At 41.6% G+C, this 288,358-nt stretch overlaps 4 protein-coding genes and 2 pseudogenes across 12 annotated transcripts in view; 2 read left to right on the forward strand and 4 right to left on the reverse strand.

Annotated features, from left to right (window-relative positions):
• Positions 1 to 30,216: 30,216 nt before the first annotated feature.
• Positions 30,217 to 119,769, reverse strand: LOC140593736 (uncharacterized). The gene is made up of 6 exons (XM_072718808.1): positions 119,114 to 119,769; positions 107,871 to 107,918; positions 103,870 to 104,007; positions 100,444 to 100,528; positions 93,259 to 93,350; positions 30,217 to 33,269 (listed from the first exon to the last, which is right to left on the reverse strand). Exons 1-6 carry the CDS (start codon positions 119,767 to 119,769, stop codon positions 33,260 to 33,262), a joined length of 1,029 nt encoding a protein of 342 aa, XP_072574909.1. The 3' UTR covers positions 30,217 to 33,259.
• Positions 52,002 to 54,284, reverse strand: LOC112907949 (heat shock cognate 71 kDa protein-like; annotated as a pseudogene).
• LOC140599936 (uncharacterized) lies at positions 119,646 to 221,831 on the forward strand. 6 transcript variants are annotated; one of them, XM_072766435.1, is made up of 9 exons: positions 119,646 to 119,883; positions 124,421 to 125,212; positions 125,324 to 125,426; positions 136,676 to 136,844; positions 155,275 to 155,348; positions 174,477 to 174,605; positions 186,651 to 186,726; positions 204,525 to 204,680; positions 216,358 to 219,100. In XM_072766435.1, the coding sequence occupies exons 4-9, from the start codon at positions 136,825 to 136,827 to the stop codon at positions 216,773 to 216,775; spliced, it is 873 nt and encodes a 290-aa protein (XP_072622536.1). In that variant the 5' UTR covers positions 119,646 to 119,883; positions 124,421 to 125,212; positions 125,324 to 125,426; positions 136,676 to 136,824; the 3' UTR covers positions 216,776 to 219,100. The 6 variants fall into 6 exon arrangements, with proteins under 6 accessions (XP_072622536.1, XP_072622539.1, XP_072622538.1 ...); XM_072766438.1 differs by lacking the exon at positions 216,358 to 219,100 and adding an exon at positions 205,437 to 205,615; XM_072766440.1 differs by lacking the exon at positions 216,358 to 219,100 and adding an exon at positions 219,770 to 221,831 and having other exon boundaries at positions 119,860 to 120,055.
• A 32,612-nt stretch (positions 221,832 to 254,443) lies between these two features.
• Positions 254,444 to 262,115, forward strand: LOC112907950 (ciliary microtubule-associated protein 3-like). Its single transcript, XM_025983296.2, has 6 exons — positions 254,444 to 254,791; positions 255,032 to 255,174; positions 255,801 to 255,899; positions 256,812 to 256,939; positions 258,555 to 258,672; positions 259,663 to 262,115. The coding sequence occupies exons 1-6, from the start codon at positions 254,773 to 254,775 to the stop codon at positions 259,729 to 259,731; spliced, it is 576 nt and encodes a 191-aa protein (XP_025839081.1). The 5' UTR covers positions 254,444 to 254,772; the 3' UTR covers positions 259,732 to 262,115.
• Positions 262,116 to 264,985: 2,870 nt separating this feature from the next.
• On the reverse strand, positions 264,986 to 273,825 carry LOC112907930 (pepsin B-like; annotated as a pseudogene).
• Positions 273,826 to 278,638: 4,813 nt separating this feature from the next.
• OVGP1 (oviductal glycoprotein 1) overlaps positions 278,639 to 288,358 on the reverse strand; it is a 28,629-nt gene continuing 18,909 nt past the window's right edge. For 3 of the 4 annotated variants that reach the window (XM_072766444.1, XM_072766445.1, XM_072766446.1), the window contains 6 exons: positions 288,022 to 288,146; positions 286,081 to 286,189; positions 285,805 to 285,990; positions 283,938 to 284,054; positions 280,467 to 280,602; positions 278,639 to 279,364 (listed from right to left, as the gene is read on the reverse strand). In XM_072766444.1, coding sequence (XP_072622545.1) covers positions 278,994 to 279,364; positions 280,467 to 280,602; positions 283,938 to 284,054; positions 285,805 to 285,990; positions 286,081 to 286,189; positions 288,022 to 288,146 — 1,044 coding nt within the window. In that variant the 3' untranslated portion in view covers positions 278,639 to 278,993. The remainder of the gene's footprint in view (positions 279,365 to 280,466; positions 280,603 to 283,937; positions 284,055 to 285,804; positions 285,991 to 286,080; positions 286,190 to 288,021; positions 288,147 to 288,358) is intronic. The other variant, XM_072766443.1, reaches the window with a different exon arrangement.

Below are 288,358 nucleotides of genomic sequence, written 5' to 3' on the forward strand. Positions count from 1 at the left end.
TCATCAGATTTAAATATTTATATTGGCATGGCAAGGAGGCAGGGAAAATTCCTTTTTATGGTTCCTTTACATATAAACATTTTTCTCCTTTGACATTAAGCACAGTAACAGCAAAACTGAAAGGGAGGAAATTTTGAGTTTCTTTCAAGCTCATACGCATAGTCACCACCTTCATTGTAGGAGTGTATTTGCATCACACCGTGAACAATAAAATGAGGCTGGAGTGGTGTGTATGGAGGTGGTGGTGGGCGGGAGGCCACAGTTGTTGAGAATCTGCTTAGGGTCCTCTGTAGTGGCATAACACACATGCTTTCAGGAGGGCTATTCAAACACGTAAAGACAAGTCCTCTACTTAAATCTAAACCGATCTACAAAAAGCAAACAAATCATACGGAACAAAAATATTTAATAATCTTTGTTCTCAAAGTGTAAGGTATAAAGCAATGACTTATGGACAGAATTGGGTTACTGGCTTTACTTTGAAATTAATACCCATGCATAAGATGGAGAAATGGATTTTTTGTTTGTGTGTGTGGGCAAGTCTTAGGATCTTAGGATATTTTTACTTTTTTTTTTAAATTTTTATTTATGATAGTCAGAGAGAGAGAGAGGCAGAGACACAGGCAGAGGGAGAAACAGGCTCCATGCACCGGGAGCCCGATGTGGGACTCGATCCCAGGTCTCCAGGATCGCGCCCTGGGCCAAAGGCAGGCGCCAAACCGCTGCGCCACCCAGGGATCCCTTAGGATATTTTTAGAATAACATTCAGTCTTATCACTTTGGGGCAGTAATCATGAAACAAAGGTTAGACTTGATAAAACTATTCTAGTGGTTCATTTTTTTATAAGTTTATTTTTATTGGTGTTCAATTTGCCAACATATAGAATAACACCCAGTGCTCATCCTGTCAATTCCCCATCTCAATGCCCGTCACCCAGTCACCCCCAACCCCCGCCCATCTCCCCTTCCACCACCCTTAGTTCGTTTCCCAGAGTTAGGAGTCTTTCATGTTCTGTCCCCCTTTCTGATATTTCCCACTCATTTTTCTCCCTTCCCCTCTTTCCCTTTCGCATTGTTTGTATTCCCCAAATGAATGAGACCATACAATGTTTGTCCTTCTCCAATTCACTTATTTCACTCAGCATAATATCCTCCAGTTCCATCAACATCGAAGCAAATGGTGGGTATTTGTCATTTCTAATGGCTGAGGAATATTCCATTGTATACATAGACCACATCTCCTTTATCCATTCATCTTTCGATGGACACCAAGGCCCCGTCCACAGTTTGGCTATTGTGGACATTGATGCTAGAGACATCGGGGCACATGAGTCCTGGCATTTCATTGCATCTGTATCTCTGGGGTAAATCCCCAGCAGTGCAACTGCTGGGTCCTAGGGCAGATCTATTTTTAACTCCTTGAGGAACCTCCACACAGTTTTCCAGAGTGGCTGCACCAGTTCACATTCCCACAAACAGTGCAAAAGGGTTCCCTTCTCTCCGCATCCTCTCCAACATTTGTGGTTTCCTGCCTTGTTAATTTTCCCCATTCTCACGTGTGTGAAGTGGTATCTCATTGTGGTTTGGATTTGTATTTCCGTGATGGCAAGTGATGCAGAGCGTTTTCTCATGTGCTTGTTGGCCATGTCTATGTCTTCCTCTGAGATTTCTGTTCATGTCTTTTGCCCATGTCATGATTGGATTGTTTGTTTCTTTGCTATTGAGTTTAATAAGTTCTTTACAGATCTTGGAAACTAGCCCTTTATCTGATACGTCATTTGCAAATATCTTCTCCCATTCTGTAGGTTGTCTTTTAGTTTTGTTGACTGAATCTTTTGCTGTGCAAAAGCTTCTTATCTTGATGAAGTCCCAATAGTTCATTTATGCTTTTGTTTCTCTTGTCTTCATGGATGTATCTTGCAAGAAGTTACTGTGGCCAAGTTCAAAAAGGGTGTTGCCTGTGTTCTCCTCTAGGATTTTGATGGAATCTTGTCTCACATTAAGATCTTTCATCCTTTTTAAGTTTATACTTTGGATGGTGCAAGAGAGTGGTCTCTTCATTCTTCTGCATGTGGATGTCCAATTTTCCCAGCACCATACTGAAGAGATTGTCTTTCTTCCAGTGGATAGTCTTTCCTCCTTTGTCGAATATTAGGTGACCATAAAGTTGAGGGTCCACTTCTGGATTCTCTATTCTGTTCCATTGATCTATGTGTCTATTTTTGTGCCGGTACCACACTGACTTGATGACCACAGCTTTGCAGTACAACCTGAAATCTGGCATTGTGATGCCCTCAGCTATGTTTTTCTTTTGTCAAATTCCCTTGGTTATTCGGGGTCTTTTCTGATTCCACACAAATATTAAAATACTTTGTTCCAACTCTCTGAGGAAAGTCCATGGCATTTTGATAGGGATTGCATTAAACGTGTAAATTGCCCTGGGTAACATTGACATTTTCACAATATTAATTCTACCAATCCATGAGCATGGAATATTTTTCCATCTCTTTCTGTCTTCCTCAATTCCTTTCAGAAGTGTTCTATAGTTTTTAGGGTATAGATCCTTACCTCTTTGATTAGGTTTCTTCCTAGGTACCTTATGCATTTGGGTGCAATTGTAAATGGGATTGACCCCTTAATTTCTCTTTCTTCAGTCTCATTGTTAGTGTATAGAAATGCCACTGACTTCTGGACCTTGATTTTGTACCTTGCCACACTGCCGAATTGCTGTATGAGTTCTAGCAATCTAGGGGTGGAGTCTTTTGGGCTTTCTATGTAGACTATCATGTCATCAGTGAAGACGGAGAGTTTGACTTCTTCTTTGCCAATTAGAATGCCTTCAATGTCTTTTTGTTGTCTGATTGCTGAGGCTAGGACTTCTAGTACTATGCTGAATAGCAGTGGTGAGAGTGGACATCCCTGTCTGGTACCTGATCTTAGGGGAAAGGTTCCCAGTGCTTCCCCATTTAGAACGATATTTGCTGTGGCTTTCCGTAGATGGCTTTTAAGATGCTGATAATTGTTCCCTCTATCCCTACATTCTGAAGAGTTTTGATCATGAATGGATGCTGTATTTTGTCAAATGCTTTCTCTGCATCTATTGAGAGGATCATATGATTCTTGCTTTTTCTCTTGCTGATATGATGAATCACATTGTTTCATGAGTGTTGAACCTGCCTTGCATCCCAGGAATAAATCCTAGTTGGTTATGATGAATACTCTTCTTAATGTATTGTTGTCTCCTACTGGCTAGTATCTTGTTCAGAATTTTTGCATCTATGTTAATCAGGACATTGGTCTATAATTTTCCATTTTGGTGGGGTCTTTGTCTGGTTTTGGAATTAAGGTGATGGTAGCCTCATAGAACGAGTTTGGAAGAACTCCATCTCTTTCTATCTTCCCAAAAAGTTTTAGTAGAATAGATATGGTTTCTTCTTTAAACATTTGATAGAATTCCCCAGGAAAGACATCTGGCCCTGGACTTTTGTGTCTGGGGAGGTTTTTGATGACTGCTTCAATTTCCTCTTGGTTTATTGGCTTGTTCAGGTTTTCTATTTCTTCCAGTTCCAGTTTTGGTAGTTTGTAGCTCTCCAGAATTGCATCCATTTCTTCTAGATTGCCTAATTTATTGGCGTATAGCTGTTCATAATATATTTTTAAAATCATTTGTATTTCATTGGTGGTGGTAGTGATATCTCCTTTCTCATTCATGATTTATTAATTTGAGTCTTCTCTCTCTTCTTTCTCATTTGGCTGCCTAATGGTCTATCTTTTTAATTTTTTCAAAGAACCAACTCCTGGTTTTGTTGATCTGTTCCACAGTACTTCTCATTTTGATTTCATTGAGTTCTGCTCGAATCTTTATTAACTCTCTTCTTCTGCTGGGTGTAGGATCTATTTGCTGTTTTTTATCCAGCTCCTTTAGGTGTAAGGTTAGCTCTTGTATTTGAGTTCTTTCCAGTTTTTGGATGGCTGCTTGTATTGCAATGTATTTCCCCCTTAGTACTGCTTTTGCTCTATCCCAAAGATTTTGAACGGTTGTATCTTCATTTCCATTAGTTTCCATGAATCTTTTCAATTCTTCCTTAATTTCCTGGTTGACCCTTTCATCTTTTCTCAGGATGGTCCTTAACCTCCACGTGTTTGAAGTCCTTCCAAACTTCTTGTTGTGATTTAGTTCTAATTTCAAGGCATTATGGTTTGAGAATATGCAGGGGATGATCCCAGTCTTTTGGTATCAGTTAAGACCTGATTTGTGACCCAGTATGTGGTCTATTCTGGAGAAAGTTCCATGTGCACTTGAGAAGAATGTGTATTCAGTTGCGTTTGGACTTAAAGTTCTGTAGATATGTGTGAAATCCATCTGGTCCAGTGTATCATTTAAAGCTCTCGTTTCTTTGGAGATGTTGTGCTTAGAAGACCTATTGAGTGTAGAAAGCATCAGATTGAAGTCACCAAGTATAACTGTATTATTATCTAAGTATGTCTTAGCTTTGGTTATTAATTGATTGATATATTTGTCAGCTCCCACATTCAGGGCATATATATTGATGAGTGTTAAGTCCTCTTCTTGGATAGATCCTTTAAATATGATATAGTGTCCCTCTTCATCTCTCACTACAGTCTTCGGGATAAATTTTAGTTTATCTGATATAAGGATGGCTACCCCTGCTTTCTTTTGAGGACCACTTGAATGGTAAATAGTTCTCCCACCTTTTATTTTCAGGCTGTAGGTGTCCTTCTGTCTAAAATGAGTCTCTTGTAGACAGCAAATAGATGAGTCCTGCTTTTTTATCCAGTCTGAAACCCTGCACCTTTTGATGGGGTCATCAAGCCCGTTCACATTCAGAGTTAGTATTGAAAGATATGAGTTTAGTGTCATCATGATACCTATTCAGTCCCTGTTTTTGTGGATTGTTCCATTGGACTTCTTCTTCAAGAGGAATTTTAAGAGTCCCCCTTAAAATTTCTTGCAGAGCTGGTTTGGAGGTCACATATTCTTTCAGTTCCTGACTGTCTTGGAAGCTCTTTATCTCTCCTTCCATTCTGAATAAGAGTCTTGTTGGATAAAGTATTCTTGGCTGCATGTTCTTCTCATTTAGGACCCTGAATATATCCTGCCAGCCCTTTCTGGCCTGCCAGGTCTCTGTGGAGAGGTCCTCTGTTAATCTGATATTTCTCCCCATATAAGTTAGGGATCTCTTGTCTCTTGCTGCTTTAAGGATCTTCTCTTTATCTTTGGAATTTGCAAGCTTCACTATTAAGTGTCGAGATGTTGAATGGTTTTTATTGATTTTAGGGGGGATCTCTCTATTTACTGAATCTGAATGCCTTTTTCCCTTCTCAGATTAGGAAAGTTTTCATCTATGATTTGTTCAAATCCATATTCTGTCTCTCTGTCCCTTTCGGCGCCCTCGGGAACCCCAATTAAACGTAGGTTTTTCTTCCTCAGGCTGTTGTTTATTTCTTTTAATCTATCTTCATGGTCTTTTAATTGTCTCATTTTCCTCAGTTTCCCTCTTTGCCATCAACTTGTCTTCTAGGTCACTCACTCGTTCTTCTACCTTGTTAACCCTCTTCATTAGGACCTCTAGTTTGGATTGCATCTCATTCAATTGATTGTTAATTTCTGCCTGATTAGATCTAAATTCTGCAGTCATGAAGTCTCTTGAGTCCTTTATGCTTTTTTCTAGAGCGACCAGTAGCTTTATAATAGTGCTTCTGAATTGGCTTTCTGTCATTGAATTGTAATCCATATTTTGTAACTCTGTGGGAGAGAAGATTGTTTCTGGTTCTCTCTTTTGAGGTGAGGATTTCCTTCTAGTCATTTTGCTCAGTGCAGAGTGGCCAAAAAGAAGTTGTACTGAGAAATGGAGTAAAAGAGAGAAGAGAAAAAAGCAAAAAGGAAAAAAGAAAAAAAAAAGAGTAGAAAACAAATAAAAGAAAATAGGGAAAAAGGGGGGGGGGGGAAACAAACAGAAATCAAAAAACAAGAGAGAGTATCCTCTGATTCTGTATACTGGAAATCCCTCAACTTCCCCCAGAACTTTGCAGTGCTGCTTGGTCAATAATTTGTTTTGCCCTTGTCGGTCTAGCTGGTCTTCTGCGGGAGGGGCCTGCTGTGCTGATTTTCAGGTATTCATACTTGGGGGAGCTGCTCAGCCCCCTGCCTGGTGCAGGGCTCAGTGAAAGATGTTTAATCTGTTTATCTGGGGAGGCCACTGTGAGGCTCAGTGGGGGGTTTTTATCCTGTGAGGTCCCAGGAGCAACAACAACAGTGGAGGCGGCCCGCTCTGGAGCCCTGGATTCAGCTCCTGCAGTAGCTATAGCGCTCTCAGTCTGCAGGGGCCTGGATGCTCCGGGGGTGGGTCCACTGATCTGCTCACCTTGGGGCAGGAGTGTCCTTGCTGTCTTGTGCTCTCCTGGCTTCTGCCTGTCTCGGGGGGGACCGAAGGATCTTGGGTTGTGTCCCCGGCGCTCTGTGCTCCCGGGCCAGTGCTGTTGGATTCGTGCTTTCGGCTGTGCAGCCCCTTCTGCACAGAGCCTCTGCAGGAGACGCCTCCGAGCTGCTCCTGGGTCCAGCCGTGTGTACCCTGCAGTGCTTTAGGGAGCTCAGCCGCGGGGTGTGGCACCCTCTCCCCAGGGCACAGGTGTTCTGGTAGAGTCCTAGGAAGCGGAGGGCATCCCCGCCCCTCCTGGGACCCGGCTCCAACTCCCTGCCTGCGCTTTACCATCCAGGAAGATTGGTGAAACACCTGCTTCTCCAGGACGGGACTTTCCTGTCCTGGTGACACTCGCCCCTTCCTTAGCCAGGCTCCTTACGGGGCCCCTCCCCCTTTGATGCCTTTTGTTTCTTTATTTCTTTTCCCCCTCCCGTCTTCCTAGCTTGATAGAAGCATGAACGGTTCTCACTGTAGCATTCCAGCTGTTCTCTCTTTAAATCTCAGGCCGAATTCATAGGTTTTCAGGATAATTTGAAAGTTATCTAGGTAATTTGGTGGGGACAGGTGACTTTGGGACCCTACTCTACAGGTATCTTGCCCTGTCTCTAGTGGTTTATTTTTTTTATGAGATTTCATATCCTTTTTTAAAATAAATTTATTTTTTATTGGTGTTGAATTTGTCAACATACAGAATAACATCCAGTGCTCATCCTGTCAGGGGCCCACCTCAGAGCCCGCCCCCGTGTCACCCCCACCCCCTGCCCACCTCCCCCTCCACCATCCCTTGTTTGTTTCCCAGAGTTAGGAGTCCTCATGTTCTGTCTCCCTTTCTGATATTTCCCACTCATTTTTTCTCCTTTCCCCTTTATTCCCTTTCACTATTTTTATATTCCCCAAATGAATGAGACCATATAATGTTTGTCCTTCTCCGATTGACTTATTTCACTCAGCATAATACCCTCCAGTTCCATCCACGTTGAAGCAAATAGTGGGTATTTGTTGCTTCTAATGGCTGAGTAATATTCCATTATATACATAAACCACATCTTCTTTATCCATTCATCTTTTGATGGACTCTGAGGCTCCTTCCTTGGCTATTGTGGACATTGCTGCTAATAGATTTTTGTCTTTTGGTTGGCTCCCACACGAAACCATTTCTAAAACACTGAATAAAGTAGTAGTCCTTTTTCGCATGAATACTGGTTGGTACACGTCATGTTTAAATATGGAAATGGTTCATATTTGGATGCATTCATTAAGTTCCCACATTACCAAGGCTATCATTACACTTTCTTGTTATTAACAAGTTCTATTGTTATTTTCTGAAGCCTATGTGATTTAATCTACTCAATGATGTTGATCTTACGCAATCATGCTATAAATAGTTTTAAGCAGCTTTAATAGCATACTTGCACTTTTAGTGTTGGTAAGCATAAAAGAGGGCTAATCACAGAATGTTTTCCCCAAACATCATCTTTGCCCAAGCATTAGCTTTAGAAATCGTAATCAAGTAGTGACTTGAAGGGTTTCAGATTTTGCTTTGTTGCTTTCTTCATATATTGATTTCAAAGGGTTAAGATTTTTCTCATAGAAATGATATGTGTGTGTACCATTGTGTCAATATGTGTATTTACTTATCCAATTAGTCCCATAGTAATTACACAGGTGGTTCTTTTTCACAAAGAACCCTCTTTAATTTCTAAAACAAATGAACCAGGGTTGATTGGATGTCCTTGAATGGGAGCAGTAATAGTTGAGATAATTGTTTTCTTGTCTCTGCAATGAAAAAGACTGACTAATCATAACATCATAGCATCTTAGGGTTCAAGGGCCCATGGAGGTCACTTATTCCAGGAGTCTTCAAAGAAGAGGACTCATAACCCCAGGTATGAGGACTATATGAAGAATTCTTTTCCTTCCTTCCCTCTCTTCATCCCTCCTCCTCCTCTCCTTTTTCCCCTAAAGATTTTCAGTGAGGGAAGAAATAGTCTGCTTTAAGGGAATTAATTTCTAGGACCTCAACAATTTCCATTTGTAGACTCTCTTTATCACAGAAGCGCATACCTCTCACGTAACCAGAATCTCACTATGACACACTGTCTTAAGCACAAAACTTCTAACATCAAACTAAGGCAAAATTGAAAAAGTCTTTGTTGAAGCCCCCTTTATTTGAGACATCATCAACCCAAGGTAGCAACTTCGTGTCTTTCCCTGTCTTGCATGCATTTCTATCAAGAACAAAGTGTGGCATTAAGAATTGGAATATTTGGGCAGCCCAGGTGGCTCAGTGGTTTAGCACCGCCTTCATCCCAGGATGTGATCCTGGAGCCCCAGGATCAAGTCCCACATCGGGCTCCCTGCATTGAGCCTACTTCTCTCTCTGCCTGTGACTCTGCCTCTCTCTCTTTCTCTCTCTCTCTGTGAATAAATAAATAAAATAATTCTCTCTCATGAATAAATAAATAAAATATTTTTAAAAAGAATTGGAATATTTAAGATTGTTGCTAAGTTTTGTTGTTTTTTGTTTTTTTTTAATAATAAATGTATTCTTTATTGGTGTTCAATTTGCCAACATACAGAATAACACCCAGTGCTCATCCCGTCAAGTGCTCCCCTCAGTGCTGGTAGGTTTTGAAGCCTGGTACGTCAAGAGGGAAAGAGAACATGTTTGGTGACCTCATCATCCATCCCAACCACTGGCAGAGACTACTTTTCACTGGCACAAGAGTTTCGTGATTGCAGAGAGAACTTCCTGATGGTAAGAAATATTAAAAACAGAGATGCCTTATTTGATCCAATTGCCAAACTCATGGCGAGGATTCATGCTCTCTCTACCATCGACTTAGAGTAGGAATTCAGAACTGCGATGACGGTGACAAAAATGTTTATTACTATACTTGAACTGAAAAAATAAGTCAGACTTTTTCTAACAGAAAGTTTGATTTTTAGTGAGTCCCAGATATGTCAGTAAATTATATAGTATTTCCCATAAATTAAACGAGGTAATTAGAGGTATTTAAAGCATAGGCTACAACAAAAGATTCAAGTGATATTATAATCACAAAGGTGAATTAAAATGAACAGAGGTTCCATTTTCCACACCATTCTTGTATACCAGATTAAACAGCCACGAAGTAAAAGAGTAACAGGTACAACTAGTACCTGTTGCTAAGCCTTGGGAAGGCTTAACTGGGTATACTTCACACATGCTGAGAAATGGGTGGATTTGGAAGACTTGGTAACAAATATTTTTTGAAAGCAGTTAATTGTCAGCTCCGTGTTTTCAATAAGACTGACGAAGAAAGGTGATATAACAGCTTGTAGACTGCTAAACACACCTTTTAGAAATAGATCACAATGTAATTTTTGACATATGACTAATAAGGATTTCAGTCAAACGGCTCACTCTAAAAAAATCCTTTCCTTCCCATATGTTTATTTTGTAGCGAGATTTCTTATATTTGTATTTATAAAAAAAGAAATGGGAATAAAATTGATACTGAATCTTGCTTTGCCTTTGTAGTAATAATATCCACCCATGAATACACGAACTATTGGGAAAAGTGCCTACTCGTCTCATTTAATGAGGTATTTTCAATACGTTTTTGCTTTTTTATACTTTAATAGTTACAAAAACATCTCACGTATTTATCTAAGGATTAGGTGGTTTCAGTCAAATGCATACAACTAATAGTTATAAGCACAATTCACTATAAAGCAGATTTTTACATTTATGAGTCTCTTACAGTTGCAAGAAATAAAATTTAAATTTGCACTCATTTTGTTTTAAGGCACAAGCACTAAATGGTTTGAAGAGCATGCATCTAATCTAGCTTTTCTTATGAAATATGAATTTTCTCACAGTGCCTGGGTGGCTCAGTGGTAGAGTGTCTGCCTTTGGCTCAGGTCATGATCCTGGGGTCCTGGAATCGAGTCCTGCATCGGCTTCCAGTGGGGAACCTGTTTCTCCCTCTGCCTGTGTCTCTTCCTCTCTCTCTGTGTGTGTCTCATAAATAAATAAATAAAATCTTAAAAAAAGAAATATGGCTCTTTTGACTTTAAAGTACCCAGCCACTTTTATTTGCTTCCAGCTGTGAGACCATTTAGAATGAATTTGTTTTGAATTAGTCTTACAATGTCTCTTCTAAAAGGTAGATGCAGGGGATCCCTGGTTGGTGCAGCGGTTTAGCGCCTGCCTTTGGGCCAGGGCGCAATCCTGGAGACTCAGGATCGAGTCCCACGTCGGGCTCACGGTGCATGGAGCCTGCTTCTCCCTCTGCCTATGTCTCTCTCTCTGTGACTATCATTAATAAATAAATAAATAAAATTTAAAAGGTAGATGCGGCCCTGACCTCTCATTATAATCAGTGATGTAGAGATTCAAGGACCTCGCTGACTTTACTGAAATCTACAGAACTGGCAGTTTAGTGTCACATTCCTGCTACAGCCTCTAGTATGAATGTCAGGGGACCATAATTTTGGGAAGGGGCTTTGCCTTTTTAAATTCTGCACGACTGCTTTTCAAGTCCCGGCTTCTCTCTCATTTGGCCAAGTCAAGTGTGGTCATTCCTGTTAGCGTTTTCAAATTCTCTTTATTGATTGGAAACACCCCCAGAAGTCAGCAAGCCATTGACACAGTTTGATAAACTTGTAAATACTCCCACAACCTTTTCCTCTGAAGCTCATCAGTCCTCTCAGATAAAAGCCTGGCCACAGATGTCTTTCATCATGTCCTGAATTCCAGAGAACTTTGGCTTCAGAGGAAATAAAAGGAGGGCCAGTTCTGGTGCTCTCTATCCTCCCTTAGTGAGATCACTCCACCCTTAGCCCCCAGAGCCTGAACCTGGGAATGATAATAGGAAACAGTAAGGTTGTTTGTAGGTTTCACTAAGAGAAAAAGGAGGAAAAATGGACAAGAAAAAAATAGCCAGGGCAACAGATCGCCCTGTAGTTATTCTAAACTCAAAGCTCGTAGGTTAGGAATCAAATCAATTAAAGCCTTCACAGTACGAGTGAGGTGTATCATGTCTTCAAACACAATAGGGTATCATCTTGAAGATTTTTTTCCAGGGTTCCTGTTGTGCCTGAATGTGGGAACCACTAGTGGTCTTTTTACCTACTAACTGTGATTTTCCCTTTCATCAGTAAGTATGTGTCACAATGTCTCAACGTCTTAAAACACGGTTGTCAGACTGAAAATAGAGGCCACATCCCCAAAGCTATTTTTACTCTTCCACCTCTTAGGTGATCCCCAGTCTATAGGCAAATGCATCAGTACATTTTTTCCCCAGTAAAATTGGCATTTTTTTCAGATAATGCATTAACAATGCCTTGAACTCTGAGATATCATATAGATAATAATTTGCCAGCCCTAGTTGTGATAAAGACAAAATGGAATGTTTAATCCATCCTGGTAATTAGGAGGTATGGTACCTGTCTGAAAAGTACTTTGGGTTATCAGGAAACAACCACCCAAAGGTGCAAACTACTAAATATTTTGCCATCCATATCATGCATATGCTGCCTGCCTATGATGGGAGTAAACACACCCATCATTATTAAAATGGAAAGACAGAAAAGAAATCCAACTGTAAAGAGTCTAACTCAATTGTTGAGGAGTGTAAATGATAATATCATCCAAAGTCTCACAGAGACACTAATATTAAGATGTTAAGAAGCAAGGTTAGGCATTTACAGACCATCAATAGCCTACCCTCTAATTCTATGACTTAATCTTGGACTCATACCCTGACTTTGAGATCTCTGAAAGAACCTATCTTTTATAAACAACCACATGCTATAACTTAACACTGTGGATGCCGAGTGTTACATCACAGGTGAAGTGAATTAAAACATAAGTACCTCGTGAACACAGTTTAATGAACCAGATCAATATAACACCTAATTAAGGAACTATTACACACTGCAACACGAATAGTATAAACAATATTGAATAAAAGTCAAGGTACCTGCAACCCTGTTAGCCCATTTCTTCAAATCACAGGCAATCTCTTTAACTTGCTATAAAATTAAGTCTCTAAAATTGTTCAGAAACTGAGAAAATTCATACATGATGAAAATAATGTAAAATTTAAAAAGTATTTGAATTATTTGGTTTAGACAAGATGAATCTCTCTATGTATATATACATACACACATATATATGTAGTGTTTAAATTTTTACTCAAAAGGAGTTTAAAATTTTTTGTTCATATAAAATTGGCATAAAATATTTTATTAGTTTCAAAAGTACAATACAGCAATTTGATTTGTTTACAATGCGGAGTAATCACCACAACAAGTCTTTTTAACAGCCATCACTTCACATAATCACCACTTTTTTCCTGTGATGAGAACATTTAAGATCTACTCTCTTAGAGAGGGAGACAGAGACACACCATAAGAGACCCCTAATGATAGAGAACAAACTGAGGGTTGATGCAGAGAGGTGGTTGGGGGATGAGTTAGATGGGTGATGGATGTTAAGGAGGGCACTCATTGTGATGAGCACTGGGTGTTGTATGTAAGTGATGAATCACTGAATTCTACTCCAGAAAAAAATATTGCACTGTACGTTAACTAAATTTTTTAAAAAAATCCATTCTCTTAGCAACTTTCAAATATCCAATACAATATTATTAGCTATGACCACCATGCTATATACTATAATCCATAACTTTTTTTATAAATGGAAGTTTGTACATAAGAAGTGGTTGTTTTGGTTTTGTTTTTTTTCTTTTTCTTTCTTCTTCTTCTTTTTTTTTTTGATTGGAGAAGTGATTTGCCAGAGTTACACTAGCTAAAATTTATGGCCTTTTATTTGTCTTATATTATTCCAAACTACCCTATGCTAAATTTTGGCATTTGTCTTATTGTTACTTTCAAATAAAGATAGTGTTGAAATATCCTGTCACGGTACCCTCTATTTTTCCCTACTATGTATGCATTTGCCAACTCTTTGTAATTGCCTGCTTGATTTCTGCTTTGCCTAGCAATTCACATGCTTTGAGAACAACTGTGACTATCTTTTTTTTCCACTGCTATATTTTCAGAGCCTTCCTCTGTGCATGTCACATAGCATATGCTCAAAAAATAAATGTACCATAGTATGCATTCAAAGGAGTATTAAAGATAAGATTCCTTTCCTAGGGGTACCTGGGTGTTTGGCTCAGGTCGTGATCCTGGGGTCCTGGAATTGAGTCCCACATCAGGCTCCCTACAAGAGAAGCTGTCTGCCTGTCTCTGCCACTCTGTGTCTCTCATGAATAAATAAAATCTTAAAAAAAAAACCCACAACAAAATAAAGTAAGATTCCTTTCATAAAATCCAAATAATTAAAAATAAATAACTAACAATAAGAATTCTATTATTGCTTTAGAGAATATTCTCAATGCTGATTTAAAAATCTTCTTAAACAACAAATACCCACCGTTTGCTTCGACATGGGTGGAACTGGAGTGTATTATGCTGAGTTAAATAAGTCAATCAGAGAAGGACAAACATTATATGGTCTCATTCATTTGGGGAATATAAAAAATAGTGAAAGGGAATAAAGGGGAAAGGAGAAAAAATAAGTGGGAAATATCAGAAAAGGAGACAGAACATGAAAGACTCCTAACTCTGGGAAACGAACTAGGGGTGGTGGAAGGGGAGGAGGGCGGGGGGTGGGGGTGACTGGGTGACGGGCACTGAGGTGGGCACTTGACGTGATGAGCACTAGGTGTTATTCTATATGTTGAGAAATTGAACACCAATAAAAAATACATTTATTAAAAAATAAATGAATAAAAATATAAAAATCTTAAAATTTTCGCTACAAATTACAAGTGCATAATATAGAATTGTGTTAAAAAGAGTGAACTAATAATTATTGACATGTATCAAATACTTGTCACGTCCCAGTCACTGCCTGGCAGCCTACATGTGTTACTTGATTTAAACCTCAGTACTATCCCATGGAGAAATAGGTGGTTAGGGAAGGCAATATATGTAAAGCCACCCAAAATAGGTGGCAAACCTTGACTTCTTAACCACTAGGCTGTACCAAGATTTGCTTTGTGTATACTTTGCAAGGCACTGTGTTGGGCCCTTTTTTGTGGTCTATAGCATTTAGTCATACTATTTTAATCTAATCACTTGACAAACATAACTGAGCACCTTCTGCATGTTAACTGTGCTGAGAGCTTGGGACAGAAAACACATATAATCTGAGCCTCCTACTCCAGCAAAGAAGACACACGTTAGGTAGTTAGAGCAGACCCACTAACATCTTTCAAGCACTTGTTATGTACTCCACACCATTTTAAGTATTTTTCTTTTTTTCATTTAACATATTTCCATTGAATCTTTAAGACTTTTCTAATGATGAGAAAACTTAAGGCAAAAGAAGTTATTTATACCTTGTCCCAAGTAACCAAGCTGTGAATGATCAGAACTAGGATGTGAAGCCAGTAGGCTTGGCTTAAAAGCCTATACTCTGGGGCGCCTGGGTGGCTAACTGGTTGAGGGTCTGCCTTAAACCCAAGGCGTGATCCTGGAGACCTGGGATCGAGTCCCATGGTGGGCTCCCTGCTTGGAGCCTGCTTCTCCCTCTACCTGTACCTCTGCCTCTCTCTCTCTGTGTCTCTCAGGAATAAATAAATAAAATCTTTTTTAAAAAGCCTATACTCTATCTCCCTCCTCTATTGCTTCTGTATTAGAGGATGGCGTGATGAACAGCCAGATTGTGAGAGCCTTGGAAGTCATATAAAGGCACCTGACTGGAGTCTAGCTCACTGGAGTGGGTCAGGCAGGGTACGGATATTTCAGATTCGTGTCTGAAGACTCTGTGAGAAACACCAGAGACAAAACAACCCAGACAGAAGGCAGCTTCTATAATCCAGGTGAGAGATGATGGATCCACAGTATTGTGGACTTGGAACCCATAGAACTAGATGATTGCATACAGAAGTGAGAGAGAAGTTAGGCATGACTCCTAAACTTCTGGCCCAGGTAACTAGGTGAATGATGATGCCATTTCCTGACACAAAAAGCCCTGAGGGAAAGACACATCTGGAAAGAGAGATGATATGTCAATTGTATTTCCCAAAGGATGGCCACCACAATATCTTCCATCCCACATGCTCTTATGAAATGTATCTGTGCCATTTCCATTGGGAAAAGGGAATGCAAGAAGGAAAGTTTAGTTCTCCTTTCCCATGAATCTGAGCTGATCTTACTGACTTTCTTGACCAAAAAGATCTAGGGAAAGTGACATCTTCTGATGTCCAATATCCTGGGATGTGAGAAGGTTCATAACTTCCGTGTGGGTCTCCTGGAATGCTCCCTCTTGGGATACTTCTCTCCAGAACCAGCTGCTATGTGCTGAGAAGTCCAAGCCGCATGGAATGCTCTGGTCAATAGCCACAGTTGAGCTCCAGCCAACACATAGCACCAACTGCCAGCCATGAGAGTGAGCCACCTTAGACTACCAGCTCAGTGGAGCTTTCCAACAGCCCCAGTTAACATCTGAAAGCAGCTGCATGAAACACCCAAGCACAAACATAAGAATTTCCCAATGAACCTATAGAATCATAAGAGGTGATATCAACTGTTCTCTTAAGCCACTCAATCTTGATGTGCCTTATTAGGTAGTCATAGAGAACCAAAGTAGTTGATTCAGTCTTAGACTCATGAAGTTTGAGATGCTTGGACGACATCCATTTGGATAAGTTCCAAAGGTACTAGGATAGGTTTTACATGTCCGGAGTTCAATGAGACAGAAATATCTATGCTGCATATATTGATTTGGGAGCACCCAGAATGTAACATAGCACAGAGCACACAGAATGTGATGGACGCCTGGAGAGCAGAGAAGAGAACCCAGAGGAATCATATTCTGTAAAGAACAGAGTGCTGAGTAATGGCAATGTGGGGGGAACAGGCAGAGAAAGATGAGTCAACTCAACAAACCGAGAAGTCACTGCCAAAGGGTCAGGAAGAGAGCCAAGGTGAATGCGGTACCATGGAAGCTAAGAGAAAAGAACATTTCAATTAGGAGGGCTAGGCTAACTATTAATACTACCAAGAATTCAAATATAATAAAGATTGAAGAGTGTTCACTGATGCTACGGACGCAGCAATTGACAACCCTCGAAAACATCGGTTTCAATGCGTGGTGGTCGAGAAGAGCCGTGAGAAAGGAGTACATGGAAAGTGATGAAATGCATAAGGTGAATACAGATGCTGTGCTCCTTGGATGTGAAGGGAGAAGGGAAAAACAGGATAGAGCTGGAGCAGGAAGTAGAGTCAAGGGTTTCTTTGTTTTCTTTTTTAAGGTGTTGAGAGGCCTCAGTAGGCTCACATGTTGATGACAGGTGTCAACAGGGGGTAAATTTTTGAGGATCCAGAATGGGATTGAGAATACGCATGGAAAGACAAGCCTTGAATACAGGGCAAAGAGAATCAAAGCACAGATCCAGACACGCATGGGAACGGAGATTTGTTTACAAGAAATTAAAGATAATTTCGTAGGAAGGCTTCTATTTGTTGTTGAATAGTAAAGTCCATCTGTTGAGAGGGCTGGGGTTTTGAGTATCGTAAGATGATCTGGAACCACTGCCAACAAGTGTGGAAGGGAGTTTGCAAGGGAAATGGAGTAGGCCTGCCAGATTGCTGGCAGTCAGTGAGCTGGGAGATGGGGATTATGATTCCCTCTTCACACATGAGGAAATTGAGGCTCCAAGAAGTAAAGTAACTTGCTCAAGGTTACAAAGTAAATTAATGAAGGAGCTAGGATCTGAATATAGGCCTGTGTGATTCTTTCCAGTACGAATTTCTTGGTCCAGGGGAATAATTTTAGTTTCTGGAGAGAGACCAGTATTAGAAGTTCAAAAACCTCATTCTCACCGCTTCATTCACATTGTCCATTGCCTGAGACCCCTGAGACTTTCAGAGCAGTGTTTTGGAAACTGAGGACCTCAATCCTTCATAAAGTGTGAAATTCTTTGAATGTCAATAAGCACTGCTATAAACGGGAAACCCAACAGAGTAAGGAAACTGGGGTGTATTTCATGAAATAAGGATAAGCATTATTTTGGGAAACATATTTCAGATGTATGTGTGCAGGAGTCTGTGGATCGTGACATAACATGGATTTCTCACTGCAGTCTTAGAGAAGTGCTTACAACTCTGTTAGTTCCACAAAATTTCTGAGGCCATGTGCACGTGATGCTCTTTCAAATGCCTGGATCTGCTATGATCCCAGACAGTATATTCCAGGGTTGTCCTAAAAATCTTCTTGCAGATCTGAATCACTAAGCACCTTAGCCAAGGTTACAAAGTAACCGACAAATACCAGGAACCAGCACTAGGCTGTGAGAGCACCTCTCAATCCATCGCTCTCTTAGTAGGCGCTGCTCAAGTACTGTGAAACTAATTAGTTGTGCTCCATTTTTGTCTTAACTATAATAAAAGCTTAAGAGGTTGTAAAATAAAACATGTCTATAAGCCTTTCTCATTTTAGTCTAATTTTTTGAGTCTGTAAAAAAAAAATTTCCCTCCCTATGTGGTCAATGCCATCAGGCTCTTTTTGCCGAAACTATCCACTTTAAGAGAAAGGCTACATTTCAATCTACATAAACCAAAAATAAATGCTCTTAATTTCTGTGTAGTTACTTGATCAGTTAGTCTGTGTTATGTGTATTAAAAAATTAAACTATTATTTACTTAATTGAAATTTCCCCCACCTACAGTTTTAATGTCTTCAGGTGTGGTGATGTATTAGTCACCAGCTTATTGTTTCTTGGGACACATGGAGCTTTATATCAAAAGGCTCCATACAGGTGTGGGGCTAAGGGTATTTATTATGATGATGAAAATCTAACATCTTCTAAAATTCCTCAGGCCCCCTAAGAAGAAAGAGAAATGTCATAAAGCATTATTGTTAAAATAAAACAGAAGATGAGAAAACAGAGAACAACAACAACAACAACAACAAAAAGATAAAAGCATTAGTCATGGTGAATGGGTACATGTGAAACAGCAGTGTATATATAAATATAAATAAATATATATTATCTATAAATACACAATAGCTTCTTTCTAGTCTTGCAAAGAAACTAGCCACATGAGGATGAACATAATTGATGCCAAAGCAGAATACAAATACAGGAGATAAGAAGAAACCAAGGGGGAAAGAAATCTTGGGAATTGCTTAAAGGCAAATGATATATTTACATGACAAAAAGGGTACCTCGCTCTGGTTGTTTTGAGATATAAAGCATTATGAGTTTTGAAAAAGTCGGAGGATGCCAATTGTCAAAAGATACACACACACACACATATCAAAATAACAGACAGGTAATTATAATATAAATATACACATGTATATATACATTTTCCTGGGTTTTTATACGGAAAAATGAAAGAAAGCATTCTCAAACTTCTTAAATTCTGTTTTTATTTCAGAACCAAAGGATGTGAAAATCTGTTAGCCCAAAGTGCAAACTTTTGTTGAAGGTTTACAGAAGAAAGGGCAAGCAGAGGAAAGGTCAATAAATTATATCCTCTAATGTGTTTTGTATTTCAAAGCTTTTATAACAAAATTAATATGGTATTTCAACTCCATATGCTAGTTGAATGAAAAATGCTTCATACACCCAAGATATAATACCTGAGATGATATACTGAATTGTAGCCTATTTATGTAATAAAAATAAAACAAAATACCCACTTGCAAGAGGGAAAGCTGGAAAAGTCTAGCCATCAAATCAGAAAGCAGAAAATTGCATTATTCCTCTAATAAAACTGTGAACTTCCAATCTTTCAAGTAAATGAATAAAAAACCCTCATTAAAAGATGACATCTGTATTTCAAAATCTTTTCCCTCTCCCTGATATAATGGGATGTGACATGGATAAAAAAAAATTTATGGAAAAGAGATGTTAAAGAAACACACAAGATACAGAATTCTTTCTCTTACTGTTGTCGCCAGAAGGTAATGAAACAGTGTTTGTTGGCATAGTATCAGAATTCACTTTTCCATTCTCAAATGTGTCATTTTCAGTTTGCTGTAATTGCCAATTGAGGCCAAAGAGATGCATTGCTGGGGGCAAAGAATACAAGTTGTTTAAAGGTCCGCTGTTTTTAGTCAGTATAGCAAATGGTAAACATGTTGATAACAAGATTCATGTGTAAAGTTAAAATTTCCATGTTCTGAAACAACAAAGATCATTGCATTATAAAAACTAAAAAAGAAACAGTTCCTGATACAAATGCAATGTAGGTAACAATGCAGTACAATATCAAAACTCAGGAATGCATCATTATCTGCTCTACTTTGTCTGAGTCCACGCCTCACTGTCATTTAGGTAAGCGGGAGAATGCTCTATAGCAGCCTCCCCCAAACTTGCTTGACCACAAGCCACCTGCACATGTGTAATACTTAGTTGCAGCATACCTATATTCTCAAGAAGCATGACCTATTCATTTGGATGAAGGTAAAAAGTAACAACTGGTCTCCCAGATAAATGAGTTGGCATATGAAATGATCAGAGTGGATTTAGATGCTCAAAATAATGTAATATTTGAATATTCTAGATTTAAGATGAGTTTATGACATTCAATTCAGCAAGGCACAGATGAAGCAACATACTACATGTTAGGTAATTTCATGTACAGTTTCTGATGTGGGTCTGAAAATCTTGCAAATTTATAAACATTTTGCAAATGTGTTTACTAATTTTCTTTATTCAAAATATTTAGAAAATAGACAATTGTAAGACTATAATTTATATTATAAATTCAGACTATATGATTATATAGTTTTATATAGAAAATTATATAATTAAAACTTTTAATAGTATTTTTCTTGATTTATTTGAAATATTTACAAAAATAATCCCTATAATTTTGGGCGTTAACTCTCAACTTAACTTTCATTTGTGTTTCACAGAATACAGTTTCAGAATTAATCCCTAAGGAGGCTAAATATCCTTAGGGAAATCCAGTGATGGTCCTAATACTGTATCACGGAAGACTTTTTTGGATTTTATTTGACATTTTGGCATCCAGACTGCAATTTCCTAGGGAAGAAAGACATAGTGTCCAAGAAGTATTGATAGAAACAGTGTGATGACTATAAAAGGCAAGCCATTAGTAAATATGCAATATATGTAGTAACATAGTTAAATTGGCACAGTATAAAGAGCAAGGGCTTTAGACAGAGTTAGATTTTGGTCTAATCCTCAATTTAGGATTTAACCTTGGACAAATGATGGAATATTATTAACATCAGTGTTACTTAAAAAGTGAATTTGGCTAAACCTACCTTCCTTAACTGATAGGAACTTTCTAGACAGGATAAGTCTATGAGAGTACGTTAAGGACAGCTGGTACATAGTAGGACTGTTCTTAGTACATCAGTACTTCATTTATTTATTCCAGACTCTAGATTACTGAACTATTTGAACTCACCTGACCAGATCATGCTACCTCTCAATAAATAGCTCCTTCTACCCGTTATGCTCTTCATCCACTGTAAAATACCCATTCATCGCCAAGATGGTAGGCCCCAACTTTGTGGGGTAGCCTTCCCCGACTTGGATAAGTATCTTTGGAAGACTGTTTTCATTCACTTTTGTATCTCATTGACTTTATATAGTGCCCAAGTAGACCTTAATAACTGTCAAATAAACGAAATCTATGTTCTGATGTTTTGAAATCTAAGAAAACAGTGTTGTGGATAAAAATATAGTAATTTAAGGGAAAAGTTAATAAATATAAAACAAATAAGTAAATAACCAAGAATAAAGAGTTATAAGTAATTAATGACTATATTAGCATAATAGTATGTGAAAAGCAGTTGAGAAAAAATCCATTAGCATTTTATTTATTTAATTAAATTAAAAAAAAGATTCAACAGCTTGAGGGCATTCTATAAGTTTCACATTCTTCTGTTAATTCCTGAAATAAAATTATGCTATAATAATAATCACCACAAACACAGATACAAACATAGCTACAACTACCCTGTATATTTTTAACAAATGTATATACTCTCCTTCTTAAGTTATAATCTGCCAACAATTCCTTTCAAACTCTGGTTTTTCAAGGATTAAGATATACGTTATAGAATTCTTGAATTCAAAAACTGTCAACTTGTAAGGAGGATAACTTCATGTCATTTTGCATTAAATTACATAGTGTTTGAGTGGCAAAATGTCAGGTGCTTTCTAGACATTTATCATTTCATACATTTTTCAAGGTTTTAGGTATATTTCAGCAATTTTTGAGTAAAATAATGGGAGCTCTTTCTGCATACAGTGAAAGCTTTGACAGACATACTTTGGCATAGCAATGATAAATATTCCAAAAGGGTAAACTTCTACACAAAATAATTTATCATCATTGCGAGCTTTTATATAACATAACAAGTCTTCCTGAATGATAGATTTGTTTATATTATTGGTTTTAATAGACTTTGAAGAAGAGAGATGATCCACGCAATCCTGCACAAATGTCGTGTTCGAGTAATGTTATGTTTGTATTTAGAGAGCTATTTTTTGCCAGATAGGCAATAGCTTTATTATATATTTTTTCTTATAGAAAATCTCATTAAAATGAAATCCCAGTTCTACTTAACATGCTATATAATGAGAACCATAGCAAATAACATTATATCTTGTTTAACACTGCACTGAAAACAGAGACCAAAAAGTTGTTTGGTTTTAGGATACCATGGACTTTGAAAATCTTGGTGTTTGGTATTTAGTAATGCTCTTGACACTCATTACGTGTAACCTGAGATTTTTATACAAATTCAAGGTGTTAGTAAAACAAGCTCCAAAAATGAGAGAGGGGGAAGCAGAGGGAGGTAGCAAACTCATAAAAGTAAAAATTGCTCGAGAAATTACTGAGCGCTTGTGCAATAACACTATACCAGAAGGGCTTGGCAGACAAATAAGGGAAAGAATAGTGAAATAAAATACATATGTAAATACAGAAGGATGCGCCCAATTCTTCCAACATCTGAGTTAGAAAGCCGATTTGACCCAGTGGAAGGCATTTGGTGCCACTTCTCATGAATGGTAAAAAGTGATCCTTGGTTTATGCATGACCAAGTGGGTTGGGTGGAGAGTGTCAAGGGTGGCTGGTGCTCTTCAGAGTCCCTCACCCCTCTGGGCAGATAGCTTAGGTGAAGAGTATCGGCTGGCAGGAAGGTGGTGTTAGAACATCATGATGCAGTATTTTTTTTTAAAAAAAGAAAGCATTCATTAAACATTTCTCACATATCAAATGTGCTGGTGCTTCACCTGCTTTATCTCATTGAATCTTCACAAAGATTCCAATGAATACTTACTATGACTACTTTTTTTTCATTTTAGATATGAGAAAATTGAGGCTCTGGGGGAGTTTAAGGTTTCAAGCAGGCAAATAGTGGACTTTGCCATTAAACCGAGACCTTCTGATAACAAAGGGGACACCACGACAAACCCGTCTGTCTGCCAGGGGGCTGAGAATCCATATTGTAGAAAGTGAAATGTGGCTTCTGTGGGGGCCACAGGCTAGATATTGTTTTTCTATTAGATCGAGAAAACAGAAAGCAGAGGTGGTATTTGATGGCAAAAGATGAGCAGATACCACTAAGTAATGTTTGTGTATTCCAGGCACAATTCTTACATACAGATACTTTCCCACTGTACTGTATTCTTTTGTAGAAAATTTTACAGCAATATGATAAGAGTGAAATTCACAACAGGCTATTTTGGTTAACTCTAAGAGTCTTTATTTAATTTTAATTTTTAAAAGATTATATTTATTCATGAGAGACGCACAGAGAGAGGCAGAGCCACAGGCAGAAGGAGAATCAGGCTCCCTGTGGGGCTTCCAGGACCCCGGGATCACACCCTGAGCCAAAGATGGATGCTCGCTCAATCCAGTGAGCCACCCAGAAGCCCCTTTATTTTATGTCTTAAAAGATTTAACTTATTTATTTGAGAGACAGAGAGAGCACAAGTGGGGGAGGAGCAGAGGAGAGGGACAAGGAGACCCCACAATGTACAGAGCCCAACGTGGGGCTTGATCTCAGAACCTTGAAATCATGACCTGAGCCGAAAACAAGAGTCACTCAAACCTACTGATCTAGGCAGGCGCACTTCTAAGAGTCTTTAAAACAATTTAAGAATTACATGTAAACAGTATACATGTGTATTTTAAAGTTACTAAAAGCATTCATGTAGGTTTAATCTTTAACATTTTGTTTCTCATATCAGGTTTCATATTTCTATTTCCATGAATTTTTGGGTGATTTTAATGAGGGATGGGGGCTACATTCATATCTAAAATGTTATCCAGGGTAGCCCTGGTGGCTCAGCAGTTTAGCGCCACCTTAGCCCAGGGCCTGATTCTGGAGACCCGGGATCAAGTCCCACGTCTGGATCCCGGCATGGAGCCTGCTTCTCCCTCTGCCTGTGTCTCTGCCTCTCTTTCTCTCTCTCTCTCTCTCTGTCTCTAATGAATAAATAAATAAAATTTTTTAAAAAATTAAAATAAAATGTTATCCAAGGAAGAAGGGAATTTGTGAATGAGAGTAATAGCATTTTATGTCTACCCAAGTGTGTTTTTTACATTTGAAAATACTTTTATGTCTATTATCTTCTCTGTCTTTAAAAACAAGTATTTATTTATTAATTTTAGAGATTGAAGCCATGGGGGGGGGGGGGAAGAGGAGGATCTCAAGCAGACTCTGCAGCTAGTGCAGAGCCTAGTGTAGGGACTCATCTCACAACCCTGAGATCATGACCTGAGATGAAACCAAGAGTTGGACGCTTAACCAATTGCCCCACTCAGGCACCCCAATGTCTGTTATCTTCTAATAATGTACTGTGTGACAGGGGTCATCATCTCTGCTGTAAAAGTGAAACACAGAGAGCAGGTTGGCGATTTACCCAATGACTTTTAAAAAGTATATAAAGAGGACTTATGATACAAGATCTTTTGACCCTATTTCAGGATTCTTTTTCCTATACTGTGCTGTTGTCCTTCATTGTTCTGAATTTAAATTTAAAGAAACTTTAAAAATGTTAACACAAATTGATTTATTTCTTTTTTGACAGCAGCACATATAATCAGATGTTGTCCATTTGTTGAAATGGGCTTCTAAATACAAGATGTTTTACCCATTGAAAATGGTTGCATATCACACAATCATTTGTAAGTTGCTTGTTTGGATTTAGAATGTATTTTCTTTATATTGAAATATCTTAGAAATGATGGTTAAGTCCCCAGCTGGTCTACAAAAGTCTGTCTCTATATCCAGTAGAAATATGTATACAAATAGCACCAAAAGGCATGAATCAGGATATTCTCGGCAGCATTATTTGTCATAGTCCCAAAGTGGAAACCCAGATGTCTTCCAGCAGTAAAAAGGATAAAGAAATTATAGGGTAGTCATACAAGGAATTCTATAGACCGATGTAATGAGTAAGACACTGCCAGGTGTAATGACATGGCTATATCTCACAAAGACAGTATTGAGCAAGAAAACCTATTCACAAAAAAACATGAATATTGCATACGCTAATATATATAAAGCTCAAAAGCAGGTAAAATTAACTGGTAGGAACAAGTCACCAGAGGGGACGCAGAGGGGGGCAGTTGAGCATCTGCCTTTAGCTCAGGGTGTGATCTCAAGGTCCGGGATCAAGCTCCACATGGAGCTCCTTGTAAGGAACCTGCTTCTCCCTCTAACTATGTCTCTGCCTCTCTCTCTCTCTCTCTCTCTCTCTCTCTGTGTGTGTGTGTCTCATGATAAATTAAAATAATAAAATATCTTTTTAAAAAAGTCAACAGAGTAATTACCTATAGGGAAGGGGGCCTAGGGAATGACTGGGAGAGGCCACAGGGGACTTCTGGAATGCTAGTAATATTTTACTTTTTTATGTGGGTGGTGGTTCCACTGATGTGTTCATTTATGATCTGTACAGTTTTCTAAATGTATACATTTAAATTTAAATGTTTATTGAAAAGTAGTACACCAAACATCAAGCAGAACTAAAGAACATCTATTTTCATCTTCCCTAAACCTTGCCTGCAGCCGCTCATCTCTGCAAGGCTCTTAGGTGCTCCTCTAGGAAAGATATGAGGGTAGAAAGGTAAGAGACTCCATCAGGTAGGAGGTAGAGGGAAGAGTGAAAAAAGGCATCCTTAGTGCAAATCTCAGGTGTTTGAAGGAAAACAATCTGATTAAACAAATGCATGTACTAGGTTAATGACTGTCAACTCATGACCTTAAGCAGATTGATTGGTAGTTTAAAAACATTGTGACTTGGGCAGCCCAGGTGGCTCAGCAGGTTAGTGCTGCCTTCAGCCCAGGGCATGACCCTGGAGAATGGGGATCGAGCCCCACGTTGGGCTCCCCGTATGGAGCCTGCTTCTCCCTCTGCCTGTGTCTCTGCCTCTCTTTCTCCCTCTGTGTCTCTCATTAATAAATAAATAAAATCTTTTAAAAAATAAAACATTGTGACTTGTCTTGGTGAGGGTGTGCAGAAACTGGAACTCTGGTGCACTGCTGATGAGACCGTAAAATGGTTCAACTGCTATGGAAAACACTATGGAAGTTCCTCAAAAAAAACCCTCCAAAAACAAACCATTGAAACTGGAACTACCATATGATCTAGAATCTCCTTTCTGGATATACATGCAAAAAGGAACTGAAAGCATGGTCTCGAAGAGATATTTGCACATCCATGTTCATAGCAGCACTATTCATAACAGTCAAGAGGCAAAAGCAACCCAAATGGCCATCAACAGAAGAATGGAGAAAGAATATGTGGTATAAACACACAAGGGAATATTAGTCTTAAAAAGGAAGGAAGCCTTGCCACAGGCTGTCACATGGATGAATCTTGAGGACATTAGATCACATAAAATAAGTTAGTTGCAAAAAGATAAATACTGTTTTGACTCTACTAATATGGGCTATCTAAAGTAGTTCAAGCTCAAAGAGGCAGAAAGAATGGTGGTTGCTTGGTGACAGGGTAAGAGGAAATGGGAATTTGTCTAGAAGGTGAAGAGTTTCAGTTTTGTAAGATGGAACAGTTCTGGAAATCTGTTGCGCAACCATGTGAATGTATCACAGGGACCCTGAACTGGCCAGATGTGCTTGTCTACACCTGAAATTCTGCCCTTAACTTCTTGGTTTTCATGACTTTGTTCCTGTCATTTCTGGCTTCTGGGATACCGTTTCCAAGTTCTTTCTGATGCCATCTCACCAGTACCTTGAAATCTAGTTGAAATGTCTTCATGAGAGGCCCTCTACAATTAAAAACTACCATAGCACTTTGTAGTATTTTATCTAAAACATCCCACTTTTTGTCTGAATAAATTTTTTACTTTCTGCAGTTGTGAGCAGTGAGGGGAGTTGTCAGAGAAGCAGAAATGGATCTTTGCAATTAAGGGTAAAACAGGCACACGGAGGGGAAAAAAAGAGGAGCTTGAGAAGAAAGGGAATAAATGAGGATTTTAGCTATTTAATATATAATTCAAAATTTTCAATACTTTTCTGAAAGTTGATCTTAGAGGCCTGGATGGCTGTAGCTGAACTGGCTCCTGAGAAACAGGGGTGACTAACAGAGCCCCTGAAACCATTAATAGTAAGGAGAAGCCTTGGGGGGAACCTCGTATAATTCCTCCCCTTTTCTCAGGGTAGGGAAACATAGACTTCCAAGATGATTCTCAGTCAGAACCCTTCTAAATTAGTTATAATAGCTAACATTTTTCATCTACAAACATAATGAGCACACTTTCAATACTATCACCCAAGTTGATGATAAAAATTGTTCTATCAACTCAAGAAGTAATGGATATGGATGTTAAACCTTCCGTTATTACTGCAAACTATGTTACTAACAGCCAAATTGTCCACTTTACAGACTCTATCATTTTAGGTTGTCTCGTGGTATTCTTGGATTCAACAGATCTGAAGATGTTTACAATGAAATATTTCTTATATAGTTAAAAAATTCATTTTATAACCTTCTTGGTTTTTTTCCCCTGTAGGCTTTTTTAGTTAATGAGAAGCAGAAAACCCTCACTGAAATAATTTTGAGACAATAGGCTAGTGAAATCTTATGAAGACATTTTCTTTCTGACTCAATGACCATTCCAGTGAAAGAAATTATAGTGCACATTCGTTTTACCTTTCCAGGCTGATGGAGATGAAAGGAATCCATGATATTAGAGCAATTCCACATCTTCTCCATGGCAAAAAAGGGCATGCCATTCTTTTTAACCAATGTACGCTGGTTTGATACTTAAAAGCCAGCATGGGGAACACTTGAAACCAAATGTCATTAAAGAAAATTATATACCACCAAGTAGCAAATTCAGCGCCATTTTTAGTTCCATGTTGAGAGAAATGGTGCCAAATTTTGATCTTGTCTCTGGGGACTGAGGTTGCTATCACAGCTACTATTATTTCTACTGGCATGCCTGTTCTTAGATACTGCCAAATATGGATGGGAAGGAGGGGTGCTGACAGCTGGTGACATGGTCCAGCAGTCTGACAGAACCTTAGAGCAAATTACAGGGGATGTTGTGAAGTGAACACAGAAGAAAGCACCCTTGCCGTCAGAAACCCAAATGTAGCTTATGCCACCAGAACCCTGAAGAGTGACACTCTGAGGTTTTGGCAACCTGGACTATAGTTCATAGCATGCCTGCCGTTATTGGCTAAATGCTGTTTAATATTACAAGAGCAAGCAAACATTCTCACAAAGACAAAAAAAAAATAAGAGATAATATGAGAACCAGAGTCTGATTAAGAAAAAATGGGCTTAACAAAATATCATCCTGAAAATGTCTGCAAGTCGGTTCTGCGTATGCCTCCCAAACTCTGAAAGTCCATGGAGGTAAGCTAAGGTCTAGAGTTTTCCTGTCTTGTAAATCACCTCATATCCACCATGGTACAGTTTCCCAAAAATAATCTTTCTGAGAAAGAGTCATTAAGAACATGTTATCAAAAGTTGCTGGAAGAGAAAATCAGAATCTGACCTTTTACAGTTAAGAGCACAGTTTTCAACACAGATTGCCCGTGGTGTCTTGTGGAACTTTGTTTATACTAAAAGAGAACCAAGTCCCAGTCTCAATTCTGGATCTAACTAGTTGTGGGACCTTGGCAAGTCACTGGGCTTCTCTGAGGCTTAGATTTCCCTTTTTTATAAATATCAAAAGAACTTCCTCAAAATGATCTCTAAGGCCTCTTCCAGATTTAAATTCTTTAATACGTCAATATGTTTTAAAAATGTCATTTGCTTTTATTAACATTATTGTTGTTATTTGAGCATTTGTGTGCCAAGCATTCTATTACATATCCAGATTATATTGGTAAACTAGATAGACAAGACCCTTGGGAATGTCTGTTTAGATCCAAACTGTCTGCCATTTCCTATCTCAGAGTCATAACTGAACCCAGGACAGAAAGTCTTTGGCTAGGGATGCTATCACATTAGCAGGCACCAAAAATGTGAAGCCATCAAGAAAGGATACAGTTCCTAGGACTGGCACAGATAACAAAGACACTTGACCACTTAGTTCTCATTCTGTTGCTAGTATTACACTATTGTCCTCTGTTTTGACATTAATCTTAGTCCACATTTTCCTCCTTTCCATTATGACAGCCTACTGTTTTCAAGGCAAAAGTTCTTTAAAAGATACATGCCTGTAATTAATCATCCTACTGTTGTATATCCTAAGTAAATGGAAATATCCTGCTTCAAAATGATCATAAAAATAACTGTAATGGGTTGGTTTTAGATATTGAAAGGTTGCTCTTCTCATTCCTTATTGTTGACTTTCTTTCACCCATTTCTTCTCATTTATAAATTTTGCCCTCAGGGAATGGAACAGATAAAAAGGAAAAGCTAACTTCTTGGCTTAGAATTCTAAAATAGAATCTTCTTTTATTTCTAAACTAGGCACTCACTCAAGGAGAAAAATTGCTTTCTTTCAATTCCCAATGGCATCTGATTTGGAAGCTGATCAGAAAGGAGCTCAAGCTCTGAGGATGTATCACTGACCACCTGAGGGCAGGGGGAGAAACAGAGACCAACCTAAGCCCCCCTTGTTTTAAGCAAATGTTACATTAAAAACTAAGATACAATGATTCTCTAACTTTAGACTTTCAGGATTTGGAAGGGCATTTGGGGAAATATTTTAGGACAGTGAAATGTAGGTCATAGCTGTTGGCCTACCTACAGATGCACTTCCCTACTACGTGGTTTTGCATTTCAATGTAAGCATTTACCAAAAGATTAAAGAATTTTATGAAACCATGAAAGAACTAGCAAAAATATAAAGAAATACTTAAATAATCTTGAGGTGAAAAGATGTTTCTAAGCTTAACACTGAAAGTATACTAAAAGAAAAAATTTTAACTCTTTCACTGAATAAAAATTTAAAATTTATATAACAGTAAAAAAATCATAAATTAAAATTGTTGCAGTACTTTGCTATGCATATGCTATATATGTTAACATGTTATATATGTTTTATATGGAAGAACACTTAAACTAAAAAATAAAGACCTTAATAGAAAAAGTCAAAGGGCAATATAAGGCAACTGATAATTTAAGTGACACTATAGATTTAATATATTAACTTGGAAAGACATGTTTCTAGCAGGTTTCTTGGGGTGGGTATATGTGTATGAATATATATGCATTTATAAATATATATGTAAATACATAAGAAATAAGTAGAGCCCATAAAAGTACAGACACATATTCATAGTGGGTATTGCTGGGGAGCAGAAATACATGTACTTTTTATTTTGTTCTTTGTATTAAAGTTTCTTTTTGGTGAGTGGTGAGTGCATGTTACTATAGCAATAAGAAAAAACTCACTTTAAAGAGTTCAACTTACAAAATTAAACTTCAAAGGAAAACATGATGTTCAAAAAGCCCTGCATCCTCTTAGCTGAGGCAGAGACAAAGTAATAATTCTTCTTCTGATAGGAATCTCATTTTCTGAATGTGTGAAAACTGAGACTTGGGAAAAATATTTTATAAATTGTGAATTAATTTCTTCCTCTGTTAACTTTCTGGATTTAATTTGCTGGTATATGGTGAAGTTAAGAACGCTAAACGTCTTAAAATTTCCCAACTTATAGCAAATAATATTAATGGATTAATATTTATATACTGTGTACAATGTATTTACCACTGTGGTAAGTTCCAAGGAAGTAAACAAAAGTATTTTTTATGTGTTAAATATTCAATAATCCAAACTTTCTACCAAGTCAGTCTGGCATGACTCAACAAACAATGATGATTTGGTAACTTCCCAAGTTAAGAATCTCAGCAACACAAACTCATTGTTTCATATTTTCATGTAACATGCCATCTTCAGTAGAGATAATACTATTGGCCCACCATCAACAAAGTGTGCATTTTGCATAATGGTAAAAGATTCATTCTTCACAGAAATTTGAAAACTCTGGTTACAATCAGAACTCACCAACAATGAGCTAACTGAAATCTATATAGGATTAAATCTGTTAATTGTCATTTAGTATTGATGACACTATACAACTAACATTTTTTCAGTGTTTAACACTTTCCAGGTACCAACCTAAGCACTTAATCATTATCACTATTTAACTTCTTAAAAAATTTAGGTTCGGAGATTATGCAACTTGCTCCAGGTCACATAGCTTGTATGGGGATTCCAACTCTGCTGTCTGGCTAGAAAGTGCCACATTGCATCTTCATTAAATATTTTATACATTTAGTTACTAAGCAATAATAGACTAATGAAAAAGAGCTAAGCACTAGTAAAATAGTTTAAAATCATATACTTATAAAAATATGTGAATATTAAAAATCCACACTTGAAAACTATTCAGTGCAAAAATATACAGAAAATAGTCAACACATCAAGCCAAAGCATATGCAGATGGATAGGATGAAACCTAAAGGATCAAACTCATCTTTTTTCTGTTACTAGTTCTTCATATATGGCAAAACAAAAGTTCAACTGTTAGATCTAATAACTGATGAATTGATAAACTTGTTAACTTTGGGGAACAAAAGAAAATAGTTACTTATTCATAGGTACTTTTGTTATGCTTGATCACTTAATCCAAAACTAATCAGCAGTTTCAAGAGATAGGTATTCTTCCATTTAAAAAAAAAAGAAAGAAAGAGAATGGGGTTCAGAAAGTCTGAGCAACTCATATCTAACTGATAAACAACAAAGTTACTTGCTTCTAGGCCCAAATGACCCCAAAGTTGCACTAGGCATAGGCTAATGTCAATGCGCGAAAGCACAATTAGGAAAATAATGAACTGTACTTTAAAATAATGTTTATGTGTGCTAAAAAAGTTTATGTGTGCTGACCACAGATTACTACACTTATCTAAGTTACAGAGGAAACTAGCTTTCTTGTATGAAATGCAAGATTTAGTCATGAAAACATTTGCAAAAGTGTAAAATCATTTGCTTTAAAATTTCTATTTGAAGATTTAAGAAAGAAATAGCTCATTGATCATAATATATGCACTCATTTTTCATAACTAAAAATCTAGTAGTAGAAGATAAATTCTGATTTTTCCAGAATTTTGGACTGAAAACATTTTATAGGTTAAGAGGAAAAACATTATGTTTAAGATAATTATCTCAAAATAGACATTTTAGTTTCTACTTTTTTGCATCGCAACATACAATACTCCAACAAGGCAACACTTCCAGGTTGTTAAAATCTCTTTTAAATGTTTTTTTTTTTTAAAGTAGGAATTTAGAAAAGTATCACAGTGAACTATCATGGAAGATCCATAACAACTAAAACCATTTCATATAAAATCAGAAGCCGAAGCATTTTTAATGTACATTTGTGCTACTTTTACTATACATACTATATTCTCATCATCCTTTAGAGTTCCTACTTCATAGAATCATAGATTTTAAAGCTATTTAAAACCACCTAGTCCAATAGCTTCATTTTTTAAAAGGAGGAAATTGAGATCCAGAGGAATCTGACTGATTTCTCCATGACTGTTTTCTGAATTAGTGCCTGGGTGGCAAATTAACCCCAGATTTTCTGATAAAGAGTTCAAAACTTATTACACTATACCACCATACTGCCTCTATTTCTATTTTGGATAGTCGAGTAGTAACTATAGCATGTTTAAATCCTTGAAGCAACCATTTCAGAAGTCCCTACTCTCCTGTTGAGGAAGTTAGACATATTTTTGGTCTTAACATTTTAGTCTTAATATTTATCCTAAATATATACTGGTCAGAATAAGCAACCTCCTGATAAAAGGTGGCCCCACCTACAATGTAAAGTACCCTTAGGGAGTACTCAAAACAGTAATAACATATTTGGATACTGATTTACAATTTACAATGTCATTTCACTTATTATATTAGCCAAAGACTCTCACCTAAGTTTGTTTTTAAAAATTTGTCTTATTGAAGTATAACTTAAATACCATAAACTAGAGCAAAACTCTTCTAAAATGCATGGTTTGAGGGTTTGTTTGTTTGTTTTTGCTGTGTTTTTTAGCTTAAGACAACAAGGATTTACTAGCAGTTTCTATGAATAGGAATTTGGGAGGGCTTAGTTGGATGCTTCTGGCTCCAACACTCTTGTGAAGTTGCAGTAAGCTGTGAGCTATGGTATAGGGTAACCTGAATGTTTGAGTGGGGCTAGCGGATATGCTTCCAGGGCGGCTCACTCACTCCACTCTTGGAAATAGACCTTAGTTTCTCTAACCCGCAGACCTCTCCACTGGGATGCTTGAATCCTCACAAAATGTCAGGTGGATTCCCAAAGTTCAAGGAGTTCTGAAAAACATAATACATCTGCACAACGTTACACTTACAATCAAGATACAGAACATTTCTTTCATCTAAACGGCTCTCAGGAACTCGCCACCCTTCTGCCCCTAGAAGTGTGTTTGGGTTTGTTTTGCATTACTTCATGAAATCCATTGCAGTCACAGACACAGCTACAAAAATATCCATATACTGGATTACTACATAAACTTATTTCTTGCTGTGCAATTCATATTTTTTTATTTATTTGACAGAAAGAGAGAGAGAGACAAAGAACAAGCTGGGGGAGTGACTGGAGGAGGAGGAGAAGCGGGCTCCCTGGCAGGCTCCATCCTTAGACCCTGGAATCCTGACCTGAGCCGAAGGCAGACACTCAACCAACTGAGCCACCCAGGTGCCCTATGTAGTACATATTTGAATAACTGTACATCCGAGGCAGGAAAGACCTTCCATATGCATGTGAGGAGAGGCTGGATAGAAGGTTAATCTTTCCAACAAACTTGATCTAATGTAACCTGCTTAGAAATGGTATCATTCTCCAGTTTTAAAATTTTTCTTCATCACTTTGTTGACCTGGAGTTCCTGCTCCTGTTCAAGATGCTGCTATGGTTTGGCTTTCTTCTATTGCAAATGCATCAATTTTATGGAAAGCCCACTAGTGAGGAACTCTTCTTCCTTCTTGTGATCTACAACACGGTATCTTTCTCCTTCTGCAAAGGAGAAACTTGGCTTTCTATTACTGTGGATTACTTTGTATTTTCTAGAACTTCATGTAAATGGAATCTCAGAGAATATAACTTTTGTGTAAGGCCTCTTTACTCGACATGTTTTTGAGACTCGGTCCTGTTGTGTGTATTGATAGATCATTCCTTTTTATCGCTGAATAGTGTTTTGTTATATGGAAATACCACAAAAATAACTATTATTATACTCTGAATCTCACCAATAAAACATTTCCATACATTTTTTGTCTTATGTAAACACCTATGTGATATCCTTATTGTACAAAGTCTAAAATATTTGCTATCAAGACCCTTAAAGAAAAAGTTTGCAGACTTCAAACTAGCTGAACCGTTATGAGTTGAAAGCTTGCTAGAAATGCAGAATAACAAACAATACCCTATAACTATTGAATTAGAAATTGGATTTTCCCAAAATCCCTAGATAATTCATATCAAAGCCCGAGAAGCCCTGTTGTTTTCCTTTTCTTACAAAAAAAAAAAAAAAAAAGACATATCCATGTCTTTCAGAAAATTATTACTGGTATCTAAAACTCATAAAAAAACACAATATTGAGATATATGCAGGTTGAGAATTATAAGTCTTATTTTAAAATTCTCTTTTAGATATAAAATGTTCATTATTTTACAATCTTAAGATATAAAATAATTTTTAAAAATTCCTTGTGAAAGCAATTTCCAAAAGAGGAAATGTAGCACAAATAAAAACCGTTCTGTCTTCTGTACAAGGATGTACCAGTGATTAGTAGAGATTAACAGATGATTATCTTCATGCATGTGATCAACAAGACCAAGAGGTCAACGGGGTTTTAGTTTACCATACGCTGCAAAATTCATGCTGCAAACCTACTTGGCATGTGCTTTCATTATACATACTTTCTAATCAACAAATTAGAAGTTAGAGAATAAATCATTCACTTACATTCCTATTAACATTTCTTCAATAAGTGCTAGAATATGAAGATTTTTCTCTTCTTTATGTAAAATAGCATGGTAACGATATTTTCAAAACCAGAGAAAACTAATTTATATGTAATTGTTTTAAATTTGCTATAAGCCTTAACAAATGACATTTTATTACTAAACTCAGATGTTCAGTTTGTAATCATCTCATATAACAAACAGCTGTAACGTTTTGGGTTTCCTAGTCAATGAAACTATATGTAACTACTTTTTCAGCTAAAGAGTTTCATACTTTCACTGATTTAATTCTATCAATTCTAAGTTACTATTTGAGACTCAATAAAATTCTTCAAAATAAAGAAAACTTTAAATTTCTTTATTTCATTAGTGCTAACCAGAAAATAGCAATTTCTCCTTTTCAAACAATCTTTTCTAGAATTTCTTGATTCACTCTGTATCTTTTTGCCCACATGTTAGTTCTAAATATATATCTGAACTCTAAATGACTTCTGTTCATATTAATAGTCCATAACAAGTTATTAGATCTTCCTTACAACAAGTAAAAATATGCCAAAACACTTGTTCTGTATTTTGGTACTTTCACAAAAGAACATATGATTCCCAAAAAAAGTAATTATAAAACCATTCCTTCATTAATATAGTGTTCTCTACTCATATAACAAAATTCAGCAATAGTCAGAAACTGTCAAAAGAATTATTCAAAGTCCAGGAGTTTGGGGGGTTTATTTAATCTCATTTGAAATTGTATGTGTATTATGCTTAAAACAAGATTTTTTGGTACCTTTAAGTCCTTCAGTTCTTTACTTAAATTAGTTCCACTTTGGAAAGTAAAAGTCCTTTCCATATTATTATTAAAATATTATCAGAAAACAAGTAAACATGAGAGTACATCTTTTTGTTTCTGTTTGGCATTCTACTCATATTTATTTCTCATTCTTCAGATAAAGTTGAATTTGTGAAAAAACATAAAATAGATAAATTATATACTATAATATCTAATTTAGAAATAAGAACTTATCATTGATAAGAAAAATATAATAAAAAGGATTACATTTAAAACTGTGTGCTCCTCTGAGAAATAAAAAAATGAGAAAGATTATGAAAAGAGAAATATAAGCAAAAATATATAAAAGGGTAGCTAAGTTGAAATTCTAGGTTTAAATATAGGTATTTGGAGAATACATATGTTATAATGTAATAAGCCCTGATTTTTAACAATCAAGTTTTTCATTCTGAAAGATACGCTTTCATATTTGTAAGGTAATATATGGAGAAAAATAGAAATCATTAATGATGCATGAGTCAGAACATTAGAGTAAACGCCAATTACAATTATGTAATCTGCATCTGTTCATTATAACTTTGTCAGTTTTCCAGAATATGAGGCTAGGCAGTTTTTATAAATGACGTAAATGGAAATGTGTTTAGAAACGGCTAAAGAATTCGTGCAACATGCAAAAAATGTGATGTTACAGCTAAAAAAGAATTCACTCTTCTTCACATTACTATTTATATAGATGCCTCTTGGTTCTATATCTATGGACTTTTTTCTTACTCTGTACAATTTTACCATTAAGAGACTGACTCAACATTCCATGAATGTTTAAAATTCTGACTACTTTTTCTATTAAAACATAAAACATCCTCACCGAGGTGTATAGAATGGTTTACGAAGAATCTAAATGACTTTAAAATTAAGCATTAAATTGTCTGATGAAAGTGTGACAAATGTTCAGATGAATAATCTACCTAAAGTCATCTGTAATACATGGGCTCAGCTTTTTGGAAAATCAGTGGACTTTGTAAGACATGTCATTTAGCTGAAAAGAGGCTGTCTGGATTAATAAGAAAGAAGTCACCTGGGGTATATCAAGTAGACCAAAAATGACAATATGAAACAAACAAACAAAGGAATTAGCCCAAAGCAAGTTAAGCAGAATTTTAGAGATCAGATAAACGTTTCCTGAAGTGTGTTCTATGACACTATGGTCTCTAACAAACTGAGAAAATGGGTTTTATCATTAAATAAGCTTCAAAGATACTGAATATTCTCCTTCCTCTAAGAAATTCACAGTGTACAATAATAGTATATAAAAGTCTCTGTGAGCAAAGTGCTGGAAAAAATATCAACCTGACTTTTGTGCATGAAATTACCATCCCTTTTTGAAAATTGCAACACACATATTTTTCCACAGAAGACAATTTGAGAATGTTTTAATAGATAATTATAGATGTGTAGGCAGAAAATGTTAAAAGTAAAAGTGGCCCACATATGAAAAATTATTAAGTTACATCATGATCTGAAGGAATTTAAGATAAAAAGACAAACAGTAGAGAGCTAAGTCCTTCTTTCAGTCACTATTCATTCATTCAACAAATATTTATTGATCACTAACTTAAATGCCAAACATAATGCTTGGTACTGGGTATAGTATTGGTTTTCTAAGAAATTGGTCTGACATCACCTTCATATGTCCCCCAAAACACTAAGTATCTTTTTGAGAGATACCTGAATAAACTGCCAATTTCAACTCTAAAGTAATGATAACCCTGTTTTACAAGGACTTATATTAGTAAGGTAATAACCAAATCCTAGGAACAAATGCAAAAGTAAACAAGTGGGACTACTACAGACTAAAAAAGCTTCTGCACAGCAAAAGAAACCATCAAAACAATGGGGGATAATATTTTCAAATCATATATCTGATAAAAGGTTAATATCCAAAATAAAGAACTTACATAACTCAGTGGCAAGAAACAATCCAATTAAAAAATGGACAGAGCATATGAATAGATATTTTTTCAAAGAAGACATGCAGATGCTCACATATACATGGAAAGATACTCAACATCATTAATCATCAGAGAAATGCAAATCAAAACTACAATGGGATATCACCTCACACCTGTTAGGACGGCTATTACCAAAAAGACAAGAAATAACAAGTATTGGAGACGATGTGGAAAAAAGTGAATTTTTGTGCACTGTTGATGGAAATGTAAATTGGTACAACCACTATGGAAAACAGTATGGAAACTCCTCAAAAAATTAAAATATAACTACCATGTGATCCAACAATTCTACTTCTAGGTATTTATCAAAGAAAATGAAAACACTAACTGGAAAAGATATGTTTACTACAGCATTATTTATAATAGCCAAGGTATGGAAGCAACCTAAGTATCTACTGATGGATGAATGGGTAAGGAAATCATCGTATGTATGTATGCGTGTACGTGTGTTTAGGTGTGTTTAGGTGTATGTGTACACACACACCAGAATATTATTCAGCCATGAAAGAGAATGAAATCTTGCCATTGGTGACAATATGGATGGACCTCAAGGGCATTATGCTAAGTGAAATAAGCCCAACAAAGACAAATACTATATGACCTCTCCTATATATGGCGTCCAATATACACAGAGAACAGATCGGTGGTGGTGGAGTCTGGGGGAGGGGTGGTGGGAGGAATGGGTGAATTGCCTTTTTTGCTTGAGTTTAAACAAATTGAATAATAATAATAATAATAAAGTCCCAGGGCCAGGGCATTTCTTTTAAGCAAAAGAATCTAAAGTTATATGACTTCTGCTCACATTCCATTGGTGAAATCTTTGTGTCGCAGAACTATGACTTTGCTGCAAGGGAGCCATATCTCAGCTGCGGTTTTACTGTTATGGAAGAAGGGAGAATAAAATTTAGTGACTGTGCCTCCTCCAGGTCTATATATACCTACAGACAGACAAATTATCTGTTTCCTCCCTACTCAATATCCAATGGTGACGTGCGAATAGGATAACTATAACTAAACTCCTATGAGGAAAAAAGAATTAGAAAACTAACAGTCACCAATCCATATTAGTTGTTAAGCCCACTTAGCAGGTAATCCCAAGCCTCCTACCTCTGACAGTAGGTTAAATTCCTTGAGTAGACTGACTGCCCAAATCTTGCCGATGAGGAGAATTCCCAAAACCACTATGCTCCAGCGGCCTGTCTTTGCTCTCTGGGAGTTTCTTCTATTATTCCCCATGATCACAGATAAAGAGAAGTCAGGGAAATACTCTTCTTGGGAGCTATCCCATTTTCATAGTCTGGTTCTTGCTGCAGCAGGTTTTTCCAAACATTATCCTTTGTGTCACCTAGATGGTTTCTCATGCTGCTTTGGTTAATGCTCAACTATTGTTTCTGGGATTTCCCCAACCACTGACACCCACTATGCGAGTTCTGATGCTGGCACTTCTTAATCCTACCAGAACTTAAACAAAACCTTCACTAATATGAGATTTATGTCTTGCTGCCCTGGGCTTTTTGCAGATAATGTTGTGTATAACACAATACTATCCAGTCATAAAAAAGGGAAATCCTGCCATTTTTGAGAACATGAGTGGAATTTGAGGGCATTATTTAAGTGAAATAAGTCAGAGAAAGACTAACACTGCATGATTTCACTTATGTAGAATCTAAACAAATAAAAGCCCCTCAAAACCCAAACTCAGGAGTTCAGATTTCTGGTTAGAAGGGTATGGAAGTAGGGGAATTAGATGCAGGTGGAGGTTAAAAGGTACAAACTTCCACTTATAAGATAAGTAAGTACTGGGGATGTACAACTTTAATATAGTTACCACTGCTGCATGGCATATTTGAAAGGTGCTGAGAGTAGATTCCAAGAGTTCTCATTACAAGGAAATTTTTTTCTTTTCCTTTTTTTTTGTATCTATATGAGATGATAGATGTTAACTAAACTTCTTGTGGTAATAATTTCACAATATGTAGAAGTCGTTATCCTGCACACCTTAAACAGTGCTGTATGTCAGTTCTATCTTAATAAAACTGAAAGAAAAAAAGAACTGTTAAAAAAGGAAATAACTTAATTATATGAAAACTCTTCTCAAAACTGAAGAGTGAATAAATCAGTGAATATTTGCCCAAGTTAAACAGTAACAAAGGATCCTAGTGAAAACACCTTGCTCTCAATAATTAGTGTGAGATATAGGATAATCTAGATACGAGATACAGGCAATTATATGATGAATAATATTTGACTTTTAATAGTTTAATAAGTCAGATATTTTAAATAGGTTAAAGATATTCAGCAGATAAAGAATACCATAATCCATATGACTTTTATCAATGCTGCAAAACAATCCCCTTTTTATTAGGTGACATATTCAGTATAAATATAAACCAGCCTGAAGGGCTCTCTCTCACTTTTCAAACCCAGGATTATTTGAGCTTCAAATAACTAATGATGGCAATGGATTTTAACCACAGAATGAAAGAATCTATGAGCCCCTACCAGTAGAAATAAATAAGAAGAGAAATTTCCTTCTTAAAATTGAATTCCAATTAATAAATGTGGTAGATATGTGTGCCGCTTGGGGGCTCAGTCTGTTAAGTGTCTACCTTCAGCTTGGGTCATGACCCCGGGATCCTAGGATTCAGCCCTGCATTGGGCTCCCTGCTCAGCAGGGAGCCTGCTTCTCCCTCTCCCTGCTTGTGCTCTATCACTCTCTCCAATAATTAAATAAAATATTTCTAAAAATATGGTAATTTTGTAGAATTAGAAAAAAAACACAACTTGTCATGAAATAAAGAGAAAGACTGAGGAATTACTTCAGAGTGGAGGAGACTAACAGAGACATAATAACTAAATGCAATAAGGAAGGGATCCTGGACTAAATTAAGAACAATAGGATATTTAGCAAAATTTGGAAAAATTCCTTTTCTTTTGCTATAAAAGGCATCAGTGGAACAAGTGGCACGATTTGGATCTCTAGACCATTAACTGTATAATAGAACTTTATGCAATGAAGAAAATGATCCATAGCTATGCTTTCCAATATGGCAGCCACTAAACTGCTAATTGATTGAAATGTTAAGTAGTGTGACCAAAGAAACAAATTTCTAATTAATTTAAGTAGCCACGTGTAGCTAGTGGTTATCGTATTGAACAGCAAAGCTATATAGATTAGATAAGGATACCATATCAATGTTAATTTACCGAATTTGATAATTGTATTGAGTTCACCAGGCTGTCCTTGGCTTTAGGAAATATAGAGAGAAATTTTTAGAGGTTAAGGGGCATTATGTGTGCAGCTTAAGTACTTCAAAAACTCTCAGAGAAAGGTGAGAGGAACCTAAATCAAATGTGGTAAAATGTTAATATTTGGAGTATTTGGGTAAAGGGCATAGCATTCATTGTACAATTTTGTAACTTTCTTGTAAGTCTAACATTACTTCAAAAGTTAAAAAAAGAGAAAAGAATAAATAGCTGCATAAAACCAATGTTATTCTAATCAGAACTTATTTGTAAATATAAAATTATTAAGATCCCATTTATCTCTGTATTTACTTAGTTTCACTTGGTTTTCTACTTAGTTTTTAAAGTTTAAGTATTCAGTTAATTTGATTTTCATAAAAAACTACTCTACCAACTCTCTAAAACAAAATATTCACTCTTGATCGAAAGAGTGTGTATTTAGTTATTTCAAACTTTTGTAGTTAGCAGAGAAGGAAAGAAGATAAAGCTCATATTTTGGCCTGAGTACTGAATGTTAAAAGCAGCAAAGATATTTAAAAGTTGATGTCACTCAGGAGAGCACAAATAACATTTTGAGCATCTTTCTGAGGATGTGGGATATATATAGTCCATCCCTACTGAGTGAAATGAAGAGGCCTGCGAAGTAAGATTTAGTGAGTTCATCCTTGAGAAGATAATCAAGAAAAAATATCTCTATGTTTCACCTGTATGTGATCAATTATATGTCAAGGACCAATAATGCAAAAGTTGCTGGATACAAAATCTGGAAAATAAGGAAGAAAAGGTGTGTCTACTTTAAATCAGATTTCTTCTTTAAGAATATGCAAATCCAGTATAATCAAGTCTTCATTATTTCTCTAAAACTATTCTCAGCAAGATCATTTATGTACTTTTCACTAAATCCAATGAATAATTCTTGGTTCTTAATATTTGGATAAGTTTTGATAATACAGACTGCATCTAATGAAAGGATCATATGGTTCTTGGTTTTTCTCTTGCTGATATGATGAATCACATTGATGGTTTTACGAGTGTTGAACCAGCCTTGTGTCCCGGGGATAAATCCTACTTGGTCATGGTGAATAATTTTCTTAATGTACTGTTGGAGCCTATTGGCTAGTATCTTGTTGAGAATTTTTGCATCCGTGTTCATCAGGGATATTGGTCTGTAATTCTCCTTTTTGGTGGGGTCTTTGTCTGGTTTCGGAATTAAGGTGATGCTGGCCTCATAGAACGAATTTGGAAGTACTCCATCTCTTTCTATCTTTCCAAATAGCTTTAGTAGAATAGGTATGATTTCTGCTTTAAACGTTTGATAAAATTCCCCTGGGAAGCCATCTGGCCCTGGACTCTTGTGTCTTGGGAGGTTTTTGATGACTGCTTCAATTTCCTCCCTGGTTATTGGCCTGTTCAAGTTTTCTATTTCTTCCTGTTCCAGTTTTGGTAGTTTGTGGCTTTCCAGAGATGCGTCCATTTCTTCTAGATTGCCTAATTTATTGGCGTATAGCTGTTTATAATATGTTTTTAAAATCGTTTGTATTTCCTTGGTGTTGGTAGTGATCTCTCCTTTCTCATTCATGATTTTATTAATTTGAGTCTTCTCTCTCTTCTTTTTAATAAGGTTGGATAATGGTTTATCTATCTTATTAATTCTTTCAAAGAATAATATAGACTGTTTTTTTTCTTGAAACATTTTCTCCTGATTTTAATGATGTATATTTTCCTGATGTTCTTATCTCTCTACATCCTGCTTCCAATATCCTTTGCTCATTTCTTAACTATTGACATATCTCCAGATTCTGCTCTAGACCATCATCTCTTCTCATTTATAAACACTGTTCCTGAGTAATTTCATTCTATATTTCTGGCTTAGAAAACCATATACTGCACATATGGGAATGAATCCAAAGAGTGTACCATCCTATGTCATTCCAGAGGTTCATGACCACAAATGGACTCATGAACATATCTAGTTTAATTTTTTTAAAAGTCACATACAACACTTATAAAAGTATCTTGACCCCTAAAGAAAATATTGGGCTCCCAAAAGGGCAACAGCAGAAAGTGGCTCTAAGTGGTTGCACATCCCACAAGAGAGCATATTCTTTAATGTACGCTTTAAATGTGGCTACAAACAAGAATCTTCTAATAGAAAAGCCTAGGATCACAAAAGACAATGGATAAAAAGGTTCCTCCTAACAAACAGAACTGGGGAGAGAGAAGGAGCTAGGTGATGTTATATATATGTGGGAAGTGGTTATGGCTATCTGGATTGTCTTTTAATTATCTTTTGTGGTGTAATAATCACCACAGATTTAGCAGCTCAAAACATTGCACATTTATTATCTCATAGTTTCTGAGGACAAAGAGTCCAAACATTGCTTAGGTGTGTCCCCTACAAGGCTACAATCAACATATTGTTGGGTAGGGCTGGATTCTCATCTGAACACAGTATTTGATTCCTTAAGATTACAAGCCTGAGCTTTATATACCTGCCCTACTCCAGTCTAACATCACAGGAAAGCTGTGGCTATACCCTCACCCTAAAGCCTGACAGATTTCTACTCTGACATGTGTTTTTTTAAAGATTTTATTTATTATTGAGAGACATAGAGACACAGAGAGAGGCAGAGACATAGGCAGAGGGAGAAACAGGCTCCATGCAGGGACCCTGATGCAGAACTCGATCCAGGACCCCAGGACCATGCCCTGAGCCAAAGGCAGGCGCTAACCACTGAGCAACCCAGGGATCCCTCTACTATGACATTTTATAACAAGGCAACTCTCAACTCTGCAGACCTTGAGTCAAAGAAGACCAATAGGGAGCCAGGACGTTCATTCCCGCTGGCTGATAAAAGGCCCTACTCCTGGGACGTCAGTGGAGGACTTGTGTGGAGATGAAAATTGTATACCTACCCAGTTGTCATGGGAAGCTTCTTCCCACAATTGCCCTTGGGAATCAACAGAGGACAATTGGGAAACCTAACACTTCTAGCCCCACATGGCAGTAATGAGGCTCCTTCTCCTGCTGGAGAGGTGTTCGAGAAAACCAAATGAAGTAATAGGTTAAATACTATTTGGAGTCTCATACTCTAATTCTGGACAAAAAAAAAAGTTTTGACAGAAAGTTGCTCATCATATGAAGAACCAGGAAGATTTTAAACCAAATGAAAAAGACATTCAACAGATACCAAAGCCTAGATAATAGAGATGTTAGAATTCTCTGACGAAGATTTTAAAGTGGCCATCTATGCTTCAGGGAGCAAGTAAGAATACACCTTAAACAATAAAAATTAGAAAATTCAGCAAAGAAATAAGAGATACAAAGAAAAACAAAAAACCTAATACTCATGTCGTCAGAGTCCCCAAAGAAGAGGAGAAAGGGGCTAAAAAAGTACTCAAATGAATAAAGGCAAAAAACTTTCCAATTTTGGAAAAACCTATACTTACAGATTCAAGAAGGTGAATAAGCCCCCAAAACATAAACCCAAATAAATTTGTACCAATACATATTTTAGTCAAACTTCTGAAACTAACGTCAAAGAAAAAATCTTGAAAGCAGCAAGAAACAATCTAGATGACAGTAGATTTTTCATCAGAAACCATGAAAGCTGGGCAGCCCCGGTGGCGCAGCGGTTTAGCGCCGCCTGCAGCCTGGGGTGTGATCCTGGAGACTCGGGATCGAGTCCCACATCGGGCTCCCTGCATGGAGCCTGCTTCTCCCTCTGCCTGTGTCTCTGCCTCTCTCTTCACTCTCTCTGAATGAATGAATAAATAAATCTTAAAAAAAAGAAACCATGAAAGCTAGAAGTGGGATAATACTTTTCAAGACCTAAAAGAAAAGAGCTGTTAACCCAGAATCCTATATCCCTTAAAATTCCATCAGAAATGACAGATTAATCAAGACATTCTTAGATGAATAAAAACGAACAGAATTTGTCTCCAGCAGATCTAGTGTATAAAAAATCTATAGGAGGGGATCCCTGGGTGGCTCAGCGGTTTAGTGCCTGCCTTTGGCCCAGGGCATGATCCTGGAGTCCTGGGATCAAGTCCCATATCGGGCTCCCTGCATGGAGCCTGCTTCTCTCTTTGCCTCTCTCTCTCTCTCTGTGTCTTTCATGAATACATAAATAAAATCTTAAAAAAACAAACAAACAAAAAACAAACAGATACATTTTGTCTTCAAGCCACATCTACTGCAACTGGCTCTCTAAAGGAGTGGGGTCAAACATTTCAACATGGGTGATATTACACCCAAGGGGGCAAAATCTGGTTCTTGGGAAGGGATAGAAGCCTTATTCTCATGAGAAAACACAATTGTATGCATAGGACTGAAATAGAGATATCCAGTATACCTGTGCTTTTAAAACTTCAAGGAGGGAGGCACTTAGGAAAAAAGTGTCTTAAAAGGCATGTTCTGGGCACAATCATGATTTAAAAAAGAAGTTGGGAACACCGAGCAAGGGGAGGAGGCCTGAGAAGCATAGGTGACTGTGGAATCCACCATTTTTGCCCTTGGTGATCTGGGGCCATCCTCCGGGAATAATGATCTAGAGCCCTGGCTCCTCCTGCTTTTCCCACCCTTTTTCCCACCCTTTCTCAACACGAAGTCCAGAGAAGGCACAGGCCACAGCCAGTAACAAGAGGCAGTGGCTAGATCCCCACCCCGACCTTTCCCTCTTCAACTCCTTCTTGGGAAATCCGCTGGGGGATTTATCTCCCGAGCAGCGGGAGCAGAGGGCTACAAGGGGCTTAACGATCATACCTCTTTCCCTTGAGCTGTGTGGGGCCACCTGAATTGGGAACACTCCCCAAGGCAAAGATTCCAGCCCTCACATGGTTCAATTCACGGAGCCTCCAGGTGGGAGTCTTGTGTAGAGCCCTCTGACTGCTCTGGGGGGACTGGCGCCAAGGGTTGGGTAGGTGGATGGGTTCTTACAAGATGCAGCTAATCTTCAGGTCTACCTTTACACCACCCCCTGGGGGCTCAGGGCCCACCCTCTCACTCCTCCAGGAGACCTTGGAAGTGGTTTTAATGACTGAATTCTCCTGTGTCACTTCCTTGGCCACAGAACTTAAGGCAGGCTTGCTCTGGATTGGGGTCCTACTCAGCTGGCATTCAAGAAATTACATCAGCCATCGTCCTAGGAACAATTAAAAAAAAGAGGCAAGAAAATGATATCTAAAGATCAGCCTCCAACGTCTCCATCTTCTCTGTCTCGTGACAGGGCATCATTGTCTTCTACTAACTTTTTTCTTTATCTTGAAGAAGGCAAAGGACTATTTAAGATTTTTCAATGCGAGATAAAGGAAGAGCTCTGCTAATGGTGGGAGGAAAACTATACATTTAGGTCACTCACTAACACGCTTAACAGAAAATGTCTCCAGTGACCATAAATAATTGGATTTCTTAGAGGGGGCACACAATGCTTCAGACAACTTCTTTCCCTTTTATCTGGGTTTTTGATACCTGGTAGGAGGGAGTGGGGGAGAGACACTTCACAGTGGATGGAGGTAGATAAAAGGGAAAGATCTGGCCGTTGCTTTTATGACCGAGCTGTATCATTTACCTCAGCCAGGAGTCACTGACATGCCAGGTCACCCTCGAGGTCGAGGGCAAGATGAGAAGTTTACACAACCACGCGGGGAGTTTGCTGGCTGGAGGGACACATCAAAGTGTGACAACAAACATGAGATTTGTTTAGGTACAGAGATCAAGCTAACAGTGCTTTCCTCGCAATATCCCACCACTTTGGTGGAAGGGATGTCTCACGTTTCAACATCAATTCTTTCCGAGCTTTTAAGCAGGAGCAAACATAATAAGCTCGCTAAACATAAGGGGTTAGCGAAATATCCGGTTTCTTTAGAAGTGAGCTCTTCCTCATAATTTATTGTTTCACTAATGTCTTCCTCTGTGCTAACCTCACATTCGAAACAAATCTCCCCCCTTTCCGACTGTGATAAAATATTGCATAACACAAAGTTGGCCGGTTGAAGTGTTCTTAAATGTACAGTGAGGTTATGTCCCGTGCTTGTGCAGCCATCACCATCATCCGTCTCCAGAATTTTCTCATCTTCCTTAACTGGAACCCATACCCATGAAACAGAACATACCCTTCCTTTCATAATCCTATAACCCCCCAGCACCTGATAACCACTGTCCTACTTTCTTATCTCTGTCAATGTGACGAATCTAGGTGCCACCCAGGACCTCTGGGTTCATTTCTTGATGGGTTCCTTTGTTCAAAATGATAGACACAGATGCTTGTGTTTTGCTTCTGATGTTGCTTCACTTTCTATGATGAGTAGTAGGACTTCAAGCAGTCTCAAATTTCTGCAACAATGAAGAAAACTAGCACTTTTAATGTGTCGCAGCATTAGGGAGGGAATGGTATGATAAAGAATAAAACTCTTGCATGACTGCTGCTAAGGGGGCATTATATCATGTTACACTAAAATGTAAAATACAAAAAAATAAAAATAAAATAAAATGTAAAATACAGCAAAGCATATAAGACACGTATGTGTGATTTAAGGACTAATGTTCCAAGGAATCCATCACCCATATGAAAACGTGGAACATTTCTAGTACCTTGGAAGCCCCGTGTGCCCTTCCTCCAGCCCATGCTACTCTATACTAGAATAATGGTTTGTAACTCGGGCTACATACACAGTGGAATCACCTGATGTTGTTACAAATTACATGTTAGAATGGGGAGATATAATATAATATAATATAATATAATATAATATAATATAAATATAATATCAAGTTAGATTCTAATATATATATATAGCAGGCATCTGAGTGTAAAACCCATTGTACTATAGACTTCTTAAAGTTTAATTTTTAACCTAAATATCTTTTAAAATTTAGTCTCTGGGGAGGGGGAAGGGGGGATGGGGGGACTGGGTGACAGGCCCTGAGGGGTCACTTGATGGGATGAGCACTGGGTGTTATACTATATGTTGGCAAATCGAACTCCAATAAAAAATATACAAAAAAATGTAGTCTCTAGAGGCCTTGCATATCTTTTGTTAGATTTCTCCCTAGGTATTTATACTTTTGTTATTATTGTGAAAGGTATCTTAACTGATTGTCATCAGTGTATATTGGATTTTGTGGATCAATATTATCCAGCAAGCATGCTATATATTCTTGTTAATTTTTTTAAAGTATTTGATTTTATTTATTATTTTTTAAAGATTTTTATTTATTTATTCATAAGAGACACAGACAGAGAGAGGCACAGACACAGGCAGAGGGAGAAGCAGGCTCCACGCGGGGAGCCCGATATGGGACTTGATCCTGGGTCTCCAGGATCACACCCTGGGCTGAAGGCATCGCTAACCGCTGAGCCACCCGGGCTGCCCTATATTCTCGTTAATTATGATGATTTACCTTCAGATCTCTTTATGTTTTCTATGTAGATAGTTATATCACCTCGCAAATAATGACAATTCTATTTATTTATTTTTCTATAAATTTATTTTTTATTGGCGTTCAATTTGCCAACATATAGAATAACACCCAGTGCTCATCCCGTCAAGCGCCCACCTCAGTGCCCATCACCCAGTCACCCCCACCTCCTCTTCAACCATCCCTAGCACTGTTGGTGGGAATGTGAACTGGTACAGCCACTCTGGAAAACTGTGTGGAGGTTCCTCAAAGAGTTAAAAATAGATCTTCCCTGCGACCCAGCAATTGCACTGCTGGGGATTTACCTCAAAGATACAGATGCAGTGAAACACCGGGACACCTGCACCCCGATGTTTCTAGCAGCAATGTCCACGGTAGCCAAACTGTGGAAGGAGCCTTGGTGTCCATCGAAAGATGAATGGATAAAGAAGATGTGGTCTATGTATACAATGGAATATTCCTCAGCCATTAGAAATGACAAATACCCACCATTTGCTTCGACGTGGATGGAACTGGAGGGTATTATGCTGAGTGAAATAAGTCAATTGGAGAAGGACAATTTTATTTCCTTCTGACTAGTTCTTCTATATTTTCCTCTTGTTAGCTTTTCTTACTGCTTGGCTAGGCCTTTGAAATAATCATAAGTAGGAAGAATGATGTTTCTGATCTTATATTTTCAGCATTTCATGATTACGTATGATGTTTTCTGAGGATTTTTTGGGGGGGATGTCCTTTATAGAGATTAAGAATGTTGTTCTTCATTTTCAGCTTCTGGAATTTTTATTATGAATAGACGCTGACTGTCATCATATGATTTTTCTGGATTACCTTAATTTTCTCTGATGATTTGTTATTGTGGATGGATTAAATTAATTGGCCTTGAATTCTTAAAACTCAGCCCAATGAGGGTTTATTACATGGCTGCATTTTGCTTGCTTATATTTTGTTCAAAACTTTTACTTCCCTGCAGGCTAGACTCATAATCTCTTTTTCCATTCTCTGGAAGAAATGGAAATTATCTATTCCTTGACTCTTTGGTAGAACTGGAACTAGTTAGTCATTTGAGCCTGCTCTTTATTTGTGAGGAGACTTATAAATTACAGATGTATTAATGGGTAAGAATTTTTTAAGGGATATTTATTAGTTTGCTAGAACTGCCATAGCAAAGTACTATAGACTGAGTGGTTTAAATAACAGAAATGTATGTTCTCCACGTTCTGGAGGCCTGAAGGCTAAGGCCCAGGTGTCAGCTGGGTTGGTTCTGTCCAAGGCTTCTCTCCTTGGCTTGTAGACTGCAATCTCTTCCCTGCATACTCATACCATCTGTCCTGTGTGTCTGTATTCTGATCTCTTCTTTCTTTAGAATTACAGGTTTTTTCAAGTTCCTGTTTGAATATTTATTTATTTATTTATTTATTTATTTATTTATCAGATTGTAAAGTGTATTTTCCACAATCCCATACTAAAGGAAATTTAGGCAGTTTCTAATTTTTATATAATACATTTCATAGTAATTAACATATTTGGGGACAGACGTGTGGAGTTTTTTTTAATTTTTTACTATTAAAGTATAGTTGACTAAGCCCCTTTTCTTATAAAAACACCAGTCATGTGGCAGCTGGGGGTCTCAGTTGGTTAAGTGTCTGACGCTTGGCTTTTGGCTCAGGTTATGATCTCCTGGATTGTGGGATGGAGCCCCGGGTCAGGCTCTGTGCTGAGTGAGGAGTCTGCTTGAGAATTCTCTCCCACTGTCCCCCTGCCCCCAACGAGTGCATGTGTACATGCTCTTAAATAAATAAATAAATAAATAAATAAATAAATAAATAAATCTTTTTAAAAATCTCACTAGATATATTGAAATATGACTATTCCTAATGATATTTCACTTATACTTCATAATCTCTTTAAAGATCCTATCTCTGAATACATTTGAAAGTATTGAGGGTTAAGACTTTAGCACATGAATTTGGTGGTGGTAAGGGACAGGGAGTACAATTCAGCCCACAAGAGGAATTTTTATGTGTGGTATGAGGTAAAGGTTGGGTTTGTTTTGTTTTCCATATAGATAATTAGTTGTCCCAACCTCATTTGTTGAAAGATAATCCTTTCCATCATTGAATTACCTTGGCACCTTTGTCAAAAAACTTGTTGATCATAAATACATGTGGCTCTAATTTTTAACTGTCTGTAACATTGATCTAAGTGTCTGTCTTTGTATTAAAACTACATTGCTTAATAACATCAGCTCTGCAGGAAACCTTGAGAGCAGGTAGGTAAGTCTTCCAAATTTGTTCTTTTTCAAAATAGTTTTGGCTCTTCTAGGTCTCTTCATTTCCATATACATTTGAGAATCAATTTTCAGTTTGTACAAAAGAAGATTCTGAACTAGAGATCACTTTGGGGGGAATTAACACTGTAACAGTATCCAATTCAGGAGCAAGTTTATCTCTCTATTTATTAAGATCTCTAATTTTTATCAGTAGTGTTTTATAGATTTTTAATATGTATAAAGTATGTCTTGGATATATCTTATTAAATTTATCCCTAAGTCTTTTGTGTCTTTATTGTATTATCTTAAAATTTCATTTCCAGTTGTTTATTGTGATATAGAGATATAATTGCTTTTGATGTATGGATATGTATTGTGGCCCTGATACATTAACCAGTTAGGTTGCAGTAACCTTTTTGTAAATTTCTTAGTACGCGCTTATATTACCTGCAAATAAAGACGGTTCTACTTTCGTCTTTCGATCTATGGGTTTCTTTTTTAAATTCTTGCCTTATTGCACTGGTTAGGACATCCAGAAGAATGTTGAATAGAAATGGTGAGAAACGAGATCCGAGTAAGGACATCTTTACGTGGTTCCTGATCAGAGGAAAAGACTTCAGCCTTTCACCGTTCAGTATATTGGTGGAAATGCTTTTGTAGATACTGGGACAAATACATAGAAAACTTATTCTACCATTTTCAGCGTGGAGGAATTTACTGAGCCTTCTTTTTTAAAATATTTTATTTATTTATTCATGAGGGACACACAGAGAGTGGCAGAGACATCAGCAGAGGGATAAGCAGGCTCCCTGTGAGGAGCCCGATGTGGGACTTGATTCCAGGACCCCCCCATCATGGCCTGAGCCAAAGGCAGACGTTCAACCACTGAGCCACCCAGGTTTCCCTTTATTGAGCTTTCTTCATGGTTGTACATAATGATGCTCAAATTAAAAGGAAGTGTACAAAATTCTCACTCAGAGTGAAGTCATGACAGTATTTTTTGGTTTTGATATCTTATTTTATTTTTTAAAGTAAGTTCTACACCCAACATGGGGCTCAAAATCATAACCCTGAGTTAAGAGTTGCATCCTCCACTGACTAAGCCAGCCAGATACTTCAAGACTATGACATTCTTATAAAATATCTTCATAAACATCATTGAGTCTTATGTTATAGAAGTACACCAATATCCTATTATATAAAGACTTCTGGGCTGAGAGGATCCTGGCTGAGCATCATGAGAAAACTATGCTCAGAGTGAGCAAAGCTGTGAATAGCACCAGTACAAAGTTATTCAGCTCCAGTCTGTCATACTTTGGTCTATATATTTACTTAATTCTATTTTTCTCCTCTCAGGGTTAATATTTTTTTTATGGTGCCAATTTTAAATACAGTTTTATTTAAGACATTGCATTTTCCACTTAACAATACAGTGCTTATAAAGTGCAATGTTTATTTCCTTTCCCTGTGCACATATTCCATATTCAAGTATCAAGGATGCCCAGTATATTTACTATAGCAGCTTGACTTTAAAACTGCCATGGAATTTGCTACAAATTTGGGTCCTTCAAATGTGTGGAACAATGCTAGACCTGTCATCAGGTTGGCTTAATCAACCTCTTCAATGGTAGGCCCAGAGGAGGCACCACCAGAGGGAGGAGCTCCACCAACAAGAAAGCCTCCAGGCATTCCTCCTGGCATGCCTCCTGCACTCTGGTATAGCTTCATAATGATGGGATTGCAGACTTTCTCCAGCTCTTTCTGCTGATGTTCAAATTCTTCCTTCTCTGCAGTCTGGTTCTTATCGAGCCAGTTGATGATTTCATTGCACTTGTCAAGAATCTTCTGTTTGTCTTCATCATTGATTTTGCCCTGAAGTTTTTCATCTTCAACAGTTGCTTTCATGTTGAAAGCGTACGACTCAAGTGAATTCTTGGAAGACACCTTGTCTCTCTGCTTCTCATCTTCAGCTTTGTACTTCTCAGCTTCCTGGACCATGCGCTCAATGTCCTCCTTGTTCAAGTGGCCCTTGTCGTTAGTGATGGTAATCTTGTTCTCTTTTCCTGTGCTCTTATCCACAGCAGACACGTTGAGGATACCATTAGCATCAATATCAAAAGTGACTTCAATCTGAGGAACACCACGAGGAGCAGGAGGTATGCCTGTGAGTTCAAACTTGCCAAGTAGGTTGTTATCCTTGGTCATAGCATGCTCACCTTCATAGACCTGAATAAGCACACCAGGCTGGTTGTCAGAGTAGGTAGTAAAGGTTTGTGTCTGTTTGGTAGGAATGGTAGTATTGCGCTTAATGAGCACAGTCATGACTCCTCCAGCAGTTTCAATGCCAAGAGAAAGCGGGGTAACATCCAATAGCAGCAAATCTTGAACATTTTCAGATTTGTCACTGGAAAGAATGGCTGCCTGGACAGCTGCACCATAAGCGACGGCCTCATCAGGGTTGATGCTCTTATTCAGTTCCTTTCCATTGAAGAAATCTTGCAGAAGTTTCTGAATCTTGGGGATACGGGTAGAACCACCCACCAGGACAATGTCATGGATCTGAGACTTGTCCAGCTTGGCATCTCAAAGAGCTTTCTCTACAGGGTCCAGGGTGCCACGGAACAGGTCAGCATTTAATTCTTCAAACCGGGCACGAGTAATAGAGGTATAGAAGTCGATTCCTTCATACAGAGAATCAATCTCGATACTGGCCTGGGTGCTGGAAGAAAGTGTACGCTTAGCCCGTTCACATGCAGTACGGAGACGGCGGACGGCCCTCTTGTTTTCGCTGATGTCCTTCTTGTGTTTGCGCTTGAATTCTGCAATAAAATGGTTGACCATTCGGTTGTCAAAGTCTTCTCCACCTAAGTGGGTGTCTCCAGCTGTGGACTTGACCTCAAAGATCCCATCTTCAATAGTCAGGATTGACACATCAAAAGTGCCACCTCCTAAATCAAAGATCAACACGTTCCTTTCAGCTCCAACCTTCTTGTCTAAGCCATAAGCAATAGCAGCAGCAGTTGGCTCATTGATAATTCGAAGTACATTAAGACCGGCAATAGTTCCAGCATCTTTGGTAGCCTGACGCTGAGAGTCATTGAAGTATGCAGGTACCCTGACAACTGCATTAGTAACAGTCTTCCCAAGGTAGGCCTCTGCAATTTCCTTCATCTTCGTCAGGACCATAGAGGACACCTCCTCTGGATAGAAACTTTTGGTCTCCCCCTTGTATTCTACTTGGACTTTAGGCCTGCCAGCATCATTCACCACCATGAAGGGCCAATGCTTCATATCAGATTGGACGACAGCATCATCAAATCTACGTCCAATCAGCCGCTTGGCATCGAAAACCGTGTTGGTGGGGTTCATTGCAACTTGATTCTTCGCAGCATCACCGATCAATCGTTCGGTGTCCGTGAAGGCGACATAACTTGGGGTGGTTCGGTTTCCCTGATCATTGGCAATTATTTCCACTTTCCCGTGCTGGAAGACACCCACGCAGGAGTAGGTGGTGCCAAGATCGATCCCGACTGCAGGTCCCTTAGACATAGTTGCTTCTGTGTGGGCCGGGCTCGGCTCGCGGAGACAACAGCCGTCTGCAGATCTGGCGCCGCGTTCAATGAGACCTCTCAGGGTTAATATTAATTTAATAATGGGTTTCCGGGGTGACTACCAGATAAAGAGAACTTTCATTGCAGTTCATGAATTTTCATTGGCCTGCCTTTCACACTATTACATTTCATACCAGATCCAAGTTTTAAAAGGCAGGAGGAGCGGCAAGATGGCAGAAGAGTAGGGTCCCCAAGTCACCTGTCCCCACCAAATTACCTAGATAACCTTCAAATAATCCTGAAAATCTACGAATTCGGCCTGAGATTTAAAGAGAGAACAACTGGAATGCTACAGTGAGAAGAGTTCGCGCTTGTATCAAGGTAGGAAGGGGGGGCGGGGAGAGAAGAAATAAAGAAACAAAAGGCATCCAAGGGGGAGGGGCCCCGCGAGGAGCCGGGCTGAGGCCAGGGCGAGTGTCCCCAGGACAGGAGAGCCCCGTCCCGGAGGAGCAGGAGCTGCACCAACCTTCCCGGGGCGGAAAGGAGCTCGCAGGGAGGTGGTGCAGGACCCAGGAGGGCGGGGATGCCCTCAGGCTCCCTGGGACACTAACAGGCACCTGCGCCCCGGGGAGATGCCCCGAGCTCCCAAAGGGCTGCAGCGCGCACGGTGGGACCCGGAGCAGCTCGGAGGGGCTCGGGCGGCGGCTCCGCGGAGGGGGCTGCCGGGCGGGAGCGCGAATCCATCAGCGCAGGCCCCGGAGCACAGGGCGCCGGGACACAGCCCAGGATCCGGCCTCCCCCGGGACAGGCAGAGGCCGGGAGGGCCCAGGACAGCAAGGACGCTCCTGCCCCGAGCTGAGCAGATCAGCGGCCCCGCCCCGGAGCCTCCAGGCCCTGCAGACGGGGAGCCCCGGAGTTACTGCGGGGGCTGAATCCAGGGCTCCAGAGCTGGCCCCGCCACTGGGGTTGTCCCTCCTGGGCCCTCACGGAGTAAACAACCCCGACTGAGCCCTGCACCAGGCAGGGGCAGAGCAGCTCCCCCAAGTCCTAACACCTGAAAATCAGGACAACAGGCCCCTCCCCCAGAAGACCAGCTGGATGGACAAGTTACAGGGGAAGTCAAGGGAAATAATGTATACAGAATCAGAAGATGCACCCCCGTGTTTGTTTTTTTGTTGCTTTTTGATTTCTGTTTCCTTCCCCCACCCTTTTTTCCATTTCTTTCTCTTTTTCTTCTTTTTTCCTTTTTCTTCCTGTTCTTTTTCTTTTTCTCTTTTCTTTCCTTCTTTCTCTCCTCTCTTTTTCTCCTTTTCCCAATACAACTTGTTCTTGGCCACTATGCACTGACCAAAATGAATAGAAGGAAAACCTCACCTCAAAAGAAAGAATCAGAAACAGTCCTCTCTCTGACAGATTTACAAAATCTGGATTACAATTCTACGTCAGAAAGCCAATTCAGAAGCACTATTATACAGCTACTGGTGGCTCTAGAAAAAAGCATAAAGGACTCAAGAGACTTCATGACTGCAGAATTTAGACCTAATGAGGCAGAAATTAAAAATCAATTGAATGAGATGCAATCCAAACTAGAAGTCCTAACAATGAGGGTTAACGAGGTGGAAGAACGAGTGAGTGACATAGAAGACACGTTGATGGCAAAGAGGGAAACTGAGGAAAATGAGACAAACAATTAAAAGACCATGAAGATAGATTAAGGGAAATAAACGACAGCCTGAGGAAGAAAAACCTACATTTAATTGGGTTCCCGAGGGCGCAAAAAGGGACAGAGGGACAGAATACGGATTTGAAGAAGTCATAGCTGAACACTTTCCTAATCTGGGAAGGGAAACAGGCATTCAGATCCAGGAAATAGACAGATCCCCCCTAAAATCAATAAAAACCATTCAACACCTCGAGATTTAATAGTTAAGCTTGCAAATTCCAAAGATAAAGAAGATCCTTAAGGCAGCAAGAGACAAGAAATCCCTGACTTCTATGGGGAGGAGTATTAGGGTAACAGCAGACCTCTCCACAGAGACCTGGCAGGCCAGAAAGGGCTGGCAGAATATATTCAGGGTCCTAAATGAGAAGAACATGCAACCAAGAATACTTTATCCAGCAAGGCTCTCATTCAAAATGGAAGGAGAGATAAAAAGCTTCTAAGACAGGCAGGAACTGAAAGAATATGTGACTTCCAAGCCAGCTCTGCAAGAAATTTTAAGGGGTACTCTTAATATTCCCCTTGAAGAAGTCCAGTGGAACAATCCACAAAAACAAGGACTGAATAGATATCATGATGACACTAAACGCATATCTTTCAATAGTAACTCTGAATGTGAATGGGCTTAATGACCCCATCAAAGGCGCAGGGTTTCAGACTGGATAAAAAAGCAGGACTCATCTATTTGCTGTCTACAAGAGACTCATTTTAGACAGAAGGACACCTATAGACTGAAAACAAAAGGTTGCAGAACCATTTACCATGCAAATAGTCCTCAAAAGAAAGCAGGGGTAGCCATCCTTATATCAGATAAATTAAAATTTACCCCGAAGAGTGTAGTGAGAGATGAAGAGGGACACTATATCATACTTAAAGGATCTATCCAACAAGAGGACTTAACAATCCTCAATATATATTCCCCGAGTGTGGGAGCTCCCAAATATTTAAATCAATTAATAACCAAAGGGAAGAAATACTTAGATAATAATACACTTACACTTGGTGACTTCAATCTAGCTCTTTATATACTAGATAGGTCATCTAAGCACAACATCTCCAAAGAAACGAGAGCTTTAAATGATACACTGGACCAGATGGATTTCACAGATATCTGTAGAACTTTACATCCAAACTCAACTGAATACACATTCTTCTCAAGTGCACATGGAACTTTCTCCAGAATAGACCACATACTGGGTCACAAATCGGGTCTGAACCAATACCAAAAGATTGGGATTGTCCCCTGCATACTCTCAGACCACAATGCCTTGAAATTAGACCTAAATCACAAGAAGAAGTTTGGAAGGACTTCAAACACGTGGAGATTAAGGACCATCCTGCTAAAAGGTGAAAGGATCAACCAGGAAATTAAGGAAGAATTAAAAAGATTCATGGAAACTAATGAGAGTGAAGATACAACAATTCAAAATCTTTGGGATGCAGCAAAAGCACTCCTAAGGGGGAAATACATCGCAATATAGCATCCATTCAAAAACTGGAAAGAACTCAAATTCAAAAGGTAACCTTACACATAAAGGAGCCAGAGAAAAAACAGCAAATAGATCCTACACCCAGCAGAAGAAGAGAGGTAATAAAGATTCGAGCAGAACTCAACGAAATCGAGACCAGAAGAACTGTGGAACAGATCAACAAAACCAGGAGTTGGTTCTTTGAAAGAATTAATAAGATAGATAAACCTTTAGCCAGCCTTATTAAAAAGAAGAGAGAGAAGACTAAAATTAATAAAATCATGAATGAGAAAGGAGAGATCACTACCAACACCAAGGAAACACAAACGATTTTATTTTATTTTTTTTTCAAGCTAGTATATATATATTTTTTAAATTTATTTATTTATTTATGATAGTCACAGAGAGAGAAAGAGAGAGAGGCAGAGACATCGGCAGAGGGAGAAGCAGGCTCCATGCACTGGGAGCCCGATGTGGGATTCGATCCCAGGTCTCCAGGATCGCGCCCTGGGCCAAAGACAGGCGCCAAACCGCTGCGCCACCCAGGGAACCCCAGAAACGATTTTAAAAACATATTTTGAACAGCTATACGCCAATAAATTAGGCAATCTAGAAGAAATGGACGCATTCCTGGAAAGCCAGAAACTACCAAAACTGGAACAGGTAGAAATAGAAAACCTGATCAGACCAATGACCAGGGAGGAAATTTAAGCAGTCATCAAAAACCTCCCAAGACACAAAAGACAATGGCCAGATGGCTTCCCAGGGGAATTCTATCAAACGTTTAAAGAAGAAAGCATACCTATTCAACTAAAGCTGTTTGGAAAGATAGAAAGAGTTGGAGTACTTCCAAATTCGTTCTATTAGGCAAGAATCACCTTAATTCCAAAACCAGACAAAGACCCCATCAAAAAGGAGAATTACAGACCAATATCCCTGATGAACATGGATGCAAAATTTCTTAACAAGATACTAGCCAATAGGATCCAACAATACATTAAGAAAATTATTCATCATGACCAAGTGGGATTAATTCCCGGGATGCAAGCCTGGTTCAACACTCGTAAAACATTCAATTCATCATATCAGCAAGAGAAAAACCAAGAACCATATGATCCTCTCAACAAATGCAGAGAAAGCATTTGACAAAATACAGCATCCATTCCTGATCAAAACTCTTCAGAGTGTAGGGATAGGGGGAACATTCCTCAACATCTTAAAAGCCATCTATGAAAAGCCCACAGCAAACATAATTCTCAATGGGGAAGCACTGGAAGCCGTTCCTCTAAGATCAGGAACAAGACACGGATGTCCACTCTCACCACTGCTATTCAACATAGTACGGGAAGTCCTAGCCTCAGAAATCAGACAACAAAAAGACATTAAAGGCATTCAAATCGGCAAAGAAGAAGTCAAACTCTCCCTCTTCGCCAATGACATGATACTCTACATAGAAAACCCAAAATCCTCCACCCCAAGATTGCTAGAACTCATACAGCAATTTGGTAGTGTGGCAGGATACAGAATAAATGCCCAGAAGTCAGTGGCATTTCTATACACTAACAATGAGACTGAGGAAAGAGAAATTAAGGAGTCAATCCCATTTACAATTGCACCCCAAAGCATAAGATTCTTAGGAATAAACCTAACCAAAGAGGTAAAGGATCTGTACCCTAAAAACTATAGAACACTTCTGAAAGAAATTGAGGAAGACACAAAGAGATGGAAAAATATTCCATGCTCATGGATTGGAAGAATTAATATTGTGAAAATGTCAATGTTACCCAGGGCAATTTACACGTTTAATGCAATCCCTATCAAAATACCATGGACTTTCTTCAGAGAGTTAGATCAAATTATTTTAAGATTTGTGTGGAATCAGAAAAGACCCCGAATAGCCAGGGGAATTTTAAAAAAGAAAACCATAGCTGGGGGCATCACAATGCCAGATTTCAGGTTGTGCTACAAAGCTGTGGTCATCAAGACAGTGTGGTACTGGCACAAAAACAGACACATAGATCAATGGAACAGAATAGAGAACCCAGAAGTGGACCCTGAACTTTATGGTCACCTAATATTTGATAAAGGAGGAAAGACTATCCACGGGAAGAAAGACAATCTCTTCAATAAATAGTGTTGGGAAAATTGGACATCCACATGCAGAAGAATGAAACTGGACCACTCTCTTTCACCATACACAAAGATAAACTCAAAATGGATGAGAGATTTAAATGTGAGACAAGATTCCATCAAAATCCTTGAGGAGAACACAGGCAACACCCTTTTTGAACTTGGCCACAGTAACTTCTTGCAAGATACATCCACGTAGGCAAAAGAACAAAAGCAAAAATGAACTATTGGGACTTCATCAAGATAAGAAGCTTTTGCACAGCAAGGGATACAGTCAACAAAACTAAAAGACAACCTACAGATTGGGAGAAGATATTTGCAAATGACATATCAGATTAAGGGCTAGTTTCCAAAATCTATAAAGAACTTATTAAACTCAACACCAATGAAACAAACAATCCAATCATGAAATGGGCAAAAGACATGAAGAGAAATCTCACAGAGGAAGACATGGACATGGCCAACAAGCACATGAGAAAATGCTCTGCATCACTTGCCATCAGGGAAATACAAATCAAAACTACAATGAGATCCCACCTCACACCAGTGAGAATGGGGAAAATTAACAAGGCAGGAAACAACAAATGTTGGAGAGGATGCGGAGAAAAGGGAACCCTCTTGCACTGTTGGTGGGAATGTGAACTGGTGCGGCCACTCTGGAAAACTGTGTGGAGGTTCCTCAAAGAGTTAAAAATAGACCTGCCCTACAACCCAGCAATTGCACTGTTGGGGATTTACCCCAAAGATTCAGATGCAATGAAACGCCGGGACACCTGCACCCCGATGATTCTAGAAGCAATGTCCACAATAGCCAAAGTGTGGAAGGAGCCTCGGTGTCCATCGAAAGATGAATGGATAAAGAAGATGTGGTTTATGTATACAATGGAATATTACTCAGCAATTAGAAATGACAAATACCCACCATTGCTTCAATGTGGATGGAACTGGAGGGTATTATGCTGAGTTAAATAAGTCAATTTGAGAAGGACAAGCATTATATGATCTCATTCATTTGGGGAATATAAAAAATAGTGAAAGGGAATAAATGGGAAAGGAGAGAAAATGAGTGAAAATATCAGTGAGGGTGACAAAACTTGAGAGACACCTAACTCTGGGAAATGAACAAGGGGTGGTGGAAGGGGTGGTGGAAGGGGAAGTTGCCAGGGGGTTGGGGTGACTGGGTGATGGGCACTGAGGGGGGCTCGTGGCGGGATGAGCACTGGGTGTTATGCTGTATGCTGACAAATTGAACTCCAATGAAATAATAATACTAAAAAACAAAAACAAAGAAACAAAGAAAAAAAGCACCCAACCAAAGTCTAGGACCAGACAGCTTCACAGGTGAATTCCACCAAACATTTAAAGAGACGATAGTTTCTATTATTCTCAAACTATTTCCAAAACTAAAATGGGAGAGAAAGCTTCGAAATTCATTCTGTCATTACCCTGACACCAAAATCAGGTAACATCACTACTAGAAAAAGAAATACAGTTCAACATCTGATGAATACAGATACAAAATCCTCAACAAAATATGAGCAAACAGAACCCAACAATACATTTTTTTAAAAAAATCACTCATCACAATGAAGTGAGGTTTATTCCTGGGATGCAAGAGTGGGTTGAAATTCAAAAATCAGACAACATGAAAGATCACATTGACAAGAAAAAGAAGAAAAACCATAGGAACACTTCAATAGGTTCAAAAAAGCATTGGAAAATGTATAGCATTTATTCATGTTAAAACACCATCCACAGGGCAGCCCGGGTTGCTCAGCGGTTTAGCGCTGCCTTCAGCCCAGGGAGTGGTCCTGGAGACCCGGGATCCAGTCCTATGTTGGGTGCTCTGCATGGAGTCTGTTTCTCCCGGGATCCAGTCCTATGTTGGGCGCTCTGCATGGAGCCTGTTTCTCCCTCTGCCTGTGTCTCTGCCTCTCTCTCTCTCTTTCCGTGTGTCTCTCATGAATAAATAAATAAAACCTTTAAAAAAAAAACCCTCCACAAAGTAGGTTTACAGGGAACCTCCTCAACATAATAAATGCCATATATGAAAAGTCCAAAGCAAACATCATACTCAATGTGGGAAAACTATTAAGAGCTCTCCCCCAAGGTCAGGAATAAGACAAAATGTCCACTCTCACCACTTCGATTCAACGTAGTACTAAAAGTCCTAGCCACAGCAATCCGACAACAAAAAGAAATAAAAGGAACCCAAATTGGTAAGGAAGAAGTAAAACTTTTACTATTTGCAGATGAAATGATGCCATACATAGGCTATCCTAAACACTCTACAAAACAGAAACAAAAACAAAAAGCAAAACAAGCCTACTTGAAATGATACCTTCAGTAAGACTATAGAATACGAAATCGATATACAGAAATCCACTGCATATCTACATACTAATAATGAGGTAGCACAAAGAAACATTAAAAATCCCATTTACAATTGCAGCAAAAATAATGAAATACCAGGGAATAACTTAGCCAAGAAGATGAAAGACTTGTCTGAAAACCGTAAGACACTGATGAAAGAACTTGAAGACAACACAAGCAAATGGAACATATTCATATCCACGGACTGGAAGAACAAATATTGTTAATATGTGTACATGAGCAAAAGCAATGTGGAGATTTAATGCAATCCCTATGAAAAATCAAAATACCAACAGTCCTTTTCACACAGAGGTAGGATAAAAAAGCCTAAAATTTGTAAGAAACCACTAAAGTCCCCCAAGAGCCAAAGCAATCTTGAAGAATAACAAAATCAGAGGTATCACAACCAGATTTCAAGATATACAACAAAGCTGTAGGAATCAAAATAAAATGGTACTGCCTTCTGATCATGCGAGACTCCTAACTCGGGGAAACGAACAAGGGATAGTAGAAAGGGAGGTGGGCGGGGGGTTGGGGTGACTGGGTGATGGGCACTGACAGGGGGACACTTGATGGGATGAGCACTGCACGACATGCTATATTTTGGCAAATTGAACTCCAATGAAACCATTTAAAAAACAAAAAACAAAATGGTACTGGCACAAAAATAAACGCACAGATCAAGAAAACAGAAAAGAAAGGCCGGAAACAAACCCACAATTATAGGGTCAATTAATATTCAATGTATGACCTAAAAATACACAATAGAAAAGATCTCTTCACCAAATGGTGTTAGGAAAATTGAACAGCAACCTGCAAAAGAATGAAACTGAACTGCTTTCTTACACCAAACACAAAAGAAACCTCAAAATCGATTAAGGACCTAAATGGGAGACCTGAAACCATAAAAATCATAGAAGAGAACAAAGGCAGTAATTTCTCTGATGTTGGCCATGATGTTCTTGTATCAGTGTCTCCTGAGTCAAGGGAAATAAAAGCAAAAATATACTATTGGGACTACATCAGAATAAAAAGTTTCTGAACAGCAAAAGAAACAATCCACAAAATATCTGATAAAGGGTTTTTATTTAAATATATGAAGAACTACTGTAACCCCTCCCCCCCCCAAAAAAACCCCAAAATAATCCAATTGTTTTAAATGGGCAAGAAGACACGAACATACATTTTTGCAGAAAAAAAAGACACACACATGGCCAACAGACACATGAAAGGATGCTCAACATCATTCATCAGGCGAACGCAAATCAAAACAACAATATGATGTCAGTTCATACTGTCAGAATTACTAAAGTCAAAAAATGCAAGAAACCAACAAGAAATATTGAGTGTGATGTTTGAGAAAAATATGTGCAGCCAAGAACACTTTATCTATAAGGCTGTAATTCAAAATAGAAGTAGAGATAAAAAGCTTTCGGGATAAACAGAAACTAAAATAATTGGGGCTCACTAAATAAGCCCTGCTAGAAATATTAAAGGAGATTCCTTAAGCAAACGGAGATCCCAAAAGTAACAAAGACAAAAAAAGAACAGAGAGAGTGACTTTATAGGTAATACATTGGCACTATGTTCATATCTTCTTAAAAAAGTGTTTTATTTGGATATGAGAGAGAGAGAGAGAGAGAGCCCACAAAAGCGGTAAAAATAGAGTCCCTACTGAGCAGGGAGCCCAATAAAGGGCCTGATCCCCGGATTCCAAGTCCATGACCAGAGCTGAAGGCAGAGGCTTAACTAAACTGAGCGACTCAAACACCCCTAAATTCTTATCATTCAATACTCAAGGTAAACAGAATAAATGCCCCAGTCAACACACAAAGGATACCAGACTGGAAAAAAAAAGCAAGACCTCCTGATATGCAGCTTATAAGAGTTTTATTTGAGATGGAAAGTCACCTCCAGATTGGAAGGCAGCGGGAGTAGAGAATCATTTGTCATAGTAGTATACATCAAAAGAAACCTCATGTAGCAATCCTTATATCAGACAAATTAGATTTTAAACCAAAGACTGTAATAAGAGATGAGGAAAGATGCTATAGCATAATTAAAGGGTCCATCTAACAAGAGGTCGAACAATTGCAAATATCGATGACATTAACATGGGACCAGCCAATTATATAAAACAATAACAAAATTAAAGAAATACATTGATAATAATACAAAAGTAGGAGACTGTAACACCTCATTCACTTCAATGGACAGGTCACTTAAAAGAAGATAAACAAGGGCTTTGAGTGACACATTGGACCAGATGGATGTCGCAGATATATTCAGAGCATTCTTTTTTTTTTTTTATTAACTTTTATTGGTGTTCAATTTACCAACATACAGAAAAACACCCAGTGCTCATCCCGTCAAGTGTCCACCTCAGTGCCCGTCACCCATTCCCCTCCAACACCCGCCCTCCTCCCCTTCCACCACCCCTAGTTCATTTCCCCGAGTTAGGAGTCTTTATGTTCTGTCTCCCTTCCTGATATTTCCCAACATTTCTTTTCCCTTCCTTTATATTCCCTTTCATTATTATTCATATTCCCCAAATGAATGAGAACATACACTGTTTGTCCTTCTCTGATTGACTTATTTCACTCAGCATAATACCCTCCAGTTCCATCCACGTTGAAGCAAATGGTGGGTATTTGTCGTTTCTAATTGCTGAGGAATATTCCATTGTATACATAAACCACATCTTCTTTATCCATTCATCTTTCGATGGACACCGAGGCTCCTTCCACAGTTTGGCTATTGTGGACATTGCTGCTAGAAACATCGGGGTGCAGGTGTCCCGACGTTTCATTGCATCTGAATCTTTGGGGTAAATCCCCAACAGTGCAATTGCTGGGTCCTAGGGCAGGTCTATTTTTAACTCTTTGAGGAACCTCCACACAGTTTTCCAGAGTGGCTGCACCAGTTCACATTCCCACCAACAGTGTAAGAGGGTTCCCTTTTCTCCGCATCCTCTCCAACATTTGTTGTTTCCTGCCTTGTTAATTTTCCCCATTCTCACTGGTGTGAGGTGGTATCTCATTGTGGTTTTGATTTGTATTTCCCTGATGGCAAGTGATGCAGAGCATTTTCTCATGTGCTTGTTGGCCATGTCCATGTCTTCCTCTGTGAGATTTCTCTTCATGTCTTTTGCCCATTTCATGATTGGATTGTTTGTTTCTTTGGTGTTGAGTTTAATAAGTTCTTTATAGATTTTGGAAACTAGCCCTTTATCTGATATGTCATTTGCAAATATCTTCTCCCATTCTGTAGGTTGTCTTTTAGTTTTGTTGACTGTATCCTTTGCTGTGCAAAAGCTTCTTATCTTGATGAAGTCCCAATAGTTCATTTTTGCTTTTGTTTCTTTTGCCTTTGTGGATGTATCTTGCAAGAAGTTACTGTGGCCAAGTTCAAAAAGGGTGTTGCCTGTGTTCTCCTCTAGGATTTTGATGGAATCTTGTCTCACATTTAGATCTCTCATCCATTTTGAGTTTATCTTTGTGTATGGTGAAAGAGAGTGGTCCAGTTTCATTCTTCTGCATGTGGATGTCCAATTTTCCCAGCACCATTTATTGAAGAGACTGTCTTTCTTCCAATGGATAGTCTTTCCTCCTTTATCGAATATTAGATGACTGTACATTTCAGCGTCCACTTCTGGGTTCTCTATTCTGTTCCATTGATCTATGTGTCTGTTTTTGTGCCAGTACCACACTGTCTTGATGACCACAGCTTTGTAGTACAACCTGAAATCTGGCATTGTGATGCCCCCAGCTATGGTTTTCTTTTTTAAAATTCCCCTGGCTATTCGGGGTCTTTTCTGATTCCACACAAATCTTAAAATAATTTGTTCTAACTCTCTGAAGAAAGTCCATGGTATTTTGATAGGGATTGCATTAAACGTATAAATTGCCCTGGGTAACATTGACATTTTTACAATATTAATTCTGCCAATCCATGAGCATGGAATATTTTTCCATCTCTTTGTGTCTTCCTCAATTTCTTTCAGAAGTGTTCTATAGTTTTTAGGGTATAGATCTTTTACCTCTTTGGTTAGGTTTATTCCTAGGTATCTTATGCTTTTGGGTGCAATTGTAAATGGGATTGACTCCTTAATTTCTCTTTCTTCAGTCTCATTGTTAGTGTATAGAAATGCCATTGATTTCTGGGCATTGATTTTGTATCCTGCCACGCTACCAAATTGCTGTATGAGTTCTAGCAATCTTGGGGTGGAGGCTTTTGGGTTTTCTATGTAGAGTATCATGTCATCGGCGAAGAGGGAGAGTTTGACTTCTTCTTTGCCAATTTGAATGCCTTTAATGTCTTTTTGTTGTCTGATTGCTGAGGCGAGGACTTCCAGAACTATGTTGAACAGCAGTGGTGAGAGTGGACATCCCTGTCTTGTTCCTGATCTTAGGGGAAAGGCTCCCAGTGCTTCCCCATTGAGAATGATATTTGCTGTGGGCTTTTCGTAAATGGCTTTTAAGATGTCGAGGAAAGTTCCCTCTATCCCAACACTCTGAAGGGTTTTGATCAGGAATGGATGCTGTATTTTGTCAAATGCTTTCTCTGCATCTAATGAGAGGATCATATGGTTCTTGGTTTTTCTCTTGCTGATATGATGAATCACATTGATGGTTTTACGAGTGTTGAACCAGCCTTGTGTCCCAGGGATAAATCCTACTTGGTCATGGTGAATAATTTTCTTAATGTGTTGTTGGATCCTATTGGCTAGTATCTTGTTGAGAATTTTTGCATCCATGTTCATCAGGGATATTGGTCTGTAATTCTCCTTTTTGGTGGGGTCCCTGTCTGGTTTCGGAATTAAGGTGATGCTGGCCTCATAGAACGAATTTGGAAGTACTCCATCTCTTTCTATCTTTCCAAACAGCTTTAGTAGAATAGGTATGATTTCTTCTTTAAACGTTTGATAGAATTCCCCTGGGAAGCCATCTGGCCCTGGACTCTTGTGTCTTGGGAGGTTATTGATGACTGCTTCAATTTCCTCCCTGGTTATTGGCCTGTTCAGGTTTTCTATTTCTTCCTGCTCCAATTTTGGTAGTTTGTGGCTTTCCAGGAATGCGTCCATTTTTTCTAGATTTCCTAATTTATTGGCGTACAGCTGTTCATAATATGTTTTTAAAATCGTTTGTATTTCCTTGGTGTTGGTAGTGATGTCCCCTTTCTCATTCATGATTTTATTAATTTGAGTCTTCTCTCTCTTCTTTTTAATATGTCTGGCTAATGGTTTATCTATCTTATTAATTCTTTCAAAGAACCAACTCCTGGTTCTGTTGATCTGTTCCACAGTTCTTTTGGTCTCGATATCATTGAGTTCTGCTCGAATTTTAATTAACTGTCTTCTTCTGCTGGGGGTGGGGTCTATTTGTTGCTTTTTCTCTAGTTCCTTTATGTGTAAGGTGAGCTTTTGAATTTGACATCTTTCCAGTTTTTGAATGGATGCTTGTATTGCGATGTATTTCCCCCTCAGGACTGCTTTTGCTGCATCCCAAAGATTTTGAACGGTTGTATCTTCATTCTCATTAGTTTCCATGAATCTTTTTAATTCTTCCTTAATTTCCTGGTTGACCTTTTCATCTTTTAGCAGGATGGTCCTTAACCTCCACGTGTTTGTGGTCCTTCCAAACTTCTTGTTGTGATTAAGTTCTAATTTCAAGGCATTATGGTCTGAGAATATACAGGGGACTATCCCGATCTTTTGGTATCGGTTCAGACCCGTTTTGTGACCCAGTATGTGGTCTATTCTGGAGAAAGTTCCATGTGCACTTGAGAAGAATGTGTATTCAGTTGAGTTTGGATGTAAAGTTCTGTAGATATCTGTGAAATCCATCTGGTCCAGTTTATCATTTAAAGCTCTCGTTTCTTTGGAGATGTTGTGCTTAGAAGACCTATCCAGGGTAGAAAGAGCTAGATTGAAGTCACCAAGTATAAGTGTATTATTATCAAGGTATTTCTTGAGTTTGGTTATTAATTGGTTTAAATATTTGGCAGCAAAAAAATAAAAAATAAAAAAAAAATTAATATTTGGCAGCTCCCAGATTCGGGGCATATATATTGAGGATTGTTAAGTCTCTTGTTGGATAGATATTTTGAGTATGAGATAGTGTCCCTCTTCATCTCTCACTATAGTCTTTGGGGTAAATTTTAATTTATCTGATATAAGGATGGCAACCCCTGCTTTCTTTTGAGGACCATTTGAATGGTAAATGGTTCTCCAACCTTTTATTTTCAGGTTGTAGGTGTCCTTCTGTCTAAAATGAGTCTCTTGTAGACAGCAAATAGATGGGTCCTGCTTTTTTATCCAGTCTGAAACCCTGCGCCTTTTGATGGGGTCATTAAGCCCGTTCACGTTCAGAGTTACTATTGATAGATATGAGTTTAATGTCATCATATCTATTCAGTCCTTGTTTTTGTGGATTGTTCCACTGAACTTCTTCTTAAAGGGGAATTTTAAGAGTCCCCCCTAAAATTTCTTGCAGAGCTGGTTTGGAGGTTACATATTCTTTCAGTTCCTGCCTGTCTTGGAAGCTCTTTATCTCTCCTTCCATTTTGAATGAAAGCCTTGCTGGGTAAAGCATTCTTGTTTGCATGTTCTTTTCTTTTAGGACCCTGAATATATCCTGCCAGCCCTTTCTGGCCTGCCAGGTCTCTGTGGAGAGGTCTGCTGTTACCCTAATATTCCTCCCCATAAAAGTCAGGGACTTTTTTTCTCTTGCTGCTTTAAGGATCTTCTCCTTATCTTTGGTATTTGCAAGCTTCCCTATTAAATGTCGAGGTGTTGAACGGTTTTTGTTGATTTTAGGGGGGGATCTCTCTATTTCCTGGATCTGAATGCCTGTTTCCCTTCCCAGATTAGGAAAGTTTTCAGCTAGGATTTGTTCAAATACATATTCTGGCCCTCTGTCCCTTTCGGCGCCCTCAGGAACCCCAATTAAACGTAGGTTTTTCTTCCTCAGGCTGTCATTTATTTCCCTTAATCTATCCTCATGATCTTTTAATTGCTTGTCTCTTTTTTCCTCAGTTTCCCTCTTTGCCATCAACTTGTCTTCTATGTCACTCACTCGTTCTTCCACCTCGTTAACCCTCGTCGTTAGGACTTCTAGCTTGGATTGCATCTCATTTAATTGATTTTTAATTTCTGCCTGATTGGATCTAAATTCTGCAGTCATGAAGTCTCTTGAGTCCTTTATGGTTTTTTCTAGAGCCACCAGTAGCTGTAAAATAGTGCTTCTGAATTGGCTTTCTGACATTGAATTGTAATCCATATTTTGTAACTCTGTGGGAGAGTGGGCTGTTTCTGATTCTTTTTTTTGAGGTGAGGTTTTCCTTCTAGTCATTTTGCTCAGTGCAGAGTGGCCAAAAACAAGTTGTATTGGGAAAAGGAGAAAAAGAGAGAGAAGGAAAGAAAAGAGAAAAAGAAAAAAGAGAAAGAAGAAAAAAAAGGGGGAAAAGAGAAGAAAAAGAAAGAAAAAGAAAGAAAGGAGAAAAAAGAGAAAAAAAAAGGGGGGGTGGGGGAAGCAATCAGAAATCAAGAAGGCAGAGAGAAAAAAAAAAGCACAAAACAAAACAAAAAAAAAAACAAAAAACAAAAACAAACAAACAAAAAAAACACGGGGGAGTATCTTCCGATTCTGTGTACTTTAAGTCCCTTGACTTCCCTTGGAACTGGTCCGTGTCGCTGGTCTTCTGGGGGAGGGGCCTGCTGTACTGGTTCTCAGGTGTTAGCACTTGGGGGAGCTGCTCTGCCCCTGCCTGGTGCAGGGCTCGGTGGGGGTTGTTCACCCCGTGAGGCCCCGGGAGGAAGCCACAGTGGCCGGGGCAGCTCTGGGACCCTGGAGTCAGCCCCCGCAGTAGCTCCGGGGCTCTCCGTCTGCAGGGCCTGGGGGCTCCGGGGCGGGGCTGCTGATCTGCTCAGTTCCAGGCAGGAGCGTCCTTGCTGTCCTGGGCCCTCCCGGCCTCTGCCTGTCCCGGGGGAGGCCGGATCCTGGGCTGTGTCCCGGCGCCCTGTGCTCCGGGGCCTGCGCTGTTGGATTCGCGCTCCCGCCCCGCAGCCCCCTCTGCGGAGCTTCTTCCTCCGCCCGAGCCGCCGCCGCCGAGCTGTTCCCGGAGCCACGCAGCCCCCTCCGCGGAGCCGCCGCCCGAGCCCCTCCGAGCTGCTCCGGGTCCCGCCGAGCGTTGCAGCCCTTAGGGAGCTCGGCGCACTCTCCCGGGGCGCAGTTCCTCTGTTACTGTCCCAGGGAGCCCGAGGGCATCCCCGCCTTTCTGGGGATCCTGCTCCAATTCCCCGGGAGGCCTTTCCCCCGGCAAGGTTGGTGCAGCTCCTGCTCCTCCGGGACGGGGCTCTCCTGTCCTGGGGACACTCGCCCCGGCCTCAGCCTGGCTCCTCGCGGGCCCCTCCCCCTTGGAGGCCTTTTGTTTCTTTATTTCTTTTTCCCCGTCTTCCTACCTTGATAGAAGCGCGAACTCTTCTCACTGTAGCGTTCCAGCTGGTCTCTCTTTAAATCTCAGGCCGAATTCGTAGATTTTCAGGATGATTGGATGGTTTTCTAGGTAATTTGTTGAGGACCGGTGACTTGGAGACCCTACTCTGCCGCCATCTTGCCCCTCCCCCCAGAGCATTCTTTTTGTAAATATTTTATTTATTCATTAGACACACACACACACACAGAGGCAGAGACATAGGCCGAGAGAGACGCAGGCTCCCTGCGAGAAGCCCGATGTGGGACTCACTCCCAGGACTCTGGGATCAGGCCCTGAGTCAGAGGCAGACACTCAAATCAATGATCCACCCAGGCTTCCCTATTCAGAGCATTCTATCATAAAGCAACAGAACACACATTCTTTGTGAGTGCAAAAAGAACAGTCTCCAGAATAGATCACATACTAGGTCAAAATCAGGTCTCAACCAGTACCAAAAGGTTGAGATCAACCCCTGCATACTTTCAGACCACAGTGCTTTGAAGCAACTCAATCAGAAGAAGCAATTTGGAAAGAACTCCAATACATGGAGGATAGACAGCATCTTACTAAAGAACGAAAGGGTCAACGAGGAAATTAAAGAAGAATTTTAAAAATTCATGGAAGCAAATGAAAATGATAACACAACTGTTCGTTACCGTCAGCAGGGAAAAAAGGCAGTCCTACGAAGGAAGTGTACCGCAATACAAGCCCTTCTCAAGAAACAAGAAGGTCTCAAATAAACAACCTAACCTTACACCGAAAGCAGGTAGAGAAAGATCAGCAAATAAAGCCTAAAACCAGCAAGAGAAGACAAATAATAAATTTGAGCAGGAATCAATGAAACAAAAACCAAAGACTGTACACAAGATCACAAGACTGATAGGCTGCTTATAAGAGATTCCTGAGGGCTTGAAGAGAATAAGCTCGATTACCTCCTGATCAAAGAAAAGGCTTCCCAGAGGAATTCTACCAAACATCTAAAGAAATATTCTTTTGAATCTGTTTCAAAAAATAGAAATGGAGTAAAATAGGAAAAGAGTTCCAAACTCTTTCTAGAAGACCAGCGTTACCTTGATCCCGAAACCAGACAAAAACCCCACAACAAAAGAATGATAGACCAATATCTCTGATGAACACGGATGCAGATTTTCTCACCAAACAACTAGCCAACAGGATCCAACAGTACATTAAAAGTATTATTTACCACAACCTTGTGGGATTTATTCCTGGGCTTCAAGAGTTGTTCAACATCTGCAAATCAAAAATGTGAGAGATCACATCAATAAAACGAAGGACAAGAACCATATGATCCTCTCAATAGATGCAGAAAAATCACATGATCAAGTACAGCACCATTTCTTGATGAAAACTCCACAGTGTAGAGATAGAGGGAAAGTGAAAAGACAACACCATAGGTTCAACCAGGAGTGGACTTAGGTAGGGGATCCCAGGCAGTGAGGTCACTTCTTTGACAACAGAACCCAACAGAATTTGGAACCTCTGCAACGAGGCACCCACATTCTAGTGCAGCCCCACATCAGGCTCACTTGGCTGGAGACATCTGCTAGTGAAAGATGTTCTCTTGCTGCCTGCTGACTTCCTGGGGCTCTGGCTTCCAGAAAGCTCAGGGATGTGGCTCTTTCACATGCTATAGTCTTTGGTTCCACCTTCACACTCCACACCTTAGGGCGTTTGCCAGTAGGTGCCCTAAGGTAATACAGAGCAGCCAAGGCCAGGCCTTAGAAAAAAATGTAAGTCTGTAGTTCTCAATCATCTGGTAATGAACACTCCACTGTTACTGATTTTATCCGTTACTAACCTGTCCTAACTTACTAAAAGGCCTTAAAATGTAAGCTTTTCATTTCTACAAGATTCACATTAGTTTTACATTTTCAAGATTTTGGCACACCTGATTTCAGGTAGTCACCATGAAAACATGTGAAGTTTTATCTGAAACCATCAGAACAATTAATCACTCTGTAAACTAATGCTGAAGAGGTGTGCTGGGGCACCCAACCACCTGTTTGCTCAGCACTGTCTCAGTTTTAGAAAGCAAAGTCACACATCCCAGCAAACCCCACAGCCTGCGCAAGCTAAAACAGGTGGTCACCCACCAGCTGCCCTCAAAGTTCCTACTGAACAATTCGGTTCACCTTAGGGAAACGAATGGGCCTAGACACCTTTAATCTCTAAACCAAAGCCATGAGTGACAAGGCATGAGACCAGAGGAAAGGTGTGACAACAGGGAGTACTGGGGTAGTGATAAACTAGAAAGCACATGATCCTGCTCAAGGCCTTACAATCAGAAAGGATTTTAAACATGTTGCCTAATCAAAAACTCCCAGGGTCTCTGCCTGCTTGCTGCCCACTCTGGGCCTCTGCTTTGTACTTTAGGAGACTAGTTGCAATGAATGTTTCACATAACCCAGGAGAGACGGTCTCCTGGAGCCCAAACAGGAGAGACGTCCCCCATTCTTATTAGTCCACCAGGGGTTATCAGAACCAACCTGCCCTTGTGGAAAGTCTGACAGTTCAAAATAATAACTTGACATACAACATTAGACTTGAAATGGGAGAATATTTCCAATAGGAAAAACAGAACATGAGAGATAGCTGAGATCCTCATATGTTAGGGTAGTATTGGTTCTTACCTCATAAACCTATCATTTCTTATATAAACACATTCTTAACCTAGCGGTGTATGAATAGGCATCAGTAGAACCATGAAACTCTCAAAGTCACATGAATGATACAGTCTTTCACATAAAAATGTTTCTGTAACGATTCTCTGTGGGGCCCAGGATCCAAAGTACATTAGAAACCATTTTCCTGAAATATGAAAGTAACAGCTAAGCAAATCCAACAGCCAAGGGAGGGAAAGTGGGAAATCAGACCATTAAAGACAACCCAAATAAACCTAATTTGCTTCAATGAGTTAAAAATCGATTTTTTTTCACATCACTAAGTAAATAGTTCCAACTTCTATTTCCTATTTTCTGAAGTGTTTTTTCTCTGAATTTTAATTGAAGAATCTTAAAGAAAAATCTACAGTAATATTGCTAACTTGTATGATCATTAGAAATCAGCAATTTTGTGAAAAAAGAACTTCATGTTTTATACTAATCTATGTCCTGTAAGAATGTAAAACAGTCTTTTCAGAATGTCCTTGAGGTTTTAGTTGTTAAATTTTGAAGCAGGCCATATATCCCAACCCACTAATCATGTTGAAATCATAGGCACAGCCCAAGTGATGTAGTGACTCAGATGCATGGAGTTGTCAGAGAGAGAGAGATGCAAGGCAGAAATGGGGAAGAGGATGTCATATCTCTTATTTTCCGAATAAAGTTGGTGAAGTAGATAATTTTTCATTTTGTATGACTCTGACATTACGAAATTACACCTTGGTCCTACCTTTCTCTTCCAAATTCTCTCCTCTTCCATTTTAAGAATTCCCTTCCCCTTTCCTATAAAAATGCTTCCCCTGCATGTATGTCCCCCTGGCCCTGATTTCCCTTGACCTAGTTCATTCTTTCCTTCTATGACACTTCCCCCGCCCAGAGTATTCCATAATCACTTTCCATATTTCTTCACCACTCATCCTTTCCAAGCTAGCCATTGTTTATTCCCTGACCACAAGGATGGTTTCATTAAACTTCTGCTTTAATCTATTTTATTTTTCCTTTAATACTAACATGCCAATCTACCTCAAAATGCAAAGGTACAGGGGCGGCCCTGGTGGATGAATGGTTAAATGCTATATTATGCCCAGGGCCTGATCCTGGAGACCCAGGAACAAATCTCACATCCAGCTCCCTGCATGGAGCCTACTTCTCTCTCTGCCTGTGTCTATGCATCTCTCTCTCTCTCTCTCTTTCTCTGTGTGTGTGTGTGTCGCATGAATAAATAAATAAAATCTTTAAAAAAGCAAAGGTACATATATGTATATTATGCTTCAACAAGGAGTTTTCAGAAGGTATCTAAAGACATAAAAGGGAATAGGAGACTACAAAGTCTCCCCCTCACCCCTGATCCTATATCCCACATCTCCAAAAGCAACCAAAATATAAAGGACCCCTGAAATCTCCAATTGAATGAATCTATTTGATTTTAAGCTCAGTAGCTAGGAATTCCTGCAATCCATTTTTTTTCTTACAATAGCTTTCCACCATATGTATTTATAAATATAAGTGTGTCCTTCCTGCTTTCACCTTTTTACACAAATGTCAGAATATTTTACATGTTTTTTTATGTCTTAGAATTTAAATAATTTTTTCTGATTATTCCATATTAGTACCTAAAGAGCCTCTTTCCCTTTTACTAATGACCACAGTATATTTCTTGTACTTTAATGAGTCCTCTAATTGCTTCTGACTTATGTTATTATAAACAATGTACAAGTAATAACCTTGCACATATATCACACACCATTTCTGCAAGCATATCTGAAGAATAAATTCCCAGCAGAACCCCTTGGTTACAGGGTATGTACATCTGTAATTTTGCTAAATGCTATAATACTGCTCGACCTAGACCCTCTTCTATAAAGGACTATACACTTGTTTCCTTCATTACCAAACTTTAGGGTCACTGCAAGTGAAATAACTGAAAAATACTATTATGGAGTGGTTTCTATCCGTGAGTAAGTTCTGTGAACTTTTCTTAAACATTTAATAACCATTTTCATTTCCTTTTCTCCAAACTGTTTATGTCTTTCGCCCAATTCATGCAGCTTGTCTTTTTCTCATTGTTTATTAGAATTACTTACACATTAGGAAAATAAGCCCTTAACCTGTAATATAAATTGCAATTTTTTCTCAGTTTGATCACTCATATTAAAAAAAATTGTTAACCAAAGCATAGTATACATATAAAAACTATATATAAGTGTACCACTCAATGAGTACATTTGTGTGCCCAGATTAACCCCTTAAATCAAGAAAGAGAACTTTGCTAGCATCCTCATAAGGCCAAGCAAGTTTCCTTCCCATCACTACATGCCCATCGGAGGATAACCACTATCCGACTTGTTACTCCATAGAGCAGAGCACATATGAAACATACAAAGTGATATAGCACAGTATTCTTAGTCTGCCTTATTTCATTCAACATACTTGTGAAATCCATCCTTGCTGCTACGAGAAACTGCACATCATTCATTCCCTTTTGCTACATAGCATTCCAATGTATGAATAAACACAAAGCACGCTATCATTAATGAGAATTTGGGAGTTTCTCATTTGGAGTTCATCATACAGCTCTGCTACAAATATTTTAGCCTTTGGTGAAGAATACATCTATACACTGGCTATATATTCTGGGGCAGAACTGCTGGGTCTGAAAGTATGAAGATCATAAAGTTTACCTCACAAAGCTCCTGCTAGAGAGGTTTCCAAGATGGTTCTATCACTTTATGCTCCCACCCAGTCCACGAGAATTCCATGGCCTTGTAGACTGAAGGAAAGAAGTGCAGGGCATAAGGAAGACAGGAAGGGGGTCTCTTCATAGTCAAAACGCATGAGCACTTCATATACGCCTATGCATATGTACATGTAAGGTCAATCTGGGTTGACGCATACATTTTCCATCAATCCAGCACTGAGTATTTCTGGTGAACATAGGCACTTGTAAAAAACCTATAAATAAATTACAAAGAAGAACAGTGTAGAAAGGTAACTATGTAATCAATATTAATATCTAACGCAATTTTTAAAAGAAAAAAAAGAGGAGTAAAAATAAAGACCTGAATAAAATATGCAGGAACTTTCTGCTACTACCAGTTACTAATACCGATGTTTGAACAGAGGATCTGTTGAGATTTTTTTTAATTTCCTGAGTATTGTCTACTACAGATTTAAGAACATGTGTAGTCACCTTTTTAGGACTGAGCTAAATTTGAAACATATGTTGACAAAGCTGAGAAGAAACTCTTCTTAGGGAGAAAAAGTGATACAGTATAATAATTTATAGAGAAATATGGCTTTCAAGGAAATGTTTATATCAAATAGAAGTGAAATCAGGCCACTCTTTTCAGATCTCCCTGACTCTGGGGGGACAGCAGCTATTCCTGCATGTTCAACATGCCATAAATACACAAGCCTTGCTTCTGGGTAAGTCACGGTGCCTGCTTTAACTGTCTTACCTATTTATGGCTGTGATCTTTTCCAGAATGGCTTTCTGGCTCCAAAAGTATTTGTTAACTCGTCTCTCTTACAATAAATCCTTACTTTATTCTTATGATTTTACAAAGATCCTAAAAAGTTTCTGGGTGACCACCTTTCACAATAAGACACGTACCATCACTGATTATAAGTTTTCCCCTGAAGGCCTTGGAAGGCATTTCTACTCAGATCATAATAAAAGAAAATGATTGAGAAGTAAGCAAAAATTTTTATTAATGTAATATTTTGAAGGATTTCCTCTCTTATCAGACATTATTCTTTATATTCTATACATTCACTGTGACCTATACAACTCACATACCAGGCACTATATATTTATTTGAAAGCTTTGCTAGTAATGTATGGAATTACATCTGTCCCCCTGGAATGGATCAGTGTTATCTTTGATCAAAAGTCAGACACTTAAGTAAAAAACAAGGGAAATCATGAAACTTAAAAAATGAAATAATTTAATTTAAAATTTTGGAATATATTATAGGGACAATGCATTTATGATGTGTACATATGAGGAAGATGCCAGTTGACACCATCAGAGTTTATAACTCAAGCCATCCCTGAGTTTAACACCTTGTACTTAGGGCAAAAAGGTTGAGTTGACAAGACCAGTATGAAGAGTTAGATATTTCAATCTCTAATGTGAAATCTGATTCAGCTCACTGGATAATATCAACACCAAATACAGGTTATTTCATATTTTGCTCAGCAATTTATAAAACAGGTCCCAAATAATAACAAATACGTCTTGAATAGTGGTTAATTAGTACATCTCTCTAAACCTGCACTCTACCAGAGTTCTCTGAAGTAGGCAAAAACTTATTTAAAAAAGGGGGAGGGAGAATGAATTAAACTCTGGATCTTAAATAAATTCTGCCAAATAGAGTATAGAAAGTATCAGACAATAGAAAGAGGACTCTGGTCCATGATTCCAGGTATGATGAAAAAGTCTGTTTGGGATACAAGTAGAGAAGACCTCAGAGGTTGAGTACCCACACGTTCTAGCTTGAGAGGTCATGGGTGGTGGGTCCTTTACAGCTGTTCTTTGGGAAGAGGCTTCAGAGGGCTTCCCCGTGGTTTGTGCTCAGAAAGACTTCTGTGCCAGCAGAAAGAGAGGCTAATGTGGGCAAACAGGCTCACAAAATGAGGGCGGACTGCCCCTCCCCACTACTAAACATATGAAACTCATAAGCTATCCCGACACACCACATGGTAGTGTGAGTTCCAGCTACTTACTAGCTGTGTAACCTGGGTTAATAAGTTAACATGACGTCGTTACCAACATCAATTCCTGCATCTGAAAAACATAAATGATAATAATAATACTAACTTGTGGATACTGCCTGGGGTGGTGGAGACCCAGAATGTAAAGCAGTAAAATATATGATACACACAGGAAGAGCTCAATAAATATTGGTTAAGATCATTATTAATGTCCATAACATCTATAATGAAGCTTTTATTGTCCTTTGTGTGGCTTCACTATGTCATATGACAGGCAAGTGGACATAGGATCTGGCAAAGTAGATGACAGACAAACTATTTCAATATCTCTTCACCAGATTATGGAGAACTATACTAAATCCAAACAAAATTCTCTAGAGTTTACATCAACTTCCAATAACTGTGCCTAAATGAATGAGAAAACAGAAAGATCACCATGTATTGATAAAAAGAATATATTCTTAAAAATAAAAAAAAGATTCTTTAGGCTGAAAGAGGGGGTTTACCCTGGAGAACCACTGTCTTACTGTGAAAGCAACGTCCTACAAGAAATACGAAACAATGTTAGAAAATTTATAATTTATCTTCTCAACAGAATTCAAAAGATTCTGCAGCTTTCACAGTATTGCACTCATGATACAGTAGGAAAGCTTAGAGATTTTTTAAGGTTGCTTTAAAAGTATAAATATATATGGTATATAAATATATATAACCTATTTGTTGTAAGTTTTGTCCTTACTCCTCTTTTTCAACTAACAAACTGGATACACTCTGTGCCCCACACACTACAACACAGCAGTCTGTCAAAATTTCATTTATTCTATAACTGCCTGTATGGTCTACTGTGCTTTTGATTAGAATTGCATTATTTTTTGAGATCACTTTGAACAAAAGTTTTCTCTTCTTAATTTTCACTCTTCTTGTCCAGGACAACAGCATTCAAATTTTGTATAATAAACAGTCAATAAGCATTTATGAAATGAATAAATAAATGCCACCCGATTATTTTTTACAATGCTCTTAAGAAAGGTCCTAACATTTCTTTTCAAGGTTATTTCAAAGCATCTTGTGTTTTTGGTCAATTAAATCTTTTTCTTCCTGCAGAATTTTCTATTCAAGTGTTACTATTTACTAGTTTAAAGGAGCTGAGCAGAACTTTTTCCTTTGCCCAACAATTGGCAGCATAGGAACAACTTTTTATGAAAACCCAAAGCAAGCTGTAAGTATTTTTTCATTTTAAAGAGAATTACATGCAACAGGGCTAGATCCTTCCACCCAACTAGTCAAGTGTGGCAAAACTGTACAATACCACCGGATCCAATTCTCCTTCTACTATCCCATTTCTCTATGATGGCTGAAAAGCACTCTAAGAATTGCTTCTCACCTGGACATTTCTAAAGAAGGCTGTCTTACTGGAGCAACTCATACTGGGAAGGGACATCGGTGTGGTTAGCTGACAGGGACCAAAGGGAGACAAAACTGCTACTCTCCAAGGAAGTGAGGGGTTGATCTGAAACCAAGTTGAAAACTGTCCCCAAATACTCTTATCTTTACTGAGGAAGTTCCTTTCTTGGCAAAGACTCCAAACACATACAGGACCAATTCAGAGTCACCACCCTCTCATCCCTATCACATTTAACATCACCTGTTACTTAACACCTATCATATTTCCTGTCTCTCCTTTGACCCTGCATTCCAGACGATTTAGAAGTGGCGGGGGAGAGATGTCCCCCAAACACACTTTTTCCCCACAAGACTCTGAATGGGTATACCATGGTCTTTCCCCACTCAGGTTCCTTACTTAAATTGGACTGTGGCTGAGTTTTAAATAAGTTATTATTTGTGCTTAGTGTTTGGCACTTATTAAATATACAATCAAGGTAATGAATTTATAAATGTGAAGAAAGCTATCCAAGCTTTATCTCACATGGGAACAAATATAGTTATTCTATTTCCACTCTGGAAAAGAGGATGCAAAAGACGTCACAACAAAATGTTCTAAAATAACATTTAATTGGAATAATAAAGGGGCTACACATGAGCAATATCAAATAAATTGTCTTCATTCCGACAGTTTTTTAAGAATTTGAAACCAAAGCTCTTGCCCAGAAAATTTTTTTTCAGAAAGTTTTATGTATCTAGATCTCAGTCTGTACCTATCATAGTTTCTTTTTAGTTCATCTAATAAATGGCCTAGCCACAATGAGTTCAAACAAATATTTAAATTAGATGTCCATGCAGTTAATTTTGGTTAAATATTTATTTTTTTATTCATCTGTACTTTAGTACACTTGTGGATATTTTTCAAATGGTAAAACAACTGCTATAGTACCATTTAATAATTTCATTAATATAAATTTACTTGGGAAGCCAGGTTTAAGATATGCTGAAACTGTTTCTGGGTCATCTGTTTTGGTTAACTCTCTGGTTTAGTCTTATGATTGTATTTTTTAAGTACATAATCTCTTAATCTCATAAATTGCTTGAAAAATTGCTTTTATGATATTCTATCTAATATGTTTTTTATTTATTTTTAAAGATTTTATTTATGTATTTGAGAAAGTGAGCAAGAAAGAGACATGAGTGGGGGAGGAGCAGAGGGAAAGGGAGAAGCAGTCTCCCCAGTGAGCAAGGAGCCTGATTCGATGTGGGGCTCCATCCCAGGCCCCTGAGATCACGACCTGAGCCAAAGGCAGAGGCCTAACCTATGGAGCTACCCAGGCGCCTCTAGATAGTATTTTTTTAACGTATCCTTGTCTTGCCTGTTTTTCTTACTCCTTGACTTTAATGTAGAGAACACATCTTAACCATTTTAAAAACCCTATTTAATGCCCTGTGCATATAAAATGCTACATATGTGGAGTACTAAACTAAGTCTCACAAAAATGTAAAGGGGGGAGGGGCAAGATGGCGGAAGAGTAGGGTCCCCAAATCTCCTGTTACCTACATAACCACCAAATTACCTAGATAACCTTCAAAACATCCTGAAAATCTACCAATTCGGCCTGAGATTTAAAGAGAGAACAGCTGGAACGCCACAGTGAGAAGAGTTCGCGCTTGTATCAAAGCAGAAAGACGGGGAAAAAGAAATAAAGAAACAAAAGTCCTCCAAGGGGGAGGGGCCCCGCGAGGAGCCGGGTGAGGCCGGGGCGAGCGTCCCCAGGACAGGAGAGCCCCGTCCTGGAGGAGCAGGAGCTGCACCAACCTTCCCGGGGGAAAGGGGCCTGCAGGGAGTTGGAGCAGGACCCAGGAGGGCGGGGATGCCCTCGGGCTCCCTGGGACACTAACAGGCACCTGCGCCCCGGGAGAGTGCGCCGAGCTCCCTAAGGGCTGCAGCGCGCACGGCGGGACCCGGAGCAGCTCACAGGGGCTTCGGCAACGGCTCCGCGGAGGGGGCTGCGCAGCCGCATTGCGAATCCAACAGCACAGGCTCCGGAGACGGGGTGCCGGGACACAGCCCAGGATCCGGCCTCCCCCAGGGACAGGCAGAGGCCAGGAGGGCCCAGGACAGCAACGACGCTCTGCCCCGAGCTGAGCAGATCAGTGGCCCCGCCCCGGAGCCTCCAGGCCCCTGTGGACTGAGAGCTCCTAGTTACTGCGGGAACTGACTTCAGGGCTCCAGAGCTGGCCCCGCCACTGGGGTTGTTCCTCCTGGGGCCTCACGGGGTAAACAACCCCCACTGAGCCCTGCACCAGGCTGAGCTTCTCCCCCAAGTGCTAACACCTGAAAATCAGCACAACAGGCCTTCCCCCAGAAGACCAGTGAGACGGACAAGGTAAGTCAAGGGACTTAAAGTATACAGAAACAGAAGATACACCCCTGTGGGTTTTTTTTTTTTTTTTCTTCTTGATTTCTCTTTGCTTCCCCCACCTTTTTTTTCCTTTCTTTCTTTTTCTTTCTCTTTTTCCTCTTTTTTCTTTTTTCTTCCTTTTTTCTTTTTTCTTTTTCCTTTTTCTCTTTTCTTTCCTTCTTTCTCTCCTCTATTTTTCTCCTTTTCCCAATACAACTTGTTTTTGACCACTCTGCACTGAGCTAAATGACTAGAAGGAAAACCTCACCTCAAAAGAAAGAATCAGAAACAGTCCTCTCTCACACAGAGTTACAAAATCTGGATTACAATTCTACGTCAGAAAGCCAATTCAGAAGCACTATTATACAGCTAATGGTGGCTCTAGAAAAAAGCATAAAGGACTCAAGAGACTTCATGACTGTAGAATTTAGATCCAATCAGGCAGAAATTAAAAATCAATTGAATGAGATGCAATCCAAACTAGAAGTCCTAACGACGAGGGTTAACGAAGGGGAAGAACGAGTGAGTGACATAGAAGACAAGTTGATGGCAAAGAGGGAAACTGAGGAAAAAAGAGACAGACAATTAAGAGACCATGAAGACAGATTAAGGGAAATAAACGACAGCCAGAGGAAGAAAAACCTACGTTTAATTGGGGTTCCCGAGGGCGCCGAAAGGGCCAGAGGGCCAGAATATGTATTTGAACAAATCCTAGCTGAAAACTTTCCTAATCTGGGAAGGGAAACAGGCATTCAGATCCAGGAAATAGAGAGATCCCCACCTAAAATCAATAAAAACCGTTCAACACCTCGACATTTAATAGTGAAGCTTGCAAATTCCAAAATAAAGACGATCCTTAAAGCAGCAAGAGACAAAAAGTCCCTGACATTTATGGAGAGGAGTATTAGGGTAACAGCAGACCTCTGCACAGAGACCTGGCAGGCCAGAAAGGGCTGGAAGGATATATTCAGGGTCCTAAATGAGAAGAACATGCAACCAAGAATACTTTCTTCAGCAAGGCTCTCATTCAAACTGGAAGGAGAGATAAAGAGCTTCCAAGACAGGCAGGAACTGAAAGAATATGTGACCTCCAAATCAGCTCTGCAAGAAATTTGAAGGGGGACTCTTAAAATTTCCCTTTAAAGAGAAGTTCAGTGGAACCATCCACAAAAACAAGGACTGAATAGATATCATGATGACACTAAACTCATATCTTTCAATAGTAGCTCTGAACGTGAACGGGCCTAATGACCCCATCAAAAGGCACAGGGTTTCAGACTGGATAAAAACGAAGGACCCACTATTTGCTGTCTACAAGAGACTCATTTTAGACAGAAGGACACCTACAACCTGAAAATAAAAGGTTGGAGAACCATTTACCATTCAAATGGTCCTCAAAAGAAAGCAGGGGTAGCCATCCTCATATCAGATGAACTAAAATTTACCCCGAAGAGTGTAGTGAGAGATGAAGAGGGACACTATATCATACTTAAAGGATCCATCCAACAAGAGGACTTAACAATCCTCAATATATATGCCCCGAATGTGGGAGCTGCCAAATATTTGAATCAATTAATAACCAAAGTGAAGAAATACTTAGATAATAATACACTTACACTTGGTGACTTCAATCTAGCTCTTTCTATACTAGATAGGTCTTCTAAGCATAACATCTCCAAAGAAACGAGAGCTTTAAATGATACACTGGACCAGATGGATTTCACAGATATCTACAGAACTTTACATCCAAATTCAACTGAATACACATTCTTCTCAAGTGCACATGGAACTTTCTCCAGAATAGACCACATACTGGGTCACAAATCGGGTCTGAAACGATACCAAAAGATTGGGATCGTCCCCTGCAGATTCTCAGACCATAATGCCTTGAAATTAGAACTAAATCACAACAAGAAGTTTGGAAGGACCTCAAACACGTGGAGGTTAAGGACCATCCTGCTCAAAGATGAAGGGTCAACCAGGAAATTAAGGAAGAATTAAAAAGATTCATGGAAACTAATGAAAATGAAGATACAACCGTTCGAAATCTTTGGGATGCAGCAAAAGCACTCCTAAGGGGGAAATACATCGCAATACAAGCATCCATTCAAAAACTGGAAAGAGCTCAAATACAAAAGCTAACCTTACACATAAAGGAGCTAGAAAAAAGACAGCAAATAGATCCTACACCCAGCAGAAGAAGGGGGTTAATTAAGATTCGAGCAGAACTCAATGAAATCTAGACCAGAAGAACTGTGGAACAGATCAACAAAACCAGGAGTTGGTTCTTTGAAAGAATTAATAAGATAGATAAACCATTAGCCAGACATATTAAAAAGAAGAGAGAGAAGACTCAAATTAATAAATCATGAATGAGAAAGGAGAGATCACTACCAACACCAAGGAAATACAAACGATTTAAAAAACATATTATGAACAGCTATACGCCAATAAATTAGGCAATCTAGAAGAAATGGACGCATTCCTGGAAAGCCACAAAATACCAAAAGTGGAACAGGAAGAAATAGAAAACCTGAAGAGGCCAATAACCAGGGAGGAAATTGAAGCAGTCATCAAAAACCTCCCCAGACACAAAGGTCCAGGGCCAGATGGCTTTCCAGGGGAATTTTATCCAATGTTTAGAAGAAACCATACCTATTCTACTAAAGATGTTTGGAAAGATAGAAAGAGATGGAGTACTTCCAAATTCATTCTATGAGGCCAGCATCACCTTAATTCCAAAACCAGACAGAGACCCCATCAAAAAGGAGAATTACAGACCAATATCCCTGATGAACACGGATGCAAAAATTCTCAACAAGATACTAGCCAATAGGATCCAACAATACATTAAGAAAATTATTCACTATGACCAAGTAGGATTTATCCCTGGGACACAAGGCTGGTTCAACACTCGTAAAACAATCAATGTGATTCATCGTATCAGCAAGAGAAAAACCAAGAGCCATATGATCCTCTCATTAGATGCAGAGAAAGCATTTGACAAAATACAGCATCCATTCCTGATCAAAACTCTTCAGAGTGTAGGGATAGAGGGAACATTCCTCGACATCTTAGAAGCCATCTATGAAAAGCCCACAGCAAATATCATTCTCAATGGGGAAGCACTGGGAGCCTTTCCCCTAAGATCAGGAACAAGACAGGATGTCCACTCTCACCACTGCTATTCAACATAGTACTGGAAGTCCTAGCCTCAGCAATCAGACAACAAAAAGACATTAAAGGCATTCAAATTGGCAAAGAAGTCAGACGCTCCCTTTTCGCCGATGACATGATACTCTACATATAAAACTCAAAGGCCTCCACCCCAAGATTGCTAGAACTCTTACAGCAATTCAGTAGCATGGCAGGATACAAAATCAATGCCCAGAAATCAGTGGCATTTCTACACACTAACAATGAGACTGAAGAAAGAGAAATTAAGGAGTCAATCCCATTTACAATTGCACCCCAAAGCATAAGATAAACCTAACCAAAGAGGTAAAGGATCTATACCCTAAAAACTATAGAACACTTCTGAAAGAAATTGAGGAAGACACAAAGAGATGGAAAAATATACCATGCTCATGGATTGGAAGAATTAATATTGTGAAAATGTCAATGTTACCCAGGGCAATTTACACGTTTAATGCAATCCCTATCAAAATACCATGGACTTTCTTCAGAGAGTTAGATCAAATTATTTTAAGATTTGTGTGGAATCAGAAAAGACCCCGAATAGCCAGGGGAATTTTAAAAAAGAAAACCATAGCTGGGGGCATCACAATGCCAGATTTCAGATCGTACTACAAAGCTGTGGTCATCAAGACAGTGTGGTACTGGCACAAAAACAGACACATAGATCAATGGAACAGAATAGAGAACCAGAAGCGGACCATGAACTTTATGGTCAACTAATATTCGATAAAGGAGGAAAGACTATCCACTGGAAGAAAGACAGTGTCTTCAGTAAATGGTGCTGGGAAAATTGGACATCCACATGCAGAAGAATGAAACAGGAACACCCTTTTTGAACTCAGCCACAGTAACTTCTTTCAAGATACATCGACGGCAAAAGAAACATAAGCAAAAATGGAACTATTGGGACTTCTTCAAGATAAGAAGGTTTTGCACAGCAAAGGATACAGTCAACAAAACTAAAAGACAACCTACAGAATGGGAGAAGATATTTGCAAATGACATATCAGATAAAGGGCTAGTTTCCAAGATCTATAAAGAACTTATTAAACTCAACACCAAAGAAACAAAGAATTCCATCATGAAATGGGCAAAAGACATGAACAGAAATCTCACAGAGGAAGACATAGACATGGCCAACACGCACATGAGAAAATGCCCTGCATCACTTGCCATCAGGGAAATACAAATCCAAACCACAATGAGATACCACCTCACACCAGTGAGAATGAGGAAAATTAACAAGGCAGGAAACCACAAATGTTGGAGTGGATGCAGAGAAAAGGGAACCCTCTTACACTGTTGGTGGGAATGTGAACTGGTGCAGCCACTCTGGAAAACTGTGTGGAGGCTCCTCAGAGAGTTAAAAATAGACCTTCCTTACGACCCAGCAATTGCACTGTTGGGGATTTACCCCAAAGATTCAGATGCAATGAAATGCTGGGAAACCTGCACCCTGATGTTTATAGCAGCAATGTCCACAATAGCCAAACTGTGGAAGGAGCCTCGGTGTCCATCAAAAGATGAATGGATAAAGAAGATGTGGTTTATGTATACAATGGAATATTCCTCAGCCATTAGAAAGGACAAATACCCACCATTTGCTTCAACATGGATTGAAGTGGAGGGTATTATGCTGAGTGAAGTAAGTCAATCGGAGAAGGACAAACATTATATGTTATCATTCATTTGGGGAATATTAATAATAGTGAAAGAGTATATAAGGGAAGGGAGAAGAAATGTGTGGGAAATATCAGAAAGGGAGACAGAACATAAAGACTCCTAACTCTGGGAAACGAACTAGGGGTGGTGGAAGGGGAGGAGGGCAGGGGGTGGGGGTGATTGGGTGATGGGTACTGAGGGGGGCACTTGACGGGATGAGCACTGGGTGTTTTTCTGTATGTTGGTAAATTGAACACCAATAAAAAAATAAATTTATTATAAAAAATGAATGGATAAAGAAGATGTGGTTTATGTATACAATAGAATATCATTCAGCTATTAGAAATGACAAATACCCACCATTTGCTTCAACGTGGATGGAACTGGAGGCTATTATGCTGAGTGAAATGAGTCAATAAGAGAAGGACAAACATTATATGTACTCATTGATTTGGGGAATATTAATAATAGTGAAATTTAATAGAAGGCACAGGAGAAGAAATGGGTAGGAAATATCAGAAAGGGAGACAGAACATAAAGACTCCTAACTCTTGGAAACGATCTAGGGGTGGTGGAAGGGGAGGAGGGTGTGGTGTCGGGGTGAATGGGTGATGGGCACTGAGGGGGGCACTTGACGGGATAGCACTGTGTGTTATTCTGTAGTTTGGTAAATTGAACACCAATAAAAAATAAATTTATTTTAAAAAAGAAGTATAAAAAAAAGAACTTTTAACAAAGAAAATTTAAGGTGAGATGACCTCACTGGTGAGTTTTACCAAACACTTAAGGAATATCACCATCCTTCAAAAGCTCTTCCACAATGTAGAGGAGGAGGGAACACAAATCAGCTAATTAGACAAAGAAATCAGAATAATTGAGAAGAAAAGAGATACATATCAATATCTTTTATGAACACAGATGCAATAAATTCTCAATAAAATACTGGCAAACAGAATCCAGGAGCATCTTTCCTACCCATTTCTTCTCCCTTCCCTTCTATTCCCTTTCACTATTATTTATAATTGAACACCAATAAAAATAAATTTATTATTAAAAAAAAGAATACAGGAGCATAGATTCCAACAACATGATCTAGTATTATTAATGTCATGAATTAAGGTTAGCTTAAGATATAAACATAAAACAACATATCATAGGGTAAAGAAAGAAAACATAAATATCTTAAAAGACACGGAAGAATCTTTTGAGAAATACCAACACTCTCAGTTTTAAAAACACTGAGTGAGTTAGATATAGAAGAGAACTTCCCTGATCTAATAAAGGACACCTTTGGGGAAAAAAAAAAAAAAAAACGGTCTTGAAATTTCTAATGGTGAAAGAAAAATCTTTCTACCATTAGGAATAGGACACGAATATATGCACTTTCTAGTAAAGAAAATCCTAAGTAATCCTCTAAATTGCTATTATGATTAATAAATGATTTCAGTAAAATTTCAGTGTGAAAAACCAACATACAAAAATGAGTTTCATTTCTCTACCCTAGCAATGAACAATCTGAAAATGAAATTAAGAAAACAATTCAATACATAAAGCATTAGAAAGAGTAAAACACTTAGGAATAATTCTAAGAAATATACTTTCGAATAAAAAGTATAAGACTTGTAATCTGAAAACTAAACAATCATTGAAAGAAATTATAGAATACCTAAATAAATTGGAAGATATCCTGTGGTCAGGGATTGGAAAATGCAATGCTGTCAAAATAGCAATACTCCCTAAAGTAATCTACAGATTTAACACTATTGCTATCAAAATCCCAGGTGCTTATTTTGCAGAAATAGAAAAGTTATTCCTAAACCCCATATGGAAAGTAAAGGGACCTAGAGGAGCCAAAAAAATCTTGAGAAAGAAACACAAAGTTAGAAGACTCACATATTCCAGTTTTGAAACTGATTAAAAACTATAGTAATCAAGATTGTGTTGGTGTTAAGATAGACATATATATCAATGGGATATAATTGAAAATATTTTTTCTTAATTGAAAGTCTGTAAATAAACTTATACATTTATGTAATGAATGCAATAAATGCATACATTTATGGATAATTGATTTTCAACAAGAATTCAAAGACAATTCGATGGAGAAAGTTTTTTCAACAAATAATGCTGATACAACGAGATATCCACATATAAAAGAATAATATTCAGCTCTTAACCTTGCATCATGTGCAAAAGTTAACTCAAAATAGAAGATAAAACCAACTAAATATGAAATTAAGGCTAAAATAATCTGTTAGAGGAAAACACAGATTAAATCTTTGGGAAGTTAGGGTAAGTAATAATTGGACAAAAACACTATCCAGAAAGTGACTTCTTTACAATTCTCAGAAAATTAAGTACAACTGACAAATTATTGGACAATGCACCTGAAACTAATGATGTACTACTATATGTTGGCAAATTGAATTTGAATTTCAAAAAGAAAAAGTAAACTAAGGCTTGAAGTAACTTATTCAACCTGATCAAAAATACCTGAGAAAGCTCCAGTTAACATTATATTCAATGGGGGATCCCTGGGTGGCTCAGCGGTTTGGTGCCTGCCTTTGGCCCAGGGCGCGATCCTGGAGTCCCGGGATCAAGTCCCACGTCGGGCTCCCGGCATGGAGCCTGCATCTCCCTCCTCCTGTGTCTCTGCCTCTCTCTCTCTCTCTCTCTCTCTCTCTCTGTGTGTGTCTATCATAAATAAAAATAAATAAATCTTTAAAAAAACATTATATTCAATGATGAAAGATTAAATACTTTCTGTTACATGGTACAAGACAAGAATGTCCATTCCACAACTTTTATTCAACATATACTTGAAGTTATAGCCTTAACAATAAAGCATCAAAAGGAAATTAAAGGAATACAGATTAGGAAAGAATAAATACCGGTGCCTGGATGACTCAGTTGTTTAAGCGTCTGATCCTGAGGCTCAGCTCGTGATCCTGGGGTCCTGGGATAGAGCCTCATGTCAGGCTCTCTGCTCAGTGGAGAACCTGCTTCTCCCTTTCTCTGCCTTCCCCCACCGCCACATTCAGGGGCTCTCTCTCACTCTCTCTCTCTCTCAAATAAATTAGCAAATAATCTTTTTTTTAAAAAAAAAAGCAAAGAATAAAGTGTTGTTATTTGCAGATATGATTGTCTAAGGAGAAAACCACCAAGAATTAACAAAACAAGACTAGAATTAATTAGTAAATTCGTACGGTCACAGCATGTAAGATTTACCTACAAAAAACAATTATGGTTCTATATACCAGCAGTCAACACATGGATACCAAATTAAAATTACAAGTATTGAAAGCAATGTGAAATTCTTAGGAGTAAATATAACAAAACATATAAAGGACATGCATGCTGAAAACTATAAAATCCAATTGGAAGAAATAGGACAAGATCTAAATAAAAGAAGACACATCATGTTCATGAGTTAGAAGGATTAGAAGATGACATAGTAAAGGTGTCAATCCTCCCTAAGTTGCTATACAGTTTTAAAGCAATTATTATCAAAATTCTAGCAAGTTTTTTTTTTCTGTAAACACAAATAGGATTATTCTGAAATTTACACGGAAGGAAAAAAACGAGAAAAGCTAAAACAACTTTGAAAAAGAAGAAAGTAGGATAAATCAGTCTCATATATCACAAGACATATTATACAACTCTAGTGATCAAGATTGCATGGTATTGGTGGAGGGATTGACATAGAGGGTAATGAAATAGAAAGGGGAGCCCAAAAACGGACTCATAAATTTGTCCACTTTATCTTTACCAAGGTACAAAAGAATTCAGTGAAAGACGGGTAGCCTTTTTAACAAATGGTTTGAGAGCAGTTGGACATCTATCTATGGGCAAAATATTTAAAAATAAAAAAAATCATAGACCTAAACCTTACACTTTGTACAAAAATCAACTCTAAATGGGTCACTGACTTACATATAAAATATAAAGCTATGAATATTTTTAAAAATAGGAGATAATTTGAGAGTTTAGGGCCAGAATTGATATCAGAAGCATGATCCATAGAAGAAGAAAAAATGACAATGGACTTCACCAGAATTATATAAAAACTTTTGCTCTGAAAAAAGGCTCTCTGGGGAACAGAAAGATAGGCTCACAAGTGGAAGAAAATATTTGCAAACCCCATAACCAATAAAGAGCTAGTATCTAGAATATATAAAGAACTCAAAACGAAAAATAACAAAGCAACTGGAAAATGGGCAGATATAAATAGAGATAAATAGAGAAAATATTTGCAAACCACATAACCAATAAAGAGCTAGTATCTAGAATATATAAAGAACTCTCAAAACGAAAAATAACAACAAAGCAACTGGAAAATGGGCAGATATAAATAGAGATTTCACTGAGAAAAATACACAGATAGTAACTAAGCACATGAAAAGGTATCCAACATCCCTTGCCAATTCGTCATTAGGGAAATACAAAGTAAAACCACAGTAATATATCACAATCTAATATATACCTATTAGATTGTCTGAAATTAAAAAACTGTGATGATACCAAATGCTGGTGAGTTTTCAGTGAAACAGGATCGCTCCTGTCATGAGAGCAGAGCATAAGATGGTGGGAAAGTAAGCTGGCATGGCCATACCATCCTGTACTCCACCATACAAGCCAGGAATCACATTTCTGGGCATTTATTCCAGAGAATTGAAAACTTTTGTTCCCACAAAACTTTCACACAAGTGACCATACTACTTTATTCATAATATTGCAGCGTGGAAACAATGTGGTTGTCCTTCGGTAGGCTACGAGTTAAGCACACAGTGGTGGCACTACGGTACCATGGGATGGCGCTGAGCAAGCTATCCATGTGAGTGAACCTCCGAGGAATAATGCCAAGTAAAAAACACCAACCCCAATAGGTTGCATACAGTTTAATCTCATTTCTATCACATTCTTAAAATGATGAAATTACAAAAATGGAGAGCAGATTAGTAGTCGCCAATGTAAGAGGAAGAAGGACGGGAATGGAGTGTCCCTCCATGAGGGCACCATGAAGTATTTTGGGCTGTGTCTTGGCTGTATCAAAGTCAATATCTTGGTTGTGATATTGCGCTATAGATACTGCATGAGGTTATCACCGGGGGAGGTAGAGTGAAGGGTAACGGATCTCTCTGCATGATTTCTGTCAATTACTTATGAATCTATTATTATCTCAAAATGAAAAGTCAAATTAAAAATTAAAAATTATGTGGTACCATTTCATTGGAGCAGGCACTCCGGAGAGGCAGGATAGAATGAGGGAAGGAGGGGCAACAAATATTAGGCCTATCACGGAGCCAGAGGTCCTATGAACCACTGCTCCTCAGGACTGCTGTACCCCAGGACCAGGAGCCAATGGGCCCACTGCGCCTTCCTTTTCTCCTGCTGCTCCTCCAACCCCAAGAGGTCCTAACTTCTCAGCACTTCCGGATTACGTCACGTCTAAACCAAAAGTCTGTGTGTGTTTGCGTATGCCCCCACATCAGCTAGAACATAAACACCTTGAACTGTACCTGTTCTTGGTTATGCTAGAAGACAAACACTGAGAAGGTGGGGAGCCCTACATGTATCCTTGTTTCCCCAGAATAATAGCACCAAACACAAAAGAGGAGTGGCGATTACATGCCAGGGGCCTAGGAGCCATTGCCACATACCTCAGTCCGTTTCAAGATCAGAGCAACCTGTTGTGTTTCCCTCTAAGTCTGTAGAAGAGCAACTATGGCCAGGATTGTACCTCAGGAACATCACATCACTAGGAGGGGAGGTCCTGCAGCTTATGGTAGGTAGTCTCCCTCCCTCCCTTTCTCAATAACACACACACACACACACACACACATACACCACTGCTCAACAGCATTATGAGTCTCGAGTGCTAACACTTTTGCCAAATTATATAAGCTATTTATGACTGGCATATGGTCTACCAGATTGTTTGGGTTTCTGAGGCTTTTATCCAAAGAATACCCTGGATCACCTTCAACAAATGAAAGGTCCCTAGGGAAAGGCTAGGCTGCGAGAGTGGGGCTGTAACATAGGGTCTTAGGAAGAATCTGGAAGGTAGGACAGAAATGGCCTCTGGATGTTGGAATGAAGTGGGGATGAGATGTCTCGCTGAAGGACCTGTGCGGGGTGGGGGGCATGGGGGTCGCTTATGGAAAGGAGTAGGAAGGAGTTTGCAGCATGACGCCCACCCCACACAGGACCAAACCCATCTATGTGCAGTGCTGACTTCACAACAGTCCTTTGCAAGGGACAACTCCGTTTCTGTTTTTATTTCCCATTTTTATGCTTGGTAAATTTCATGTGGCCCAAGGGAGAACACAAAATCCCCTACATCAGCTCATTATCCTTATCACTCTGTAGTTTTGCCTTGTTCTCCATAAATAACCCTCATTATGTACAGGCCTGTTAGCAAACCTACGTTCTCTGTCCCTGCCCCCTCAAGGCCACCCCTGACCTGCACCATCTCGCAGCACCTCCACTCCCCACTGTCTGTGCCCAGGAACCTTGTAGATGGGCCCACAGGTTGAGGATAAAGCTCTCAGGGACACAGCTTGTGAAGGGATCCCAGTTTCAGGTTTCCGAGCCTTTGCTTCCTGCAGTACCGGCTCCCACCTGTCGCAGTGCAGCAGCCTGAACCAGCAGCAGTGGGACAGTGAGCTACAGCCATTCCCTGGTGAAGCGGGGTGACAACAAGCAGAGGGAGAAGACGTGGGTGGGACCCAATGCTTGTGATGCCACAGGGGTCCCGGTGGGCCACCTGCATGCCTGGGGTCGCCACCACATGATCCTCATGTCCCCGTTCACACTCTTGGGGTGGGTCGTCCAACATACCTGGGATTGTTAGAGTAGGACTGAAAGCTCTGTTCCAACAGGATGCGGTAACTTTGCTTGGCTCCGTGAGTGTCCTCGACGAGGAGAAATAGCTTTAGACACACAATAAAATAGAGAATTGGTGACTCTGACAGCTAATCATTTGAAGAAACAGCAGATGCACTTGCAATGAAGACAGGTTTCGTGATATTTTCTGAAGTATGTTTTACTAACTGAATAATGTGTTATAATAATCACACTGGTATCTCTTTTTTAAAATTTTTATTTATTTATGATAGTCACACACACACACAGAGAGAGAGAGAGAGAGAGAGAGAGGCAGAGACATAGGCAGAGGGAGAAGCAGGGACTCGATTCCGGGTCTCCACGATCGCGCCCTGGGCCAAAAGCAAGCGCTAAACTGCTGCGCCACCCAGGGATCCCCCACACTGGTATTTCTAAAGGTTTTAAGGATGATATTAAAATTTTTCCTCTGAGGACACCAAGGAGATTTACCTAATTGGTGATGAAGTTAAAATAGGGGTGGGTGCAGGTTTTTTTTACAAACACTCTCGCCCCCCCCCCCCCCCCCCCCGGTAGCTGCAGACAGTTTTGACAGAGGAAAATGCCTCTGCATTTGGAAGACGTGGAGAAGGGCCCTCAGTGAGAGGGACACAGGCCACGGAAACACACCCTGGGCCGCAGCACCTACAAATGAGATGTTCAACGGGTGACATGCAGGTGGGGACCAGCGGTTGCCGAGCCCCTGGAGGTCAGCACAAGAGGTTCCTGGCATAGGAGGAGGCTTGCCTGAGACCCCGAGAGTGTTTCCTGAAGCCAGGAGCTGGGGGGAAGCCTCCCAGCAGGTGAGGTCCAGCTGGCCAGGGAGGTATCCAACAGGACGGGCCTGGTGGTGGGAGGGGCCAGGTCGGGAAAGGCTCTGCCCCAGGTCAGCTCGGTTGCTGACACAGCAGCTGGACCTGCCTGCGTGTCACAAACACCTGGACAGCGGGCAATGTCCACTAAATGACCCTTTGCAGAAACTAGAAAAAGGATAAGGTTACTGAGTAGCATCCACATCTATGAAGCCTTCACCAGCCTGGGGTCCAGGAGGCCTGCATCTTCCAGTCGGGGCCGCTGATGGGGATGCCGCGTCAAGAGGCGGCCAGGTCATGAATGTGACTTGTTGTATTACTCTGCTGGCCCTTGAGGCTGAGCAAATATCCCTCATGCAGGCTCATTACAGAAGCCACCTCATCTAAGAGCTTTGTTGATTCTATTAATTTTATAATGACTTAATTATAGCTAATTAAAGATAGGAGTTCAGTTCTGGTCTTTTTATTTTTTTAAAGATTTTATTTATTTATTCATGACAGAGAGAGAGAGAGAGAGAGAGAGGTAGAGACACAGGCAGAAGGAGAAGAAGGCTCCATGCAGGGAGCCTGACGTGGGACTCGATCCCGGGTCTCCAAGATCACACCCCAAGCCCAAGGCGGCGCTAAACCGCTGAGCCACTGGGGCTGCCCAGTTCTGGTCTTTTTATAGATGAAAATCAGATTGCGTCACTTTCGAAAGTCTCTCCATAACTTTAAATACAAATCAAAATTCTTACCATGACCTACAAGGCTTGACACTGCCAGGCCTATAGTCCTCCATGTGCAGCCTCTTCTGAGACAGTGGCTGACAACAGGCTTCAGCCTCTGCTTGTGCTGCGTCTCCATCCCTACCCCCTGTGGTGGCATCTAAACCCACAGAGGTCAAATGCAGCTCCTCTTGGCTCCTTGGGTTCATTCCTTATCAGAGCTGTAGGAAGCTGATAAAATACACTTGGCATCAAAATCTACAAATTCTTGAACAATGATTTTCAGTTGGCTCAGATTTCCCATTTCTAGCCCCATTGTCAAACTTGCAGAGCTGAGAACTCTCAATTTCGTGTTCACCTCAGTGAATGATGCATTTTTATCTGAGAATCTTGAAGCTAGGATTCCCAGAGACTCACGGGAAGGAGGAGGTAGTTTGGCCCAAGCTGTACTCCATACACCAAACACGACCAGGTCTGCCTGCTTCATGCCATCAGTGCTCTGCACATGGGCCTGCGAGTGCTTGGCTCCCTGAGTCCTCAGAGGTTTGTGTTTCTGTTTTTTTCAATTCAACTAGCGAACATATAGCACACCCTTAGTTTCAGGTGTAGTGTTCAATAATTCATCAGTGGTGTAAGACAACCAGTGCTCTTCACCCATGCCCCCTAAAGAGCTAAACCGCTGAGCCACTCAGGATGCCCCACCATTTCCATTTTTGAGAAGAGCACTGAGGATCACAAGGGTTAAGTCACTGGCCAGAGATTATGTTTGTCTAGTACGTGGTTGTATGGGTCAGGGGCTGGTGTAGAGGCCTGAGTGGCAGGCTGCAGATATGGTGGGACTGGTGGATTGAGAGTTGTGGGAGCCAATGCCCTCTGGTTCCTGCATCTGGAAAAGCCTCCCCAGAGTGTATGCTGTTGTGCCATAAATGGAGGACTTTGGAGAGTCACATCAGGGAGAGCTTTGTTTACTTTTATCTCTATTTCATGACAGAAACTTTCAATAATACACAAAAGTATAAAGAAGGGCAGCCCCGGTGGCGCAGCGGTTTAGCGCCGCCTGCAGCCCAGGGCGTGATCCTGGAGACCCGGGATCGAGTCCCACGGCAGGCTCTCTGTGTGGTGCCTGCTTCTCCCTCTGCCTGTGTCTCTGCCTAACTCTCTCTCTCTCTCTCTGTCTCTATGAATAAATAAAATAAAATCTTAAGAAAAAAAAAGTAGAAAGAATAGTAAGGGAGCACCTGGATGGCTTGGGGTTGAGCGTCTGCCCTCAGCTCAGGGTGCAACCCTGGAGTCCTGAGATCGAGTCCCACATCAGGCTCCCTGCAAGGAGCCTGCTACTCCCCCTGACTGTGTCTCTGCCTCTCTCTGTGTGTCTCTCATGAATACATAAATAGAATTTGAAAAAAGAATATTATATAACATTCCATTTAAACTTATGCACTCATCTGGCAGCTTCAAAGTATCTATGTGTGTCCATCTTATTTCACCTGCTAACCCTCCTTTCCTCCTATAGATTTTAAAGCAAATCCCAGGCATTATATTAATTTTATCTGAAGAAAACTTCAATATTTATTCATGATAATAAATACTTTTTAAGATTTTACTTATATATTTGAGAGAGAGAGAATGAGAAAGAAAGACACATATGGAGAAGGGGAAGCAGATTCTTTGCTGTGCAGGGAGCCCAACATGAGGCTCGATGTTTCACAGACTGAGCCACCCAGGAGCCCCTATGATAATAAATATTTTAATCCATGACCACAATTCTACAATCACATCTAATAAAATTTCTAACAATGCTTTATTTTTTAAATTTATTTATGATAGTCACACACAGAGAGAGAGAGAGAGAGAGAGAGAGGCAGAGACATAGGCAGAGGGAGAAGCAGGCTCCATGCACCAGGAGCCCGACGTGGGACTCGATCCCGGGTCTCCAGGATCATGCCCTGGGCCAAAGGCAGGTGCTAAACCGCTGGGCCACCCAGGGATCCCCTCTAACAATGCTTTAACATCAATATTTGGCTTATGTTCAAATTTCTTGATTTTATTTTAAAAAAAGAATCCTTCCTGCAGTCGGTGTATTTAATCAGGATCCGTAGAAGATGGACACATTGCAGTTCTGGGCTGTAAACCTCTCACAATTCCCCTTTTCCCATGCCACTTACTGTGTTGACAGTGGGTCATTTGCGCCTATAGAATCCCCCACATTCTGTGTTTACCTAAGTGGTATATTTGACTTAAGTGCAACCTGGATGCTTAAATATAGAGGCTTGGTTAGCTTCTTGCTTGTCGTTGTGCAGGGATCTTTCATCATGGTCCTGCATTCTTGTCTCATGGTATCTGATTTTGTCAAACTGATGCATCTGGATGGAGGTTTTCAGATGATAGCAATATCCTGATCATCACAATCATGGTGACAAGGAAACAACACCTGCCTGGCACTTTGCTAAATGCTGCAAGTATGTGTTTTCATTCCAGTCTGTCTTCATTTTACAGAGTAAGTAGATGGACAGAAGGACTAAATACGAGATTACCTAGGCTACGCTGCTGATATCTGACGAAGCTGGAATTGAGCCCAGATCGGTCTCACTCCAGGGCCTGGCTTGTCTAAGTGTCTGCGGGGTTGGGTAACTTGGGTGTGAGGAGGCACCCCACATGGGATGTTGTCTGGGGAACAGAAAGAAGAGGGAGATTTAAGTGAGATTTAGTTTAAATGCATCAAAGAGGGTGCCCCACAGCCCGGCTCCTGAAGGAGACAACCAGGAATACTGTCTCTGACCCATCTAGGGAAGGGATTCTGTGAACAAGGGCTATTTAGGGGTGTGTGTTGTGTATGGATGATGCTTGCTTCGTCCCTGTTCTATTTGATGACAGGCATATGTGGAGAAGGATAATATTGCGAAGCCAAGCCAGGATCAATTGGGGAGGCTGCTATTGCCTGCTGAGAAGTGACCGTGTGGGGGTTCCTGAGGGGTGAGGAATTCATACCTCAGCCTATGTGTGAACCTGCCTGCTCTCAGAACAAGACACCATGGCCCTCTTGTCAGGAAGTTCTGCTTGGCCTTGGGATTGGTATCCAAGATCGAGCGATGTTTGCGCTGGGATGGAAAGACAAGCCAGGAGCCCCAGTGGGAAAGGTCATGTTTTCTCATGATCAAGGAGGCTAAGACGTGTAATCGTAGCCTTAGAATAATTGTAGCTCTTACTGGATTATCTTCTACTAGAAAAAAGTGTTGCCGTTAGAATCAGAAGACCTGAATTTGTGTCCAGCCTTTAACACACTTAACCCTAAGTCGTCGTTGAAACTCAGTGGGCCTCTGTTTTCTCTCCTCCTACTGGGGACAACCCCTTCAGAATCCACTCACTAACCAGTTGTGGTATGTTTCTTACGTGCCAGAACTTATGTCCTGAGAACTGGAAATAAAAAGTCATGATGGTGAGTCACGGTCCCTGTGCTGAAGAGGTACAGGTGAGGGGATTTCGAAGGACCTTAAATGATACAATCCACGTGAGACTTGTTTATAAACTACTGCTGGATACCAAACGGGGTAAGGCCTCTTACTGGTGGTATGGAGCTACTGTGCTTCTCATTGGATGCAGGGCAGAGTTTACCACCGAAGGTATGAAGAAGATGAAGAGGATTCTTGTCCTCACAGCACTAGAATATTGGGGAGGAGGTAAATCACATACAAAAATGGCAACAGGACATGTCCAGAAAGTAAAAGTGTCACGATCAAGTTATAAACAAAACATCATGGTTTCGGGACAGGAGAATATGGTGTTCAAAATGGAAGAGGTCGTGTATCCGAAAGGCTTCACTTTTTTTTTTTTTTTTGGTTTGTTTGTGTGTTTTCTAGGATTTTACTTATTTATTCATGAGAGATGCAGAGAGAGGCAGAGACACAGGCAGAGGGAGAAGCAGGCTCCCTGCAGAGAGCCCATTGTGGGACCCAATCCCAGGATCCCAGGGTCACACCCTGAGCTGAGGAAAGACACTGAAACCCTGAGCCACCCGGGCATCCAAGGCTTCACCTTTGAATTGCATCTGGGAGACTGAGGCACCTGGAAAGATGGATTCTTAGACAAAACAATCTTCTGTGATACAAAGATGAGCCCAAGAAATGGTCCAGTCTCCTGGCAAAAACACTGGTGAAGTCACCCCCTAGGAGCCCATCAGCTGGAGAATCAGCTCCAAGCCATAAGTTCTTCTCTAGGCTAAAATTTCACGTGTGTCTCCAGATGTAAAGTGTTCTCTGAAACCACAAATCCTACCTTCAAATTGACAATGCAATAAGCCGACCAAGGGGACTCTAGGTGATAGGGGTTCCCTGGAAAACTGAGCCTACACACCAAAGAAGCCTTTTGTAGAGGAGAGCCACCAGTGCCTTACAGGTGGTGTTTCCAGAAAGCAGCCTAGTCATGGCAATGCCTGGAGAGTATCCTTTTAGGGACCAGTGTGGGAGCAGTTTCCACTTTCCTGCCCAGGCTCCTGGATCCAACCGATGCCCTAAGATGTACTTGAGCAGCCTCAGGCAAACACCTTGTGGTGATGATGCCCGGAGAAGAATTGACAGGTCTTTAGGGGCTATCATAATGAAGCTGCACTATGGCTATAGGCCTTTCAAAGTTAGAGAGAGCTCTAACCCTGCCACCTCATCAGATCATCATCATGGGGTTTGTTCAAGGTCACAGTACGGGGAGAATCAAAGTACCTCTGATTTGAGCCCTGTTTGTACTGTGGGTCCTGGGGAAAGAAAGAGGATTAGAGGCAAGTTTCCAAACCTGACTTCATTGCCCTTCCCCACATCTAACCCTCATGCAAACAAGAGGGCTTAGTCCCTCTCTGTGAGGTTGTAAACTACTGCCATGTGTGGGTGACATGTCACAGAGCTGAGAGGTTTGCACCGTGGCCAAACAATGCTTGGGGTCCTGCAGGACCACTCCGCAGATCCCAAGGGGTCAAGGACCAAGTCTCAGAGGTTATGAGACTGACTCAGGACATAGGCTGGTAAGCGGTGGGCACAGGGCTCATCAGCATTTGGTGCTTTCTTTCCATGACGTCCTCGAGGTATCCTCAGTGACCACGGTTCAATATCAGTGTCTATGTAGTATTTGCAGTGTAAATAACACACCTTCTTCCTCCTTAGTCTGGAGCTTTTCTGGGACAAGACCAAGGTCTCCTCCGAGCTGCCCTAGGTCTCCTCGCCTACATAAAGACAACCTCTCTTCATTGTGTCCCAATTGAAATATAGAAGAGTCGCATGTGCCTATGTCCAAAGCACAACTCATCGCCATTGGTGAAGCATCTCCTGTAGGGCCACCCACCGAGAGGTTCTCGCTGGGTTACCTCAGAGCACGGAGAGTTGGGGTCCAGTGTGACACTTGGCTGGCAATCTGACCTATCAGAGCACCCTTTCTTCTCCTGCAGCATCACCTCTGAGGTTTGCCCAGAATGTGCCTCCCTCCTGTCTGCACCACCTGTGACTTCTCCAACTTGTGAACTGCCTCTGTTCATGTGGTCTAAAGCCCCAGATATTCGCATGATGTCAGAGACCAATGATCCATTCTGTAAATGAGGAAAATGAGATCCAGAGAGAATAAAATAAGAGGCAAGAATAAAGTACCTGGTAAGTTAGCTGCACAACAGGGTGGAGCCCCGGGCTGCTGGTCCTCGTTCTGATGCTGCTCTCATTTCCGCACCCTGGCCCCCTAGGGAGAATAAGGAGGGAACACGCTCTGAGACCTTGGTCCCGTGGCATTTCCCTTGCAGGATCTCTGGACCGACTTCTCCCTTGAAGCATAGTAATGATGGTTCACATTTCCTGAGCACTTGCTGTGTACCCGGCGCCTGGCTCAATCCACCAGTCCTAGAAAGTAAGTGTAATCATTACCCCCATTGTACAGAATAGGGAGCTGAGGCTTACAGTTTAGGTCCTTTGCCTCAGGGCTCTAAGGCAATGAAAGTCCCGATTATGAGGAAGCAGAGCTTGAGGCGCAGTGCACAGTGCTGCCTGTCTCAGTTCAGCCATGCTGACCAGCATTGTCCTGAGTGCCTTTGCCACCTCTCCGCCAGGTGGGATGCTAGTCTTGGGAGAAACACAGCTCTGCTTTCAAGAGCCTCCATTTTTTGAGCCTTTTTTGACTCTTGACGCTAAGCAGCATGCTCCCCCCACAATTTAATCTGCCTTGGCGCCCCTGCCATCTTCTCACCATCTCTATATCATGCTGATTTCTCCACATGGATTTTTGTGACAGTTGCTCTTTAGCCCTGGTTCCTTCTGTATTACAGATCCTTTTGTCACTGCTGATATTGGTTGTGGTACAACCTGCGATCGACTAGGGAGAGAGGAATCGCACTACAGCAGTGGCTCCTCTCCCCTAAAGCCCAGTCCTCCTTATAGCAACCTACGGGTACAGGGGCTGAAACTGCCCAGATACCTACTGGTGTGGACCAAGGGGCTTAGAGGGGTAAGGGGCTCATGAGTCAGTCATGCAAACTCAAAACTGAACCTAACTGATTTGATCTGTGTTTATAATGTTTTAAAAAATACTTTGTGTGTTTGTTTCAGAAGGAGAGAGAGAGCACGAGTGCAGGGTGGTGGTGGACAGAAGGAGAGGGAGAAGCAGACTCCCTGCTGAGCAGGTAGCCCTACATAGGGGTGGTGTGATCCAAGATCAGACATGTAACCGACTAAGTCACCCAGGTGCCCTGTGTTTATTAAAATTTTACTTTTACTTTTACTTTACTTAAGTCAGATATAATCTGAGTTCATCCTGCCCCTGAGCTTCTGGATGAGGTTGGCTTACATCCCTACTCATGGGAGAGTCTAATGTTCTGCTGCCTCCTTGAAACTGGAAATTCCCAGAGTCTTGTGTTTCTCCTGTCAGCCCTGAGGGCAATTTCTGTTTCCCACCAAAGCTTCAACCCTTTTCCTGTTGTAGCAGTTCCTCTATTAACTGAGTGCGTACCTCAACACGGGCCCCATACAAATTCTGATTTCTACTCACAAAATTCCCACTCACACAAGCGGCTGAGCACTGCATCTGAGACACTCTCCTGTCCAACAAAGGCCTCAGTGAAGTCAGGCACACAGCACTCAGCTTCAGAGGTACCTACATAGATGGGGTTGCACATCAGCATGCATACTGGCCTTGCCAGGACACAGGCCTGGCTCCTGGAGCTGGAGTGGAGGACTTATGCTGTAGGCATTGATGGGGCTAAGGGCCAAAGGCACAGCCAAGCCAAAGTCTTCCTGGGAGCCCTAGGATACAACCCAGAGCTGAAGAGAGGGCAGGTCACAAAGCTAGCAACCAGGAAACTGGAAGAGAGAGGGGGCAGAGCAAGAAGAGCAGGGCAGGAAGAATGAGGGTCTGGAGGCATTTCTGGCACAGTGGTCACAAATCACTGCAGAACTCACTGGTACTCAGTGAAGTATTTCCAAATACAATGAGTAGTGCCCTTAAAATCCATAGAGAGCAACAAACGTCTTTTAATTCATAGAAAGTGGGAGGTGTAGCACTTTATCCTTCATCTAAGAGGGGACACACCATCACAGTCTAGACCTAGACCCCACATCTTTTAGAGAGTAATGCATTGCCCTGATTTGTATCTCCCATTTTTTGGTATGCCTGCATCTTACTAAGGTTTGTGTATGGCTGTCAGTTTTTCCTGTCCAATTCCAAACAGCACACTATTCTCTGGTGGACCATCACAGTGATCCATACAATGTCAGGCCCACCAGGTTTCCCTGGGCTTTATACTGTACAACTCCAATTACATGGCATTCTGGAAAAGGCATTTCAAAGTAATATGTATTGAGTTCTGACTACATTCAAAGGCTTTGTGAAGTTAGGCATCATTGCTCCTGCTCTGCATATAAGAAAACAGGCTTGGGAGGGTTAAGTAACTTTCCCAACATCATAAATTAGTATACAGTAATGCGCTGATACTGAATTCCCTGGTCTGAGCCATCCTATCTTTCTGCCTTCCAGAGCACATTTCTCTCCAGAAGACCCTGAATGAGGCTGCCCAAACAGCAGCCATCGTGCCAGCAGCACTGCATTAGCTAAAGAGATCCCCAGAAGGATCATTCTTGGAGTTCCTCAGGCTATATATGCTGGATTTAGTAAGGATCAGTGTATCCACCTAATTTCATAATTTGGCAGACCCAGGATTCTCCATCATAATATCCTACATCTCCATCCACACCCTGACCGCTTCCTGATCCATCTATTTGTTTATTGTCTGAGTTCCCTTCTAGAATGTGAATGTCACAATTTTCTATCTTGTTCATTATTATATCCTTAGTGTGTGGACCCAGCCTAAAGCAGTCTACCAATGAATGAATAAAATGAACAAATGAATGGGAAGATACACAGACATGTTGCCTTACACTTACAAATATTATTATCTTGATTTTATAGACAGGAGAAAGGAAGCCCACAGAGGTTATGTGACCAGACAAGACCACAAGGTATATTGTTGGAGCTCTTTTGAAATGACTCAGCCTACTGGACACCTGGCCCATGGGAACCCCCGCCCCAGACTCTGCCAGAGAAGCAGTGGAGAGAGCCATTGAGGCTTTCAGATTTCAGATAAAAAACTTAGTGTGGAGACACAAGCTCCACTAGAGTCACTGGGCAGAAAATCAAGGATAAAATGGAGAAGAAAACATAAGAGAAAGAAGCAAAGGATAGAAAAGTAAAAATCAATCTTACAAATTATGAAATGAATGTCTCCACAGCCTAGTCAAGGGAGTTTTGGTGTTTTATAGAGCAAGAGATAAAATGACTTCATAGCAAACTGGCAGAGAAAACTTCCCGGCCTCAGGATGGTCATGAAAGCCCCAGCAGCCTGCCAAGTCTGTGAGCATATCAGTGGTCAATGGAGAGCTTGAATCCAGACCTCCCTGGCCCAAGGCTGCTGCCTCCTGCCAGCCTGGGGGTCCCCACCAGCAGCCTCCACAGATACCTGCATATTTTCGAACAGTTTCCTCTCTTCTGCCTCTAGAGAATGAAACTCAGGAGACCCAGATCAGACTCTCACCTACCTTGTGTGACTCAGGAATTTTAAACCAGGTCTCTGATGATTCTGCATTTGATGGCATGATCCAAAGGTGGCTGAGGAAGAGCCAAGGGCAGAAAGTGCCAGCAGTGCAAGTTCCAGCCAATGCTCCTGCGCTGCTGTCCTGGGAAGAGCAGACACATTGGATGTGACCTTTCCCTGAAGGGCTCCTTAAAACTGTCACAGAGGTGAGGGGGCCATTTAAGCCTCCCCTTTGGAAGCCCCCTGGAAAGCAGGAACACATCTGCATCTTCCCCAACAGATGCTATTCCAACCTGCTCAGGCAGATGAGTGTACATATGTGTGCACACACAAGACACTCCCCAGTGCACGTTCTTTCAAGTAGAAAGCTTCAGGGAACAGATACAGAGGGCAGTCCACCAATGTCTCCCAGCTGGTGGCCATCAGGAATAAATCACCCAAAAGAGCCCCTTGACTGTGGATAGTCATGCCAAGTCCTGTTACTGAACCAAGCAGCGCAAGGTCAGCCAGTTCAGGCAGGAAACAGACAAAATAGTGTCAGTGTCAGTGATTCAAAGCTGCCTGTTGTAGACAGAAGACCCTCTTTTGGGAATTCAGGGGCCTGGCTGCAAATCCCCTCCTTCTCTATGACCACTTGAAACTTCTTGGTCTGTTGGATGAAAGGGATAAAACTCTCAGGGCAGAGTTCAAAGGTTTTGTATGTGTGTATGTGAAGATCAAATAAGATAGTGAATCTGAGAACATTTGAGAAAGCATAAAGCAATAAGTTAAAACTACCACGAGGGATATATAGACCTTGGTCCAGGGGCTTCTGGTCTGAGGATGAGGTTGAAAGAAAAATTAAACACACAGGAAAGAGTAACAAAGAACACTTCAAATGTGCAAAGGAGCAAGGCTGCAGAGGTCCAGGCTAGAACTTGACGGGGATGGGGTGTGGGGCCGTGAGGCAAGCATCAGTCTGTTTGGGTCAATGACAGACAGACAGCTCACCAGTGCACCAACAGAGTGCACACAGAAAAATTCCATGAAATAACAGAGGCCTCTCATCTTATTTATGTGGACTGTAGTAAGAACACTTAACCTTTGATCTACCCTCTCAACAAATTTTTCAATGTGCAATATAATATAGTTAACTATGTGCACTGTGTTCAGTAAATCTCTAGAATTTACTCATATTGCATAACTATAACTTTAAACGTACCAATAAACCACTCTCCACCCCTCCTCCACCCCTGGCAAATACCATTCTACTCTCTGTTTCCATGAGTTTGACTATTTAAGTCAAAATAAATGTAAGTGGAATCATGCAATATTTGTCTTTCTGTGACCAGCTTATTTCATTTTGCATAATAGCCTAGTAACAGGTTCAGAATATTAGAATATCAGAATATCAGGTTATTCCATGGGATTGCAAATGTCGGGTTTACCTCCCTTCCCAAGGTTAACATTCCAATACATGTGATACCTCATCTCCTTTATACATTAATCCATCAATGGACACTTAGATCTTTTTTCATATTCTGGCAACTGTGAATAATGCTGCAGTGAGTATGGGAGTGAAAATAGCTCTTTAAAATCCAAATTTCAACTCTTTTAGATAAATTCCCAGAAGTGAGATCATACGCTATTTCTATATTTAATTTTTTAAGACTTCCATACTGCTTTCCATAGTAGTTGCACCATTTTGGGTTGTTTGATAATAGCCATCCTAACAGATGAGAGATGATATCTCATTGTGCTTTTAATTTGCATTTCCCTAATGATTAGTGACATTAAGAGTCTTTGTGCTTGTTGGCCATTTGTGTACCTTCTTAGGAAAAATATCTTTTGAAGCCTTTTATAATTTTTTAATTGGGTTATTTGGCTTTTGCTATAAGATTTGAAAACAACGGGCAGCACAGGTGGCTCAGGGGTTTAGCTCAGGCTTAAGCCCAGGGCATAATCCTGGAGTCCCAGGATCGCGTCCCACATCGGGCTCCCTGCATGGAGTCTGCTTCTCTCTCTGCCTGTGTCTCTGCCTCTCTCTCTGTGTCTCTCATGAATAAATAAAATCTTTAAAAAAAAGATGTGATACAGACAGATGGTAGATGATAGATGATAGATAGATAGATATTATAGTGGAATATTACACAGCCTTAAAAAGAACGAAATCTTGTCATTTGCAATGACATGGATGAAGCTAGAGGGTATACTGCTAAGAAACAAAACAAAGAGCAGAAAGAGTAAAAAAAAATAGAGAGATCGAGAGAAATGAACCAAAAGAAAGAGTCTTAACAATGGATAGCAAACTAATGGGTATCAGAGGGGAAGTGGGTCAGGGATGGGTGACATAGGTGATGGGGATTAAGGAATGTGCTTGTCATAATGAGCACTGGGTGATTAAAATAAAAATTAAAAAAATAAGTAAACAAAGTCCCCACAGTTATATCTTAAGAATAATAAATAGCCTATAAAATGTTAAAATCCAATAAACAGTTATAAAACTTTATAGAACAAAAATAAACATAAACATCTTCCTAGTTTTGTTGTTACATTGTTTAAATAACAACCTGGGCTGTCTTTATTTGAGCAAAAAATCAAGTTGTACCGAATACATAATTTCAAGTAAACATATATTTTCCATAATGTTTATTACTAAATTCATGAGACATGTATGGAACAATTGCCATTTACTCTAATATTATCATTTGTTCTTCTCTGGTATGGCTGTGTCCCAGGTTGGCTTTCTAGTAAATGGTCACTTTTCTCTGCTTGAGGAATGAGGATGGACTATAATTGCAGCGGGTCTGGCTAGCAGCTTCCATTGGGCCTGGAGTTCCTTGGGTTGACATTCCTGCATGGCCAGGACCGACCTCCTCTCCGGGATCAGACCCAGGCCCAACGTTATGCTCTGGACCATCAGTTCTCTCACCTACCAGACAGGACACTCCGAGAGCCCAGCCTTTGGTCAGAGGCTGACACTGACTTAGCTTTTTCAGGAACTTGGCTAACTTTTCCTTCACTCATGGAACAAATCCATTGAAATAAAGGGCACACCTATCTTTCTCTTCCTTGAGGCCAATGCCCAGGATCTCTTGAGGCTCGCACATAGACATAAAGAATGTGGGGATGTGGGAAGGGGCTCCTGTGCACACACTCAGGTGATAGGCATGGCCTGGAAGCCCTTAAAGGCAAACCATTTGAATTAGAAGCACTTTAACGGCCGTCATGAACGTGATTGTGCAGCTTCATCTTCATTTGCACTCCAGCTCATGGCAGCCTTCAAAGAAGCTTCCCCAGATCTCGGACCATCAGCATCTTGGCGGTGGGGGCAGAAGGGCATTCTGCAGTTACTAAATCTCCCAGACGACTCAGATACCCATTTAATTTGGGGGAGCTTCCCAGCTCACTGGTTCTCAGTAGATCTCTTGATTTTGGTTAAGGACCAATGGACCATTCGGCCTAAACTATCTCTCTAGAATCATAGGCTCTTGAAGAATTCCTGCCTTCACCTCCCACAACTGCACCCTCTGGTACATGGGTGTTTGACTTGTAGCCATCTCCGGGCTGGCCATTGCGCCCCCAGGCAGTCACACTCTACCCAGCTTTGTCACTGGTTCAGGGCATTAGGGCTGACTGCTTTCCTTCCCAGTCTCAGGGGCCTTAGCATGATCATAACCAATATCAGAGGGAAACCATGTCTACACTGTCTGCCTTCCCACCTCCTCCCCACTCTGTGTCCTGCATGTGTGTGTCCCCACTCCAATTTCTTTCCTAGAAGAACGGGAACCAACCATCCCACTATGCCCAGGAGAGAGTTTTTCCAGGGTGTGGGAATTTCGGTGCTAAAATCAGCAAGGTCCTGGGTAAATCAGGACCAGTTAGTCTCCTGACAAAGACTTTTTTCTTGAGAGTTCCTACTACAGATATCTTCCTGTGCAAGCACACTGACTTAGTAAATTGGGAAGAGGTGCAAGGAACACAAGCATCTATGTATGTTGGGGGCTAGCCCTATGGTTGTCTTACCTGATTTCCATCTCTGTTTTGTAGACATATAGAGGGGAGCAGTTCCTTCTGGAGGAAGAAAATAACAGAAGAGGGGCTCCAGACTACAGAATAAACAAGATAAAATGTCAACATGAAGTTGAACTTGAGCTCAGTCATGGAACACAAAGCATTTTCACAAGAGACATATTCCTCCATTGTCTAGAGCTCACTGTACTCAGCAACTAGGTAACTGAAAATCAATGCTCTAGCCCAGAGTTGTAGGTGTGTATCAGAGCAGTTGTAAAGTCTTCTCATGGGACAAGATGGGAAAGTGGACCCACAGCTTTTCTCCATCCCTTCAGCCTGACGAATCTCACATCAACCTGGGCTGATTTTTTTCCCTCTAGTGTCTCTAGGCCTTCTTCATTCTCAATGCCAACCTTTCAGCATATCAGATGTATACTCTGTATTACAGTGTACATAATAAGATACTAGCTGGGTCCAAATTTGACCCATAGATATCCTGGCTTTGACTCCATTAAGCTCACAGCCTTGAAAGTTTGAACTTTTCTGGGCATTTTGCTAAGTAGCAGGGCTCTCACGATTTCCTCTACTCTTATTTTCAGCCTCCCTTGCACAAACCCAGACAGAATTTAACATCCTCTCAAGTTTCCCCTGAAAAAAATCCACCTTCACAGAGAAGCATTAGGGAGAAATGTTCTCTATTAACGCTATTGTAAGGATAATGAGGAGGTGTTAGTTCACCCCCACAACAAATAGTTTTTTGTTGTTGCTGTTGTTACTTGAAAGATTTATGTATTTGAGAGAGAGGAAGACAGAGACGGAGAGTGTCAGGTGAAGGACAGAGCGAGAGGGAGAGAGAAACACAAGCAAACTCCATGCTGAGCATGGAGCCCAATGAGGGTGCCAATGTCATGACCCTGAGATCATGGTCTGAGCTGAAACCAAGAGTGGGACACTGAACCAACTGTGCCACATGGGTGCCTCAACAGATAGTTGGGTTTTTTTCTTTAATTATCTCTCCATAATTATTTTCCTTCCTAAATTCTTAAGCACTGTTCCAATCCTGAGGTTTCTGAGATCCCTTCTTCCCATTTATATCCTGAGAATAGAGAGCTCCTTTCATCCAAGTTCTTGGTCAACCTAACATTTAAATTCTTCTCCTATATTATTCTGAAAAATTTTAGTCCTCTCCCTCCTTGACCAAAACGGCACACTTTAAACCAGTGTGACTTGGAGAATAGGTGGGATCTTCTCAGTTAATCCAAATCCATTAAGAAAGCGATTGGGGTTGTATCCAGCAATATCCTCATTTTGTTTTGAATTATACCTATGGGAAAGGAATCCTGATTTTCCATTCTACTTTCTAGCCTTACGTCAAAATCTCTTTTGGTCTATCAAGACTTTTTAAAAAAATAGTGTTTAGTCATTGGTAGATAGATGAGAAAAAGAGAGAAATGTTGATATTGGTATACAGATTTAACTTTTACTTTCTGGGTTTTCACCAAAATCTCTTTGGTCTATCAATAACTCTTAAAAATTATAGAGAGATAGATGACAGATAGATTTTAGATTTAGATTGGGACTTAGATTTGTCTCCCTGCCTTACTGTACCCTTTCCTTTCTATTACATCCTTAATGTTCTAGCTAGTTCTAATTTATCAAGTATGAGCCAGGACATTTTCCCACCCATGTGATCAGACTGCCAGAGTTGACAGCTCTTTCTTTAGTGTGTTTCCTTTGCAACAAGAGCTTCCCCATGGTCTCCTACCTGCAAATATCCTACATTCCTGCCCCTACTCTCTCTTTGCTGCAGGGAGTCTTTCTGTTCAAGAAAATCCCCTACGGAGCCAATTATTTCTGTCATTGTTATTCTGGCTTAATTCTGGTCCTGAGAAGTGGCCAGGCTACAAGAATACAAGATGTAAAATCACACTTCAAAGTTTGAGTGAAGATAAGCTCCAGACAAAAATTTCCAGATGGTAGAAGGGTTTATAAAAATGACTGATCAATTGAATTCTTCAACAACTTTGAAGTCATAATATATTCTACTTAAAAACACTGGGGAGACTTTTACGGATTAAAGAGACAAAGAGATATGATATTACAATACAATATGGGATCAATCCTTTACCAGACAAAAAACAATACTATCAAAAAAGACATCATAAACTGACTAAATGAAACACAGCCGGTAATTAGACCTACACTCTGTACTAATAATGAGTTGGTAATACTGCTGACATAAAAGAGAACATTTTTTTTCTTAAATACACAGTGAAAACATTTTAGGGACAAAAGGTGATGATGATGTGATTTACCATCAAATAAATGTTCAGTTAAAAAAAAAAAGTATATACTGAGTGAGGCAGCAAATGGAAGAAAAAAATCATAAAAGGTGAACATGCATAATCTATATAGATGTGATTCTTTCTTATTGCCACTCTATAATTTTGAAACCATTTCCAAAACGGTTTCTATAAACAGCCCATTGGCCTGTCCCCCATTTTGAGTGGCTCTGATTTTCCTTCTAAAAGCTGCCACTATCACAGGAGCCTCTTGAATCCCACTGCAGATATCCCAAGGAGTCTGGATGATGAGAGGACCAGGCAGGCATGGAGGGACAGAGGGACCAGGCTAGAGCTGTGTATTAACAATTCACAGCATCTGGGAGCTGCTGTGTAAGGCAGGCGAGTGGCCCTTATGGGGGTGGTGGAAGAGAAGAAAGACAAGAAAGGAAATAAAATATCAAAAGGAAGGATTGGAGTTAAAACAAAATTAAGAATATAATGTTTTATTTTGTTTTTAGAAGAAGGAATCCACCACACTTTGTGTGCACGTGTTCTTTTTGTTTCATTTCTTTTGATTGAGTTGTGATTGAGATGCAAAAATCTGCATATTTCTATTTATGTTTTTAAAGATTTTATTTATTTATTCATAGAGACAGAGAGAGAGAGAGAGAGAGAGGCAGAGACACAGGCAGAGGGAGAAGCAGGCACCATACAGAGAGCCTGACGTGGGACTTGATCCGGGGTCTCCAGGATCACGCCCTGGGCTACAGGCGGCACTAAACCACTGCGCCACCAGGGCTGCCCTCTGCACGTTTTTAATGTCGATTTCTTTGAGATTTATGATGTGTATACCCGATAAGTGTATATCCGATAAGTGTATGCCAATGCCATAAACTTAACTAACTCTTCTAAAAGTTTTTTCCCTCCCTCTCTTCTTCTTGATAAGAATGTTTAACATAATATTTAACATACTTAACAAATGCTGAAGTATGCAATCCCATGTTGTTAACTATATTCATTATGTCCTGCAGTAGATTTCTAGGACTCCTGTCACATAAGGGCCATTATGTATGCTTTAGCCAGCTCCACCCAGCCCCCCAGCTCTGGCAACCACCTCGTAAAGGATGGGATAAATACAAGGAAGCCACATGTTTCTGCAGCCTCCCGCCAATCCACTCTGCAGGTGAAGACTGAGGGCACCTTCCTGCCCTCTCTTCCTGAGCCATGTTTACTTGGGCTTTCTTCCTGTCGGGTAGCAAACTCCAGAGGACAGGCACATGGCTTGTTTATTAATGTCTGTGTGCCTGGGTTCAAACAGGTGCTCTACAAGCCTGTTGGCTGAATGAATGAGACTTTGTGACAAACACGTAGGACAACGTCTACTATCCCCAGTGCTGCTGAGGATAAAGAATACAACTGGCTTATTCTGGGCCATCTGCAGTAAGGTTGATGCCCCTTCAGACAGCAATTCCTCTTCTCTCCTGCAAGTAGCAGGTTTTAAGAGACAATAACCCACTGTTTGCCTCTGCTGTGTGTGCCCATGTCTGGCAATGCCTGGGCAGATCACTTAACAAACACGATTGCGACTCTACTATGTGCTGGTGCTCTGAACCCATGCGGAATCCGGTCCAATGGAAAACTGCCTATACCAAGGTGTGACAGGGAGACTTTCAGAAGCTGCCTGCCTCACATTACCCCCCAGAGCCACCACTGTCCCACAGTGATTGTCATGATGCTGCCTGTTTTCCAATTGAGTCTAAAATCGTCATCATTTTCCTGGCTTCTCTCGTTGGAAAACAGACAAATAATATCTCCAAAAAGCCCCACAAGGGGATCGGAGGAGCTGGTTGAGGAGAGTGGCCAGTGTGAGAGCCCCTTCCTTCAGCCCTCTCCTAAGACCACAGCTCAGCTCACATTAGTCATGTTCTATCTACAGGTCTTCATGAGGAGGCAAGGGCTGAGAGGGCTCCACCCCCACTCCCTGGACCTGCTGAGGGCCAGCCCTATCAAGGAGCATAGGCAGAAGCAGGTTCTGAGAAACGAGTGAGCTCAGGCATTCTTACAAGGAAGAGAACACAAGTTCTGACTGTACCAAGCAGGGGGAGAAGGGGCCACAGAAAAAAATAAAAGGCAGGCCTTGGCTTCAGCTCTCTTAGAAGAAAGGGTTCAGGTAGGGACTCCCTAGAAGGAGTAGAAAGCCACAGACAGGAACCTAGGAGCCTCTTGAGAACCACCAGCTGCACATACATTACACTTCAAGTACACTTCAAGTAGGCATAAAGCACAGCGCATTACCATCCTTTGTGGCAGATTAAGTCACCTGACAAATTTAATGTCCTCGCTCAATATATAAAACACAGGTTATATGGAGCAAGATAAAGGAAAAGAGCCCTTAACCAGAGCCGTGAGTCAGCGGGGCTCCAGAGCGCATGCAGCTCCATCAGCGGTCCTCTTGTGCTGGAGGTGAGTCCTCACTGCCTGACCCGGCTCCATGTGGCTACGTGACAGCTGCAATCCTCGGCAGGAAGCCCGGCGAGTTGACTCCACAGGGAGGAGCTGAGCATCTGTCCAGCTGGAATCATGTGTCTCCTACTCTTGCACCCACTTAGTCACACAAATTTGCTAACACCCCTCTCTGTGCCAAGCAGGGTGAGGAACACAGGGCGCCCAGCAGGAAGGCAGCCTGAGGTGGGGAAACCAGGATGGGCATCCCAGGGGCAGGAATTTATCATAAAGACTGGAAAGAATCCCAGCTCTTATCCTCGGAGTGCACACAGCCCCGAGGAAGAGATGTCACCCTAGCAGTGAGATTCCAAAGGGAAGGAGCTCTTTGTAAACCCCTAAAAACTGAGAAGTGGGCTTGAGGACTGAGGAATGGAGCATCGGTCTGTCGCAGCAAGGGACAGAGCGCCCGCTCAGCCAGAGGGTAGCGGGGACCCTGCCCTTTGACACTCTTACTGTCCTTGTCCGCTGTGACCCTCCACTAATCAGGGACAGCTATTTTAATCTAGAGCCATTTCACAGCCCTCAGGGGCCATCCACACAGGACAGTCGCCCAGCCACACCCGCTCGGTGGGGACGTAAATCTGCGGAGAGGAGCAAGGTCCGGTCAGCTCCTGCCAACCACCCGCTCAGAGGCTCGTCCTGGTCCCATCTGTCCAAGAAGCCCGTGGAGTATGGCTGAGAGTGACACCCCCTTCCTGCCCCTCGCTGCTGGAGCCTGATGCCTGGAAGGGACAGAGCAGGGGTCACAGTGGGGTTTCCCCAGGGAAGTGATTCCGCAGCAATACTCTGCTGTGGGGGGACCTGTGAGCCAGGGCATCCTCAATGGTGAGGAGGCAGGACTGGGCCAAGGAACAAGGAGGCCTCCGCGTGGTGACCCTTGGGTGAAGCCCCATCCTGGAGGAGCACAGAGGAGTGCCCTCCTCCCCACGGCCTTTCTCCCGCCCTGAAGCAGCAAGGCCCCCAGTCTCCATCCAAGTGGCTAGGGTGCAGGATCCAGTTGGTAGATCAGACCCAATGGAAGCCCTCGACCAGGAGCTCTGGGTGACACCCCACAGTGAAGCAGACCCTTGCTCAGAATGGGCTGGCTCCCCTCAGGACATACCGCACCTCCAAGTTTGGAGTGGCTCAACAGGGTACCCGCACCTGTGCCTCCCTGTCTCTTCCAGGTGGTGCTGTGGCTCTGGCTGGTGTCTCCTGCTCCAATCACAGCGGTGGCATTGCTGAAGATAGGGGAGCCCCGGATCCTGGTTACCACACAACATCCCCCCATTCAGGGGGCCAGGTGGGCACCACCACTGGGCGCTGCCCAAGGATGGGGGCTGTCCCACAGCTGATGGAGAACCCCCAGGCATGCATGGCATGCTAGCCTCTTCTGTGGCAGATGCTCCAGGCCCCTGCCCCCAGACGTGCAGCCATGTATCTTCCCCGGCCACTCCTCTCTGCACAAGGTAGGTGACCAGGTGCACCACTGAAGGCTTTTCCTAGCGCCAGCCTTTTCTGTGACCACTGTTCTTCAAGGACACCTTATGTGGTCCTAGAGTGTATTATGGTCCTTTTCTATCTTGCACTTACCCAAGGGTCTGTGAGCCAATTCTGACCTCTTCAGACTCCACTGGCTGGTCACCTAGGAGTATCCTTGGGTGTGATATGGAAAGAAGGTACAGGTAGGACACTGGGGGCTGATATGGAGGTTGGCCCGCTTACATAGCTCGCTTTCACTCTCCGGTCCTGCTCTCACCTGGTCCTGGGGGCACCATGTCTGGATGGTATGGTGATCTGTCTTATGGGGGCTGCCTTTGGTTCTGCCTGATGGTAGGACTTGGTGGATCTAAGGAGATCCAGCTCACGTTGGCTGGTCCTGGCGCGTGCCCATCTGTTATCCCACAGTTACATCCTGTCTCTACCGGGGTACAGCCGCAAGCCCAGATAAAATCTCTTCTTCAAATGTGCATGTGATTCTGTGCTGCAGATGGTGCGTCCTTGGTCCCAGATCCTGGGTGTCCCTATCATGATGGAGGGTTGCAATGAACCACATACAGCCTTTCTTTGGGCCACACTCAGTACTGAGCAAGAACAGGACTTCCACGTGTGGAGTTGCTGCCTGAAGAGCCTGAGGAAACCTGACAGGTAGGACTTGGTGGATCAAGAAACAGGTGTTTCTTCCTGGTGCTGGGAAGTACTGTCCTAATAAGTTGTTCTTAATTTTGGAGATGGTGCTCAGGCACGTCCAGACCTCTAGACACCTAAACAACACTGAGTGTCTTGCAGAACACCTTCTCACTAGTGCATTTCTTATTAGGTTAATAAATTTAATGTCCTTGGAGTGTTCTTCAAACATAGTCAACCGGTGGGGTTCAAAACCCTCTTTGCTTTATAGACTTTTATTCCCACTGCTCTGAGCCTTTCATCCTTCTTCTGCTACATGCTCTGAAATCCTGACACTTCTCTTCACATGGACCACCACTCTTCCAAAACTTCTAGCCAATTGAGCAGCATAGGAGGACCATGGGGCCTGAGCCCTGATGTGAGATTCTTACCAGAGGAGTTTACTCCCATATCATTACGTTCTTCCTCACTAACTTTGCATGCAATCCCCCTTGATTCAATCCATTCTTTATAAAGTCCGTTCAATACAGGACTTTATACAGTCCATTAAATGTCTCTCTGTACATTCACTAAGCCCATTCACTAAGATCTTTTATGCATTCAAACAATTAAATCAGGGCCTCTACCTACATCAACGGTTGCCTCTCTGTTGAAGCCAATCAAAGGTTCAAAGATACTACAAAAGGAAAGGAACTTCAATTGCCCCTGAGGGATCAATTAGCACCTTGAAATCTTCATCTAAAAACCTTTCTTAATGGGTACCTGACTAATATATGCTTAAATTCTAATGAGGACGATAATAGAATCATAATAGAGCTGTCTGGGTTACTTTTTTAATGGCAGTACCCATTGGTTAGTCTACACTGAGCAGCAGATAATCCAAGTAGGAGGAAGAATCTAACTTTAAATCCATAAGTACAATTGAGCATGTAGAAACAAAAGAAAAATGAGTCAGCAGTAAAAACCTTTTTTCATGAATCACTTCTGGCTGGATGCTTTGTCCATAATAGGATATGCAATCATGTCAGTTTCCCAGAGTTACTGAGCTGTATTTCAGGGTTCATGAGTTTTTTCATAAACTTTTAAATTGATGAGTAAAGTACCGACATAAAGGCGTACTGATCAATGCTTCTTCAGGTGAGTTTTGGAGAGAACACACCCGTGTGACCAACCACCTCCAAGAACTATACATAGAATCCGCTCTCCTGTTCCAGTAACAACTCACAGCTCCTCCCCAGGTAACGCAGTCCTGACTTGTGATAGTATAGATTCATTTTGGCTGTTTTAGATCTTGAGAAGCAGTGTATTGCCCTCCGTGTCTGGCTTCTGTTTCTCACCACTTCCTTGGTGACTACCATTGGCTGTAGTAGCAGTTTCTTAGGTACCTGTTCCTGGGTTTCTGATGGGCAATTTCTGGATCACCATAGCCGAAACACACATCACACTTTAGTAGGGTCAGCAGGCAGCGTTCCTCCTGGCTTTGCCAACCCATACTCCAAATCCCTCAGGAATGAAAATTCCAGTTGTTCCATGTGTTCTTCAACACTTGACAGCAGCATGTTTTCTGTTTCACCCATTCCGGAGGGTATGCAATATTACCTGATTGTGACTTCAATTTGCATTTCCTTGATGAGAAACTAGTTTGAGTGCCTTTTTATATATTTATTATCTATTTGGATATTTGTTTTATGAGATACCTATGCAAAGTACTTTGCCCCATATTTTTCTATTCTACATATTTGAAAAGTTCTATATGAACTCTGGATAAAAGCCTTTTGTAACATATAAATAATGTAGGTATCTTCTCCTACAGTCCGGCCTACCTTTTCACTCTGGTAATGGTCTATCTGAAAAACATTTTAATGTGGCCCAATGTATGAGACTTTTGCTCTGTGTTTCATGCCTTCCCACCTGTGTTCATAATCCATGTTGCATGCTAGAAGCTCTTTTATTTTACTCTTCACAATTTGATCTACAATCTTGGAAATTATTACTGCTTGTTCAGTAAATTAAAGGTTAAGATTAATTTCTCCTTTTCAGCCTCTCTGTTTCTTGTAGTTCTTTCATTTTAAAATTCTATACTTCTTTTTTCAGTTTCATTGCCTCCTTTCTGAGATTTTCTAATCCTTTTTTTATACCGATTATTCGTATCTTACATTTCCTTAAGTATTTGAAATAGGTTTTGAAATAGGTTTTGAAATATGAGGTCATAGCTTTCCTATATTTTACAAGCATGTCTTTCTGATATTCTTTCTTTGAATGTAAGGATGTTATCCTGTTCCTTGCATTTGTCTCATAAAAAAACATTATAGGGGATTCAGCTATCATCCTTTGCTCTAACTCATTTTTATCTGAAACTGGTTTTCATGGACTTTTAGAAGGGAGTTCAGGAGAACATTCTTAGCTTCACATTTACAGGGTTTTTTTTGTTTTTGTTTTTGTTGGTTTTGCTGCTGCTGCTGCTTTAGTAAAAGAGGTAAAAACATTGGTTTAGTGCTTTCTGCAGTCAACAAGCTCTGTCTCCTTCCACACTTTTATCTGAACCTCTGATTTCTTTGCCCCATTGTCCCTCATATGGCCTCTCTTCCCAGTAGGTTATGTCCTCCATGTGGAGCTCTATCTCAGAAGGGATCTTCAGCTGGGTAGTTTCACATGTGGTGAGACCTGGATTGCTCAAGCCCTTAAAACACTACAGAAGATGCCCTGAACTCTTTCATGAATTAAAACAGGCCAAAGCCACCCCAGTTCCAACTGCTCTTCTCAAATTGCCCCACTGTGTTTACCTGTGTTCACCAGTTGGCTGCTATGGGTTCTGCTCTTAGGTCCATCAGACACCCTCTTCCTTTCCTGTTTCACCCCAAACAATGCACAGAGGACGTGGTACAGTTGAGGCTTTCTGTACCTGAACACATCTTTTGATACTAAGGGATGACTTGTCAGTTAGTTCTGTGGTATATATTGTCTTCCATTTCTGGTTTCCTGTATGTTTATACAAATGGTTTCAGGGATATTCAAAACCTAAGCTTGTGCTGCTGTCACATTTTCACAAAATTCTTTCATGAGACTCCTTTTTACTTTCCTCAAAGTATTGGAATTTTCCACATCCCAAGTGAGGTGGGAAAGAAGATACTTTCTGTCTGCTGTGAGCCCTTCCCTCTTTAAAATTTCTAGCCTACTTCCTCTCCACAAGGTCTAGGGAACCTAACTTGGAAATTTACCAATTAGAGATTCTGGACACTATGTTTTGAAAATTGAAAACTCATTCCAGAGCAGGATCTAACATATTTTCCAGCACAACTTGGTTAACTGTCAATCCTGCGAAGTGCACCTGCCTACCCTCATACCAGGAAACGAACGACGACACTGTGTTACATCATACAATGGCACTTTGCTGCCCTATGTCTCTTCTGGCATCACTTGCTATTGATTGTAGTATATTAACTCCATATTTCATTGTACCCTGCTGGTTGTAGTACAACTCTCAGAAAGATGTGGTAAACAAAGGGAAAAGAAGAATATAAACACTGGCATGCTGACTTTAAAACCCATTGTGAGGGGATCCCTGGGTGGCTCAGTGGTTTAGCGCTGGCCTTTGAGTCCTGGGATTGAGTCCCGCGTTGGGCTCTCAGCATGGAGCCTGCTTCTCCCTCTGCCTGTGTCTCTACCTCTCTCTCTCTATGTCCATCATGAATAAATAAATAAGTAAAAATCTTTAAAAATAAAACCCATTGTGAGCACACAAAGGTTAAGCATGCTCCCAGAGTTGTGCCAACAGCATCTGCAGAATAAATAAACAAAGTTAGCTTGCGGGGGATTTGGATATTACTAAACCAACAGAGACAAATAAACGCAAGCTTTCATGGAGGAAGGTTATTAAATTGTAGAACAGGATATCCTGGGGAGTCTGAAGACTTCCATGAAAAATTTTAAAAGTAAACAAGAAATTGATTGTCTAGGACCTAAGAGGCATAGGAGTTGAGCCCAACAATGTTGTACCTAGGCACAAATTAGGTTGCCTAGGTAAATGTTTATAGGCTAGGGCAGGCTTCAAGCACAAGGATAAATAATAAGAAGCAAGTTGTGTCTGGGGATCTTCTCTGAAATTGCCACAATTCTTTTCCTCTTGCCAGTCCTCCGATAGGATATTCCCATTCTCTCACATTCAGTCCATCCTTATTCCCATTCCTTGTTCCTATTCTAATCCCAAAATGTTAAGTGACACCACAGCAATGGCTAATGTGTTACCTAAAAGTAAGGCATAATCCTGAGACAATTACTAAGGATATTTACATTTTAGGAAGCTCTTCCAGAGTTTTACTTTTAATTCCAGAATTAGCCATCTAGTTGAATGTTTCTTACCTGGTGATGCAGGCTGAATGAAAACAGGAGTCAAGATAGCTGTCAGAGAAAAAACTGTTAGTGTGGACAACAGGTTTTGGCAGCCTAACCTTCTTATTAAGACCATCGGCCCCTCCCGGGCGCTCCGCTGGTTCCCGCGCACCGCCCGCCGCGGCTGCGCGACCTGCGGCCAGAGCCTTCCTCCCTTGGCCCGGCTCTGGCGTGAGCCGGAGCGCGAGGTGCTCGGGCTGCAGGAGGCGGCGGCTGCTCGCACCGGAGCGGCCTCTGGAGCGGCCTCCGGAGTTTCTGAACTTAACACGCGCCCCACCCGCCCGGCTGGGCTCTGGGCGTTCGGAGCCGGCCGACAGGGCAGAGGCAGCCTGTGCGTGGCCGCCGTGGGCATCTTCGCCCCGTGGGACGCGCTCTTCCAAGCCCCCCTGTCCCCCTCCGGGGCAGCAAGGGTTAAGGCTCCGCGCTGAGCCCGGGAGCCCCCACCGCGCATGCGGGAGGCAGGCCGCAGGAGCGTCTCCGGCGCATGCGCCCTCGGAGCCCCAAGGCGGCCCAGCGCGGTCGCCACAGCTGGGAAGCCAGTCAGAGCCCGTCTGGCTCAGGTGGCCGTCGGGCCTTATGGGCCTCGCTGCGGACGCCTCTGGCCGTGGCCGGAGGGTCGTCGTCATCCTGTCCGTCCGGTCCGGAACACGGCGTCAATGGCGGCGGCGGCAGGGGCAGCGGCAGCGGCAGCGGCAGCGGCAGCGGCAGCGGGCGGAGTCCTCCCTGTGTCGAGGAGGCCGGTGAATGAGGCAGGGGCGCAGGCCTGGGGTTGTGGGTGGGGGCGGGGGCGGCCGAGGTGCCCGGTGGCCCCCTGCGCTTTCACCAGGTGGCTCCCGACTCAAGGCTGGATCCCAGGATCCCAAGATTATGACCCGAGCTGAAGCCAGGTGCTTTACCAGCTGAGCCCCCCAGGTATCCTTCAATTTCTTTAATAGTTGTAGGACTATTCTGATGTTTAAATTTTGTGTCAGTTTTAGGAAATTTTGGTTTCCTAGGAATTACATCTTTTATCTAAACTTGAAATATATCACTCCATTTTAATTGACAAATATTGATCACAATGTTCTCTTCTGATTGTTCGATCATTTAATATTTTAGATTTCTTCTTTAAAGAGTTTATTTATTTATTCATGAAGAACACTTAGGCAGTGGGAGAAGCATGCCCCCTGCAGGGATCCCAATGGCTGGACTCAATCCCAGGACCCCAGGCTGAGGATCTGAGCCAAAGGCAGACCCTCAACCACTGAGCCACCCTGGTGTCCCTAATTTCATTTTAGGTTCCTAAGGGACATCTTCATTGTTATGTATTAGCTTTTTTCCCCCTCTCTTTTTTTCTAAGTCGATTCTTACCAGTGATTTCTCAATTTAGTTAACTCACTATTTTTTTTTTTCTGTTTTCTCTTCATATCTTGTTTTCTTTATTTCCTTCCGTATATTTAAGGTGGATTTAATTTATAGTATTTCTAACTTCTGGAGATAATTCGTTTAGCTTAATTTGTCTGCGTTTCTGCTTCTCTTATATAAACATCTGATGGTATACGATTCCCTTAAAGCAAGGATGTTGTGTCCCATTCTATTCTGTACATCCTATATGTTTAGATATCTCATACAGTTTTTATTCCATTTAACGTATTTCCCAAAAGCTCTGGTCCATTGTTTTACAGGTGTTTTGCCTAGTTTCCAAACATTTGGGGAGTTTCCAAATTTTTAAATACTGATTCTAGACTTGTTGGCCTGCAGAGAAACCTTGGTTTTAGTCTTTTGAAATGTTTTGAAACATAATAAATGGCTCAGAATTGGTTCCATTTTTTATTTTTATTTTTTGAGAGGTTTTATTTTATTTTATTGGTGTTCAACTTGCCAACATATAGAATAACACCCAGTGCTCATCCCGTCAAGTGCCGACCTCAGTGTCTGTCACCCCCACCCCACCTCCCCTTCCACCACCCTAGTTCGTTTCCCAGAGTTAAGAGTCTTTCATGTTCTGTCTCCCTTTCTGATATTTCCCACTTGTTTTTTCTCCTTTCCCCTTTATTCCCTTTCACTATTTTTTTATATTCCCCAAATGAATGAGACCATACAATGTTTGTCCTTCTCCGATTGACTTATTTTACTCAGCCTGATACCCTCCAGTTCCATGCACGTCGAAGCAAGTGGTGGGTATTTGTCATTTCTAATGGCTGAGTAATATTCCATTGTATACATAAACCACAATTTCTTTATCCATTCATCTTTCGATGGACACTGAGGCTCCTTCCACAGTTTGGCTATTGTGGACATTGCTGCTAGAAACATCGGGGTGCAGGTGTCCCAGTATTTCATTGCATCTGTATCTTTGGGGTAGAAATCCCCAGCCGTGCAATTGCTTGGTCGTAGGGCAGATCTATTTTTAACTCTTTGAGGAACCTCCACACGGTTTTCCAGAGTGGTTTTAATATTTATTCATCGGAGACAGACACAGGCAGAGAAGAAGCAGGCTCCATGCAGGGAGGCTGATGTGGGACTCGTTACCAGGTCTCCAGGATCATCCCCTGGGCCGAACGCAGGCGCTAACCTGCCGAGCCACCCAGGGATAGCCTGTTCTGTTTTTCAAAATATTTTCTATGCATGTGACAGGAATGCCTGTGGTGTGATCCTTGGTTGCTCTCTTCTCTATATTTTATTCAGGTAAAACTTATTAAATCATAATGTGGAAACTACACTTAAAATTATTGTACTTGTTCTTTCAGTTACTTAGATGTTAATGTCTCACACTATGATGATGAATTTGTTTGATATTCACTGTGAGTCTGGTAGTATTTACTTTAAAATTTTTGAAGCTCTCTTTTTAGGTACATGCAAATTAGAATGCTATCTATCTGAAGAGGGACACTATATCATACTTAAAGGGTCTACCCAACAAGAGGACCTAAAAATTATGAATAGTTATGCCACTAATGTTGGAGCTGCCAAGTATATCAATTCATAACCAAAGTAAAGACCTACTTAGATAATAATACACTAATAGTTGGAGAATTCCACACGGCAATTTCTGCTAATGAACGATGTTCTAAACACTACATCTCCAAAGAGACAAGAGCTTGAAATGCTCCACTGGTACAGATGGATTTCACAGGCAGAGGGAGAAGCAGGCTTCATGCAGGGGGCCTGACCTGGGACTCAATCCCTGGTCTCCCGGATCCCACACTGGGCTGAAGGCGGCGGTAAACCACTGAGCCACTGGGGCTGCTAGCACCTTTATTTTTGAAGCATGTGTTTGTTTAGTACAGACTTCCATGTTAGAAATAACTCAGCAATTTGAATAGACCATTTCACATTTCATTTTAAAGGTCTGTTACCAATCTTCCTGTTAACTTTACTAAAGATAATGTGTTTTACTATCTCTGGCTGGTCTCAAAATTTTTTACTTTGATTTTGATCTATTTTACTGTGATGTGCTTAGATATCTTTTGTTTTATCCTGCTTCGTGTGTGTAGGCCTCCTAACATCTTGAATTGTTGACTTTCAAAAATTTTAGAAAATTCTTAGCCTGTGTATCTTCCAAGAAACCATTTGTTCCTTTATCTGTGCTTTTTCTTTTGAAAGTTCATGTGCAAGTATGTTAGGTTTTCTCAGAGTAGCTTGTTTTCCGGTTCTTCTGTTCTGTTGTGTATTTTCTGTTACTTTCTCTTTCATAGTTTATTCTGGATTTTTTTTCAGACTTCAAAGTCTCATTCTTTTTTCAGTTGTATCCAGTTTGTTATGAAACCCATCCACTGGATTCTTATTTTGTTACTGTAAGTTTGGATTATATGATTTACGTTTAATTCTTTTTAATAAATTCTTTTTAATAATTTCTAGTCCTCTGATTCATGTTATTGTCTTTTATGTCCTTAAGTATATTTTAGATTTTAGGTTTTGGATACTTATTTTATATTTAGATGTGTTTTGGATTCTGATGACTTCATTGCTGTATATTGTTCATGAGTCTGTTTCTCTGGGATTTGGGCAACATTATCTTGGAATGTCATGTGTCATTCATGAATGGAGGGGTAGACTTTTACGTGAAAAGTCCCTGAAATAATTTGAGGCCATGGGAAGTACAATCTTCCTTACGGGACTTCTGTTTGCTTCTAACATGAATGAGGAATACTAACAGTCTCAGGTGTCTTCAGTCCAGTTCTGAGATTGAAGCTGATTGGAACTGGCCCTCCTTCCTTCTGAGGGGCAGCCTAATTTTGGTTTTCCTTTTCTCTGAGGGTGTGTAGCCCTTTGTGATCTCATCCGAAAGCATGGGTGTTTGTCCCGGCTATTCCTTACCGCTAATCATTTTTGGGCATGGAAGTCTGTTTTTATACCCTCACTCCCTTAGGAATAGCTTTGCTGAATTTCTTCTTCAAGTCTTATCCACAGCATCATCTTGAAGCCACAGGTCTCCCCCCTCCCCCCAGAAGAGCCTCCACAGTACTGATATCATTTCTTGTCTTGGATTTTGGCCCAGTGTTTTTTTTGTTCATTTATTAGCTCTCCAATGCCTTCTAAGAGATACTTCTGGATATGCTATCCAGCTCTAGTTGTTCTCAGCCAGATTTTGCCTTGCTTAGTCTGCTAGTACTGGAGATAGAAGTCTTATCATGGATTTTTAAGTATTAGATAGGTTTATGTTTCTTTGCTTTTGGTTCCATTTCAGTTGTTTACCCATGGTTCCTATTTATGTCTGGTTTATAAATCATTCTAACAATTGAATGAAATTACCAAGAATTATACTTGGAATCACAATGGCTCAATGGTTTCTCAATCTCAGTATGTTAAGTTTCTGTTTCATTTTTAAATTATTGACAGAGAGACAGAGAGAGAAAGAGAAAGGTCGCAACCAAGGGGAGTGGCAGAGGGAGAGGGAGAAGCAGATTCCTCCCTGAGCAGGGAATTCAGTGCAAGGCTAGGTCCTAGGAATCTGGGATGATGAACTGAACCACCGTTGGGCATTTAACCAACCGAGGTACCCAGGCGCCCCAATTTTTTGCTTTAAATTACTGTCTGGTTCAGTTTTAACTCCTCTATTTATCATCTCTTTAACTCCTGAAGATTTTTGTTTACTTGATAATCCAACTGTGAATAACCCAGTACTCTATCATTAAAGTTGATACCAAGTGTCCTTTATTTAATGAGGGTATTTAATCTGTATGCCATTAACTTTTAGCTGCTATAAAATTTTATGTAATGTCTAAAGATTACACTAATATGTACATGTTCATGGAACTGAGTAAATTTATCTGATGTGAATTTTCTTCTCTCTAGGACAATTTCTTCATGGGTAGGAAAGCCCAAAGAGACAAAACACAAGCTACCAACTGGTGGTGATTCTGTACGTAGGATAAGCACCATTGCTTCAGCCATTGCAGATGCATCAGTGAGTACTGATCCTTCCTGACTTGCTGCCATGTTCAAGGCCCTTTCAAATAAAACCAGAGAGAAGACTTTTCAGGAGGATAATGAACAGAAGGACTATTCCACTGAGTCTCATTTCTTCCCTAGTGGTATAGAAAAAAGTAGTGGCTCCAGCATGTTTGATATGGAGAAGTACCTTACCAGAACAGAAGTTAGTAGATATGAATGCGGACTGGAAAACTTTTCAAGAGCCAGTAGTACGTCTGATATTTGGGATTTATTTTTGCCAAAAGAACAGACTACAAAAGACATCCATACAGTGGACTTGGGTGCTTTCTAATAAAATCCTAAGGGAACCGGAAGAAAATGTAGTATTTACTTTTTATGGTGAAAATGGAAAGAGTGAGAATCAGGAATCATTTAGAACAAACTTTCCACATTCAATTCTTACAAATAGAAAAGAGAGTGAACATATGGTAGTTGACATGAAGTCATATCCTATTGACAGCAAATTACCAGATATTGGTGATTCATTAGTAAGGAATCCTGGCCTAGCATCTGTTGGGCTGTCAGGAAAGTGTCAAGAAATACCAAATAATGAAGAAAATCAGAGGGAAAATGAATGTGCTAGTGAAGCAAGCAACAATGAAAAACGTGTGACTTTTGTTGGAAAACATTGCATAGTTGCACCTAAGAATGTTGGTAAGTGTTGAAGTAATTGTTCACGTTCACAGAATTATAAGCGATTGTGTTGTTCTTCTCATTGAAAAATAACACCTTTCTGATATTTTTGCAAAATTCCCTCTCCTGAAGATGGTGGACATGGCTCAGACGATGACCAACATAGCTTCAGACCTTCCTCTTCTCCACTGAGTCATTCTTCTCCTAGCAAAATTTCTGGAACAAGTTTATGAGGGTAGGTACTTACCTTTTTTTTTCTTTAATAAAAATATGTGTTCAGTATAAAGAGAATTGGAAAAAGCGAAGAGAAGAAAAATATCACTTACAGGTTCATTTCTCAAAGGTAACCATTGCAAATATTTTTTGAATTTGTTTCAAGCCATTTTTCTCTGCAAATTTTTATAGTTTCTTGTTTTCACTTATTATAATGATTTTTTGTATTTAAGAGAAAAGTAATGTTACAGCCTACATCGTAAATCAGTCAGGGATTTTTGATGCCCCCGGTGGGTAGGGGTTGATGCTATAATTTACTACGTTTTGCCATTTTATTTTATTTATTGTGTGTTTTGCCATTTGAGATGAACAGCTTTGCCTATAAAATTTTTTAGTGTTTTGTCTGACTTCCTAAGGCTAGATACCTAGAGGTGAGATTATTAGCGCATTATTTTCTAAATAGCTCTTAAAGACTCGTGTTCTCACCTCAGTGTATGAGTTGAGTATCCGTCTGGCTGTTTTCTTATCAGCATTTGAAATAGCTTAAAGGAGGGAGGGGCAAGATTGCAGAAGAGTAGGGTCCCCAAATCACCTGTCCCCACCAAATTACCTAGATAACCTTCAAATCATCCTGAAAATCTACAAATTCGGCCTGAGATATAAAGAGAGAACAGCTGGAATGCTACAGTGAAAAGAGTTCTCACTTCTATCAAGGTAGGAAGAAGGGGGGGAAAAGAAAGAAACAAAAGGCATCCAAGGGGGAGGGGCCCCGTGAGGAGCCAGGCTGGGGCGAGTGTCCCCAGGACAGGAAAGCTCCATCCCAGAGAAGCAGGAACTTCCCCAATCTTCCCCGGGCGGGAAGGCGCCTGCAGGGAGTTAGAACAGGACCTCAGGAGGGCGAAGATGCCCTCAGGCTCCCTGGACACAAAGACCTGCCCGCCCAGGAGAGTGTGCCAAGCTCCCTAAAGGGCTGCAGCGTGGACAGCAGGCTCCGGAGCAGCTCGGAGGGGCTCGGTGGGAGGCTCTGCGCGGAGTGGGCTGCGCGGCTCCAGGAGCAGCTGGGAGGGGCTCGGTCGGCGGCTCCGCGGAGGGGGCTGCCGACAGGAGTGCGAATCCAACAGCACAGGCCCCGGAGCACAGGACGCCGAGACACAGCCCAGGATCCGGCCTCCCCCCGCCCCCCCGGGACAGGCAGGGTCGGGAGGTCCGAGGACAGCAAGGACACTCCTGCCCCAAGCTGAGCAGATCAGCGGCCCCGCCCCCAGTCCTGCGGACCCAGAGCTCCATAATTCCTGCGGGGGCTGAAGCCAGGGCTCCAGAGCTGGCCCCGCCATTGCGGTTGATCTTCCTGGGGCCTCACGGAGTTAACAACCCCCACTGAGCCCTGGTGGCAGAGCAGCTCCCCCAAGTTCTAACACCTGAAAATCAGCACAACAGGCCCCTCCCCCTGACGACCAGCTAGACGGACAAGTTCCAAGGGAAGTCAAGGGACTTAAAGTATACAGAATCAGAAGATATATCCCCGTGTTTTGTTTCTTTGTTTGAGGTTTTTTTTGTCTTTTTTTTTTTTTTTTTTTTTTTTTTTTGCTTTTTGATTTCCCACCCTTTTTTCCTTTCTTTCTTTTTCTTTCTTTTTCTTCTCTTTTTTCTTTTTTTCTTCCTTTTTTCTTTTTCTCTTTTCTTTCCTTCTTTCTCTCCTCTATTTTTCTCCTTTTCCCAATACAACTTGTTTTTGACCACTCTACACTGAGCTAAATGACTAGAAGGAAAACCTCACCTCAAAAGAATCAGAAACAGTCCTCTCTCCCACAGAGTTACAAAATCTGGATTACAATTCAATGTCAGAAAGCCAATTCAGAAGCACTATTATAAAGCTACTGGTGGCTCTAGAAAAAAGTATAATGGACTCAAGAGACTTCATGACTGCAGAATTTACATCTAATCAGGAAGAAATTAAAAATCAATTGAATGAGATGCAATCCAAACTAGAACTCCAAACAACGAGGGTGAACGAAGTGGAAGAACGAGTGAGTGATATAGAAGACAAGTTGATGGCAAAGAGGGAAACTGAGGAAAAAAAGAGACAAACAATTAGAAGATCATGAGGATAGATTAAGGGAAATAAACTATAGCCTAAGGAAGAAAAACCTACGTTTAATTGGGGTTCCCGAGGGGGCCGAAAGGGACAGACGGCCAGAATATGTATTTGAACAAATCCTAGCTGAAAACTTTCCTAATCTGGGAAGGGAAACAGGCATTCAGATCCAGGAAATACAGAGATCCCCCCCCACCCCCCCCGCTAAAATCAATAAAAACCGTTCAACACCTCGACATCTAATAGTTAAGCTTGCAAATTCCAAAGATAAAGAGAAGGTCCTTAAAGCAGCAAGAGACAAGAAATCCCTGACCCTTATGGGCAGGAGTATGAGGGTAACAGCAGACCTCTCCACAGAGACCTGGCAGGCCAGAAAGGGCTGGAAGGATATATTCAGGGTCCTAAATGAGAAAAACATGCAACCAAGAATACTTTCTTCACCAAGGCTCTCATTCAAAGGAGAGATAAAGAGCTTCAAAGACAGGCAGAAACTGAAAGAATATGTGACCTCCAAACCAGCTCTACAAGAAATTTTAAGGGGGACTCTTAAAATTCCCATTTAAGAAGAAGTATAGTGGAAAAATCCACAAAAACAAGGACTGAATAGATATCATGATGACACTAAGCTCATATCTTTCAATAGTAACTCTGAACGTGAACGGGCTTAATGACCCGATCAAAAGGTGCAGGGTTTCAGACTGGATAAAAAAGCAGGACCCATCGATTTGCTGTCTACAAGAGACTCATTTTAGACAGAAGGACACCTAAGGCCTGAAAATAAAACGTTGGAGAACCATTTACAATTAGAATGGTACTCAAAAGAAAGCAGGGGTAGCCATCCTTATATCAGATAAACTAAAATTTACCCTGAAGACTGTAGTGAGAGATGAAGATGGACACTATATCATAATAAAGGATCTATCCAACAAGAGGACTTAACAATCCTCAATATATATTCCCCGAGTGTGGGAGCTCCCAAATATTTAAATCAATTAATAACCAAAGTGAAGAAATACTTAGATAATAATACACTTACACTTGGTGACTTCAGTCTAGCTCTTTATATACTAGATAGGTCTTCTAAGCACAACATCTCCAAAGAAACGAGAGCTTTAAATGATACACTGGACCAGATGGATTTCACAGATATCTACAGAACTTTACATCCAAACTCAACTGAATACACATTCTTCTCAAGTGCACATGGAACTTTCTCCAGAATAGACCACATACTGGGTCACAAATCGGGTCTGAACCGATACCAAAATATTGGGATCGTCGCCTGCATATTCTCAGACCATAATGCCTTGAAATTAGAACTAAATCACAACAAGAGGTTTGGAAGGACCTCAAACAGGTGGAGGTTAAGGACCATCCTGCTAAAAGATGAAAGGGTCAACCAGGAACATAAGGAAGAATTAAAAGATTCATGGAAACTAATGAGAATGAAGATACAACCATTCAAAATCTTTGGGATGCAGCAAAAGCAGGCCTAAGGGGGAAATACATCGCAATACAAGCATCCATTCAAAAACTGGAAAGAACTCAAATTCAAAAGGTAACCTTACACATAAAGGAGCCAGAGAAAAAACAGCAAATAGATCCTACACCCAGCAGAAGAAGAGAGTTAATTAAGATTTGAGCAGAACGCAACGAAATCGAGACCAGAAGAACTGTGGAACAGATCAACAAAACCAGGAGTTGGTTCTTTGAAAGAATTAATAAGATAGATAAACCATTAGCCAGACATATTAAAAAGAAGAGATAGAAGACTCAAATTAATAAAACCATGAACGAGAAAGGAGAGATCACTACCAATGCCAAAGAAATACAAACGATTTTAAAAACGTATTTTGAACAGCTATACGCCAATAAATTAGGCAATCTAGAAGAAATGGATGCATTCCTGGAAAGCCAGAAACTACCAAAACTGGAACAGGAAGAAATAGAAAACCTGAACAGGCCAATAACCAGGGAGGAAATTGAAGCAGTCATCAATAACCTCCCAAGACACATATTTAGGGACAGATGGCTTCCCAGGGGAATTCTATGAAAAATTTAAAGAAGAAACCACACCTATTCTACTAAAGCTGTTTGGAAAGATAGAAAGAGATGGAGTACTTCTAAATTCATTCTATGAGGCCAGCATCACCTTAATTCCAAAACCAGACAAAGACCCCACCAAAAAGGAGAATTACAGACCAATATCCCTGATGAACACGGATGCAAAAATTCTCAACAAGATACTAGCCAATAGGATCCAACAGTACATTAAGAAAATTATTCACCATGACCAGGTAGGATTTATCCCCGGGACACAAGGCTGGTTCAACACTCGTAAAACAATCATTGTGGTTCATCATATCAGCAAGAGAAAAACCAAGAACCATATGATCCTCTCATTAGATGCAGAGAAAGCATTTGACAAAATACAGCATCCATTCCTGATCAAAACTCTTCAGAGTGTAAGGATAGAGGGAACATTCCTCGACATCTTAAAAGCCATCTACAAAAAGCCCACAGCAAATATCATTCTCAATGGGGAAGCACTGGGAGCCTTTCCCCTACTTCAGGAACAAGACAGGGATGTCCACTCTCACCACTGCTATTCAACATAGTACTGGAAGTCCTCGCCTCAGGAATCAGACAACAAAAAGACATTAAAGGCATTCAAATCGGCAAAGAAGAAGTCAAACTCTCCCTCTTTGCTGATGACATGATACTCTACATAGAAAACCCAAAAGCCGCCACCCCAAGATTGCTAGAACTCATACAGCAATTTGGCAGCGTGGCAGGATACAAAATCAATGCCCAGAAGTCAGTGGCATTTCTATACACTAACAATGAGACTGAAGAAAGAGAAATTAAGGAGTCTGTCCCATTTACAATTGCACCCAAAAGCATAAGATACCTAGAAATAAACCTAACCAAAGAGGTAAAGGGTCTTTACCCTAAAAACTATACAACACTTCTGAGAGAAATTGAGGAAGACACAAAGAGATGGACAAATATTCCATGTTCATTGATTGGCAGAATTAATATTGTGAAAATGTCAATGTTACCCAGGGCAATTTACACGTTTAATGCAATCCCTATCCAAATACCATGGACTTTCTTCAGAGAGTTAGAAAAAATTATTTTAAGATTTGTGTGGAATCTGAAAAGACCATAGCAGCCAGGGAATTTTTAAAAAGAAAACCATCTGGGGGCATCACAATGCCAGATTTCAGGTTGTACTACAAAGCTGTGGTCATCAAGACAGTGTGATACTGGCACAAAAACAGACACATAGATCAATGGAACAGAATAGAGAACTCAGAAGTGTACCCTGAACTTTATGGTCACCTAATATTTGATAAAGGAGGAAAGACTATCTACTGGAACAAAGACAGTCTCTTCAATAAATGGTGCTGGGGAAATTGGACATCCACATGCAGAAGAATGAAACTAGACCACTCTCTCCCCATACACAAAGCTAAACTCAAAATGGATGAGAGATGTAAACGTGAGACAAGATTCCATCCAGATCCTAGAGGAGAACACAGGCAACTCTTTTTGAACTCAGCCACAGTAACTTCTTGCAAGATACATCCACAAAGGCAAAAGAAACAAAAGCAAAAATGAACTATTGGGACTTCATCAAGATAAGAAGCTTTTGCACAGCAAAGGATACAGTCAACAAAACTAAAAGACAACCTACAGAATGGGAGAAGACATTTGCAAATGACGTATCAGATAAACGGCTAGTTTCCAAGATGTATAAAGAACTTATTAAACCCAACACTAAAGAAACAAACGATCCAATCATGAAATGGGCAAAAGACATCAACAGAAATCTCACAGAGGAAAACATAGACATGGCCAACATGCACATGAGAAAATGCTCCGCATCACTTGCCATTAGGGAAATACAAATCAAAACCAAAATGAGATACCACCTCACACAGTGAGAATGGGGAAAATTAACAAGGCAGGAAACCACAAATGTTGGAGAGAATGCAGAAAAAAGGGAACCCTCTTACACTGTTGGTGGGAATGTGAACTGGTGCAGCCACTCTGGAAAACTGTGTGGAGGTTCCTCAAAGAGTTAAAAATAGCCCTGCCCTACGACCCAGCAATTGCACTGTTTTGGATTTTCCCCAAAGATTTAGATACAATGAAATGCCGGGACACCTCCCCCCGATGTTTCTAGCAGCAATGTCCACAATAGCCAAACTGTGGAAGGAGCCTTGGTGTCCATCGAAAGATGAATGGATAAAGAAGATGTGGTTTATGTATACAATGGAATATTACTCAGCATTAGAAACGACAAATACCCACCATTTGCTTCAACGTGGATGGATCTGGAGGGTATTACACTGAGTGAAATAAGTCAATCGGAGAAGGATAAACATTGTATGTTCTCATTTGTTTGGGGAATATAAATAATAGTGAAAGGGAATAGAAGAGAAGGGAGAAGAAATGTGTGGGAAATATCAGAAAGGGAGACAGAACATAAAGACTCCTAACTCTGGGAAACGAACTAGGGGTGATTGAAGGGGAGGAGGGCAGGGGTTGGGGTGAATGGGTGACGGGCACTGAGTGGAGCACTTGACGGGATGAGCAATGGGTGTTATTCTGTATGTTGGTAAATTGAACACCAATAAAAAATAAATCTATTATTAAAAAATTGAAATAGCTTAAAGGCTTAGTTTTTTTTATCTTATAGTATTAATTTGAGGTTTTAAGCCTTGAGATTGGTAAATACTAGAAGAATCCTGATAGTTCACAGATTTTAACTGATCCTGTAAACTAATTTAACCATCAAGTTATAAGGGCTTTTTAAAGTGTCATATTTTTAAATTTTTTTAAATAAATTAATTTTTTATTGGTGTTCAATTTACCAGCATACAGAATAACACCCAGTGTTCATCCCGTCAAGTGTCCCCCTCAGTGCCTGTCACCCACTGACCCCCACCCCCCGCCCTCCTCCCCTTCCCCCCATTCACAGTCCTTTGCCGTTTTCATGTCAGTTCTCCTGCTTCCCCACCCCTTTTATACCACTAATTTTCTGATTTGTATCATCCTAATTTAGTTTTGGCTCTTACCACATTTGAATGGATTCATACATTTTTCTGTGTCTGGCTTCCTCCACTTAACATGTTTTTGAGATTCATCCAGTGGGTACCTGTACCAGTAGCTCCTCGTGTTGGAGGAGCTGTTGGAGCGCACCGTTGAGTGACTGTGGCCATGCTGTGTGTCTGTTCTCCTGTCGGATAACATGCGTTGTCATCTAAGCCTCATTTCCAACTCTGTTAATTTAGGTTCCTACTGCAGCTTTCTCTACTTTTTTCCCTTATCACCTTGAAATGCCTGTGTCAGTTTCTTAGTTGGTTTTCCAGGATTATGATAAACTCTATACACAGTTAATTTCTTCAGCTGAGGAAGTTTTTTGTTTTCTGTTACTTTTGGTAATTGGCTGAGTTCCATCTATTCTCTCTTCCTTTTGAGGAACGAATGGTTTCTCATTAGTTAACACTCCCTTCTCTAGTCACTTAGGACTGTTTTCTTTTCCCTAATTTTCATTTTTTATACATTCACTCTACTGCGGGGTAGCTACTCAAGGATTCATCATCCTCTGCATCACTGTGTTTCTGTAGCACGAATCACGCTTTTTATTGCTGCGAACATTGACTTTGATTTTGTGTTTTTTAATTGAAGCCCTCCTTGTACTTTTTCATTATGGTAAAATGAGTGTGATTTATTATTTTGAGTGTGATATTTTTATTCTTTTTCTCTGGTTTCTGCCAACTGGTATTCTTAAGTGTGTGTGTGTGCGTGTGTTTGTGTGTGTTTAGAATATTGATTTGAGAGAGAGAAGTGCACACATGGGGTTGGACTGGGAAGGGGAAGGGCACGCAGAGAGGGAGAAGCAGACACCCCGTTGAGCAGGGAGCCTGACTTGGGGGCTTGGTGCCAGGACACTGAGATCATGACCTGAGCCGAAGGGAGATGTTAATCTAATTGAATCACCCAGGCTCCCCTCAGTAATTGTTGTTGTTCATATTCAGGGTATCCTGTTGGTCAAAATGTTAATCTCTTCAGTGGCGACATTTTTATGTTAAGTGTTCTTTATCTGATAAGTTTTGATGCTTATTAGCATTCGTGTTAACTAGGTGGGCTCTGGCTGGCTTCCAGCAGGTCCATAGAGGTGACATCGGCCTTCTAATTGAGAACCACCTTGGTATCTGTGTGGCTGGTGCCTTGGCAGCTGTGAATTTCTTTGAAGTTTGACGTCTCAACTAAAATTTCTCTTTATTTACATGTTGGTTTTTTCATCAGGGTGGCAGTAGGCGTGGAAGAGTATCTTTATTAATTTATTTTTTAATAATAAATTTATTTTTTATTGGTGTTCATTTTGCCATTACACAGAATAACACCCAGTGCTCATGCCGTCAAGTGCCCCCCTAGTGCCTGTCACCCATTCACCCCCACCTCTCACCCTCCTCCCCTTCCACCACCCCTAGTTTGTTTCCCAGAGTTAGGAGTCTTTCATGTTCTGTCTCCCTTTCTGATATTTCCTACTCATTTCTTCTCCCTTCCCTTCTATTCCCTTTCACTATTATTTATATTCCCCACATGAATGACAACATATAATGTTTGTCCTTCTCCGATTGACTTATTTCACTCAGCGTAATACCCTCCAGTTCCATCCACGTTGAAGCAAATGGTAGGTATTTGTCATTTCTAATGGCTGAGTAATATTCCATTGTATACATAAACCACATCTTCTTCATCCATTCATCTTTCAATGGAAGAGAATCTTAAGCAGGGTCTCTACACACTCAGAGCCTGATGCAAAGCTTGATCTCACAATCTTGAGTTCATGACCTGAGCTGAAATCAGGAGTTAGATGCTTCACTGACTGAGCCACCCAGGAACCTCTCTTTCCAAGTGTTCGGATGGTACAGTTCTCATTACTTGAAATAATACAGCCAAAACGCATTTTTCCTTTATTTTTTCTTTTTTAAAAGATTTATTTTTTTATTTATGATAGAGAGAGGCAGAGACACAGGCAGAGGGAGAAGCAGGCTCCATGCCAGGAGCTGGATGCGGGATTCAATCCTGGGACTCCAGGACCGTGCCCTGGGCCAAAGGCAGCGCCATACCGCTGAGCCACCCAAGGATCCCTGCATTTTTCTTTTAATCAGAGAACTAGACTAGGCACCTGGGTGTCTCCATTGGTCAAGCATCTGCCTTTAGCACATGTCGTGATCCTGGGTTTCAGGGATTGAGCCCTGCATTGGGCTCCCTGCTCATTGAGGAGCCTACTTCTCTCTCTCCCTCTGCCCCTCAGCCCCACTCATGTTCTCTTTTTTTTTTTTAAAAAAAAAGAACTAGGCTAATACCATATATCACCCCGATAACCCAGAACGTGTTTCATGCTGTGTCATGGTGTGTGTGTGTGTGTGTGTGACCCTGTGTGTGGGTGTTTGTGCATACGCATGTATGCACATATGGGAACCCATGCAGACACATGTCATGTGTATGCTAAAATAGGCCTGAAGCAATTTTGTTAATGTTCTGTGTCCATTGGTTAGAAATTCACTAACTAGATTTTGTCAATATCACTGTCTTGTTTTGGGGGCTTTTTAAAAATCCAAAATTCAGAATGAGATTCTCTTTGTGTTTGTTGCCCAGCTTGGTATTCTGAACTTTGTGCAGTTAGAGGGGCTTTGGTAAAATTCTGTCCAATAGGGCTGAATTGAAACTAAATGGCAGAGTGTACATGCAGCAGGTGCAGCAGCTGACATCGCAGCAGTGCTTCCTGTCCCTTGGGACTGTGCCATTCTCTTCAGGTGGTCCTGCCTCTTTCCTCTCCTTGCGTTGGGCTGGGCTGACTCTGTGCTGGGGATTGGGTCACAGAAGGTGGTGTGTATATGAGATCCATGTGGCATCTTAATGTATTTGTTGCTTTCTAATCTTTTTTGTAATGTCCTAAACATCTTTCAGAGTCAAAGGGTAGTACTCGACAGCATGATTTAAAATAGCTGAATAGTGTTTTATTTCAGTTTGTGCCATAATTTCTATAGCCTAATTTCTCTTACATGTTCATATCTCTCCTTTTGGCAAATCTTTATGGTCATCGTTGAATTTTTTCCCTTAGGATTAATTCCTTTTTTTTTTTTTAATTTTTTAAATTTATTTATGATAGTCACAGAGAGAGAGAGGCAGAGACACAGGCAGAGGGAGAAGCAGGCTCCATGCACCGGGAGCCCGACGTGGGACTCGATCCCGGGTCTCCAGGATCGTGCCCTGGGCCAGGCTTCCCTAATTCCTAGACATAAGGTGTCATAGTCGATGTGGCTTTGGTATGCATTGCTTAATTGCTCAGTCAGAAGTTGTCCCACTCCATATTCCCCTCAGCAATGTAGGACTGATTGCATTTCTTAGCACTTTACTACATGATTCTTTCTTTTACCTGTGCTCTACTCAAAGCTTTATATCAGGTATTCAAAAAGTCTTTATCAAGGGCAGCCCAGGTGGCTCAAGGGTTTAGCGCCGCCTTCAGCCCAGGATGTGATCCTGGAGACCCAGGATCAAGTCCCACATCAGGCTCCCTGCATGGAGCCTGCTTCTCCCTCTGCCTGTGTCTCTGCACAACCCCCCCCCCCCCCCCCCCGTCTCTCATGAATAAATAAATAATAAAATCTTTTTAAAAAAAAAGTCTTTACCAAATGAATAGCTAACATTGTTAGGCAACTATGTATGAGGTTTATTAATGAAAATGCCACGGACTTCGGATGCCTGGGTGACTGAGCGGTTTAGTGTCTGACTTTAGTTGGGGATGTGATCCCGGAGTGCCGGAATCAAGTCCCACATTGGGCTTCATATATGGAGCCTGTTTCTCCCTCTGCCTGTGTCTCTACATCTCTCTCCCTGTGTCTCTCATGAATAAATAAATAAAATCTTTTTTAAAGGCCCCGGCCTTTTTCTTTTATAATAGTCATTCAATAGGATATGATTTAGAATTTTAGATAACTAAGACTGAAAATCCATGCGTGAGTTATATATGGCAGGTAGAGCAGAGCCTAAGATGAACAAGCCCATTGGGCAGGCAGAAAAGGCTTTTTGTTAGTGGAGATAATGTTATATAAGGGAATGGAAGACTAATCATGAGATGTTCTCCCTTTCAGGTGAGCTTTAGAGTCTTTTGGTTCAGCAGCTCCTCAGAAGCCCCCCTGTGAGAGTGAGTCATCTCCGTTGGTGTGTCCACAAGCCAGTGTGGGTAGGCTTACTTACATGTCTGAACAAGAGAGCACCTGTCCCACTACAGCCTCAGATCATGGCCTTGAGGATCGCAAGGTGGGCAGCATTTCTGTTATTTCTTTAGGAAGGCTTATGAGTTTAAAGTGATACTGATGTAGCAGTCAGACTCAAGCTTAGGCCTCTGTAAATTCTGTTGCTTGTTTTACCTTAAAGGTGTGTGTGTGTGTGTGTGTGTGTGTGTGTGTGTGTGTGTGTTGATCAAATAACTACTCATGCTGGTTAGGCAGTAGAAGTCCAGCTTTTTAGTATCTGCTCTCTAAAATCTTTCAGTCTGGTGGAGGGTACTTGGCAGGCACACTGGAATGAAGTACACTGTGATCCACCTATGCTTAGATTTGGAGGGAGGTAATTACGAATGTGACCGGACTTGGTGATGGTTGAACAGAGCTCTATGGAGGGATAAGTAATGTATTGAAGCCATATTTTGTAAGACTACTTGGCAGGGAGTCATAAGATAAACAAATGGGGGAAGGTATGGATTGTAAAATAAACAGTGCATTTGAAGGAGCCCCAGAGCTTTGGAATGTCTGCAGTGGATTGTATATGGTGAAAGGAAGAAAGGCCAAACAGGAAGAGTCTCATATATAAAGTTTGGAAGTTCAATGGCTTAAGCAGGTCACTGATGTGATGTTGATGTTTAATTTTTAATTTTTATTTTTTTAAGGTTTTATTTGACAGTGAGAGTGCAAGCATGTGTGGGAGTGACTGCAGGAGCCAAGGTGGGGGAAGGGAAGTGGCAGAGGGAGAGGAAGAAGCAGGCTCCCCCCTCAGCAGTTCCACCCCAGGACCCTGGGATCATGACCAGAGCTAAAGACATGTAATTAACCAGCTGAGCCACCCAGGCACCCCTGTGTTGATGGTCTCATTCATCTGGGGAATATAAAGTGTCCTGAAAGGGAATAAAGGAAGTAAAGGGGAAAAGAGAGAAAATGAGTGGGAAATACCAGTGAGGGAGACAGGACACGAGAGACACCTAACTCTAGGAAATGGACAAGGGGTGGTGGAAAGGGAGGTGGGCAGGGAATGGGTTGACTGGGTATTGCGCACTGAGGGGGTCACTTGATGGGATGAGAACTAGGTATTATGCTATATGTTGGCAAATTGAACTCCAATAAAAATATACATAAAAAATGTAAAAAGCTCATGCCGTGAGCACTGTGAGGGAGGCATGGAGCAGGGGCAAGGTTACAATAAGGAGACTTTGACACAAGGCTGCTATATTCAGGCAAAGGTGGTGTGAGCATGGATTAAAGTAGTGGCAGTGGGGTTGGGAGAGAAGCATGTAGATCTGAGAGTTATATGTGGAAGAAGGGAGAAATTTCCTTATTTTTATTTTTAAAGAATTTCTTTGCCTTTGGCCCAGGGCACGATTCTGGAGTCCCGGGATCAGTCCCACATCAGGCTCCCGGCATGGAGTCTGCTTCTCCCTCCTCCTGTGTCTCTGCCTCTATGTCTATCTTAAGTAAATAAATAAATCTTTAAAAAATACAATGGGTACACTTAAAACAAAGAATTTCTTTATTTGAGAGAGTAAGTGAGGGAGAGAAAGAACATGAGCAGGGGGAGGAAGAGGAAGAGACAGGTTCCCCACTGAGCAGGGGGCCTGATGCGGGGCTCAATCTCAGGACCTGGGCATCAGGACCTGAGCTGGGAACAGACACTTGACCAACAGAGCCACCCAGGCACGCCAAAGCTAGACTTTTATTATTATCTGTGTTTTTTGTGAATATGACAGTATTCAATTTTTTGTTTTTGTGGGCTGAATATGAATATGGTGTGCAATATAGCTCTACTCCACCAAAAACTTAGTAAATATATCCAGGAAAGTTACTTATAAGTATGGTTTCATGTTGGACAAATCATTGAAAGCCATCTTTTTGATGATGCTGTTGAGTGTTGGGTCTCTGTGTTCTTAGCTAGTGGTTATTTTTTTTATTAAATATGGTCTTTTTAAAATTTTTATTCATTCATGACACACCTGGAGAGAGAAAGAGGCAGAGGCACAGTGAGGTAGACACTGCTACCATATTTTATATATGGCAGATGAAGCTGACTGTCAGTAGTTAAGTACTTGCTTATAGCCACATAGCTGGCTAATGGTGCATCCGAGCTAAGAACCCGTGCAGTCTGGTTCTAGACCACGTGCTGATAGGAAGGATACTGCACTACATGATTATCTCCAGGACTCTGAACCTATGTCATGCCACATTTGCCTTATTTCTCCTATAGAGAAATAAAAATATATTTTAACTTTGTTATATCATTCACCAGTGTTGTATTTTAATAGATATTTTGCTTCCTCTCTGCACCCAACTCAGGCTTTTTATTTCTTCATTTGATCTTTAAATGGATGACAAGGAATTGATTATGTTAAAAATTATGAGAATTGAATCATTTTATTGATATTGGGACATGTATTTTCTTCGTTAAAATCCTCTGGTTATGGAAGTAGCTAGACTTGGATAAATTTGAGCAAAAGTTTTTATTTCACAATGTCTATGTGGAAACTCAGAGCTGAAAATGTAATTTATAGTGTTGGCTTGAGGTTCAAAATGGCATGTGACAGGTAGGAGTTTAAACTCCCCATGCTTCCAGGGACCTCATTGAAAAGGCAGAAAAATGTATGTGTGGAGATAGCTGGCTGCAAGGATCCTGTTAAGCAGGATACACCCAGAAAATGAGACAGTTCGATACATTTCTAAAATGTGTTCAACAAGTGGGGTGAAGGAGAAATCAGAGGAGAAAATTTTTTTTAAAAAAATTGAAGCTGAAATTGGCTTCAGAGCAAAGAGACATCGTTCACTATGGAACTCACAATAGATTTCTTCCCCCCAGAGGAGTCTGCTAAAGCATTGGTCCCCAGGCAGCCCTCTGCTCCTCTGCTGACTTCAGGGTTTGTGACCTTGGTAAACCTAGGAGAACAGTTGTTAAGGCTAAGAGAGAATTTCCTTGTTCTGGTTTAAGGGAAAGAGACTAAAAGAAGAGCAAAACAAAGCTGTCTGAAACCTCAGTACTTCACATCTGATGACCAGAGTTACTTTCCTGTTTGAAGGGGATTCTCAGATTAGTTCATGATACTTAGGATGAGAAAGAAATGAGTCAGGAAGAGGAAAATATTACAGCAAATGGATAGACAAAGGTATATCAAGCAAAAGGAACTCAAGGATTCGAAAATATCAGGTAATAGAGACCGTTGCGTTCAACAGAAAAACACAGTTTGTCAAAGAAAGGTACAGTATGTTAAATGATAGTGCTGTTGCCTTTTAGATGACAAAATAGAAGAGACTCAAAAACAACTATAAAAGAATACAACCTATGAGAATACAAGGGCAATTTTACAAATCTACAATGATACAAAATTTCTGTCCAAAGTAATAAACAACAACAACAACAAAATCTAATTGGGATATATATAAAGGATGTTATCACAAAGGTTAGGAAATTCATTTTATTAGATGCATTGTACAGGGTTGTACCTTAGTAAGAATAACTTTTTAGACGATATTTGCAGACATCACATATACATTAGGTCATGGAGAGAATCCCATTGTATTTCCAGAATTGATGCTCATTGGCCACATGTATTGCTACTGTGAAATACAAATAAAAGTTCAGAGTAAATCGGGCACCTGCATGGCTCAGCGATTGAGAGTCTGCCTTCAGCTTAGGGTGCGATCCCGGGATCCAGTGCCACGTCTGGCTCCCTGCATGGAGCCTGCGTCTCCCTCTGCCTGGATGTCTCATGCCTCTCTCTCTCTCTGCCTCTCTCTGTCTCATGCCTCTCTCTGTCTCTGCCTCTCTCTGTCTCATGAATAAATAAGTAAAATATTTTTAAAAATTCAGAGCAAAAAGATACATTCTTTGCCTCCCTATCCCAAGTCCATATCTCAGAAAGGAGCACTTAACTCCAAGCTTGATTTGTTCAAATGGGCAAGAAAATTGATGGATTACTGGCAAGTCTAAGGGAAGGAGGGAGAGAATTCACGGTGCGAAGTGCTGTTTCGGAAGAAAAGTGAATAGCAATCCTGACATCAACAAATCCAATAGGATGAAGAATGCATACTATAATTGTGGAATCAAGTTTGGTACAAGACACACTTCCATGTTACTTGTTGGTTCTGTTTATCTTACTTTGAAGTTTTTTAAAATTGAAATCACAAAGGATTGACTGAATTACTGATTTCAGATTATAAAGCTTCCTAAGGAAAATAAAGACACTTATGTATTGCAGAATAGCTCCAGATCACTTTGTTTCCTGAAATAACATTGCTTTAATGAAAAATACTTGAATATATTCAGATTACAGATTGTATTCTTTTATCTGTGGTCTTTTTTTGTCATAAGACAAAGTTTCTGTGTCTATTAAATTACTGATAACTATATCCCATACTTATTTATAATTATAGATTTCTAGAATAGCTTCATCTTTGCTAAAATGAGCTATAAAAAGTACATATCTGCAAAGAAAGGGTTATTTATATGACAGTTAAAGTCATAATATTTATAGCAATGAATCTAAGTACCAAAAATTGATATGTGATAATAGGGTGAGTATGCTGATGAAAGGGCTTAGAAATTAACATGAATACCTCTTAGGTTCTTTATAGTATTGAGCTAGACCTAAAAAAATCAAAGACTCAGTCAACTGCTTTACAATCATGATGATTCTTCATAAGGACAGTTTTCTCATTAAATTTCTTACTCAGATTTCGTGGAACTATATTTGATATTTTCATTAGGAAGGCTAGTATTGTGTTTAGTTAGCATCAACTCACCTGAGTCCACAAGATCTGGATCTGGGCAAACTCATGAATTTCATAGGCATTGATTAGAATACTCATTTTAAAAAGCATATTTACTGTTTTAAAAAAGCACAAAATCATATTTAAAGTAGAAATATGATAAATGTAAGCTGTTACTTTTTTAAGTTTGTAAGGCAATTTAAATTGTAGAATACAAAAGATGATTTAGTAACCTGAATATCATTTTTGGCCTAGGGAACAAGACTTAAATTTAGACTTGATTCTTCTTCTTTCTTCTTCATCTCATTTGCTCTTTATAAAACGCTATGTTTAAAATCTTCTAACTTTATCAATGGAGAATCTCAGAACTTCAACGACATTCAGAAACTTGTGCAAAGGTACATAGTGAATAAATGTTGGAACAAGTCATCATACTATACCGCTGACCTGTTTATTCTTGAACTTGATGTTCATAATGGTACTATTTATAATATACTTTCTTTTGCAATTGTATCTTTATTACACTTTTAAATCCTCTGGTCAGATTTGATGCAGTGCTTTTCCCAAGAACTGACTATTTCTTGGTGGGTCCTCCATAAATATTCGTCAGTTGATTTCTAGTCCACATTGGTCCCTGGAGGGAGCGGGGTGGCTTTGTCATGTGGCAGCTAACCTTTAACCATTGAAGATGGAGAAGTGCCATCAGGAGTAAGGTAGCCAAGTGCTTGAAACTCCCAGGCATTTTCATTTTCCTCTTCCCTATGTCTGCTTTTTGTCTGTTCAGGCAGAAATCTTAAAATTTTGGTTTGACCTTTTGACGGAGATCGCCTATACTTGACCTTGTTTCTGACTTGGCTTTTTCTCCTGATCTGCCTCTTTTAGAACAGTCAGCCCTTCCTTTCTGATTACTTCTTTCATTTCAAGCATTTATTTTGACTCTATCCTGTCCTTTTACTCTGATTAACTCAGGCAGAGTGGCTCAATAGAAAGGGTGTGGGCATATTTCTTGCCAATTTCAGGAGCGATTAACATTTTTGAGCTTTAATTTTTTAAATTAGACTTTTTATTTTGAGATAATTGTTGATTCATATGCTCTTATAAAGACATACTGGAGATCCCCTGTACCCTTGACCGTGTTTCCCCTAAGGGACATGCAAATACAAAACCACAGTTCAGTATCCCAACAAACTGACACTGGAACAGTCAAAATACAGAACATTTCCATCACTACATGACTTGCCCACTTTGCCCATTTAGAGCCATCCCTGCTTCCCTCCCACATTCTCCTTTTTGTAACACCCGATCCACTAACCTGTTCTCTAATTCTCTAATTTTGTCACTTCAAGGCTATCATGTAAATAGAAGCATACAACATGTAACATCTTATGATTTTGTTTTTTTCCACTCAGCACAATTCTCTGGAAATTCATCCTGATTGTTTTGTGTTTCACTAGTGTGGTTTTCTGTTTGTTTTTGCATTGTGAGTACAATCTTACAGTATCAGTCTAGCACACTATGTTTAACCGTTCACCTTTTGGATGATATCTGAGTTTCTATTTTTTAGCTATTATGAATAAAGCTTCTAATAAGTATTCATTTATAAGTTTATGTATGAATAGAAATTTTCAATCTCTCTGGATGACCAAGAATGCAATTGTTGGGACGTATGTTTTTTTTTTTTTTTTTTAACAAAGTGCCAACCTGTTTTCCATAACGTACCATTTACATCTTTGCATCTTTGCTAGTATTGATGTTGATGAAATTTTTAATTTTAGACATTCCCATAGGTGTCTCATTGTGGTTTTAATTTGCATTTGCCTACTGGTTCACTGTACTGAATGTATTTACCATCTGTAAATCTGTATATCCTGGGGCACCTGGGTAGCTCCGTGGTTGAGTCTTAGCCTTTGGCTCAGGTCTTGATCCCAGTATCACGGGATGGAATCCCACATTGGATTCCCCAAAGGTAACCTGTTTCTCCCTCTGCCTCTCTCTGTGTGTCTGTGTCTCTCACGAATAAATAAATAAAAATAAAAAAATAAATCTGTATATTCTTTTCAGTGAAATGGATAATTTCCTTTCCCCATGTTCTAATTGTATTTTCTTAATTCTTGGATTTTGAAATTTCTTTATCTATTCCAGACATTTGTTTGAAGGTACTCTTTACAGGGCCTAAAGTTTTTAATTTTGATGAGATCCAATTTATCAACTCTACCCTTTACAAATGGTGTTTTTGGTGTTGAGTATAAGACCTTTCCCTAGCCTTAGATCCCAAAACATGTCTTCCATTTTTTTCTAACAGTTTTTTAGTTTCACATTTTACCTTTAAATCTCTTATCAATTTTGAATTAATTTTTTATAAAGTATGAGATTTAGCTCAAGGTTCATTTTCTCGTGTGTGACAATGGATGTTGAATTGCATTTATTGAAGGGGCCATACGTTGAAGTACTCCGTTGAAGTACTCCGTTGAAGTACTTTGATAGTTCTATTGAAATTGGGCATATGTGTGTGCATCTGCTTCTGGATATTCTGTTTCACTGATCAATGCTTTTCTTTGACAGTACCAAATAGTCTTAGTTTCTATAGCTATAGAATAGTCAGGTAGACAGAATAAGATACTTTATTCTTCCTTCAAAGTTATTTTGAATATTCCAGGGTTTTTTGCCTTTTCATATAAATTTTAATGTGATCTTATCATATCTATAAAACATCTTGCTAGGATTTTAAAATAAATTGTTTTAAACATATAGTTCAATTTGGAAGATAATTGAGATCTTTATTATTTCTCGTCTTCCAATTCAGAAGCAAGGTATGTCTCCCCATTTATGTGTATCTTTGATTTATTCCATCACATTTTGTAGTTTTTTAGCATACAGATCCTGTATGTGTTTTGTTAGATTTACTTCTCAGTATTTTTAATTGATCGTAAATGTTTTTTTTTTTTTAATTTGGGTGTTAATGTGTTCATTGCTTGTCTACATAAATCAAATAGATATTTTTATATTGATATTCTACTGTGATATAGACAGTTTGTACCACCCCCATAGAGATCCAACCCCCAAAGATGTGGTATTTGGAGGGGGCCCTTTGGAGGTTGATTAGCAGTAATGTCCTTATAACAGAGACCCCAAAAATGCTCTGTTACCCCTTCTGCCATGCAAGGACACAACGAAGAGATGGTTATCTGTGAACCGGGAAGTGGATCTACACCAGACGATAAAGTTGCTGGTGCTTTAATCTTGGACTTCTTAGTTTCTAGAACTATGTGAAATACATTTCTGTTTGTTTATAAGCAGCTCAGTCTATAACAATTCTGTTAGCAGCCTGAATAGACTATGACATATTGTAACCTTGCTGAACTCACTCACTGGTTCTAGGAGGTTTTTAATTTTTTTTGTTGCGATTTTGTGTATAGAAAATCATGTCTATGAAAAAGCACAGTTTTATTTATAAAGGTTTTTTTCTGATATGAATGCATTTTATTTTCTTGCATAATTGTACAGTTATGTTTCTTGAGCCTCTAGCACTCTGTTGGATACCATTTATTGGTGTGGATTTTTTTTTTTGAGAGAGAATGCATATGGACAGTGATGGGAGGGGCAGAGAGAGAGAGAGAATCTTAAGCAGACTCCCCGCTGAGAGGCGCCAGATTCAGGACTGGATCTCACAACCCTGAGATCATGACCTGAGCTAAAATCAAGAGTTAGGCGCTCACCCTACTGAGCCACCCAGGAGCTCCTGGTGTGGACATTTTTGCTTTATTCTCCTTTCTTAGCAGCATTTAGTTGTTTGAACATTAAATATACCATTACATATAGCTTTTGTAGAAGTTCTTTATAAAGGTGACAAAATCTCCCCTCTATTCTTATTTTTCTGAGTGTTTTTATTATGAATGGGTATTTATCAAATATTTTTTCAGCATCAATCGATATGATAAATTAATTTTTTTGGCAGGCTAATATAGGATTATATTGATTGATTTTTAAATATTGAGCTACCCTTGCATTCCTGGAATAGTTCTTTTTATATGTAGTTGCATTCTATTTGCATATATTTGTTATAGAGATTTTGGCATTTGTATTCATGAGGGATATTGATCTGTCGATTTATTTGGATTTTACTGTTTTTGTTTGGGTATTAGGGTAATACTAACTTCATTAAATGAATTTTATCCTTCTGTATTTTGGGAAGGGATTATTTGAAAATTCGTATTCTTTTTTTTAAGAATGTATTTATTTATTCATGAAAGGCAGAGACACAAGCAGAGGGAGAAGCAGGCTCTATGCAGGGAGCCCGACGTGGGACTCGATCCCAGGTCTCGAGGATCAAGCCCTGGGCTGAAGGTGGCACTAAACTGCTGAACCACCCGGGCTGCCGGGTATTAATTCTTTTAAAAATATTTTGTAGAATTCTGTGGTGCAACCAGCCTGAAGATATCTATTTTAGGAGTTTTTAACTAGAAATGCAATTTCTTTACAGCTAAAATACTCAAATTTTCTATTTTCTTTTGTATTAGTTTATTTTACTATTATTGTTTTTTAAGACTTTATTTATTCATGAGAGACACAGAGAGAGAGGCAGAGACGTAGGAAGAGGGAGAAGCAGGTTCCCTGTGTGGAGCCTGGCATAGGACTTGATTCCCGGACTACAGTACCACACTGTGAGCCGAAGGCAAATGCTCAACCACTGAGCCACCCAGGCATCCCGTTACTTTTTTTTTTTTTAAGGAATTAGTCCATTTTTTCAAAGTTGTCAATCTTTTGTGTGTAAAATGTTTGTACTATTACCTTATTAACCTTCTGATGTCTACAGGGTCTATAACGGTGTCCCTTGTTTTGTTCCTGATATTGGCCATTTGTATCTTCATTTTTTGCTCGATCTTGATGAAGATTTGTCACTTTTATTGATCATTTTAAACAAACAGCTATTTGTAACATTTATTTTTTGAGTTGTTTTACCGTTTTCAATTCATTGACATGTGCTCCTTATTATTTCTTTTCTTTTAGTTACTTTGTTTTTTGATTTTGTTTTTTGTTTTTCTAGGTCCTTGAGATTAGGTACTTTGCTCTTTTCTGACATATGCATTTCCTGCTGTAATTTTGAGTCTAGCATTGCTTTAGTTGTCTTGGACTACATATGACACATTGTATTTTTGTTTTCATGAGTTCAGTGTACTCTTTTGATTTTCCTAAAACTTCCACTTGACCCATGAATTATTTAGAAGTTTGTTGTTTCACTTCTAAGGATTTGGAAATTTTCTTGTTATCTTTTTTTTAAGATTTTATTTATTCATATGAGGGAGAGAGTGTGTGTGTTGAGTGAGAGAGCACAAGCAGGGGGAGCATCAGAGAAAGAGGGAGAAGCAGACTCCCCACTGAGTAGGAAGCCCAGTGCAGGGCTTGGTCCCAGGACCCTGAGATCATGACAGGAGCTTAAGGCTGATGCTTACCCGACTAAGCCACCCTGGAACCCCTCCTTCTCTTTTTCCATCGCTGATTTCTGGTGGTAGTTGGTGCACACATGATGCATGATGTCAAATTTCTCCAAGTTGATGAGGTTTGTTTTATAGCACAGTGTATACTCTGTGTTGGTATAGGTTCTGTGGGTCCTGGAAAGGAATGCATATTTTGATGTTGATTGGTAGAATATTTTGTAAATGTTGATTAGATCCTATTGATGAATGATGTTTCTAGTTGTTCTGTATCCTTCTTACACTTCTGTGTAGTTATTTTACGAGTTGTGGAAAGAGGGGTTTTGGAGTCTCCAACTATAGTTGTTAATTTGTGTATTTCTCCTTTTATTCCTATCAAATTTTGTTTCACGTAGTTTTCCTTTTTCTCTTTTTTAATGTAGTCTTCATCTATGTCTGTTACATACACATGAAGAGTTGTTATGTCTTCTTGGTGGGTTGGCTCTTTTACCATTATTTGATATTCTTCTTTGTCCCTGGTAATTTTTATTTCAATTATTGTGTTTTCACTTCCAAAATCTCATTTTATCTTTATAGTTGATGTATGTCTGCTGGGACTCCCCCTGCCCTGTATTTTCAAGCATTTTATCAACTGGTCATTCAAGCATTTTTAGGATATCTGCTTTAGATTCTTTCTCAGATAATTCTTATATGTCTGTTTTTTCTTTTGCCATTGTTGTTTTGTTTTGGGATCTGTTGGTTGTCTTTTATCATTCAGTTTGAGACCTTCCTGGTTCTTGGTATGACTAATGGACATTTTATGAGACTAGGGTTCTCACTTACCCTATTGTGTCAGTGGAGTGCCCTCCTTACTGCTAGGCAGGGATTGCAATTCTGTCCCCCATACTAGGCCTCCGCTAATACACCCATGGCTGGGAAGTATAGGAATGCCAGTTTCTTGCTCCCCAGGTGGCTTCTACTGACTCTATGAGCTGAAGGGGTTGTCATGGTCACTGATGAAAATTCTTTCTTTTGAGTAGGCCTCCCTGGCATTATGACACTACACTGTGACACTCTCACCGCCATCACAAAAGAAGGAAGGAGGAAGGCACCTTGTTACTACCAACTGGGGGTAGAAGTTCAGGTTCCACATGTGGTCTCCCCTGACAGCAAGGGTGAGGGTGGGAGGCATCTACTCAGTTTTCTATGTGACCTCTCTAGCAGGAGGTTGGGGATAATTTGTTAGCATCCAATAAGGATGGAAATCTAGGTTCCTCACTTAGTATTTGCAAATGTGAGTGGTGCAGAACAAGTTTTTCGGTGATGTTTGACTCGATGTCTTGGTGGACTGCCATTGTCCTTGTCCTTTGGCTAATTCCTAAAGCAGACTTATTTTGGGGCATTTATTTCTGTGCCCAGTGGAGTTTCTCAGTTGCCAGTTCTTGCCTTCAAGTCTGGAATATACGAAGCAAGGAGAAAAATCACTGAATTGGGGCACCTGGGTGGCCCAGTTGGTTAAGTGTCTGCCCCTGGCTTGGGTCATGATCTCAGGGTCCTGGGATGGGGTCTGAATCTGGGCTCCTTGCTCAGCAGGGATTCTTCTTCTCCCTTTCCTTCTGCCCCCACTTGTTCTCTCTCTTGCTTCCTCACTCTCAAATAAATAAGTAAATAAATAAAATCTTAGAAAATAAAGGAACCAACACTGAATTAGTTGCATGTCTTACTTTGGTCCCGGGGATCCACTGCCATTTTGACTTTTTCAGTTTCTCCAGCTTTCAGGGATTTTTTGTTTTCTTTATATATATATATAGTGTTTAGGATTTCGAGTTATGTTCAACCAGAGGAGCAGGGATAAGTATATCTAGTCTGAACCTTTTTTATTTGTAAAATGTATTTAGTATAATCTACTTGCTGGTTGCCTCTCAGGGAAATTCATGAAATTTTTGATTCTTAGACAAACATATACTAAAATGATAAAGGCGTGTACTAACATTACTTCCTTTATCGTTACTGGTGGTAAGAATATATATACATACATTATATATATGTGTGTGTGTGTATACACACCCATATGTATATGTTATATATAAGTATATATATACACATATATATTTCTGAAATTTATTTATTTTGAAGATGATCCTAGTGGACACAAGAATATTCATTAAGGCTTCTAAAGCAATATAGGAAATTAATAAGCTGCAAACTCTCTTGGTTGTTTTGTTTCTATAACTTCCTGGAAAATCATTGTGAAATAAATTTTACTAAGTAATTACACTGTGATTTTTATGGGCAAGTTTTTATCTAAATGAGCAATAATAGAACATTATTTTTTGTATGATAAGTGCTGTATATGAAAATTGTAGTACTTTTTCATTGCTACTTTCACTGGTACTGCTTTAGAGTTGTACTCTAGTCTATTAAGTAATAAATGAACTGAAAATACTGTCTCTTTTGAGAAGTCACTATTATACTTGTCATGAAATATATGTCTTTGCACTATTAACATTTACTCCTTTTACTAATTTTCAGTGTGATTAGGGCAATATTCTCTAGTTCTTATAGAATTAATTGCAAAATAGGAGAGCTGTGAGAGATAAGACTAAAGAATTCTTGGGGAGGGAAATTAAGAATTTAATTAGTATCCTACTTCACTTTTTCTTTTGATTATCTTTTCAAAAGGAAACTTACGTAACAAGGTGTGTCTTTAAGAAGAAGATTAGTATACAAAAAAAGAAGAAGAAGATTAGTATACAGTAACTTTTTTCCCTGTGGACCTTTTTTTTTTTTTTTTTTTTTTTTTTATGATAGTCACAGAGAGAGAGAAAGAGAGAGAGAGAGAGAGAGGCAGAGACACAGGCGGAGGGAGAAGCAGGCTCCCGACAGGAAGCCCAACGTGGCACTGGATCCAGGGTCTCCAGGATCACACCCCAGGCTGCAGGTGACTCCAAACCGCTGCACCACCAGGGATGCCCCTTCCCTGTGGACCATTAAACAAGAATGAATCTTAGCTGATTCTGCTCAGATTCTGGAAAGCGAGGGTGGAGTGAGGAGGTAGGGTACAACATTAGTGTTTCTAAAAGTCTGAGCTTTCTTTATACTGCTCATCTGCCCTCCTATAAGGAAGAGGATTTACAATTTCATTCCTGTGTTTTAGAAAGGTTATTGCTGTAATTTGAAAAGGACAAGTAGCCCAACATGGAATACTATCTCAAGAGAAATGGGCTTTATAGCTGTAGGTCATAGAAATGGCAAAACTTTGAGCCCAGAACTCTACAGAGCCCCAGAGGAAGGCCGGCCAGATGTTTGATGATGTGATTTGTAGCTCCTGGGAGCTGAATACCAAGGCTCATGGCTTTGGGAAATAAAGTGAAAGATTCTAGTGCCCCAGGCAGGAAAGGAGTTCATCTTCAAATGAACTGCATGAACATGGTCAGAGAACATCCCTGCAGCAACCAATTCTCACTAACCCCAAAGTTCTTCAAGTTTTCTAGGCAAAATATGGCTCCCTGGGACGTTAGTAAAACCCTAGAGATCATTGAGGGTCCTTACCTCTACCACCTGCCTTTCCAGAATACGATGCATGACTAAGAATTTCCTGTCATGTCTTTGTGACAAGAAGAAATAAGCCATGTTAGATCTCTAAAAAGGACGTGGCTGGATGTTATCTTGAGTGCCAGCAGAAGATACTACTGAGTACAGAAAGAACATTTTGTTCTACTCATCGTGATATTTTTTTTAAAAGTGTGCAATTGCCATTATAAAAGTAACACAAGAAAAACTATTACTTTTCCTTTTCTACATCAATAACCAGTTAGGGAATGGGATGGGAAAAATCAAATCCATTCATAATAATGACATAAACTATAACACAAACTACAAAATATAAATCTAAGAAGGAATGTGGAAGGTACACAAAAAATATGAAAGTTTATAGAAGGATATAAGGAAAAGTTGAAGAAATGAAAGGAGACATATTTCTGTTTAAAACAAAATCCTGATGTAAAATAGTAGTTTGCTAAAAATTAGTGCATTCTAATTTTTTTTTAAATTTTATTTTATTTATTTATGATAGGCACACAGTGAAAGAGAGAGAGAGGCAGAGACATAGGCAGAGGGAGAAGCAGGCTCCATGCACCGGGAGCCTGACGTGGGATTCGATCCCGAGTCTCCAGGATCGCGCCCTGGGCCAAAGGCAGGTGCCAAACCGCTGCGCCACCCAGGGATCCCTATCTAGTGCATTCTAAAACATAATATTAGTGATAGCTTAATACTGGTGCAGGTCCTGCCTCAGCACCGGCCCCCAGGCCCACGTCGCCCCTGACGCCCCATCCGACAAGGTGCTCAGGCCAGAGCCCACTGGTGCCCTTCCCGGGAGGGGCTCTGAGCAGCCGCGCCACTGGACGCGGTCTCGCCCAGGGGAGCCGCCTTCTGCCCAGTGCCTCGCTGGTGGCGGAGAACAGTTAATGTTGCTGAGCTTCTGGGCTGTCCTCCGCGGGGTGGGGGCTGCACGCCTGCCTGTCCAGCGGGTCGCTGCCCCAGGTCCCTGCCCTGGGAGGCGCTGGGAGGCGCTGCAAGGCCCGCTGGTGCATGCTTGGCCTTCAGGCGGGCGGCGGGCGTGTGGCGCCTGGTGCCCCGAGCCCCGCCGGGAGGGTGGCTGCCCCTGTGCTCCAGGCCCTCGGCCTTCCCTGTGCTCTCATCCAGGTCAGGACCGGCTCCCCGAGGCCCTGCTTGGCCCTCCTCAGGGCCGCTCACCCCTCACAGCCACCACGGGTGTCCCGGGGGGGTAGGTTTTGGCCTGTGAGATGGGTCCTGTGTGCAGTGTCCCTTGGCTGGCGGCCCCCAGGCCGGGATGGGAGGCTCCTGCGGGCCGCTGCCACTGCATGCTCCTCGGAGATGCGCACCCCATCCGTCCGTGTCCCTGCAGTCTAAGCCAGAGCTCGTGCACCCCGCTTCTCAGGATCTGGGCATGTCGGGTTACCGAAGTCTCCTAGCGTCAGCTTTCGCCACGCAGCAGGTTACTTGTTAGGTGCCCTGCGTGCAGCCAAGGCTGGAGCGCAAGGGCAGTGTCTTTGCGGCGGGGGATCTGGCCAGAGGGCCCCGGGCACTTTGGTGATCCTCCGAGGTCACACAGGCCAGGAAGAGGGGAGCGCTAAACTGAGCGCCACGCAAGCCAAAGGAAGTGGAAGTTGACTTTTGCTTAGGAAATGGCAAAGGTCCCCGCCAAGGGAGGAGACCAAGAGGCAGGAAGGCAGACCCAGACAGGGAGGGAGAGACAGAGAAACGGAGGGATAGGCAGACACAGGGAGGGAGCCACAGACAGGGAAGGAGATATAGAGACCAGGGAGAGATAGGGAGACAGCTAGGGACAGACAGGGAGGGACAGGGAGAGACAGGGAGTGAGAGACAGAGACAGGGAGAGGAGATAGAGATGGGGGAGAGACAGAGAGGGAAGGAAACAAAGAGACAGGGAGGGACACACAGATACAGGGAGGGAGAGACTGAGAGTTAGGGAGGGAGAGACAGAAAGAGGGACATAGAGACTGAGAGATAGGGAGGGAGAGACCGAGAGACAGGGAGAGACAGAATGAGACAGGGAAGGTGAGACAGAGAAACAGATGGACAGACACAGGGAGGGAGACAGCGAGGGAGAGATAGAGACGGGGGAACAGAGAGACTGCAAGGGAGGGAGTGACAGAGACAGGGAGGGATAGATAGAGAATGAGACAGAGACAGGGATGGAGACTGAGAAATGTAGGGAGAGACAGAGATAGGGAGAGATAGAGGCAGGGAAGGAGACCAAGACAGAGTGAGGGAGACCAAGACAGGGAGGGAGAGATGGAGACAGGGAGAGAGAGACCGAGAGACAGGGAGGGAGACACAGAGAGACTGGAGGGAGAGACAGAGACAGGTAGGGAGTGACCAAGACAGGGAGGGAGAGACAGACCAGGAGGGATTCCAAGAGATGGGAAGGGAGACACAGAGACAGGGAGAGAGAGACATGGAGGGAGAGGGAGACACAGGGAGGGAGAGATAGAGATGGGGGAGAGACAGAGACAGGGAGGGAGAGACAGAAAGAGGGAGGGAGACTGAGATAGGAGGGAAAGAGATGGGGAGGGGGAGACTGAGAGAGAGGGAGACAGCGAAGGGGAGAATGAGAGACAAGGATTGAGTGACAGAGACAGGAAGGGAGAGACAAGAGACAGGGATGGAGAGACCGAGACAAGGTGGGAAGGCCAGAGAGACAGGGAAGGAGACACAGAGTCAGGGAGGGAGAGATGGAGACAGGGAGGAGAGACTGAGATGATGGGGATGAGAGACAGATGGGGGGAGACACAGGGACAGGGAGGGGACAGTGAGAGATGGGAAAGGAGAGACCAAGAGACAGGAAGGGAGACACAGGGAGGGAGAGATAGGGATGGGGGAGACACAGAGAGATGGAGGGAGAGAATGGCAAGACAGGGAGAGACAGTGAGACAGGGAAGGAGGATGGAGACAAGGAGTGAGACTGAGAGAGGGAGGGAGAGAGACAGACAAGGAAGGAGAGTCAGAGAGACAGGGAGGGGAAGACAGAGACCGTGAGACAGAGATGGAGAGACGGGGAGGGAGAGTCATGGAGCCCCAGATGCAGGCTCAGGGGCAAGGAGGTTGAGATCTAGACAGGGTGGGAGAGACAGAGAGGGAGGGAGAGATCAAGACAGGGAGGGAGAGATCCAGACTGGCAGGAGAGACCAAGACGTGGTGGGGGGGGAGAGACAGAGTTGTGTGGGAGACACAGAGACAGGGGAGGAGAGATCCAGAGACAGGGAGGGATAGATCGAGAGACAGGGGGAGAGACCAAGAGACAGGGAGGGAGACACAGAGGCAGGGAGGGAAATACCCAGTGACAGAGACAGTGAGATAGGGAGGGAGAGACATCAATAATGGAGGGAGAGTCAGAGATAGGGAGAGAGACAGAGACAGGGAAAGAGAGACAGGAAAGGAGACAGAGACAGGGAGGGGGAGATTGAGCCAGAGAGCACAGACTGAGATGGGGGAGAAACCGAGAAGGGGCAAGACACAGAGACAGGGAGGGAGCACCGAGCGACAAGGAGGGACAGACTAAGAGATGGGGAGGGAGAGAAAGACACAGTGAGGGAGACCCAGAGACAGGATGGAAAGAATGAGACAGGGAGGGAGACCGGGAGGGAGAGACAGAGACAGAGAGGGAGATGCAGACAGGGAGGGGGAGAGAGAGACAGGGAAGAGACAGAGACAAGGGAAGAGACAGAGACAGGGAGGGAGACAGAAAGACAGTGAAGGAGAGACTGAGAGACAGGGAAGGAGACCAATACCGGGAGGGAGAGATAGAGATGGGGCAAAGACAGAGAAACAGGAAGGGAGAGACAGGGAATGAAACAGGGAGGAAGAGTCCGAGATGGGGGAGAGACAAAGATGGGAGGAGAAACAGAGATGGGGGAGAAACCAAGACAGGAAGGGAGACACCAAGAGACTGGGAGGTAGAGACAGAGCATGATGTTTGCATGAGGATGAGCTCTGGGGTGGTAGGCCAGGGGCCACGGGACCTACCCTGGGTCCTGGGTCCGCAGCTGTGGGTGCAGCTCCCAGCGCAGTGGTTCTTGCCTCTTTCTCAGGTGCCCGGGGGCCTGGGATGACTCTCCCTATGAGGGGAAAGGGCAGGCTGACTTTTCCCAGAACCCCCATCCTGGGGCAGAGAGAGACTTCCTGCCTCATCCAGCAGGAGCATAGGGGGCCTCTGAGCTCCTCAGGTCTGAGCCGGTGTGCAGTGCCTCGGGCCCAGACTGTTTGGGCAGCCAGGGTGTCCAGGCGGCTCAGGGAGGATATGGGTCCCATCCATGTGGGCTCAGGGAGGGTGTGGGTCCCATCCACGCACACCCAGAGGGGTGGAGGCAGGCACCGTCCAGCATTAGGGCAGGGCTTGGGGCAGGTGGCTTGAGGGCCAGGGCCCAGGCTGCTGGGCAAGAAGAGCCCAGCCAAGGCCCTTTGCTCTTCCTCCTTCCCCCTCCAGCCCCTCCACTCCCCTCTGCCCCTCCCCACTTGCCTGTCCTTCTGGAAGCCCTGCAGATACTGGACACAGGCCAGTTAATTTAAACACGGTTCTTTCCTCTGATTTTAGGTATGACCATACCTTTGATCTATAGATAAGCCTCTCATTTACCAGGAGTGCCACTGTATTAATGTGCATTTTCATCTTATATCCACATATAAATGTCCGTTTTGAAATACTTTATGGAAAATTTTTAGCAGAGAGTCATGCTTCAGTTCTATAATTATTCTTATTTCTTTCTTTAGGGTTGCTTTTGTAATGAAGAAGCATTTAAATACTCATCTACTAGGCAAAAATGGAGGTGGCACCTGGAAGAAAGGTAATTTTCACTCATTTTAAAAACCGTAACAAATACAATTATATTTGCCTTTTAGGCCTTGTTTAATGATGTGACTTCTAGAATGTTTATCAAATCAGTTCATAATGCTTTGTGTTTGTGGTACTCCGTTGTTGAATATGACATTTCATACCATTCTTCCACAAACATTTAATGTCCTTGTAATTCTAAAAATTCTGATCTAAAAATATTTGCAACGATTTGAAGGACTTTGAATTTGTGGAATTGTGAAATAACATTGAAACAGTAGAAAAGTTTATTTGGAGGGGATTGACCTCTGTACATGCGTTTGAATGATCGAAAATAATGATGTAAAAGTAAACTTTGTCTATTTCTTCCTGTATTTTTTGAGTTTTTAAAGCAGTAGTTTCAAATTCTTAGTGTAGAAGTAATCACTGCTGACACTAAAAAAGAAATACGTCTTGTGTCATCCCCGAAATAATACTATATAGTTGCCATGTCATGAAAAATAACACCACAATGATCATGTTCTCAACTGCCAGGCTTTCTTTTTTCCCTGCTACTGTATCATAATTAGCTTCTTTTTTAAATAAATTTATTTTTTTATTGGTGTTCAATTTACCAACATACAGAATAACACCCAGTGCTCATCCCGTCAAGTGCCCCCCTCAGTGCCCATCACCCATTCACCCCCAACCCCCGCCCTCCTCCCCTTCCACTACCCCTTGTTCGTTTCCCAGAGTTAGGAGTCTTTATGTTCTGTCTCCCTTTCTGATATTTCCCACACATTTCTTCTCACATAGACTGAATTCTATTAGGTGAGCAGAAATAGAGCAATGTCATCTATCAGGGGAGTATGGCTACCTCTAAAATGTTGGAATGTGCAAAATGTACAACTCAGAGCTAGTGAAAATTCCTCTCTCTTTCCTTCAAAGACAGAGGATATTTATCCCCCCACCCACCCGATGCTCTAAGATGGTTTCTCAAACTGTACAGAAACTCCTGGAAACTTTAGGTTCTTAGTACGTTTTCAAGATGTCAGTAATGATGTAGTTTGTTCTACAAGTCTGCGCTTAGGACCTCCAAGGACCTCTTCCTAATTTGCAAAAGTTTCATTCCGTTTTTAAAAACATAAAATGCTCTTACCAATATTTTCTATGTTTAAAAGCAGTTTAACTTGTCTCTTCTTTGAAGGCATAGTATTCTCTTTGGCATGTTAGTTTGAATGTGACCATTTTGTAAAAGAATTGAGCGTTATGTATGCCTGCTCCTGATTTTTGATGTCTGGTACTTTTGCAGCATTATATTTAATTTGAGCCAAACTCTATGTATTGAACATATCCTGAGTGCATTATTCTTCAAATCCACAAATTCTTTATTAGATAAATGCTAAGTTGGAACTTGTCAAAATTTTGTTTCGTGAGTGTATAAGGAAGTGGAAGCAAAACATTTATAATACTGTTTTTGTTGCTTTCATGTGCATGATCTCAATAGTCACTCTGCATTGTTATTAGCAGTGCAGCAAAGTTATCTGCCCTGACAGCGTCTCCGGGGGGCTTTTACGCCCCAACCACTTTTTCCACTAGAGGATTTTAAATTGGATCCATGTGACGGAGAGTCTAAGAGTTAAATAATTCCATAACAAAGGAAATGTACCTATTTCTGAGTGAAAATATCAGTGAGGGTGACAAACATGAGAGGCACCTAACTCTGGGAAAGGAACAAGGTGTAGTGGAAAGGGAGGTGGGTGGGGGTGGGTGTGTGGGGGTGACTGGGTGATGGGCACTGAGGGGGGCACCTGTCGGGATGAGCACTGGGTATTATGCTATATGTTTGCAAATTGAACTGGGTATTATGCTATATGTTGGCAAATTGATCTCCAATAAAAGGAATTTTAAAAAAGCTTTTACCAGAATGTAAAAAAAAAAAAAAATGTACCTGTTTCCTTCAAGTTGCTAATTAATGAATATCTAGATAAAAACCTTAGTATTTGCTTAGGGAATCAATTTGGGAGGCATCTACTCAGGTTGTGTAAAAGTCAAATAGTGTGTGATGGTTGACATGCGGAGTCTTTAGGCCCCAGGGTGAGCCCAGGATTGATTAGGGCCTTTGTTCAGGTGAATGAGTTTTCCCTAGGCCTGTTTCAGATCCCTGAGCTCTTTTCATTGATGCTGGCTCTGTCTCTTTTTTACCAGATATTTGGGATTTGTGATTAGCTGTCTTCCTTCTCATAGTATCTTTGATCTTATTGATAAGTAAAACCTGGCCCCCACATTTTTATCCATACCAGGTGTTACCTAGACCGACTGTGCAATAGAAGTCCTGGTGGCTCTGATACTTGGTTCTGGTTTGCTGTAAGCCATTAGGACCAGACATGAGACCTATAGGGCTTCGGGGTCTTGCTTGTCTCCTTTCCTTTCTCTCCTTTTCAGAAATGCTTATATTGAAATGTTAAAATTTCATGAAAGCATCATTGTTACCTGCTTTTTTTTGGTGTAGATGGAAACATATTTTTTTTGAAAACATGAAAGTGTCCCAAACCTAAACATTCCTAGAGAAAAGCATATCGATGTGCACATCAGTTGTTTTTGCAAGTTTGCAAACAGTAATATGGGATGATTAGAAACTTCAATGACATTTATTTATTGAAAGATTTTGTTAATCAGAGAGAGAGAGAGTATAGCAGGGAAGAGGGGCAGTGGGAGAGGGAGAAGCAGGCTGCCCACGGAGCAGGGAGCCCCGAGTGGGGCTGGATCCCAGAAACCTGGGATCATGACCAGAGCCAAAGGGAAACACTTCATGGACTGAGCTACCCAGGCACCCCATAAACTTACATTACCTTTATTTTTTTAATAATAAATTTATTTTTTATTGGTGTTCAATTTGCCAACATACAGAATAACACCCAGTGCTCTTCCCGTCAAGTGCCCCCCTCAGTGCCTGTCACTCATTCATTCCCACCCCCCACCCTCCTCCCCTTCCACCACCCCTAGCAGCAGTGTCCACAATAGCCGAACTGTGGAAGGAGCCTCGGTGTCCATCGAAAGATGAATGGATAAAGATGTGGTTATGTATACAATGGAATATTCCTCAGCCATTTGAAATGACAAATACCCACCATTTGCTTCAACGTGGATGGAACTGCAGGGTATTATGCTGAGTGAAATAAGTCAATCGGAGAAGGATAAACATTATATGTTCTCATTCATTTCGGGAATATAAATAATAGTGAAAGGGAATAGAAGGGAAGGGAGAAAAAATGGGTAGGAAATATCAGAAAGGAGACAGAACATGAAAGACTCCTAACTCTTACATTACCTTTAAATGAGAGGATAATAAAAAAATAAATGAGAGGATAATACAGTTTATAAAAATTCTGAATTATGCTTATCTAAAGAGATTCAAGTTTTTCCTATCAGAAGAGTATGAGATTAACTCCTGTTATTGACACTTAATTGTCCATTTGAAAGAACTCTGTTCCTTTGGTTAAGTTGTCATCATTGCTTTCATTTTCTCTATTAATGGATCATCATCAGGGTGCCCGGGGGTGGGTGGGGTAGGGGTGGAGCTCAGTGGATTAAGCCTCAGATGTTTGGTAGAATTCCTCTGGGAAGCCTTTTCTTATGATCTTGTGTGCAGTCTTTGGTTTCTGTTTCATTGATTCCTGCTCAAATTTATTATTTGTCTTCTCTTGCTGGTTTTAGGCTTTATTTCCTGTTCTTTCTCTTCCTCCTTTCGATATAAGGTTAGGTTGTGTATTTGAGACCTTCTTGTTTCTTGAGAAGGGCTTGTTGCGGTATACTTCCTTCTTAGGACTGCCTTATCTCCCTGCTGACTGTATTGAACAGTTGTGTTATTATTTTCATTTTCTATAATGAATTTTTAAAATTCTTCTTTAATTTCCTCATTGACCCTTTCGTTCTTTAGTCAGATGCTGTCTAGCCTCCATGTATTGGAGTTTTTTCCAAATTGCTTCTTCTGATTGAGTTGCTTCAAAGCACTGTGGTCTGAAAGAATGCAGGGGTTGATCTCAACCTTTTGGTACTGGTTGAGACCTGATTTTGACCCAGTATGTGATCTATTCTGGAGACTGTTCTGTGTGCACTCAAAAAGAATGTGTGTTCTGTTGCTTTTTGATAGAATGCTCTGAATAGGGAAGCCTGGGTGGCTCACTGATTTGAGTGTCTGCCTCTGACTCAGGGCCTGATCCCAGAGTCCTGGGAGTGAGTCCCACATCGGGCTTCTCGCAGGGAGCCTGCATCTCTCTCGGCCTATGTCTCTGCCTCTGTGTGTGTGTGTGTGTCTAATGAATAAATAAAATCTTTACAAAAATAATGCTCTGAATATATCTGTGACATCCATCTGGTCCAATGTGTCATTCAAAGCCCTTGTTTATCTTCTTTTAGGTGACCTGTCCATTGAAGTGAATGGGGGGGGGGGGTTACAGTCTCCTACTTTTGTATTATTATCAATGTATTTCTTTAATTTGTTATTAATTGGTTTATATAACTGGCTGCTCCCATGTTAGTGGCATCAATATTTGCAATTGTTCGAACCTCTTGTTAGATGGACCCTTTAACTATGCTATAGCATCTTTCCTCAACTCTTATTACAGTCTTTGGTTTAAAATCTAATTTGTCTGATATAAGGATTGCTACACAAGGTTTCTTTTGATGCATATTAGTATGACAAATGATTCTCTACTCCCTCTGCCTTCCAATCTGGAGGTGTCTTTCAATCTCAAATGAAACTCTTATAAGCTGCGTATCAGTGGGTCTTGCTTTTTTTCCAGTCTGGTATCCTTTGTGTGTTGACTGGGGCATTTATTCTGTTTACCTTGAGTATTGAATGATAAGAATTTAGGGGTGCTTGAGTAGCTCAGTTTAGTTAAGCCTCTGCCTTCAGCTCAGGCCATGGATTTGTAATCCTGGGATCAGGCTCTTTATTGGGCTCCCTGCTCAGTAGGGACTCTATTTTTCCCTCTTTTCAGGGCTCTCTCTCTCTCTCTCTCTCTCTCTCTCTCTCTCTCTTTCTCTCTCGTAAACAAAACAAAATATTTTTCAAAAAGATATGAACGTAGTGCCATTGTATTACCTATAAAGTCACTCTCTCTGTTCCTTTCTTGTCTTTGTTACTTTTGGGATCTCCCTTTGCTTAAGGGATCTCCTTTAATACTTCTAGCAGGGCTTATTTAGTGAACCCCAATTCTTTTAGTTTCTGTTTATCCCGAAAGCTTTTTATCTCTACTTCTATTTTGAATTACAGCCTTGCTGGATAAAGTGTTCTTGGCTGTACATATTTTTCTCAAACATCACACTCAATATTTCTTGTTGGTTTCTTGCGTTTTTTTCACTTTAGTAATTCTGACAGTATGAAGTGACATCTCATTGTGATTTTGATTTGTGTTCATCTGATGATTGATGTTGAGCATCGTTTCATGTGTCTGTTGGCCAAAACTTTTTTTTTTTACATAAATGTATGTTCGTGTCTTCTTGCCCATTTAAAACAATTGGATTAGTTTTTTGAGACTACAGTAGTTCTTCATATATTTAAATAGCAACCCTTTATCAGATATTTTGTGGATTGTTTCTTTTGCTGTTCAGAAGCCTTTTATTCTGATGTAGTCCCAATAGTATATTTTTGCTTTTATTTCCCTTGACTCAGGAGACACTGATACAAGAACATCATGGCCGACATCAGAGAAATTACTGCCTTTGTTCTCTTCTATGATTTTTATGGTTTCAAGTCTCCCATTTAGGTCCTTAATTGATTTTGAGTTTTTTTGTGTTTGGTGTAAGAAAGCGGTTCAGTTTCATTCTTTTGCAGGTTGCTGTTCAGTTTTCCTAACACCATTTGGTGAAGAGATCTTTTCCATTGTGTATTTTTAGGTAATACGTTGAAGATTAATTGACCCTATAATTGTAGGTTTGTTTCTGGCCTTTCTTTTCTGTTCTCTTGATCTATGTATTTATTTTTGTGCCAGTACCATTTTTTTTTTCGTTTTTTAAATTGTTTTCTTGGAGTTCATTTTGCCAAAATATGGCATGTCACCCAGTGCTCATCCCATCAAGTGCCCTCCTGTCAGTGCCCATCACCCAGTCATCCCAACTCCCCGCACCCCTCCCTTTTTACTATCCCTTGTTCGTTTCCCTGAGTTAGGAGTCTCGCATGATCAGAAGGCAGTACCATTTTATTTTGATTCCTACAGCTTTGTTGTATATCTTGAAATCTAGTTGTGATACCTCTGGTTTTGTTATTCTTCAAGATTGCTTTGGCTCTTGGGGAACTTTAGTGGTTCCTTACAAATTTTAGGCTTGTTTATCCTACCTCTGTGTGAAAAGGACTGTTGGTATTTTGGTTTTTCATAGGGATTGCATTAAATCTCCACATTGCTTTTGCTCATGTACACATGTTAAAAATATTTGTTTTTCCAGTCCGTGGGTATGAATATCTTTCCATTTGCTTGTGTTGTCTTCAGGTTCTTTCATCAGTGTCTTACGGTTTTCATCGTACAAGTCTTTCAACTCCTTGGCTAAGTTATTCCCTGTATTTCATTATTTTTGCTGCGATTGTAAATGGGATTTTTAATGTTTCTTTGTGCTACCTCATTATTACTGTATAGTTATGCAGTGGATTTCTGTATATCGATTTTGTATTCTATAGTCTTACTGAATGTATCAATTCGAGTAGGCTTGTTTTGTTTTTTGTTTTTGTTTCTGTTTTGTAGAGTGTTTAGGATAGCCTATGTATGGCATCATTTCATCTGCAAATGGTAAAAGTTTTACTTCTTCCTTACCAATTTGGGTTCCTTTTATTTCTTTTTGTTGTCTGATTGCCATAGCTAGGACTTTTAGTACTACGTTGAATCGAAGTGGTGAGAGTGGACATTTTGTCTTCTTCCTGACCTGGGGGGAGAGCTCTTAATATATTCCCCCCATTGAGTATGATGTTTGCTTTGGGCTTTTCATATATGGCATTATTATGTTGAGTTTCCCTGTAAACCTCCTTTGTGGAGTGTTTTTTTTTTAAAAAAAACATTTTATTTATTGGAGAGAGACACATGGAGAGAGAGAGAGAGAGAGAGAGAGAGAGAGAGGCAGGCAGAGACACAGGCAGAGGAGAAACAGACTCCATGCAGAGCTACCGACATGGGACTTGATCCCGGGTCTCCAGGACCACACCCTGGGCCTAAGGCAGCGCTAAACCACTGAGCAAACCGGGCTGCCCTGTGGATGGTGTTTTAACATGAATAAATGCTATACATTTTCCAATGCTTTTTTGAACCTATTGAAGTGTTCATATGGTTTTTCTTCTTTTTCTTGTCAATGTGATCTTTCATGTTGTCTGATTTTTGAATTTCAACCCACTCTTGCATCCCAGGAATAAACCTCACTTCATTGTGATGAGTGATTTTTTTTAAAATGTATTGTTGGGTTCTGTTTGCTCATATTTTGTTGAGGATTTTGTATCTGTATTCATCAGATGTTGACCTGTATTTCTTTTTCTTGTAGTGATGTTACCTGATTTTGGTGTCAGGGTAATGACAGAATGAATTTGGAAGCTTTCTTTCCCATTTTAGTTTTGGAAATAGTTTGAGAATAATAGAAACTATCGTCTCTTTAAATGTTTGGTGGAATTCACCTGTGAAGCTGCGGTCCTAGACTTTGGTTGGGTACTTTTTTTTCTTTGTTACTTTGTTTTTGATTTTTAGTATTTTTATTTTTTCATTGGTGTTCAATTTGCCAGCATAGAGCATAACACCCAGTGCTCATCCCGCCATGTGCCCCCCTCAATGCCCATCACCCAGTCACCCCAACCCCCCAGCCACTTCCCCTTCCACCACCCCTTCCACCACCCCTTGTTCATTTCCCAGAGTTAGGTGTCTCTCAAGTTTTGTCACCCTCACTGATATTTTCACTCATTTTCTCTCCTTTCCCCTTTATTCCCTTTCACTATTTTTTATATTCCTCAAATGAATGAGACTCTAAAATGTTTGTCCTTCTCCGATTGACTTATTTCACTCAGCATAATACCCTCCAGTTCCACTGACGTTGAAGCAAATGGTGGGTATTTGTCATTTCTAATGGCTGAGTAGTATTCCATTGTATACAGAGACCACATCTTCTTTATACATTCATCTTTCGATGGACACCGAGTCTCCTTCCATAGTTTGGCTGTTGTGGACATTGCTGCTATAAACATTGGGGTGCAGGTGTTCAGCCTTTTCACTACATCTGTATCTTTGGCTAAATCCCCAGCAGTGCAATTGCTGGGCCATAGGGCAATTCTATTTTAAACTCTTTGAGGAGCCTCCACACAGATTGCCAGAGTGGCTGCACCAGTTCACATTCCCACCAACAGTGCAAGAGGGTTCCTCTTTCTCCACATCCTCTGCAAGATTTGTTTTTTCCTGTCTTGTTAATTTTCCCCATTCTCACTGATGTGAGGTGGTATCTCATTGTGGTTTTGATTTGTATTTCCCTGATGGCCATTGATGCAGAGCATTTTCTCATGTGCTTGTTGGACATGTCTATGTCTTTCACTGTGAAGTTTCCCTTCATGTCTTTTGCCCATTGCATGATTGGATTATGTCTTTGCTGTTGAGTTTAATAAGTTCCTCATAGATCTTGGATACTAGCCCTTTATCTGATAGGTCATTTGCAATTATCTTCTCCCATTCTGTAGGTTGTCTTGTAGTTTTGCAGCCTGTTTCTTTTGCTGTGCAGAGCTTTTTATCTTGATTAAGCAGTTGGGTGCTTTTTGTTTACCGATTCGATTTCTTTGCTCGTAACAATTCTGTTCAGATTTCTCTTTTCTCTTTTCCTGATTCACTTTTGGGAGGTTATGTTTCTGTGAATTTACCCATTTCTTCTTGTTTGTCCCAGTTTGTTGGTATGTAATTTTTCATTATATTCTCTTATAATCTTTTGTATTTCTTTGTCAGTTTTTGTCTTTTTTTTAACCCTGATTTTGTGTTCTCTCTCTCTCTCTCTCTCTCTAAATAAGTGTTGCTAAAGATTTATCCATTTTGTTGAACTTTTCAAAGAATCAGCTTCTGGTTTCTTTGATCTGTTCCATTGCTTTTTTAGTTTCTATTTCGTTTATTTCTACTCTATTCTTTTTTTCCTTTTACTGGTCCTGGGTTTTGCTTACTTCTTTTTCTATGTCCTTATTTTGTGAAGTTAGGTTGTTTATTTGAGATTTTTCTTGCTTTTCGAGGTAGGTCTGTGTTGTTGTAAAGTTACTCCTAAGAACAGCTTTTGCTGCACCCAAAGGTTTTGGATTGTTGTGTTTTCATTTGCATTTGTTCATGTATTTTCTTAATTCCTCTTTGATTTCTTGGTTAACCCATTCATTTCTTAGTATCAGGTTATTTAACTTCTGTATATGTGTGTTCTCTCCAGATGGTTTCTTGTGTTTGATTTCTAGTTTCATACATAGCCTTGTGGTCAGAAAAGATGCAGTGTGTGACTTCAGTCTTTTTGAATTTATTAAGACTGGTTTTGTGGCTTCAAATATTATCTATTCTGGAGAATAGTTTGGCTTGCAAAGTACTCTACTGTTTGAAGATGGAATGTTCTAAATATATCTGCAGATCCATCAGGTCCAGTGCGTTATTCAAAGTAACTCTTGATTTTCTTTTTTGATGATCTGTCCATTGCTATACATGGGGTGTTAAAGCCTTTACTGGTACTGTGTTATTCTTCATTCCACTTTGCATATCTGTTATCAGTTGATTGGCATATTTGGTTCCTCCCATGGTGGGTGCATATATATTTGTTAAATCTTGTTGGATTATGCCCTTTATGTAGTTAGTGGAACCTGATACGGGGCTCCATCTCATGACTCTGAGAGCATAACCTGAGCCAAAATCAAGAGTTGGACCCTCCCTCAGCAGTCTGAGCCACCCAGGGGTCCATACGTTTTACTTTTTAGTGCAATCTGGTCATCTGTTTTTGAGATGAACTAGTTAATCCTTTAACACTTAGTGTAATGGTTAATATTCTTGATTTTTAAAAAATTTACTTCTTTTTACATTTACATTATTTGATCATGTTTTAAAAACATTTTTTTGAAGATTACTTGTGTTGTAGTGAGAGACTGCCAGAGAGTACAGAAGAGAGGAAGGATAGAGGCAGAAGCAGGCTCCCCACTAAGCCAGGAGCCTGATGATGGCCTCAATCCCAGCACCCTGGGATCATGACCTGAGCCGAAAGCAGACGCTTAACTGACTAAGCCACACGTGCTAACTAACCCCTTCAAAATGTTTTATGGTACTATTTAGCCTGCTCTCCCCCTCTGCCTTCCATCTTCCCTCCTTAAGCATTTAGAATGTTTTTGATTTTTAAAAAATTGATTTGAAGAGTCATATTTTTCATATTTTAACGCTTGTGAAATCAATATGTGTCATATAGCTATTATATGTCATAGTGTAACGTTCTTAGTGGTACATACAACAGTGGCATCTTAAAACTCAGTGTTTAGATTCTATGAGGGAGGCTGGTTTTTCATTATCTGGAGGGTATTCTTTCCCTTCCTTAATTCATTCTCAGACATAGTTTTCATCCATTATTTGAGATGATGTCAGCATGTTCCGACCAGGGCACCTTGTTGCCTTTTTGTTTCTCTTAGATGCTGGTAAGAGGAGACTTTCAAATAATTTTTAAAACTTTCAAATAAACCTATTTATTTGAGAGAGCAAGAGAGAGAGAGCGAGAGAGCGAGCGAGAGCATGTGCAGTGGGAGAGCTGCAGAGGGAGAAGGAAAAGCAAACTCTGCTCACCATGGAGCCCGATGTGGGGCTTGAATCCAGGACCCCGGAATCATGACCTAAGCCGAAGGCCATTGCTGAACTGAGTGAGCCACTCAGGCTCCCTCAAACAATTTCATTATCTCCTCTTGAAACCCTCTGTCCTAAGAGACTTTAGGTTGATTTTCCTTTTTCTTTCTCCTCCCATTTCCTAACTCCAGTGTTGGTGGGAGAATTACACTGTTAGAATATAAACAAAAACCTATTTTGTGTTTAGGTTTATAAACAATCAAAGCAGTTGCACCTGTCTTTGTATTATTTATTATTATTTATTAGATCACAGCAAGGAAGTTCCTCTGCTATGGAGGGAACCTCAGCTCACACGTGGGTAATCTATGAAAGGGTTTAGTACCAGACTTCCCAGTGACAGTACATGTGTGTGGGTTTGCTGGGCTGACTGTTGAGACCTCATGTCACTGTGTTGTCATTCAGCCTGGGTGGGATTCGGACATAGAGGCTTGCAGTCATAATCCCACAAATGCTAGCGTGTCACCGTTGCCTCCTCAGCCAGTCACATAAAGGGATCACATGCATTCTATCAGCAAGAGAAGGGACACTGGAGACTATCACGGGACTGCATTTTTTATTCAAGACTGTTGTAAGTAGCTTTACTGAGGAGATAGCTAGTTGGCAGCATTCTGACATTTATTTTTAAATTGAAGTATAGCAGACCTACAAGATTATTTTGATTTCACAGGTACAACATCAACAACATCATGATTTGATGATTACATAATGTCATGATATGCTCACCTTCATAAGTGTAATTACCCTCTGCCGCCAAAGTTAGGATGATATTACTGTATTTTCTGCGTAGTACTTTTTATCCCTGTGACTTACTTACTTTACACCTGGAAGTCTATACCTCTTAAAGCCCTTCACTTGTTTTATCCAATATCCTTTGACCCTCTTCCCCTCTGGCAATTACCAGTTTATTCTCTGTATTTTTATGCGTCTGTTTCTGTTTTTTTTTAGATTCCACAAAGAAGTGAAATCATATGTATGGCATTTTTCTTTTTCTGACTTATTTTACTTAGCACGATGCCCTCTGGGTCCATCCATATTATCACAAATGGCAAAATCTTTCTACAACTGAGCAATCCTGCGTGTGTGTGTGTGTGTGTGTGTGTGTGTGTGTGTGTGTGTAAGCGACATCTTCTTCATCCGTTCATCTGTTGATGGATACTTGAGTTGCTCCCATACCTTGGCTATTGTAAATAATGCTGCAGTCAATATGGAGGGTGCATAGATCTTTTTGAATTAGTATTTTCATTTTCTTTGAATATATACCCAGCCCTTGGGATGGCTGAATCACATGGTATTTCTGTTTTAAATTTTTGGAGGAACTTTCATACTATTTTCCATAGGGCCTGCATCAATTTACACTCCCACCCAACAGTGCACAAGTGCTCCTTTTTCTCCACATCCTCACCAACACTTGTTTCTTGTGTTTTTTATTTTAGCCATTCTGATGGGTATGAGGTGATGTCTCATTTTGGTTTTGATTTGCATTTTCCTAATGAGGATTGATGTGGTACATCTCTTCATGGGTCTCTTGGCTCTCTATAGGTCATCTTTGGAGAAATGTCTGTTCATGCCTTCTTTCCGTTTTTCATTTGGACTGAGTTATTTTTACTGTTGCGTTTTAGGAGTTCTTTGTATATTTTGGATATTAACACCTTTTGCATATAAGTAGTAGATTTATTTAGTAGATTCCTTTTTTATTTTGTTGATGTTTCCCATCACGGTGCAAAAGCCATTTGATTTCATGGACTCCCAATTGTTTACTTTAGCTGTGGTTTCCTTTGCCTAAGGACACAGATCTAGAAGAATACTGCTAAGGCCGAAGTCCAAGAGATTATTGCTCCTCTTTTCTTCTAGGAGTTTTATGCTTTCAGGACTTCTATTTAGGTCTTTCATTGGTTTTGAGTTTATTTTTTGTATATGCTGAAAGCAGGTGTTCCAGTTTCATTCTTCTGCATGTAGGCGTCCAGTTTTTCTAATACTGTTTACTGCAGATATATGTTTTTCTTATTATATCTTCTTGCCTCTTTGTCATAAATTGACTGTATAAATGTGGGTTTATTTCTGGACTTTCTATCTGTTCCTTCAATCTTTGTTAAATTTTGTTCCCCTACCATACCTGTTTCCTCTTTCTTTCTTTCTTTCTTTCTTTCTTTCTTTCTTTCTTTCTTTCTTTCTCTTTCTTTCTTCTTTCTTTCTTTCTTTTCTTTCTTCCTTTCTTCCTTTCTTCTTTCCTTTCCTTTCCTTTTTTTTTTTTTTAATTTTCAAGTATTCTTGATACGTAACATGGGTCTTGAACTCACAACCCGGAGATCCAGGGTCTCATGCTCTACTTGAGCTAGCTAGTTGTCCTGTAACTGTTTTGATTACTATGCTTTGTAGCATAGTTTGAAATCTGGCATGGTAACATGTCTAGCTTTTTAAAAAAAATTTTGTTTTAAATTAAATTCAGTTAATTAACATGTTATTAGTTTCAGAAGTAGAATACAGTTTTTTTTATCAGTCGTATACCCTGTGCTCATTATATCACATACCCTCCTTAATGTCCATCATCCAGTTACCACATCCCACCACCTCTCTTCCCTCCAGAAACCCTCAGTTTGTTTCCTATGATTAAATCTCTTATGGTTTGTCTCCATCTCGGATTTCATCTTGTTTTGTATTTTCCTCCTTTCCCCTATGATCCTGTTTTGTGTCTTAAATTTCCCTGTACGAGTGAGATTCTATGATATTTACCTTTCTTTCATTGACTTACTTCACTCAGCATGATACCCTCTAGCTCTATCCATGTCTTGCAAATGACAAAATTTCTTCTTTTAAGATCTTATGTATTTATTCATGAAAGACAGACAGAGAGGGGGGGGGGGGCAGGCAGAGGCACAGGCAGTGTGAGAAACAGGCCCCATGCAGGAAGACTGACGAGGGATTCTATCCCAGGTCTCCAGGATCACACCCTGGACTGAAGGCGGCACTAAACCACTGAGCCACCCAGGCTGCCCTCACGTTATGGCTAAGGAGGGTTCCATTGTGTATGTCTATATGACATCTTTATCCATTCATCTGTTGATGAACATCTGGTCTCTCATAGTGTGGCTCTTATGAACATTGATGGTATCAATATTGGGATGCAGGTGCCCCTTCGGATCACAGTACATTTATCTTTGGGGTAAATACCTAGGAATGCAATGGCTGGGTCATAGGGTAGCTGTCTTTTCAACTTTTTCAGGAACCTCCATCCTGTTTTCCAGAGCGGCTCCACCAGCTTGCATTCCCAGCAACAGTATAAGAGGGATCCCCTCTCTCCACATCCTCACCAACCTCTGTTGTTTCCTGACTTGTTAATTTTAGCCATTCTGACTGGAGTGAGGTGCTATCTCATTGTGGTTTTGAATTGTATTTCCAAGATACCGAGTGATGGTGAACATTTTTCCATGTGTCTGTTGGCCATTTGTCTGTCTTCCTTGGAGAAATGTCTGTTCATGTCTTCTTCCCATTTCTCAGTTGTTGGATTATTCTTTGGGTGTTGAGGTTGATACGTTCTTTATAGATTTTGGATACTAGTGTTTTAACTAATGAGACACTTGCAAATATCTTCTCCCATTCTGTCGGTTGTCTTTTGGTTTTGTCGACTGTTTCCTTTGCTTTGAAAAGCATTTTATCTTGATGAAGTCCCTCCCAATAGTTCATGTTTTGCCTTTTTTCCCTTCCGTTTAGAGACGTGTCTAGCAAGAGGTTGCCACCTTTGTTCTCCTCTAGGATTTTGTTGCATTCCTGTTTCACATTTAGGTCTTTCATCCATTTCCAGCTTTGTTTTTTCTCATGATTTCTTTGGCGATTTGGAGTCTTTTGTGGTTTCACACAAATTTTAGGATTGTTTGTTCCAGTTCTGTGAAAAGTATTATTGGCATTTTGATCGGTCTTGCATTAAATTTTTAGATTGCTTTGGGTAGCATGGAGATTTTAACAGTATTATCGCAGTCCATGAACATGGTTTTTCTTTCCATTTATCTGGGTTGTCTTCAGTTTCTTTCATTAGTGTCTTAGAGTTTTCAAAGTATAGATCCTTTATTTCCTTGATTAAATTTATTCCTCAGTATTTTATTCTTTTTTATGCTATTAAAAAAACATTTTTGCTACATTGTTATTAGTGTACAGAAACACAACAGATTTCTGTATATTAATTTTGTATCCTGCATCTTTACTCAGTTTATTAATCTTAGTAGTTCTTGGTGGAATCTTAGGGTTTTCTCTTTGTAGTATTATGTTATGTGCAAGTAGTGACAGTTTTGTTTTTCTTTTAATTGGAAGATGTTTACTTCATTTCTTGCCTGATTGGTGAGCTGAGCCTTCCAATAATATGTTAAGTAAAAGTGGTGAGAATGGATATCCTTGTCTTTTTCCTGCTCTTAGAGGAAAAGCTTCCAGCTTTTCAACATTGAGTAGTATTCAGTTGTTGGTTTCTCGTAGATGGTCTTTATTATGTTGAGGTATGTTCCCTATACAACCTCTCTTAGTGACATTTTTTATCATGAATGGATTTTGAGATATGGACAATATTTCTTTCTGCATCTGTTGAGATGATTGATATTTATCCTTTATTTTGGTAATTGCCTTGTTTTGGTAATTTACTTTGATTTATGAATATTGACCTACCCTTCCACATCGGGAACAAATCCCACCTGATCATAATAGATGATCATTTGAATGTGTTGTTGAAGTTCATTTGTTCATATTTTGTTAGCGATTTTTGGATATATTTTAATCAGGAAATGGGTCTATAATTTTGGTGTCCGGTTAATGTTGGTCTTGTCGAATGAATTTGGAAATGGTACTTCTTCTAGTTGTTTTGAATTAGTTTAAGAAGAACAAGTGTTAATTCTTCCTTAAGTATTTGGTAGAATTCACCAGTGAAGTCAGCTGGTCTTGTATTTTTGTTTGTTGGGAGTGTTTTGGTTACTGATTAATCGGTTAGTATTAATCAGTCTACCTAGATTTTCTGTGAGTTCATGGTTGAGTTGTGGAGGATTGTATGTTTCTAGAAATGAATTCATTCCTTGCAGGTTGTCTAATTTGTTGGCTTATAATTTTTCATAATATTGTCTTATAATCCTTTGTATTTCCATGCTGGGGGTTGTAACTTCTTTCATTTTTTGTATTTCATGTATTTGATTCTCCCTTTGTCTTGATAAACAAAACTGACAAACCTTTAGAAAGAAAGGCTTATATTGTCAGAGAATCAACACTTAGTTTCACTGATTTTTTTTATTTAAATTCAATTTGCCAACATACAATCTTTTGTTTTTCTAATCTCTATTTCACTCTAGTTCTTTTTAATTTTTGCTAGTATTATATAGCAAACATTGATTCCTTTTTTTTTTTTTAAATGGCCATTCTTTGTTTCCTTGTCCTTTTCTTTCTTTTGGAATACTCCTCATTTAACTATTCTATTTATAAACTTTCTGTGTCGAGATAGTTTGAATTATACACATTTAATTTATTTACTTATTTGGCTCAAACTATTGAAATTTATTTTCTCAATATTTCTAAAAATGTCTGAAATTAAAGTTTCAGCAGGATTGCTTTCTCTTTGTGCTTTTCTCCTTGCCTTATAAATGGCCTTTTTTCCTGTGTCTTCAGATGGCCTTCCCTCTCTCAGTCATTAGGCATTTTAGGCTTTATGTATCTATTTTTAAAGATTTTACCTATTCATGAGAGACAGAGAGGTGGAGACAGGGGCAGAGGGAGAAGGAGGCTCTCTGCAGGGAGCCTGATGGAGAACTCGATCCCGGGACCCTGGGATCACAACCTGAGCTGAAGGCAGACTGTCAACCACTGAGCCACACAGTGCCCCAAATTTTACATTTTAATATTTTATTTGTTTCATAGGGCTGCTAGAATAGATTGCCAAAATTTGGTAGCTTCCAACAATTGGAATTTATTCTCAAAGTTCTAGAGGCCTAAAGTTGGAAATCAAAATATTGGAAGAAAAAAAAAATATTGGAAGAGCTAGACTCTCTCCAAAGGCTTCCCTCTTTCAGCATCTGGTGGGCTCTTGGTTTTCCTTAGCTTCTGCCAGTTTCACTTGAATATTTGCCTTCATCTTCCCATGGCCTTTTTCTCAGTGCACTCCCTGTGTCCTACTATATCTTTTTTCTCTTATAAGGACATTGCTAATTGGGTTAAAGGCCCATTGTAAATCTAGGATGATATTATTTCATGATCTTTACCTTAATTAGATATGGAAAGACCCTTTTCCAAATAATTAGGCTCCTAAATTAAAGGACCAGTGGTTAAGGCTGATAAATGTTTAGCCCACCAGAGTGTTATATATGGATGTTATCTACTGAAGAGCATACAACTGTTCATCTGTATTCTCCTAGCACTTTTGCATCTAAATCTGTAAGCCATCTGGAATTTATTTTGATTTAAGGTAGGATATAAGTTTATTTTTTGTATGACATTATTGGCAGATCACCCATTTAATAAGGATAGTATTTAAACCTATGACTTTGGGATCCCTGAGTGGCTCAGTGGTATAGTGCCTGCCTTTGGCCCAGGGCGTGATCCTGGAGTCCCGGGATTAGCCTGCTTCTCCCACTGCCTGTGTCTCTGCCTATCTCTCTCTCTGTGTGTGTCTATCATGAATAAATAAATAAAATCTTTTAAAAAATAAATAAACCTATGACTTCTTTTCAAAGTCAGCATCCTTACTTTTATGTATAACTACCTGTTTTTAGTACTTTAACTTTAAAAAAGTTTGCCTGTGAGGCTGTTATTGTCATCATACATCTCATAACAGAAAAGACTACTATTACAGGCCTTGTTGGTATTTGAAAGTATGATGGTAGCTAAAAATCTGAAAAGAGTTTTGTCAGCACTTGGCGCCCCCAACCCCCGCCCTTCCCTTAAGCATTTGTTATTCCAGGAAAGAAGGAGAAATGCCAATTGGGAAAGTATGTTGGAGAGCATGGTTTGAGATGCTGGTTTACGTTGCTGTGCCTGATGTAGTTGTGATTGGACACCTCGTGGACATCTGTAGTATATGCTGTTTAGTCCTGTTAAAAGATATTTTAGGGTCTTTTTCAAATTTTTATTTACATTCTAGTTAGTTAATTTAGAGTGTAATTATGGTTTCAGGAGTAGAATGCAGTGATTCATCACATACGTATGACACCTGGTGCTCATCAGAACAAGTGCCCTCCTTAATACCCATCACCCAGTTAGTCCATCTGACACCCAAGTCCCTCCATTCACTGTGTTTTTTATCTGTTAAGAGGCTTTTATCGATTGTTTCCCTCTCTCTTCTCATCTGATCATCTGTTTTGTTTCCTAAATTCCACATATGAGTGAAATTGTGTGGTATTTGTCTTTCTCTGACTTATTTCCCGGAGCATAATACATTCTAGCTCTATCTCCATCAGTGCAAATAGCAGGATTTCATTGTTTGTAATGGCTGAGTATTGTATGGTGTATCTATGCACATCTTCTTTATTCATTCATAAGTCAGTGGACACTTAACCTCTTTCCATAGTTTGGCTATTGTTGATAATGCTACTGTAAACATTGGGGTGCTTGCAGATTCAGCGTCCTTACATAGTAGTACAATTGCTGTGGGGAAGTTTTACTTTTAACTACTACTTTTAATATTTTTTCCAAAGATTTTATTTATATTGAGTGGGGCAGTAAGCAGGGTGGGAGAGCAGAGGCAGAGAGTAATAGACAATCTCAAGCAGACTCCATGCTGAGCATGGAGCCCAACATGAGGCTTAGTCCCATACCTATGAGATTGTGGCGACCTGAGCCAATATCAAGAGTTGAGCTTAACTAACTGAGCCACCCAGGATCCCCTCTATTTTTGACTTTTTGAGGCATCTTCATTCTCTTTTCCAGGGTAGCTGCACTGTTTTGCATTCCTACCAATGCTGTAAGAGGGTTCCCCTTTCCCTACATCCTTACCAACATCTTCTGTCTCCCATATTGTTAATTTAAGCCATTCTGACACGTATGAGGTGATAGCTCATCATGGATTTGATTTGCATTTCCCTAATGATGCGTCTAGTCTTTTAGTCATGTGGGTGTCTTCTTTGGAAAAGTGGTTATCCATGTCTTCAGCCCATTTCTTAACTGGATGGTTTATCAGTGTTGAGCTTGATAAGTGCTTTATAGATTTTGGATACTACCCCTTTATAAAATACATCATTTGCAAATGTCATGTGGTATTTGTCTTTTCTCTTTATGATTTGTCTCCCTTTTCTTTTTTTTTCTGATTTACTTTTCTGATTTTCTGATTTTCTTTTCTGATTCGACTCCCTTAGCATGTCTCATTGGCTATCATGAAACCTGTGGCGTTGAAAACAAGCACGTGTGTATTGTTATCAGTTACCAGTTTCAGGCCTGGAGGCCTGAACCACGTACAACGAGCAGTTATTCCTTGGTAACAGAAGGTAAATGTCCTCTTTTCTTTCTGTTGGAATCCTCATTTAATTAAGTAAATACCGTCTGTCTGAAACCTTAAGGAACCTTTACTTTATTACCTGACACATGACATTGAGGGAACCCTATCCTAGATAATGGAAATATTTCATTTGGGGGCTTCACATGATCTTTCTTCAGTCAGGAATATGGCTTTGAAATAAAAATATGTTTCTTAACTACTGGGAGAAAGCTGAGTTGCTCTCGTGTCTCCGGCAGAGACAGGAGGCCACACCAAGGACGCCAGGCACACGCACATCCCAGAGGAGGAAAGGCAGCAGAGACAGAGAGAAAGGCAGTGGCTGCAGGGACAGCAGGGAGGAATGGTCAGTCGTCAGTTGTCCCTGTAGTGGATATGTGGCCCATGTACCTTCTGGTCTTGCCTTTGCAACACTGGCAGTGGACCTAAAGTACCACGATGTGTAATTTAAAAGTATCAGAGTTAGTTTTTGTCCGAAGTTAACTTATCCTTTATTACAAACAAATGCATGAAGGAATTATAGAGTTTGATGACAACCACAACAAAAATTAGACACAGCGCAATGAGAGGGGAGGGGAAGCCTTCTGTTGGGCTGCAGCCACGATGAGCTGCTGCTCGGGGGCAGAGGCTGGCTGCTCCAGTAAGGCAGGTGGATGCACCGGCGCTTCGATGAACTCGAGGCCGGGCACTGAGGCCTGCCCCACGTTTTGGAGGGGCCAGGGGTGCAGGCAGCACCTCCAGGTGGGGACAGTGAATCAGAGGTGTGACCAACACCTGCAGTGGCTTTGACTCAACAGGTGCCATCTTGGCCCCTGGCAAGCACTCAACTCCAGCAGCCTTGACTGGCTCAATCACCTCTGGCCCTGAAGCTTCAGCAGGCCCCGTGGTAGGAGCTGGGGCAGGCTGTTGAGGTGGTTTGGGATCTTGCTCAGGAGCGGAAGCTAGTTGCTCCCCTGAGACAGGTGGCTGCTACAGCATGTGGGAGAACCAGATTGCATGTGCCGGGACGTGATCTACCTCCAGGGTGGCCAAGGTTGCAGGTCAGTCCTCCTTGTCAGGACGCTGAATCAGAGGTGTGACCGCCTCGTGCATTGGCTTGGACTCAGCAGCTAGCATCTCGGATCGGGCCAAGCACCCAGCTGCAGCAGCCTTGACTGGCTTGATCAACTCAGGACATGAAGCTTCAGTAGGCCCCACAATAATAATAGCTGGGGCGGCTTCTTGATGTGATTCAGGGTGTTGCTCAAGGGCCGAAGCTGGGTGCTCCACTGAAGCAGGTGGCTGCTCCAGCATGTTGGGTACCCCAATAGCCTGCACCATGGTGAGCTCTTCCTCCTGGGTCGCCAAGGGTGCAGATAGCTATTCAAGTTGGAACAGTGAGTCAGAGATGTTACCATCACCTGAATTGGCTTAGACTCAGCACCTGGCCTCTCGGCTCGAGCCAGGCACTCAACTCCAGCATCCCTGCCCGGTTCGATTACCTCAGGCCCTTCACTCACCTCGAGTCTGCGCTGGTCTCTTTTAGCTGTGCAGGGCACTATCCCATTCCTCAAGGAAGTGGAGCAGAGGTTCTCTTCCTCGCACTCCTGCCCCATCTCCTGTGCGGAGCTCTGTAACGACAGTGCCCGGCAGCCAGGCAGGAGGCCTCATCGCCCGGTCTGGCCGCTTTGGCTGGGCCGCCAAACCCAGCTGACTCCATTCCAGACACACCACTCCACAGTTGGCACACATCTCCCCCAAAGATAGAAAAGGGATGCAGCTCTAGGACTAGGGTTAACTCTGGGATAGGTAAGAGGCACCTCAGGAGTCGTCTTTCCACCCTCCCCACCATGACATCAGTGTGACCATGCAGGGATCACCGGGGAACCTGCTGCCCTGCAACCTCCTCCAGCCTAGGTGGGACCTGCCCACACATCCCTGGTCCCCTGAAACTGAAGAGGAAGGGATGGGGCTGCCCAGGATTGCTGGCACAGGTGGCCTGGCCTGGCCTGGGCTGCTCTATATTACCTAGGGCACCTCCTGGCAAATGCCCTGAGGTGTGGGGTGTGATGGTGGAACAAAGTCTACAGCATGTGAAAGAGCTGCATCCCTGGGCTTTCTGGAAGCCAGATCCCTGGGAAGTTGGCAGGCAGCAAGAGAACATCTTTCACTAGCGGATGTCTCCAGCCAAGTGAGCCTGATGTGGTGCTGCACTAGAATGTGGGTGCCTGGTTGCAGGGGTTCCAAGTTCTAATGGGCTCTGTTGTCAAAGAAGTGACCTCACTGCCTGAGATCCCCTACCTGAGTCCACTCCTGGTTGAACCTTCGGTGTTGTCTTTTCACTTCTGTGTCTAATGGACATCTCAAATTTAACTTATGGAAACAAAATGAATCCCCTCCACCTCAGGCCCCCCACCCCAGTGTTCCATGATAGACTTCTTTATTCCACTTGTGCTTATGTGGACCATCCGACTTGGAGGTGTCCTGGGTTTCTCCCTGTCCACATCCCACATCCTGTCCATGAGATTCGCAGTATGAATTGTGCCCTTGTGCTATCCACATCATTCTTGCCTTGTTTCCTCTGTGCTGTCCACATCATTCTTGCCTCGTTTCTCATGTCGTGATGTGCCTGAGCCAGCTCGGACAAGGCAAGCTGATGTGAAAGCCCAAGGAAATTTTGTGAGCTGGTTGGCATCATTTTGGGAACTTGAAATAATTAATAATTGTAGAACAGTGCACTTTATGTATTTGTTTCCTATCTACTGTCTGTGTCCAGAGAAGGCCCAAAGATTTTTTTTTCTAAAGGAACATTGTTATTTTGGGGCCTTGTGCACAGTTTTGGGAATTTCAGTGATAAAAGTCACTGAGAAAGAGATATAGGCAGTCCTCCAGATTCCCTTTTAGATGCAAGTATCCCACATGTCACTTAAAAATGTCAGGTTCAGTTGAAGCTGGGTCCTTCATTAGTATCTCACAAGTAAATTTGCTCCCTGTTGCTAGGGCTGCAGTCCTAAAATTGTAAATGTTGTTTCTCTCATCATAAAAATGTACTCTCCAGATTATAATTGTTTATTATGTCTTGGACAAATTTCATAATTTTTCTTCATAGTCTATTGTTTTAGGAATTAGAATTCTTTAATCTCTGGGTTGTTTTATTCAGACATTGATGCGTTACTATTTTTTGAAAAAGTTGCTTAAGATTTTTTTGTTTACCTAATATGCTAAATTCTCAGCTCTTTGAGATCTTCTTTGATTCATTGTTGAATTGCCTAACCACCTAGCAAATGTGATAGAAATGACGGTATCTAGTAAAAGTATCCTGAATCTAATGCAATAACCAATTTCAGTTTTATGTATTGGCCCATAAATTTACAGCCTCTTCAAAACTCCATTATAGCATTGTTACATGTACTTTTTCATATTTGAAATACATTATTTCATAATTGCTTATGTAAAAAAAAAGTACTGTGCCCAGGATTTAAAATTATTATTTACGAATGCATTCACATCATTCTCATAATGATATACGGCATTTAATGTAGTAGTGAAATTGTTCATGTCGGTGTCTCTGGCACCTTTTCCTTCTGTACTTGTGTTGTTCCTGTTTATATCATTTGGATATCTTTTGAAAAACAATGACATTCTTTAGACCCCTGAAGATTTCCCTGGTTGTCTTTATGTTTTTAGTGTCATTTATTTCCATCTATTTGACCTGTTGAATACATCAGTTAAACAAATGCTTGATTATTTTACATAAATGGTTCTTTTTCTTGTTGTACAATTTCATAACTAAGTCTTAGATAGACTAAGATGGGCCTTAGATAGGAAAATTCTTCTCCCATCGGTCTACAAAGCTGAGCAAAGCGGGTGATGCTTTAAAACATAACCTGTTGTTGGATAACTGTATCAGGCTTATGTGTTTTATATTTTTGCTTTTGTAGTAATTTAATTACCACTTTTGGAGCACTTGCTACTTCATCTTCATTAGAAATTAACCCTCCAGGCAGCCCCAGTGGCCCAATGGTTTAGCATCGACTTCAGCACAGGGTGTGATATTCGAAACCCGAGATGGAGTCCTACCTTGGGCTCCCTGCATAGAACCTGCTTCTCTCTCTCTCTCTCTCTCTCCTCTCCATCTGTCATGAATAAATAAGTAAATAAATCTTATGAACAAAGAGAATTTAATTCTCCACTGAGGTAAGCCAAAGAGCTTAGTAAGTAAAAATAAATATTAATTCTAAATTCTTTATCTTTTGATCAACTTTAATTTATCAAATCGAGATTACATGGGGTTAAAATTAATTTCCAACAGGGAGAGGTATCTTTTCTGATAACAAAATTAACAAAAATAGAACATAGTCTTCCATCTTTACCTTTTTATTTGTTTAAAAGTAATAATTATAAGTGTTTTATAGACTACAGTAGCCCAGTGAAGGATTTCTGTTTTCCACATTCTTTATATGCAGATAACTACAAAATCTGATTTTATTTAATAGTATGGTTTACTCACAGTCTGTAAAACTTTATATCTACCATGGGTGGAATGAAATTGTGCTCAAAGAATCCCAAAATGTTGCTTAGGTCTTTCTCTCCCCTTTTCCATGAACTGGGTCTGGGCTAGAACAGTTTAATAAGTGTTAAATATCTGAATGGATGTGCAGATTTCACCTTTTAGGGTAAGAGCAGCTCCTCAAAGAGATAAGCTTTGTTTTTCCATTTGAGTTTATTTATACCTCAAATAATAAATGTGACATTGCCTCAGCAATTGCCTGGCCCCCCCAAAAAAAGTTAATTTCATCTTTTGCTAAATATACTGTTTAGCCTAAAAAATAAAGGTAGGTCAGGGAAAAAATCAGTATAGATAGAGGTATTAGATTTCAGGAAAATGAACTTAAAATGGTTACACTCTTCATTACCCTCTCAACTCAAATGATGGGCTAAGGAGCTTTTGTGATATGACCTGTTTACCTCTTCATCTTCCCTTTCATTCCTGCCTTCGTCCTCTCCCTGTTATCTAGAGCCATGCTAAATTCCGTCCAGTTCTCTGTGTGCCTTGTTTTCTTCTACGTTCTTTCATGCCTAAATTCTGCTCATCTTCCAGAAATGCTTCTCAGAAGCCTTCCCTGAGCTTCCACAGATGGACAAAGTGCCCGTCCCAGTGCTGAGTGTTCCTGAGTATGAGGTGTATCACCCCCTCTGCTGGGGAGTGCGGTCTCTCTCTGGACCCTAGGTTACTTAAGGCACAGATGATTTCTTTTCCTCCTTCCTTTACGTAATATGCGTTCATATCATTAGACACAGACAAATATTTTTGAAGGGTGACTAAATTCGTCTGGATGATACATTTAATATTTGTCTATATGTTTATCTTAGAATGGATTTTGGAATAGGTATTACCTTATTTCTTACTGACAATGTACGCTTCGAAAAACATGGATGTAGGGATCCCTGGGTGGCACAGCGGTTTGGCGCCTGCCTTTGGCCCAGGGCGCGATCCTGGAGACCCGGGATCGAGTCCCACATCGGGCTCCCGGTGCATGGAGCCTGCTTCTCCCTCTGCCTGTGTCTCTGCCTCTCTGTCTCTCTCTCTCTCTCTCTCTCTCTCTCTGTGACTATCATAAATAAATAAAAATTAAAAAAAGAAAAATAAAAGAAAAACATGGATGTTAAATATGTTAAGTGATGGTAATCTATTTTGTAAGAAATACTGAAAACAAAATCTTAACAGGTTTACAAAAAAATTCCATTTTGTTAAAATTTGCTTAAAATGACAGATACAGAATCCTATGCTTAGAATTGTCGGCATGGGAAAGTATGAGGAAAAAGCGATAAGAAGATGTTTTTTTAAGGTCCTCATTCGTAAGGAATGTGAGAGGACCCAGCAGGTACACCTTCTGAATGAATGCTCAAAAGGCAGTTTTGAAAGTTAGCCAGTAACCATATTCAGAGTTTTGCCAACCCTGGAGGGTTGGCCCTAAAGCAATGGAAGGGAGATAGAACTAGGACGAGTCTAAGGGCATTGAGTCAAAGGACTAATGATTGAAAGGCAAGGTCTTCAAGTGAAATACCAGAAGGAAGAAAAGCCAAGTGGTGCTGGATGGATGACAGTGGAGTAAAGCATGTGGCTCAGGCCATCTGTGACCCATATAAAGAGAACAGGGTGCTCTACTGCCTTCAGGGGGCCAGGCTCAGAAGGCGACAAGAAGGGCAAAAGAGATCCCTGAAAGAGTGGAGGGGTTTTACTTCATTTTAGTCAACCTTCAGTCTCTGCCTTGTAACTTCAAATGTCTAGTAATTGAAAAGAATTGGAGAACCGTGAAATGAGAGTGGCCTTTGGTTCTACTTGTTGGGTTCATGTTGTTGTACATGTGTGTGCAGCCAACCAGCAGTGCTCATTATGTACCGGATCATGTACTAAGAAGGGTCTCTTACTGAAAATCAGGAAAGAGGAGAGAGAAAGAACTAGTTTCGATAGCTTTCTGATTTGGAAAACCGTAATAAAAATCAAGATTTAAAAAAATTAAAAAAGTAAAAATTATGATTTTCATTATACAGTAAGGGAGTAGTGTTCATTCATTTCTGTGTTCGTTGTCGTGAGGATTAACCATAGAGCAAGTCCTGTGAAATGAAGAATGGTTGTATTCTAATTCAATTCCTTGAATTTCTTGTTTCCTTGTTTTTAAGTGGAGGTTTTGGGGTTTTTTGTTTGTATTTTTTATTGGGGTTCAATTTGCCAACATATAGCATGAAACCCACTGCTCATCACATCAAGTGCCATTCTCGGGGCCCGTCACCAGTCACCCCATCTCCCCACCCACTTCCCCTTTCACTACCTCTTGTTCATTTTCCAGAGTTAGGAGTCTCTCATGTTTTGTCATCCTCTCTGATTTTTCTCAGTGATGTTTTTATGTATTTATTTTAATTTTTTAGGATTTTATTTATGAGAGAGAGAGAGAGAAATGCAGAGACACAGGCAGAAGTTGAAGCAGAGTCCATGCAGGGAGCCCGACGTGGGACTCGATCACGGGTCTCCAGGATCACAACCTGGGCTGCAGGTGTCGCTAAACGGCTGAGAACGGGGCTGACCCTAAGTGAAGATTTTATTTTATTTTATTTTTACGTTTTTGACTTTTTTTCTTGGAGTTCATTGCCAACATATCACATAATGCCCAGTTTTCATCCAACCACGTGTCCCCCTCAGTTCCCATCACCCAGTCACCCCAACCCTCACCCACCTCCCCTTCCACTACCCCTTGTTCATTACCCAGCGTTAGATGTCTCTCATGTTTTGTCACCCTCACTGATATTTTCACTCACGTTCTCTCCTTCCCTTTACTCCCTTTCACTAATTTTTGTATCCCCCAAATGAATAAGACCATATAATGTTTTTCCTTTTCCTATTGACTTTATTTCACTCAGCATAATACCCTCCAGGTCCATCCACATTGAAGCAAATGGGGGGTATTTGTTGTTTCTAGTGGCTGAGTAATATTCCATTGTATACATAGACCACATCTTCTTTATCCATTCATCTTTTGATGGACACGAGGCTCCTTCCACAGTTTGGCTATTGTGGACATTGCTGCTAGAAACATCGGGGTGCAGGTGTCCTGGTGTATGACTGCATCTGTATCTTTGGGGTAAATCCCTAGCAGTGCAATTTTTGGGCCATAGGGCAGATCTATTTATAACTCTTTGAGGAACCTCCGCACAATTTTCCAGAGTGGCTGGACCAGTTCACATTCCCACTAACATTGCAAGAGGGTTTCCCTTTCTTCACATCCTCTCCAACATTTGTTGCTTCGTTTCCTCTGTTTGGTTTTTACTGACATTCAAAAAACGTAAAAGTTCAGGCTCATAACTTTGTTGCATTTCTCAGTCCTTTCAACAACAAAAGGAAATCGTGTATTATGACTAGAAGTTCAACAACAGTCCTAAAATAAAATTTAGTGAGTCCTAAAATATTGGAAGAAAATTCTAAAATATACATTGATGTTCTACAAGGAAAAGATTGAGTTTAAACAAAAGAGCCAGAGCTCATTCTTCCAGAAGGTTTAAGTTGAATACAGAGCCCTTTTACAAGTATATTAGAAAAATAAGTAGTCCCACAGTATCAGTCAATTCATGTATAAATGAGAAGAGAGCTACCTTTAGTGAAACTAACTCTAAAGTAGTTGACTGCCAAGCTGATTGTTAAATTGGTTATTATTAAAACACGAGAACAATCCCACACACAGAAATGAGGTCCCAGATTGGAAGAACTGTTAAATGTAGCTGCTCATAATCTATGTTAAATAATTCCTCCACAATTTGAGTAGATATATATCAACATGGCAGTCTTATATGTAATTTATGGTGTTTAGGAAATTATCCAATGGACTTCATGATTCCATAGAGCTTATTTTTTAGAGATGCTAGTGAATACGGAGGGAGAAAAATAAATGCTCAAAAAAGTCCTATTGCCATCTTACACATTTGGGGAAACTGTAAGACAATGTCCAAAGAATCTTGGTGTTCAATACTTTTATATATAGTAATAACTAACACCATAAAATAGCACCCGTTTAGATAGAATTGATGGTAGACGTGGCAGTACTACATCCTTTTCTATAATGTTTGAGCCTATGTAGTACTTAAGACCTTTCCTCCAGGCATCAACATTAAATATTGAATACTAGAAAGCATGAAAATAATTTTGTTTTTGGAAGTAGTTTATGTGAAATTTTCCTGCATGTTCCATTGGAGATTTGTGAGGAGCCTGCTTCTCCCTCTGCCTGTGTCTCTGCCTCTCTCTCCCTCTCTGTGTCTCTCATGATTAGATAGATAGATAGATAGATAGATAGATAGATAGATAGATAGATAGATAGATAGATAAACAAATCTTTTACAGAACTAAGTAAAATAATCATCATTATTTTATGATTTATAAAATGCAGTAAAAGTTAAGGAAATCACCCTGAGAGGCAGGAAGCCTCTCATTTGGCCATCTTTTTAACATGTTATACTCATTTTCCTCCCTTGTTTAAGGCTTTTTTTTTTTCGTACGTATGTCATGACTTTTTTTGTTAGCTATACTTTTGAGGAAGAACCTTTTCAATTTAGAGGTGCTGTATCTTTCTCTAGCCATTAATTCATTGTCTTCTAGAATACACATTTGCTTCAATGTATCCCTTAGAGTGCAACAATCCTGAACTCCTATGGGATTTTTCACCAATGACAGATGAAAGTTGTTTTTTCAACTTCCCTGTTTTATTGAAGCAGGTCTGAAGACCAGGAAGAAAGCTGACTAGTGATCTGAATTGCAAAATGTTGAGAACTAACGAGTGAATTTTCATGGTGCCTAATGACTCACAAAGGAAGTTTATTACTTATTTGAAGTAAAGACAATGCAGTCATTTGTAGGATATCTTTAGCTAGAAAGTTTTGATATTCTTTTTTTTTTTAAAGAATTTTATTTTATTTTAATTTATGATAGTCACAGAGAGAGAGAGAGAGAGAGAGAGAGAGAGAGGCAGAGACACAGGCAGAGGGAGGAGAAGCAGGCTCCATGCACCGGGAGCCCGACGTGGGACTCGATCCCGGGTCTCCAGGATCGCGCCCTGGGCCAAAGGAAGGCGCCAAACCACTGCGCCACCCAGGGATCCCAAGTTTTGATATTCTTTGAAGAAAATTAATACAACAAAACCTTAGAAAGTTTTAGAAGAAGTTACAAAAACATCAAAACCTGAGCTGCACAAAAGAAAAGTCACGTATCTGAGGTCACAAACGTAAGGGAAGCAAGTAAGTGCAGGAAAGCTGGGAGCTTCTCGATTGGTTGTAGCCATAGAGAGTTTGGACAAGACAACAGGATGCCACTTTTATTTTGTAGGGAAGTGTCGTTTGTGACCATCATTTGTAAATGGGTTTTCCATTGGTTTTGACGTCCACAGTGTTTGCCACTTTTCTGGTCTAACTGGACTAAGACATCCCTCACTCCTGTTACCACTAGTCCATGTTTTCAGTGCTGTTGGTTGGCTTTGGAAATGTGACCTTTGTGGATAAAATAGGGAAGTTTCTCTGGCATCGAGTGGAAAACAAGGAGCTCACACAAGGCTCTGTACAGTTGGTGTGTGTGCATGCATGCATGAGATACTTTCATAACAGGATTTGTTATGAAATATTTTTACATATATATTTATATATACAAAATATACTGTATTTTACAATGAAGTGAGCTGGGGAAAAGACAATGTTATTAAGAAAATCCGAAGGAAGAGGGGCGCTTGGGTCCTGCAATCATTGGGCTCTTGGGTGATGCAATCAGTTAAGTGTCTGACTCTTGAATTTGGCTCAGGTCATGATCTCATGATCTTTGCATCAAGCCCTGCATCAGGCTTCATGCTCAGCAGTGAGTCTACTTGGAATTCCCTCCCTCTGTCCCCTACTCATGTGTACACACACACTCTCATTCTCTCTCTCTTAAATAAGTAACTAAATCTTCAAAAAAGGAAAATCACAAGAGTAAAGATATATATGGTACTGTACTGTATAAAGAAGTGGACCCATGCAATTCCAACACCTGTTGTTCAAGGAACAACTGTATTCTTATCTTAATATCTCCCACTTACTAAGCCGCGATCCTTAGAAAGCCATCAGCAGTTGTCCCTAAGACTAATGACCTTTTTCTCTCTCCTACTCCTAGTCTGCATAACAGGAATGCTGCCCCTGTCTACTGTATTAGTGGGAAAAGATCTCTGAGGGCAATTTAGAAGACCCGGTGTCTGTTTCCATGATTGCCCTTTTCAAGCTGGGTCACCTTTCCTCACTCCATGGAGCCTTTGTTCTTTTATGTATGCTTGAATAGTAGATGGTCATCAAAGATTCTCACACAGTATAATCTACTTGAAAAATTGTGCGTTTGCTACTCTGTATGAAGAGGTAAAACATGGATGTGCAGTCACATATGACTTTGGATTCCTGGAGTGACCCTTGCTGTAGGCTTTGTTTTGCTAGAGCTCGTGTTCATCTCTAAGTGTCTGCTGTATTGAGGACTGTGGGGAGTAAATAAGACCATATGTGGAAATTTCCGAGAGTGTCTACCTGGGAGGAAGTACATATGATCCCGGGTGGGGCCATGAGACTGGTGAGGTGGTGGGGGTCTTGACAGCAGTCAGACTTGGTGCATTGAGGTTTCCTCTGCAGCAACGAGCAAAGCAGAACAACAGAGGTGCCATGGTCCCCAGTAGCCCCACTGTCCTATGTCTTAAGCATATCCCTAAATGTTACTGGGCACCTACTTGGACAGTAATCATCCCAAATAGGTGGTCCTGAGCAAGCAGCTGTAGGGGTGCTCTGCAATCTTAGCATGTTTTCCTGGGGTCATGAGTGCTATTTTCCAAAGAGAATACAAAAATGGAACCTGCTGTTTGTACCCATAAGCTGTGACATATTGAAATTGCTTTGTATGACATTGAGTTCCCTTTAGTGCCTTTCACGTAAGCTAACAGTCAAAACCTATTTTATTTTTACTGTTCTTGGCCTATTTCTTTAATGAATAAGTAATTTTTTGTCCCTAAAGAGGCTTACCGTGAAAGAGGGAAAGCTTTTGGGCATCAACTCTTATGTTAAAATTAATGGAAAAAAGAGAGCCACATTCATGAAAGTATCTTGAAGCTATAGAATATACAGTGAGAAATAATTTACAGAGAGACGAAACTAGTGGCTTAATTAGGTTTAGATACATGAAATTGCTGACTTTGTTTTTCCTATAAAAACCAGTTTTATTTAGTTCAAGGTAGTATCTTCCATAGATACCCTGATTCGTGCTTTATTCTATTTTGAATACCTGTTGATGGTAGTACTCAGCTACACTCGTGGCTGTTTTGTTTAAAGTAACGTCATATGTCGAAAATAATCATCTTCTTGGTGGACCCTTTTATTTTACAAAGAGTGATGCCGTATTTATTTATTTATTTGTTTATTTATGTATTTATTTATTTATTTTCATCCTGAGTTCTAGAATGTAGCTTATGGTGTTTATTCTCGTAGATTTTTCTTTTTCTTTTTTTTTTCCTCGCAGATTTTTCTATTGAAGCAACCGAGAAGCTACATCTCTGCTGTCCTAATGTCTTGTCTGGTAGCCCCTTTTCTGTCTTGTAAGTGTTATCTATATTTTGTATAAAAACTCATGTGGTTACCTTATGCATAGTATGTCTTCACCATAGTTCATGGCTGAATTTAGAATACTTAGAGACATCGAGGTCAGTTAGGATCTTTCTTTTAATTGTTCAGAAAATGGATGATGAAATCATTAAGTAAGGGAAGAAGGATGGATGGGTAGAGGAGGAGAGACCCAGGGGATGTGGAGCTGAGACTTGCTCACTGTTGCCATGAGTGTGACTTGGCATGGTGAGGGTTGACTTTAGATTTGTGATTTGGATGCATCATTAGAAAGTGGTGTTTTATTAGCCAAGATAGAGAACACAGAAGAAAGAGGAAGTTACAGGGATTACGGATTGCAGTGTGGGATAGAAGATGACGCTTTCAGTGTTTGTGCTGGATTTACAATGACCGCCATGTATTCAGATTGGAGATACATAGCAGGCAGCTGAAAACCAGAGTTGCAAACTTGAAAGATGGGTTTGTCTGTTTGTATGTCATTTTTACGTGGTGTGGATTCACCATATAAAGGAACGATATTAAAAAATGAGAACAGCATTTTTTTTCTCTTTGATACTTGTTTTGAAGGAACATGAATGTGTTTGGTCAGGGTTTAAGCTGTCCTAAGAGGTGTGTGTGTGTGTGTGTGTGTGTGTGTGTGTGTGTGTGTGTGTGTGTGTACAGGAATACCCATTCTTGTTGAACGTTTTGGTTACTCATTAGTTAAATGCAAGATCATATGATACTCTGAAGTTTTCATATTTATAATATAGGACATCCTCTCTGAGGTTTTAAATTACTAAATCAGATGAGGAACCCTTGGAAGTTTATTGGAAGTATATAATATTGCCTTTTAGGATAGGTAGTGATAAAATCCTAATGAGTTGTCACTGTTTTAAGATCTGTGAAGTTCTCTAATTGGTATTCATACAGGTATTGTTAATGGAAATAACCTCTTGCAGTCTAAAATGTTGTGAAAGTAATATTACTACACTCCTTCTGCCTTTATCTGGAACATTCTGCCTTTTTAGATATTTGTATATTATGTCTATTGCCCCTAAAAGCATAGATATATTATGATTTATTACCTCTTCCTGCTAGTAAGATACATTTTTTTCATATTTTAACATTTTTGAAATTGTGATGTGTTTAGAGTCACCTGGGACATTAATTTGAGTTATTTCACCTTTGGAAAAGATATTAGTAAATTAATTATGTATCTCAAAATCAATATTCAGAATCAAGTAAATACTACACACTAAATTATCACAATCCACTACCCCAGGCATTTACTATTGTCATGGGGCACTTTGATTAGTTGATTCCAATTTTGGCTCCTTAGTTATTTTGTAGTACTGAGTTTAGTGTTCAACCCCTGGGTAGAAGCACTGATTTTTCTGATCTTCAGGCAATAGATTAACACTGAGAATTTTTTAATGAACTCATGATTCCTCCAATAATCTCTGTATCTGTCACCTCCTTAGGGAAGTGATCCCCCAGTTGTTATGTGCTGACTTCCCTTCTGAAGCTGGGAATGTCTGTTCATCTTTGTATTTCCAGAGCGAACCTTGTGAGGTAGCACATGCTACACGTGAGCATGGAAGTGGGCTGATGGCTTGACTCACAAATTTGACCTGACCTATGGTCCAGTACCTGCTTTTCTTTTTGAGAGTCCAAGATCCTATGGACTCACTGAACCTCCACCTCTGTAGTGGACAGTGCTGGAAGGGATATCCAGAAAAATTCACTTGCTTTTATTTATTATGTTTTTAAGATTGTTGAATTAAGACACTAATTAGAGAATATTTGGAAATTAAAGAAAATCTTTAAAATTCTAGCATAATCTTACTGCACAGCAGTTGTCATGGTGAATTTTTAATTGCATATGTATTTATTAGATAATTTTGTCTACATTTACATATGACATGTAATTGAAAAGTCTTTTTTTCCAAATTATTCTAAAATGTTTCTTTAGTTCTCTTTAACTAAAACACCACATATTGATATATTCTTTCTTATAGAATTCTATTTTTTTAAATTTTTTATTTATTTATTTATGATAGTCACAGAGAGAGAGAGAGAGAGGCAGAGACACAGGCAGAGGGAGAAGCAGGCTCCATGCACCAGGAGCCCGACGTGGGATTCGATCCTGGGTCTCCAGGATCGCGCCCTGGGCCAAAGGCAGGCGCCAAACCGCTGCGCCACCCAGGGATCCCTCTTTCTTATAGAATTCTAATTTCACTTGTCTTTTTTTTTTTTTTTTTGGCCTGAATAATAGGTTTATTTATTTTTATTTTTATTTTTTTATTTTGTTTATCTTTTTAAAGATTTATTTATTTATTTATTTATTCACAATAGACATAGAGAGAGAGAGAGGCAGAGACAGGCAGAAGGAGAAGCAGACTCCATGCCAGGAGCCTGATGCGGGACTTGATCCTGGACGTGACTCCAGAATCACGCCCTGGGCCAAAGGCAGGTGCCAAACCTCTGAGCCAACCAGGGATCCCCTTATTTTTTTATTATTAAAGATTTACTTATTTATTCATGAGAGAGAGAGAGAGAGAGAGTGGGTGGGGTGTCAGAGGGAGATATCAGTGAGTGTACATTATTTTGATTACGTTGCAGAAAATAAAACTACTATTTCTTTCATAGAAATACAGCAGTGGGAATTATTATGAGTATTTGTAGAAGTATTGAATTATGTCTCAGTGGATTTATGTGGGTGTGACTTTTCCTAATTTAAGAATGTACATTCAAGTTATTGCTGTCCTTTTTTTACTTCTTGACTGATTGAAAAATGTTGATTTTCTTACTACAGAGTGCCAAATAATAGGAGGATGAAGTTTTCTCTTTGGAGGGAATTCCAGTTTTACTTTGTACCTACTCCTTTTAATCTAAAAATTGAAACAAAAGTTGTGTCCTGAATCCCCATTGTTGTAATCGGTGACTAGTTAGAGTATACTGTACTTGAGGCTATTAGGTCTACAAATGCCATCCTATAATTACATTATTATTATTATTATTATTATTATTAAGATTATGGCTTGGAAGTTTTAAGTGCTAGGTTTCTCCTTTTGAAAGCAGATTTGGAAGTCATAAAGGACTGGCCCGATTTGTTTATTGAAGAGGTACAGTTTTTTTAATTTCAGGTTTCAGATTCAAGTAGAATTTGAGGAAAAGTATAATATATAGAATTGATCTTTTTATTCTTCTGGTGTTATTGGTGTTTCAATATAAATTATTGCTTGAATTGCTGTTACAGTCTTTCTAAGTTTCCTGGGTACATATCTGTTGTTCCTGCCTCCTGGCACTCGGTCATCTTCTGTGTGCTGTGGCAGGCTGCTGTTTATGGATGCCCAGCAGAGAAGTACTGAGGCTCAGTTCTCCCAAACGTGGAGACCACTGTGGATTGGATAGCATGCCATCGTGTAGACTGTCCTCATCCACCCCACTGTATGCTCAGTACTGTCTCTGGAGTGGGAGGAAGTTATTTCTTCCAAAAGGTTCAAATGAATTTCTAGTCATTTAATATCACTTCAAATAAATTTGACTACTTGTAGGTATGTTGCCTATTGTTTGTGAATGTATTTAAATTTTGTCTAATGGAAATGTATTTGCTGTTCTTGTTTTTAGACTTTCAGATTTTTTATAGGAGAGAAAATGAGAATATGGACAAAATGAGAACACCTGGAAGTTGATAGATTTAACATAGAATTTTTTTTCTGCAGTAGAAACTCTTTAAAGATAAAGATTTATCTTTAAAGATAAAGATCAGGAAATATTGGAAACAACCCAAATGTCTATTTATTACTGCCATATGATCCCGTTTTTGAAAAAAAAAAAAGCCAAATTAAGAAATATAGTATTTATTGTATTATTTTATAATATTACAAAATAGGGATCCCTGGGTGGCGCAGCAGTTTAGCGCCTGCCTTTGGCCCAGGGCGCGATCCTGGAGACCCGGGATCAAGTCCTACATCAGGCTCCCGGTGCATGGAGCCTGCTTCTCCCTCTGCCTGTTCTCTGCCTCTCTCTCTCTGTGACTATCATAAAAAAAAAAAAAAATAATAATAATAATAATAATACTACAAAATATACTGTTACATTATAATGAGATAATATAGTATTTATTAGATTATATAAAGGATATGTACATATGTTGTAAAACTATCAAACCAACTGAAGGAATGATGAAATGATTCAGCATATATTTATCTTTCAGACAGTAGGCTGTGAGATGAGATTAGGGGAAAGCACACAGCTTAGTAGTATGCTCCATACTTGCCTTGCTTACTGAATGTTCTTTACTCATTTAAAATATTATATATATAAAGAAAACATTTCGTAAGATCTGGTTTAAAAAGGCAGCACATGGATAGCCCGGGTGGCTCAGCATTTTAGCACTGCCTTTGCCCCAGGGCGTGATCCTGGAGATCCGGGATGGAGCTCACTTCTCCCTCTGTCTGTGACTCTGTGCCTCTCTGTGTGTGTCTCATGAATAAATAAAATCTTAAAAAAGGGCAGCACAATAATTGGTTACTTTGTTGCCTCAGTGCTGTAACAGAATAGCAGGGAGGAAATTGGGTGGCTCATACACAGATATAGATTTTGGATGTCCGTGGCCCAAGCACCTGCAGATTTGGTGTCTGGTGGAAGCCCATTTCCTGGTTCAGAGGGCGCTGCTTTCTTCTTGGGTCTCCCACATGGCAGCTCTGTGGGCTGGGTTATTTTTTTTACAAGGGCGAAAATCCCATTCATGAGGACTAAACCCTCGTGACCTCATCACCTCCCAACCACGTTAGGTCCTAATACCATGAGGACTAGATTATATCATGTGAATCTGTGGGGGGCGGGGCGGGGTGTCACAAGGATTCAGTCTGTAACATGTTTGGAGAATCATATATGGACCACCTAGGAGGTGAGTGAAAAACTCACCTAGGAATATATGACTAATTTTGTCTTTTAGGATATTTATAAGTTATTTTAATGGTGTTACAGAAAGCATCCAATTATATGGAAATTTTTCTGATGTAGAACAGGAACTGAAAATTGCAATTCCTCACTAGCCAGTAAAAACTTTATTGTTGATCTCACAGGATAATTGTCAGAATCAGATGTAATACAGGATATAGGAAAAATTGTAAGATTTAAATGCTGTTAAAATATAACATCATTCCTATTCTGGTATTCTTTCCAAACATAATTATTTGATATTAGGAGTCACAGAATTTCTGCTTTGTTTAAAACTGTGTTCTTGTTCTCGACTGTTTCTAATAATAGAACACACACCCTTGTTTTTTATTCGTTACTTCAACACACTTTGGGTTCCTTTGGGAAAAAAAAACCAAGCACTGCCAGTATTGAGGAGTATCGGTTATGAATAAGTAAGCATTTAGAGTAGACAGGTGTCAGTTTTGTCTGGATCAGGATACTAGTCTGTGGGTCTGTGTCACTTCAGATGACTACCATGCCACCTGCTTCAATCTCTTTGCTCAGGATCCTGCTTCATGGAAGGCTGGAGTTTTGCTAATTCTGTCCTATAAGCAGCATAGGTTTCCTGTGTGTGTTTATCAGTTGGTGTATCCCTGCAACTGACATAATATGACACACTTCTTGCTCATAGGCCTTCCGAATGTTTTCATTCAGTAAGTGATAGACTTGATTCTTTTCTTTACTTCTTTTTGCATAGAGAGACCTACTATTAGCAATTGAATACTCACCCACTGAAACAGAAACGACCACCATGATTTCATAAAAGGCACCGAGCATTGGGTCATTTACTGAAGGAAATTACATAGTATTCTCTATACAGAATCTCAGTTCATACTTTTAAGACTATTTGCCTGAGGAAAGAACAGTGTGTGAAATTGGGTAAATTATTTTTTTCACATTTACCTGATTGATAAGAGGTTAAGTGTCATCAAGTACAACCACTAAGTACTCTTTTATTTTTAAAGTTAGGTTCCACAAACTATAAGTTTGGCATTTTATTAGACTGCTGAATAAAGGCATGTAGGCTTAATAGAATTAAAAACTGCCTTATATACCTGGCACGTGTGTATATGCCATTGTACTCATAATCAGTTGCAAATGCATTTAAAGTATAAGCAGCTCTTCTCATGGGAATCTTTTGATTATCCTTATTTTAGAAAAATTACCTGGTTGATGTCAAAGTGAAATGATACGGAGATTCATTTCTGTCCATTTGTAAATCACTGACACATCTGTTTTGATTAATAACTTTAAAATATTTTATGTACTTAGGTAAGCTGTTCAAAAATGTTTCTAAGGAAGTTTTGTATGGGGAAACATCTGGCTTATTAACTTACATAGTAGAAAATCCACACCTTTGTTACTGTTTGGCAATACAGAATACGTAACAAGCACTGAATTTAGTACTCATTTGGCCACACAAAGTTGAGAATAAAGTTCGTACTTGGGAGTATTAGTTAAGTTCACGTTATCTTCCCTTTGATCCAAAATATGAATGTTTTGAATATTAACAATGACTGGAAATCTCATGTTGGGACTGAGAAAGATAGAATATATATCTGCTTTGAGGAGAAAGTAACATAAAAGAAATCACTTCTATATTTAAATATACACATATATCTGTCGGTAGAATTTTAAGTTTAAGTGTAATTAATGGCTGCTAACATTGCACAGTTTGTCAAGTTTGCCACATGGGATGCCATGGAAGAAGTATTACATATTCTGGTTTTATGGCATTAAAAATTAAATATTACTTGGTTATGTTTGAATATTTTCTTTTTTAAGATTTTATTTATTCATTAATGAGAGAGACAGAGAGGCAAAGACACAGGCAGAGAGAGAGGCAGAGAGAGAGAAGCAGGCTCCATGCAGGGAGGCCAACATGGAACTAAATCCCACGTCTCCAGGATCACACCCTGGGCCAAAGGCAGGCGCCAAACTACAGCCACCCGGGCATCCATCCCTGTGTTTGAATATTTTCAAACAAATCACTAGTGTACATGGGAGTATGTTGAAATATTTAAATGCTGTGAAGTTTCTTTTTCAATATTAAATTTTATTATCAGACATGAGCTAGTGTTTATAAATTATAGAGATGTTTTTCAGTAATTTTGACACAGTAAGTTTTGAGAGTTGGTCAGTTTTTTCGTTGTTCCTAAATTTTAAAATTGTCTCAAAAGTTCTTCTATACAGAGTCAAAACTTTTATGATGATTTCAGTATATGTTTGGGCAGCAATTATAAGAAAATGATGTGAAGTCTTTTGATACTGAAGACATCATTATTTGAGTATATCCTTCTTACCATCAAAAATTATACAGGACAGATTCATTGTGAAACCAGCTGATGTATCATTGTTGCATTTTATTGATTAAAAACCATTAAACACAATTAAAGAATTTTCTGCTTAAAATAGTTTAAACTGATACAAAGAAGAGTTTGATTGCACTTCAATTTTTATCCCTTTTTACTTGAAAAGCAAAAGAAGAAAAATTGTCCCTATGGCTTTCAATCTATAGAAGATGAAAATAATTTTAGTTTTTTGGCAGCAATCATAAAAAGTACCTGAGGATTCCTCTAATAACGTGTACCATTAATATCTTCCTTATAGCTGTATCCTAGGGTCTTTACAACGTGGGGAGGGCTCGGAGCAGAGGCCGGAATTGTCTCTGCTCCAGTGCTGGCTGCTGGATGGAGGGTTCAGGGCTTTGAATCTCATGTGTCACACCTCGGCCTGGATGGCCCAGGTGGCTGCTGGCTAGCTGGAGCCTTAGTCATCCAGTATAATCCTCGAGCCCTCGGTTCATCATTCTGTAGTCTTTTCCTCCCCGTGCGGTCTTCCCAGCACTGTCACCACACCACTTACACAGCAGCTGGGTGCTCCCAGAGCACCAAAATGAAAGATGCTAGGCCTCCTTTTGGCCTAAATCCAAAACTGGCACCACCATTCCTGTCGCATCCTTTTGGTGGGACTACACAGAAGCATGCTTGCACCAGGAGGCAGGTTCAGTGGGAGCCACTTGCATTAAATCTTCCAGAGGAAGAGGGCTGGAGCCTGAGGTGGGGAGACCTACGTTTCTTTTACTAACTTTAAAACATTGACAATGGCTATGTGTTACCTTATCATTTGTTTGAGTTTTAGAAATTCATACATTGCATGGGCCTGCCTCCACACCTTTACCTTTGCTGTTCCTTGGCCTCAGCGCCCTTCCCTTCCAACTGCAGCTGACACATGCCTGGAGAAACTTTCCCTGTGTGCCCAAGTCAGATGACTCCCCACTGTTTGTGCATCTCTTATCTTATTCTTCCCCTACTGGAGTTAGTTAGGCAGTGGGAAGGACAGGGAAGGCCGGCACGAGCCAGGCTCGGCACCTTCCAGCCCCACAGCCACCTCTATCCAGGTCCCGGCCCTCCTCCCTGGGGCCAGGGTTCAGGTCCCCTCATTCCATGCACAGATCGCTGTCCAGGAGGTGGTGGGCAGGGATGGGTGGCTTGCCAGGCAGACGCTGGTGCCCTGAAGGTTCAGGCTTCACAAGCGGCGGGGCCGGGTTTCAACTGGGATTTATACCTTGGATGCAAGGTGTTTGAACACTTGTAAAATAATCAAGGTGATCACATCAACAAGAGAAAAAACAAGAACCATAGGATCCTCTCAATAGATGCAGGGAAAGCATTTGACAAAGTACAGCATCCATTCCTGATCAGTACTCTTCAGAGTTACGCACAGGGAACATTCCTCAATATCTGTAAATCCATTTACGAAAAGCCCACAGCAAACATCATTGTCAATGGGGAAAATGGGAGAGCCTTTCCCCTAAGATCAGGAACACAACAGGGATGTCCACTCTCACCACTGCTATTCAACACATTATGATAAGTCCTAGCCAAAAGACATTCAAATTGGCAAAAGAGTCAAACTTTCCCTTTTCGCAGATGACAAGATACTGTACTTTGAAAACCCAAAGACTCCACCCCAAGATTGCTAGAACTCATCCAGCAATTCAACAATGTGGCAGGATACAGAAATCAATGCCCAGAAATCAGTGGCATTTCTCTACACTGACAATGAGTGAGAAGAAGGAGAAATTAAGGACTCAATCCCATTTACAATTGGACCACAAACCAGAAGATACATAGGAATAAACCTAACCAAAGAGGTAAAGGATTTATACCCTATAAATACAGAACACTTCTGAAAGAAATTGAGGAAAAATCAAAGAGATGGAAAAACTTTCCATGCTCATGTATTGAAAGAATAAATATTATGAAAATGTCTATGCTACCCAGGGCCTTTTACAGGTTCAATGAAATCCCTATCAAAATACCATGGACTTTCTTCACAGAGATGGAATAAATAATCTTAGGTTTTGTGTGGAATCTGAAAAGACCCCATATAGCCAGGGGAATATTGGGGCAAAAAAACTCCAGATCAGGGGGCATCACAATGCCAGATTTTAATTTTTTTTTTAATTTTTTTTTTTTTTAAATTTATGATAGTCACAGAGAGAGAGAGAGGCAGAGACACAGGCGGAGGGAGAAGCAGGCTCCATGCACCGGGAGCCTGATGTGGGATTCGATCCTGGGTCTCCAGGATCGCGCCCTGGGCCAAAGGCAGGCGCCAAACCGCTGCGCCACCCAGGGATCCACAATGCCAGATTTTAAAAAGGACACTCTCTTCATTAAATGGGTGTTGGGACAAGTTGACAAACACGTACAAAAGACTGAAACTAGACTATTCTCTCACCCCAGACACAATGATAAACTAAAAATGGATGAAAGATCTAAATGTGAGACAAGAATCCATCAAAATCCTAGAGGAGACCACAGGCAACACCCTTTATGAACTTGGCCACAGCAACTTCTTGCAAGATACATCTATGAAGGCAAAGGAAATGAAAGCAAAAATGAACTCTATTGGGACTTCATCAGGATAAAAGCTTCTGCACAGCCAAAGAAGCAGTCAAAAAAACGAAAATAACAACCTACAGAATGGGAGAAGATATTTGCAAATGACATATCAGATAAAGGGCTAGTATCCAAGCTCTAATAACATATCAAATTCAACACCCAAGGAAGAAACAATCCAATCATCAAATGGGCTGAAGACATAACAGACATTTCACCAAAGAAGATATATTTGTGGCCAGGAAGCACATGAGAAAACGCTCCGCATCACTGGCCATTAGGGAAATACAAATCAAAACCACAATGATATACCACCTCACAATGGTGAGAATGGGGAAAATTAACAAGACGTGAAACAATAAATGTTGCAGAGGGTGTGGAGAAAGGGGAACCCTCCTGCACTGTTGGTGGGAATGTTAACTGGTGCAGCCACTCTGGAAATCTGTGTGGAAGTTCCTCAGAGAGTTCAAAATAGATCTGCCCTATGACCCAGCAATTACACTGCTGGGGATTTACCCAAAGATACAGATGCAGTCAAATGCCAGGACACGTGCACCCCAGTGTTTATTACAGCAATATCCACAATAGCCAAACTGTGGAAGGAGCCTCTGTGTCCTTCAACAAATGAATGGATAAAGATGATGCGGTCCATATATATAATGGAATATTACTCAGACATTAGAAGGACAAATACCCACCATTTTCTTCAACCTGGATGGAACTGGAGAGGATTATGCTGAGTGAAATAAGTCAATCAGAGAAGGACAAACATTATATGGTTTCATTCATATGGGGATTATAATAATAGTGAAAGGATTATCGGGGGAGGAGGAGAAATGGGAAAAATAGAGACAAACCATGAGAATCCTAACTCTGGAAAATAAACAAAGGGTTGGGGAAAGGGAGGTGGACAGGGGGCATGGGTTGACTGGGTGGTGGGCACTGAGGGGTCACCAGTCGGGATAAGTACTGGCTGTTATACTGTGGGTTGTAAATCGAATTTCAATATACATGAGACCTCAAAGATTCAGGCTATTAAAATTTTGGAAGCTATTTTAAAGGTTTACCCATAAAACTTTTTTTTAAATTTCACATATATGCCCTTAACAATGAAAAGAAAGGTATAGGAGACAGACAAAATCGACCATTTTAAGTAGTTTTTGTGCACAAACCACAACGGGTACAATTTGCCTAATCAATTGAGGTAACAGCAAAACTGAATAGGCCCCTCCCTCGGGCCTGATTTTTTTTTTTTGAAGAATTTCAGAAGGGCAGGTATCCTTCAGTGTTTGGACGAAATTCCTGTGAGGCCATTTGGTCCTGGGCGTTTGTTGGCAGTTATTTTTATTACTGACTCAATTTCCTTACTGGTATTCAGTCCATTGAACTTTTCACCTACTTCCTCCTTCAGTTTTTGTAGCTTCTAGACTTCTATGAATTTATCCACTGCGTGTAGGTTGTCCAGTATGTTGGCCAGTAGTTTTTCATGATATTCTGTTTCAATCATTTAATGTATGTATGGAATTGGTTGTAATTTATCCTTTATCCTTTGTGATTCTGTTTGAGTGCTTCTCCCTTCTTTCATGAGTCTAGCTACAAGATTATCATTCTGTTGATCTTCAAGGAACTAGATAGTGATTTCATTAATCTGTTCTACAGGTTTTTACTTTTGTTTCTGTAACATATATTTCAGCTCTAATTTTTAGTACTTGTGGCCTTCTGCTGTTTTTTGGTTTTATTTACTGTTCTTTTGCCGAGTCCTTTAGCGTAGGTTTATGTGATTTGAGATTTTTGTTTGAGGTAGGTCTGTATTGCTGTAACCATCCCTCTTTAGGATCCATTTTACTGTATCTCAAAGATGCTGGACAATGGTCTTGCCATTTTTATTTGTTTCCATGTAATTTTTTTCTGTCTTCCTGGAGTTCTCCTTCAATGCATTCATTGTTTACTAGCATGGTGTAAACCAGGTGTATGTGTGTTTTTCCAATTTTTTTTCTCTTGGGATTGATTTCTAGTTCCACAGCATTGTGCTCAGAAAAGATGCTTGGTATGATTTCAATGTTTCTGAATTTTTGAGACTTGTTTTGTGGCCTGATCTGTGACCTATGCTCAAGTTACCACGTGCACTTGAAAGGAATGAGTATTCTGCTGTTTGAACAAGTTTGAAACAGTGAATTAGTCCAAGTAATTGTTTCCTTTTTGATTTTCAGTTTCGGTCATCCCTCTATTAATATAAGAGGGGTGTTAAAGTCTCCTACTATTGTTGTATTACTGTCAATTAGTTCCTTAATGCCTAATTGCTTTATGTATTCAGGTGATCCTATGTTGTGTGTACATATATTTAAAACTGTTAAATCTTCTTGTTGTGTGGTCTCCACTCTTATTATATACTGTCTTTCTTTTTCTCTTACTAAGCGCTCCGTTTTAAAGTGTGTTTTGTCAGGAAGAAGTGTTCCTACTCCTGCCTTCTTCAAACTTTCGAGTGATAAATATTTTCCTCCATCTGCTCACTATCATTCAGCGTGTCTGTAGATCTGAAATGAATCTCTAATAGCATATAAGTGAGACTTGTTTCCTTTTGTTGGTGTTGTTGCTGTTGTTGATTGAAAGAGTTTAGTTTGTTTTGTTGTAATTTTTAGAGTTTTGTTTGTGAATCCACCCTGTCACCCTATGTCTTTTCATCAGAGTGTTTTGTCCATTTACATTCGTAGTAATTATTTTTTTATTGGAGTTCAGTTTGCCCACATATAGCATAACACCCAGTGCTCATCCATCAAGTGCCCCCCTCAGTACCCATCACCCATTCACCCCCACCCCATGCCCACTTCCCTTTCCAACAGCCTTTGTTTGTTTCCCAGACTTAGGGATCTCTCATGTTCTGTCTCCCTCTCTGATATTTCCCATTCATTTCTTCTCCTTTCCCCATATTCCATTTCACTATCTTTTATATTCCCCAAATGAATGAGACCATATGTTTGTCCTTCTCCAATTGACTTATTTCACTCAGCATAATACCCTCCAGTTCCATCCACGTCGAAGCAAATGGTGGGTATTTGTCGTTTCCAATGGCATAGTAATATTCCATTGTATACATATACCAAATCTTCTTTATCCATTCATCTTTCGATGGACTCCAAGGCTCTTTCCACAGTTGGCCATTGTGGATATTGCTGCTATAAATATCACGGTGGAGGTGTCCTGGCATTTCATTGCATCTGTATCTTTTCTGTATCTTTGGGGTAAATCCCCAGCAGTGCAATTGCTGGGTTGTAGGGCAGATCTATTTTTACCTCTTTTAGGAACCTCCACACAGTTTTCCAGAGTGACTGCACCAGTTCACATACCCATCAAAAGTGCAGGAGGGTTCCCCTTTCTCCACATCCTCTCCAACATTTGTGGTTTCCTGCTTTGTTAATTTTCCCCATTCTCACTGGTGTGAGGTGGTATGTCATTGTGGTTTTGATTTGTATTTCCCTAATGGCAAGTGATGCAGAGCATTTTCTCATGTGCATGTTGGCCATGTCTATGTCTTCCTCTGTGAGATTTCTATTCATGTCTTTTGCCCATTTCATGATTGGATTGTTTGTTTCTTTGCTGTTGAGTTGAATAAGTTATTTATGGATCTTGGATACTAGCCCTTTATCTCATACGTCATTTGCAAATATTTTCTCCCATTCTGTAAGTTGTCTTTGAGTTTTGTTGACGGTATCTTTTGCTTTGCAAATCTTATCTTGATGAAGTCCCAATAGTTCATTTTTGCTTTTGATTCTCTTGCCTTCATGGATGAATCTTGGAAGAAGTTACTGTGGCCAAGTTCAAAAAGGGTGTTGTCTGTTCTCCTCTAGGATTTTGATGGAATCTTGTCTCACATTAAGATCTTTCATCCATTTTGAGTTGATCTTTGTGTATGGTGTAAAAGAGTGGTCTAGTTTCATTCTTCTTCATGTGGATGTCCAATTTCCCCAGCACCATTTATTTAAGAGACTGTCTTTTTTCCAGTGGATAGTCTTTCCTCCTTTGTCAAACGTTAGTTGACCATAAAGTTGAGGATCCACTCCTGGATTCTCTATTCTGTTCCATTTATCTATGTGTCTGTTTTTGTGCCAGTACCACACTGTCTTGATGACCACAGCTTTGTAGTACAACCTGAAATCTGGCATTGAGATGCCCCCAGCTATGGTTTTCTTTTGGAATATTCCCCTGGCTATTTGGGGTCTTTTCTGATTCCACAAAAATCTTAAAATAATTTGTTCCAACTCTCTGAAGAAAGTCCATGGTATTTTGATAGGGTTGCATTAAATGTGTAAATTACCCTGGGTAGCCTTGACATTTTCACAATATTAATTCTTCCAATCCATGAGCATGGAATATTTTTCCATTTCTTTGTGTTTTCCTCAATTTCTTTCAGAAGTGTTCTGTAGTTTTTAGGTTATAGTTTACCTGTAGTTTACCTCTTTGGTTAGGATTATTCCTAGGTATTTTATGGTTTTGGGTGCAATTATAAATGGGATTGACTCCTTAATTTCTCTTTCTTCACTCTCATTTTTAGTGTATAGAAATGCCCCTGACTTCTGCGCATTGATTTTGTATGCTGCCACACTGCCAAGTTGCTCTATGACTTCCAGCAATCTTGGGGTGCAGTCTTTTGGGTTTTCTATATACAGTACCATGTCATCTGTGAAGAGGGAGAATTTGACTTCTTCTTTGCCAGTTTGAATGCAATTTGTTTCTTAATAGCAGTGGTGAGAGTGGACATCCTTGTCTTGTTTCTGTTCTTAGGGGAAAGATTCCCAGTGTTTCCCCATTGAGAATGATATTTGCTGTGGGTTCTCATAGATGGCTTTTAAGATACTGAGGAATGTTCCCTCTATCCCTATACTCTGAAGAGTTTTGATCAGGAATGGATACTGTATCTTGTCAAATGCTTTCTCTGCATCTATTGGGAGGATCATATGGTTCTTGTTTTTTCTCTTGCTAATATGATCAATCACATTGATTGCTCTTACGAGTGTTGAACCTACCTTTCAAATCAGGGATAAATTCCACTTGGTCATGGTGAATCATTTTCTTAATGTATTGTTGGGTCCTATTGGCTAGTATCTTGTTGAGAATTTTTGCATCCATGTTCATCAGGGATATTGGTCTATAATTCTCCTTTTTGGTGGGGTCTTTATCTGGTTTTGGAATTAAGGTGATGCTGGCCTCATAGAACGAGTTTGGAAGTACTCTATCTCTTTCTGTCTTTCCAAACAGCTTTACTGGAATAGGTATGGTATCTTCTTTAAACGTTTGATAGAATTCCCCTGGGAAGCCATCTGGCCCTGGACTTTTGTGTCTTGGGAGGTTTTTGATGACTGCTCAATTTCCTCCCTGGTTATCGGCCTGTTCAGGTTTTCTCTTTCTTCCAGATCCAGTTTTGGTAGTTTGTGGTTTTCCAGATATGCGTCCATTTCTTCTAGATTGCCTAATTAATTGGCAAATAGCTGCTCATAATATGTTTTTAAAATCGTTTGTGTTTCCTTGGGGTTGGTAGTGGTCTCTTCTTTATCATTTATGATTTTATTAATTTGAGTGTTCTCTCTCTTCTTTTTAATAAGGCTGGCTAATGGTTTATCTATCTTATTGATTCTTTCAAAGAACCAACTCCTGGTTCTGTTGATCTGTTCCACAGTTCTTCTGGTCTCTATTTCATTGAGTTCTGCTCGAGTCTTTATTAACTCTCTTCTTTCTGCTCTATTTGCTGTTTTTTCTCTAGCTCCTTTAGGTGCAAGGTTAGCTTTTGTATTTGAGTTCTTTCCAGTGTTTGGATGGCTGCTTGTAATGCGATGTATTTCCCCCTCAGGTGTGCTTTTGCTGTATCCCAAAGATTTTGAATGGTTGTATCTTCATTCTCATTAGTTTCCATGAATCTTTTTAATTTTTCCTTATGTTCCTGGTTGACCCTTTCATCTTTTAGTAGGATGGTCCTTAACCTCCATGTTTATGAAATCCTTCCAAACGTCTTCTTGTGATTTAATTCTAATTTCAAAGTATTAGGGTCTGAAAATATGCAGGGGACTATCCCAATCTTTTCGTATCGCTTCAGACCTGATTTGTGACCCAGTATGTGGTCTATTCTGGAAAAGGTTCCATGTGCACTTGAGAAGAATGTGTATTCAGTTGCATTTGGATGTAAAGTTCTGTAAATATCTGTGAAATTCATCTGGTACAGTGTATCGTTTAAAGCTCTTGTTTCTTTGGAGATCTTGTGCTTAGAGATCTATTGTAGAAAGCGCTATGTTCAAGTCACCAAGTATAAGTGTATGATTATCTAAGTATGTCTTAACTTTGGTTATTAATTGATATATAATTGGCAGCTCCCACATTCGTGGCATAAATATTGATGATTGTTAGGTCATCTTGTTGGATAGATACTTTAAGTATGATATAGTATCCCTCTTTATCTCTCACTACAGTCTTGGGGATAAACTTTAGTTTATCTGATATAAGGATGGCTACCCCTGCTTTCTTTTAAGGACCATTTGAATGGTAAATGGTCCTCCAACCTTTTATTTTCAGGCTTTATGTGTCCTTATGTCTAAAATGAGTCTCTTGTAAACGGCAAATAGATGGGTCTTGCTTTTTCATCCAGTCTGAAACCTTGCGTCTTTTGATTGTGGTATTAAGCCCATTCACATTAAGAGTTACTATTGAAGGATATGAATTTAGTGTCATCATAATACCTATTCAGTCACGGTTTTTGTGGATTGTTTTCTTGGACTTCCTCTTTCTATTACACAATCCCCCTTAGTATTTCTTGCAGAGCTGGCTTGGTGGTCACATATTCTTTCAGTTTGTTGCCTATCTTGGAAGCTCTTTATCTCTCCTTCTTTTCTGAATGAGAGCCTTGCTGGATAAAGTATTCTTGGCTGCATATTCTTCTCGTTTAGGACCCTGAATATATCCTGCCAGCCCTTTCTGGCCTGCCAAGTCTCTGTGGAGAGGTCTGCTGTTAATCTAATATTTCTCCCCATAAAGGTTAGATATTTCTTGTCTCTTGCTGCTTTAAGGATCTTCTTTATCTTTGGAATTTGCAAGCTTCACTATTAAATGTCAAGGTGTTGAACAGTTTTTATTGATTTCGGGAGTGTATCTCTCTATTTCCTGGATCTGAATGCCCATTACCCTTCCCAAGTTAGGAACGTTCTCAGCTATTATTTATTCAAATACAGTTTCTGGACCTCTTTCCCTTTCAGCGCCCTTGGGAAACCCAATTAAACGTAGATATTTCCTCATGAGGCTCTCATTTATTTCCCTTAATCTATCCTCATGATCTTTTAATTGTTTATCTCTTTTTTCTTCAGTTTCCCTCTTTGTCATCAACTTGTCTTCAATGTCACTCACTCATTCTTCTACCTTGTTAACCCTCATGAATAGGACCTCTAGTTTGGATTGCATCTCATTTAATTGATTTTTAATTTTTGTCTGATTAGTTCTAAATTCTGCAGTCATGAAGTCTCTTGAATCCTTTATGCTTTTTTGTAGAGCCACCAGTAGCTTTATAATTGTGCTTCTGAATTGGCTTTCTGACATTGAATTCTAATCCAAATTTTGTGACTCTGTGGGAGAGAGGACTGTTTCTGCTTCTTTCCTTTGAGGTGAGTTTTTCCTTCTAGTCATTTTGCTCCGTGCAGAGTGGCCCAAAACAAGTTGTATTGGGAAAAGGAGAAAAAAGATAGAAGAGAAAATAGAAAATAAAAAAGAGAGAGAGAGAGAGAGAAAAGGTGGGGGGGAAGCAAACAGAAAACAAAAAACAAAGGGGAGTATCCTCTGATTCTATATACTGTAAATTCCTTGACTTCCCCTGGATCTTTCCAGTGCTGCTTGGTCAATAACTTGTTTTTTCCCTGTCCATCTAGCTGGTCTTCTGAGGGAGCGGCCTGCTTTGCTGATTCCCAGGTGTGTGCACCTGGGGAGCTGCTCAGCCCCCTGCCTGGTGCATGGCTCAGTGGGAGTTGTTTATCCTGTGAGGCGCCAGGAGGAACAACAGTGGAGCCCTGGATTCAGCTTCCGAAGTAAGTATGGAGCTCTCAGTCCGCAAGGTCATGGATGCTACGGGGGCGGGGGCTGCCCAGTGGCAGGAACGTCCTGGCTATCCTGTGTCCCCCTGGCTTCTGCCTGTCCTGGGGGCAGCACCAGATCCTGGGCTGTGTCCCCCAGTGTCCTGGGCTCTGGGGCCTGCGCTACTGGAATCGCGCTCCCGGGGCTGCTCAGCCCCCTCCGCTTGGAGCGGCTCCCTGAGCTGCTGCCCAAGCTGCTCCCAGGCCCCACCTTACCTGAGCTGCAGCCCTTCAGGGAGCTTGGCTGGTGCATGCTGCACTCTCCCTCTGTTAGTGCCCCTGGGAGACTGAGGGTATCCCAGCCCCTCCTGGGATTCTGGTCCAACTCCCTGGAAGCGCCTTTCTGTCCGGGAAGATTGGTGAAGCTCCTGCTTCTCTGGGTCAAGGCTTTCCTGTCCTGGGGGCACTCGCTGAGTGGCCTCAGCCTGGCTCCTCATGGGGCCCATCCCCCTTGGATGCTTTTTTATTTCTTTACTTTTTTTCTGTCTTCCTACCTTCATAGAAGCATGAACTCTTCTCACTGTGGCGTTCCAGCTGTTCTCTCTTTATATCTCAGGCCAAATTCATAGTTTTTCAGGATGATTTAAAAGTTATCTAGGTAATTTGGTGGGGACAGGTGACTTGGGGACCCTACTCTTCCCCCATCTTGCCCCCTCCCCCATTCATAGTAATTATTGATCAGAATACATTTATTGCCATTTGATTACTCAGATCATCAGCTTGGTGGCATTCACCTCATGGAACCCCCTGAATCCTCCTCTCTCATTCGTCATATTTCAAAGCTCCTGACAGAAAAGGTTCATGTACCCCATGATATAACCGAAGTACAAGACCTAAGTGGTCAAGCTCACTTAGCAATTTCAGACAAGACAGTGTAAGTGTGTACACTGAGACTGAGTGTGTAAACTGGTGAATGTCTGGAACCACAGACATCAGAACAACAAAGACCTAAAAGTCATCATGTCCAGCAAGGAGAGTGTGGTGGTTTCTCTGGCCAAAGCATTATTCTGGCAAGGGACAACCAATGTCTGATCTATCAGGTCCCAGCCAGGGAAGAATGGCTACTATGCATCCAACCAAGAAGCTGGAGCCTTCAGGGAATTTCTGCCTTCAAGAGAGCTGCCTTAGAAACTACAGGAAGGCAGGAAATCCTAACTCAGAAGTCAGCACAAATGTTCATGGAACCTGGCCCAGGTGTGACCTTCAATGTACACAAATATCTTTCCCCCTCAAGAAAACCAAGAGGGAAAGGAATTCAGAGATCACTGACGAGGATCCCAGGAGGATTCCAGTGTTGGTCAGTGGTGAAGTTGGAACCCTTGGAGTGAGACTGAGGATGGAAAGTCCTGCCTGCCCTTATTTCATCCACTAATTATCCTCCACTGGCCTCATGCCTTCCATGTGCAGGATATAGTCTCTTTACATGTTTGTCCCCACTTTAGTGTTGATGCAATTCCAGAGGTGGAACTAGACAACTACACGTTCTGAATAATGGGAATGTCAAACCCTAAAACCCAAGCCAAAATAATCCACATCACAAAAAGTGGCAAGAAAAAGTCCTCCTTCCTTTAAAGTGTACAAAGGGAGCCACTGTCCTGGGGTAGGAGGTAGTTCTGGCAAGTGGTACCCTTCAAGACCCCCAATTCAGTGGTTGTTGCTATTCTTGTGGAAATACCTCCAACCTCTAAATCTCAGCAGTTATTAAGGGGGGTTTCTGCTGTTTGCCCAAGTTCCTTACACTGTCCTCTGAGAAAGGAGTGCTTGGGGATGCCCTTCAGTAGCTAGGGAGGAAGGCTGGATCTACTTTTTCCCACATACAGGAACTGATGACTCTGTAAGATTTCCTGTTTAAAATGAGCATAAGAGGGTCACCTGGGTGGCTCAGTGTTTGAGCGTCTGCCTTTGTCTCAGATCATGATCCTGGAGCCCTGTGTTTGAGTCCCATGACAGGCTCCCCACAGGGAGCCTGCCTCTCTCTGTGTCTCTCGTGAATAAATAAAGAATATCTAGGGGGAAAAATAGAAAATGAATATGAGACTCTTTAAGTCTTTTAGATTACTATAGGAAGCAAAAGAACCACACTACTCCTGGACTCTAAAGAGGCTTTAATATTATAATATTGAAATCTACCATTTACTATTTAAGATGATGAAATATTGGTCCTCCAAATAAGTGAAGAGATGGAAGCAATTGTTGTTGAGCAGACGGGTCCCATGCCCACTGTTGCCCCTGGACACCAGCTCAGGCCTGAGGTTGACTGTGGCCAGTTCTTTCTGTTTGTGAGCTAGGTTTGGGGCGCCAGCTAGCAGGACAAGATGTAGCTAAGGACAGAGTGACACGTGAGTTGAGCAGGAGCTTCAATTCAGGAGCTTTTCCTGACATTTTCCAAGGAGCTGGAGCCTGGTGCCCCAGCAGCAAGGTTGGAGGCCACCTGAGGAATCTACCCCTACCCTTACTCAGCTCCTGATGGGCCTCACCTCTCCTCTTCACTGAGCCACTTCCCAGACTGGAACCAGACCCTAAATGGATGCTTGGGCTCTATGTTGTAATGATCTGCAGCCACCTGGAGCAGCATAATCTCGGTCATGAATCTGTATTCCTGGGCCAAAAGAGAAGGATGGGACCCATCCTACAAATTCGTCCCAACTTGTTCTCAGAGATGAGTATAAACTGCCCCTGCTCTGGCAAGTTATCCTTGATGGCCATTCCTCTTTCCTCACTAACTGCATGGGACTTTTTCCTTATTATGAAACTGTTCCCAAAAATGTGAGAATGAAGGGATGGAAGCAAGGAATGATCCTCCTGGGGACATCTCTGACAGCCACAGCCCTACCCTTTCCTACAGGAAGTCATGGAGAGCCTCACCTTATTCTTATTCTGGTGGTTTCCTCACTGCCCTGGAAAGCAGACAACCAAAGTCTGTCAGTGAGAGGACTCTGGTTATTACTGGCTGCTAATACTCACCCCTTCTCATGTTGCACTAAGGCCAGGCACACTAGGGGCCATGACTCCCCGTATGACAGGACTGCAATCTAGGCCAGGCTCTGGGAGCCAGGGAAAGGAAGACATGGGGTTGCTCATCTGGCATCCTATAGCACAGGAAGGGGAAGCCAAAGCCTCAGGTGGGCAGGAGATGCTAGGCTCTTTAAGTGCCCGCTCAAGTTGGAGATCCTGACTTTATTCTGCCCCCACAGGCAATCTCAAAGGGACAGGCTGAAGTCAACCCAGACTAACCTCGTGACGCTTTGCATTCAGGCAGCAGATTTGATCTCAGGGCCAGTGAACTAAGTGCAGCCTCCCTTTACTCATCACAGACATGGGCAAGTAACTCTAGCTCACAGGGGCAGCGGGGAGGCTATCACGAGGGGAAATTTTGCCAAGGACTGAGAGCTCAGGGCTCAGTTCAGGGGTTCTGTGCTCCCACACATCAGGATTCCGGCCCCTCTTTCCCGGCCCTCAGGCTCACGCTCCTCCAGGCACTCCTCCATTGCAGCATCCAGCATGAGCAGGTCAGTGAGGAAGGTGCCAAGGAAGGGGACGACACCCTGTGTCAGGGGGTTGGCGGTGGAGTGAGTCCCTGCTCTCTCGTGTCCACAGGGATCCTCCCCGGGAAACATTTCAGCCTCCTGGCCCACCCCTGCTTCCCACATGGTGCAGACAAGGACCCTTCCCTCACCCTCCAAGAACATCAGAGTCCTCCTAATCATTTCAAGGGCATGCTTTAGAAAAATCATTGTATATGTGGCCCTGGGCCCCTGCCCACCAACAAACACATTTGTATACAGGTTTGTAGACCCTCTTCCAGGTCACTTCGAAAGAAGGGTTTTAGACTTTCTTTTTTGAAAATTTTTATTTATTTATGATAGTCACACAGAGAGAGAGAGAGGCAGAGACACAGGCAGAGGGGGAAGCAGGCTCCATGCACTGGGAGCCTGACGTGGGATTCGATCCCGGGTCTCCAGGATCGCGCCCTGGGCCAAAGGCAGGAGCTAAACCGCTGCGCCACCCAGGGATCCCCGAAAGAAGGGTTTTAGAAGCTGTGGCAACAGGAGGCAGAGCTGGAGTTGGAAGGCCCCACCTGTCTTGATTTGGGGGCTTCCAGCTTTCAGCGAAGACCCCCCTCTCCTCTGGGTTTGAGGCCATGTATCTGGGGCACGCTCAGCTTCTTCTGCTGCTCCCTCTTCCATGCTCTCTGAACATTTATCCCCAGGGTTCCAAGTTTAGATGGCCGTTCCTGCAGGGCTAAGGACAAGTTCCTTAAGATTATAATCACCTCAGGCCGCTTCTCCCCACCATCTTTGACTCAGACCCTGGACATCTGACCCAAGGCAGAGGGTAGCATCCTACGTTATCCTTAAGCCTGCCATGAGTGATTCTAGAACAATCTCAGCTCCAACTTTGACTCCCTGTGTGACTTTGAGCTTGCAGTCTGGCCTCCCTGAGCCTGGTTCCTCACTGGGAAAGGTGAGAATTCCAGCTACCTCCCTTGGTCTCCTGAGGACCCAGTGTCCTATTCCTATCATCATTGTTGTGGCCCTCATCCCATCCAAACCCCTCACTGAGGAGAGGCATGTCTTCTGGGCTCTCAAGTTTGGTAGAGGTCGCCATCTGGACCAGCTGGTGACAGGGAGCTCGTGTGTCCAGCCTAGGGATTCTGGTTGAGCAGCAACTGCTTTTCCACCCCTTGTGGATTTTCACCCCAGGCTGCATCCACGTTCATGCCAGAGGCTTCACTCCCTGAAGGTATGGTCCTGGTCAGTGCCTAATTCATTCACAAAGGATACTGTTGCTCCCACACCTCTTCTCTTTCTATACCAACACCTTCCATGCTACCTTGATAAGCAGGTTCCTGCTCTGTGGATTGTCTTTGGTGCACATTTTTTTAAATGTTCAAATGTTATTCCTGAATAGAGAGAAAGAAGGCAGGATGGATGTTGGAATACTATGGTAGGGTTGAGTGCAAGTCCCTATGGTCTGAGACCTCCAAGGAGTCAAACTGCTGGATCAGGTTTTTCTTTGGTTCCTCTGAGCACTCAGTTCATTGGAGGACACAGGAGGGAGCTCTCTTGTGGGTCATCCAGTGCATCCAGTCCCGTATTAATTGAACAGCTCTCCTTTGGTCAGTTTTGGTTTCAATTGGGAAGAGACTCTAGTTGCTGTAATGTTCATATCCAAAAACTTTTAATTCAGCTCAGCCCAGTCTCCCCAAATGGGGACATTTGGAGGCATGGTGGCCTATTCCCCAGGAAGGATGAGAAAATAACTTGCCCCCTGCCCGCCCACATCCTGTTTCATGGTTTGCTGCCTCCTAGGAAGTCCAGGGTGACTGAAGGGGCGAAAAGGACAGGCATATGGGACATCCCTCATCCTTCATGGTCCTTTTGGAGAGAGGACCCCTCACCTGGAAACTTTGGTCCATGTGTTCTTCAGGTGGTGAATTGAGGCACTCTGCAGAGCAGAAATGATGGCATGCGTGGAAGAGTAGTTATGCAAGATTTGACAGGCTTGGGGACAGAAGAAAATGAGCTGTCAGGTGGATATCAGGAGCCCAGTTAGCTGGAGAGCTGCACTATTCTTCAGTGTCAGTCTCCTCTCCTGGATGAGACAGATGTCTAGAGACCTACAGAAGGGCACGTGGAAGACCCAGCAAGGAGCACTGCTGGGGAGAGGGGGCATTTTCCTTCACTCCAAGGAAAGAGTCATGTAGGAACTGAGCATCCCAACATTGGGCCATGCAAGGAAAGGTCAGCCTGCCCCTGGAAAGAAGAACTCAGACCAGAGACTTCAACCTTGAGAACTGATCAAGGGAAGAGCAGTTCCCGAAGCTCAGGAGAGCAAGTCAGCTGGGCCTCCTGTAGGCTTACCTTGGCCACCTTGATCCAGTGTTCCACCACCATGGCCTGTCCTGGGCAGTCATGCGTGGGTTGCCAAGGAAGGTGGTGATGACGCAGTTGGCCATGTTGTTGAACTGGGTGATGGTGGCACGGACTATGCATGCTAGGTGCTCATTTCCAGGTTCATTTCGCTTGGACCAAATGGAGCCCAGGCACTGTTGGGGCAGCACCTTCTTGAACAGATCCTAAAGAATAGGGGGACACTCGCTCACACAGCCATTTCACATGCAAGACTCATGTCCTATGTAGGGGTCCCATGTCAGAGCTGGGGCTCAGCAAGCACAGAAAGTGGCCTGAACCCAGTTAGAGTCCCTGGATTGTACTCCATTCCTCTTCCCTGAGGGAGCCCAGTACAGGATGAACGAGGAGCAGATACTGCTGGGGGGGGGGGGGAGGGTGGAGCAGAGGAAGGAGGGCATTTGTACCCTGATCATCCTCACTAACTTCAAGTTACAGGTGGCAGTTCAAGGAGGCTCCTCAGAGGGGCATCTTCCCCTCCCAGTGTTCATGCATCTGGTCCTACTCCCCTTTTAGCAGCACATTCTCACAGAAAGAGGTACAACCACAGGTTTGTCTCCCTGCCCTGTACTTCACACGTTAGATGCCTAATAAATGTAGGGTGCTCGGCCTCCAAGGCAGATGCGTGGGTGAGCTGTGGGCTTGGTGGCACACAGTGAGTTGCCCTCCCCCACCCAAGGACCAGGGCCTGCCCATTCGCCTATCAGTTCTGGCTCATTTAATTGACACAGGAACTCTACATCAGTCCTTGCCAGGGTCTGTCTCCAAAGTCTGCAGCTGGACAGTGAAAGCAAGGGTTTGAGGAACTGGACATGTTGATGTGGTTCGTAAGTGATGGAGCTGAGATTTGGACCCTGACCATACAAGCCCACATCAGGGAAGGGCAGGTCTGGGGCAGATGACAGCAGAAAGAAAGCCTGCCCCGGCCCCGTCCTGGGAGCCCAGCTGCTCACCATATCTGCAGATGTCAGTTGCTCTGCCACCAGCTTGGGAGGGAAGTCCATGAGACCGGGCTCCTCCTCATGCAGCTGGTGCTCGGGGGTTATGCACCAGTAGCAGATCGCCTCTGGGGCTGGAGGTGGCTCTGTCTCTATGTTTAGGGAAGGAGCTACAATTCCCAGGAAAGCTGGTGGTCGAACTGACTGCAGCTCATGACCTGGTACACATGCAGAAGAAGACATGAGCTCTTGTTCCAGATCTGGAACAGCTGATGGAGGAGATGCTGGAAGGAGCTGTGGATCTGGCACTGGGACCGGATAAAGAGAAATGTTTGTCCACAAGACTGACTTGCCCCATGCCCTTCCAAAAACAGGGCAGATTCCATGGCCAATAGAGAAACCCCCAGTCCCTGAGCTGCATCGCAGATAGTCTTCCCAGCTTGCAATCCCGCTTACTCTCTGACTCTGTGTCTGCCTCAGTGAGCTGCAGAAGTTCCTGTGGCATCACGGTAATGGGGACATGGCAATTCAGGTCCCAGTCATGCAAATTTGCCTGCACCCAGGCCCCCTTTACTTTGAAACAGGCACAGTGCAGGGACTTCCAGGTGTCCTGCGGTTTCTGGTCAGGCCAGGTACCCAAGATGGGAGAGAGGGTGCTGGGGAGAGTCATATGTGGAGCAGCGTCTGACCATGGCCTTTCATGCCACATGGTACTTCGATAGCACCGTTCTTTCTGTGTGGGTCACAGAGAATGTCCCCAGCATGACTTCCAACCCCCCTGTCGCTGTCCTTGCAGTGGACAATCTGGTCATCCAGAAAACCTGTGTGAGTCTGGTTTTTCTACTTAGCCTGTTTTCTCAATGGCCAAGGGCCTCGTCTACTCCATCCTTCATGCACAGCAGTATCAGGGCTTAGGTTTGTGGCAGATTGGTGAGTGGTCTGCTCACCAAAGCTCTGTTCTTGGCCCCAATTGTGGAGGTCAGAAGAGGTGGTATAGAGAGGTGCAGGAAGAACAAGATGGGACAGTTGAAGGGATGGATGTTTGAGGCACCGAATCAGCCCAGACTGTGCTCTGCTTCCCAGAGGGCTTGGGACCCTATCTACAGCTCCCTTTGACTCATTTCCCTCTTCACAGGAAGCCGCAAAAATGAAACCCTCCCAATGGAAATCAAGAGACCTATGAGATCCTTGGCTCTGAGAGTCACTCCACAGCCACAAACCCTTAGTCTCCCAACGTGCTCTGTGGAGAAATTAAGGTTCTCTGTCTGGATCCAAATATCAATCAAAGTTTTACTTGATCTTTCCCAAAAATGTTTAAGGAGATTTATTAGAGTAAGCAAGCGAGTGAGCAAATAAGCATGGTGAGCATGCTCCCCACTGAGCAGGGAGCCCAATGGAGGGCTCAAACACAGGATCCTGGGATAACGACCTGACCTGATGACAGAGGCCTACCTGATTGAGCCACTCAATGCCCTTACTTGATCTTATCATCCATGATAATGGTCCAGATATGGGTGATCCATTCATTCCTTGAGGCAGCCATGAAGATGTCACATCTAAAAAACTATGGACATGTGTGGCTACAACATGCAGAGTGATAGTCTGACACTCTGATTAGTCTTGGGACCGAGACACTACCTTCTTTATTCCTTCAATTATCTCAGTGAATAGAAATGTGTCTGCAATACTAGGTGCTTAATATGTATTATTGGATGAAGGAATCCCAACCAGCACTTTCCATATACTGTGTGGAACTTGAGCTGCTCTGCCTTCCCCCAGTGACCTCTACTCTTAGGACAGATTATCAGGACCTCTTACTTATGTGGACAGAGTATCAGGACCAGTTAGATGGAATCTCAGAAGTACTTTACATACAGGAAAACTGCCTGCTTTGCATGTGCTTCTGTAAAACCATAAGTGCCACAGGCCCATGAGGGCTGATGTGGAGACCTTCTTTGCTGTGGAGAGAAAACTGCTACAAATGAAGATGCCCGGCAGCCCTTTCTACAGAGCCAGGCACCAGATAAGTCTATGCCATGTTTTCTCTCAGGATTTCCACAGTAGCCCAATGAGGTTCATACTCTTACCACAGCACTTTTCAGAGGAGCAAAAGGAAGTTCAGAGAGGAGGAGGGGCAAGATGGCGGAAGAGTAGGGTCCCCAAATCACCTGTCCCCAACAAATTACCTAGATAACCTTCAAATCATCCTGAAAATCTACGAATTCAGCCTGAGATTTAAAGAGAGACCAGCTGGAATGCTACAGTGAGAAGAGTTCGCGCTTCTATCAAGGTAGGAAGACGGGGAAAAAGAAATAAAGAGAATAGAAATAGAGAATAGAAACAAAAGTCCTCCAAGGGGGAGGGGCCCGCGAGGAGCCGGGCTGAGGCCGGAGCGAGTGTCCCCAGGACAGGAGAGCCCCGTCCCGGAGAAGCAGGAGCTGCACCAACCTTCCCGGGCGGAAAGGGGCCCGCAGGGAGGTGGAGCAGAACCCGGGAGGGTGAGGATGCCCTCGGGCTCCCTGGGACGATAACAGACACCTGTGCCCCGGGAGAATGCGCCGAGCTCCCTAAGGGCTGCAGCGCGCACGGCGGGACCCGGAGCAGCTCAGAAGGGCTCGGGCGGCGGCTCCGCGGAGGGGGCTGCGGGGCTCCGGGAGCAGCTCAGTGGCGGCGGCTCGGGCAGAGGAAGAAGCTCCACGCGGAGGGGGCTGCGCGGCTCCGGGAGCACCTCGTAGGGGCTCTGGCGGCGGCTCCGCGGAGGGGGCTGCGGGGCGGGAGCGCGAATCCAACAGCGCAGGCCCCGGAGCACAGGGCGCCGGGACACAGCCCAGGATCCGGCCTCCCCCGGGACAGGCAGAGGCCGGGAGGGCCCAGGACAGCAAGGACGCTCCTGCCCCAGCTGAGCAGATCAGCGGCCCCGCCCCGGAGCCTCCAGGCCCTGCAGACGGAGAGCCCCGGAGTTACTGCGGGGGCTGAATCCAGGTTTCCAGAGCTGCCATAGCTACTGTGACTGTTCATCCTGGGGCCTCACGGGGTAAACAATCCCCACTGAGCCCCGCACCAGGCAGGGGCAGAGCAGCTCCCCCAAGTGCTAACACCTGGAAATCACAGCAGGCCCCTCCCCCAGAAGACCAGCTAGACTGAAGAAACCCCACACCCCCGCCCCCGTGAGTGGGACCAGGCCTAACCCAGAGGCAGCCCATCCAGGCGCCTCCCATGAATTCAAGCAACAAAAACATTCTGTTTTTCCGAGATAAGAAAACTATCCCCCCCCTCGCCCTGACTGGAAAAGTCCCTGAACATGGTCGTGTTGACCTTCAAAGAAATCAATCGTGTCATAACCCGAATGCTATGCTACTCCCGCGGTTTTTTGCCTTTAAAAGATGCCTGTAATTGCTAATCGGGGCTCTGCCACCTCTGAGGCGGAGAGCCCGTTTGCACAAACGTTCAATAAACCCTCTTGCTTGTTGCATCTGCCTGTCTGGGGTCTGAGTCTCTGGGGCGTCCACCGGGACACGTTGGCACCCGTGAGCCAGGGTCCAACATTTGGGGGCTCGTCCGGGATCCGAGACGCCCCCCAGGCTCAATCCTAAAACAGGTAGGAGGTAAGACCGAGCTCGCTAAATGTCATATTTGTCTCGTCCGTTTGTCTGACTGGCCGGGTCTGTATTGTGCCTGCAAGACGCTGTACTCTGTATTTGGACCAGCGGGGGAGGCAGACGTGCCCTGAGACCCCTGGTCCCCCTCCGGAGTCGGACTCCGGAGTGGTCTGGAAGAGGAACGGAGCCCCGGCACTCCCTCCTCTTCGGGGACGGTCGTTGTTCGCGACCGCTCCCATATGAATCTGCCGTGCCAGTCCTGTCATTCGTGTGTGTCTGTTTGTTCTGTGTCTTTCTGGTCCCGCTCTGGAGTCTGACTCCGGAGTGGTCTGGAAGAGGAACGGAGCCCCGGCACTCCCTCCTCTTCGGGGACGGTCGTTGTTCGCGACCGCTCCCATCTGAATCCGCCGCGCCGGTCCTGTCATCTGTGTGCGTGTGTCTGTTCTGTGTCTTTCTCTCTGTCCTCTTCCTTCCCGCTCACCTCTTTTCTACACCCATGGGACGGACTGTAACCACCCCTTTAAGCCTCACTCTAGATCACTGGAAAGAAGTCACCGGCTAGGCACACAACCTTTCGGTCGAAGTCAAAAGACGAAAATGGGTCACCTTCTGCTCCTCAGAGTGGCCGACTCTCAATGTCGGGTGGCCCAGGAACGGAACTTTTAATATTGGTGTTATCTTGCAGGTGAAGGCCCTGGTCTTTCAGCCAGGACCCAATGGGCACCTCAATCAGGTGCCGTACATCATAGTTTGGGAGGATCTTGCTAAAAACCCACCCCCCTGGATAAAATGCTTCACCCCTTCTCAGGGGGGACCGGGCCGAGACCCCCGACCCCCTCCCTGCATCACTCCCCTTATTCCCCGCCCTACCTCTCCCTCCGCTCCCTCAGCTCCATCCCCCGACTCTACTGGGGTAAAGAGGCGACCCCTCACTTCACCCCCGCTCTCCAGTTGCCTCGGCTTTCCACGAGAGCGCGAGGGGGAGTCGGAAGACGTCTGGACCTCCCAGGCACTTCCCCTCCGATCAATAGGCGGCCAGATGCAATCCTGGCTGTTCTCTGCCTCTGACCTTTACAATTGGAAAACTCATAACCCCACTTTCTCCCGAGACCCCCAGGCGCTAACCGGGTTAATTGAGTCAATTCTGTTGAGCCACCAGCCGACCTGGGATGCCTGCCAACAGCTCCTGCAGACTCTCCTCACCACGGAGGAGACAGCGCGTCCACCTAGAAGCATGGAAAAGCGTCCCGGGGGCGGATGGGAGGCCAACCCAGCTGCCTGATGAAATTGAGGATGTTTTCCCCTTGGTTTGCCCGACCTGGGACTGCGACACTGCTGCTGGTAGGGAGCGGCTCCGTCTCTATCGCCAGGTACTCCTAGCGGGTCTCAAAGGGGCAGGGCGATGCCCCACCAATTTGGCAAAGGTACGTGCTAGAGTGCAGGGGAAAGGTAAGACGCCAGCAGGTTTTCTGGAAAGATTAATGGAAGGCTACCGTATGTACACCCCCTTTGGCCCCTTGGCCAAAGATCGGCAACCAGATGTAATCATGTCCTTCATCGGACAATTGGCCTCGGGTATTTGTAATAAGTTACAACGGTAGGAGGGACTTCAGGGATACACTTTACAGGACTTAAAAAGAAATAAAAAAAAAAAAGCAATAAAGAACTGACTGGGATACTGGCCACCATAGTACAGGGCTCAGGGCAGAGTAAGTCAGGACAGAGTAAGGACCTGGGAGACAAAAGAAAACCACGGGTTGAACGAGACCAGTGTGCCTACCGCAAGGAAAAAGGACATTGGGTTAAAGATTGTCCAAAGAAGGGCCAAACGCAGGGACCTAAGAAGAAGCCCATTGCCTTTCTGTCCCTAAAAGATAAAGATTAGGGGTGTCAGGGCCAGGAGCCCCCCCCCCCCCCGAGCCTCGGATAACCCTTAAAGTGAGGGGTCAGCCAGTGACCTTCTTGGTTGATACGAGAGCTCAACATTCAGTTTTAACTGAGGCAAAAGGACCCTTGAGCTCTAAAACGTCTTGGGTTCAGGGAGCAACTGGAGGCAAGTTATATCGATGGACAACCGAACGGAAGGTCCACCTGAGCACTGGGCAAGTAACACATTCCTTCCTACTGGTCCCAGACTGCCCCTACCCCCTCCTAGGCAGAGACTTTCTTTCAAAAGTAGGGGCCCAGATCTATTTTCATCAGAAAAGGGCCACCATTACTGGCGCAGAAGGGCAGCCCCTCCAGGTATTGACCTTGCGCCTAAAGGATAAACATCGGCTGCATGAGGACTCTCCACTGTCCGTGCAGCCCCTAAATTCTGAATGGCTCACTAACTACCCTCAGGCCTGGGTGGAAACGGCCGGAATGGGACTAGCTGTTAACCAGCCACGCATAATTATAAACCTAAAATCCTCGGCCACCCCTATATCGATCCGGCAATATTCAATGAGCAAAGAGGCCAAAGAGGGCATTCGGCCACATATACAGAGACTATTACAATTGGGCATCTTAATACCTTGTCAGTCGCCCTGGAACACTCCTCTGTTGCCCGTAAAAAAAAAAAAAAAAAAAAAAACCGGCACAGGAGATTACCGGCCGGTACAAGATTTACGGGAAGTTAACCGAAGGGCAGAGGACATACACCCCACGGTGCCGAATCCCTACAACTTACTCAGCACCTTGCCCCCGAGCCACGTCTGGTATACGTTTTAGATCTAAAAGATGCATTCTTTTGCCTAGAGTTAAGCTCTCAAAGCCAGCCTATTTTTGCTTTTGAATGGAAAGATCCTGAGACGGGATTCTCAGGACAACTCACTTGGACAAGGCTGCCACAGGGATTCAAAAACTCCCCCACCTTGTTCCACGAAGCCTTGCATCAGGACTTGGCAGACTTCCGAGTTGGCCATCCGGACCTCATCCTCCTGCAGTACGTGGATGATTTGCTCCTAGCGGCTAAGACAGAACAGGATTGTGTAAAAGGTACGGGGGCCCTGCTCGAGAGACTGGGAGGACTGGGGTATAGGGCCTCTGCCAAAAAGGCCCAAATAGGCCAGAGACAAGTGACCTATCTGGGATATCTCCTGGAAGGAGGCCAGAGGTGGCTGACAGAGGGCCGAAAAAAGGCTGTAGCCCTGATCCCTGCACTCACTGACGCCAGAGGGCTACGAGAGTTTCTTGGCAGTGCCGGGTTCTGCCGCCTCTGGATACCCGGGTTTGCAGAGCTGGCGGCTCCCCTATATCCTCTCACAAAATCCAACACCCCCTACCACTGGGGAAAGGAGCAACAATTGGCTTTTGACAAAATAAAAAGGGCCTTATTGACCGCCCCTGCCCTGAGCCTCCCAGATGTAACCAAGCCATTTGTGCTATATGCTGATGAACGCCGAGGAATAGCCAAAGGGGTCCTAACTCAGAAACTGGGACCCTGAAAAAGGCCTGTGGCATACTTTTCAAAAAATTAGACAGCGTGGCTGCAGGATGACCCCCATGTATCCGAATAATAGCGGCTGTGGCAGTCCTGGTAAAAGACTCAGATAAGTTGGCCTTCGGCCAACCCCTCACTGTGGTGCCCCCCCCCCCCCACGCCATAGAGACAGTCATCCACCAGCCCCCTGATCGATGGCTCTCAAACGCTCGGGTCACCCATTATCAGGCCATGTTACTGAATTCCAAGCGGATGTGGTTTGGAACGGCTACATCCCTAAACCTGGCCACCTTGCTTCCAGAAACTGAGTCCCCCTCCCTGATAATGCATGATTGCCACCAGATCCTAGCCGAGGTCCATGGCACCAGAGGGGACTTGACGGACCAGCCTTTGCCAGATGCTGAAGCAACCTGGTACACAGATGGGAGTAACTTTCTACAAAATGGTGAATGTAAAGCCGGGATGGCCGTGGTAAATTAAAAAAAAAAAAAAAAAAAAAAAACTGTCATCTAGGCCAGTGCCCTAAAGCCTGGGACTTCAGCTCAAAGGGCGGAGCTTATAGCCCTAACTCAGGCCCTAAAAAGGCTAAGGACAAAAAGGTCAACATTTATACTGACAGCAGAAAATTGAGTATAATTCACTGTCCTGGGCATCAGCACGGCAACGACCCAGTAGCAGAGGGGAACAGGATGGCTGATGAAACAGCACGAGCCGCTGCACTAGGCCCACAGGAGGATGGACAGAAGCATCCCCCACCAGACGAGAAACTGCCCAGGTGGTTGTCAAGAAAATCCTAGAAGAAATTTTCCCCCGGTTTGGACTGCCCAAGGTAATAGGGTCGGACAACGGCCCTGCCTTCGTCTCCCAGGTAAGTCAGTTGGTGGCCAGATTACTGGGGATAAATTGGAAATTACATTGTGCATACAGACCCCAGAGCTCAGGACAGGTAGAAAGAATGAATAGAACAATTAAAGAGGCCCTAACCAAATTGACATTGGAGACTGGCACTAGAGACTGGGTCCAACTCCTCCCCTTGGTCCTGTTCCGAGTCCGGAACACTCCCACGCGCCATGGACTAACTCCTTATGAGATTCTCTATGGAGGTCCCCCACCAGTGTTGGACTTACTAGATTCTGCTATTGACTCTCTTGCTAATACTCCCGGTTTACAGGACAGGCTAAAGGTGCTCCAGATTATCCAGCACCAGATCTGGAGACCCTTGGCAGCTGTCTACCGCCCCGGAGATGCAACCGACCCACACCCGTTCCAGATCGGTGACTCCGTCCACGTCAGGAGACATCAGTCCAGGACCCTTGAGTCCCTCTGGAAGGGCCCATGCACCGTACTACTAACCACCCCAACCGCCTTAAAGGTAGACGGCATTGCTGCTTGGGTCCACGCCTCACACGTCAAGCGCGCCCCATCAACGAGCACCGCTGACGCCAGCCAGGACGGACCGGACGAGCCACTCCAATAGAAGCTCCACCGCACCCGAAACCCGTTCAAGATAAAACTTTCAAAAATTGTTCAATGACAATTGTTATATTCCTACCTCTCCTAGCGCTTTTCACCCCCACCAAAGGTAACCGTCATGCCCCCAAAAAGTTAACCTGGCAGGTATTAACGTCTGGGGGGGACAAGGTCAGGTCAATAACAAAAACTACTCCCATGGGAACCTGGTGGCCCAACCTATATCCTGACTTATGTAAATTAACCATAGGGGCCCCCAGCCCATGGGGCCTAGAGGGGTATTCCGACACCTCTAAAGCCCCCAACCGAGAAAGCCCCCCGGACGAAAAAGATTAGACCCCTGGGGAGGATGTGGGACGCCTAAGGAGGGCCATGTTACGCACCCTCCCCTTCTATGTCTGTCCCGAGTACCACAGAGATCGCAGGCTAAATCCCACCTGTGGAGGGGGGGGAACACTGCCATTGTAAAAATTGGGGGTGCGAGACTACGGGAAACACAGGATGGGAGGCCCTCCTCCTCCTGGGATTACATCACTGTCAAGGCTAACTATACTCACTCGGGTTACCAGGAACTCTGCAATACTACCACCCCGATTTTAGGGACTGACTCTTACCTGGTGCCCCAGCCGGGAACCTGGTGGGCATGCAACAAAGGCCTCACCCCCTGTGTATCTGCTCAGGTCCTAAATGACTCTGAGGACTTCTGTGTTATGGTGCAGATTATGCCCAGGGTATTGTATCACCCTGCTGAAACTCTAAAAAATCAATATGACAGACATCCCACCCGTTTTCAGCGCGAGCCTGTCTCCCTAACCCTAGCCGTTATGCTGGGACTAGGGGTCGCAACTGGGGTGGGTACTGGCGCACCTGCTCTGATCCAGGGCTCACGACGTTATTTAGAACTCCAGGCAGCTGTAGATAAAGATCTACGGACACTAGAGCAGTCCGTTTCTAAGTTAAAACAATCCCTCACCTCACTTTCAGAAGTAGTACTTCAAAACAGGAGAGGCTTGGATTTACTATTCCTGAAAAAGGGAGGACTGTGTGCGGCTCTAGGAAAAGAATGCTGTTTCTATGCAGACCACTCTGGAGTCATCAGGGACTCCATGGCCAAACTCAGAGATAGGCTAAATAAAAGACAAAGGGACTGGGAGGCCCAGCAGGGTTGACTTGAAGGCTGGTTTAACCAGTCTCCCTGCATGACCACCCTAATCTCTACCATTATGGGCCCTCTAGTTATCCTGCTCCTGCTGCTAACTTTCGGCCCCTGCATCCTCACCCGGCTGCTCCAGTTCATCCGAGAAAGATTGTCCATTACCCAAGCTCTGGTACTAACTCAACAGTATCGGGCCCTTCAAACTGAAAATAAATAAATAACTAAATAAAAGTTCCCTAAGATTTTGAGGTTAAAATCAGTCCAAAGAGGAGGGAATGAAGAAACCCCACACCCCCGCCCCCGTGAGTGGGACCAGGCCTAACCCAGAGGCAGCCCATCCAGGCGCCTCCCATGAATTCAAGCAACAAAAACATTCTGTTTTTCCGAGATAAGAAAACTATCCCCCCCCTCGCCCTGACTGGAAAAGTCCCTGAACATGGTCGTGTTGACCTTCAAAGAAATCAATCATGTCATAACCCGAATGCTATGCTACTCCCGCGGTTTTTTGCCTTTAAAAGATGCCTGTAATTGCTAATCGGGGCTCTGCCACCTCTGAGGCGGAGAGCCCGTTTGCGCAAATGTTCAATAAACCCTCTTGCTTGTTGCATCTGCCTGTCTGGGGTCTGAGTCTCTGGGGCGTCCACCGGGACACGTTGGCACCCGTGAGCTAGGGTCCAACAAGACAGACCAGTTCCAGAGGAAGTCAAGGGACTTAAAGTGTACAGAATCAGAAGATACTCCCACATGTTTTTTTTGTTTGTTTGTTTTTTCTTGTTCTGTTTTGTGGTTTTTCTTCTTTCTTTCTTTTTGATTTCTGATTGCTTCCCCACCCCCACCCCTTTTTTTCTCCTTTCTTTCTTTTTCTTTCACTTTTTCTTCTCTTTTTTCCCTTTTTTTCTTCTTTCTCTTTTTTCTTTTTCTCTTTTCTTTCCTTCTCTCTCTTTTTCTCCTTTTCCCAATACAACTTGATTTGGCCACTCTGCACTGAGCAAAATGACTAGAAGGAAAACCTCACCTCAAAAAAAAGAATCAGAAACAGTACTCTCTCCCACAGAGTTACAAAATCTGGATTACAATTCAATGTCAGAAAGCCAATTCAGAAGCACTATTATACAGCTAATGGCGGCTCTAGAAAGAACCATAAAGGACTCAAGAGACTTCATGACTGCAGAATTTAGATCCAATCAGGCAGAAATTAAAAATCAATGAAATGAGATGCAATCCAAGCTAGAAGTCCTAACGACGAGGCTTAACAAGGTGGAAGACCGAGTGAGTGACATAGAAGACAAGTTGATGGCAAGGAGGGAAACTGAGGAAAAAAGAGACAATTAAAAGACCATGAGGATAGATTAAGGGAAATAAATGACAGCCTGAGGAAGAAAAACCTACGTTTAATTGGGGTTCCCGAGGGCGCCGAAAGGGCCAGAGGGCCAGAGTATGTATTTGAACAAATCCTAGCTGAAAACTTTCCTAACCTGGGAAGGGAAACAGGCATTCAGATCCAGGAAATAGAGAGATCCCCCCCCCCTAAAATGAACAAAAACCGTTCAACACCTCGACATTTAATAGTGAAGCTTGCAAATTCCAAAGATAAGGAGAAGATCCTTAAAGCAGCAAGAGAAAAAAAGTCCCTGACTTTTATGGGGAGGAATATTAGGGTAACAGCAGACCTCTCCACAGAGACCTGGCAGGCCAGAAAGGGCTGGCAGGATATATTCAGGGTCCTAAATGAGAAGAACATGCAACCAAGAATACTTTATCCAGCAAGGCTCTCATTCAAAATGGAAGGAGAGAGAAAGAGCTTCCAAGACAGGCAGGAACTGAAAGAATATGTAACCTCCAAACCAGCTCTGCAAGAAATTTTAAGGGGGACTCTTAAAACTCCCCTTTAAGAAGAAGTTCAGTGGAACAATCCACAAAAACAAGGACTGAATAGATATCATGATGACACTAAACTCCTATCTGTCAATAGTAACTCTGAACGTGAACAGGCTTAATGACCCCGTCAAAAGGCGCAGGGTTTCAGACTGGATAAAAAAGCAGGACCCATCTATTTGCTGTCTACAAGAGACTCATTTTAGACAGAAGGACACCTACAACCTGAAAATAAAAGGTTGGAGAACAATTTACCATTCAAATGGTCCTCAAAAGAAAGCAGGGGTAGCCATCCTTATATCAGATAAATTAAAATTTACCCCGAAGACTGTAGTGAGAGATGAAGAGGGACACTATCTCATACTCAAAGGATCTATCCAACAAGGGGACTTAACAATCCTCAACATATATGCCCCGAATGTGGGAGCTGCCAAATATTTAAACCAATTAATAACCAAACTGAAGAAATACTTTGATAATAATACACTTATACTTGGTGACTTCAATCTAGCTCTTTCTACCCTCGATAGGTCTTCTAAGCACAACATCTCCAAAGAAACGAGAGCTTTAAATGATACACTGGACCAGATGGATTTCACAGATATCTACAGAACTTTACATCCAAACTCAACTGAATACACATTCTTCTCAAGTGCACATGGAACTTTCTCCAGAATAGACCACATACTGGGTCACAAATCGGGTCTGAACCAATACCAAAAGATCGGGATAGTCCCCTGTATATTCTCAGACCATAATGCCTTGAAATTAGAACTTAATCACAAGAAATTTGGAAGGACCACAAACACGTGGAGGTTAAGGACCACACGTGGAGGTTAAGAATACACATTCTTCTCAAGTGCACATGGAACTTTCTCCAGAATAGACCACATACTGGGTCACAAATCGGGTCTGAACCGATACCAAAAGATTGGGATAGTCTCCTGTATATTCTCGGACCATAATGCCTTGAAATTAGAACTTAATCACAACAAGAAGTTTGGAAGGACCACAAACACGTGGAGGTTTAGGACCATCCTGCTAAAAGATGAAAAGGTCAACCAGGAAATTAAGGAAGAATTAAAAAGATTCATGGAAACTAATGAGAATGAGGATACAACCGTTCAAAATCTTTGGGATGCAGCAAAAGCAGTCCTGAGGGGGAAATACATCACAATACAAGCATCCATTCAAAAACTGGAAAGAACTCAAATTCAAAAGCTCACCTTACACATAAAGGAACTAGAGAAAAAGCAACAAATAGACCCCACCCCCAGCAGAAGAAGACAGTTAATTAAAATTCGAGCAGAACTAAATGAAATCGAGACCAAAAGAACTGTAGAACAGATCAACAGAACCAGGAGTTGGTTATTTGAAAGAATTAATAAGATAGATAAACCAGTAGCCAACCTTATTAAAAAGAAGAGAGAGAAGACCCAAATTAATAAAATCATGAATGAGAAAGGAGAGATCACTACCAACACCAAGGAAATACAAACGATTTTAAAAACATATTATGAACAGCTCTACGCCAATAAATTAGGCAATCTAGAAGAAATGGACGCATTCCTGGAAAGCCAGAAACTACGAAAACTGGAACAGGAAGAAATAGAAAACCTGAACAGGCCAATAACTAGGGAGGTAATTGAAGCAGTCATCAATAACCTCCCAAGACACAAAAGTCCAGGGCCAGATGGCTTCCCAGGGGAATTCTATCAAACTTTTAAAGAAGAAATCATACCTACTCTACTAAAGCTATTTGGAAAGATAGAAAGAGATGGAGTACTTCCAAATTCGTTCTATGAGGCCAGCATCACCTTAATAACAAAAAACAAAGACCCCACCAAAAAGGAGAATTACAGACCAATATCCCTGATGAACATGGATGCAAAAATTCTCAACAAGATACTAGCCAATAGGATCCAACAATACATTAAGAAAATTATTCACTATGACCAAGTAGGATTTATCCCTGGGACACAAGGCTGGTTGAACACTGGTAAAACCATCAATGTGATTCATCATATCAGCAAGAGAAAAACCAAGAACCATATGATCCTCTCATTAGATGCAGAGAAAGCATTTGACAAAATACAGCATCCATTCCTGATCAAAAGACTTCAGAGTGTTGGGATAGAGGGAACTTTCCTTGACATCTTAAAAGCCATCTACGAAAAACCCACAGCAAATATCATTCTCAATGGGGAAGCACTGGGAGCCTTTCCCCTAAGATCAGGAACAAGACGGGGATGTCCACTCTCACCACTGCTATTCAACATAGTACTGGAAGTCCTCGCCTCAGGAATCAGACAACAAAAAGACATTAAAGGCATTCAAAGTGGCAAAGAAGAAGTCAAACTCTCCCTCTTCGCTGATGACATGATACTCTACATAGAATACCCAAAAGCCTCCACCCCAAGATTGCTAGAACTCATACAGCAATTTGGTAGCGTAGCAGGATACAAAATCAATGTCCAGAAATCAATAGCATTTCTATACACTAAAAATGAGACTGAAGGAAGAGAAATTAAGGAGTCAATCCCATTTGCAATTGCACCCAAAATCATAAGATACCTGGGAATAAACCTAACCAAAGAGGTAAAGGATCTATACCCTAAAAACTACAGAACACTTCTGAAAGAAATTGAGGAAGACACAAAGAGATGGAAAAATATTCAATGCTCATGGATTGGCAGAATTAATATTGCAAAAATGTCAATGTTACCCAGGGCAATTTACACGTTTAATGCAATCCCTATCAAAATACCATGGACTTTCTTCAGAGAGTTAGAACAAATTATTTTAAGATTTGTGTGGAATCAGAAAAGACCCCAAATAGCCAGGGGAATTTTAAAAAAGAAAACCATAGCTGGGGGCATCACAATGCCAGATTTCAGGTTGTACTACAAAGCTGTGGTCATCAAGACAGTGTGGTACTGGCACAAAAACAGACACATAGATCAATGGAACAGAATGGAGAACCCAGAAGTGGACCCTGAAATGTATGGTCAACTAATATTCGATAAAGGAGGAAAAACTATCCATTGGAAGAAAGTCTCTTCAATAAATGGTGCTGGGAAAATTGGACATCCACATGCAGAAGAATGAAACTGGACCACTCTCTTTCACCATACACAAAGATAAACAAAATGGATGAGAGATTTAAATGTGAGACAAGATTCCATCAAAATCCTTGAGGAGAACACAGGCAACACCCTTTTTGAACTTGGCCACAGTAACTTCTTGCAAGATACATCCACAAAGGCAAAAGAAACAAAAGCAAAAATGAACTATTGGAACTTCATTAAGATAAGAAGCTTTTGCACAGCAAAGGATAGTCAACAAAACTCAAAGACAACCTACTGAATGGGAGAAGATATTTGCAAATGACATATCAGATAAAGGGCTAGTTTCTAAAATGTATAAAGAACTTATTAAACTCAACACCAAAGAAACAAACAATCCAATCATGAAATGGGCCAAAGACATGAAGAGAAATCTCACAGAGGGAGACATGGACATGGCCAACATGCACATGAGAAAATGCTCTGCATCACTTGCCATCAGGGAAATACAAATCCAAACCACAATGAGATCCCACCTCACACCAGTGAGAATGGGGAAAATTAACAAGGCAGGAAACAACAAATGTTGGAGAGGATGTGGAGAAAGGGGAACCCTCCTGCTCTGTTGGTGGGAATGTGAACTGGTGCAGCCACTCTGGAAAACTGTGTGGAGGTTCCTCAACGAGTTAAAAATAGACCTGCCCTACGACCCAGCAATTGCACTGCTGGGGATTTACCCCAAAGATTCAGATGCAATGAAACGCCGAGACACCTGCACCCCGATGTCTCTAGCAGCAATGTCCACAATAACCAAAGTGTGGAAGGAGCCTCGGTGTCCATCGAAAGATGAATGGATAAAGAAGATGTGGTCTATGTATCCAGTGGAATATTCCTCAGCCATTAGAAACGACAAATACCCACCGTTTGCTTCAACGTTGATGGAACTGGAGGGTATTATGCTGAGTGAAGTAAGTCAATCAGAGAAGGAAAAACAGTGTATGTTCTCATTCATTTGGGGAATATAAATAATAGTGAAAGGGAATAGAAGGGAAGGGAGAAGAAATGTGTGGGAAATATCAGAAAGGGAGACAGAACATAAAGACTCCTAACTCTGGGAAACGAACTAGGGGTGGTGGAAGGGGAGGGGGGTGGGGGAGAATGGGTGACGGGCACTGAGGTGGACACTTGACGGGATGAACACTGGGTGTTTTTCTGTATATTTGTAAATTGAACACCAATAAAAATTAATTTATAAAAAAAAAAGGAAGTTTAGAGAGGTGCAGTGACATTCCCAAGACATACTGGTAGTAGACGCGAGCCTCCTCCCCCCCGCCGTGCTGCATATGGGGTGATCACTCACCTGGGGAATTGCTGGCCCATGACCTGTTGGGCTGTGGTGAACTCCTCGTAGATACAGGAAATGACTGGGTTGTTTGCAAGGCTTCTATCCTGGAAGGATGGTACCAAGGACTGTACAAAATTATCTATTCTCCCTTCTTTGAGCGTCAGCATGGTCCTGGCCTCACCCAGGAATAGGGTTGATTCCTTTTCACACCAGAGACACAAGGAGGAGCACTGTCGTCAGCTTCCAGACCAAGAACCACTACGAAGATCAGGGTCTGGCTCTCAGACCAGAGACTCCCATCCCCTCGGGAAGTGTTACAGGATAAGGTGCCCACACAGAAAAAGGTTCGAGGCTTCAAAGTATCATCGGTTTTAGGGAAGACATGGTAAACCATTAGTAACTTCAACACATTCTGTTAGCTGAGCAACAACAGCATTCCTCTCAACTAATAGTTTTATGAAGACCAGTATGCCATTGAGTCTTCAGTTATGGCCTCACACAGAACACAGAGGGCTAGACCTTCAAATGCTGCTCAATATCACATACATTGCAGCTGAGAAGAGACCAGAGCATGCGCTGCATGGGGTTTCCCTTAAGCTGATGTGGCTTGGTCTGTTCCTGACATAGGGAAGAAGGGTCAGGGGAAAACTACCTTCTCCTGCAGGGCCCAAGGGCATCAGTTGTTTCTAGTCTGTGTTCTGGTATTTCCCTGTTCATCTCTGTGTCTTGAGTTTGACTATGAATGTGGACCTGTACTCACTGCAGACCTTCAATGGATGTAGTTGGTGGCCTGATGCCCCTGTGCTTGTCAGAGGTGATGGAGGAGTTGAACTCTTGGAGCAACTCATCCAAGATTTCCTGGGTGGATAATTACAAAAAGAGCCAGCTACTGGTGCCAGGAGGCATCAGAGGCCTTCCCCGTAATCTGGGGTTCCAGGTTATGGCAGATCTAGCAACCAAAACAGTCCGTGGGGACACATAAGGTGTTCCTTGCAGCACTGCAGAAATGGCAAGAGAATGGCATCAGGTCAAGTGCCAAGGGCCTCAAAAGTCTGAATCCCTGTGGCAGATGGCCTCATTTACGGGCTACTATGAAGATCTATAGGGATACAGCTCATGATCTGTTGGGCCTACAATGATTTGATGTGTTCTGAGAGACGACATGTTATAGAGAAACATATAGAAAGAATCTATAGAGAGAAACTATATAAACATTCTATATGAAAACATATACAATGGCTTCATCACACCCTTCTTTTTGTGTTAACTCTCCCTCTTTAATGTGATGATTTGGAAGGGCTCAGAGAAGGTCTGCAGGGACAGCAGAGCTGGCTTCTACACAGGATAGCTGGGAGGAGTACATGAAATAATAAAAACAGAAGTAAAACGCAAAGATACTCATAGCTTTGTGAAAAAACAACCCCCCCCCCCCACCAATTCCTCAAAAACATGAAATCTATTCTGCACCATTCCAATACAGGTGAAGAGTGTCTTCCCACATCATATGTAGCTAGAGGATAGGCGTGGAGGTTCAGATGTCTTTGCAGTTGGGCCTGTGGGACACTCATGTGGAAACACTATGAGAGGGCCCCAGTTTTCTCTCCATGTTTGAGTGGGGGCCATATTTCTGTGGTGAGCCCTCTTCCCTTTCTCACCTCAGAACAGCACTGATCCTTGTTTGTCTGGTGCACCTGATAAGTGTCTAGGGAGTGGGAATAGTTGAAGCCACAGACCATCTCCTCCAAAATCTCCTGGGTGCAGCTCTGCAAATACAGTGCCCCATATATACAAGGCCAAGAGACATTAGGGTACTCCCTCGACATCACCCCCAAGGGGACACCCCCATTAGAAATTGTGTTCTCCTGTTCAGGCCAGAGGGGCAGCTGTGGAGACATCTGGCAAGGAGGAAGCCAGGTGAAAGAGGCTCTTGGGCTCATGACTAACATATTGGAAGTTGAGCTTGGTGTCCAGAACTCACCTTCTCATCTTGTCTGCTATGACCTGGGGTCTGAACACAAAAGATGTATCAGGCTTCCAAGTCCTGGAAGCTGGTCTGTGCCCAGGAAGGGCATGTTCCTCTCCTCGGTCCCCTCTGCACACGCACACACACATACACAGACCCAGGCACACATAAACAGACAGACACACACAGTGAGGTGTAAGAGGTGTGATGCTGCTCAGCTGAGATCACAGTGTGGTCTCCTCACCAGTGGGCTGCCCCAGGTTGCCACATAGCCAGAAGCGCTGGAGAAGAGGGCCGAGGTGATGTAGACAGCGACATGAAAATCTCTCACTCTGGACTCAGAGCACCGGAAAGTAGGACAAGAGTAACAGAACATCTTGTTATCTTGACCGTCTCCAGTTAAGTGAGCTGGCAAGCAGGAAGTTCTAGAATGCAGGTTCCTGGTTACCAGAGTTCCAAATCAGTTGTGGGCCTGTCCTCAAGGAAGTGAAGTCACTTTTTCAAGATTCCAGGACCTGGGACCATTCCTTCAGTCAGACCTCTCCAGAGCCCCTTCTTGGCAGATGCATGCTTACCCCATGTCATCTTAACTGTACATGATGAGCCAAAAAATGCCATAGACACAACCCTCTGAACATGTAAGTAAGGTCTACTTTTGAGGACACGGAGCTGAATTCAGACCTTTATTTCTCTGTTTTCCCAGTGCTGTGTCCTACCTAACCCACTGGGTCTATCGAATAGTCCACAGTTTCCAAACCTGCCCTGTGGGGATCAGGCTAGAATCTACTTCCTAGGCACATCACCAGGTGTCTATAGATGATATTTATAATGCGTGTGGGCTGGTATCCTGTGTATCTGAGGCACAAATATAAGGATGGAAGATTGACCAGAAGGGGGGTAATGAGCCATGGAGTACCACTTGATAGTGGCCTGGGTTCCAGCAATGTAATATCACAATAGCATATTCCCTCTGTACTCATTTCAATGGGGGCACCACGATGGGATTGGAAATGCTCCAAGAGGCACACATTGTCAACTTCTGTAGCAAAACTGGACAATTATTTCCTGTTATATTTAGAATGAGACCTGGTTGCCTCGTTTTGGCCTCGGCTCCAGCCTTTACAACGGCTCGCAGGATCCTGACCTGTGGTATAAGTATCCCTGTGTAACCCCGAGGTGCTTCGTGACTGGCTTCTGACCAATCTTGTGCTTTCTACACTCGATAGGTCTTCTAAGCACAACATCTCCACAGAAAGAAGAGCTTTAAATCATACACTGGACCAGACGGATTTCACAGATATCTACAGAACTTTACATCCAAATGCAACTGAATACACATTCTTCTCAAGTGCACATGGAATTTTCTCCAGAATAGACCACATACTGGGTCACAAATCAGGTCTGAACTAATACAAAAAGATTAGGATAGTCCCCTGCATATTTTCAGACCGTAATGCTTAGAAATTAAAATTAAATCACAAGACGTTTGGAAGGATTTCAAAAACGTGGAGGTTAAGGACCATCCTGCTAAAAGATGAGAGGGTCAACCAGGAACATAAGGAAGAATTAAAAGATTCATGGAAACTAATGAGAATGAAGATACAACCATTCAAAATCTTTGGGATACAGCAAAAGCACAACTGAGGGGAAAATACATTGCAATACAAGTATACCTCCAAAACTGGAAAGAACTCAAATACAAAAGCTAACCTTACACCCAAAGGAGCTAGAGAAAAAATAGCAAATACATCCTACACCCAGCAGAAGAAGAGGTAATAAAATTCGAGCAGAACTCAATGAAATCGAGACCAGAAGAACTGTGGAACAGATCAACAAAACCAGGAGTTGGTTCTTTGAAAGAATTAATAAGATAGATAGACCATTATCCAGCCTTATTAGAAAGAAGAGAGAGAAGACTCAAATTAATAAAATCATGAATTAGAAAGGAGAGATCATTACCAACACCAAGCAAATACAAATGATTTTACAAAACATATTATGAACAGCCATAAGCCAATAAATTAGGCAATCTAGAAGAAATGGACGCATTCCTGGAAAGCCACAAACTACCAAAACTGGAACTGGAAGAAATAGAAAACCGCCAAAGAGAAAAACCTCCCAAGACACAAAAGTCCAGGGCCAGATGGCTTCCCTGGGGAATTCTATCAAACGTTTAAAGAAAAAAACATACCTATTCTACTAAAGCTGTTCAGAAAGACAGAAAGAGATGGAGTACTTCCAAACTCGTTCTATGAGGCCAGCATCACCTTAATAACAAAAAACAAAGACCCCACCCAAAAGGAGAATTATAGACCAATATCCCTGATGAATATGGATGCAAAAATTCTCAACAAGACACTAGCCAATAGGATCCAACAATACATTAAGAAGATTATTCAACATGACCAAGTAGGATTTATCCCTAGGATACAAGGCTGGTTGAAAACTCATTAAAAAATCAATGTGATTCATCATATCAGCAAGAACAAAAACAAGAACCGTATCTTCTCAATAGATGTAGGGAAAGCATTTGACAAAATACAGCATCCATTCCTGATCAAACTCTTCAGTGTAGGGATAGAGGGAACATTCCTCAACATCTTAAAAGCCATCTATGAAAAGCCCACAGCTAATATCATTCTTAGTGGGGAAGCACTGGGAGCCTTTCCCCTAAGATCAGGAACAAGACAGGGATGTCCACTCTCACCACTGCTATTCAACATAGTACTAGAAGTCCTAACCTCAGCAATCAGGCAACAAAATAAATAAATAGCATTCAAATTGGCAAAGAAGAGGTCAAACTCTCCCTCTTCCCGATGACATGATACTCTACATAGAAAACCCAAAAGACTCCACCCCAAGATTGCTAGAACTCATACAGCAATTTGGCAGTGTCGGAGCATACAACATCAATGCCCAGAAGTCAGTGGCCTTTCCATTAACTAACAATGAGACTGAAGAGAAATTAAGGAGTCAATCTCATTTACAATGGCACCCAAAAACATAAGATACCTAGGAATAAACCTAACCAAGGAGGTAAAGGATCCACACCCTAAAAACCACAGAACACTTCTGAAAGGAATTGAGGAAGACACAAAGAGGTGGAAAAATATTCCATGCTCGTGGATTGGAAGAATGAATGTTGTGAAAATGTCGATGTTACCCTGGGCAATTTACATGTTTCATGCAATCCCTATCAAAATGCCATGGACTTTCTTCAGAGAGTCGACACAAATTATTTTAAGATTTGTGTGGGATCAGAAAAGACCCCGAATAGCCAGGGGAATATTCCAAAAGAAAACCATAGCTGGGGGCATCGCAATGCCAGATTTCAGGTTGGACTACAAAGCTGTGGTCATCAAGACAGTGCGGTACTGGCACAAAAACAAACACATAGATCAATGGAACAGAACAGAGAATCCAGGCGTGTACCCTCAACTTTGTGGTCAACTAATATTCGACAAAGCAGGAAAGACTACCCGCTGGAAGAAAGACAGTCTCTTCAATAAATGGTGCTGGGGAAATTGGACATCCACATGCAGAAGAATGAAACGAGACCACTCCCTTGCACCATACACAAAGAAAAACTCAAAATGGATGAAAGATCTAAACGTGAGACAAGATTCCATCCAGATCCTAGAGGAGAACACAGGCAACACCCTTTTGGAACTCGGCCACGGTAACACCTTGCAAGATACATGCACGAAGGCAAAGGAAACAAAGCAAAAATGAACTATGGGGACTTCACCGAGATAAGAAGCTTTTGCACAGCAAAGGATACAGTCAACAAAACCAAAAGACACCCTACAGGATGGGAGAAGATATCTGCAAATGACGTATCAGATGAAGGGGTAGTCTCCAAGATCTATAAGGAACTTATTCACCTCAACAGCAAAGAAACAAACAATCCAACCATGAAATGGGCAAAAGACATGAACAGAAATCTCACAGAGGAAGACATAGACATGGCCAACAAGTACATGAGAAAATGCTCCGCATCACTTGCCATCAGGGAAATACAAACCCAGACCACAATGAGATACCACCTGACACCAGTGAGAATGGGGAAAATCAACAAGGCAGGAAACCACAAATGTTGGGGAGGATGCAGAGAGAAGGGAACCAACCCTCCCTGCACTGTTGGTGGGAACGTGAACTGGTGCAGCCACTCTGGAAAACTGTGTGGAGGTTCCTCAAAGAGTTAAAAACAGATGTGCCCTAGGACCCAGCAGTTGCACTGCTGGGGATTTACCCCAGAGATACAGATGCAATGAAACGCCGGGACACCTGTGCCCCGATGTCTCTAGCAGCAGTGCCCACAATAGCCAAACTGTGGAAGGAGCCTCGGTGTCCATCGAAAGACGAGTGGATAAAGAAGATGTGGTCTATGTATCCAGTGGAATATTCCTCAGCCATTAGAAATGACAAACACCCACCATTTGCTTCGACGTGGATGGAACTGGAGGGTATGATGCTGAGTGAAGTAAGTCAATCGGAGAAGGACACACATTCTATGGTCTCATTCACTTGGGGAATACAAACAATAGTGAAAAGAAAGAGAGGGGAAGGGAGAAGAAATGGGTAGGAAATATCCGAAAGGGAGACAGATCGTGGAAGACTCCTAACTCTGGGAAACCAACTAGGGGTGGTGGAAGGGGAGGAGGGCGGGGCATGGGGGTGACTGGGTGGCGGGCACTGAGGTGGGCACTTGACGGGATGAGCCCTGGGTATTATTCTGTATGTTGGCAAATTGAATACCAATAAAAAATAAATTTAGTATTAAAAAAATAATAAATAAAAGAGGAACTCTGTCATAAAAAAAAAGGCTTGTTTCGACCAACTTTTGCCTGGCCTCTCTATTCCATTTCACTACCGATCGAGTTAAATCTGTCACAAGTCTTATCTCATTTTGACTTTTGACAGGAGGAGGGAGGGCGGGCCACATTTTCTTTAGCCATGGTGGCGAAGGATGAGTGCAGACCTGTGCATATTCTTTCTTGTTGGGATGAGCAGAGGATATGGATTCAGCTCTTGCGGGTTGGGATCTAATCTCTCTGTGAACAATCGGGCAAAATATCAGGTGAGCAGAGGGCGAGTGCAGATGAGAAGATCATGGACAAGATTGGCTACAGATGTTGGAGTTTTCAGAGGAATGATTGCGTCAGAGCCATGTGAATGTCAAAGACTTCCTGGGACCTTGTTTATGGATGCGTTGGCGGGTAGGTCCTTTCAAATTGACAGTGCTACTATCCGATCACTTTAGCATATTATCTCCAGCTCCTGTGAGCAGTGTGGTCATGCAGTTATAGTATTGAAGAACCCCCCCATCCCCCGTGAGTAGAACCAGCCCTAATCCAGAGGCAGCCCATCCCTGCGCCTTCCTGGAATTTAAGCAACAAAAAATATTCTGTTTGTCCGAGATAAGAAAACCATTCCCCCCCAAGCCCTGACTGAAATGTCCCTGAACAGGTTCATGTTGACCTTCTGAGAAATCAATAACCTGGATGCTATGCTACTCCCGTGGTTTCTTTGCCTTTAAGCGGTTTTTTTGCCTTTAAAAGATGCCTGTAATTGCTAATGGGGCTCTCTGCCACCTCTGAGGCGGAGAGCCTGTTTACGCAAACGTTCAATAAACCCTCTTGCTAATTGCATCTGCCTGTCTGGGGTCTGAGTCTCTGGGGCGTCCACCGGGACACGTTGGCACCCGTGAGCCAGGGTCCAACAGTATGGGCCTGATGGGGGATGGGATTGTGCCAGAGAAAGGGAGACAGCATCAAGTCATTGAGCCTAAGGCATGTCTAAGACAGTGACTCTCTTCAGTAGATTGAGGCAGGAGGAGGACAGCTGGATTTCTGTTTTGTGGGTTGAGTATTCTGTGGCAATGCGGTGGGTGTAGGTGGCTGTTGTTTTGTTGTTGTTGTTGTTTTCTGGACGAGGTGAATGAACTCTTCCAGTGGAAGTATTTGCACAAGGGGTCTGGCGGGATGGGAGGGTGTGGGTCAGTCCATTCACCAAGAAAACAGGAGAATCAGGCTTTTTAAGAACTAGGCAATGGCAGGAGTTTAGCTTGGCTCATTGCAGCAAATGGCAACTCAGCAGAAACAACAAAACATTCCCAGTATGAATTGAGTTGCAGGAGCCAGCATGAGCCTGCCTCACCACCCTATGGGGGTACATACATATTGTCACACACACACACACACACACACACACACACACACACACACACTGCTGTTCCCAAATCCACTGGAGGACTCAGCCTTGGTGGGGGGATGGGGGGTGGCTGGCATCTGAAGGGAGGTTCAAGGTGATCCATTCCAATGGGCCTCATTCAGTCATTTCATTCAAATGCACAAGGCTTTCTGTTAATAGTCAGAGTCTGGGACTTCTCTTCATTGAATACATTGAATGGCTTTCTTCAACTCCCCCAACTCTCAGGCAGCAGCTTCCAAATTGCAGGGGAGGGGGCGGTGGGAGGGGCAGGGGGTGGGGAGTGGGAAAGGGAAGGGGAAAGCGGATGTTTGAGAACTCACCAAAATAGTCCCCTCCTGATTTCCTAACCCAGGAAACCCCAATAAACCCTTTGGGATCCTGGATGTGGAGGATGATATCTCACTCTAATGCCATCTAGGGGTGGGGGTGCATCTGGGAGAGCGTGGCATGGTGTGGCCTGCTCAGTCTGAGGGGGACTTAAACCCCTGAAGGTGGTGTCTTAGAGTCCAGAGGCCAAACACAGGCACGGAGGGATAAGGGCGAAGGACTAAGGGAGGCCTGGCAAGGGACAGTTCTGACTCATCCACCCTGGGTGAGAACCCAGCAAGCACACTCTCCTCTAAAGCAACGCCAACAGTTTCCTGGTTCTCCATCGACCTGTCCTCCCTCTCGCACCCACTTCCCAAGGGAAATCCTTAGTCTTATTCGACATAGTCTGTGGCTGTTTCACAAGCCAGCCACCTTCTGTCTACTAAAAGGAGGAAGGAAGATGGACAAACATGAACCAGCCCCACAGATGTCACCTCTGAATGGAGGGGTGAGGGGTGGGGAGGCCTCACCAGACAAATGGTGACTCTGAACCATGATCCCAGGGTTCTTGAAAAAATGAAATGGAAGGAGCACCTGGCCAATTCAATCAGAAGAGCACTCAACTCTTGATCTCAGGCAGGGTCGCGAGTACAAGCCCTACATTGGGTCTAGAGATAATGAAATATGGAGGCCGAGAAAATTAAGGCCATTCCACCTTAAGTTCAGGGTTAGCACAAGTACAACTACCTCAGGCCCCTGTGAATAAGAGCTGAACTTTACCTTACTTCAGTTACAGGAAAAAACCACTTAACACCCTTGAAAGCCCCATATCAGAATGAGAATAGAGCTTAAGAAATTCCTCCACCTCTTCTGGAAATCCCCTAGACCAACCCATAAAAACCCAGCTGAAACCCATCTAGGGGTCCAAGTCCCTGCTCCGTGGTGTCCCCAGTATACTTGGACCCAAGCTGAAGCTTGCTAATAAACTCTCGTGTACTTGCATCGATGTTGGCTCCTTGGTGGTTTCTCGGATTCGCATCTTGGACACAACAGAAAAATGAATGAACGAACTTTAAAAAAATTAGGTATGTATGGGGCACCCGGGTGGCTCAGTGGTTGAGCATCTGCCTTAGGCTGGGGTGGAGGGGCGTCATCCCAGGGTCGGGTTCCCTGTAGGGAGCTTGCTTCTCCCTCTGCTGGTGTCTCTGCTTCTCTCTCTGAGTCTCTCATGAATAAGTAAATTTTTAAAAATTAAAATTAAACTTAAAAATGGAATGGAAAGATAACCTAGTGAGGAGGGTGGGAACGTACCTAATACTGCTGAACTCTAGGCTTAGAAACGGCTAAAATGCTCCATTGCAGGTGATGTCTATTTTTAATCAAAACTTAAAAACAAAACAACAAGACCCCCTGTCCTTGGCTCAGAATAAGGGAGTTCCTGGGTCAGGTTGGAGGGGGTCCTGTCGTCCGCAGTGTGGAAGACCAGGGTTCAGCAATCCAGAATATTTTCTTCCTCTCCAGGGAGACAGACATGGTCACTGATGTCATCCTTGTAAAGGCAACTCAAGAAAGAAGAACTTCAGCATTTCAAAGCACCTTTTAGGGGCACCTGGGAGGCTTGGTTTGGTTAAGCATCTGACTCTTGGTTTCATCTGCCAGGAGGTGGCACTCTTGACTCATCTGGTCAGCCTGTGGAGAACTCTGGAAGGAAGGTACCAGGCCCACAGTCTCCAAGGGGCTTGATTGGCTCCAGAAAGTTGATTGGAGTTTCTCCAAGCTGTCTGATCCTTCTGAGTCTATGCATGTGCCTAAGGATCAGATTCCAGGGGAACCTGGCCTGCTCTGTCAGTAGAGAGCACAACTCTTGACCTCAAGGTTGTGAGTTCAAGCCCTATGTTGGGAATAGAGATTACTTTGAAAAATAAAACCAGGGAGGAGGGGCTAGGGAGGAAGAAAAAGAAAAACAGATGCCATTCTAGTCAAGGCCTTGGTAATACGACCAATCCTTCCAATGGTGTCTGATTACAATGAGAACAGATTGCCAGGGAATTTCTGCATATGATTTCCAATTGCCATAAAAGAAAGAATACTCACTGAGAGTTTCTGAACTCTGGAGGGTTACAAGTAGGGAGAAAATATAAATATTTTAATTTCTTGACAAAACAACATTTTCCTAAAATTTCTGTAAGTCATAGATATCTCTAGAGACAAAGTTGCCTTCAATCTGGAAGAGCAAACATGAGGGGAGTCAACAATGTTTTGAATGAGAGTCATTAAAAACGGGCATCATTGTCCTTCACTCATTCAGTTCCATGTTGTTTCTTTTTGTTATGCTTAAATGCAGCGTGTACATTAATTCTAGCAATTCATACTGTAGTTTCATGATCTCAGGGTGACCAGAGACCGGTATTTGTCAAAAGCCTTCTTTGTGAATCTCTGGAAGCTGGACCATATTTTTGCAAGAGCATCAGAACGACACCTGTAAATGACAGGGTGGTCAACAATGGACATGGTTAAAGACCCAATGAGAATTCATTAGAATGCAGTCCAGTAGAAAATTTGATTATTTTTTGTGACACACAGCATTTTAACAATTTGAATGTCGAGTGATGGCACTGTACCAGGACATGTTGCAATTTTAGGAATTTCTTTTTGTTTTTAGAACACAGACAGCATTCATGCACCCAATATAATCTAAGAGGGCTTATTATTATTTGGTTGACAATGCTTCTCATATGACTTACATAGCAGGTAAACTACATATATTAGTCAAGAGACACTATTTAGGGTTTGACTTTCTTGGAATCTATTGAAAATCAATGAACAAATGAATGAACCGGCAAACAGCCAGCCTGCCAGCCCACCAACCAACCAACCAGCATCTCAGAAGGTTTCAAGGCACATGCCTACGAAAGATCGCGGATCATTACAATACTGAAAACTTCAGTATCTGCTTCACTGAGCAGAATCAGTGCTAAATCAGATCAGATCACTGAATTTCCCTAGGAGATTCTCCAGGAGGCTATAGAGTTGTCACCAAAATGTAGCTCCTTTACTATTGAGAACTTTTCACTCTCTTACATAAGTAAAGACCGGATTAAAATGAGTATAAAAACCTTGCTGTTCTAGGCAGGAAAAGAAATAAAAACATTGTTTTTTCTTCTGTTCACATTCTCTCCTCAAGAGTAGACTCCCAATGCAAGAAAACCTTGGCATTTTAGCAGAGAGAAGAGCCAAATCTGAATGTTATACCAGTGTACTTGTAAAACTCAGTTCTCCCAATCTCAGTCAGTCCTAACCCTAACCCTAACCCAAACCCTAAACCCTAACCCTAACTCTAACCCTAACGTTAATCCTAACCCTATCCCATAACCCTAACACTAACCACTAACCCTAATCCTAACCCTAACCATATAGTAATATAATGCCATAATTGTAAAGAAGAAAAAGAATATGCATTTCAATATATAAATGCTCAGATGTGATTACTTTGTAAGTCAATGAAGTAGTCAGGCTCTGCACCATATCATAAATAATGAATAAGCCTAGAATTAAGAAAGAAGGTTAAATGTCGTCTCATACAAGCAGTTTAGAAAATAAAAATGCAGACTTACTTATAAGTGGACACCATAACAAAAACTAGTATTAGGAAAATTAATACCACTCCATACTTACAGGTTCCTGATTACAGAAAGAGGTGCATTGCTTTATTTAAAGTAGGGATAATACTCAACAAATTACAAACCAGTGAAAAAGGAAAAGGAGTATGACTAAATTATTTTTGAAAAGAAGTAAATAATGTTAATGTGCTTTCTCTAGGATTGCCAGATGTTAAAAATAAACTATTTTATTGGTCTATCATTTATACCAAAAAAAGGCCCAAATCATAACTGAACAGATTGATATAACATGCAAAGTGAACTCATCATAAGCAGTACCCAGTCCAAGAAATGGATCACCATTACCACTCTCAAAGCCCTCTCATGTTCCCTCTCTTTTACTACTTTCACCCTCATTTTTTTTTTAAGATTTTATTTATTTATTCATGAGAGAAAGAAGCAGAGACACAGGCAGAGGAAGAAGCAGGCTCCATGCAGGGAGCCTGATGTGGGATCGATTCTGGGACTCCAGGATCATGCCCTGGGCCGAAGGCAGATGCTCAACCACTGAGCCACCCAGGCATCCCTCTACTTTCACCCTCCTTAAAAGGTACAGCCATTCTAACTTCTAACACAAATTAGTCTTGCCTATTTTGGGGTTTATGTAAATGTACTCATATAGTATGTAAATGTTTGAGGCTAAATTATTTCATTCAAAACTGTGAGCTTAAGCTATATTATATGCACAGGGTTTTGTTCCTATTCATTGCTATATAGTATTCCTTCATCTGAGTATTGCACAACTTATTTTTCCATTCTATTATCCTTTTAAAATTTTTTTATTCCGTTCAATTGCCAACATATAGCATAACACCCAGTGGTCATTCTGCCAAGTGCCCCCCTCAGTGCCCATCACCCAGTCCCCTGAACCCCGTACCCACCTCCCCTTCCACCATCCTTGTTCATTACCCAGACTTAGGTGTCTCTCATGCTTTGTCACCCTCACTGATATTTTCACTCATTTTCTCTCCTTTCCCTTTATTCCCTTTCACTAATTTTTATATTCCCCAAATGAATGAGACCATATTATGTTTGTCCTTTTCCGATTTACTTATTTCACTCCGCATAATACCCTCCAGTTCCATCCATGTTGAAGCAAATGGTGGGTATTTGTCGTTTCTAATGCCTGAGTAATATTCCATTGTATACATAGACCACATCTTCTTTATCCATTCATCTTTCGATGGACACCGAGGCTCCTTCCACAGTTCGGGTATTGTGGACGTTGCTGCTATAAACTTCCGGGTGCAGGTGTCCTGGCATTTGACTGCATCTGTATCTTTGGGGTAAATCCCCAGCAGTGCAATTGCTGGGTCGTAGGGCAGGTCTATTTTTAACTCTTTGAGGAACCTCCACACAGTTTTCCAGAGTGGCTGCACCAGTTCACATTCCCACCAACAGTGCAAGAGCGTTTCCCTTTCTCCACCTCCTCTCCAACATTTGTTGATTCCTGCCTTGTTAATTTTCCGCATTCTCACTGGTGTGAGGTGGGATCTCATTGTGGTTTGGATTTGTATTTCCCTGATGGCAAATGATGCAGGGCATTTTCTCATGTGCGTGTTGGCCATGTCTATGTCTTCCTCTGTGAGATTTCTCTTCATGTCTTTTGCCCATTTCATGATGGAATTGTTTGTTTCTTTGGTGTTGAGTTTAATAAGTTCTTTATAGATCTTGGAGACTAGCCCTTTATCTGATACGTCATTTGCAAATATCTTCTCCCATTCTGTAGGTTGTCTTTGAGTTTTGTTGACTGTATCCTTTGCTGTGCAAAAAGCCTCTTATCTTGATGAAGTCCCAATAGTTCATTTTTGCTTTTGTTTCTCTTGCCTTCATGGATGAATCTTGCAAGAAGTTACTGTGGCCAAGTTCAAAAATGGCGTTGCCTGTGTTCTCCTCTAGGATTTTGATGGATTCTTGTCTCATGTTTAGATCTTTCATCCATTTTGAGTTTATCTTTGTGTCTGGTGTAAGAGAGTGGTCTAGTTTCATTCTTCTGCGTGTGGATGTCCAATTTTCCCAGCACCATTTATTGAAGAGACTGTTTTCCAGTGGATAGTCTTTCCTGCTTTGTCAAATATTAGTTGACCATAAAGTTGAGGGTTCACTTCTGGATTCTCTATTCTGTTATATTCTCTATTCTGTTCTGTTTTTGTGCCAGTACCACACTGTCTTGATGACCACAGCTTTGTAGTACAACCTGAAATCTGGCATTGTGATGCCCCCAGCTATGGTTTTTTTTTTTTTTTTAATATTCACCTGGCTGTTCGGGGTCTTTTCTGATTCCACACAAATCTTAAGATGATTTGTTCCAACTCTCGGAAGAAAGTCCATGGTATTTTGATAGGGATTGCATTAAATGTATATATTGCCCTGGGTAACATTGACATTTTCACAATATTAATTCTTCCAATCCATGAGCATGGAATATTTTTCCATCTCTGTGTCTTCCTCAATTTCTTTCAGAAGTGTTCTGTAGTTTTTAGGGTATAGATCCTTTACCTCTTTGGTTAGGTTTATTCCTAGGTATCTTATGCTTTTGGGTGCAATTGTAAATGGGATTGACTCCTTAATTTCTCTTCCTTCAGTCTCATTGTTAGTGTATAGAAATGCCACTGATTTCTGGGCATTGATTTTGTATCCTGCCACACTGCCGAATTGCTGTATGAGTTCTAGCAATCTTGGGGTGGAGGCTTTTGGGTTTTCTATGTACAGTATCATGTCATCTGTGAAGAGGGAGAGTTTGACTTCTTCTTTGCCAATTTGAATGCCTTTTATTTCTTTTTTTTTTTTAAGATTTATTTATTTATTTATTTATTTATTTATTTATTTATTTATTATAGACATAGAGAGAGAGAGAGAGGCAGAGACACAGGCAGAGGGAGAAGCAGGCTCCATGCTGGGAGCCTGATGATCCTGGGACTCCAGGATCGCGCTCTGGGCCAAAGGCAGGCGCCAAACCGCTGAGCCACCCAGGTATCCCCTGCCTTTTATTTCCTTTTGTTGCCTGATTGCTGAGGCTAGGACTTCTAGTACTACGTTGAACAGCAGTGGTGAGAGTGGACATCCCTGTCTTGTTCCTGATCTTTCCATTCTACCATTAATGGACATTTGGTTGTTCCAGTTTGGGACAGTTATGAATCGTGTTGCTGTTAAAGTTCTCTTTTTTTAAGATTTTATTTATTTATTCATGAGAGACAGAGAAAGAGAGAGGCAGATACACAGGCAGAGGGAGAAGCAGGCTCCATGCAGGGAGCCTGACATGGGACTCGATCCCAGGTCTCCAGGATCACGCCCTGGGCTGAAGCTGGCGCTAAACTGTTGGGCCACCGGGGCTGTCCTATTAATGTTCTTATACATGCCTTTTGGTGCACAGTCGTATGCATTCCACAAGTAAGTACCAAGGAGCAGGAAGTATTAGGTCATAGGGATGTCTTTTCACACTAAAAGTATATTCAGCTGTTTAACATCCTAGTAGCATAAGTGCTGTCTGTTTTGTAATTTTAGCCATCTTATGGGTAGCTCATTATGGTTTAAATTTGTAACTCCTTTATGACTACTGAAGTTGAACACTTTTTATATGTTCACGGTTATTTGGATGTTCTTCTTTCTGAGTCCCCATTCAAGTATTTTATCTATTTTTTTATTAAGTTGTTTTTTTCTTATTGATCTGTAATAGTTGCTTTATATGTCCTAGATCAGCACTGTCCAGTGGCAATATAATGTGAGCAATGTGTTTATGTTTAAATTTCTTTTTTTTTTTAAGATTTTATGTATTTATTCATGACAGACACACACAGAGAGAGGCAGAGACACAGGAAGGGGGAAGAGCAGGCTCCATGCAGGGAGCCCTATGTGGGACTCCATCCTGGGTATCCAGGATCACACCCGAGGCTGACGGTGGCGCTAAACCACTAAACCACTGGGGCTACCCTAAGTTTAAATTTCTAAAAGCCACATTAAAAAAGTAAAAAGAAACATGTGAAGTTAATTTTACTTCTTTCTTTTATTTTACCCAATAAATCCAAATATTATCATTTCAACATGTAAACAATATAAAATTTATTAATTCGATATTTTGTACTTTTTTCAAATACATGCAGGGGGCTCGATGTGGGACTTGGTCCTAGGACTCCAGGATCAGACCCTGAGCTGATGCTTAACCGCTGAGCCACCAGGTGGCTCATACTTTTCTCATTCTAAGTCCTTAAATTTTGATGTGTATTTTATACTTACACGAATCTCAATTTAAATATGGGTAGTGGACACTATAGGTCTTGATGCTTTTGTGCTTATGTCTCCCTCCACATCTTGGCTTACTTTCTCACTTTTCTAATGGTATCTATTTTTTAAATTATTATTTTGAAACATTTTCAAACCTAGAAAAGTTGCAAAGACAGTACAAAGATTCTCTTACCTATTCGCCCCAATTCTTCAATTGTTAAATGTTACTTCCCTCCCTCCCTCCCTTCCCCCATATATATATACGTATACATATATATATATATATATATATATATATATATATATATATCCAGTTGACCTCTGAACACATGAGGTTAAGAGTGCTCATCCCCTGTGTAGTCAAAAATCCACCTGTAACTTTTATTCCCTCAATACCTAACTAATAGCCAACTCTTGTTCAGAAGCCCTACAAATAACATAAAGAGCTGATTAACATGTATTTTGTATGTTATATGTATTATACAATGTATTCTTATCCTAAGGTAAGCTAGAAAAAATAAAATCTTATTAAGAAAATCATAAGGTGGGGGGAGGGGCAAGATGGCGGAAGAGTAGGGTCTCCAAGTCACCTGTCCCCAACAAATTACCTAGAAAACCTTCCAACCATCCTGAAAATCTACGAATTCGGCCTGAGATTTAAAGAGAGACCAGCTGGAACGCTACAGTGAGAAGAGTTCGCGCTTCTATCAAGGTAGGAAGACGGGGAAAAAGAAATAAAGAAACAAAAGGCCTCCAAGGGGGAGGGGCCCGGAGGAGCCGGGCTGAGGCCGGGGCGAGTGTCCCCAGGACAGGAGAGCCCCGTCCCGGAGGAGCAGGAGCTGCACCAACCTTCCCGGGCGGAAAGGGGCCCGCAGGGAGGTGGAGCAGGACCCAGGAGGGCGGGGATGCCTTCGGGCTCCCTGGGACACTAACAGGCACCTGCGCCCCGGGAGAGTGCGCCGAGCTCCCTAAGGGCTGCAGCGCGCACGGCAGGACCCGGAGCAGCTCGGAGGGGCTCGGGCGGCTCCGCGGAGGGGGCTGCGGGGCTCCGGGAGCAGCTCGGCGGCGGCGGCTCTGCGGAGGGGCCTGCGGGCCGGGAGCGCGAATCCAACAGCGCAGGCTCCGGAGCACAGGGCGCCGGGACACAGCCAAGGATCCGGCCTCCCCCGGGACAGGCAGAGGCTGGGAGGGCCCAGGACAGCAAGGACGCTCCTGCCCCGAGCTGAGCAGATCAGCGGCCCCGCCCGGAGCCTCCAGGCCCTGCAGACGGAGAGCCCCGGAGCTACTGTGGGAGCTGAATCCAGGTTCCCAGAGCTGCCGCCCCGCCACTGTGGCTTCCACCCGGGGCCTCACGGGGTAAACACCCCCCACTGAGCCCTGCAACAGGCAGGGGCAGAGCAGCTCCCCCAAGTGCTAACACCTGAGAATCAGCACAGCAGGACCCTCCCCCAGAAGACCAGCGAGATGGGCCAGTTCCAGGCGAAGTCAAGGGACTTAAAGTATACGGAATCGGAAGATACTCCCCCGTGATTTTTTGTTTTGTTTTGTTTTTTTTTTTTTTTTTTTGTTGTTGTTGTTGTTGTTGTTTTGTTTTGTTTTGTGCTTTTTTCTCTTTCTTTCTTCTTGATTTCTGATTGCTTCCCCCACACCACCCCCCCATTTTTTTCTCCTTTCTTTCTTTTTCTTTCTCTTTCCCCCCCTTTTTTTTCTTCTTTCTCTTTTTTCTTTTTCTCTTTTCTTTCCTTCTCTCTCTTTTTCTCCTTTTCCCAATACAACTTGTTTTTGGCCACTCTGCACTGAGCAAAATGACTAGAAGGAAAACCTCACCTCAAAAAAAAAAGAATCAGAAACAGCCCTCTCTCCCGCAGAGTTACAAAATCTGGATTACAATTCAATGTCAGAAAGCCAATTCAGAAGCACTATTATACAGCTACTGGTGGCTCTAGAAAGAACCATAAAGGACTCAAGAGACTTCATGACTGCAGAATTTAGATCCAATCAGGCAGAAATTAAAAATCAATTGAATGAGATGCAATCCAAGCTAGAAGTCCTAAGGACGAGGCTTAACGAGGTGGACAAACGAGTGAGTGACATAGAAGACAAGTTGATGGCAAAGAGGGAAACTGAGGAAAAAAGAGACAGGCAATTTAAAGACCATGAGGATAGATTAAGGGAAATAAATGACAGCCTGAGGAAGAAAAACCTACGTTTAATTGGGGTTCCCGAGGGCGCCGAAAGGGACAGAGGGCCAGAATATGTATTTGAACAAATCCTAGCTGAAAACTTTCCTAATCTGGGAAGGGAAACAGGCATTCAGATCCAGGAAATAGAGAGATCCCCCCCCCCTAAAATGAACAAAAACTGTTCAACACCTCGACATTTAATAGTGAAGCTTGCAAATTCCAAAGATAAGGAGAAGATCCTTAAAGCAGCAAGAGAAAAAAAATCCCTGACTTTTATGGGGAGGAATATTAGGGTAACAGCAGACCTCTCCACAGAGACCTGGCAGGCCAGAAAGGGCTGGCAGGATATATTCAGGGTCCTAAATGAGAAGAACATGCAACCAAGAATACTTTATCCAGCAAGGCTCTCATTCAAAATGGAAGGAGAGAGAAAGAGCTTCCAAGACAGGCAGGAACTGAAAGAATATGTAACCTCCAAACCAGCTCTGCAAGAAATTTTAAGGGGGACTCTTAAAACTCCCCTTTAAGAAGAAGTTCAGTGGAACAATCCACAAAAACAAGGACTGAATAGATATCATGATGACACTAAACTCCTATCTGTCAATAGTAACTCTGAACGTGAACAGGCTTAATGACCCCGTCAAAAGGCGCAGGGTTTCAGACTGGATAAAAAAGCAGGACCCATCTATTTGCTGTCTACAAGAGACTCATTTTAGACAGAAGGACACCTACAACCTGAAAATAAAAGGTTGGAGAACAATTTACCATTCAAATGGTCCTCAAAAGAAAGCAGGGGTAGCCATCCTTATATCAGATAAATTAAAATTTACCCCGAAGACTGTAGTGAGAGATGAAGAGGGACACTATCTCATACTCAAAGGATCTATCCAACAAGAGGACTTAATAATCCTCAATATATATGCCCCGAATGTGGGAGCTGCCAAATATTTAAACCAATTAATAACCAAACTGAAGAAATACTTTGATAATAATACACTTATACTTGGTGACTTCAATCTAGCTCTGTCTATACTCGATAGGTCTTCTAAGCACAACATCTCCAAAGAAACGAGAGCTTTAAATGATACACTGGACCAGATGGATTTCACAGATATCTACAGAACTTTACATCCAAACTCAACTGAATACACATTCTTCTCAAGTGCACATGGAACTTTCTCCAGAATAGACCACATACTGGGTCACAAATCGGGTCTGAACCGATACCAAAAGATCGGGATAGTCCCCTGTATATTCTCAGACCATAATGCCTTGAAATTAGAACTTAATCACAACAAGAAGTTTGGAAGGACCACAAACACATGGAGGTTAAGGACCATCCTGCTAAAAGATGAAAAGGTCAACCAGGAAATTAAGGAAGAATTAAAAAGATTCATGGAAACTAATGAGAATGAGGATACAACCGTTCAAAATCTTTGGGATGCAGCAAAAGCAGTCCTGAGGGGGAAATACATCGCATTCAAGCATCCATTCAAAAACTGGAAAGAACTCAAATTCAAAAGCTCACCTTACACATAAAGGAACTAGAGAAAAAGCAGCAATAGACCCCACCCCCAGCAGAAGAAGACAGTTAATTAAAATTCGAGCAGAACTAAATGAAATCGAGACCAAAAGAACTGTGGAACAGATCAACAGAACCAGGAGTTGGTTATTTGAAAGAATTAATAAGATAGATAAACCAGTAGCCAACCTTATTAAAAAGAAGAGAGAGAAGACCCAAATTAATAAAATCATGAATGAGAAAGGAGAGATCACTACCAACACCAAGGAAATACAAACGATTTTAAAAACATATTATGAACAGCTCTATGCCAATAAATTAGGCAATCTAGAAGAAATGGACGCATTCCTGGAAAGCCAGAAACTACGAAAACTGGAACCGGAAGAAATAGAAAACCTGAACAGGCCAATAACCAGGGAGGTAATTGAAGCAGTCATCAATAACCTCCCAAGACACAAAAGTCCAGGGCCAGATGGCTTCCCAGGGGAATTCTATCAAACTTTTAAAGAAGAAATCATACCTATTCTACTAAAGCTATTTGGAAAGATAGAAAGAGATGGAGTACTTCCAAATTCGTTCTATGAGGCCAGCATCACCTTAATAACAAAAAACAAAGACCCCACCAAAAAGGAGAATTACAGACTAATATCCCTGATGAACATGGATGCAAAAATTCTCAACAAGATACTAGCCAATAGGATCCAACAATACATTAAGAAAATTATTCACCATGACCAAGTAGGATTTATCCCTGGGACACAAGGCTGGTTGAACACTGGTAAAACCATCAATGTGATTCATCATATCAGCAAGAGAAAAACCAGGAACCATATGATCCTCTCATTAGATGCAGAGAAAGCATTTGACAAAATACAGCATCCATTCCTGATCAAAAGACTTCAGAGTGTTGGGATAGAGGGAACTTTCCTTGACATCTTAAAAGCCATCTACGAAAAACCCACAGCAAATATCATTCTCAATGGGGAAGCACTGGGAGCCTTTCCCCTAAGATCAGGAACAAGACGGGGATGTCCACTCTCACCACTGCTATTCAACATAGTACTGGAAGTCCTCGCCTCAGCAATCAGACAACAAAAAGACATTAAAGGCATTCAAAGTGGCAAAGAAGAAGTCAAACTCTCCCTCTTCGCTGATGACATGATACTCTACATAGAAAACCCAAAAGCCTCCACCCCATGATTGCTAGAACTCATACAGCAATTTGGTAGCGTGGCAGGATACAAAATCAATGCCCAGAAATCAATGGCATTTCTATACACTAAAAATGAGACTGAAGAAAGAGAAATTAAGGAGTCAATCCCATTTACAATTGCACCCCAAAGCATAAGATACCTGGGAATAAACCTAACCAAAGAGGTAAAAGATCTATACCCTAAAAACTATAAAACACTTCTGAAAGAAATTGAGGAAGACACAAAGAGATGGAAAAATATTCCATGCCCATGGATTGGCAGAATTAATATTGTAAAAATGTCAATGTTACCCAGGGCAATTTACACGTTTAATGCAATCCCTATCAAAATACCATGGACTTTCTTCAGAGAGTTAGAACAAATTATTTTAAGATTTGTGTGGAATCAGAAAAGACCCCGAATAGCCAGGGGAATTTTAAAAAAGAAAACCATAGCTGGGGGCATCACAATGCCAGATTTCAGGTTGTACTACAAAGCTGTGGTCATCAAGACAGTGTGGTACTGGCACAAAAACAGACACATAGATCAATGGAACAGAATAGAGAACCCAGAAGTGGACGCTGAAATGTATGGTCATCTAATATTCGATAAAGGAGGAAAGAGTATCCATTGGAAGAAAGACAGTCTCTTCAATAAATGGTGTTGGGAAAATTGGACATCCACATGCAGAAGAATGAAACTGGACCACTCTCTTTCACCATACACAAAGATAAACTCAAAATGGATGAGAGATTTAAATGTGAGACAAGATTCCATCAAAATCCTTGAGGAGAACACAGGCAACACCCTTTTTGAACTTGGCCACAGTAACTTCTTGCAAGATACATCCACAAAGGCAAAAGAAACAAAAGCAAAAATGAACTATTGGAACTTCATCAAGATAAGAAGCTTTTGCACAGCAAAGGATACAGTCAACAAAACTCAAAGACAACCTACAGAATGGGAGAAGATATTTGCAAATGACATTTCAGATAAAGGGCTAGTTTCTAAGATCTATAAAGAACTTATTAAACTCAACACCAAAGAAACAAACAATCCAATCATGAAATGGGCAAAAGACATGAAGAGAAATCTCACAGAGGAAGACATGGACATGGCCAACAAGCACATGAGAAAATGCTCTGCATCACTTGCCATCAGGGAAATACAAATCCAAACCACAATGAGATCCCACCTCACACCAGTGAGAATGGGGAAAATTAACAAGGCAGGAAACAACAAATGTTGGAGAGGATGCGGAGAAAAGGGAACCCTCTTGCACTGTTGGTGGGAATGTGAACTGGTGCAGCCACTCTGGAAAACTGTGTGGAGGTTCCTCAAAGAGTTAAAAATAGACCTGCCCTACGACCCAGCAATTGCACTGTTGGGGATTTACCCCAAAGATTCAGATGCAATGAAACGTCGGGACACCTGCACCCCGATGTTTCTAGCAGCAATGTCCACAATAGCCAAACTGTGGAAGGAGCCTCGGTGTCCATCGAAAGATGAATGGATAAAGAAGATGTGGTTTATGTATACAATGGAATATTACTCAGCAATTAGAAACGACAAATACCCACCATTTGCTTCAACGTGGATGGAACTGGAGGGTATTATGCTGAGTGAAATAAGTCAATCGGAGAAGGACAAACAGTGTATGTTCTCATTCATTTGGGGAATATAAATAATAGTGAAAGGGAATATAAAGGAAGGGAAAAGAAATGTTGGGAAATATCAGGAAGGGAGACAGAACATAAAGACTCCTAACTCTGGGAAACGAACTAGGGGTGGTGGAAGGGGAGGAGGGCGGGTGTTGGAGGGGAATGGGTGACGGGCACTGAGGCGGACACTTGACGGGATGAGCACTGGGTGTTTTTCTGTAGGTTGGTAAATTGAACACCAATAAAAATTAATTTAAAAAAATCATAAGGAAAATACATTTACAGTGCTGTACTCTAAAGATCTGCATTTAAGTGAAACTTTTCATTGTCTCTCATCTCTCATACTTTTTCCCCTGCATTTTCTGTCCTTTTGCATCTCCAAGCTTCAAGTCTGAATATTTTCTTCTGATTCAATTCCTAATTCTTTTTTTCAGCTTTTATAATCTGCTGTTAAACTCATGCCTTGAGTTATTTAAGAGATAGTGCTATTTGTGTAATTTTTATTTGATTCCTTTTTATTGCTTCTAAAGGTCTCCAACTTATAATTTAATTTCTTGAATTACCAGCTTTAGCTCCTTTGTTAAATTGATTTATTACTTAATTCAATAAAGTTTAAATAAGACAAAAATCTATTTAAAACATTATTCCAAAAATCCAATCTATTTAGCCAGATCAATTAGATCACTGCAGCAGAGCAGGTGGTTTCCCAGAATAATACTTCTTCTTTATACTTATAAAAAATATTTTGTTTATTTATTTGAGAGAGAGAGAGAGCATGAGAGAGAGCATGAGAGAGAGCACAAGTGGGGGATGGAGTGGGGGAGGGCAGAGGGAGAGGGACAAACAGGCTCCCTGCTGAACAGAGAGCCCAATGTGGGGCTCCATCCCAGGAATCTGGGATCATGGCCTGAGCCAAAGGCAGACAGGTGACCCCAGAAAAATAATCCTTATAATGGCCTCATACATAGACAACGAAGGAAAGCTGATAAACTATCTCATAAAGGTAAAACAGTCTCCATAAACATTAGGCATCCTCGATGCTATATGTTTAGAAATGTACATGATGGGAACTGCAAAATTCTTAAAGTCTTCATCAAAAGTGGCCCCAAGATAAACCTTTGTCTAAACATTCTTTGGTTCTAGACAATCACCTGCATAGGTTTCTTTGTGTGGGATCATCATTCAAACATTGAATCCTTGATAATCCTTAGAGCTGCCTGACCTTCTACCTTATCTTCTCAGGTTTATCATTACACAATTACACAATGTTTGGATTGGCTTTAAGGAAAAGTTGATAAATTTGCACCATTCAGGATATTAGGTGGACTCATTTGTGTGTTACATTAGTAACATGAACAAGAAGACTTATGGGGAAAATTTCTCTTTCTTGAGTACAGTAGGATCTTTGCTGATCCTGTCTTTAGGATCTAATAACATTTTTTTCTTTTAGCCTCTTACCTTGATGGTCCTTACTTTCTCTTGCTTTGCGTGTTTACTCTGAAGTCTGGAGGCTTCCTCCAAAATCTAAGCCAAGTACAGTTACTTTAGAGCCCATGTTTGAAAATTCCAATCTCTGGATTTCCTTTTGGTTTATTTCTACTCTTTTTTTTATATGAATGGCTGTTTTATATTGAATGCCAAACATTTTGCATGAAAAATTATAAAAATTAGTTAATGCTTTGGATAATGTTATACCCAGAGATAATTTACTTTTTTTCCCCTTGGTATGCAGTAAGGGTAGAAGCAGATCACCTTAATGCTGCTGGAAACTATGTAGGTACAAAGGTGGATTTCAGGGTTTTTAGAGAGTTGGTCTATTTTTTATTTACTCTTATTCCTAGAGTTTATCCCTTTAGGGTCCCAACTAAAAGCCCAAGTGTTTTCCAGGCTCCCATCCTCCATAGCCAACTTAATTTTTGGTTCTCAGCTTTCAGAAACATACATGTCCAAATTTCCACTTAAATCCTCTGCTTCTCAGCCACCTGTTGATTAACAGATGTTCAAAGAGAACAGCAGCGCCAACTGTGGCTCACCATTTTAGGCTTCCCCTCTCTCTGCAATCTTGGCCCTGAATAGTCTTTCGTGGAATATCTCTGATGTCTCCAAAAACATATATTTTATTTTGCCCAGCTTTTCTTTTCTTTTTTTTTAAAGACTATTTATTCGTAAGAGACACAGACTGAGAGAGAAGGCTCCTCGCTGGTGGCCCGATGTGGGACTCGATCCTGGATGAGTTTTACAACTTAATAGTTGTAATAGTTTTACAACTATTAAGCACTTTGGATCACGCCCTGAGCTGAAGGCAGGCGCCCAACCACTGAGCCACCCAGGCATCCCCTTGCCCAGCTTTTCTACCTCTTCTCAGCTGGAGGACTAGTCAGAAGCAATCCAGTCTACCAATGAGGAAATTAGGTGCCATAATATCAAAGTACTTTGCAAAATATGTTTCATGTCACTAGTAATGGAAACACTACTTTCAAAACACACCTGTGGGTACCTAAAAATATTAATATTACCTGAAAATTAATGAAAGTGAAAATTACCAAATCAATACCAATATTTTTATATTTATCATCAGTTTTACCACAATTATATTTTGAGTAGACAGAAGGCTTAGAGCAAATTATTCAATAATTTTGAGACTGTTTCATTTGGGGAATATAAAAAATAGTGAAAGGGAATAAAGGGGAAAGGAGAAAAAATGAGTGGGAAATATCAGAAAGGGAGAGAGAACATGAGAGACTCTTAACTCTGGGAAACGAACTAGGGGTGGTGGAAGCGGAGGTGGGCGGGGGGTGGGGGTGACTGGGTGACAGGCACTGAGGGGGGCACTTGATGGGATGAGCACTGGGTTTTATTCTATATGTTGGCAAATTGAACACCAATAAAAAATAAATTTATTTAAAAAATGATTTTGAGACTGTGTCTTTATTCCATTTATAAGCTTTGTTTCTCACACAACCTTGTCCTATTTTACTGGGTTTTACACATTATTTTTTGTAAAAAATTTTTCTCAGTGTTATATATAAGTCAGGTACAACCAATTATTTCTGTACAAAAAAAATATTTCTGTACAGTCCAGCAGGGCATCTGAATGTTATGCAGGACATGTGACAATGCACCATATGAAGGGGCAATGCAGGGGCAATTCAGATAAGAATTTCCAGCCTCCCTGGCCCCATGACCAGGAGCATCTCCTCAGTAATTTTTCACAAGCAAAATGCTTCCTTGAGTTTCCAAAATATCCTGTTGGACTCAGCATCACCTTTTTTTGGCAAACCCTACATTAAATGTATGAAATTACCCTACAGACAGTTCTAGATCAGGGTGTATGTGGATCCCAGGGTCATCCTCAGAGGCCAAAGGGTAGCATGAACCAGTCACACTGTATGTTTGCTGCCTCCCACATCTGATAACTCCTAAAGCTATCCAAAATTCAAGAGAGAACAGGTTGGTGTTAATATGCAGGACATTTGATGGGATGAGCACGGGTGTTATACTATATGTTGACAAATTGAATTTAAATCAAAAAATGTAAAAAAAAAAAAAAAATGCAGGGCAAAGGTAAAGAAAACACACACCGCGACATTTTTTTCTTGGGGCTGGGACTGAATACCATCTTCATAGTAACCTCTTGCCATTGTCACCTGCCAAATACCAGGGCCTGATTGCTTTCATCCTGTTCTCTTAATCCTGCCGTTACCCAATAAAGAGGAATTATTATTCCCAATTTGGAGATGAGGAAACTGGGACTTAAACATTTAAGTGATGGCCAAGGTTTTACAACTATTAAGCACTTCCGTGATTCCTCTGCAGTCCCACTGCCGCACTCAAGACTTCCAACCCTTTTAAAGCCTCGTGCGTGCTCCGATTAGAGGCAGAAGGGGGCAACCTGCAGAAAAATGGGTCTAAGAGGGGCCTAATAGGGAACTATCTAGGCTATGCTCCATTTAGTCCCCCTTCCCCGGTTGTAGGCGTGGTCCTGGAAGCCCATCCCACTCGCCATCCTTCTCCGGGTCTGGCAGTCCAGAAGTCGGGGCGTTCTAAATCCAGCGTCCGTCCCTGTTCAGCCCCGCATCTCGGTGGCCCGATTTCCAAAGCCCTTGTGCTCAATCCCTTATCCGTGCGGTCGCTGTGGCCGCGAGGCCAGGAAACCCTCCATCTGCGCACCCCCGCACCGCCGCACCCCCGCAGAGGTCGCGGGGCTCTCCGCCCGGACCCAGGGGTGCGGGGCCCCGCTCCTCTGTGCGCAGGCGCGCCGAGCCCTCGCAGTGCATTCCGGCGCCCCTGCGTTCCCTTAGCAACGCGGTACGCTAGTGCTGGCTCCTCAAGGCGCGCGATGTGCTTCGGCAAAGCGGGTGAGCTGGGCTGTGACGAGCAATCGAGGGTGGCGGGCAGGAGGAGGAGTGGGGAGGCTGACGCGGGGTGGGGGGGGGGGCGCGGATGAAGTCCGTCCCCTCCACGAGGTTCGACCAGGCTTTTGTTCTCGATCGGGTCCCGGCGGCCTGGGCCTCCCCGCAGCCCACGCGCCCCCAGAGCGCTCACTTAGACCCAGGGCCTTTCCTTATGTGGAGTTTCTGCTCTTTCTTGATCTTCAGAGTCGCTGGTTAACTACCCCTTTGGAATAAGTCAACCGAGGAAGCTCTTTCCTCATCACCACCCTCCAAGCTTGTTGGGAAACAAATTTCTCCCTCTTCGAGGAGCGCCCCACAGAGGGCCTGGCTGTTACATAGCAGAAGATGTGAGTACTCACCTTTTCTTAGGTGGGTTTCAGTCCCCTGACTATCCGAGGATACCCAGGTTCCCTGGAAGAAAATCTCACAGGATTTGTGATCTTTGGTGTGGCGACATGAGAAGGTGCCCCCGTCCTCTGCAGCCAGCTGTCAGGTCCAATGTCAGAAATTAAAGGACCCTTGCGCCCCACTTCCAGCATCCACCAAACGCAAGCCTTTCTTCATACGGTCCCCACTCCATTCCCATTTTCAAAAGTCTCTGAATCAATGCCTCCCATTCGTCCAAATTTGGAATGTGGCTGTACTGCTAGGTCAGTTTATGAAATAATGTAATCAGACTGAGGATGAGATTAAGGTAAATTCAGCTCAAGGGCTTACAGGACTGGATACACTGGAATGCACAGGAAGGTCATTTACTCTACCTAGCCAGCCACATTTCTTTGCAGACTGGTATGCCAGCCTTGCTTATATCATTGTTTCTATGGTCTTCACTCAGAAGAGTCAAAACAGAAAGAGCAACTTTTGCAGAGGAAGTTCAGATAAGAACATTTTGAGTCCACTCTGTTTTGATGACTGTAATATTCTCTGTATGTTTTCCTTCTTTTTTTCTTTCTTTTTAATCTACTACTTGAAGGTGCATGGATTGGCATACAACCTGTCTAAGATCCCGACCAGTAAAAAAGGATATACTTTTGGTGCCAGAACAGCTGAGAGGTTTAAGACAATCAACAAGGTTAGAAACGGCTGAATGTGCTTAGATTTTAGCGTGATCCATGTTGTTGCATGCATTTGCAACAGGGAGCGAAGCTGGGAGAGCAGGAGGATACCAGAAAATGTGCCCTGAAATTCAAGAAAAATATTTAGACAAAAGCTATGAAGAAGTCTATCTGGAAAGCTTAGGTGTTAGCATCCCAAATGTGTGTGAGAGTCCCTGGAGAGTGGAAAACAATTCTGGAAAGAAATGGTACCAATGTCAGGGCTGACACAGCTGACATTAAGTATCAAAGCGTTGCTTACATGCACCCTATTATCTTGCCACTTAAAAAGCAAATTCCTACTTTTGAACTCCTTTGTGTGATTGGATTTCAATTCTAAAAGTCTTAAGTATAGGGCACCCCGGTGGCTCAGCAGTTTAGTGCCGCCTTCACCCCAGGGTGTGATCCTGAAGACCTGGGATCAAGTCCCATGAATGGAGCCTGCTTCTCTCTCTGCCTGTGTCTCTGCCTCTCTCTGTGTGTGTCTCTCATGGATAAATAAATAAAATCTTAAAAAAAAAAAGTCTTCAGTTATAGGATCCTAATCCACGTTGGGCATTTTTCTGAGTCTTACACTCAAAGAGAGGGATACTGGCTTTAAAAACAATTTCTGAGTGGAGTGGTGGGGACAGCAGGTCTAAAGTCACCTTGTTCCTTTACCTCCCGTAGATCTTTTTCTGCAACCTCAGCATGTGTGTCTTTGGCTAGCTGAACCCCACACTTATCTTGGTTTTCTTCCTACTGTAGCCTTATATCTATAGCCTGAGTAGTAAAACTATAGCTTATACATGAACAGAAAGAGGATAAGTCTGTTTTCTGTAGCTAATGCTATAAATATATATATATATATTTTTCACTCTCTAACATATTTATCTTTTTCTGAAAAACAGGACATGATGCTTTACCCAAGCATGTACCAGGCTGAAAATCCTCAGGAGCAAATACACAAACAAAATTTTGCTCCATTTAATGCTTTCTTGCCTCGATTTAGGACATCAAAGGATACTTCTAATCCTGGGTATGTCTCCCCTCTTCTGGAGCACTTCACCAAACAGCAATAGGAAAGAATGTACAAAGGAGGCACTCCATCCAAACCATGCCAGCTGAAGGAAACCACCCACCCATCTTAATTTTTTTTATCTTTTAAAAATATTTTATTTATTTATTCATGAGAGACACAGAGAGAGAGAGAGAGAGAGAGGCAGAGACACAGGCAGAGGGAGAAGCAGGCTCCATGTAGGGAGCCCCACGTGGGAGGATCACCCCATGGACTGAAGGCGGCGCTAAACCACTGAGCCACTCAGGCTGCCCCCATCCACTTTTAAAGAGCCAACCTCTGACCTTCCAGACCTCTGGCATTATAGAATTCTAAATCATAGTGGTTCATTAAATCAACAGTTATAAGTGCCAGGCACTTTCAAGGGAGGGATCCAGAGATTTTGCATAAACCCATCACACAAAGCTCCTCATTCCTTGGAACTTACACTCTTGAGTCCAGACAGATGAGAAGCAAATACACTTAAAAAAAAAAATCATGTTAATAAGAATGGTTACCATATAATTAAGCAGTCAGACAGTGACACTTCTGAGAGTAAGTTTACTAATTACACCAAGACAGTAGCCATGAGCTAGGACTGTCACAGGCACACCAGGCAGGGTGGTGACCTGGTGATGTGCTGTGAAGACAGTAAACGGGGCAGTAATGGAATGGGTGGCGCTACTTTGGCAAGGATGTCCAGAAAGGTCTTTAGGGGAAATGACACTGGATCTGAAGTCTGAATGACAAGACTGAGCCAGCCCTGTGAAGATCTGGGCCAGAGCTTCCCAGGTAGGAGGAGCTGCAAGTGCAAAGGCTGTAACCTGGGGAGGAACTGGTAGGAGGAATAAGGAGGAGGCTGGTATGGCTAGAGTGTGGTGAGCAAGGAGAAACTGAAAAGAGAAGAAGAGAGCCAGGGCTGAGCACGTGGTCCCTATAGACCAAGTTCAGGAAGCCATTCAGCATGTGTGGAGCTAAGAGGCAAAGAGTGAAGGTCTTTGTTTTGCTCATGAGAAATTCAAGGATCAGTGACTGAGTGTAACTTTCTCAAAGTTGAATTAAGGAAGTGAAAGTATTGAACATTGGCCCCTGTGTCCATTCTAAGTGCAATATCCAACACAGCAAAGAGTCTACCCCAAAGACCAAGTGTTAAGAACAAAGGCATTATAAATGCCATGTCAATCAAAATGTAACTGGTTTTGCCTTCTTGTCCTGCAATTGCTGATTGAATTATCATTACACTTTTACCCCCAGTTACAAAGTACAGCAGTACTTATTCATGACTGTGGTAGACTATTTCCTCACCCACCACTCCTGGGAATCCCAGCCAAAGATACTGAGCTGCAGAAATATTTTTCAAACTAGAGTTGATTTTAATCCTAACTGGGACATCAAGATTAGATATATTTAACACTCACACCTATTCAGAAATACACTAACAGGCAAGGGAATCCCACACTTGCCCCACATTAAAAAGCTAATTGGGATGTTGCCTATTTCTCAAGGAATTAGACCAAGTGCAAGTATAGCTGTGGTACTGATGGAGTTCATATATTGTCACTAAGTAACACGGGATGCTTTGTATTTTTATTTCTAGCCCTGGCACGTACAACCCAGAGATGAAACCACCCCCCAAAATCATCTGGCCAATGAAATTTGGATCTCCAGACTGGGCTCAGGTTCCATGTCTACAGAAAAGAACCCTAAAAGCTGAGGTATAAGACTGGAATTGTGTAAACCCTCTCTGATACTTTCATATGTATCAGAGGTTTTTATCCAAGAGTAACTGAATGAGCTTCAGAAACTTTTGTTCCCCTGACAGGATATGCACAGTTTTGCATGAATATGCATATAAGTATCTTTTTCAACAGTTTTGTTACTTTTAAAGGTTGATACAACTGACAAAAGTCACATATTCTTCCCTAATCCTCAAGTAATCTTCTAGTGTAGGAACAGGAGAATTATATCTCGGTGATAGAGGAGGAAAATCAGGCTCTTATGGATTAAGTGACAAGTGCACATTGACAACTGGAATCTAGATCTTGTGATTCCTAAGCCAGTGCTCTTTTCATACACCACTAGAGTATTAGATCATCATGGGGCTATAGAACATTCTGGGAAGAACATGGATTCAGTGGACAGACTGCCTGGGTTCAAATACTAGTTCCCATATTAGTGGCTGTATGATCTCAGTCAACTTTTCTAAGCACCAGTTTTCCTTCCTTTAAAATAGGTATAATAATAGAATCAATTTGATAACACTGTAAAGATTGAGCTAATGTAGAAAATCACTTAACAGAGTACCTATAACATAATAAATGCTCAATCCACGTGGGCTTTCATAATTCCAGAGGTGCCATTTTTTAAGAGGAACCTTGGATTTATTCTACAACTATTTGTGAAATGCCTAGAATAGCAACATCATCGTGTTAGATATATGAGTAACATTCAGGAATCAAACATATACTCTTTGTTTTTGAGTAATTTGCCAACTATACTTAGAGATTTACCAAGTAGAAAACAATTCCTAGTGAGATAGCAGAGTAAGATGACGGAGTAGCTGTTGACAGAATCCTAAGACTAGGCTCCAATGGGGTGGGCTTCAGCTGGGCCACAACAGTGGTGATGTGCAGTTCATTTTGCACAGCCAGAGGCAGACGGTTCTTGTTGGAATATTCACCTAGACAAAATTCTTTCCATTGCAGCTGTCCACTGACAAGGACTTCAGAAAGCACCGGAACCGTGTGGCATACCTAAGCCTGTTTTACAGTTGAGGAGCTGTGACTACCTTCACCTACTCTTGACCACAGATGGTCTTCCGCTTGCACTGCTTTACTCTCTTGTCTGCCAGCATGGGGCTCAGGGAGGGGAAGGGGCTCGTAACTACTGTGTGACAACAGTAAGACTACTTCGGAGTGTTCTGTATCCATGTGCTGGTTTGTCATTTACATACATGGGCCTGGAGGGTTCCTGCCCAGTGTTTAGTCAGGGTGGCTCCATTTTACTTAGATGCTCATGGGTCTTTGTCCTCATGCTAAATTCCCAGGTTCCAGTTTTATGTCTTCTACCACTAGCCCTGGGAACAGGGGCTGTTGGCCTCTAAGTAGCAAGGATTGGATGGCTTCCTTGGCTTATACTTGGGCTTCCTATACACAGAGGATACATACAGGCAGAGTAAAACATTTATATTTTAGAAACTCTTCCAGATTTTGGAGTTCCTGGCATGGAGTGGGCAGATCCAGATTTTGTTGCTTTTCCCAGGCTGATATTAAGCTCACTGAATCAAAAATTCTGCACTTCCAGGGAACTTGAGTAGCTCAGTTGGTTAAGTATCTGTTTTGAGCTCAAGTTGTGATTGCAGAATCCTGGGATTGAGCCCCATCAGGTTCCTTCCTCAGCAGGGAGCCTGCTTCTCCCTCTCCTTCTGCCACTCCCTGTGCTCATGCTCTCTTTCAAATAAAGTTTTAAAAAATCCCCATCTCCCAATACCTCATCTATGTCATTTGTCAGTTATCTATATGATAACTGACATGTGTCCGACACAATGGCATGGACTGGGGATACAGCAGGAATTGAAATAATCTCATCTACTGGTCCGGAAGCTACAGAAGCAGTGCCTGGGTGTAGATGCATTCAGGGAATTCCTGACTTGCTAGAACACACTCTCTAGACCTTTGAAATGTTATTCTTGTTCCTTTAGCATTCTGGTATCATAGCGTGTGAAAAGAGCACAACAGTCTGAAAAAGTAGTGGCCTCATGGGGGTACATGCCAGGACAGAGAGAAATGCATGGAAAAATCAAAACCAATCCTTAGCCTCTTTTTTTTTTATTTTTTAAATTTAAATTCAAATTTCCAACATCTAATATAACACCCATCCCATCAAGTGCCCTTGGCCTCTTGAAGCTGGGGCTGGATCCATCCCTGCTCTCTGCTCCTGGCTGGAGAGCACCCCCATGGGTATAGAAAAGGGAAAAGGGCTAGGGTCTGTGTGACTTAACAGCTCAAAGCAGCATGCTCCATCATGGCTGCAGTCCAGCACAAATGCCTGGGCCCAGGACTCTCTACATAAGGTCTGGGCCTAGAGAGGCTTCATTATCTCTGTGAAAGGGGAACAGCTGCAGAAGGCAGAGTACCAGAAATCCAGCCTAAAGCCTGCTTCCAGGTCTACATTTGTCCATTCCCAAGGTCCCCCCACTCAGCCTATTTTGTTGTCAGAGCCCCCACCTGCTGTGGCCAAGTTCAGAGAATTCATTACACAACAAATCTCAACAAGATAATATTCTTCTGAGGGTGTCTTTGATGGTGAATGGCACATAGAAGCAGGCCTCAATCAAAACTTCTACCAGGATGGTGTGAAGAGCAGATTTTGAAATTCCTGATGACATTTGCATACTAAGAGCAGAGTCAGTGGAGCTAAGAAAGGGGGAAGCCAAGAGATCACCTACTGTTGATTGGCTCTGAATTCTGGATTTAGGAGTCAGATACAAAGAGGTCTTTCATTTCAGTTTAGGTCTTTCATCCATGATTATGAGCCTAGGAAAATGGCCAGAGTTCTAGAGCAGAAGCAACACAGGGAACAAGGTTATGCATCTCTCTGGAGTTGAGTCTCTGAGGGAGCCCAGCGGAGGGCTGATCAACAGCAGAGGAGCCCTGCCAGCAGAGCCCTCTTCCTCAAATATCTGATTGTAGGTCTCTCCTCCACTAAAACCCATCATGGGGCCCCTTGACTGGAGAATCAAGTGCAGACATTTAGCAAAACCCTTCTCATCTGGCCACAACCCACCTTGGCTGCCTCATTTCCTGCTATCTTCTCCAGGTGCCTTGTGTCCAGCCAGTTGAGATATCCTGCCACTCTATATTTATACAAACTCTCCAGCCTCTGTGCTGTCCTTGTGCTGATTTCTGCATGAGATCCCTTTTCTAACTTTTTCACCCAGTGAGTCCCTGCGCATACTTCAAGGCAAAATCTAACATGGTTTCCTTTGTGATACCTTCATCTTTCCTATCACTCTCAGGCACCATTCACTGTAACAGCATTTATGTCACTTGTATCATCATGAATTTGGTGGCATAGTGGCCATTGCTAAGCACTTGTTATCAGAAGATATGTCAGATCTGGGGACTTAATGAGAAAAATAAACAGTCTTTTTCATCTAGATCATAATCCAATTGGGGAGACAGATGTGCAATGGGTAAGATACAGTGCATTGTGTAGTGCAATGTCAGAAGTACAAAGTGCTGTAGGGAGAGGGGAGAGGGAGTAATTACCTCTCATAGTGGGTGGGAGAGTAGGCAGAGGAGATGCAAAAAGATGTCAGGGTTCAGGGAAGATTTTACTCACACAAAGACATCTCAAATAGTTTATGAATAAATGATATTTCATAAGTAGTGATGGCATAAGAAATAAACCAAAAACTCTAGAATACTTTTATAAGTATAACCAAAATATAGACTAGGGTCCATGTGGCTATTTTCTGCATGAATTTACATTTAAAAAACACATTACAGCTGCCAAAAATAATTTAAAAGTAATTCCAATCTTTATATCTCTTACAGAACATTAAAAATCTCTAACTTGTAAACATAGGCAACATTTCTCAAAATCTTCATACTATATTCCTATTCATAGATGTTGGTGTGGAACATCTCCCCCAAGAAATTCCAAATTCTAAGTCTCTATTTTCATCTTCCCCACCCATAATTTCTATTCCTTCTTTCTTCCCTGTCACCTTCCAGCTTTTTTTTTTTTTAAGATTTTATTTATTCATGAGAGACACACACACAGAGAGAGAGAGAGAGAGAGAGAGAGAGAGAGAGGCAGAGACACAGGCAGAGGGAGAAGCAGGCTCCATGCAGGGAGCCAAACGTGGGACTCGATCCTGAGTCTCCAGGATCATGCCTTGGGCTGAAGGCAGCGCTAAACCGCTAAGCCACCTGGGCTGACCACCTTCTAGCTTTTTATTTTTATTTTTTTTTTAATTTTTATTTTTTAAAATTTATTTATGATAGGCACACAGTGAGAGAGAGAGGCAGAGACACAACACAGGCAGAGGGAGAAGCAGGCTCCATGCACCGGGAGCCCGACGTGGGATTCGGTCCCGGGTCTCCAGGATCGCGCCCTGGGCCAAAGGCAGGCGCCAAACCGCTGCGCCACCCAGGGACCCCTGCCTTCTAGCTTTTTAAAAGTCGCATTTACTCCTCCTTCCTTTTACCTTTTTTGACCTAGTGGTCTCGGTCTCTCTCTCTCTCTCTCTCTCTCTCTCTCTCTCTTTCTTTCTCTCTCTTTTTCCTTCTCCAGTCCCTCAGTCTGTATCACATAAGATACAGGAATCAGACAGACAAGAACTTTATTAGTGTGTTGGGGACAGAATGGCATATGGGGGGGCAGCCTGGGTGGCTCAGTGATTGAGCGCCACCTTTGGTGCAGGGCATGATCCTGGAGATCAAGTCCACATTGGGCTTCCTGCATGGAGCCTGCTTCTCCCTCTGCCTGTGTCTCTACCTCTCTCTCTCTCTGTTTCTCATGAATAAATAACTAAAATATTTTTTAAAAAGAGTGTCATATGGGAAGGTGGGGAACACTCACATATTAATAAACCTTGTCCCCATTATACAATGATAGACAAGGTGGAATAGACCATAAACTGTGGAGAGCTGCTCTTGAGCACTAGTTTCTACAATCCAGGAACAGAGAATTTCTAGCTTTGGCTTTACCAATACCTTATGTTGCTCCAGTGGCTGAGGACAGTCCCTACTAATGAATTTCAGCTTAGTCATATCTCCATCTCACGATCTTTGCACTCTATAGTTGGGGCCAACCACCAGAGCATGAATAGAGGTGATACTGAGGCAGATTCAGCGGCTGACAGGGCAGGGATGAGAATGCAGGTGAATTGGGGGTGAACTGAGCTCCCTTCTCTTTGACCAAAAAAAGGGCCATATCTCCCATAAGAGAAACACAACAGAAAGAAAAAGGAATGGCCAAAGTGCAGACATTACCCAATTCCGTAAGATCAACTCCATTATGTGTTGGTGGTGGGGAATGATACAATGGTGTAGAAAAATGGACACCTCCGTCCACCACCACCACCCACACACACCTGGGTTGAGAATTCTTTGCATCTTTCTTTCCAGGTATGTCCTTCTGATTACATTTCTTGAAACAATTTTGAACCCCAGAGCAATACCAGTTTTTAATTCCCTAAAGGCAGCATTACTGCATTAGAATAACCCACTGCAGATGATTGCTCATAACCTACTTGGAATGCAAGTTCAGCTACTGGGCTTACTTCAGACAGAAAACATGCTCAAAAGCAGTGCATTGAACTTGCTAGAAAATTCCTAGTGAGCCAACACCATGCCTCATTTGTAATTGCATGCCCCCATGGCTTGTGCAGAGCAGACTAGCATATAGCAACAGAATAAAAAAATATTTAATGCATTGATCTGGATCTGATTTTAACACTAAATCTATGATTACCTGTCCATGCCTCTCTTTCTTATACTGTAAAATGGGATTTGGGTTCTCAACCCAAAAGCTTTCATACCCAGCAGGTAAAGTTCAATGTGTGAGCAGCCTGAGAGCACCAGTAGTGAGTAGGGGTCTGTGAAAATATTATATAATGTCAACATATATTAAAGTTGTTTTGCTAACCTACAAAAACAAAACAAAACCCCCCCAAAAAACCACTGTGTTGTCTGATCAGATTTGGCCTCAGACACCAGTTTGAAATGTCTTTAAGGTTTCTTTTTCTCTTCTAACATTCAAGAATGGAGAAAAAAATATGTTGGGAGAGTTTTGGGAGGACTGGTCCACCAGTCCACCAGATACCTCATGGAGATACTACTATGTCCTTAATGTCTGTGCTGTGGGTCCTCACTCAGAGACCTTTGCTCCGTGTCTTCTCCCATTGGTCAATTCACAGATCCCCCAAATAGCTATTGATAACTTTAAATTTAGAAGAAACTACTATAAGCAGAACACAAAGAAGATATTTGAAAGGAACAGCAAGGACGTTTGGAAATTCTTAATTAGTTGCAGGAAGTAAGACTAGTGCACAGAAGGGTCAGACTAGTCTAAAATGCTGCTGTCAGTCCAGAGAAACAGTAGGGCAATCCCAGAGTCCTGCTGGGAGGGTAGAAACAGCTACCTTTTGCTAGTCTAGGAAGAGAGAGCAAAACCTATCCTATCCTGTTGACAGCCATATCATAGACTGTAATATTCCCTGAGGAAGACATGTCCCAGAATCCACAGGGGCTGCCCATTGGGGAGGGCAGGTTAGTGACTTCAATCCCAACTGTGCCGTAGCCATTGTTCTGAAAAGACAAAGGACATGAGGATATAATCAGGTGAATGGAAAGGCCTTTCCCCACAGGAACTTCCCACCCTATATACCATGACACCTATAGGGTCTCTGGCTTCTTGTTCACCTTCAGCCCTGCCACTGGTGACTTCCTATAGGTGCCCAGATGTGAACTGGGACACAGAACAGCACTCTGAGCCATCCAATCCCATATCCATGGAGCTTGGAGTGCATACATACGTTGAGAACATAGATAGATGGAGGCAGAGGTAAAGGTGACCCACTGATGACAAAGGTGATGGTGGGCATGCTCTGTATGGAGTTACAGTTGACCACAAACTGAAGGAGAAGAAAAGCAGAACTGTAGAGTGCCAGGGGACTGAGGGCCCAGACAAAGGGCCTAAGTTCCCCTTTCCCAGTGAGACTATTTTCCTGACCTTCCAGCAGAGGTTGGTTGAGAGCATGGAAGGCAAAACCCAATTCACAGGCACAAACACTGACCAGATGTTTATGCTTTCCTGAGCCTCCTTGGACACATCTCAGCTCTGAGATTTTGGTTGTATTTATATGGCCATAATGAGTTAGGCTCATTTCAGAACACACATTTCTACTGCCAGAATGTAACACTTACAGAGAAGCATGGGCACACCATGCTTGAAGTGTTCTTTTGCAAATTCTCACCCATGCTTGTGTGCATCTATCAATGTACTACACACACACACACACACAGACACACACACACACACCGTGAAGAACCAAGATTTAGTATGACTAAACTAGACTCTTGCATGCAGGAGGGGCAAACTACAGAAGTGTGTATAAGGGGGACTGGGGTAGGCACAGGAGGCTGCTCAGAGTAAAAACCAAAGGAGTACTCCTAGACAAGAAAGAAACCCAAGTGGAATGGACAAATGGAATATGCCTGGCTCTGTTACATATAGTCAAGTGACAGTGGCCACATCAAGGTTAGATGTGTTCCTGAGGCCTGACCAGGAATAGCCACCCCTCCTGACAACCATTCAGCCCATATTCACAGTATAGAGTTGGTATTATTCCCTCCCCATACCCATTCTTGCATTGAGGGTTTATGATTAAAGGCCATGATGTATCCTCACCTGTTCTATCTGACCACGGGCTCAGTTCTCTACCATTTCTTCCTCCTGTCTCTCATGAGCTCATTGCACTCAGGCTCCTGTGCTGAGGCTGCCTGTGCGAGGAATCTTGGCTTCTGGTTACTCACAATGCCACTTTGATCTTGCTGGTCTTCACAAAGGAGTCCAAATACTGCCGGGGAATAGTCAGTGGGAAGGTTCCCATATCCATGATGCCTTGGCAGCCCTGGGAGCACAAGCCAGTGGCCTGGTTACCAAAGAGAAACCTGAGGGGAACACCAATACAAAAAGAGTCAGGTATTTCTAGGGATAACTGGGTTGCACAGTCAGTTAAGAGACTGACTTGATTTTAGCTTGGGTCATGATCTCAGGGTCAGGAAATGGAGTCCTGTGTCAGGCTCCATGCTCAGCGTAGAGTCTGCATGGGATTCTCCTTCTCCCTCTGCCCCTCGCCCCTGCTCTCTCTCTCTCTCTTTTTTTTTTCTCTCTCTCTCCCCCTCTCTTTCTTCCAAATCAATCAATCAATCTTTTTTTTTTTTTGAAGAGTCAGGCACTTCTGTCATAAATAAGTCTCACATACCTTCATCCCTAATCTCCCAACCCTGCAGCTCTGAAAATATGCCACTTCCAAAAAGCCAGGCTATATCTTGACACTGCAATGCATGTAATAATTCTGTGTCTTTGTGACTACTGGAGTAATATTCTCAGTTTTGCTCTGGTAACCACTCCAGCTCTGACTAAAAGCTCTGGGGAGGTAGGGACTGTGTCTTATCCTCTTTACTCTGCCTATATGAGGCCAAGCACATAGTGCCAAATGTAACTAGCACTGGTAATCACTTCATAAATACACATTGGCCGCCTATTATGTACAAGGCACTCTTACAAGAATTATGGTGGTATAAAGAGGAGTGAATTGTATTCACTGTGTTTAAAGACTACACTCTAATGACATGAGACAACATGTATAGTGTTGTCTTATGTCATTATATTTGGAAGAAAGAGAGGGAGAAAGGCATAACACCATAAGACAGCAGCTGGTAATATCCATAATCTAGTCCTATGTGATTCAGTCCTTAATTCCTCATTCAGCTTTTTCTGCAGCTCTTCACCCTTTCTCTTCACTCCATTTATATTTTGGGCACTGTTGGTGAATCAAGGCACTCGGATATAATGGTGAACAAGATAGGCACCACAAACTTAACAGAAACTCACAAATAGTATTTAATTGTAGCCCTGGTGAGTGCCAGTAAAAAATTCAAGAGGCCGGAGAAGAGGGGACTTGATATACTATGGGGGTGAGAGGCATTGGTCAGACAAGGATTTTTCAGAGAAGAAATGCTTAAAGGGTAAGTGCAATCAGTCCAAGTGCCAAGACCCCTCTATTCCAGGCACAGAAAACTACTTGCTAGACATCGAACTGCAATGTCTATTTGTGCACATTGGGCTGGTGCCCATTGTCCTCTATTTGTGCACATTGGGCTGGTGCCCCTGTGTCTACCCAGAGATGAGGAGGTACAAATTGGGACACACGCCACTAATATTATGGGACTGAAAGAGAGACTGGGCCCTTAAGAGACCTTTTTGAAGGAGATAGGACTTTATCTTCGCTCAGAAGGGTGCACACAGGACATGAGGGGGGCACTTCAGGTGATATAGTCAAAAGAGAAGCAGCAAGAAAGTCATGGCGAGGTGTAAGAACATGGTGAAGTCTGTGCTGCACATCAGGAAGTGGTGGGAAGGCTGTACCCATAGGAAGTGCCCAGCTGTTATATCTGGTCTTGAGTGTAAAGAAGTGTTCTTTGAGCCAAAGAAGTGTATCTTTAATTGGCAATGATGGAGATTTCCTGAAGGCCTGAAGTGTAGAAGTAACTGATTCATGGTCCTGAACTATGGGATCAGAAATGCCTGGGCTTAAATTTTTAAATTTGTGAAATATATGACTTTGGATAAGTTACTTAATCTCTGATCCTTGATTTCTTCTTCTGTGCAATGATATATACTACTGATCACCTTACAGTGTTGCAGTGGAATATACATGCAATAATATATATAAAATATTTAGCACAGTATCTGGCACATAGAAAACATCAATGACAACTTTTACTCTTACTTATGAAGGACTTGGTAAAGACTGTGCTACTTGAGATAATGAAGTTTCAGGGAACAAAGACATGGGTTCACAGAAGTCTAGGCATGACCAACCTACTAGCATGACAAGGCTCAATGACAAGTCAAAAACTTTAGTCTAGAGCTAGATGCCAGAGTCTACTGAGCTCCTGGAACAATGAGCCTGAGGGTTTGCTGATTCTTTAAGAAGTTTGTGCCAGTGCAAGAACAGGAAATATTGTCACATGGAAGGAACACCCTGGGGTATCCACAATCCATAGGAACTTTCCTCTGTACTTACTCATCAATGGCAACCTGCCAGTACATTTCTCAAGTGACTGGAGTCCAGACGATCTCACCAGAATAAAATTGGGTGTCCACACCTCCCAGGATGAGCTCCCCATCATACCCATAGGTTGGTTGGCTGGGAAGAAAAGGAGAAGAGCATGAGTTCCTATAACTCACATAGTCAGGCAGCTCCTCCCTTCACTTTACTGTCCCTCTGTCTTTCAGATGCAGAAGAACCACAGAGGTCATCCTCTAACCTGCTCTTCAGACTACCAGGCACAAGGCACAAGGGAGAAGAGGTTCCTCAGAGGAACACCCAAAGTATCAGAGAACTGGAAACACAGACTATTCCCATAAAAGAGAAGATGGAATTGGAAACCAGACCTGTGAAAACAAACTATCAAAGAATCCCAGGGAAACCCTCCTGGGGACAAAGTGAGAACAAGAAGAAATATCTCAAAGAGCACCTGGAATGGAGCCTGACAGAGAGAGATCTCTAGTGTGCAGTGAAGGGGATGCTCCTGTCATGCTCGGATTGGTTACTAGACAGTATTGAGGGGATTCAGACCACTTCTGTTCCCTATCGTAGGCCTGCTGGTCATTGAAGAGAGATATTTGGATTCAGGTACCCTGAGTATCATGTGATTAAGAAGAAGAATCAGTAAATACAGTTTGCCATAAAAGTTCAAAGCCAGTAGAGTAGGAAAAGTGCTAGATTTGTGCCCAAGATATTTGCATTTGAGTCATGGCTTCATACCTGCCAGACCTTGCTCAAATTTGACCACCTGTTTGAGCCTGCATTCCTCTGTGGAAAAATGAGGCTAATAACAAGATTTTTGAGATGTCATGTGAAGTAATAACTACAAGACCTCATTGTAGAGCCAGACATATTATAAATATCATTTATTGTTGTCCTTTTTATTATATTTTGTATTTATTATATTAATAAGAAATCATGTGGCTTCTTCTAAAGCTTTACAGCTCTGTGAATCAAATACAACAATCTCCACATTTACTAATTAAATCTTGAGGGACTGTAGTTCATTTTAAGGAAAGAGTTATCTTATGTCTTTGGTCTGAATTAAAAATTCTTCTAGTGCTGGGACACCTGGGTGGCTCAGTCAGTTGGGTGTCTGCCTTTGGCTCAGATCATGATCTCAGGGTCCAGGGATCAAGCCCCCTGTTGGGCTTCTCTCCTCAGTGGGGATTCTGCTTCTATCTCTCCCTATGTCCCTCTTCCTGCTCATACCCTCTCTCTGTCTCTCTCTCTGTCAAATGCATAAATACAATCTTTTTAAAAAACTCCTCTAGTGCAAAAAATAAAATTCCGGCAGAACTGTAACTACACATTTTCAGAAATACATGTAATTCATATAGCAGGTTATACTCATTGTGTCAGGATATGTTAAAACCTCAGTCCTGTCTGATGTTGACTTTTTGAAAGCCCCCATAGCGCCTCATTTGCTAAGACCTACCCAAGACAAGTATGCTCACCAAGAGAAGTAGAAGCTGAAGATGGGCTAGGTGAGCTGGCCCTGCTGCACCATGCTCTGCATGACTGTGGGGCTATCCCCCACTGCCAAGTTGGGGTAGGCCATTCCCAGGATACCATCAAAGTTTGCATAGTAGAAGGGGTTGCTGGGTTCAATCTCACTCAGACCAAATTCCTGGCTATTGATGATGATGTTCTGAACCTGGGACAAGCAGAAGGAAAATTCAAGTGGTCAAATCCTTCCCAGACTTAGGTGCCCAGGGATAGAATCTACACTTTTCTAAGGGAGGAAGTTGGCTTCTTTCATACTTAGCTCACTCATGAGGTGGGGTATAGAAGATGAAGGGACAACAGTATCACCCAATGATGTGGGTGTTGGGGAAGCAGAGGCCACTGTGTTCTGGAGTTAGAATTTCCACTTCCATGGACAGTGAAAGGACAGTGGCTGGTTTTATATTGAACAATCCACCTGCACAGGTGACATAGGAACTGTGGGTGATTGATGTAAAGAAAAGAAAATAGTAAAAGGAGGGTCTTTAAATACCTAGAGTGAAATCATGTGGAGGAGGAGGCAGATGTGCTCCCTGTGGCTACAGAGGGCAGGTTAAATACGCGGAGCAAAGTCATGGGGAAGCACAATGTGCTGCAATCAGGACTGCATGGGGGAGAGGTGACAATTTTTGTTTTGGGAGAAAGGCTTAATTAGATGGCATCTAATTAAGCTTTCCAACAATAAGCTTCTGGGAATTTGTATCTATTTAGTAATCTGACAGATTAAAGCACTAGAAAAGGGGAGCCAAAGAGCAGACCTACAGAAGGATGAAAACAGCACTTACAGTCACACTGTCATATCCCAGGAGCACAGTCAGGCTACCACTTCCATAATACAGTGTATAGTTTTAGTCCATTGTTTCTGTAGGTAGAGGAACTGCTGGGGCTGAACGTGTTGTGATTGGCTGTGTAAGTTTAGAATGGAACGTTAATACACTTTCCAAAATACTTGGAGGACATATATCCTTGATGGCCTAAGACCATCAGACCAAGTCTGGGATTGGGCCTCAGCCTCAGATCCTTTGTGCTGAAGATAATCTGTGGCCCCAGAAAAGTCTGTCCCCTTGGGAAACAGATGCTACCCCAATTCCTTCCAGTTCCTAAGGGATTGCTCAACACAAAAGTGCCAGGAATTGGGTCCCATAGGAGAGAGCTGAGGAAAGGGAACAGTGTAGAAAGGAATGGAAGCTTTAGTCTATTTCTGCTGTCTCTCTCCAGGGCTGTAGTACTTGTGAATTGTAGACCAAGTCAAGGTTTCCAGATGGTCTGAATTTAAGGAGGATGAGATCATGGGTATGCACCAAGAACTCTGGACTTGGAAGCTGAGTTTGTGTTCAATACTGACTCTACCCCACTCTCTGATCCTATCCACAGGTGCATGGTGATAATGGAATACTCACAGCAGGCCTGGCTCTGGCAGTAGGTGGAGGGCACCCACAGGTTGGAGGAGCCTGTATCAAAGAGGACCAGGAAATTTTGTGGTGGTGTCTCAATGCTGATCTCTCCAAAGTAGTAGGACTGCAAAGAAAAGTTTATCACTCTCATTAAGCAGCCAAACCTCATCCCAAGGATGGAGAACAAGTTGACTCACTAGAAACCACATTTTCTCCAAATTATATTCTTCTCTTTCCAGAAGTGCTCCTTCACATCTGGAACCAGATCCCCTCGATATTCCCCATTTTTGTCCCTAATTGCAAGATTTTGACTAGGTGAGAATTAGTCTGGCAAGACAATCTTTTCTCCCAAAGCCTTTTATACTTTTTATCAGTTGATACCTCCATGGATTTACCATTTTATGCCAGAACATGGAAAGTTGGAGAAGCAATGACTTTTTTCTCCACTCCCAGTGTCCATCCATCCTCCCCACATCACACACACACACACACACACACACACACACACACCTCTTTCTCTTCCAGTGTTAGATATTTCCCCACCATTTTCCTCCTTCTGGTCACACAGTAGCTAAGGCACCAAGAAACCTAGAATGAGAGGTAACACGGAAAACAAGAAGATAACTTCACTGAGACACAGGTTCAGTTCTAAGTAAATTCAGGCCAGCCATGTCACTTACCTGCTTCTTCTTCTACCATTTATAGAAAGGGGAAGTCCAAGTAGGAGATCCCTAGGGGGCTTCTAGACCTGACATTCATGTAACACCTCACTAAAGACAATCTAGAGGACACCAGTATTATGAGATGCCCTGAGCAGACACTGCAGCCTCAAGAACATTCAAATACTTGCTCTGAGTACCAGTGTATGTTTCTAAAAGGGAAGATATATAGCACCTAGAGCCACTGGAGATTTTGCCTGGCAGCTTTGCACAGGCTTTCCTTCTTTCCCCTGCAGCTCATTACTGGGACTTCCTTTGGCTCTCTCATCTGACTTGAATATGGTCACTGTGAATCTCTTAACCATATAAATGGAGCTTTAGAGAGTGAGCCAGTAATTAGAGGAAAGAAGGAAGCAAAGGGATTATTATAGTGTCAGGTGGTACCAACTCATTATCCAGATACTTTCCATAGGAAAGTGAGACGTATGTTTAGTGAAAAGCCCAAAATCAGAGCTAATGAGAGGTCTAAAAATATCCAAGAGTGGTTATTAGCCAAAGGTTATGGATACCACTTCCCCCTTCACTTATATTCAGGTAGTTGGTGAAGGGCTCATAAGCAACAGCATCATTATTGAAAAGATTCTTGGCACCTAGGTCAACCTTTGGGTGGTTCCTCAGAATGTCTCTAGGACACCCCGCTCTTCCAACACCTGGTAGATGGACTTGCCTTTCTTCAGGATAATTCTGTGGAGAATAGGGCAAACAAAAGGACTGAGCTTCACCTTCCCCATTATAGCAATCCCTTCAATGACCTGATCTGCAGTTTTCAAACCTCCTTAGTACTCTACTCTAGAAGAACCTCTGATAAGAAATCCTCCCAGATTTCAGTGAATTCTGACCACTGTAGTCACTCCAGCATTTCCAGCAGCATTTCTAGCCTGAAAATCCACTACAATGTATATTGGGGGTTTTCTGCTTTCATATTGTTTCCAAGGAATAAATTTCTGTTTATCCAAAGTCCCTTCTATAAATTTGAGACATGAGCCCTGTATCGCTCTTTCTTAGCCAACAAAACACCAACCTACCTTTACAAACACACACACACACACACACACACACACACACAACATCATCATCATCATTATCCATCTTAAGTCTTTGGTCCCTGTGGTTTGGGGATTAATGTACCAAGACACAATCTGCCTGTTTTTCCATGAGATCTGCAGGAGAAGGCTCTATCCAGCTTCTGATGCTCTCTTAGGGCTGAAATTCAGAATGAAGCTGAATCCCTATACATACCTTTCCACACCCGCTGAGATGTGTAGGCAAACCAAGATCAAGACCAGGATCTTCATGGTGCTGATTTCAGTGGCCCACAGACACACAGGACACAGTGGCGCATGCAAGAGTTGGAACAGACAGAGGAAGACTGAGCCTCTTTTTTATCCCCTGGTCTCCCTGCACTTTCCACCTGTTGGTCTGTGGCCTTCTTAGCCTTGTACCAGTTTGTGCCCCTACATACCCATGGATTATGTTTGTTTCTCCTCTGGCAAGCACCTTGGTCTTTAATATCCACTTTGTAGTCAATTTAAAAAATTATTAGTGGCTTTGCTGATCGAATCCATAGATTAGGATGTGATAAGGAATGCGAATGCACTGGGGACAAAGGATCCTGGTGCCTGCATCTACTGGGAAATGGGTGCTAGCAACTTCTGCCAGAACAATGGAACAATCTGTTCTTTGGCTCCAAAGTCCATGTGCTTTCTGGAGATTTACAGTAGACTTTTCACTTCTTCCCCTTTTCCTTCTTGTTCCTTTCATCAGACTCAACTATAGTCTTCTGCTGTGATTCTCATAGCCCATGACACTCTGATCTGTATTTTCAGTTTCTTAGTTCTCAATTAGCCAACATTGATGGAATGTCCACTTCTGCAGTAAGCTCTGGGAGTACAAAGAAATTTCAGAAATGGTCCTTGTATGCAAAGTTGGCATCCTGCCTAATGACACATAATTTAATTACAAGGTGATGTGATGGCTACAGCATCCAAATGTGTTGAATGATTGAGTGATAAGAACAGTATTCATGAAGCAAGCACAGACAAGAAGTGATACCTCTTGGGAGGATGGAAAAGCCTTCAGGGAAGAGGTCACATTTGAGTTAGGATCTTGCAGGATGGTAGATGAGAATATGATGAAAGCGGAAAAGCCACTGGAAGCAGAAACAAAGCCTGAGCAATGGCACCCAAGAGTGCAGTTTGTGTCAGGAAGTCAGAGAACACTGTGACCAGTGTGGCCAGAAGAGCAATTCCTAACATGGCCCCTATAAGCCAAGACCTACCCATAGGAACGGCACTGCATCTGCTCAGTCCTCTTCATGTCAATTAGCTCTGGAAATTATTTTCTTTGAAAAATTATTTTATACTCAGGATTCCCTCACAATAGAAAGAACTGTAAAAATAAAAGGAAAATTCTTGATTCTTCAAAATTATATGAAAGCAGCATATATTCAGTATCCACAGGATTTTAACTTCTATTCTATCAAACTATTTATTATTATGTCTCATACTGGTGGAGCACACCCTGGAGCACCTGGATAAACCTCCTGGAGCATAGCACTAGGTGTTCACGTGGGCGTGACTGGATGGTGAGGTGGACCTCATACACCATGCTAAGTAAAATGGACTTTATTCCTTAAGCAGTAAGGATCCATTGATTTTTTTTTTTTAAATCCCAGAAATGACACACTCAATGTCTTCTATATACCCTATGTACTAGTTTCTAGATTGGAGCCTTTATTTATTTATTTATTTATGCTTTGACTTCATTATCTTTTTATTTTTTCATTATCTTTTTTTAATAATAAATTTATTTTTTATTGGTGTTCAATTTGCCAACATACAGAATAACACCCAGTGCTCATCCCGTCAAGTGCCCCCGTCAGTGCCCGTCACCCAGTCACCCCCACCCCTCACCCTCCTCCCCTTCCACCACCCCTAGTTCGTTTCCCAGAGTTAGGAGTCTTTATGTTCTGTCTCCCTTTCTGATATTTCCTACCCATTTCTTCTCCCTTCCCTTCTATTCCCTTTCACTATTATTTATATTCCCCAAATGAATGAGAACATATAATGTTTGTCCTTCTCTGATTGACTCATTTCACTCAGCATAATACCCTCCAGTTCCACCCACGTTGAAGCAAATGGTGGATATTTGTCATTTCTAATGGCCGAGTAATATTCCATTGGATACATAAACCACATCTTCTTTATCCATTCATCTTTCGATGGACACCGAGGTTCCTTCCACAGTAGATTGGAGCCTTTTAGAGTGTATGGTAAAAGAGGCCAGTTTACAAAATGATTCCCTAAGTAAAGTTGTCGTGGGCATGAGAGAAGCAACTAGAACTTTGACATGAATCTACCTTGAAGCCTTTGAGCTCTACACAAATCTAGAGAGTTTCTAATTTCATATATATGATTTAATACTTCTTTATAGAAATAAATTATTAGAGAGAAACTGGAAAATCTACAGAAGATATGCTTATAACTACAATTCCCACTTATCGACTTTGGACCAGGCACATATTTCATTTAACCATTGTAACCACCTTAGAAGCCTATTTAACTTCCCTATGATCACGTAGTTAATCAAAGGCAGAGCTGGGACTTCAAGTCTGGTTTGCCTGAACTCAACCTGTATCTAAGCCTGGGGTACTCACACTCACTCTGCCTCAATGTGCTCCAAAGTATCAGCTTTAATGATAATGACAGAAATTTATATTTAATTTAATTTAATTTTCTGTAGAAAGGGATTCTAATTGCTTTTCTCCCACTCTCTGCTGCTGTATGTGCTGCTGCCTTCTGTTGGCAATATTCCTAACTTAACAAAAACAGGGTTTGGGAAGCTTTCATGTGACTCTTCAAAAAACAAATGAGAAAGTGACAAAAGCTCCCAACATCGTGTCCACAGCTCACTTTCCCATTTGGAGACAACTGGTGCCTGCTCATTAGTCATGCCCATTAAGCCTGCATCCTGGCCCTTTGTCCACCCATGTCAAACCTGCCAGCCATTCCTGGGATTTTTCTATCACCCATCTGTGCTTCTGACCTCTTGTCAATCCCTTAACACTGCAGGCTCTCTTACTGTACTTACCAAGTCTTCTTTGCAGCAAGACACTATTAGTACATAAGCTCTCTAAGTCTGCTTCCTCAACATGAGATGAGATGTTTGTGTAGCACAGTCACTGGATTCTCTTAGAGGTACATGATTTGACTATTTGTCTTCTCTCTCCCACTAGCATTTAAGGTCTTGTAAAAGCCTGGGTCTTGAAATACCACTCACTGTCTTCTGCACAGTAGCTTCCACTCAGAATTATCTACCAGTAAAGGAAAGAGGGGAGCAGGAAACATAGGCTTCCATCCTCAGTTAGTCAAGGGGTGCTCAGGGACCTTCTCTTCAAGGTACTGGGTCTGTTAGGATGTCATTACTCTAGCTCTTTCCAGTGTTAAAAGCAGGGAATATATTTATGGGTACACATATTTCTATATCAACTGATTCATATATATTTTTAAAATCATGATTCCCTACTGATACCTCTGAGTCCAACACCACAGGGTTCATTCTAGCCTTTCCTTGTATCCTATTTGTAACTGTTTCTCGGACTGTGAAAAGCATGGCTCTTCTTACCCAACCATATGTTTCCTTATGTGTTTCATTCTGGAATACACATAGAGCAGTTTCAGAATTGCTAATTTACATACTTGTAAACAGCAAATTTGCTAAGACTACTATATTTTTCCATAGTTCCTTTTGTCTTCAGCCTTTCAATATAGAAGCAAGTGCTATTTTCCAAAGTTACTAAGGTTAGTTCTTCCCATCCCTAATTCCTTCAATGTGATTATGTTGTTGTATTTTCTTTTTTATTTATTTTTATTTTTATTTATTCATGAGAGACACACACAGAGAGAGAGAGAGGCAGAGACACAGGCAGAGGGAGAAGCAGGCTCCATACAGGGAGCCCAACATGGGACTTGATCCCCAGTCTCCAGGATCACTCCCTGGGCTGAAGGAGGCCCTAAACCGCTGAGCCACAGGGGCTGCCGATATTTTCTTTTCTTTAAAGACTTTATTTATTTATTTATGAAAGACACAGAAAGAGAGGCAGAAACACAGACAGAGGGAGAAGCAGGCTCCCTGTGGGGAACCCAATGTGGGACTCAGACCAGGGAATCTGGGATCATGACCTGAGACAAAGGCAGACACTCAACCACTGAGCCACCCAGGGCCAGCAACAGGGACAACAATACAAGTCCCTGTTGTATTTTCAATACAGTTAAATACATTTGTTACTCCTTATATTTCAGTTTTGATTTGATTTTATTTGTTTTTGTGGATCACGTGAGGCATTTTCATGGTTCTAAAAGTCAGAATTACACAAATATGAGTACTCAGCTAAGTGTCAACCCCCTCCTTCCCTTGTACCTTCTCCTCAGTCTCCCATTCCTTCAATACCATCTCCACTCAACTCCTTCAGGTACCAATCTCATTATTTCCATGTTTATCCTTTCTGTATTACTCTGTGCATAAATTAGCAGACATGTACTTTCTTATAACCTCTTCCTTCTTACATGAAAGATAGCATGCTATAGATGTTCTTTTGTGCTTTTGTTCTCTTGACAATATTATAGCTGCTGTCTAAGTGATGTGCTTAGATGACAACACCAAGAGTACGAATGTAAATATAGAAGAAAAGAGACCCCCGAGAAGAGACTTAGAGCTCCCCTAGCCTAAGTGATCAGAAATAAGAGACGTCACTACAGAACACTATGAAAGAATGACCATTCAGGTAAAAACAAAACCAAGAAGCACAGTGAAGAGTGTGTCAGGGAGGACAACGTGACCAAGTATGTCAATATTGCTGCTGCCTCAAGGAAGGTTGGAACTGAGACTTAGCCACTGCAAATAACAGCATGGGCACTACCAGTTACCTTGGCAAGAGTAGTTCTGACATATTCATGGGAGCAGATGTTACACAGGAGTGAAATAAGAGGATTGTGGGAACTGCCCTGGAAGAGATTCTGGCTCTGACCACCACTGAGGGGAGTAGTTATTCAAGGCAGAGAGGGAAGCACATAATCCACACTGGAAACATCAGCATGGGCTAGACACAAACTTCCTCCTTCCAAAAAAGCAGTAGGGGAAAATGAACTTGAAAGCAGATGCTGACAATTGCATTGCACAGGTCATTTCAAGAAAAGAACTCCAGAGAACTCAGACAGATTTTTCTGTTTCCAGTTTATTCAACAGAAAAGAGATGAACTCACTAGCTTTGGGGCCTGCTCGTACTCATGAATGGTTTATGCATGTCTGAGTAAAAGCAGCTCCTGTTGGGGGTCCTACAAGAAAAGTCAAGGGTTTTCCCCAGCTTCTGCCTTTAACAAGGCTAAGGTACTTGACCCACAGCAGAGTTTCCTGGGTTTTTCTTTCTCTAGAGAGCATTTGTTGGAAGGGTCATTGAGTTGACAGAGGAATAATTTCCTTTAATGGGAACACAGGGTTGTCAAAATCAGGAGGAATGTGTCCTGGGGCTAGATGACAGGGCCGGAGGATGGCCTCTTGCTTTTGGCTTCCATCTAAAGATCAACATAACCCATCAGGGGGTCAGTGTTCACCTCAGAAGTCAAATTCTCTCCTCTAAGAATCTTGGTCTGCCCATCAGGAGTGACTTTCATCTTTCCAGAGGGGATAGTCATCATTTCCGGAGCTACTACCCTCTTTACAAAGGGCTTATCCTTCTTTACAGAGGTCAATAATTGCATGGAAATCATAGTCATTTCTCCAAGGGTCACGGTCTCTCCAACAGTCTCAGTCTTCCCTTCCAGAGCCACAGTGTGCCTTACAAAGGATGCAGTTTTGCTCGTAGGGCTCACAGTCCCACCTCTGTGGCTTGCAGTAGTAGTATTTTGAGACTTTCCATGCGTATTAGTAGCTGTAGACTTTCCTCCTAGGAATGAAAACCTCGTATCAGTGATCAATACTTTGGTTATGGTTGGCCTTTCAGGGCCAGTTTTTGGAGAATCCATAGCAGTTTAGAGACAAAATTTTGGAGAAAAGAGTTGAGTTGAACTCTAGAGAAAATAATCAGAACAGGATGAGACTTCTACTGCTTCCTTCCCATCCTATGAATTACTGGCAGGACTACAACCACTCCAGGGCTGAAGTACCTGCTCCCAAAATACAGAATTGAAGGATTTCATAATACACCCACTTGTGGGCATAGACAAAAACCTACCACATAGAAGCCCTGCTCCCTCACCTCATTGTGTTAACGTGAACCCAGGTACCCATAAGCACTCAGCAGATTTCCTACATTGCTGGTGAATGAACCCAGGGAGCCTGCCAGTTTTCAATGCTTAAAGCCTCACTTAGACTTTACTGATTATACCTTCAGCAAGACCTTGCTGCCCCCACAGCCTAATAACAGAAACCCCCATTGTCCCCTGTCATAGAAGGCACCAGCAACAATGCTGAGGGCAAGGAGGCCAACCTCAACAGCATTTTGTAAAGAACTGGGTTGGAGTCCCCTCTCCCCTCCTGACTAGCAGTGTTAGCTTTTAGAGTCCCAGTTTCTTTTTCCATAAAATGATGGTTATAAATATCTCAAAGGATGTTTCAGCTCTAGCATGCCAGGTTCCATCTCCTAACTACCAGGGCAGTCTCTACTATCAAAGAGATGTCAAAAGAAATCTGACTTCCTCTTCTGGCCCTTGTCCCATGAAAGCAGGAGGAAGCAACAGAGAAATAAACTGACCTATATCAAACACTAACTCTGAGCCAGTAGTTTTCATTCCTTATCTCATTTAGTTCTTGTAATAATGTCATGAGTATAAGGATCATTCCCATTTTACAGATAGGGAAACCAAACCTCAGATGGGTCAAATGGAGCATGCCTCTAAACCAAGAAAATGGACTGGCCTGACATCAAAGCTTATTCTCTTACCTTGATGTCATGCTGCTTCACTAAAACTTGTGGATTGAACAGAAGGTACCCAGCCAGACCCTAGTTATACAACTTCCAACCCCAGTTCCAGGCCATAGCTACTCACCAGCCTGCACCAGGAGACTATGCAGCTTGTGGACTAGGGGGAAAGGCCCAGTGCGACAGAAAGTGCCCTTGGCATCATCCAGGTCCAATGTCCATACCATGGCTCCCCCAAAATGCTCTTCCTTTATGAACATTGCCTGAAAAGGCAGTAGTCAGTCAACCTGCTATGCTGGGCATCCCCAGATTGGGGACAATGTCAAAACACCAAAGATGGACCCTCAGGAAACACTGCAGGAACAGGACAGCCTGTATTGGAATCTAGCCTTACAACTTACTAGCTGAGCGATCTTGAAACCTTATGTGTCTAGTTGCCTCATATGTAAAAAGGAGATAATAACATTTCCGAAATTTTTAAGGTCCAGAGAATTCCTACATGTGACATGCTACAGAATGGATGGAACTCAAAGACATTACTCTGAGTGAAAGAAGCCAGTCACAAAAGGACAAATACTGTATGCTTCCACTCATAGGAGGTACTTGGAGTAGTCACATTCCTATCAATGGAAAGCAGAGCAGTAATTACCAGGGGCTGGAGGAGAGGGGGATGGGGTTTCAGTTTGGGAAGATAAGACAGTTCTAGAGATGGAAGGTGGTGATAGTTATACAACAATATGAACACGCTTAGTGCTACTGAACTGGATGTCTAAAAATGGGTTAAACAGCAAATTCTGTTATGCATATTTTGCCACAAGTTTAAAATTTTTTTTTTTTTTAAAGAATCCCTACATATAAAACATTTGGAGCAATACCTTGCATGTAGTAAATGTTCATAAATATTAAAAACTATCTCACCAAGATCTCAATGATAATCACCCCGATAAGCATTCTAAATCATAGATATTGCTATGTTAGTTTAAAATCACTTCCACATAAACCACATCTTCTTTCGAAAGAAGATGTGGTATATCTATACAATGGAATATTACTCAGCCATTAGAAATGACAAATACCCACCATTTGCTTCAACGTGGATGGAACTGGAGGGTATTATGCTGAGTGAAGTAAGTCAATCGGAGAAGGACAAACATTATATAGTCTCATTCATTTGGGGAATATAAAAAATAGTGAAAGGGAATAAAGGGGAAAGGAGAAAAAATGAGTGGGAAATATCAGAAAGGGAGACAGAACATGAAAGACTCCTAACTCTGGGAAAAGAACTAGGGGTGGTGGAAGGGGAGGTGAGTGGGGGGTGGGGGTGACTGGGTGACGGGCACTGAGGTGGGCACTTGATGGGATGAGTACTGGGTGTTATTCTATATGTTGGCAAATCAAACACCAATAAAAAATAAATTTATAAAAAAAATAAAAAATAAAAAATAAAATAAAATCACTTCCACAGGGGCGTCTGGGTGGCTCAGTGGTTGAGCATCTGCCTTTGGCTCAGGGCATGATCCAAGGGTCCTGGAATCCAGTCCCACATCAGGGTCATGCAGGGAGCCTGTTTCTCCCTCTGCCTGTGTCTCTGCCTCTCTCCATGTGTCTTTCATGAATAAATAAATAAATAAAATCTTAAAAAAATAAAATAAAATCACTTCCACATACCTTATCTCACAGTGACACTATAAAGAAGAGAGAAATCATTTTCACAGATAAGAAAACAAAGGCTTTGGTCCATGATTTTTAAAACCTCAGATATAACTAAATGGCAGGGTTTAGACTCAAGTCCTGGTCCTATTACTACTATGCTCATATTCTCTGTCATGGTTGATGGAAAAGATAGACATCACACTCAAATAGCTGCAAGACTTAGCCAAATCAGTTGGCTACTTTCTGGGATTTATTTTCCCCAAATGTGATATAAAAGGAAGGAGGGACCCAATTAGATCAGCTGAAACTGTGAAGATCCTGAGTTTTTATCCTGCATATACTAATAGGTTAGCCTTCCAGTTTTATGTGTACATATGCACACACACATGCACACATGTGCACACGGTCTCTGGGTCAGAGAATAGACCATTACTCACAGCAACAGAACAGTCACAGACTGTTCAGAACAGTCAGAACAGTCAAACAGACACCTTGACTTCAGTCCCCATGTTCCAGTTGCCCAGTTGCCCATGTCATCCAACATGGCGAAAGCCAGACAGTCACTCACACGTGCATCAAGGTCTGCAGTACAGGAGAAGGATCCTAAAATCATGAGACTTGAGCTTATCTAGAACAGCTGGCAAATCAGACCCTTATCCTCTCCGGAGACATTAGGAGCTTCACTGGAATGTAGACAAATCCTCCCTGGGAAGGGGACCTGTTCAATCTCTGAAAGTCAGCAAAGGCTCTGGAGGAGGAGGAAAGGCTGCTTACTATTTTTATTGGAGCTGGTCTGCTTCCTTTGCTCAGAATGCCCAGACAGTGCAGGAACACTGAGAAATCCAGGGAAAATTATCTGTATCACCTACAGTAGGGGAGACTATGATATCTATCTAATAAGCCCGATATTCTTGCAGTTTCCAAGTTCTGAAAATTTCTCATTCAAAAACTACCTCCTCTTCCAATCACCTAGTCCAGACTCTCATTATCTTACCTGCACACCTTGTGCTCCTCAGAGCTTCTAAAATGCCAAAGTGATTACAGCAGGACCATATGGGGACACACTAAAAACAATTTCCAGATTCTTTCTGAGACCTGCTGAATATTCAGGGGTGGATCCCAGACCTACATTTATCAAGTCTCAGGTGATTCCAGAGCAGAGGAAGTTTCAGAAATCACGAAAGTATGTCATTTCTGGTTTAATTCATTATAGAGCTCTGCCCCACTCAACTTCATTCGACATTGCTTGCACCAGAGGACGTGGTGGTCACACTTAGGTTCTAAAGTTTTCAAACCTGCAGGTCATATGCTTGCTCAGAAACCTGATTTTGCCTTAAAATGCCTGCACGAAGAGGACCAAACACCTTTAGCAGTATTCAAGTCCCTCTCTGTAAACCAGTGTGCATTTGACCGCCTTCTCTTATACTTGACAGAAATTCTCTACCTCATCCAAATTCTTCTTTGAACCTACTTTGAATGGGCTTTCAGTACCCACACTGAGCCTGTCCACATGTCATTACCTCCTCCTGCTGCTCACCTACCTCAGGAAGCCCTCCCTGACTTTCTACCCCAACACATATCAGTGATATTCATGGAACACTTAGCAGGATCTACCTCGTATTGATATTTATCTGTTACAAAGTTATCTGGTCCAAACAGAAAGGAAGAAACTGTTGCCAAAAATTTGTATAAACTGAGAGAAATAATTTCTACCCTCAACACTGAGATTTCTTCTCTTCAAAAGGAGAGGGTTAGTTGGATTGATGGAATTAGGAGACCCCAGGTAGGTCAGGTATGCCTGAGATTCATCTGATTTAGTCAACCTCACCTTTTTATCCTCCACATGCACACACACACACACACACACACACAGACTGTACAGGTAAAAGCCTCATGAAGCCAGAAGGAAATTATATGCTACAGCAAGAAAGAACCAAGGTCTTACCTTGGAACTGAAGCTGTTGGCATCATCATAGCCAACCCATACCTTCCCCTTGTAGGCATATGGGACCTGCTGAAAATCAATCCAGCGCTTTGTCGCTCTCTGGAGAAAGGAGCAAATCTGCCAGGAGGATCACCAGGTTAGTTCTGAGAAGTGCCACAGAGTGAAACACCAGCAGGCACATGGCTCTTTTCCAGGTGGTAAAGAATCCAAGGATCCCTCACCAGGGAGTGAGAAGAGGCAGACCAAAGAGGGAGAGGAAAGTTACTCACAAAGGACCTTCTTTTTGTCCTGAACAAATTTCTACTAGAACAGTTCCTTTCTCTAATGTCCATAATACAAAGAGAGAACCAAGGAGTGGCTGACATCCTTAGAAACCAAATCCTCTGCCTGTGTCTCTGCCTCTCTCTCTGTGTGTGTGACTATCATAAATAAATAAATAAAAATTAAAAAAAAAAAAAAAGAAACCAAACCAGGCTTTGCTAAATAATGCCAATACCACACTACCAACAGTAACCTATCTGACCTCAACCAAACCTGTATCTTATCCAAAGAATTACCATAAGCAAACCTTTCCTTTCTTCATTAGAAATCAGCATGAAGGTCCCAGTCTTGGTAATTATCCAACTAGCATGCAAACCTCTAATAAACTTAAAGTTCTCAAAGGTATGGAGAACTGGATTGTTACAATCACTTGAGCATCTGAGTGTCTACTGGGTGCCTGGCCTTGTGCTGGAAACTGTACACCATAAAGAAGTAGAAGCATTCAAGCCAGTTGCAGAATCTGTCTGAGGCCTTTTCTTTTCTCTTCTTTTCATTTTCCTTTTTATTTTCTTTGTTCCTTAAAGGTTCTATCAGTATCTCTTTGGCCTGTAATGTCCTTCAAGAACATTATCTCAACTACACCATCACTCCTAACCATGCCTCACAGGATTAGCAGGAAAACATCTCCAGCCAGCCAGCACAGAGCAGAGACTAGGTACCTCTGCTCCTACCTCAGTACAGAGCAGAGACACTGTACCTCTGCTCCTACCTACAGCACCCACATACACTGTGTGCTCCTACCTACAGCACCCACATACACTGTGTGCCTCAGGACCTGTTGTCCTCTGCCTGCAAGGCCCTTCCCTTCCCTTGCTCCTGCCCATCAGGATTATTCTTGTGTTCCGGAGCTCTACTCTAAAGCTACCTGCTCCATGAAACCTTTCCACACCCCCTACACTTCTTATATCCCCTTGGATCCATGTCTCTTTCCTCCACTCAGTAGCAAGCTTCATTGAGATGGAGAATAAGAGAATGGAATTAGGGTAAGAAAAAAGAATCTGTAGTAGGGAATGTCTTGGAATTGCTTCAAAATAACCTAGTAGTGGGAAGGAGGGAGGGGAGTCAGGGGGTGAAGATGAAACAAGATTGTCAAAAAAAAAAAAAAAAAGAAACAAGATTGTCTAGGAGTGGTTAGTGACTAAAGCTGGTGAGGGATGGGTGGTAGTGGGGGAAAGGAAGAAGCGCTTATACTATTCTTATACTTTTGCAAATGTTTGAAATTATATATATTTCAACTATTAGTTATTTTTATTTAGGCCAGAGAGTAGTAAATCAGGACTGACTTGTATAACAGTTAAGATTCTTTTGAGGAGTCCCCTTCCACTTAGACTCCACCCAGCCCATCATCCCTTACAAAAGACTCAAATAATTTCCCCTGAAGATAAAGCAAACATCTCAGATAGTGAATTTCTCTTGCTCTAGTAAACTGCTTCTTTGTCCTGTCTCCAGAGCCCTCATCCTTGCCTCTGCCCAGTTGTCCTTGCTCTTGCCCCAGGAGAGGATGTAGAAGCCCTAACTAATAGACAGAGGTCCCTATTTCTGTCACCTCATAATAAGCCAAGAAACCAGGGTGCTTGGTGTACATTCCTGGAGATGCGGGTCCCACAGCTTTGGCCTGCAGCCCATTCTTAGAGGCTTTAAGGAGGCGATAGGTACGTCCATAGGTGGGGAATCCCATGAGGAGCTTCTCTGGGGGTGCCCCCAGCTTTCGCCAGTAATTCATGGCATATGCCTGCAGGAAGAGCACAAACCCCTCCGTGTTGCTGAGGCCCACTGGCCTGGGTTTAGGGTAGTGTCTGGGCCCCTTGAGATCTTTCCTTACCGAAGAGCTGGGGTCTCCAGGCAGAGAGAACAGGGGGCTGTTGTGTCCTGTGAACTTTTCCCAGCTTCCATGAAAGTCATAAGACAAGACATTGATAAAATCCAGGAGTCTGCAAGGGCAGCAGGAGGAGATACACAGATTAGGCTAACTAGATTTTCAAGTCAGGTCACCAGAGGACTAACTGGCTAACTAGCGGTGCACTACCCACCCAAATTTCCCTCCCATTTCAGCCCAGCCTGCCTGCCCCTCTGTGCCATCTACTTTGCTGCCACCACAGCAAACTCTTAGTTAGGGACCACTGTGCATTAGGACCCATGCCATCTTGAGAGCTTCCATGGAAGGAGGCAAGAGCCAGACAAGAAAATACATTCATGGGGTACATGGGTGGCTCAATTGTTTGAGTGTCTGCCTTCAGCTCAGGTCATGATCTCAGGGTCCTAAGATCAAGCCCTGTAATGGGCTTTGCCCTCAGTGGGGAGTCTGCTTCTCCTTCCTCCCTCTGCCCCACCCCCAACTTGTGCTTTCTCTTTCTCAAATAAAAATCTTAAAAAAAAATTTTTTTTAAAGAAACAATTTATTCATGGGATTCATGGTATCCCTGGGTGGCTGAGCAGTTTACCACCTGACTTTGGCCCAGGGCATGATCCTGGGGTCCCAGGATCGAGACGCACGTCAGGCTCCCTGCATGGAGCCTGCTTCTCCCTCTGCCTGTGTCTCTGCCTCTCTTTCTCTCTGTGTCTCTCATGAATAAATAAACAAAAATCTTAAAAAAAAACCAAAACAAGAAACACATTTATGCCTGACATAAGGGCTAACAGGTTGCATAAATTGTCCTGAAGAAAGCAGTACTGCCCCACAGCAGCCAAAGAGCTTCTGTCCTTCCATCATTCAAGGCACCAATGAAACCATGTCTTCCAGAACACTTTCAGAATGAATAAGTGTAAGTAAGCACTTCCCGGGTCACAGGCGTAAAGGTGTACAAGGATTCCACCATTTAATTTTAATCTGGTACCATTTTAGAGCTGAAGACATTGGGCCTCTGACAGGCTCACTAACTTGCCTAAGGTCACCCAGCTGGCTGATGGCCAGACTCCCTCAATCTTGCCTGGCTATCAAGACCAGTGCTGACAAACTCTAGGCCCCATGGGGTATCTCCCCTGTGCCCCACACTGAAACCGGGCTCCCTGGTGTAATCACACAGAAACACCCCATCTTCTCTTTTGTTCTGCATGGAGCCTCAGCTCCTCATTTGTAAATACTCAATTTCTGAGGTTTGAGGGAATTAGCCCAGAGCTGGCATGTCCAGAAGGAGTGAGTTAGGAGCTATTCTTTGTAACTTTTGCACAGAGACCCATGCTTGGATAGCTGGGCCGGCTTGGGCATTCCTACTTTTGTTTTTGTGGCAGTGGTTGATTACTCATCTGCTTCTCTGATGCCAGCCACATGCTGCACAATGTTTTTCTACAGCTATCCCCTGGGGCAGCAGAGGCCAGGCCTGTGGTGCACTTTCCCGTGAGACCCAGCAACGGGCTTTGCGGAACACCCTACCCGAGATGATGCGGCTGTGAGGACTGGTTCTACACCTCCCTCTGATCTCCTTTTTTTTTTTTTTTTTTTTTTTTTAATTAATTTTTATTGGTGTTCAATTTACCAACATACAGAAAAACACCCAGTGCTCATCCCATCAAGTGTCCACCTCAGTGCCCGTCACCCATTCCCCTCCAACACCCGCCCTCCTCCCCTTCCACCACCCCTAGTTCTCCCTCTGATTTCCTAGAGAAAGCCTAGGCTATGTGGAACTAACCCTTGTCCCCACCCACACTCCTCACCTGGCACCCTTACATGGAGAGCTCACAGGCAATGCTTAGGCAGTGCTATGGTTCTGAGCGTGATCTGCTCCCTCCCCTCCAACATCCTGTCCCATCAGGCAGACCCACTCACTTTCCTAGAAGGTGCACATCATAAGCTATTTGTATGATGTGTGGGTCCCCAGAGACAGCAGCAGAGAGCAGCAGCCTTGGACGCATGTCAAGCTTCACCTCATTCTGGAAGGCAAATAGGAGCTCCTGCCAAGAAAGAGGTTGATGCTGAGACACAGACCAAACAGTCGGGGAACAAAAGGATCATCCAGGAAAGCTTTATTTACGGAGCTCAAGCCAGGCTCTGAGGACACAGAGGTGAGTCAGACAGGGGCCCTGCCCCCAGGCTCCTGAAGAGATGGTCTTGAGCCAATGTGGTAAGTGACTGAATGGAGGGGTAGAGGGGTGGCAGGCAAGGT

The sequence above is a fragment of the Vulpes vulpes genome, chromosome 8 (assembly GCF_048418805.1).
Source record: "Vulpes vulpes isolate BD-2025 chromosome 8, VulVul3, whole genome shotgun sequence".
NCBI classification, from domain to species: domain Eukaryota; kingdom Metazoa; phylum Chordata; class Mammalia; order Carnivora; family Canidae; genus Vulpes; species Vulpes vulpes.

What these genes read in the sequence shown, in the direction of transcription:
- LOC112907950 (XM_025983296.2), top strand. An exon ending in AAGGATACTTCTAATCCTGG is followed by an intron (nt 256,940 to 258,554) that starts GTATGTCTCCCC and finishes TTTTATTTCTAG; the next exon opens with CCCTGGCACGTACAACCCAG. An exon ending in AAAGAACCCTAAAAGCTGAG is followed by an intron (nt 258,673 to 259,662) that starts GTATAAGACTGG and finishes TTTCCATTGCAG; the next exon opens with CTGTCCACTGACAAGGACTT.
- LOC140599936 (XM_072766435.1), top strand. Translation starts at nt 136,825, where the DNA reads ATGGCCTTGAGGATCGCAAG. An exon ending in AGGTGGCACCTGGAAGAAAG is followed by an intron (nt 155,349 to 174,476) that starts GTAATTTTCACT and finishes CGACTCCCTTAG; the next exon opens with CATGTCTCATTGGCTATCAT. An exon ending in CCCTGGATTCAGCTTCCGAA is followed by an intron (nt 204,681 to 216,357) that starts GTAAGTATGGAG and finishes GCCTGCCAACAG; the next exon opens with CTCCTGCAGACTCTCCTCAC.
- LOC140593736 (XM_072718808.1), bottom strand. Translation starts at nt 119,769, where the DNA reads ATGACGACGACCCTCCGGCCACGGCCAGAGGCGTCCGCAGCGAGGCCC. An exon ending in AAAACAGAGATGGAAATCAG is followed by an intron (nt 104,008 to 107,870) that starts GTAAGACAACCA and finishes TGCTCTTCCCAG; the next exon opens with GACAGCAGCGCAGGAGCATT. An exon ending in TTGTGCAGCTAACTTACCAG is followed by an intron (nt 93,351 to 100,443) that starts GTACTTTATTCT and finishes GTGTGTCTAAAG; the next exon opens with CTATTTCTCCTCGTCGAGGA.